Source organism: Candoia aspera, chromosome 3, assembly GCF_035149785.1.
Source record: "Candoia aspera isolate rCanAsp1 chromosome 3, rCanAsp1.hap2, whole genome shotgun sequence".
NCBI classification, from domain to species: domain Eukaryota; kingdom Metazoa; phylum Chordata; class Lepidosauria; order Squamata; family Boidae; genus Candoia; species Candoia aspera.
The window spans coordinates 87,181,030-87,393,552 of NC_086155.1; the positions used below are offsets into that span (position 1 = coordinate 87,181,030).

The 212,523-nt window shown below is 40.5% G+C and overlaps 2 protein-coding genes and 1 long non-coding RNA gene across 3 annotated transcripts; 1 reads left to right on the forward strand and 2 right to left on the reverse strand.

Annotated features, from left to right (window-relative positions):
• Positions 1–30,131: 30,131 nt before the first annotated feature.
• On the reverse strand, positions 30,132–110,076 carry LOC134493616 (uncharacterized). Its single transcript, XR_010067589.1, has 3 exons — positions 109,869–110,076; positions 35,609–35,684; positions 30,132–30,206 (listed from the first exon to the last, which is right to left on the reverse strand). It is a non-coding gene; the product is annotated as an uncharacterized LOC134493616 (long non-coding RNA).
• A 14-nt stretch (positions 110,077–110,090) lies between these two features.
• Positions 110,091–121,724, forward strand: F3 (coagulation factor III, tissue factor). Its single transcript, XM_063298299.1, has 6 exons — positions 110,091–110,223; positions 116,779–116,893; positions 117,933–118,120; positions 119,568–119,746; positions 120,116–120,275; positions 120,783–121,724. The coding sequence occupies exons 1-6, from the start codon at positions 110,133–110,135 to the stop codon at positions 120,926–120,928; spliced, it is 879 nt and encodes a 292-aa protein (XP_063154369.1). The 5' UTR covers positions 110,091–110,132; the 3' UTR covers positions 120,929–121,724.
• Positions 121,725–142,023: 20,299 nt separating this feature from the next.
• ABCD3 (ATP binding cassette subfamily D member 3) lies at positions 142,024–183,466 on the reverse strand. Its single transcript, XM_063298290.1, has 23 exons — positions 183,248–183,466; positions 175,879–175,912; positions 173,814–173,912; positions 172,320–172,408; positions 170,142–170,211; positions 164,735–164,832; positions 164,468–164,591; positions 163,767–163,823; positions 161,391–161,533; positions 160,552–160,621; positions 158,720–158,789; positions 157,634–157,731; positions 157,453–157,544; positions 157,039–157,127; positions 156,880–156,952; positions 154,852–154,915; positions 153,579–153,656; positions 153,430–153,495; positions 153,256–153,345; positions 151,465–151,584; positions 148,928–149,032; positions 147,170–147,226; positions 142,024–144,849 (listed from the first exon to the last, which is right to left on the reverse strand). Exons 1-23 carry the CDS (start codon positions 183,370–183,372, stop codon positions 144,772–144,774), a joined length of 1,989 nt encoding a protein of 662 aa, XP_063154360.1. The 5' UTR covers positions 183,373–183,466; the 3' UTR covers positions 142,024–144,771.
• Between the last annotated feature and the right edge of the window lie 29,057 nt (positions 183,467–212,523).

The window sequence follows — 212,523 nt, forward strand, 5'->3', positions numbered from 1 at the left end:
CCATCTTGCCCTTGGTTGGCCCTTGGTCGTGTGCAAGCAACAAAAAAAGAAAATGCCCACCCAGTTAGTAAAGAAAATCCAGTCATATCCTATTATGCATTTCTCATTGTGCCTTGGATAAAAACAGGCCTTCTGACATAGTGATGGTAGGCCATCCTTTCTTAACCTTTTGACCCTGGAGGAACCCTTGAAATGTTTTTCAGGCCTCAGGGAACCTCTGCACATTCAGGCTCAAATAGAGGCCAGAAGTTACACAATTATTATATTCGTTTCATGTGAGGGCCTTTATATATGCATTAACAGTGTTCTTAAACTAAAAATAAAGAATGAAACTTACCTCTTTAATGTGAAGTTGCCCGAATTTTAAATACATTTTTAAATAAATCGTGATCTCCCAGGGAACCCCAAGTGACCTCTTAGGGAACCCTATGGTAGGCAATAGATAAGGAAGGGGAGCTGCTACAGCTGCCTAGGCTTTCCTTCTGAATGTTTTTCCATTCCTGGCATTACCCTTGGAATAGGGTAAGAGGAGAAAAACAGCCCTGTGCAGTCATACAGCTGCCAAAATATATGCCTTCTAACCTTTTTTTTTTTAGTGCTTTTGAGTCAGTGTTGACTCCTGGCAACTGCCTGGCCCAGTCCCTGCAGTTTTCTTGGCAGGGATTTTGGAAGTGGTTTGCCCTTGCGTCCCTCTGAGGGCTGAGAGAGAGTGATGGGCCTAAGGTCACCCAGCTGGCTTCGTGCCTAAGGCAGGACTAAAACTCACAGGAGACTAGCCTGGTCCCTTAACCACTACACCAAACTGGCACTCTCTTTTAACCTTAGCTTGATGTTTTCAAGCTTGGCAGGAAAATGTTTTCCACCAGAAGTTTAAAAGCATGCAAATGCAAGTAGATAAATAGGTACTTTGATGGAAAAATAACAGGGCATGAAAGGAACCCCCTCAGGCGTCCCCAAGGCGACGTTGGGTGACGTCACTGACAAATCCTCTCAATACAGAAGCGCCTTGAATAGGCGCCTCTGACACAGAAAAAAAACCCAGAAGTATTTAGAGAAGATCCCTCTATACTTCTGCATTTGGAATAAAAAGCATCCTAGTTAAGTTGGCTCCTAATGACTTGATGGACACATCCATGTAGTTTCTTGCCAACAGTTTGGATGTGGGTTGCCATTGCCTTCTTAGAACAAGGCACTCTGAAGTCAAGCTCAACTTCTGGGGACCGCATTCTTGCAGTTTTCTTAGCAGTGTACGCAAGGGGGCTGCCACTGCCTTCTTCCAGGATGTTTCCCCAATCTAGCCTACAGCCCTGGATGTCCCATATAACCAGGGATGGACCTGCTTAGCTTTGAAATCAAACAGGATTGGCTAGGAGCTGCCACTTGAGATTGTCATCTTAGAATGGGATGGTCCTATTCACCTCCTGCTGCAAAATGCATCTGTCCCTGTTTTCCATTTGTCTTTCCCTTCTGCTTACCCCCCCCCCTTTTGTGCTTCAAATCCACACACATCTATATTTTGCACTTCCACTTTCTAAAACTTTTCTCACAGAACGCCATGCCATGTGGGCTATATAATGGATTTGAAATGCTGATATTTTAGCATTGTCATAAGCAGTAGTAAACAATTTTCCCACCAGCATTGCTGTTTTTCAACATAATTCCTATTCTTTTAATTGGATTTATTTTAAAAAGTGGTAGCTCAAATCCTGTGTTTTGGGATAGGGAGGTTGGAAACATAGTGCTCATTTTTGACTTAAGAACATACTCCCAGTTTCAGATCGTGGACCATGCTAAGACAAAGATTGTATTTCTATAAAACAATTTGCCTGTATTTATTATCTCCTCTGTATTGAAGCACATTTTTCACCTCTGTTTCCTGAAAATCATAGTGTAATAAAGGATTCATTACAGCTGTAATGAAGCTATTCACAAAACAAGGTTGCAGCAAGGCAGAAACAGTCCAGAGTAGCGAGACAGATAGCAACTGGGCTGAACAAATAAGTTGCTTTTTTCTCTGTGTCACACAATGCAAAGGTTAATTTAGTTCTATCATTCCTACAGAGAGAGTCATTGTTTTGTACTGTCACAGCAAGCACAGGATGTTCTGGCAAAGAAAAGGCTAATTAACAAAAAGAGGTGCTCTATTTCTACTAGTTACCTTCAATCAAATGAAGCATTGCTGATTAAATTCTTGAAGAGAAAAGTATCATGGTGGCACTATCCTCAAGGCAAAGATCAAAATGATAAATACTGGGAATGGATGCTCCTGTCACCTCTGATTTTTCTAATTGCTGTTACTGGAGGCTAAGAAGAATGCCCAAGAGTCATAGGTTGTATTGGTAGCTCAGTACTGCAAGGTTTTACTGTGACCCTGTAAATGATAAATGAACTTGTATGACCTCTGTCCCCTGAATAAAATTAATGATTTTATTGGGGTTAAGGTTGGGCAAGAAATAAGTATACTGCTTAATTTAATGATTCAAAGTTAATCTATTAAAAACAGAGTTTTTCAAACGTTGTGATACTGCAACTATCTGCTGCAGTTTTGTATGGGCAAAGTGGTGAGAGAAGCCTAGAGTGAATTTTGACAGTGTTCTTGCAAGCCTGATCAGTTGTTTTTTTTTAAAAGTGATCACCTTCCTCAGTTACTTAAAACCCACAGTTTGAGAATCCCTGCATTTACCTGGATTCTGCATAACATTTTCTTCAGTTTGATCTGTCTAACTACTACAACTGACTTTACATATAATTGCATATAATTCCCCTTTGTCACTGGATGTTTTTCTCGAAAAGTTAAATTCTAAAAGGCAAAGTAAGGAAAGTGTCGCTCTACAAAAGTGTTTCTCAATCTTGGCGGCTTTCAGATGTGTGGACTTCAACCTCCAGAATTCCCCAGCTAGCAATTTGAAATTATGTAACTTGATCATGAAAGCACTTACAACCTGTAGATATCTCCCAGTCAGAGCTAGGATCTGTCTTGTCCAAATACCCTCCCAGAGTCAAACATTAAGATGTTTACTTATGACTCAAAACTCCATGAAGTATATTGTCTTATGCTGAACTTTGACATCATGTAAAAGAAAGTGGAATAGAGGCAGACCTAGAACATTCAAACTGCATTCTGGTTATAACCTTTCAAGCTAGAGTAAAGGTACAGCCCTAACTTATGCACTGCTTTATAACATTAGTTTTTGCAGTTAGCAAGCAATATAGCAAAACAATTAGCTCTGTTGCTTGTTTAACGTCAAGGTACTTATCATACAATTTAAGCAAAAACCAAAACTTTGCAAATTATACAATTCAACATACTTCGTAAAAAATCTATTTTGATTAATATGCATTAATTTTAATATTAGATTTTATGATTGTCATTTTTTTACAGCATATCTAGCAAAGGATGTTCTGTAGTGCATTCCTACATTCGCAGGAAAATGGAGAATTTTCCTTTTTTTCAGAATAAGGCAAAAAAACTAAAGATTTAAAAGAAAGTAGAAAAGGCTTAATGCTGGGCAAGGTGGAAGGAAAGAGAAGAAGAGAATGACCAGCAACAAGGTGGATGGACTCAGTTACAGTGGCAATGAGTGCATCGTTGGGAGACTTGAAAGAACAGGTTAGGGACAGATCATCATGGAGAAAATCTATCTATGTGGCTGCTAAGAGTCAAAAATGACCTTATGGCACATAATAATAAAAAAAGATACATGTTTGTAGCCTAAGAACCATTGAAATCTATGGAAATATAGTTATACATGCAAGTCAAATTGATTTCTACTGTTTCTGGATTCTGCCCAGAACATCTTTACTGTGATTGCAAGCTTTGAATTAATAGTATAGCTAGTGAAATGAAGTAAAAAAAATATGAAATATTTTCATGTTAAGAACATACCTCATGTGGACTCAACTTTGTAGAAAACTGGACATTTCTAAATGGTGCACTTTTATGTACATGTAATTATTACCATGCTGTTTACTGGAATATGTTTCTGGTAATACCATTACTTCAAGATCTTCCTTTTCTAGCTCCCAGCTATATAAGAAAGTGTTAAAGAAGAACTCATAAGTATTGTAAACACATGTATGCTGGGCTTTCTACCACAAGGTGGTGCTATCTATCATAGAATATATAGCTGCTTAACCAGGTTGGCAAAATAAAACAGGATTTTTAATATATTTTACATAAATATTTTATATTATATTTAATATATAATTATTTATATATAAAATACATAATTATATACATAATATATAAATATATATATTTTATATATGTATATATATATTATACCAATACTAGGATCACAGGATCACTTCAGCAAAGGATTGTTACCTTGTCGTGGTGCTGGAGCTTGAGCACCTCAATGATGCCATGAGCTAAACCGTGAAGGGCCACCCAAGACGGGAAGGTCATGACAGAGAGGTCAGACTAAATGCGATCCCTGGGGAAGGTAATGGCAACCCACCCCAGTATTCTTGCCGTGAAAACTAAATGGATCAGTACAACCAGAGATATGTCGGTATACCATTGGAAGATGGGGTGGGAAGATGGTCAAAATGCTACTGGGGAGGAACAGAGGATGAGTTCAACTAGCCCCAGACGTGATGACGCAGCTAGCTCAAAGCCGAAAGGACGGCTAGCGGCCGACGGTGCTGGTGGTGAACGGCGAATCCGATGTTCTAAGGATCAACACACCATTGGAACCTGGAATGTAAGATCCATGAGCCAGGGCAAATTGGATGTGGTTATTGGTGAGATGTCAAGATTAAAGATAGACATTTTGGGCGTCAGTGAACTGAAGTGGACTAGAATGGGCCACTTCACATCAAATGACCACCAGATCTACTACTGTGGACAAGAGGACCACAGAAGAAATGGAGTAGCCTTCCTAATTAATAGTAAAGTGGCTAAAGCAGCGCTTGGATGCAATCCAAAAAAAACGACAGAATGATCTCAATTTGAATTCAGGGCAAGCCATCTAACATCACAGTGATCCAAATATACGCCCCAACCACAGATGCTGAAGAAGCTGAAGTAGAGCAGTTCTATGAGGATCTGCAGCACCTACTGGACAACAAGCCTATAAGAGATGTTATTTTCATCACGGGAGACTGGAATGCTAAGGTGGGCAGTCAAATGACACCTGGAATTACAGGTAAGCATGCCCTGGGAGAACAAAACGAAGCAGGACATAGGCTGATAGAATTTTGCCAAGACAACTCACTCTGCATAACAAACACTCTCTTCCAACAACCTAAGAGACGGCTTTATACATGGATCTCCCCAGATGGACAACACCAAAATCAGATTGACTACATCCTTTGCAGCCAAAGGTGGCGGACATCTATACAGTCGGTAAAAACAAGACCTGGAGCTGACTGTAGTTCAGATCACGAACTTCTTCTTGCACAATTTAGGATCAGACTAAAGAGATTAGGGAAGACCCACAGATCAGCTAGATATGAGCTCACTAATATCCCTAAGGAAAATGCAGTGGAGGTGAAGAATCGATTTAAGGGACTGGACTTAGTAGATAGGGTCCCAGAAGAACTATGGACAGAAGTTCGCAACATTGTTCAGGAGGCGGCAACAAAATACATCCCAAAGAAAGAGAAAACCAAGAAGGCAAAATGGCTGTCTGTTGAGACACTAGAAGTAGCCCAAGAAAGAAGGCAAGCAAAAGGCAACAGTGATAGGGGGAGATATGCCCAATGAAATGCAAAATTCCAGAGGTTAGCCAGAAGAGATAAGGAATTATTTTTAAACAAGCAATGTGCGGAAGTGGAAGAAGACAATAGAATAGGAAGGACAAGAGACCTCTTCCAGAAAATTAGAAACATCGGAGGTAAATTCCAGACAAAAATGGGTATGATCAAAAACAAAGATGGCAAGGACCTAACAGAAGAAGAAGAGATCAAGAAAAGGTGGCAAGAATATACAGAAGACCTGTATAGGAAGGATAACAATATCGGGGATAGCTTTGACGGTGTGGTCAGTGAGCTAGAGCCAGACACCCTGAAGATTGAGGTCGAATGGGCCTTAAGAAGCATTGCTAATAACAAGGCAGCAGGAGATGACGGCATCCCAGCTGAACTGTTCAAAATCTTGCAAAATGATGCTGTCAAGGTAATGCATGCTATATGCCAGCAAATTTGGAAAACACAAGAATGGCCATCAGACTGGAAAAAAATCAACTTATATCCCCATACCAAAAAAGGGAAACACTAAAGAATGTTCAAACTATCGAACAGTGGCACTCATTTCACATGCCAGTAAGGTAATGCTCAAGATCCTGCAAGGTAGACTTCAGCAATTCATGGACGAGAATTGCCAGGTGTACAAGCTGTGTTTAGAAAAGGCAGAGGAACTAGGGACCAAATTGCCAATATCCACTGGATAAAGGAAAAAGCCAGGGAGTTTCAGAAAAACATCTATTTCTGTTTTATTGACTATTCTAAAGCCTTTGACTGTGTGGACCATAACAAATTGTGGCAAGTTCTTAGCGGTATGGGGATACCAAGTCATCTTGTATGCCTCCTGAAGAATCTGTATAACGACCAAGTAGCAACAGTAAGAACAGACCATGGAACAACGGACTGGTTTAAGATTGGGAAAGGAGTACGGCAGGGCTGTATACTCTCACCCTACCTATTCAGCTTGTACGCAGAACATATCATGCGGCATGCTGGGCTTGAGGAATCCAAGGCTGGAGTTAAAATCGCTGGAAGAAACATTAACAATCTCAGATATGCAGATGATGCCACTTTGATGGATTAAAGCGAAGAGGAACTGAGGAGCCTTATGATGAAGGTGAAAGAAGAAAGTGCAAAAGCTGGCTTGCAGCTAAACCTCAAAAAAAACAAGATTATGGCAACCAGCTTGATTGATAACTGGCAAATAGAGGGAGAAAATGTAGAGGCAGTGAAAGACTTCGTATTTCTAGGTGCGAAGATTACTGTGCATGCTGACTGCAGTCAGGAAATCAGAAGACGCTTAATCCTTGGGAGAAGAGCAATGACAAATCTCGATAAAATAGTTAAGAGCAGAGACATCACACAGACAACAAAGGTCCGCAGAGTTAAAGCAATGGTGTTCCCCGTAGTAACATATGGCTGCGAGAGCTGGACCATAAGGAAGGCTGAGAGAAGGAAGATAGATGCTTTTGAACTGTGGTGTTGGAGGAAAATTCTGAGAGTGCCTTGGACTGCAAGAAGATCAAACCAGTCCATCCTCCAGGAAATAAAGCCAGACTGCTCACTTGAGGGAATGATATTAAAGACAAAACTGAAATACTTTGGCCACATAATGAGAAGACAGGACAGCCTGGAGAAGATGCTGATGCTAGGGAGAGTGGAGGGCAAAAGGAAGAGGGGCCGACCAAGGGCAAGATAGATGGATGATATTCTAGAGGTGACGGACTCGTCCCTGGGGGAGCTGGGGGTGTTGACGACTGACAGGAAGCTCTGGCGTGGGCTGGTCCATGAGGTCACGAAGAGTCGGAAGCAACTAAACGAATAAACAACAAGGATCACAGGACTATGTTCAACATATTTAAGAAGGATACTGGTCTGCAAGGGGGAACAGATCCATTCTGCTAACAGATGCTGGTCCAGAATAGACAGATTTCCCAATGCAACCCATTGCCCACAATATGACATAGAATTAAATAGACATACTTAACTGCATTGATTTTGACTCCCTTGGGTTATGAATAGTTGCTTGAAACTAATTTTCTATTTGCCTCTGAATTCTGATTAATGGAAGCAATTTAAAATGTTGATATCTTTCGTGGAGTTTTGAAGACCTGTTCCGGACCTTATTTTCCAAGTTATATTTGAATCTGTCAGTATCATAGCTGATGGTAGCAAGAAAGTTCAAGCATGGTTCTTACTTGGAAAAAATTCACAGGTAGTTTTTATGACTGAAAGGTAAATGCTTCAGCAGGAACCACCCATGTATACACAGAATGTTAGGGCTGAAGTTTTTATTGCAACAAGCTCTTTTGAGGTATGATGTGTATTAACTTAAGTAATTTACTCAGAAGAATTCTGTCTAAGCAAGTGGGCAGTAATCCAGTATTGAAAGTGCTGTCAAGTAACTGCAACAGCCTGAGAGAGAGCAAGCTGCTTTACTTTGGAGGTCCTCATCTCTTTGGAACTTGAAGATAATGGGCTTTTTCATATTTTGTTTACACAAAAGCTGTTCTGTATACTAAAGAGGCAGTGGGATTGCTCCCCAGCTCTTGTCCCCAAGGTTACAGTTTAGCTAGCTGAGTCCTGATGTCTGTGCACTGAGTTGTGGATGTCTGCCAAGAACAATTAGGCTTTATACTCTGATGGAGGCTTACATGGGCAAAGGTCTGACAGCATACAGGAACATGACCATGCAGCTTTTCCTGGGATTACCTTTGAGGATAGCCCGTGATCTCAGAAAAAGGTGCCATTCAGAGCTGCAGATAGGAGCTACATTTGTGGCCTTTGTGTTTTGAAGCATGCTTTTGGAACTGAATTCAAAACCCTGCACAGCCCTCAAATGTGCTACAGGTAAGCTTCCCTCCTTGCAGACAACATGCATCTCTCACATTCCTGGCCTAACAGTCTCTACAGTGACTACAGAGTAAGTAGTATTTTGCTCCTGAAAAGGACTTCCAAGCAAGCTAACAGGATCAGCCGCACTGAGTGGTCGAGTCTCATGTTTCTTATTTGATACATTCCATTTTTACTGAGTTTGTAAGTTAGCTGCTACCACCATTGTTTCTAGAAATCCATCATGTTAATACCCATCTTAAAACTGAAAACTTTAAATGGGGGGGGGAATCAACACTTATTTATTTATTTATGTCAAATTTCTGTCACCGCCCATTTCCCCCCAAGGGGGACTCTGCATGCAGATTAAATGTAGTTGGTGGCCAAGTGAGATGCAAAGTCTGTACCCCTGGAGACAGCATCTTTCAGTATGTCCCTAAAGACTGCCCCCCACTCTCTGAATACAAGCTGGAAGCTAGGACAATCTTTAATATGCAAAGGTGCATGTGGGAAAGTGACCTAGAAAAGAAGCCAAAAGAGGCAACCAGCTGCCAAGTGAAAACCAGTTACCAGCACATTCTCGGACTATATCCATGATACAGGACAAGGAGTTCTTGTCTGATAATGAGTAGGGCTTCTGGAAGCCAGTACCTATATCAATAAGTATTCATCTCAAAGGAATGCAGCTGAACTGGACAAGCACCAGCTTCTAGTGGCTGTTTCTTAAGTAAGAAAACAAATGGGGGGAAAGAGATCCTGTACTTAAATGTAATGAGTTTCATCCTTAGAAACAAATCTTTTTTCCATAGGTGTTTTTATCCAATGTCTTTTCACACATGAAAAAAAAAAACAATTCAAAGCAGTAAAACTTACCTTATAAAACATTTGTGTCAATAGAAACTTATTATCCAGTAAACACTGTTGTGGTTACAGACTTTCCCCAGAAGGGGCCAGCACAGGGTAGCTTTAATCTGTAATACGATTACTGTGCAATTTTGTGAATAGCGATTATGACAGGACATCTTTTGAAGAAGAAATCTTAACAAATGTTCTTAAGTTTTCCCAATTTTTGAGAACAGAACTAATTTTAAATTCAGGAACTATGAGGTCAGAACCTCACGTTTGCTAAATGAAAGGAAATAGGGGCAGGGAAGGGTCACTTAAGAGTGGAGATTAGTGAACAGAGAATTTATCCACTCTGGCTCTTGCCTATTCTTTCCTAAAAACCACTATTTCCCCTGGTCAGGGTTTCTTAACCAGGGTTCTGTGGAACCCTTGAGTTCCACGAGAGGTCACTAGGGGTTCCCTGGGAGATCACAATTTATTTAAAAAATTTCAAATTCGGGCAACTTCACATCAAAGAGGTAGGTTTCATTCTTTATTTTTAGTTAAGAACACTGTTAACACACACACACACACACACACACACACACACACAAGCCTACAAATGAAACGAATATAATAATTTTGTAACTTCTGGCCTATATTTGAGCCTGAATGTGCAGGGGTTCCCCGAGGCCTGAAAAATATTCCAGGGGTTCCTCCAGGGTCAGAGGGTTGAGAAAAGATGCCCCAGACCATTGTATCAACAGGTAGACTAATTGCTGCTTCAGGTACAGTACCTGACCAGAGTAGGGAAAACCCTTTCTAAATAAGGTCCCTAGAAGAGTCCCGCCTTCAGCAGCACCCAGTCCACTGATTGAGACCAGCAACAAGGTCCTACTTGTGATTGAATTTGTGGGTCTGACCCTGAAGATAAAGTCTTGGTGGTAGTAGCTTCTCAATAATTTGCAAATCCCTTTCATTCTCTAGTACAACTGATATCAACTGTAACAGGCAAGGACTTACCTGTTCACCCAGTTCTTTGTTGCTATGCCTTTTGTTGTAATTGTTTTGTCCTGTTATCTGAAAATGCTTTTCATTTCATGTGAAAAATAAATAAAAATATAAATAAATACAATTCTATTTTTACTATGTATTGTAACTCCACTTTATGATTATTTCAAGAAAACATCGTAACAAATAAATGCAGTAATAGGGGATAAATTAAGTCTTACCTCCCACAGTACAGTTATTTCAGCAAAATTTTCCCCAGCTTCTTGTTAGTAATGTATGGAAATTCAGAGAGAAGAATCTTGTATTTCACTCATAATATTCTGTCCTGCCACCTAGGATTCATTCAAGTTGATTTAAGCTTCAGTGAAGTTGGTTCTTGTAGTCCCTAAGGATGTTAATCAGGGATTGGTGGAGCATGATCAAGGCTCTGCATGCTCTACAGTTGTTCCTTCTCACTCACATTTGATAAGGGAAGAAAGAACAAATATTGACAGATTAAATTTGTTGGACTGATTTAAAAAAAGCAAATTATAAATTTGTAGAACCAACTAGTTCTACTCTTCTGTATTTTTTCTCAAAAATCAAGTCCATATCATGACTAGTACTGTTACAGGAGTATTGAAATTTGGGGAACGGTGTGCCCCCAGCACACCTTTTAGAAGTTGCCACCAAACTAGTTTGATGGAATGAGAACATTATCAAATATATTTGAAGTACAGTAATAATATCAGTTGTATTTAATTAATTAAATCAAATTTATGTCCATGTGCAGCCCTTGCCTCCCCCCCCCCAACAAAAACCACCAAAAGTTACACACTTCTGTTCAATCTGTCTTTGCAGTGAGGTGCCAAAATGATGGTCATGGTACAATGCAGTAGGCATTCTGAAAAACTTGATCTGGCTTCAGTTATCCATGCCTTGATATAATATATATTAAGGTATATTATCTGTGGTAAAAGGTGAAAGGTCCCCTGTGCAAGCACCAAGTCAAGTCTGACCCTTTGGGGGGATGCCGCTTTTGCAACATTTTCTTGGCATACTATATCGAGGTGGCTTGCCATTGCCTTCCCCAGTCGTAATTACTTTTCTCCTAGCGAGCTGGTTCCTCTTTTTACTGACCTCGGAAGGATGGAAGGCTGAGTCGATCTGAGCTGGCTACCCAAGAATCCAGCTTCTGCTCTCAGGAACTCAGGTTATGGGGAGAGTTTCAGTTGCAATACTGCTGCCTACCACTCTGTGCCACACGAGGCTAAATATATTATCCATACCTAAATATAATATATCCATAATATATCCATGCCTTAATGTAAATTACTGCTTGATGCTATACATTAAACCTTACCCTACTTGGTATAGTCCAGATATTTTGGACTATAACCCTCATCATCATCAGGCAGCATCACCATCAGCCCAGACTGGGGAAGGCTACTATACTTGGTATTACATATGAATGCTACCTAGAAGCTTCAGCTAATTCCAAAAACAACAAAGGTGTGAATGAGGGCAAATAAAAACAGCATTGCAGAGAAGCAATGTCTTATCATTTTGCACTGCACAGGAGATGATACTGTCTGAATTTCCACTTACTGGTATTAGTTTTGCGTGTTTCTAACAAATCCTGATTTTGGAGCTGTTGTGTGTGTAATCATGAATGATGCTATTACACCATGTATTTTACAGGAAGTCTATCCGGAGAGTAAGATTTTCTAAAGAGGAAGCTCTTGCGTTCAACAATCATTGTGTGCTTTTTAACAGATGGATTATTTTGGTAACCGGATATTGCACTGATTTTTAACCAACATGTTAACCCATGGCAGAACTCTATAGCACTGGTTACTGCATTGCCACAGTCTTGTTCATGTCATCAGAAAATGACGTTGATAAACTGCTGAGAAAACTCAGAAAACCAGTAACATCAGAAACCTCAGAAAACCCTTGGACTCTATTCTTAATCATACTAAAGTTTGTTGTGAAGGAAATCACTCCATTGCTTTAGATGTTTATGGGAAAATGAGTGGCCTTCATGAACTCATTCAACTGTGCAAATGCTAATCATGGGATTCTTGCCATACATTCTACACACAGAGCCTACTTTTTCTACCCACTACCTTTAAAGTGGGAGGGTTTCTTACAGCTGCCAATGCAGGACAGCTGCTGCCCCATTATGAAGGAGAGGTCCAGCATTAAGTGTGAGATGGAGAGCCTCCATTATCCATGGATTTTAAACATTATTCTATCTAACGGAGAAACCCCAGGTTCTTTGTAGAGAGAGGACTTTAAAGAAATTAGTCAAGTTGAACACCCCTCTCTATCTCTTGATGCCAAGCATTTTCCTGGAATCCTCAGTGAAGCAAAAGGGATGGTGGGAACATTTCCCTCATTCCTGCATCACTGCAGACAAACATTCTCTACATTTGAAGTACTACTTTCCCTCCCTCCCTCCCTCCCTCTGCCCAGCTACCTCTTCACCTTGTTTCATCCCCTTTCTCTTTTGTTCCCTCCATCTTTATTTTTTGTTCCAATTTCGGTGTAGCACTTCTTCCCCTCATCCCATCTCCATCCTGATTTCTTTTTTGCTGTTTCTGATGGAAGGAGAGTGGGGGACGTATGAAGGTATATCTGTTTGTGAGAGAGAATAGTTTGTGTGTGTATGTACAAATAGTCAATTTTACAAATCACGTAGCTTATTTTATTGGCAAATATATTTATTCATTGTTCAGTTAATATTGCGCAGGATTTTTGTCTGTGTTTATGGTTCTTTTTTCTGCTACTGTTCCTTTGGTGGGTAACAATTTTAAATTACGTGCTATCTTTTGAATAGATAGAATATCCTAGTGTTCTTCATTAGGAACATTAAAGAACTGTTCACTCAAATGAACAGAAATTTAAGGAAGTCCAAAGTCCATGCTAGCAGTTGGCAATGAGACTTGTAGTCCAACATATTTGATGGACACCAGGTAAAGATGGTAAGCTATACTCAAATAATGTAATAAACTTTATGTATTATGTTATATAATATTGAAAGCCACTTTGCTGTACTGGTTAGAGGTACTGGACTAGAAATTGGGAGATTGTGAGTTCTAGTCCTGCCTTAAGCATGAAGCCAGCTGGGTGACTTTGGGCCAGTCACTCTCTCTCAGCCTGAGAAAGAAGGCAAGCCACTTCTGAAAACGTTGCCAAGAAAACTGCTTGCATTTGTCCACTCAGTCACCAGGAGTCAAGACTGGCTGGAATCATCATCACCACCATCAAACACAGATTCAATGAAAAGAGTTTTTATTAGAGATCAGATGCCTTCTGTTAATATTGCCCCATAGCCTTAGTGGAATATTATTTCTGAAAATACTTAGCTGTAGTATTCAATAGCAACTTAGCTCTTTCCCCAAAATTTGCCCAAACTCTTTTAAAACATTCTTTGGGACAAATCAGATCAGATACTAACAATTTTATTTTAAGGCCTATAGCAGAGGGAGATTTTCACTGGAACTACAGCACAGGGAGAGGTGGCAGTTGTAGTTACATTTTTTTATCCCACCTTTTTTTAATATGTAACTCAAAGCGGCAAACATACTTAATACCCCTGCCTATTTCCCCCACAAGGAGAAGAGACTGCCCTAAAGTCACCCAGAGACTGCCCTAAAGTCACCACAAGGAGAAGAGACTGCCCTAAAGTCACAAGAGAGAGACTGCCCTAAAGTCACCCAGGGGCTTTCATGCCGAAGGGAGGCCTAGAACCCACAGTCTCCTAGTTTCCAAGCCAACACCTTAACCACTACATCAAACTGGCTTTAATCCTTCCATCCCCTGCCATGGCCCTACTCATACCCTGCACTCTCACAGCAACAATATACAAATTTGGATAAGGAAGAAAAGACTTGCAGAATGTTGACTACAAAAATTACAAGCTTCCAAGAGAGTGTGGGGAAGATGGGATTTTAACCAGGATTGTTCGAAATAAATAATTATTCCTTTTTATGCACAAAGTTCCAGGTGAAAATTGCCCCATCTCCTGCAACATTTTACTAATGGTAAAAGGAACAATCATGGCACTTCAGATGATGCACTAAGAATTCCTGAATAATTTGGCTCAAATGTAGTAACAATTGTCACATCCTAATATGAGTGAATTCCATATGCTTTATGATGAAGTACTTTTATCTGTTGAAAATTTAAAATATCCCATTTCAGTAATTCATCAACCACCCAGAGTCGCTCCTAGCGAGATGGGTGGTGCTGAAATATGAAATATAAATAAGAATAAATAAATTAAGATATAAGAGTCACAGTATTTTGAGAAGTTGGGTAGCATTACAGTATAAGATTTACTTCCAACTTACAGTGTACGTGCATTTGTTTAGAACTGTCTTCCTCAACCTGGTGCTAGCTGGGAATTCTGGAATCATGGCGAAAGGCTGATCTAGAACATCAGAATGGACATTTTAATAAACTCATGTTGCTGCAATACCTTAAAGAATGCCTGAGCATAGCTGCTGTTAAGTAATGTTAACAATGCACTTAATGAACGCTTGATCAATAATGAAGAAATCCAGCCCTTCTTAAGGGAAAGCTGAGAATGAAATCGATACGGACCGCATTAAAGCATTCAACTGTATAGTGGCTGCTCTTGCATAACACATTCAAGTAGGCTAAAATAGAGGTGGGTGGTTTGTGTTTCCGTGTATTGTGGGAAATCCAACCACTGTCTTAGCATATTGCATAAATACCATGTTATTCTACTACAGTGTTACAATTTATTTCAGTACAATACATTATGTGAATGCAGCAGTTGTGTTTTCTTGCCTTAAGTTTAGGATTCAGCATCTTGTGTGTTGATTCAATCATAGTATTCCATCAAAAAAAATATTTTTTTAAAAAAACCAGCTCTAATAAAAAATCTAGATTTTCCCTAGAATCACAGGAAGAGAGGACTTCTGGTACAAGGTATAAGTGGATAATTAGTAACTTGCTAATTTACACTAGAAGTGAAAAAAATATGACTTTTTAACTATTGCTGAACTTCCAGCATCCTTAACCAGTAAGTCCATTCTATAGGATGCTGGGAATAAATAATTCATGACATCCAAACAGTCCAATTTTCCTACTTGCTATAAAGCCATGTCTCTGATTTACACAGAATATGCAGAGTTCTCCAGAGGGCTTTGTGTATCACGTTTTAGTTTATATGTATAATAACATTGTCACAGTCCTGTACTGCATAGATATATAACATAAGGGCCTGCTAGCCTCCCTGATCCATCTAACTGTTCTTTCAAAAACAAACAAATAAATAGGAAGCTATCATGCAACAAGGAAAGCACCAACTACTAACATGTGCAGCACTGACCTTATAAGTAGCAGCCACTGGAAAGCATTCAATCCAAACTACTGTAAAGTAAATGCTTACAGCAATGCAAACTAAAGTGGTATAGTGCTATTGTGCATCTACAACTGGCCAGCATTAAATTCAATAGCTGCCCATTGTATCTACTGCCACCCAGGTGTGTATCCAGGAAGGTATATGGCAATTCTTCAAGTGTCTTCCTATGCTCGGACACATTTGTTTCTCGCAATAACAAGTTGACTGGTGGTTCAGCCCAACCACATGAAAGAACCACAGTGCTAAAACACACACCATGCAAAATAGAATCTAGAGTCAGACATGACTTGGGCAGACAACAGAGAAGGTGACACAGATGCCAAGGTTGGAGTCTCTGAAACTATCTGAGAGTGTGGCTCTAGCACTCTTGTGCAAGTCCACATGTACATAAATCAGCTTATATAAACAGCTGTCCCATGTCAGTCTTTCACAAACAGCAGAAAACTTACATTTACAAAGGTGCAGGCTTTGTTGCTGCCTGTCCTGCACTTTCAGATAAAAGCACTGAAGGGAGACCACACTGCTTTAGAAAAGTGGAAAAGCAGTTTCCCATGCTTTGAGAACGCATTTGGCATGCCAACTCTATCCAGCTCTTTCAGGGAGGAGAAAATGGGGGTGGATGCCATCCAGGAGCTGGAGGTGAGAAGGTTTGCCTGCATCAACCTGAAAGCTGGCTGATCCTACCTGCTACAGGTCATCTAACCTTGCTACTTGAAGGTATGGTTGGTGAAAATACAATTTTATAGACCTTGCAGCTGCCACTGAATGCTGTAAGCTTGGTGAGGGGAGGGAACAGTCCTTTGACATTAATACAGCTGAGGATGATTTAAGGCTATCTTCTTCCTTGGCTGAAGGGAACATGAAGGCAGTGTCATGGGAACAAAGCAGAAAAAAGATGTACCAGGCAAGTTTGGACCACGGGTAGCAGGGTGACGGATTCAGGTTGCAAAATCCAGTGTCATGTTCATCGTTCCAATGGTTTGAATACATCGTAACGTTTCACATGTCACTCTCCTGTTCCGTGTCTGTCATTTGCGGGGAGGGGAATTTCAGCCGTGCCAGGCTGTAATCTCCTTGCTGTTCTGCAGGAATGTATGTTTGGGTTATGACATGTCTTCAAGGTTACTTTCCCAGGCCGATGTGTGACGGTTGCCAACACCTGGGAGGGGGTGGTTGCTATGGTGGGGCGAGGGGCAGGATTGGGTTTGAAGCGAGGGTATTTAGTTTGTATTTGGCGCGCTTTTGCTCATTCTCAGCTTTCTTCATACTTTGCATACTATTCATTCAATAAATTAGTTTTCTCTAGTAACTACTGATGAGACTCCTTTTATTGGAATAGGCAATCATTACATAAAGCTGAGAAACATAATGAAATTTTCCGCTAGCCCCCATCCAAGCCTTTGGTGAAGGGGAGAGCTAGCGATGACTTTAACAATGGATGGAGGAATCGGGGCCCAACAGCGCTCCAGCAGGGATGGCGTGGCGGAAGCTCGGTCGGGGCTAGCTCATGCCACCTGGAGACCCCAATACCCCACGTTTCCGGAGGTGGAATTCGCTGATCGGCGGGTCAGGCCGCAACAGGCAGAGTCGCGGGGGAGCGACCTCAGCGCGGTGGCCGGTAGCGATGTTCCGGAGTCGGGGATGGGTTTGGAGGTGGAGAGCGGCGCCCCGGTGTGGTCCCCGGAGTGGCTGGCATCCTTGATGGCCCGGGCTGGGATGCAGCGTGGCTGCATGGTTCCGGCGAAGGAGGGCGGCACATCGGCATTTTCGTTGGAGTGGTGGGTGTTCCTGCTGACCGAAGCCGAGCTGCGGTGCGAGCGCTCAGAGGTGCAGTGGGACTGGATGAGGAACTTCCTGTGGCTGGAGATGGCGCTGCTCCACGGGATGCAAGCGCGGCGGGAGAGAGCCATCATTCCTGCCTGCGTCAGCGCCAAGAAGGGTGCGGCCTCGAGGGGCCTGGGCTGTGTGGAGAGCGGCGGCGGCCGGGCGGGATGCAGCGGAGAGGCCAAGGTGAGACAGCCCGCCTTGGGGCCTGAGGAAGAAGGCGACGCATTCATCGCACTGAGGGCGGAGGAGGTGGACCCACCGAGCGAGGCTGGCGATCAGCGAGAAATCCTGGATTTCGGGCGAGATAGGGGTGGGTTTCAGGGCTTTGTTTGCTGGAAGCATGTCCCTCCGGACTGAGTGGAGGGGCGGGGCTCTGTGGTTTGCTTTAGCATTCTCATGCTGTTTAGCCTTTTGCATTTATATGCTGTTTAACCACTGTAACCTGTTCCTTGCGTTTTGTCATGATCGCAATGTTCAATGCTAATATCTGCATCGCTAATATTTTCATGCCAATGCTTAGATCTTGTGTAGAGATGAATGGGAGCGTTTCACATGTGGATTCTTTGATGCGTGTCTTCCTATGTATAGGTGCTGATGCGTGTCCCACACTGTAAAATCACTTCGCCCGTCTTTATTCTGCCTAGCCGCATGAACTTGCTGCTTAGTTTAGTTTCTTTAAGGGGGGCGATATGTCATGTTCATTGTTCCAATGGTTTGAATACATCGTAACGTTTCACATGTCACTCTCCTGTTCCGTGTCTGTCATTTGCGGGGAGGGGAATTTCAGCTGTGCCAGGCTGTAATCTCCTTGCTGTTCTGCAGGAATGTATGTTTGGGTTATGACATGTCTTCAAGGTTACTTTCCCAGGCCGATGTGTGACGGTTGCCAACACCTGGGAGGGGGTGGTTGCTATGGTGGGGCGAGGGGCGGGATTGGGTTTGAAGCGAGGGTATTTAGTTTGTATTTGGCGCGCTTTTGCTCATTCTCAGCTTTCTTCGTACTTTGCATACTATTCATTCAATAAATTAGTTTTCTCTAGTAACTACTGATGAGACTCCTTTTATTGGAATAGGCAATCATTACATCCAGAGTATACTAGACAACAGGAAAGCATTATATTTTCCTATATATCTTTGCAGCCATTCAGTGGTTACTGGATTTATGCAGCCTAGATATGGTAGCCTTAATGGTTAGCTGCAAGTGGAGAGAGTCCATAAGCACAATTAAAAGTAGTTTTGGAGGATTATTGTTTAGGAAGGTCCTTAATACGGAAAGCTGAGGGTTATAGATTCACCACCTCCAGATGGAAGTACAGTATTAAGGAAGGACTACCATAAACAATTAAATCAGATGACTATTCCATTTCCTTTCTCCTAAAACACAGCAGACAAACCCAGACTCTTCTGCTGAAAATTTTCTTCCCACAGTCGAAGAATCTAGTGCAACAAGACCTTGGGGGAAATACATCTGGTGTGGTTAAATATGATGCTTTAGTGTTGACACAGCTGCAATCCCTGAAAGAGCCTTAGAACCAAACACTTTTTCTCTACACCATTCATCACTTTCTTTATTCATTGTACATAAGCAACAATCAAGGCGGGGTCCAAAACAAATATTATGTTAGCATCTCTTCAATGATACATATTCAGCATGTAGGAAGCTAGCTGGAAGAAAGAGTTATGCTTTGCAGTTGCAATACTTCTGCTAGATCCTACTGTGCTTCAGATCTCTGTAGCAGTACTGTTCTGGTAACCTCTTTCTGAAATGGTCAAATATTCAATTTTCTAATATTTTTCCCAAAATAAATCCATCCTGCAATTTATACAACAAGCTATTACAATGAATGCACTCTGACAAAATATTTATTTATTTTCTATCCTGCCTTTATTATTTTTATAAATAACTCAAGGCAGCAAACATACCTAATACTCCTTCCTCCTCCTACTTTCCCCACAACAACAACCCTGTGAGGTGAGCTGGGCTGAGAGAGAGTAACTGGCCCAAGGTCACCCAGCCAGCTTTCATGCCTAAGGCGGGACTAGAACTCAGAGACTTGTATTTATCCTGCTTGGGAGAAACCATAAAAGGTGTGTTGTATGTGCCAAATTTACAATCAAACCTGTTATCTGTGGCACAATTGGCCGCAACAGGGTATATCATAACATTTAAGAAAAATGGTTGTGAGATACGTAAAAATGGAAAATTGTGTGCTACTGGTATGTTAAAAGACTCCTTGTACATTGTGCAAAATGCAAGGAAGCCAAGCTGCAAGGCTGCAGTTGGCAACACTCCATATCATGACCAATGTGTACACCTGATGCACAGGAGATTTGGTCATGTTAATTTCAAGTATATAGCACAAATGCCACAGCTGTGTGCTGACCTAAAGATAAAACCCTGTGATAAATACTTAGATTGTGTAGTTTGCAAAGAATGCAAAACACTAAAAGCTCCTGTGAGTAAGCACAGTGACAGAGTTACAACTAGACCTTTGGAAATTGTACACTCTGACATTGGTCCTTTTGCTCCAAGTCGTGGACAAGCAAGGTATGCAATGACCATCATTGATGATTTCTCAAGATACACATTTATCTACATCTTAAAACATAAAGATGAGGCATTTGAGAAATTTAAAGGTTTTGTGACATGGGCAAATGGAAAATTCCCTAGGCCTGTATCTGCACTCCAATGTGATAGAGGAGGAGAGTACCTTTCTCACAAATTCAAAAGGTTCCTAGTGGAAAAGGGGATAGAACAAATTCTAACCCTTACAGCCCTCAGCAAAATGGTGTTGCTGAAAGAAAGGGCAGAACCTTGCAAAATGCGATGGAATGTGTGCTAAAAGATTCACATTAAGTATTGGGGAGAGGCAATATCTACTGCCTGTTATGTACAAAACAGATTGTATAACTCTGATTCAGGACACTCCATTCCATTTGTTTTATGGTGTGAAACCAAAGGTAAACCATCTTAGAGTGTTTGGTAGCACTGCATGGGTTCATATTCCAAAACAACAGAGAAGGAAGTGTCAGCGGGAAAAATCTCCCTGAAGAATTCCAATCACCCAGGTTCGATGATACAAAGAAAGGAGTTTATTTGGTAACGCGTTTGCAAAGGCGGGTCCCTCCGTGCAAGAAGGAACCCTGAACGAAGTTAACACTATACCTTTATACCCTCCTCGCCTGTCATCCCCCTCCTTTGAGGGTTCAGCTCACATTCTTCCTGTTACCTTGAAGTAGCCACTTTGATTTACAAATTTACAATGCCAGCAGGATGTCAGGATGTTCTTACAATCCTTATCGTTGTTTTTGATTCTGATGGCTCACCAGATCCTAGTTTAATTTACATAAGGTCAAGATAACCGTGATTGCCTTTTTGTCAGGAAGAGGAAAAACAGATATGTGATGGAAGTAATCAACACATCCTTGAGACACTTATGGATATTGATCACATCCTCAAGAATGTATTTAACTTCTTCCTAATTCTAATGTTTGCATATATCAGGGCCTGCATTTCCCCCTTCACACGAAAGCTTACACAATCCTAATAATCCCTCCCCCGTTGCGTGACCTTGCTGGCGCCAGCTATCACCCACTATCATCAGCTACAAATTCTAAACCTAATGACTGTTTTAGCACCCATTTTCCTTCCTCCCCCTCCTTCCTTTCAGGCAGTTCTTTTTTCTTCTAGATGAGTTTAAGGCACATCCAGGGGTTCTGTGAACCCCTCCTTCCTTTCTCCCGCTCACAATCCCCCCTTCCACTACTTACTTATATTTCCTGCCTTAAACTCAAAATGTTTTAAAATATGTTTCTCTTCTATGTATTCTTTTGGGTCATTTTCCTCTAATCTTTGGTACATAATCTTGTGGGGGGCCATACTTTCAATTGTGCTTTGAACAATATTTTTGATAAGCGGGATGAGACATGGGATACACAATAATCCTACCAGGATCAAAATTCCCATCATGAAAGCTTGCTTCCAGCTCGTGAACAGCCCACCTAAGAGTTAAATATCCCCTTCCAAGTTTGAACCGGGATGTGTCATCAGTCCACTCGTGACTCAGGTGCCAGCCTATAAGGTTAACAAATCCAAACCGTGGATTAACCATAGTTCCATACTACAGGTAGGCTGGATTTCAGAACTGATTCTTAATACTTTTTCATATGGAAATATAAATTCCCTATTGTTCTAAATTGAGTACATCTTCAAAGCTTCCCTTGAACCCTGTGACTCTCTTTTCCAGGTTCAGGGACCCTTATGGTCATCAAAACTACAAGGTATTAGACAAAAAGTTCAGGCGCATGGTGCGCCCTATTTCTTGGTCTTTCTGGGGCTGCACAGTCCAGTGTCCAGCAGTGTTTGGCAACACCAGTGTCTTCTTTAGGGTTTTTCCCAACTCATTTGCTGACTCCCCTCTGGTTTGACTCGATTTTCAGACTTAAAAGGATGCGTCTGCTGTTCCAACAGTAGGGCTCTGTGTTCCTGTAGATAGGGAGACAAGGACAAGACTTGCGCAGATAACCGTTTCAAATGCTTGCAGACAAATTTCTTCCCCATGGCATGCAGGTCTCCTACTTCTCCACTAAGAACTCCAAGATAGAGTCACCCATCTCAAATGGACTGACTCCTAGTCTTTTCTTAGGAGCAATCCAGAGACTTAGTATTGTCACTAAAAAGGCTTGTGTCCATGTTAATCCTGCCTTTGGTCCTAGTCTCTCCAAGTGTCTTTTTAGCCTATAAAGAAAGCCTTACACCCATTCTGAGAAACAGTTCACCCCTGGGCCACCCCCCTTTGGAGGTTCCCCTGGAGTTGAACCTGATTCCAGGACAAATAAATATTCTAGACACACAAATCTCTGAAGTGTTTGTCCCATGTGACTAGGTTGGTAGGTGTAGTTTTGGATATATCTAAACACTACTTTGGATAAAACTAATTTTTCTGCCCTAGCAAAATACCACCCTAAATAAGTAGGCTGGCCATCTCTTCGCCACCTGACCTAATTGCTTAAACAACAAGTCTTTTTCCAAAACCCCCAAAATTGGGTCAAGACTTTCACAGCCAGACCACTAATTTTAACAACTTCATTTCTCTTTTCCAATAAAACCATATTATATACTTCACTTGCCAATATTTAATTTCCCAATAACTTCCTTAAAATCAAAACTTGTAAAACAATCACCACAAAAAGGAAGCATTGACATAAGAGCCCATCTAGTGTTTGGACTGTTTCCATAACCAAAATTGTCAAAACAAAAACAAAAAACAAAAATTCAGATAGATCATACCAGTCCATGGAGGCTCTACTAAACCCATATATTGTCCAAATTTTTTTCCCTCTCCTGTTTTTATCATCATGTGCTATGTTGAGGAGTGATTAAAATTTAATCCATATAAAATTTATAAAAACACACACTTCTCTAAAACTGGAATGCCAGGGGCAGAGCAGAGTGGAGCTGTGAGAGCAAAGGGGTGCCCCCCCCTTTCTCTGAGTCATTGCCTCTCTGAAACTGACCACCTCCCCCCCCTTCTCACAAGAGGAGTAATCATTTCCTTCCACAGCAGAAAGAGAAATCTCTGAAACTTAAAAGATTGTCTCTGATGTGTGTAAAGGCACTGCAAAAGGAAGGATCCTAAAAAGAGGGGGAGTAAAGGATCCTCTGTAAAAGCATTGCCCCTCCCCTCTGTCACCCTTCTGTCCTCTCATCTGGATCCTCAAGCTTGCAACAAGCAGGCAAGAGGCAGAAGAAGGGGGGGAAGTTTGGGTGAGACTGGGCAAATAATGAAACACACATACACCTCAAACAATTAAAAAAAGTGGGAAAGGATTGACAAAAACCTTTCAACTTTCCCATCATATGCATTCAAAGCACACAAATCACAACACACACACAAAACCAGAATAAATGGTGGATACAGGCATGGCCAGAACCTGCAGCCTCCTAAGGAATAGACTCACACAATCTCTCAACTCTCTTTTCACAACTCAAAACAGTTTCTCAACCTTACGTGTACACACACATTCAGACAAACAAATGCTCTCAAAAAGAAAACTGCACACCAATGCCTCAACAGGCTGTTGCCACATGCAATCCATCACAGCCCTGCAGGAACACAGAAGCTCTTTCTCCCTACCTCTCAGCCAGGAGAAAGGAATGCTTTATTAAAAAGGGCGATAGCTCCCATCAAGATGAATCTAGCCGCTCCCAGGCCTATTGGAGACAATCCACACTCAACTGCCCTATTGTGATTTAACTCAACTCCTCTCCCCAGAGAGCCTGCGTCTCTCCAGGTCCTTTCCGCGCCTGTCTGTCTCCCAAGCCCTCCATTCCATGAAATACCTCCTTGACCCAATCTTCCGAGAACTCCCCCTGCCTCCCCCTCTTTGGGGCCGCAAACCTTGAGCTAAAAACAAGGCATTTCATCTTTCTTTCTTTTTCTTTCTTTCTTTCTCTCTCTCCTCCTGGGGTTGTTCTGCAAACACCCTGTTCATTTATGGGCTCTGCCAGCACCCCCCTTTTTCTTTCTTGCTGCCTTTTTGTTGACTTTTAAGCAAATGAAGCATTTCTAACACACACTATGGGCTATGGTCCACATAGTTAAGCACCAAAACTTTCCTTTCACTGCATCTACCAAAACATCAGTTCCCCAATGCCCTCCTTCATGCACTTATTCCAGAATTCCCTTCATAACCTCGGGAGATACTACTTCTCCCCCTCCTTCCATTTGCCATCCTTTCTCCGTCTCTCTGCAACCCTCCTCTCTTAACTTTTTCTTTCCTTGCTCAGTGGGTTTCCAGATTGGGCTCTCTGGAGGGTCCAAAATTGGCACCGCCACCATCTGTAATTCCAATTGGCCAGCGGCCTCCTTTGCCCATTATCTGCCCACCGATTTCCCACCACCTCTGAGCTATGGCCTCTCTGATGAGCTGGTATATAAACTACGGCAATTTTATGGGGTCGCATCAGCATCTCCAAAGTTCTTCCACCTGCTGGACATGCTCCACCTGTTTCCCATCAGCTTTTATAAGACCCCTTTCTTGCCAGATTTCCCCAAAAGTATGAACTACTCCCCACGCATACTTCGAATCAGTCCAGATGGTGATTTCAATTCCCTCAGCCAATTCAAAAGCTCTGGCCAGGGCGTAGAGTTCACCATCGCTGTGCTGACCAACTCGGAGGCAAAGCTCCCTTCTCTATCACTTCCCCATTCCCTTCAACAATTTCAAAACCCGACTTCCTCTTTCCCTCTTCTACTTTACTAAATCCATCAACAAACCATCTTTCTCCAGTGCTTAATTGTGGTGTTATTACAGGGAAAAACTTCTTTCCCTTTAGTCCCCTTTCTAACCATATTTTACCCAATTCCCTTCCACACAAATTAAATTGGTCACCTACTCACAGTACTGAACACATGGCACAATCAAATCCCATGTCCCTCCATCCACAGCAAATAACAGAAGGGATTGCATAGCCAAAAATTTGGAAGACCCGCAGCCTGGCCAGGGCTATGGATTTCCAAAAACCTGAAGCATTTCCCCTTTTACTGTGGAGGAGTTCAGTTCCTTAAAGGGACAGGCTCACTTTAACTCCTTAAGGGACAAGCTCACATAGCTTTTCTCTCCCTCTTCAGACTTTCTCTCCTCAGCTCAGGACAGATGCCCATGCTACACACACACATGAGCACACACACACTCTGCACCATTTCCCTCAACAAATATACATACCAATACACAGACAAAGACCTACAAACAGAAAACATTTTTTTTTACATACTCATACAAATTCTGGCAGTCCTGAAGGACTCCCAGGATTGATTTCTACCGGTTCTCTTCTTCCCCGCCATTTTCACACCTATACTTTCCTCATCTCTGAGTGGCGGCGTCCTGCTGTGTTCCCTTTGTTCCATAACCTCCCTTATTGTTGCTACCCTGATCCTGCCCTCCTGCTTACGTTTTTCTCTGTTTCTTTTGAGAGATCCTCTATACTCTCCTCAGCCCATCTTGCTTACTGCCTTCTCTCACCCTGATCCTTGATCAGCACTAGCCCCTCTCAACCTTCTGATTGTTTTACACCCAAGGTAGAGTCCTCCAGCCCACGCTGGATTTGCTTTCCAGCAATTTTAAGCCTCTGACTGTCGGGGGCAAAACCGGGCCGGCCTCCCAGCAAGCGCTGGCTAGTTTTAAAGTCCGACCTCAACCTATGGCATCGAGACGAGTTTAAAAAGGCATTCCTCATCGCTGCTGTCCTCTTTACTTACAAAAGTGCCTGTGGGCGGGTCTGGCCCTTCCCAAGACACATGTTACCAGACTTCTACATAAGGCACCTGGTCCGTGAGACCATTTCCTCCAACTGAGTGATCCAATACCCATCGGACATCCCATTTGGATCCCAAAAGTAAGGGCGGTCGGGATCGACCAATGGGTATTTTGGCCACTGTTTTGTGCACAACCTAATCATCCCTACCTTCTCTAATCCTTTTGTATACTTCTTTAGCCATGGCATGCTCCACTGGTTTATAACCTGTCCTAAGGGCACATCCGGATCTGGCCCTCTGCTCGGGGCTCCAACCCCGGCCTCCAGTCTCCTAGGTGGTTTGCTCTGTGCCTTCCCCATGGCTGACCGTTTTCTCACTGATCTCGCCCCGAGGACTCCAGCCCGTGCTGGATGCGAATTTTAAGCCCTCTCTTTCACGGCAAAATCTTATCAGACTCCCAGCAGACGCTGGCTATTTTTAAAGTCTGGCTCCTTCTACACCCATCTTCGATGGAGCACTACAGCCGACCTGAGGCACCGGACTCTCACAGCTACCTGCAGGAACTGCGACTGTTTAACCACCCACACCAAAGAGTCCCTTGGTCAGTCACGTCCTCCCACAAGCCTTACAACTCACCTATTCCAGCTCTCATCAGAGCCCACGACTGGTCCCACCAACTGCTTACCTCGCAGCTGGACTTTCCACCAACTGCGCAGCTGGCCTTCCTTCCGCGGGCCAACTGATCACACAGCAGCCGGACTTCCTCTCCTTTCTTTGAACCGTCTCGTTTAATCGGGGCCCTGGGAGTCGCTCCAGGAGGATCGGGCGGAGTCACCTCAGCAATGGGAAGCGGTGGCCACTTACCCCTCCCTGATCCTTCCAGACCGACATCTCCTCAAGGGCTCCTGGCTGGCTCGCCAAATTGTCAGTGGGAAAAATCTCCCTGAAGAATTCCAATCACCCAGGTTCGATGATACAAAGAAAGGAGTTTATTTGGTAACGCGTTTGCAAAGGCGGGTCCCTCCGTGCAAGAAGGAACCCTGAACGAAGTTAACACTATACCTTTATACCCTCCTCACCTGTCATCCCCCTCCTTTGAGGGTTCAGCTCACATTCTTCCTGTTACCTTGAAGTAGCCACTTTGATTTACACATTTACAATGCCAGCAGGATGTCAGGATGTTCTTACAATCCTTATCGTTGTTTTTGATTCTGATGGCTCACCAGATCCTAGTTTAATTTACATAAGGTCAAGATAACCGTGATTGCCTTTTTGTCAGGAAGAGGAAAAACAGATATGTGATGGAAGTAATCAACATATCCTTGAGACACTTATGGATATTGATCACATCCTCAAGAATGTATTTAACTTCTTCCTAATTCTAATGTTTGGATATATCAGGGCCTGCATTTCCCCCTTCACACGAAAGTTTACACAATCCTAATAATCCCTCCCCCGTTGCGTGACCTTGCTGGCGCCAGCTATCACCCACTATCATCAGCTACAAATTCTAAACCTAATGACTGTTTTAGCACCCATTTTCCTTCCTCCCCCTCCTTCCTTTCAGGCAGTTCTTTTTTCTTCTAGATGAGTTTAAGGCACATCCAGGGGTTCTGTGAACCCCTCCTTCCTTTCCCCCGCTCACAGAAGGGAGGCCCCACAACAAAGAAAGCCATCTTTGTTGGCTATGAACAAAGCCAAAGGAGCTACAGGTTCATAATGGGAGAGAAATTGATAATTAGCAAAAGCGCTTCTTTTGCTGAACAAAACTGGGGGAGATTAAACTCTAGCTCTCCAGTTGATCTGACCACCACAAGAGAACAGCAAGGACTTGCTGATGGTGATCTTTTGCCTGATGAGGACATTAAACCGGGAAAGCAAACTGAAGATCTGTCTGATGAGACAGATGCTTCTCAGGAAAGTGATAGGAGTCAAAATTTAAGCCCTGTATTACCTCGCAGATCTCGGAGAAGTAATAAAGGCGTTCCTCCATCACGTTTTCAGGCTGAAACAGTAAAGGCTTTTCACATATTCACAGAACCTGAGTCTTTAGAACAAGTGAATGCTTTACCACCTGAGATTGCACAAAATTGGCATTCTGCCATGCAACAGGAGTTAGCATCCTTGAAAGAAAATAAAACATGGAAACTGGTAAATCTACCTCCCAATGAACGCTGTCTGGGTTGTAGGTGGGTTTTCAAACTGAAAAGGGATGCTGATGGCAAAATCCAAAAATATAAAGCAAGGTTAGTTGCAAAAGGGTTCATTCAAAGGAAAGATTTAGACTTTGACAAGACTTTTGCACTGGTTACTAAAGGTGAATCAATTAGATTACTGTTAAAAATTGCTGCACTCAACGGAATGTCAGTTCACCACTATGACATTCAAACTGCATTTCTCTATGGTGATTTAGACCACAAATTATACATGCAGCAACCCCCTGGCTATGAAAAAGGGGAGAATCTAGTCTGTGAACTGCAGAAGTCAATCTATGGATTAAAACAAGCTGCTAGATCCTGGAACCAAAAATTAGATGAAAAACTGAAGAATTTTGGTTTTGAAAAAGGAAAAGCAGATCCATGTGTATATATGAAGAAAGACAAGGCTGTATGTATCTGTGCATTTATGTTGATGATTTGCTGCTGTTCACACCAACAAAAAAACAAAGGCTTGATTTTGAAGCCTGCATGAAAAGCCATTTCACATTAAAAGCCTTGGAATTGTAACAACCTAGGTTTAGAAATACACAGGAAGAAGGATGGTAGCTTTCTGTTAAACCAAAGGGGAGATAATGTTAAAATAATGTGAATGGAAAGACAGAGTTAACAAAGCAAATTGGTTTGCATCTTATTCTGTAGTATAAAAAGGGGAGTGTTAATATTTTCTACTACAGATTAAAGTTACTATGGTAACTAATCATTTTGGCCGGGTGCAGAGGTTGAATTCAACTGTCCCCTTTTCGAATGTTAATTTGTGCACCTGGGGGGGAAAAAACTGGCCTAGGACTTGTTTTAGTTTCTCTTTCCTTTCTGTGTAGGCATGTAGCTGCTCTCACTGAGGGCCTGCAAGAATGCAGAACCCTTTTAAATATGTTTTGCTTTCTGTAAATAAATTATTTTTATAGAAATGCCTGGTGTGTGACTTTTCTGATCTCTCCTGGGCCAAAGGCTTTCTCAGCAATCTGCCAACACGCCTATCTGAAAAAGGGGTAATGCCTTCAGAGTAAAGGTTTCCTCAAAAGTAAATCATTCCTTGTAAGTAGAATTTTCGCAGATGAACTGTAATTAAGCCTTGGGTAGGGTTTGAAGAGTTCAAAAATGAAAGTCTTTAATTCCAGGCTGATGGAACAGTGTCTGATTTCTCTGCCTTAGCTAGCCATTTCCCTCATCAAGGGCTACAAAATCTGTACAATCATTAAGAGGCAGCAAAGAGTTAGGGTTTTCTCTAGCTTTTTGCTGCTATCTTGTGATTGTCCAGGTTTGTGTGGCTTGGACCTGGTAGCCTGGCTTCACCATTCCAGATCTTGGATTTCTTTTTTACTTACCAGATACAGTTCTGCCCCAATTAAGACACTTCCCTTAGATATCCTATTTTCTAGCATCTGCTACCTGTGGTGGCTTCCTCACTCTGAGGCACACTCACAGAACACACGAATTTGGAAATACACTGCACTTGTTTTTAATTGGCTTCTCTTGTTTGATATTACCCTAGACATTTTTTGTTACTTTGTATGTTATTGTTTTATTGTATTTTTATACTTTTTATATAATAGATGTTAACTACCTTGAGCACTACTAATGAAAAGAAAGGATATGATTTTAATAAGGAATTGTACAAATTGTGATAAATGTATACATTTCATAAAATAGTGGCAGCATTTTCACTACAGATTTAGGAGAGGAATGATAAAGAATATGTAATTGTCACAGAAAATATCATCTCCGTGTCGCTCTCCTGCCTTTTGTAATCCGTAGCAACTGAAATGCTTATCATCATGCAAAATTGCATTTTTAAATGTATTACTTTTACTCTGTCCTTCGGAGGCTAATGCCAGGAGCTCTCAAACTTTCCGATGCCATTATAAAGGGTTAAAAATTAAACAAACAATCAAACAAATGCTGTCATTTATGCTATGTGTGCTTCCCTGACAGCTTTACTTAGAGTGTGGTTCCCATTGAATGAAAAAAATGAATGACTGTCTCTGTGTGTTTACACACACATTTAGGAAGGCTTGACTGCTAGCTTTTGACTCACTAGGACAGTTTATTCTTCCAAACACAAGTAAATTAAAATAAAAAAAACAGAAGAGGGTGGATGAATGGTGGCCTTCTCAGATTCCTTTATTCTTTGAATTACATTTTTCCTCTGGTTAGGTCTTTAGGAGCTTTCTGTCAAAAGAAAAAAGAATGATTCAGTGGAAACAAAGAGAACAATGGAAGTGAGGTGGTGAAATGGATGGAAGGGACTGACTCATCTCGATTCAAAACTTTCTCCTGCCCTCTCCCTTAAACAAACCTCTAAGTACACATAGTATTTTAAGTAAAACTTGCAAGTGCTGGATGATCTACAGGATATTCTGTAGCTCATTTACTCACAGCAAGACAGAAAACCTGGAATCAACATTCAATCATATATGCAATGTTTAATGTGCTTGTCTTTAAATAGTTACCCCCTAATGATGTGCATGTACAGTGAAGATAAAGCCTGTAGTATGTAGGCAGTTTATCACCCCAGTAAAAAATCCCCCATCTGAAATTATTCTTTCTTTTCAATGAAGGGGAAAATTTCAGGGATGTCTAGCATGGGCTGAAAAATTAACCCTTTATACCCCTTCAGCCACCCAGGGTTTTAAGTAGGACTGTTTGGAAAGGGACATACAGTATGTCATTTGTGTTGCTGTTAAACAACACTAAAGCCTCTTTTTATATGGTAATGTGTGTTGCTTTAGTTATTTCCAAATGAGCAGGACAATCCAGTTGACCACACTTGAAACACAGCTCACGTAAAAAAGAGGTAGGGCTTTGATCATACAGTCAGAGACATCTTGACTTTTTTTGACATCTCCCCCACTAATGCCCTTGTTTCTGCTCATTCCACTCATTCTCATAACTGAGACTCTGAATTTCTGTCCTAAAGTTTTATCCTGACAGTAATGCTGAGTGTAATACAATTCTAGCACCAAATTCCTGTTGTTAGTTTATATATAAAAAGTATTCATTTAGTGTCACTTAAAACCTGGCATTTTTCAATCACTTTATCATGCAATTTCAACTTCATCCTTACATTTTACTCTTGAGGTTATCTTTGCACTGGTTCAAAACCAACTGTGGGAGTTGCCTTTCCGCCGCTCTATTTAAGATTCCTTTTAATCACAGAGTTAAGACAGCTTGCCCATAACACCTGTAGGAGTAGCTGACTGAAGATAACCTCAAGAGTGAAATGTAATAATCAAGTTGTAATTACATGACAAAGTGATTGAAAAAGACTGCTAATTCACTTCTTTCCTGGAAGAACTAATAAAAAAATTGTTCCCAGATAATCTGAAATGCCAGATGCACCTTTGGATTTCTATTTACCAAAAAATACTAAGTGTAACATTTGTCTGGTTGGGTAAGCATTTTTTTAAAGTAGTAGTAGCTGCTATAGTAGGGACGCGGTGGCGCTGCGGGTTAAACCGCTGAGCTGCTGATCGGAAGGTCGGCGGTTCGAAACCGCGCGGCGGGGTGAGCTCCCGTTGCTAGTCCCAGCTCCTGCTCACCTAGCAGTTCGAAAACATGCAAATGTGAGTAGATCAATAGGTACCGCTTCGGCGGGAAGGTAACGGCGTTCCGAGTCGTCATGCTGGCCACATGACCCGGAAGTGTCCCTAGGGACAACGCCGGCTCCAAGGCTTAGAAACGGAGATGAGCACCGCCCCCTAGAGTCGGACACGACTGGACTTTACGTCAAGGGAAACCTTTACCTTTACTTTAGTAGCTGCTATAACTTTGCATGTGAATCAGTATAAAACCTACATCTTACAATTGCACTCTTCACCCCTAATTCACATGGGCATAGTCTTCGAAGGGCTGGCTTATTATTATTATTATTATTATTATTATTATTATTATTATATAATCATCTACCTCTAAGAGTATTAAAATATGTTCTTGAGAAGGTCCAATTGTATTTGGGGGGCAGTCCATTATTTAGTAGGGTCAAATGGACATGTACGAAAAAGGGAAGAAGTGAAAGAAGCTAGAGTTAAAAGCAGAGTGGTTACAGGAAGAGAAGTATGAGTCCTGTAGCAAAAAATACTAGAAAACAGAATAATTTCCCAAAAGAATGAATAGAAAGTAGGGCTAAGGAAAACAGATGTGGGAGATGCCTGAAACAGAATTATATTATGAAGTGCCATGAAAATGGGTGGAACCACAGTCGTGGGGAACTTGAAAAAAGATGCCTGGTAAACATATCCATGGCAGAGGATAATTGCTGCAAAAATGAGAATGAGAGTAAGATATTGTATAAGGAACAAAGAGGGGGAAAGAGCTGCAAAGAATATAGCCAAGAAGGAAGAATAAAGCTTGGAACTCATAAAACCTGAGTACTGAGCAGCTGAATTCTTTGCCTTCTGTTCTTATTCCTGTCAGCCTTAGGACTGAGCTAGTAGGGTTTCTAGGATGGCCCAACAGTTTGTAGTTGTCATGTCCTTGTTGTTCCATTGTGGTTTTCTTGGCAATGTTTTTGGAAGTGGCTTGCTATTGCCTTCTTCCCAGGACTGAAAGGAAGTGACTAAAGCAGGACTAGAACTCATGGTCTCCTGGTTTCTAGCCTGGTCCCTTAACCAGTACACCAAACTGGCTCTCGGTTTTTAGGACGGCCCAACAATTTGTAGCTAGTCATGTTACATCTAATAAAGCAGTTGTCTTTGGGAAGAATAGCTGCCCGTTCTATCAGGGTACTCTAGATCTTCTAAAAATTTAATTTCAAACCTGGGCATTTAGAATAGATTGATTTCACAAGCCAAAGGGGTATGGAGGGCATTCAAGACTATCTGATGCAGTTAACAGAACTTGAATGTTTTTTTGGGAGCAACTGGTGGTTTACAGATCTGGTAAACAGAAGTGGAGAGTTTCTCCTTAGGTTAAAAACAGTTGGAGCAAAGTGAAAAGCAATGATAAATGTAAGCTGGGACAACCTTCATGTTGTGCCCACAGGACTTTGGACATGAGATTAGTTGCCTACCTCCTCTTGTCTTCACCTATTGTGTATTTCCGAAAGGGGGCAATAAAAATAATGGAGAGTTCTAGTTATTGGCTGGTTTCTAGGATACAGATTTAACCTCCTTTGATATCTCCTTAGTATGATTGTTCCTCTGCTAATAAAGTGCTGATGTTCAGAATGGATCAGCTATTTTTTTTAAAAAATAGAAGGTAGTTAGAGCAAGAACTGGACTATATATATTGCAGAGAAAATTCAGCACAGTCTTGATGGAAATAAAAACTGTTTTGAATGTGCCTGAAGAGGGCTAAACAATGAGCCTTTTAGCCCAGTAAACAGAAATAAAAATAAAACTTTTAGACCAAATGTTACTATACAAATCAGAACACCATGTTTTAGAAGGAAACAAAAGTCATAAAAAACAAACTTCATAATCCAGCAGGTGTTTCAAAATCCATTCTTGTCTACATTAAACAGACTCAACGCCTGCCAAGAATGATTGTGATAGTGCAAAATATTTATGTTTTTCCAGATATTTCGCTAGACTAATTCTTTAATTGAAAAAATTGCATTTTTTCATTGGGGCCAGCCCAAACCTTTGCTTATAAGGAGAAAACATGGCTCTGCATGACAGGTAAGGTTAAAAGACAATTCAACAGAATATGTGCAAGTAGGTGGTGACTTCTAGCACAGATAACATGAACCAAGTAAACATCCTCTTTACAACAGCTTAGCCAGATCACAATATAATTTGATGCTTACTATCTGCTTTTGCCAGACAACAGACTAATCTTGGTAATAAAAGAGTAGTCTGTGTTAGTGGTTTATGGGAAGCCCCAGTACTGTTAAGATATAAGTGAATATTTTCCAAATTGTAGGCTGAATTGCTCATATACTGACTTCTTCCCTTGTACTGTGGTTACCACAAAAAACCTGTGTGAACTTTTAATGTGGGTAATAAACATATGGTAGTCAATTAAGTTAGCCCATGCACTGAGATTCTGGCTGAGTAATACTGATAGCACAGGAGCCAAGCAAAGAATCCAAAAAATATGAAAACCACAGACATGTCAGCCTTAATAAAACTAGCTAGTGTTAAGTCAGAGAATTTGTGGCTAGAATTCAAGGACAGATGGTGGACATGAACAAGCACTTCATTAGTAGTTAAACCAGATCCAGAATTAAGACTCATCAAAAATTCAACAAGTTTTTTATGATTCTGCTTCCAACCATTAGTGTAGCTGAATAGAGTACTTTGAGCTAGCTTCAATCCCACATTAATCATCCATTTCTTTATTCACAATGGTACCGTTGTGCCTTAAAGTTCCAGGGCCTTAAAGAGGCCCAGAGGAAGTGATAAATACCTAAGTTGTATTTCATCTTTTCTCCAGGAACTAAAGGCAGTTTTCAAGGGATCTCCCTTCATTTTGTCCTCCCATCAACAATCCTGTGAGGTAGATTAGGCCAAGAGAGAGTGACTGGTCCAAAATTTTCATGCCACAGGGTAGACTTGAACCTGGGTCTCCCAAGTGCAACTGTTAACCACCATGGCTCTAACAAGATTTTATATATTTATTTATTTACATATCAAATTTATTCCCCGCTCATCTCACTCAGAGAGCGACTCTATCCAACTGTGGTCTTGTCAAAGGAAGCACCAGCTCAGGTTGCCTTTAGGAGCTTACTTTTTAAAGCACTCCATATCTTCCTTCGCACAAAGAAATCCTAGACTTATGGGATGGGCCACCACATGGAATAGTGTATATGCACCAGACATTTGGATCTCAGTAGCTGGCACATTGTGAAAGATTTCTATTTGAGCCCTGGGGGACCAGGTATCAGTGGATTGAGATAGATGGGGGAGGCAGAGCAGTGGGGGAGGGGGAGTTGTATATTCAACTTCTTGCTACCTTGTCAACTTTCCCTATGAAAAGTTATGCTACTATGAGATCCGTTAATAAGGTGGTACCCAAAGAATGTTTGGCCACTGAAACAGGTACAGTAGAATTATGTTATCATCTCATTTTCTCAAGGATTGCTTGGCTGAGGAGTAAGCTGGGTACTGATCTAGAATATCCTTAATCCAAAACGAATAACATGGTTTATATAATTTAAACCCCTGGATGTATTGGAGTATAACTGACTTTAAGTGCTTCAACACAACCACCATCCTTTCCTAAATTTAGATGAGTAACTGTCTTCACCCGCTGGCAATACTCTTGACCCTTCCGCAGAATGAGTTTTCTAATTATGAAAAGTTTCTCTGAGTTGCCTGTCTTCATTATGTGAATATTTAATCCCCTTGAGTACAGTTATACTGTTATCAGTGCTAAATATCTAGTCCATTCAGAAATACTTTAGTTCTATAATTACAATAACAACATCAGTGTTTAGATAAACATATGCATTGGTAGGATGAATACATACTTCGTTTTCTTCTTTTTTAAGAATCTGAAGGAATTTGAAAGGATAGTTCTGGGCATGGGTTTAAGCAAAAACCTCTGGCCACAGAGCAGAAGAATCTGTTCACAGAACAGTCACAAGAAAAATTACATATTCATTTGACGGAATGAGTAAGCAGACAAACTTCTAAATGATTCCTGATGTTTAAATACCAGAAGATCTCACTGCATTCAATTTTTCTCACCAATTTAAGGAAAAGCCTGCAAACATTCCCTGCATGGGCAAAGCCTGGAAAAAAAGCATGCATTCTCATTTAAATAGTGAAACCAGAAGTATTTTAAGACCCATCCCACTTCCTGAAACAGTAAAGAAGTTCAACTGTGTGGCATATATGGAGGGTTGGCTGTTCTTTTAGATCTCAGGCACCGAGATTTAAGGTATTTTGTAATATGTTAGCTTATTTACAAATAATTGATAGCAGGCAAAAGCAGAGCTTGAACATTCCAGTGAGGTAGCCAGATCCACGCTTTCACATCTAATAGGCAGGTAGTGACTCCCAGAAAATGCTGCCGATTTGTAGTTCTGTGAGTCCCACCTGAAAGTTGCAGGTTTCCCCCATTTCCTTCTTACATACCTAACCTATTCTTGTTTTTACTGTGTAGACCCAATTGTGCACCATTCAGAACTGAAGAAAGATTAGTTTCCATAAACATGCAATATAAATATCTCAACTATTCACATTCCTTTGAGTCTAAGGTTCTGCCAAGGCATTGTCTAAGAACAAACCAAAGGATAATTCTACTGATGTTCTGGACATGAAAATAATTCAGAAATAAGGTAGAAATACTCTATTTAAGAATAGAAGATCTGACTTCACCACACTCACAGCCTGTCCGCATATTTCTAGGTCACTTCAGGGTAATAATTTGGTCATCATAATTAGGGGCTGGATAGCTGCATTATCATTTTTCTTCCCATTTACTTATTTAGATCCAGCAATCTTCTCTGGAAGCTGGAGAATCTCTGCTAAGCAGTAGGATGTTATGATAGAAGGAAAGAGAGCCAGTTTGGTCTAGTGGTTAAGGTGCTGGGCTAGAAACCAGGAGGCTGTGAGTTCTAATCCTGCCTTAGGCATGAAAGCCGGCTGGGTGACCTTGGGCCAGTCACTCTCTCTCAGCCCAACTCACCTCACAGGGTTGTTGTTATGGGGAAAATAGGAGGAGGGAGGAGTATTAGGTATGTTCGCCACCTTGAGTTATTTATAAAAATAATAAAGGTGGGATAGAAAATAAAATTAAATAAAGAAGAAGAAGAAGAATAGTGCTGGAGCCCAGGCTGTGGAATACTTCCAGACATATGCTAATTTGGAGCCCACCTAGATATCTTTCTGGTATCAGGCAAAGGTCTCCCATCTTCCCAGGTCTTTTAATTTACCTTTGCTTTGAATGGTTTATCCTTTCTGTTACTATTTGTCTGCGCTAGTTCTAATGTTTCATTTCTTTTAAAATAACCTTATTTCTGCTGTGAGCTGCTTTAGACCTTTCTTTTGGAGAATCTATCTATATATAGATTATATATATATATATATATATATATATATATATATATATATATATATATATATATATATATTCTATATAATAAAATTAATAAATGAATAAGGACAATTTTAAACAAAAAGAATTTGTTTTCTACTTTGAGATCAGGAACTTGAGAATGTCTCCATAAGCCAACAAAGATAAGAGGTACAATCATCCATTCCCGTAGTTGCAACACATCAACACACAACATATAGTCAGAGATGTAAAGCAACTGGCAAAGCTCAAAGCATTTGCAGTTCTTTAGATGTTTCTAAAGAATCAAGGTAATAGCATGAGCTTGCCGACCCTATACTTGACTTACTTGCCATATGCAACATGGTAAATGTTGGTTTCTAATATCAGCAGAATCATACAGTAAAAACTAATCCTAGATCCTTTTTTAAACTGTCTAGCATATCTTCATACTCAAAACTGATGCACTTCATCTGCTGCTTCCCACAAAAGATCATTTCCCACAGAAGACAGAATACTAATGTGGGGAACTGTTCCTATAACTGTAGCTGCTGCTTGGTATAAAATGTTTGGTGGTTTGAAACTGAAGCCAAACTCATAATGATAGATTGTGCAATTGAGTGATTCAAAACCATCTGCAAAGTAAGTCTTATATACAATCCCACACAATTATTTAAAAATCAAAACAGATACAGCAGTCAAATATACAAGGAAACCATGATCTGGGAAGCAAGGCAGAAGATTCAAGTCTATCAGAACATGAACCATATTATGTCATCTGACTCATATGGAAAGACAAAAATGGAAGTGAGAAGTGACATCCTTACAAAAGGGATTATTCAGGTGTAGACATCTAGCACATCAGTGAATGATACAGCCAGATAAAGCATAAACAGAATCAATCCTGTCCTACTTGGTCCACATGTATTCTCCTGATAGCTTTCCCAAACCTATATACATCTTTTATTGGCCACTTTAGGAAAGGAAGCAAGCAGTCCAGGTCCATATAAAACATTATGTTGCTTCCTGCCACTTTGCCTTAATGTAGCTGTTCTCTCTCAAGTTTGTAATGATGATTGAAGTACATATGCAGCTCCTGAATGGAAAGATGCCCAGGCAATCAAGACAGAAGGGGAGCAGCACTAATATTTGACCAGCACAATCAGAAGAAAGCGGTGCTAGTGTGCAGCAGATCCAGTAGTCCCGTTATCCTGCTCAGCTTCTAGCAGCATTGATAGAAGTGTGAGTGGGGAAAATCATATTTCTGAGGGACTTGCTTAATCTTCAGCAACAAGCAATTAAGTTCTTTTGAACCTATTAGGGTTCTGAGAGCAAGTATGACTCAAACAATGTGCGTCAGGGTGGAGAACGTGAGGAAATACCCACCGATTCCATGTGGCATATTATCCTGTGCCAGCTGAGACAAAACAGCCAGACAAATACATGTTTGAAAGATTTTATTACCATGCCAAACTTCCTGATATTAGTCAGGAATTGGGTGAGTAATTACCAGAGAGCAATTAAGCCTTAGAAGTTTACAGAGATCACAACTTGTCTTGAACAGTTAGTGATCTCAAGAGTTGTCTGTAATAGTCCAGTGTTGAGCACCAGGAAATGCCATGAACTGGTCTGAATATAGGAAAGAAGCAAGAGTGATAAGAATGCAGACCCATAAGTCAAAGAGTTTTTTGTTTTTGTTTTTTCAACAGGGGTGCAGGGGCCTGGAAGCTGCTCTTCTATAACCCCATATGCTGGCTTGCCTTGATTAGAGACGTTGCTGTCTGCTTCAAGGAAATACACTGATTGCCCTTTTTCAGCCCAACTATGTGCCTGCCAGAATCTGACCCCAGTCAACTGACTCAGGTCTCACCTGCTCAGGCTTATTGTCGCTTGATGCTGCTGTAGGTGTCGGACGACTCGCTGGCTCTTCAGGTTGACAGTCTGTCTGATTTGTCTCTTCAGCTTCTAACTCAGAGAATTCAGATGAGACCACAGCACATGTTCTGAACTGACCATATACATTTATCAGCTAGTTATATCTATGAAACCTTATCTATCCAGTTTGCACTCTTGGTTGTATCTATTGCAGACACTCATCCAATGGAAGGTATTTGGCAGCACAACTCAGGAGATTGATTGGTGCCAACTCTTTACCTGCAGCATCTCTTTGTCTCCTAAATCTGATCCTTATCAGATCTACAGACCCTGCAAGTGGAAGGTAGAATTCCTGAAAAAAGGCTCTTTTCCCATTGCAATCAGGGAGAACTTATGATGCATGGAAAACACAACTGGAGACAGTTCCTCGCATTTCTCTGTGATCTCTAGACTAAATATAACCTGCATGTGGAGGTTGGCAGCTGGGCTCTGACCTCCTGATCCACCTTTCATGATTGCACATTATTTGAAATTAATGGTCACATACACATTTTAGAATTTAAATATGTTCTTCTTTGCTCTCCCATAAAGCCATTAATATCAAAACTGCTAATATTTCATGGAAAACAACTGACTTGTTTAAGGTGGGTTGTGGCAGGGAGGATAATGATTTCTTGCTCTGGCCTACTTCCAAACATTTTACACAGCTATACTAATACTTAAAGTATGAGAATTTGTGGGAGTTTATATATTTATGTGTTTCAATATAAAATGGCCAGGATGACCCACAAATAAGGAATGAGAGAGGGACATTAAACTTTTAAAACCAACATTGAATAAATTTACATAGTATGGAATAAAATAAGTAGATAAAAAGCATTGGACCCCGTAGAATTTTTTGCAACTCAAAACATTATTATTAGCCATTGTTCTGTCTTTAGTAATTATTGGTATTGTTCCTTTTTAATTTTATTGTTTTTATGTTTAATAAAATTTAATATTCAACTGCATTTAAAGTAATGTTGGACTTCGTATTTAGAGGTGTGTATTAATTTAATAATGCTAATTGAACTTTTTAAAAATTATAAAAAGCAAACCGATTTGTGAACTGGCATTCAGTTGGATTATGCAAGAGAAGGCTACTAAGTAGTTCAGTAGGCAGGCTGACATTCACATTTTAAGAGAATGATTCACACCCTTGAGGGAGACTTCAGTGAATGAATCGTCCATCAGACTTCTATGCAGCAACAGAGGGGAGTATCCTCTGAAGAGAACATTCTCAGGAAAATATGTTCCCCTTAGGATGTGTGTATATACACACATGGAGGGGATGGTTTCGCTGGGATAAAATATGATGTCCTCCAGATGTGTACATTTCCATCAGTCAGCCTTTTCTGTGAATTGAAAGTAGACTCATACTCCAAGACATTATTAGCCAAGGCTGTGGTCAGAGTTATAAATAAACTAGTTGCTACTAAAAATATTTCTGATTGTGCTATGGTAAAAGATTACTGCTACTAGCTTGTTACTTTTCAAGATCATGCTTGATTCATGTAACAGTTTCTAAAGGGATGGTCAAGATACTTGAAAACACAAAGCCAAAACATCTTACTGAAAATGCAAAGCTCAGTAGCTGAGTAGATTGTAAAGCAATACTGTGTGCTTTACAGTCTTAAATATATATTGGGGACTAAGGGTATCTGTAGGGACGTTTTAAAAAGTCAAGATAGTACCTATGACCGTGCAATCAAAGCTTCACCCCCTTTGTATGTGTGCCTGTTTTGACAAGTACAGGACAATGCTATTTGGATTCCTTATGAAATTCCTTCATCTTTACTATGAAGCATCTTAGATGTAAATCATGAATGATGCAACACAAGTTGCCAGCTGGGGTTGGAGGCTATACAGTTACATACTTCCATTTGCACATGTATTATAGTATATTCACATACATTAATCTCTTTTCCTTCTTCGTCCCTATCTTCCTCAACTGTGGATCACTGGTTTTCTTCTGTCATTATACCAGAAACTAGCAAAAAGGTAATCAGCTCCCTTCTGAAGACTGAATTACTTAGGAGGAAATAGCCCAGCAAAGTGGGGAAAGCTTTCCACTAAGATAATCTTTCTGGGTCCAGAATTCATCAACTTTCTTGGAAGATAAGTAAACCAATGAATTTCAGAAATTGAGGAAATTAATCCAAACACCAGAAGAGAAAGAATAGACACAGCCTCCATTTGTCAGATTCCCTGATCAAAGGTTTCACAGAAACCCTTATCGGAGCATCTCCCATCATTTCCTTCTCCCATGTTGCCAGATGGGAGGGGGTGTGAAGTTGGAGTGTGAAGTGGTTTATTATGTCTATGGAGCACATCAAGGACACGGGGTTGAGATATGCCAGAAATACCATCTGGATGGGAGAGGGAGTGACATGGTTTCATGGGAAAGGGGACTAACTAAGGGAATGTAGTTTTTAAGTTAGGTTTGAGCCGGAAATCTTTATTGGCAGCTTGCCTTCTGTACTGTTCATTACGCTTCATTAAAACAGTTAAAGGAATCCCAGCCTCCTGACTGTGATTGTGTGAATGCTCGAATGATCAGGTGCTGACACCATTATTCCTAACTCTGATGTGGAAACTTTGGATCTCAAGCTGAAACCAAGGCCCATCTCATCAGTGGTGGTGTAATGGTTGCCTAACCTAACAAAACCAGGCTCACAAGTAGACTTTATGAAATCTGGTTTATTGAAGGATTAGTATGCAAGTACAGAGAAAGCTGAGAATGAGCAAAAGCGCGCCAAATACAAATTAAGAACCCTCGGCTCAAAACGTAAGACCTCCCCCCACCCAGCCGTTCTAACCCCCCCGCCCCCCAGGTGCCAGTAACTGTCTTCACCATCCCTGGGAAAGCAACCTTGAGCATTTGAGAAAACCCAAACACATTCCATTCCCTCAGCCCAGAGATAACAGTCTGGGGTATGGAAGCCTCCCTTCCCTGCAAATCAAACACGCAATTAACAGCTGACACGTGAAGTGTCACAAATCAAATACGGGAGTAGCAAATGACATGTGAAGTGTTACGATGTACCATGCACATTGAAACAGTGAACATGACATACCGCCCCCCCAAAGAATACTAAGGCGCAGGTTTCGTAGGATAAGCAGAATGAAAACGTGCAACTAAAAGGGGAGAGCGTGGGCAGCCACCCACTCTGGGTGGGAGAAATGCTTCCATCGAATGAGGTACTGTAGTGTGCCACGCAGTTGGCGAGAATCCAGGACCTCTTTCACTTCGAAGTGCTGCTGCCCGACAATCATGATTGGCGCAGGAGGAGCGGGCTGTTGGTGCCAGCGATCGGAGTGGGTGACGGATTTGAGCAGGCTGCAATGAAAAACGGTGTAAACGTCTAAGATGGTGTGGCAGGTCCAATTTAAATGTGACAGGATTCACAACAGTGACAATAGGAAAGGGACCAACAAATTTAGGCGCCAACTTCTTGGAAGGTTGAGAAGATTTGATGTACTTGGTAGATAGGTAAACTTTATCCCCCACCTTAAAAGGAAGCTGAGGCGCACGTTTCTTATCAGCATGGAGCTTATAAGCCGATTGGGCGTCAGCCAATGCTTGCTGGATGACTGGCCAGGAATCTGCCAAGTGCGCAGCCCAATCCGAAGGAGATGAAGGTGGAACGGTGGGTTGAGGGAGATCAGGAATGGGTACAAAGTCTCTACCGAATACAGTACTGAAAGATGTGCGTCCTGTGGACTGATGAACGGAGTTGTTGTACGCCACTTCAGCAGAGGGGAGGAGATCAACCCAATTGTCTTGTTGATAGTTCACAAATGAGCAGAGAAACTGCTCAAGGGTGGCATTAAGAGCCTCCGTGGCCCCGTCAGTCTCAGGATGCCACGCAGTGGATAAGGCTTGTTTAGTGCCCACCAGTTTTAAAAATGCCCTCCAGAAATGGGAAGTAAATTGTGTCCCGCGATCCGTGACCAAACGGGAGGGGCTCCTGTGGATCCTGTAGATGTGGATTAGGAAATGGCGGGCTAATTGCTGCGCAGACGGAATGGAGGCACATGGAATAAAATGGGCTTGCTTAGAAAAGTAATCTTTCACTACCCAAATCACAGTTTTCCTCTGGCTGGGAGGCAAATCAACGATAAAATCCATGGAGACCTCCTCCCAAGGGCGGCAGGGACTGGCGACAGATTGCAGCAAACCCTGTGGTTTGCCCCCCTTCCATTTTGACATGGCACACACTGGACAAGAAGCGACATAGTCTTTGACATCGTGTCTTAGGGAGGGCCACCAAAATTGCCTGCGGACCAGGTGTAGGATTTTTACAAATCCAAAATGACCTGCCCGCTTATCATCATGAGACCCCCTTAAAATTTCCTTTCGCAAACTGTCAGGCACATAGAGGCGATTCTGCCTCCAAGCGAAGCCTTTGTCAAAAGTAACCTTGTCTCTATTCACTTGCAGCCAGGTGTCAGATTTCAGCTCAGAGAGAAACTTTTGTTGCAATTGGGAGGGAACAGCCGGCGCTCTAGCAGCCGGTGAAACTGACGCCGAGGGCAACTGGCCCCGGGCTTGGCTGCACGTGACAGCCTGCATCCCCAACTGGGGCTCTGTCCAAAGTGTCCCGACGACGTCAGGTGCCTGGGCTGAATCCTGAGGCAAGCAGGAAAGTGCATCGGCCAGGAAGTTTTTCCTCCCTGGGATGAACTTTAACTGGAAATCAAAACAGCTGAAGAACTGAGCCCAACGAACATGCTTAGGGCTGAGCTTACGAGGCGTGCTAAGGGCTTCCAAATTCTTATGGTCAGTCCACACTTCAAATGGACATTTAGCCCCCTCTAAAAGGTGGCGCCAAGTGTCTAAAGCCGCTTTCACCGCAAAAGCCTCTTTCTCCCAGACATGCCACCGTCTTTCTGTTTCAGAAAACTTTCGGGATAAATACGCACAAGGCTTGAGGCAGCCGGCAGCATCTGCTTGCATCAAGAGAGCCCCAATGGAAAAATCAGAAGCATCCACCTGAACCACAAAGGGTTTATCGGGATCAGGATGTTGCAGGATAGGCTCAGCAATGAACAGCCCCTTAAGTTTGTCAAACGCCGACTGGCACTGAGGCGTCCAATTGAGCACAGCCCCCGGGTTTTTCACCCTGCATGTATCGCCCCGCCCCTTGTTTTAGTAAATCGGTTAGAGGCAATGCAATCTCAGCAAACCCCTGGATGAATGGGCGATAATAGTTACAAAATCCAAGGAAACTTTGGAGCTGCCTGTGCGTGCGCGGGCGCTCCCAGTCCACAATAGCTTGTACCTTGGCAGGGTCCATTTCAACCCCAGCATCTGAAATTCTGTACCCCAGATAGTCCAGCTGTTTTTTGTGAAATTCACATTTGGAGAGCTTGGCATACAACTCTGCTTTTCTTAGTTTGCTAAGCACCTGTTTCACCAAACGCTCATGCTCTTCCATCGTTTCAGTGTAAATCAACACATCATCCAAATACACCAAAACTCCCTTAAACAAATGATCATGTAACACCTCATTGATCAGCTGCATAAACACCTCAGGTGCCCCTGCCAACCCAAACGGCAGAACCTTGTACTGGAAGGAGCCCAGCGGGCAATTGAAAGCCGTCTTCCATTCATCCCCCTCCCGTATACGGATATGGAAGTATGCCTCCCGCAAGTCCAGTTTAGAGAAGATTTTCCCTTTAGACAGATGTGCTAGCATGTCTTTTAGGAGGGGCAGAGGGTATTTGTTTAGGACCGATACCGCATTGAGCCCGCGGTAATCTGTACACAGTCTCAAAGTCCCATCCTTCTTTGCTCGAAACAAGACAGGGGCGCCCACCGGCAAATTAGCTGGCTCAATAAAACCCCTAGCTAGATTCTTGTCCACAAACTCATGTAGCGCTGCCAGCTCCTTTTGCGTCATGGCATAGATGTTAGGTTTGGGCAGCTGCGCATTAGGGGCCAACTCTATGGCACAGTCAGTTCTCCAGTGAGGAGGGAGTTGGTCCACCTCTTTTTCTCCAAACACATCTGCAAAACTCTGGTACTGCTCCGGCAGGCCCTCCAGGGGGGCGGCCGCAAGATGCGGGGTCGCTGCCACCGCCCTCCCCACTGCATCCTGTGGGGCGTCTTCTTCTATAGGGATTTGGTAGAACCCATCCCCAAATGTCAAAGTCCGGTGCACCCAGTTTATGTGTGGGTTTTGTTGGACCAACCAGGGCATCCCCAGAATGACCAACGGCCCTCCCACAGGCACCACGACAAACGGCAGCCCTTCCCGGTGGCTACCCATCTGCAGTGCCACCATACCCGTAAAATGGGTGACTGGCTTCCCCCCCGCCGTAGAACCATCCAACTGGGTAAAAATCATAGGGTGTTTTAGGGAGAACGTGGGTAATTCCAACGCATCCACCACGTCCGGGTGCATCAAGCAGCGGGAACACCCCGAATCAACCAACACCCATGCTTCGACAGTTCGTGTGCGGGAGCCCAGCTTAACTTTCACTGACAACGTAGGAAAGTTTCTACTCACCGAGGGGTAGTCGTGCCCTCTTCCACCTGCCCAGCGGCGCCCTTTAGAACAGGTGGCTGGTGTTTCCCGCCGGCGGGAGCAAATCAGGCTCCCCCTCCTCTCCGAAATATGGGACTCCTTCTTCCTCGCCCTCAGCCACAGCCGCTTTCATTTTCCTGGGCAAGGTGGGCGACTTCCCCAACAATCTCCCCTGGTGCTCCTCAGGTTTCCTTTTCGGGCATGCCGCCGCTTGGTGGCCCTCCTTCCCACACCGGAGGCACTGCCCTTTCACGTAGCGGCTTTCCCTCTCCTCCTGCCACACCATTCTTCCTGTTCTGGCTGCAGTGCCCATGGGTTTGGCAGCTCTCATCATGGCCATTTGCTTGGGACCCCTCTTGCTTTGAGCAAACTTTGCGTGGGCCTGCTCCACGTTCCCTGCTAGCTGTATCCAATCATATAGACTGATTGGGTCTGCTCTCCCCAAGGACCACCTCAACAATTCGGGTCGCAGACCATCCTTGAACATTTCTATCAGGGTCGTCTGCGACCAATCATCCACCTTGGCAGCTAAAGCTTGGAACTCTAGGGCGTAGTCTGCCACCGACCTTGATCCCTGGATCAACTCCCTCAGGGCCACTTTGGCTTTTTCTTTTGCTAACGGGTCAGCAAAATGTAACTTGAGCGCCCACAAGAAGTCCTCGAAGTCGGTCAATTCTAGGGCCTCCATTTCAGTCAATTGTACAAACCAATCAGCTGCCCTGCCCTCTAGTTTGGTGGCCACCGCATTTATCTTAGCCCTCTCCGAAGGAAACAGGGTCCCAAATTCCTCCATATAGCTCTTCGCATTTGTCAGGAAAAATGACAACTTCATGGGGTCCCCATCAAATTTGACCATAAAGTCCCTGTATCTAGCGGCTAGCAGGCTCTTCTTCCTCTCCTTCTGCCCAGCCTTTCGTTTAGCACCCATCGATCTTTCATCTGGGGGGGGGGGGGGAAATCCGAAATCCTGACTTTGGGATGTCTCTTCTCCCCCCTTTCCATTCTCCTTCCTCGGTCGTCCGAATGCCGTGGGGGCGATCGTCTGGGGCTGCTAGTTGGTGAACCCGCCCGATATCTCCTCCGACCTTTCATCCTCGCACCCGGGGAGGGGGGAGGAGAGGGGGACGACTGTAGGGAGTGGTGCTCCCTTCTCTCCCCAATTGGGTCCCACAAAGCCAATGATATTTTCAGCACCATTGCCTCTAGGGATTGCAACCTGGCGTCCCACCCTTGTGCTTTCACGGGGGTTGCAGAGTCCTCCGACCCTCTCTCATCGGCCACGGTCACATTCGGGGACAGCGGGTACCCCGGCTTCCAAGACGTCTTCGACGTCCCTGGTAGGGGTCCCTGCTCCTCATCCCACATCACCTGTTCGGTCGGCGCCTCTTCTGCCTTCTTCACCACTTTGGACTTCACAGCCTTTTGGATCACAGGACTGGGACTCGACACCCCCGACAGATCCTCCGACTCCGGAGTGGGTTCTCTCCCACCTCTTTTAGCCGTGGAATCTGGCTCCCCAGCATCTGAATACTCGTTCTCCCCCGAGAAAGGAGCAGGCTCAGTCATCGCTAACTCTAGTTCCTCACAGATTGCTCTGGATAGAGGTTAGCGATAAGGGTTTAAGATTCTCAGCTTTATGTAATGGTTGCCTAACCTAACAAAACCAGGCTCACAAGTAGACTTTATGAAATCTGGTTTATTGAAGGATTAGTATGCAAGTACAGAGAAAGCTGAGAATGAGCAAAAGCGCGCCAAATACAAATTAAGAACCCTCGGCTCAAAACATAAGACCTCCCCCCACCCGGCCGTTCTAACCACCACCACCCCCAGGTGCCAGTAACCATCCCTGGGAAAGCAACCATCCCTTTTCCCACCATCCCTGGGAAAGCAACCTTGAGCATTTGAGAAAACTCAAACACATTCCATTCCCTCAGCCAGAGATAACAGTCCGGGGTATGGAAGCCTCCCTTCCCTGCAAATCAAACACGCAATTAACAGCTGACACATGAAGTGTTACAAATCAAATACGGGAGTAGCAAATGACATATGAAGTGTTACGATGTACCAGGCACATTGAAACAGTGAACATGACAGGTGGTGTGTACAGAGCCATCCTTTTTTGTCAGCACCTGATCATTCGAGCATGTCCTTACACTGTATGTTGTAGATGACTCCTGTTTTTTCTACTGGGTTTTTTGGGTTACTTAAGATGTTTTGGAGTGGTTTGGTTGGTTTGTATGCTATGGTGATGCTATGTGGTTGTAACAGTCTGTTGGTTGTTTCTGAGGTGTTTCAGATGTATGGCAGCGTTATCCTTTCCATAGCTTGTGTTGGCTGTGCTGTAGTGGGTTGAGTGGCCAGGCACTTTTGATAAAGTTGCGTGGGTATCCATTTTATTGGAAGATGTTGTACAGGCAGTCCATTTCCTTTTCCTGGTGTTCTGGGTTGCTGCAGTGCATTTGTACTTATTTATTTATTATTTAAATTTATATCACCGCCATCTCCCCCCAACGGGGGACTCTTGTCTGAATAATATTCTTACACAGCTCCTCTTGTGAGAGGTTGGGTTGTTACATTGGTAATAGAGCACTTGGTTAGAGTGGGTTGTTTTTTGATAGACTCTCTCTCTCTCTCCCTCTAGTCTATAGTCTATAGTCTACACTGTACACTCTACAGTCTACAGCAGCCTTTCTCAACCTTCTGACCCTGGGTGAACCCTTGAAATATTTTTCAGGCCTCAGGGAACACCTGCACATTCAGGCTCAAATATAGGCCAGAAGTTACCCTTATCGGAGCATCTTCCATCATTTCCTTCTCCCATGTTGCCAGATGGGAGGGGGTGTGAAGTTGGAGTGTGAAGTTGGAGTATTATATTTGTTTCATGTGTAGGGCTGTATTCACAGTGTTCTTAAACTAGAAATAAAGCTACATATATTCTCTTCTATTGGAACTTGTTTAAAATTATGATCTCAGGCTGACTTTGTTATTTGAATTAACAATTTCTTTCCAAATTAAATTTATTGTATACTAGGAAGGGAGGGAGGATGGGAGGGAGGAAGGGGACATTTTTGGACTCTCCGTATGTTGGTAAAACATTTTTTTTTCAACATTTCATAAAATAATCCAAGGACATTAGTTTCCATAAATATCATGTCTTTGATAGATTATGTCTCCATTAACAGCAACTCAGTTTTGATTTTGGACCAGCATCAGAGCTAGTATTACATTCCTTCAATTGGGTTTGAATACATTAATGACACAAAACTACTGTTCCTTCTTTTTTTATTGAATGCTGATCATTGCGAAGGAAAAAAACCGTGGAGATTTGCAACGAAGTCAGCACTGCTAAGAGTCAGTGCTGACTTCATGGCACGTAATCATCCTCAGTTCAGATTAATAAAGGCAGGAGTTACAAAGAAAATCTAAAAACCTACATTCCAGATATCTTTATTGAGCCATAGGAAAAATTGTACAAGCTTTAAAGTTTTTCAGACTCCTTATCCGGCCAGAGAGAGGTGAAACAGAAGTAAGAAATAAAGGAAACACCCCTCCGCAACAATTCCCATATCAGTTTAGATATTCTATCTGTGAGTCTGCAGTTTAGTTTCAAGATGGACATTGCAATTGGTGTATATTAGTCACTAATAAGTTAGTAGTAGTTATCAAATTACGCCTAGCACTTCATTATTTTATTTATATCCCACCTTACATTCAGGAGCTGAAGGTGGCATACTAAGCACTCCCTATTCCTGCTATTTACACAACAGTCATCTGAAAACACACAATCCGGCTGCATCTCAGTTCTGCCCTTTGTCATGGGATTTTTAACATGTGATAGCTAACACAAGTTCCTGTCTACGTTTTTAGGGAGTATTTTCAGAAATGGCAATGAAGAAAAGAAACTGAAACAATTGAAATATTGACAAAACTTCCAAAAATTGACTTTCTTACAGTATCAATAATAAGTATAGAATTATTTCTGGTCTGATTATCGGGTGTGTCCAAAACTGAGGGGGGGGGGGGTGAGGAGGAAAACTATCTTGAAAAATGTTTCCAGAGGACACTGTTCCAGTGGAAGAAAACTCAGAGCATTTCAAGGCACCATTTTTAGCTCTAGATCTACATCTTTATCAGAATCAATGCAAGGGTCACAGGAATAAAGTTGAGTGGTAATCCATTGTTAATGGATGCTATCTACCATCCAACTTATTGACCATGAGAATAATTTTAAAAATTAAAATTTAAGGATCACCATAGGTTGCAAATATCTATTGTTTCCATTATTTGCTATAGGAATTTAAAAAGTGAATGAGCTTACATACAGTAGTTACCTTCTTCCCATGAAATAAAAACATTTACTTCTTAAGTCTTTTGACCTAATCAATAACAAGCTGGCAAAGCTATAGATACAGTGATTGCCCTGGAATAAAATTTCTGTTATCTCAAAGATTTGCTCTGGCATATCTTTAGTCATAAGGTTTAAATAAAATAAAATCAGTGTAATGTCAGCATATCTGATGCATTCTGACCATCTGTTCTTGTAATAGTAAATACTGCTTCATTACAAATGCAATTCTATTATAGAATATTATTGCCATTTATATTTCACAAATAAGAAAAATTGCATTTCTAAATATATATATGTATGTATGTATGTATGTGTATATATATATATACATATATATATATATATATATCAATTATTTTCTGTATGTAAAGACAATCAGTCATTATCATTAGACATAATGAGAGAAAAATGGTTTTTGTATATGTGGAAATGTTAATGATTTGTGCTCATTTTCTAAAAATAGAAGAATGCCATTTATGACTGAACTTTAAAATATCCTTATTACTAGTTGTTTACAATAGCTATTAATACATGAAATGGAACATGAATAGGACTGTTTTAAATGGATCCTAATCATAATGTCTCACAAAAGGTGCGATTTACCAAGTCAAGATTTCCTCGGAATATACTCTCTTTTTCCATGTTTTCAGATGGAAAACATAGAAAACATGGAAAAAGAGAGTATGTTCTGAGGAAAATTTGACTTGGTAAATGGTACGCTGCCATTTATTTGAAATGTATTAATGAATTTCAGTCCTTGTGATGATTGCCTTAATCCAAATAAAACTCACAGACTCAAAATCACAATTCAGGTTCTGGGTTTATTTAGAAAAGAGTGCAAACAGGTAAAAAGCTGAGAATGAGAAAAGCGCGCCTAAACTCAAACTAAATAGCGTCTTTGCAAACATCAGCCCACCCCCTCCCTCACGTACAGTCCACCCCACATTCCCAGGTGCTCCTAACAAGCTCTGCTGATCAACGGGCAAAAAGACCTTGACATTTCAGAGATAGCCGAAACACATTCCTCCCTGGCACAGTCCAGCACGTCTCCTGTACAAGGCTCCAAGCAGCACCCTCCCAGCCAGGACACGTATCAGCACCATGGCAAGCGAACCATTATGATGTAGCAACACCAGAACGGTGAACATGACATACCGCCCCCCTTAAAAAAAAAACCAAATCACTAAGCAGAAGGCTTGGAAGGGTAGGCAACATGAAAAGCGCATATCAAGTCAGGGGCAAGAACATCGCGTGCAGCAACCCATTCAGGATGGGGAAAGTGCTTCCAGTGGACCAGGTACTGAAGAGAGCCCTGCAGCCTGCGAGAGTTGAGCACTTCCTTAACCTCAAAGTGTTGATGCCCATCGATCATGAGCGGTGGAGGGGGAGGCGAGCGGGGATGCCAGCGAGATGAATCCTGAGCAGGCTTGAGCAAACTGCAGTGAAAAACAGGATGCAAACGCCTCATTATGAGGCAAATCCAAATGAACAGTGACAGGATTGAGCACCGCAGTAATAGGGAAGGGCCCAATAAACTTAGGAGCCAGCTTTTTGGAGGGTTGAGGGGACTTTATAAACTTCGTAGAAAGGCAGACCAAATCCCCCACCTTAAAAGCTGGCTGCCGGCGGCGGTGCCTATCAGCATGCCGTTTGTAGGCAGCTTGAGCCTCCTGAAGAGCGGTTCGAATAACAGACCATGAATCAGCCAGCCTAGAGCCCCAATCACAGGCTGCGACAGCCGGAGCAGGCAGCTGGGGAAATTCCGAAATGGGAACAAAATCCCTACCAGAAACAATGCGAAAAGGGGTTTGCCCAGTGCTTTGATGAACGGCATTATTGTAAGCCACTTCAGAGAAAGGGAGCAAATCAACTCAATCATCTTGATGATAGTTTATGTAAGAGTGAAGAAATTGCTCCAAAGTGGCATTAAGGACCTCAGTGGATCCGTCCATCTGGGGATGCCAAGAGGTCGACAACGCCTGCTCAGTGCCAATGAGTTTCAAAAAAGCCTGCCAAAACTTCGAGGTAAATTGTGTGCCCCTATCAGTCACCAAACGAGAGGGGCATCCGTGCGGACGGTACACGTGTACCAAAAAAAGTTTAGCCAGCTGCTGCGCCGAGGGAATGGAAGCGCAGGGCACAAAATGAGCTTGCTTAGAAAAGTAGTCCTTGACCACCCAAATGACAGTTTTCTTTTGACTAGGGGGCAGGTCCACTACAAAATCCATGGAAATTACATCCCAAGGGTGTGCAGGGTCAGCCACCGGCTGCAGCAGTCCCTGTGGTTTACCAACGGCACGCTTGGACATAGCACAGACAGGACAAGAAGCCACATAGGCTTTGACATCCTTACGGAGGGTGGGCCACCAGAATTGCCTCTGGAGCAAATGGAGGGACTTCAGAAATCCAAAGTGACCAGCCTGCTTACTGTCATGTGAACGCGCCAGTATAGCAGTACGTTGAGAGTCAGGTACATACAAACGACCCTTAACCCAGGCGAGGACGTGCTCCATGGACACCTTGTCAGAATTAGCCAGAAGCCAGGGATCAGACTGCAGCGCAGTAACAAAGCCAGAGTGCAATGCAGTGGACAATGGAGGCGGTTTGCGAACCAGTGAAGAAGTAGGCGACGGCTGGCCCCGAGTCCTGCTACGCGTGAGAGCCACCAGACCCAATTGCGGCCCTGAGAGGACAGTGCCAATCACATCAGAGAGCGGGCTCTCATCCTGTGGCAATCTGGAAAGGGCATCAGCCAAAAAATTCTTCTTGCCAGGGATAAATTTGAGTTGAAAATTAAACCGGCTGAAAAATTGAGCCCAGCGAATTTGCTTCGGGCTGAGCCGCCTGGGCGTACGGAGCGCCTCAAGGTTGCGGTGATCCATCCAAACCTCAAAAGGGGAAGGTGCCCCTTCCAACAGATGCCTCCAAGCCTCCAGGGCAGCCTTAACAGCAAAAGCCTCCTTTTCCCAGACATGCCAGCGTCTTTCCGTCTCTGAAAATTTTCGAGACAGATACGCACAGGGCTTCAAAACCCCAGCAGAATCTTTCTGCAACAAAATAGCTCCAATTGAAAAATCAGAGGCATCAACCTGAACGACGAACGGGAGGTCCGGGCTAGGGTGGGAGAGGATGGGCTCCTCAGTAAAAAGAGCCTTTAGCCGATCAAAAACACCCTGACATTCCGGAGTCCAATGGAGCACGACCCCTGGGTTCTTAACCTTGCGGGTTTCCCCCACCCCTTTAGTCCGTAACAAATCAGTAAGAGGCAGGGCAATCTCAGCAAACCCCCTGACAAAAGATATGTAAAAATTGGCAAACCCCAGGAAACTTTGCAGTTGCCACTGGGTTCTGGGTCATTCCCAAGTAAGCACTGCCTGAACCTTAACAGGATCCATTTTAATGCCCTTATCAGAGATCCTGTAACCGAGGTAGTCCAAGGAGGACTTATGGAACTCACATTTAGAAAGCTTTGCATAAAGCTTGGCATTCCTAAGCTTGGTGAGAACCTGTTTAAGAAGCCGTACGTGCTCTTCTACGGACTTAGAATAAATGAGAACATCATCCAAGTACACCAAAACCCCCTTAAACAAGTGGTCATGTAAAACTTCATTAATCAGCTGCATGAAAACACCCGGAGCCCCCGCAAGACCAAAAGGGAGAACCTTATACTGGAAAGACCCCAGTGGGCAATTAAAAGCTGTTTTCCATTCATCCCCCTCCCGAATGCGAATGTGGTAGTAGGCTTCGCGGAGATCCAACTTTGAGAAGACTTTGCCAGTGGACAGATGTATGAGCATGTCTTTTACAAGGGGCAAAGGGTACTTGTTGGAAAGGGAGGCGGAATTCAATCTGCGGTAGTCTGTGCAAAGTCTCAGGCTGCCATCCTTCTTTTCCCGAAACAAAATGGGAGCCCCCACCAGCGAGTTCGCTGGCTCAATGAATCCACGAGCCAAGTTCTTGTCAATGAACTCCCGCAATGTGGCAAGTTCTTTCTTAGTCATGGGGTAAATCTTTGGCTTCGGCAAGGGAACGTCCGGAAGAAGTTCAATGGAACAATCCGTCTTGCGATGGGGGGGGTGACTGGTCGGCCTCCTCTTCCCCAAAAACATCAGCAAAGTCTGAGTATGTGGCAGGAAGACCCTCCAAGGGGGATGGGGAAGGCAGAGAACAAACAATCTCTGCTCGCCCGGCCGTTGGAGGCATGGCACGCCCCAGAAGAGGAGCTTGATAGAAGCCATCCTCAAAGGTAATGGAGCGGGACTGCCAGTTGACATAGGGATTATGAGACGTGAACCATGGGATCCCTAACACAACCAACAGATTCCCCACTGGTGTCACGATGAACTGAATGAGTTCGAAGTGGGACCCCATACGCAAAGCGACTTCTCCAGTAAATAGGGTTGCAGCCCCCCCCCCCCGCTGTGGAGCCATCAAGCTGCTGAAAAACCAGCGGCTTTGGGAGAGGGAAGCAGGGCAAATCCAATGCCTTGACTAAGTCAGGATGGATTAAACATCTAGAACAGCCGGAGTCCAGTAAAGCCCAGACTTCGACGGATTTGGATTGGAATCCCAATTCAATTTTGACAGCTAGGATAGGGCAATCAGCACTCACCATGTTAGAGTTGCGCCCAGATTCTACCACCTGTCCCGCGGTGCTGGTTAAGACAGGTGGAAATCATTTCCCGCCGGCTGTTCTAAAGCCCCAAAAGTGTCTCCCGGAGTGTAGATATCATCTTCTACAGTTGCTAGTGCCCCCGTCACCCTACGAGGAGGGTTGGTCAGTTTTTGGGGAGTCTTTTGAGGAACCTTGGAGGGGCGATCCGGCGCCTTGGCTTTGGGGCAGTCGACAGCGCGGTGACCAGGTTTGCCACAGCTGATGCATTGGCCACGGACAAAGCGGCGTTGTCTTTCTGCATCCCATCTAGAGGTTGATGGGAGGACCGGAGCACGGCCAGCGGTGACAGGCTTGTCTTATTTGGTGTCCATCATAAAAGTGCGCTGGGCATGTTCCGCTTTACCAGCGAGGCAAATCCAGTCATGTAACAAGCTCGGATCATCCCGCCCAAGCGCCCAGCGCAAGACTTCACAATTAAAGCCATCCTTAAAGCGATCAATCAAGGTGCCCTCAGACAGGGCTTGGGTCCCGGCTTGGGAACGTTGATTCTGGAAGTTGTTCCGTCTCCTCCTTGAACTCTGCAGAATCCTTCCCGCCTTCAGCCATCGCTAATTCCCCTTTCGCAAGAAAATTTTCTGGTAAAGAGTAGTGAGGTTGGTTGATACAATGATTCTCAGCTTTATGTGATGATTGCCTTAATCCAAATAAAACTCACAGACTCAAAATCACAATTCAGGTTCTGGGTTTATTTAGAAAAGAGTGCAAACAGGTAAAAAGCTGAGAATGAGAAAAGCGCGCCTAAACTCAAACTAAATAGCGTCTTTGCAAACATCAGCCCACCCCCTCCCTCACGTACAGTCCACCCCACATCCCCAGGTGCTCCTAACAAGCTCTGCTGACCAACGGGCAAAAAGACCTTGACATTTCAGAGATAGCCGAAACACATTCCTCCCTGGCACAGTCCAGCACGTCTCCCATACAAGGCTCCAAGCAGCACCCCCCCAGCCAGGACACGTATCAGCACCATGGCAAGTGAACCATTACGATGTAGCAACACCGGAACGGTGAACATGACAGTCGTCTAAAATTAATGCATGTATATTGGGAATTTATGGCAAGATATTATTTACTTTGTATCACATTATAAGCTACTTTTTTTGCCAATACAGTACAATCATTTAAAAAAATCAATAAGGTAACTTGTTTATAACTAACCATTATTTATTTAAACTTTCATTAATACTTTTTACATATTTCTGTGTTTTTATCTACAAGTCTATGTGGGTGGCTGATAAAAAGCTCATGCTTGACCAGCATCCAAATATTTTTAATATAAAACATATGAACAGTGTTACCCATTGAATGATACGAATATGTATTAACCGCAGTATTGGTCAGAAGACTACTCTCAAACAAAATATATATCAAGAAGAGCTGCAACTTGCCATGTCACACATATGCTATTTATAGGCCACAAATAAATGTGATCAAACCAGTGTCTGGAAAGGAATAAAGAGGCTCTGAAAGGAAATGTCTCCCTAACTGAAATCAGGAAGTTGATGACTGAGAAAAATTATCCTTCCATTTACCCACACATGGTTCCTCTTTTTTCCAGTGCTGTGGAGAAGCAGGACCAGAGTGCTCAAACACGCAAGGGCTGTGAATTGTAGCCATTCCTAAGCGATATTCAAATATATGAGAGAAGGATCACAAGTTCAGTGAGTGCTGTAGATTTTTTTCCCCCTTCCTGGCAATAATCTCATGAGGCAGATTCCCAGTGCTGAAGCCAATTTAGTGGCCTGCTAGAACCTGCTAGGACGCGGTGGCTCTACGGGTTAAACCGCTGAGCTGCTGAGCTTGCCGATCGGATGGTCGGCAGTTCGAATCCGCATGACGGGGTGAGCTCCCGTTGCTAGTCCCAGCTCCTGCCAACCTAGCAGTTCGAAAACATGCCAGTGTGAGTAGGTTAATAGGTACTGCTTCGGTGGGCAGGTAACAGTGTTCCATTTAGTCATGCCGGCCACATGACCATGGAAGTGTCTACGAACAAACGCCGGCTCTTTGGCTTTGAAACAGAGATGAGCACCGCCCCCTAGAGTCAGACACGACTGGACTTAATGTCAAGGGAAACCTTTACCTTTACCTTAGAACCACTGAAATGGAGCAGAGCTTATAACACAGCTGAGAAGCTGGCACAGAAAAAGAATTATCTTAAAATAGCTTCAATGAGCATGCCAGAGAAACACAGGTTATTGCTCTTACACATTCAGCCCTCCCAAGCTTAAAGAATCACACGCTTAGACACATTAGGTTGAGATAAGTAAAATAATTTCTTACTGACTTTATTGTTGCTTCTGCTATATCCATCTTGGTGGAAAAGATGAAGTTCCTTTGTTCTTCTTTCCTTTCTAAATACTTAGTTTTGTCCTAAACTCTCAGCCCTACAGCTGCCAAGAGCTGCGTGGAAGAAAGGGGAATTCCAGGCCCACCACATGGTGCCCAGAATGGAGGAGAGCAGCACACATCCGTGTGCTTACTTCTGGTGGAAAAGAAGGAAGAGGAGAAAGAGGAAGTGGGAGTGGCAACAAACAGCCTCCCCAGAGATGCACCGTGGGACAACCCAATCTACATGCTAATTCACATGGAAATGAGGCATGCTGGATTTGCCAGGACTTCCAACAAATCCAAGATGGTTAATGAAATTCCATCTTAAGGGCCTTTCCCCACTGCTAAGCTGAAATGGTGTTCACCAATCCTGAGTAAGCAGACATTTGCCATGCCCACTGCCAGTTCCTCTCAAATACTGTAAATAACACACTGTTTAGAGCATGCCTAATGAGTATTTACCAGAGAACAGGCTGCACTGCAATCTGAACATAGAATTATGAAATAAAATTATGACATGTGCTCCCATACACTCAAAAGAAGAGGAGGCAGAGGCAGAAAAGCCCCACAAGGGAACACTGACAGGTGTGTTTGTTGGGGGGGGGCGTTAAATAAATAGGCAGGTCACACTCAGGAACACTTAGTGCTGGACCCATAACACACTGATCTCAGCTGGTGTTTGCTCCAAGCCCTAACACAATCTTCACTAACCATGTCAGCTGGGAATTCTGAGAACTGCCATCCCAGCACTTCTGGAAGGTGTTAGGATGTGGAAGTTTCGTCAGACAGACCAAATGAATTCAATATATCGTCCGTTCATATATCTGGTACCTAAAATGTATTTGTCCCTCCTTGCTGCCTGTCACCTGATTTCCTTTCAAGATCAAACATGACAAGGTGTAATAGATTTTACCTACCTTGCAGCTAGGCCTTGGTGGTGTTGGAATAAGAGAAAAATGCTACTTTGGCAGTGGTACAGCTAAGATGATTTAAGCCTGTCTAACTCATGGGCTGGGGATGAGATACAGACATCAAGTGGACATGTTAGAAAATATATATATATATATATATTATTTTGGCATGTTTCTGCCATGGTGTGGAACAAGTGGGGGAAAGCTTCTGGAAGAATATTGAGTCTTTCCACTATATCCTGATGGATAATGGACGAAAGCAAGAGGCCTTTTCCAAATAAATCTCACTGGCAAAACAAATGTTGCTTGGCAAATTTTTAAAAAACAGTCATGGGTCAAAGGGTATTATCATCATTTCCTAGAAAAGTAAAGCTTTCCAGTTAATGATGGTATGTCCTTCTGCTTGACTAGACACTGTGCATTGTTCTCTGTTGGAAGTATAGAGACACTTGTGGTTTTGCAAATGCAACAGCTTGTTTACCATTACAGTCATGCAGATCATTCCACCAGACAGCAATTCTGATTGTATTTCCTGAGTGATAAGCTCATCTGCTTAGAAAACAGGAAAATTTCCTGTTTTTCTCCTTCATACATTCATTCTTATTCAAGTCCTTGGATTAAAATTGAATCACACTGACTCCAAGACGGAACTAAATAGGGGTGTCACACAACAGAAAATGTGTTTGTCTTGAGTTTAAACAAAACATTGCATTGTGAAAGTTTCACTGAACCAGTTGGCCATGGTTTAGCAGAACAAAACTTTTATCACTTGGGGGTGGGGGTGGACTATGTTCATCAAGACTAAATTTTGAAATTTGAATGGATGGATGGGGCAACAAGTACTCAACCTTATGGTTCACAGCTATGGTCACTTCATCTTCCATATGAGCCATATCCAGCAGAGTGCCTGGATCCTGGGAAATGCTGAGGCGTACTACAGTAGAAACTCGTTTTCATCTAACCCCACTGTATAGTGAGGAAGAAGTAAGAAGCACTCATGACTACAACAGATGTTTAAGGTAAAGTGGACATAACTGTTGAGACCCTGACACCTTCTCCCTCCATTGCTGATGCAGGGAAAGTACCACCCTGCTTGTTGAAGGTGGTAAATGAGGGGATCTGTAGACAGAGAACACCAGATGGAGAAAAGCTGGAATTCATTATCTTCCAACATGCTGAATGGCTGTTAATCCAAAGCCATCATCTAAGCAGTAGCATGTGTCACATCTGATTTCTCTGGACCATCTAGCCACTTGTTGCCTGATGGCTACTTCAGCCTTTGCTCAGAAATCTTACTCTGCTTGCCTCTTCCTCTGTTCCTTAAGACACCAATTCAACTGGGTCATTCTGAACCAGTTACGCACCCATTGGGATGAATCCCAGGCTTCCATCAGCAGAGAGATTGTCCTAACAGTCAGGAATCATGCTGAGATGAGGAGTAGGTCTCTAGTGTTTATTACTGCTACATAAGACAGAAAATCCTAACAAACTGAAGAAGCGTGGGAAAAACCCAGACATATAAACCCCAAAGGCTAAGGCGGGCCTGATCTGTGTCTCTCTGAATGGCTGCTTAACTCCTCAGTATTACGCATGCGTTTTCCCCCCTGGATAGAGGCCCCCTCCTGCTCGCCATCAGTACTCATGACAGAGATGCATATCGATGAGATCCACAAGTCTCACCTGGCTATTTCCTTTCAGACTCTGAACTGAGTGAGGCTCCCTGTTGCTCACCTGTAGCCTCTTTCAGTCTCTGAGAAGTGAGTTAATCTTATCTGAACACACTTTCTACCCCAAAACATTTTAGCTTGCATCCAGAAGAAAACATGATTGTTTTGGTTCATTTTCAGACCAAAGCATCTTAAAGACTTGTTCCATTTTGTACATAAATCACTCAAACCAGCTGTTCCATTCTCAAAAAGTCCATATTTGGACTTTGCATATCATTAATAAGTAATGTGTTGCTGCATATTTTAAATCAGTAACTGTGTAGCTCTTTTATGTTATGCCTTTAATGAGGGACTTTTTTTTTTGGAGGAATTAATGTTGGTCAAAAGAAGAGGTAACAGTTGTGTGTAAGCATGGTTCTGCTCACTATCTTAATTGATGTGATAGTTGAGTTTATCAGGTAAAATGTCATAGTTGAAAGTGATGGGAATGGGCTCCTTAAGAAGTGTGTGTGGTAGAAGAAGAAAAAATAGGGTCAAGAGTGAATAAATGATAAGTGAACGCCCATTGAATACAACCATTAATGACCAATACAAAAGAAGTATTTTGAGTTGGATTGGTCAGATAGAGAAGGAATGAGGACTGAATTACAAAACATATATATAAAAGAAGAGTGAATGGATTGAGAGAAACGGAAAGATGAAGGAAGTCATGACTGAATCAAACTGATGAGATCCTCAAAAGGAGAAAGATGGTTAAGTGGTAAGAAAGGTGGTAACAAAAGTCAGTGTATAAAAGTGTGTATGGATGTGGTGAAAGCAAAGATGATTGCAAGAATGTAGTTATGGAACAGTAAGAAAATGAAGTTGGTGTAAACTAGATTTAGCTATATTTCCATTTTTTCTTATCTGACATTTTATTTTTTTAATTCTTTTTTTAAATTTTGCTTAGTATTTCTTAATCATTTTCTGCACTTTGCAAACCTTTGCTTACTCTGAAAAGGAATAGTGTGATGGGTGTAAGGTACAGTAATGATTGGCATACTTTTCTAATAGAGGGCAATGGACTCCTTCTATTGGCAACTATTAGTAGCAATGCTCCTAATTAGAAACCCTGTCTAATTATTTGCTCATATCCTGCAATAAGACAGTGTATTAGGTGGATATTTCAAAATGTGGCATTTCTTGGGAGAGGTGGCAGAGAAAAGAAGCAGAGGATGTGTGACAATTGCCAAGGTGACAAGGGGTCCTGCTACCTCAAGTGGTGGGTCCCATTGGACCACTACTGGCAAACATTTCCTTGTCTACTTGCACAGAATCAATTCTTGATCATTACAGGTAAGCAAATACATAGGCATTTACAAACCTGGTCTTAAATACTGTTTTTATATATAAATACTTAAATAAATACTGTTTTTAATGCTTAATTGATTAACTTACTGTAAACCGCTCAGAGTCCCTCTTTGGGGGGAGATGGGCAGTAGTAAAAATTTGAGAAATAAATAAATAAAGCTTTCCCAAACTATATTTGACTACACACTTCATGTAAATGTGCAGTTTCAAAGCTTGTTTTGAAAAATATAGCTTGAACCACTTGCGAAAAATCAGTGACACCATTTCCTTTTGGAAATTTACACATTATAAAACATAAAGAGGAAATATTATTAATAGGCATGATGTCATCATCACTGTTGGGGTTTTTCTAATAGAAAATATTTCCTAGATGTGTTAATATTTCAGAAAGCTACAAAGTAATTCTATGTAAACACACACACACAATTGCACACATTTGGCAATTTGGAAAATAAATATAAGTCATAGGCTTCTGGAATTGACTGAATGGAAAGCAAAATTCGGAGACTCAGAACCTTTGCACCTCACTTTACTTATCATGCAAAACATTTAAATAGTTGGACCTTTATTGTTGATTTATTTAATGTCTACTTTTAAGAGGTTTGTGAGAGATTTCCAGGAACATTTAAGCTTTCTGGGAAAATATAACATTTCACAGATAGACATAGACTGTGTAGATGTTAAATTTCCTTAAATGTTAAATTTTTAAAATAATAAATATTTTTAGATATATTTTGAGAAAATGACGCTTGGGCATTTTTGTAAAATGTCATAAAATTTATTGTTAGAGTGAAAATGGAGGCTGGTGTGGTCCTGGAAAACCTTCCCAAATTGCCCCTGCTTTTTGGTGCTGCAGCTGCAGGTCCAAATGTTGGTGCCATTGCCAATGCTGTGCAGAAAGTTTGTGGCCATGTTATTACTTAAGTTTCCACAGCCTGCTGTAAATCCTATTCAAATTAAATCAAATCTTTATTAAGGCCTTTAGGCTAGAGAATACTACAATAAATACATAAACCTGTAATTATTAATAAAGTTAAAAAGGAGACATAAAATACAGTAACACTGCATAAAATAAATTAATATAGTAACAATAATACAGATAACAGTGGCAATCACCAAAATTTGTACTAATCTTCAGGTGTAGGTTGGACAGATACGGCACAAGATCTGGCAACCTGGCAAGTTATGTCAGGGTTCTGGTCAGACAGAAGAAGTGACAGATAAGCATTGTGCTCTCTATAAGGATAGTTCTTTAAAATGGGATTGATATATGTCTTCCAAGATTCCCTGTGAAGAGAGCCACAAAGGAGCATGTGGTTTAGGGATCCCACTGAGCCATCCCCACAGGGGCATAAACGCTGCCCCCTGGACTGTGGAGGGCAGTGCAGCCAAAGTGAAGGCCCAATGAAATTTCAGAATTAAAATTGAGGAAAGATAAGATGATGGCACGTGCCCACTTGAGAAAAATTCCATTCTAGAGGTTGGTAAACACTTGACTACCAGCTTACCAGTCAATTTGGTATGGTGGTTAAGGCACCAGGCTAGAAACCTGAAGACTGTGAGCATTAGTCCTGCCTTAAGCACAAATCCAACTGGGTGACCTGGGGTCAATCCCTCCCTCTCAGCCCTGGGAAGGAGGCAAGGGCAAACCACTTCCAAAATCTTGCCAAGAAAACGGCAGGGACTGGGCCAGGCAGTCACCAGAAGTCAACACTGACTTGAAGGCAGAAAAGTATATAAATACACGTGCAAACTCTGTAATATTGTGGTGAAGCCTCTGTGCAATGAGGAAGTTGAACTTCTGTGACTTCTAGACTATTAGAGGAACTGACATGCTTTATTTTACAAAGGTTTATCCTCTATTTAAAAGATGGCCAGAATGGAGAACTGTTGTTTAAAGTGTCCAAGTGAAGTCTTGGGTAGAACTAAAATATTTTAAGGACCCAACACAGGACTCCTGTCAGCAGCTGATAATGCAGACCCATAGTTTAAAGTTCATAAATCATGAAATCTCAGAAAATTGGGTTAACTAAGCCAATTATGGTTACATTAAACTCAGACAGTAGGTTCTCCCTGCCACGTTTCTTGTGTCAGGGACTGGTTGTGACAATGTAGTACACACTGAGATTTCAAAGACTTTCAGGCAGAAGTATTAGTAGGAAACAAGTGTGTTGGATCAACCTTAAAGCTGCAACCCACTAGATCATACACTGATTCCTGTATGTGAGTTTCTCTCACATCAAAGCTTGGGCAAGTATGACATAATGGTTTTAAATGGGAGTCCCCCTACTATAAAGGGCACTTTTCATGTGAATTCTTTGTACTCCTTCCTTGACTACCTCAAATACTGTACATCAGTCTTTTCAATTCCTCCTCACAGAGCAGAGAGGTCATTAACAGTTCCCCCTACAAGGTAGACCAGACTAAGAAACCAATGCCATGTAGGTCAGTACTATTTTCATTGCAACAGCTAGAGTAACAGAATCTTGCAAGTCTGATCGTGCTTGCCTCTCCGTTTCTTTATCTCTATGTAAATTAGGGAGGGCTTGTCTAAGATGTTTTCTGAAGTTACGTTCCTGGCCAAGGCGCAGCCCCACTTATATGACCATTGCCTTGGAAGTCACTCTTCCTCCTGTCTGAAGCCAATTCAGCGGCCTGCTAGAACCACTGAAATGGAGCAGAGCTTATAACACAGCTTAGAAGCTGGGACAGAAAAAGAAAATTATCTTAGATAGCTTTAGTGAGCATGCCAGAGAAACACAGGTTATTGCTCTTACACATTCAGCCCTCCCAAGCATAAAGAATCACACGCTTAGACACATTAGGTTAAGAAGTAAAAAGAAGCTTACTGACTTTATTCATTGTTGCTTCTGTTACATCCATCTTGGTGGAAAAAGATGAAGTTCCTTTGTTCTTCTTTTTCTTCCTAATTACGTAGTTTGCCCTAAACTCTCAGCCCTACAGCTGCCAAGAGGTGTGTGAAAGAAAGGGGCAGAATCCCTCATCAAGGCCCAAGCACAGGGCCCTGATGAAGAGAGCAGCATCCATGCTGCCTCCCCCTGGGTGGAGAAGGGGGAAAAAGAGCGAAAGAGGAAGTTGGAGTGGCAACAAACAGCTTCCCCTGAGTTGCACTGTGGGGCAACTTACATGTTAACGAGGCATGCTGGATTTGCCAGAACTTCCAACACTGTCCTTCACGCCTCTATCCTTTACATTAATGGCCCAGCACTAATCTCTTTATTCCTCGGGAGTGGATAGGATACAAATGCGTTACAGTTGATGCTTCTTCTTAATACAGGTTGGGTTTGCGTATTACAGCAAGTCAAAATGTTTATCCATGGCTCGTTCAAGAAGCCACCATTGGTTGGGTGTGCATAACTTGCAAAATATAAACTGTACTTTAAAACCACAATGGGCACATGTTTTGGAATAAAACCATGATATGAACTATAGCCTATTTCTGAACTGATACAAAAGAAGACGATGAACTAGTACATACTTCAAGTCTCTCCCGTTTTCTCTGCCAGAAGAAGCAGTAGGTACAACAGATCCTTTGTGGTTCCAAATCAACATATTGGGGCTGGATTCCAAATGGTTAATTTTTTTGGAGCACCCTACAAACCAGTGATTAATGAACTACAAAATTTGCTTAACAGCAGTTTATGTAAATCACAGCAACTTAAAAGAGAAATTTTCTGTTTGACTCCCTCTTCTTCCAAATAAAGATCTGTTGCAATATGACCTGTATAAATTGGTTTTCCTAATGGCAGAGCCAATTTTCTAGCAAACACTTTCCCCGTGAAAACTTGAACAGTGTGTCATTAAGTAATAAAGTAGCAGCTGTCACAGTTTGTTCTCAGAGCTTTCAAAGTCTTTCTAATGATCCATATACAGTCATGAGAATCTCACAGGTCTTACAGATTACCAAATGGAACACACAACGTTTTTTTATCTAGCACCTATTGAGGCATGAGCTCAATCTGAATATTAGCTTAGAGATGCTGAAATATGGTAATATTATTTTGTCACATTGGTTTCAGTGTGTCATCATATTGTTTGATCACTCTGAACCAAACAAAACTGCCATCTGCAGAACTGCACAATTCAAGGATGGCTTTTTAAAAGCAAGAGTTGCAGGTAAGGAGGACCGAATCCAGATCAGATCCTGGCAGATCAGATTAGTACTTGGTTGGGAGACCACCGGGACTTCCTTGGCTCACTGAGAAACTGAAAAATCATCCCACCTTCTAGGATGATTTGCTGCCAAAAAGCAAAACAACTTGAATGTATCTGTGTAGTAAGTAGACACTGAACTTAATTCAAAGGAGTCTTTACCTTTTTATGGAGGGAAATATGTTTTTAATTCTTTGCCAGTGAGAGATTTTTTATTCAGTGAAAATAACAGCTATAGAGGCCTGATCACAGCCACAGCAAATCAAACCCCATCTCTACAAATCAGGAATGTCTGTATTTGCAATTGGCTTCCATGCAGTTGTTAACTGCATTAGTGACATCTCATCTAATTTGGCCCATAATGACCTTTGCTTTGAAAACTCAAACTCAAAAGGCCTCTTTGGGGAACTAACCTGAAGGGTATTTTATTCTGACTCTATGATGAGATGGTAAATTTCTATGGACCCACAGGGAAAAAAAAAATCAACGTTCCTCAATAGACTAGAAACCCTGCACCATTTCATCCTATTGCTGCAGAATCTAAAATCTGCTTCTGGTGACAGAAATATATTTTTAAAAGATACCAGCAAATACAAGACAGATAAGGATTCATAGGCAAGTTATACAAGGAATACAATGATGTTGAAATGGATTTGGAGATTAGCATGTACCAGTCAACAATTGGATTATAGCAAATAGCAGAGAAGCTTGGGCAGGTTTTAGAACATAAAGGTATTACATCAAAATATAATGGAAGTATTTATTTCATTATATTTTTAAAGACCCAAAATGCATATTTTTGTATTACTATTTTACTCCATTTAGGTTATTCATGGAATAAAATATGAAAACAGGAACCTGTATCAGGTGGTCCACATGCTGCCCGAGAGACTCTAGTCTACTCATGATGTCAGAGTTTCAAATATTAATTTGAAACTCTGAATATTCCTTTGTTCTTCTTTTTCTTCCTAATTACATAGTTTGTCCTAAACTCTCAGCCCTACAGCTGCCAAGAGGTGTGTGAAAGAAAGGGGCAGAATCCCTCATCAAGGCCCAAGCACTTGGCCCTGATGAAGAGAGCAGCATCCATGCTGCCTCCCCCTGGGTGGAGAAGGGGGAAAAAGAGCGAAAGAGGAAGTTGGAGTGGCAACAAACAGCTTCCTCTGAGTTGCACTGTGGGGCAACTTACTTGTTAACGAGGCATGCTGGATTTGCCAGAACTTCCAACACTGTCCTTCACGCCTCTATCCTTTACATTAATGGCCCAGCACTAATCCCTTTATTCCTTGGGAGTGGATAGGATACAAATGCGTTACAGTTGATGCTTCCTCTTAATACAGGTTGGGTTTGCGTATTACAGCAAGTCAAAATGTTTATCCATGGCTCGTTCAAGAAGCCACCATTGGTTGGGTGTGCATAACTTGTAAAATATAAACTGTACTTTAAAACCACAATGGGCACATGTTTTGGAATAAAACCATGATATGAACTATAGCCTATTTCTGAACTATAATTTCAAATATTAATTTTTGTTACATGAATTCAGAAAATGATTCTTTACCCTTTGCAACCTTATCTATTACAATATTGAGTTTTGTATATATTGAAGATTATGTGTTTAAAAATATCTTAGCCATAATAATGCGATCAGCAGAGTTCTGTGTATATCCCTGAAATATATGGACTCAACTAATGAAAGAAAAAATATTTAAATTGCAATCATGAATCATCCTAAAGAGCATGGGAAAATTCTGTAATTAACTTACTCTTGCCAAATAAAATGTCTCAAGTGGGAGAAAAATAGTGGGAAGAGAGATAGAAAGAAATGTGACCAGGGTCAATTTCAACTGCCCCAAAAGAAATGAACTGATATTCTATCCCATTCCCATCCCATTTCAAATATGGATTATATGATAATATGAAGGAATGCAGGCATTTGTAAAATTTAAAGATGAGCATGTAAAAAAGGAATAAAAGAAAAAATATATAATTTACTGTTGCACATAAACACCAAATAATCCTCCACCCACCCAATATACTTATTTTTCTCAGCTTTTCTCAAATTGATCTACAGTATGTGGCATGTTACTTAAAATGTTAAAATGCCAGTGAAGATTTGGAGTAATTATGATTGTTATATAAGAGAAATATTTTGGAACTTTATTTATGAACATACCAAAAGTTCAGAAACAATAGCTTGGCATTAAACACAGACATAACAGATATGCATGCACTACACAAAAATCACTGCTGGAGGAGGTCATTTAGAGTCTAACTCTTTGACTAGTTTAGAAATCCATATTAAAGCATCACTGACAGATCGGTTTCTAACCTCACTTGCAAAAGGAGCCCACACTTATCTAGGTATCTGTTTTCAGTTTTGAACTTACTGTTCTTAGTGTTGGAAAGTTTTTTGAACATTTAGTGAAAAGCTCTAACCTGGATTCATTATTCTCTGTCCTGCACTCTGGAATTATGGATAATAGTTCTTAAGTATTCCTGCCAAAACCTTTCAGGTATTGATAAATGTTACCATGTAGCCACTCAGTCTTCTCAAGACTAGATATTTTCCAGTTCCTTCGATGTTTGTTCATACAACTTAGTTTCTAGTCTCCTGACCATCTTTTTTGTTCTTGCCTTAACTTGTTCCAATTTGCCTGGATCCTTTTTTTCAAATGTGGTATCCAGATCTGGTCACAATGTCTGAGATACAGTCTGACCAATTCAAAATAAAATAAATGATTACTTCCTGTTATTTAGAAACAATATAGGCTTGCTTTTTCTTTTTTCTTTTTGCAACTTCATACTGCTGACTCACTCTGCAATCAACTACTATTCTAAGATTTTTTTTTTCACAATTATTTCTACAAACCAGGTATTTCCTTCCTATAACTACAGTATATATATTATTTTCTATGTGAATAACTTTGCATGGGTCCCTGTTAAATTTAATTATTTTCAACTCACATCTCTAATTTATCAAGATTCTTTTGAATTATATTTATTTCCTAGGATATTGACTAACCTACCCTACTTACCTAATTATATGTCATCTGCAAATCTGATTAAGTATCCCTGCCATCCCTATACACATCATGGAAGAATAAAAAACGCTGAAGAATCCAAGAGTGAAACCTGCGGCACCCATTCAGTTGAGAAACAGTTGATGAGCACTCCTCAGTATGATTCTTGAGTCAGCTACGTAGCCTCTTAAACATCATTCCATCCAGCCCATACTAGCTTGCTATTCAAAGTATGTGATAGCATACTTTGTTAATGCTTTGTTATTTGTTGTTGTTTATTCGTTTAGTCACTTCCGACTCTTCGTGACTTCATGGACCAGCCCACACCAGAGCTTCCTGTCGGTCGTCAACACCCCCAGCTCCCCCAGGGACGAATCCGTCACCTCTAGAATATCATCCATCCACCTTGCCCTTGGTCGGCCCCTCTTCCTTTTGCCCTCCACTCTCGCTAGCATCAGCATCTTCTCCAGGCTGTCCTGTCTTCTCATTATGTGGCCAAAGTATTTCAGTTTTGCCTTTAATATCGTTCCCTCAAGTGAGCAGTCTGGCTTTATTTCCTGAAGGATGGACTGGTTTGATCTTCTGGCAGTCCAAGGAACTCTCAGAATTTTCCTCCAACACCACCGTTCCAAAGCATCGATCTTCCTTCGCTCAGCCTTCCTTATGGTCCAGCTCTCGCAGCCATATGTTACTACGGGGAACATCATTGCTTTAACTATGCAGACCTTTGTTGCCAGTGTGATGTCTCTGCTCTTAACTATTTTATCGAGATTGGTCATTGCTCTTCTTCCAAGGATTAAGCGCCTTCTGATTTCCTGACTGCAGTCAGCATCTGCAGTAATCTTCACACCTAGAAATACAAAGCCTTTCACTGCTTCTACATTTTCTCCCTCTATTTGCCAGTTATCAATCAAGCTGGTTGCCATAATCTTGGTTGGTTTGAGGTTTAGCTGCAAGCCAGCTTTTCCACTTTCTTCTTTCACCTTCATCATAAGGCTCCTCAGTTCCTCTTCGCTTTCAGCCATCAAATGCAACGCTTTGCTATAATCAAGGTATATTTTATCTACAGTATTCCCACAATCTACTAAAGAAGTTACCCGATCAAAAATACGATAAGGTTAGTCTGGCAATATTTGTTCTTCAGTATACCTATGTTTTGACAAACCCATGCCGACTTTCCACATTCTTTTCAAGGTTGTTACAAATTAATCTCTTTTATGACCTGCTTTAGAATTTTCCCATGTGTTGATGTCAAGCAAGCTTACTTGCCTGAATTTTTTCCCCTTTCTGAAGACATGGATAATATTTGGTCTCTTCCAATCATCTGGCATGTCTTCTGTTCTCCAAGATTTCGCAAAGTAAAATTTAAAATCATAGTATATATTAATATTATAATATTAAATAGCATTTAAAATTGCAGTCAGGCCATCATCTTTCGGTATCCTAGGATCTAGGCTTGGATATTTAAATTCATCCCTAATTTTTGCTGATCATGGCTCTATCATTCTTAAGCTTCATCATTCTGCTGTCCACAATTGTATGATGCCAAGCATATCCTCCTGTGGGAGAAGACTGAAAAAAAAACAAGAGTTGAACAGGTCTGCCTTTTCTTTGTTACCTGTTAGCGTATTTTGTAATAAATTACTATGGTAACATAATCATTTTTTCCATTATCAGAAATATTTATACAGAGACAACACATACTTCAGAGCTACCAGTTTAACATATGTTTATGCCACATTTCTTTTTCGGTCACATTGTTTTTCCTTGAAGAATCCTAAATCAAAAGAGCCTATGATCTGATATATGAAAGTATAAAAATCTACCTAGCTGATACAAAATGAAGAATTGCTATCTGATTAGTAAACATACCTACAGAGAATTTCTACTTACAATTTTTTTCATTCAGTTACCGGGGAGGGGGGAAGCTTTTTCTGTGATAGTCAAGAAATGGTGGAAGGGAAGAATCCGCTAAGCCTCAGTTCTAACAAGAAATCTTCTATTTTATAGTTCTGTATATCACAAGTAAGTTTACGTGTGTGTGTGTGTGTGTGTGTGTGCCCATAATATAAAATGGAATTTTTAAAGCTAGCTGTTCTTATTTATGAGATGTTATCATTCACTGTTGAATCCCATAAAAGAGGAGTGGGGGAATCTCTTTTCACTCAATGGTTGCATTATTTCCTGAAGCCACAGTAAAGGAGATCAAAGCCAGAATGAGGCAGAGTGAAAAGTCACATAAATATTGCATAGACACTCAGTCTCTCTTTCACACACACAGATCTTCCCTCAACTCCAGAATTATCAGCAATTAGACCTGAAATGGCTTAGCACCGAAACTTGTTTGCCATCTCTGTGGTTTCTTGGTGAGTTTCAACAAACATAAGAACAGAAGAATAGTTCTCCCAGGGCCTATCTCAATCCAACATTTTGTTTCCCCCGGTGTTCATCCAGTTTGCTAAGCAGGAGATGAAGCTATACATGGTTTTAAAATATTCCTAATAAATGCAAGCATAAATTTAGACTTAGGCCTTTAAAAGGATTTTGCAAGCAAAAATGTTTGTTTTACTTTCAGTCAATAGTTACACACACTGGTTTATATAACCAGAACTTCCCCACCTTCCAAATCTCGAAAATATTTCAGCCTTCTAAAGAAACACTTGATCCTAGTGAAACTAGCTGAATAATGCTGATTTTGTTTGTTTTTCCTCTGTGACAAATGGATTAGAAGTGGATTTACTAGGCCCAGCAAGAACAATCTTTAAAAGTTTACTCGGTTTTTTTTAAATAAATACAATAAAGCAATTTTAAGTTGAATTCCAGCATATCTGAATCATTCTGTTATCATGAACTAAGAAGATTATGCTGTAATCTTAAACACAATAACCAAGAAGTACATTCATTAATTACATCTATACATCTATACTCTTCAGCAAAGAATCGTTACCTTGTCGTGGTGCTGGAGCTTGAGCACCTCAATGATGCCATGAGCTAAACCGTGAAGGGCCACCCAAGATGGGAAGGTCATGACAGAGAGGTCAGACTAAATGCGATCCCTGGGGAAGGTAATGGCAACCCACCCCAGTATTCTTGCCGTGAAAACTAAATGGATCAGTACAACCAGAGATATGTCGATATACCATCGGAAGATGAGACCCCCAGGTCGGAAGATGGTCAAAATGCTACTGGGGAGGAACAGAGGATGAGTTCAACTAGCCCCAGACGTGATGACGCAGCTAGCTTAAAGCCGAAAGGAAGGCTAGCAGCCGACGGTGCTGGTGGTGAACGGCGAATCCGATGTTCTAAGGATCAACACACTATTGGAACCTGGAATGTAAGATCCATGACCCAGGGCAAATTGGATGTGGTTATTGGTGAGATGTCAAGATTAAAGATAGACATTTTGGGCGTCAGTGAACTGAAATGGACTGGAATGGGCCACTTCACATCAAATGACCACCAGATCTACTACTGTGGACAAGACGACCACAGACGAAATGGAGTAGCCTTCATAATTAATAGTAAAGTGGCTAAAGCAGTGCTTGGATACAATCCAAAAAACGACAGAATGATCTCAATTCGAATTCAGGGCAAGCCATCTAACATCACAGTGATCCAAATATACGCCCCAACCACAAATGCTGAAGAAGCTGAAGTAGAGCAATTCTATGAGGATCTGCAGCACCTACTGGACAACAAGCCTATAAGAGATGTTATTTTCATCACGGGAGACTGGAATGCTAAGGTGGGCAGTCAAATGACACCTGGAATTACAGGTAAGCATGGCCTGGGAGAACAAAACGAAGCAGGACATAGGCTGATAGAATTTTGCCAAGACAACTCACTCTGCATAACAAACACTCTCTTCCAACCACCTAAGAGACGGCTTTATACATGGACTTCCCCAGATGGACAACACCGAAATCAGATTGACTACATCCTTTGCAGCCAAAGGTGGCGGACATCTATACAGTTGGTAAAAACAAGGCCTGGAGCTGACTGTAGTTCAGATCACAAACTTCTTCTTGCACAATTTAGGATCAGACTAAAGAGATTAGGGAAGACCCACAGATCAGCTAGATATGAGCTCACTAATATCCCTAAGGAAAATGCAGTGGAGGTGAAGAATAGATTGAAGGGACTGGACTTAGTAGATAGGGTCCCGGAAGAACTATGGACAGAAGTTCGCAACATTGTTCAGGAGGCGGCAACAAAATACATTCCAAAGAAAGAGAAAACCAAGAAGGCAAAATGGCTGTCTGCTGAGACACTAGAAGTAGCCCAAGAAAGAAGGAAAGCAAAAGGCAACAGTGATAAGGGGAGATATGCCCAATTAAATGCAAAATTCCAGAGGTTAGCCAGAAGAGATAAGGAATTATTTTTAAACAAGCAATGCGCAGAAGTGGAAGAAGACAATAGAATAGGAAGGACAAGAGACCTCTTCCAGAAAATTAGAAACATCGGAGGTAAATTCCAGGCAAAAATGGGTATGATCAAAAACAAAGATGGCAAGGACCTAACAGACGAAGAAGAGATCAAGAAAAGGTGGCAAGACTATACAGAAGACCTGTATAGGAAGGATAACAATATCGGGGATAGCTTTGATGGTGTAGTCAGTGAGCTAGAGCCAGACATCCTGAAGAGTGAGGTTGAGTGGGCCTTGAGAAGCATTGCTAATAACAAGGCAGCAGGAGATGACGGCATCCCAGCTGAACTGTTCAAAATCTTGCAAGATGATGCTGTCAAGGTAATGCATGCTATATGCCAGCAAATTTGGAAAACACAAGAATGGCCATCAGACTGGAAAAAAATCAACTTACATCCCCCTACCAAAAAAGGGAAACACTAAAGAATGTTCAAACTATCGAACAGTGGCACTCATTTCACATGCCAGTAAGGTAATGCTCAAGATCCTGCAAGGTAGACTTCAGCAATTCATGGAGCGAGAATTGCCAGATGTACAAGCTGGGTTTAGAAAAGGCAGAGGAACTAGGGACCAAATTGCCAATATCCGCTGGATAATGGAAAAAGCCAGGGAGTTTCAGAAAAACATCTATTTCTGTTTTATTGACTATTCTAAAGCCTTGGATTGTGTGGACGATAACAAATTGTGGCAAGTTCTTAGTGGTCTGGGGATACCAAGTCATCTTGTCTGCCTCCTGCAGAATCTGTATGACGACCAAGTAGTAACAGTAAGAACAGACCACGGAACAACGGACTGGTTTAAGATTGGGAAAGGAGTACGGCAGGGCTGTATACTCTCACCCTACCTATTCAACTTGTACGCAGAACACATCATGCGACATGCTGGGCTTGAGGAATCCAAGGCTGGAGTTAAAATCGCTGGAAGAAACATTAACGATCTCAGATATGCAGATGATACCACTTTGATGGTTGAAAGCGAAGAGGAACTGAGGAACCTTATGATGAAGGTGAAAGAAGAAAGTGGAAAAGCTGGCTTGCAGCTAAACCTCAAAAAAACCAAGATCATGGCAACCAGCTTGATTGATAACTGGCAAATAGAGGGAGAAAATGTAGAGGCAGTGAAAGACTTGGTATTTCTAGGTGCGAAGATTACTGCGCATGCTGACTGCAGTCAGGAAATCAGAAGACGCTTAATCCTTGGGAGAAGAGCAATGACAAATCTCGATAAAATAGTTAAGAACGGAGACATCACACTGACAACAAAGGCCCGCATTGTTAAAGCAATGGTGTTCCCTGTAGTAACATATGGCTGTGAGAGCTGGACCATAAGGAAGGCTGAGAGAAGGAAGATAGATGCTTTTGAACTGTGGTGTTGGAGGAAAATTCTGAGAGTGCCTTGGACTGCAAGAAGACCAAACCAGTCTATCCTCCAGGAAATAAAGCCAGACTGCTCACTTGAGGGAATGATATTAAAGGCAAAACTGAAATACTTTGGCCACCTAATGAGAAGACAGGACAGCCTGGAGAAGATGCTGATGCTAGCGAGAGTGGAGGGCAAAAGGAAGAGGGGCCGACCAAGGGCAAGGTGGATGGATGATATTCTAGAGGTGACGGACTTGTCCCTGGGGGAGCTGGGGGTGTTGACGACCGACAGGAAGCTCTGGCGTGGGCTGGTCCATGAAGTCACGAAGAGTCGGAAGCGACTAAACAAATAAACAACAACACATCTATACTGTAATGTAGGTTTAAGACTTCAATCCAAAAAGGTTGCTCCAGCCCAAGGCATACTTTCTAGAGAAACCAGATGAACTCAAATCAGTTCAAAATAGCATTTCAAAGTAATCATGCTTAAAATTATACTATAGGGTTATCGTACAACAGCATTTGGGGACAAAGACTTAATATACAATAGGTAGGAACCAGATTTCATTTTATCAAGAAAATGAAAGGTTATATGGGAATTGGTTTCATATACACACACACAACAAACTAAAATATAAGGAGTAGAATGAGTTGAACTACTATATTTGCATTCAGAAGCAACTAAGAAACATTAAATTTACAGAAGTGAAAATAGAGGGCTACCAAATCTGGGCTAGTCTAGATGACCATTGGATGGGAGCAGAGAAAAACCAAAAAATTCAACTCCTTGTTGCCATCTGGTGGTGGTTTGGATTTTCACAGCCCAGATCTGATGAGCTTAGTGAAAATAGCTCCCATCTACAAATTATTTAAAATTGTTATTATTATATAGCTTTACTGTTTTCATTTAATGCTGAATTTCAAATGTTTGTAGTTATTTTTATAGGTCAGCATTTAGACTAAATTACTCATGAGAAATACCACTTAATTTCCCATTACTTTCAATGGAAGTATCTGACTAGTCATGAAATCTAGAAACTAGTTCCTTAGAAAAGCAGCCTTTAAATATATTGATTAAATACATTTAATTCTGTATAATATAGATTAATAAAGTAACTTAATTCTATTCTAGTATGATAATCTATTAAAGTCTGAAAAGACATTCCCTATTTTGGGATTATCTCCAGGTAGCAAATCTAGATTGCATACCCTTATTCTAGAGACTTTACAAAATCATTTTCTAGAGCTTTGCCCTCTAGCTCAATAGCTGTAGCGATGCAAATTCTTCTACCAACTTGGCAGAAATGTCCTCCTCCTTGTAAAATACTTACTCCTGTTCCACAATAGCCAACATGTGATTGGTCTAGACAGAGAAAAGGTGGATATCCAAATAATAACAATTTTTATGGAGAGCTTCTATATGAATATTTGTAATTTTTCACATACTTAAGGCCAATGTCTCTAGTCACTATACTACCTTTTTGATTCAAAGTTTTGATGCAATAAAATTCCAAGTTACCTATTCTTCATTATAATATTTTCATTATAAGATCATTCATCCACTGTTAAAAATTTTGGTCCTGTTTGTTTGTTTGTTTGTTTGTGTGTGTTTTTCTGGGACCTGAAGTAGGTTTAAGGTAAAGTAGATAAGCTAAATCTAGTATAGTCTTAACACAAGTATTTTACCCTTTATTTAAATAAAGTACCCCTATCACCTGTTTGGGGGAACCTGAAAGACACAAAAATGGGTCAATTCATTGTGTAACACCAGCAGCTTAAAATTGCTCAATTTTGTTATAGGATAAAGATGAGAATATATGGGTTAATTATTGCACTTTTCATTGAATTATCTTTACGATCATTCTCATCACTATTATAGAAAGCATTGACACAGGGTTACAGGTGAATTTGGAGTAGAATCCAGCAGTAGATGCTTATTCATCAGAATGTCCTCTTGTTCCCTGCTCCCCTGGCAGATCCCCAAGTGCCCTCAAAATTCACAGTATAGCAGGAGATCCTACAAAGCATATTCTGGGGTTGTATATATCCCAGTTCCACCAGCAGAAACCGCTTTCATGGAAACAGTCATAGTATTGAATTGCTTCATTTATCTTTATTTTACAAATCCATGCAACTACTAAACATGTCTTTGCTCACATTCTGATTTTTTACAAAAATAAGTTAGATTAAACAGGAGTAGATTACATATTATTTTTATAAGCTTATATCCTTACAACACCCAGGTGCTTTAAACCTATTTTCAACCTTATATCAAAGCCTCCGTAAGTCAAATTCTTGGTTTCAAATCATCTTTAATGTTGTATTTAACATAATTCTGAGTTAGTATTTTGGTCCTAAAATGAGGGCACCAAAATATAGCTCCTTTTCAATAATGCACAGGTAAACATTACTTGATTTATAAGCATCAAATCTAGTCTCCAGTTCACCAAGTTACCTCACTAGCTGCTGAAATCTTTCAGTTCTTACCATGCTAAATTCCTAAAGTACGATATTGCTCTGATTTACGTCACCATAATTTCAACAAGATGCCTGAAGGCATATTGGTATTGATAACAGATACCAGTGTCAACTTCCTGAAATTCTTAAGCAACAAGTGTTTTTCAGCTTGTTTCAACTTAACATATTTGCTTAAGTAGATTGTGCTTATGAGATTTCAAAAGAACATACTCAACTTTTCTCATAAAAGCACACCACACAGCCAGTGCACATTGTAACTCATTGTTTTGAACTTTATTGCTCTCCAAATGTATTGGAACCATAACTCCAAGGATTCCTAGTCAGCATGGTCCCTAACATCTGGAGGTCACCAGGCTAGGAAAGGCTGTTCTATCTGCAGCCAAAAAAAATATGCTACAAAATTCTTTTTCCTGTTAAATGTTGACTTTCAGAGCAGAAACATGTGTTGTCCTCAAGAGACAAGTAGCTTAATAAGTTTATTCATTATGTATTTGTTCATTACATTTGTATCTTGATGCAGTCAAAATTGACTCTTATCCACACCTTTATGATGTAACATTAATAAATGCACTGTAATTAGATTTTGAATGTCTGTACCCAGCATTCAAAACGCAACACTCATTCACTAACATGGAAGAGGAATGGAGGGATATTTGCTGAACATGCAGCCAACCAAAGTTTGCCCTTGCTATCTTTAAGCTGGCCTCAGCGTCTATTACAGGTTCCTGCCTTCATAGATCTAAAAGTGAGCAGATTCTGAAGTGACAAAAATCCTTTCATTCCTATTCTCTACAATAAGATAATTTGCTAGCTGTTTGCTCCCTGCTTCTCTGATCCCTACATATACCATCTGTAAGCAAACCACAAGGCCTTCAAGCCAGGTAAGAGATAGAACATCTGGCAGCTGTACTATGTGCAGAAATGATATGATGTAGGCTTGATTAGATGGGGCACAGCAGAATGAAATACTATTTTTCCGTGAATGGACTGTCTCACCTGTCTTCTAACCTGGCCAACTGCCAGCAATCCCTTCACCTCCTTTTCTTACAAAGTTGGAAATACAAGCCCTTTGCAAGCTAGCTAGCAAAGTGAATAAAACACTGGATGGATGGCTGAACTACTTGCGGGAAAGAAATTATACAGGGTACAAAGAAATCTGGATGGACAGGGAGTGATTTTTTTAAAAAAATCCCCCTAGAAAAAAATTACAAAAACCTATACTGAAAGAAAAGCTTTATAAATGGAATCACTGTGGGAATAGTGAGTTCTTAAGGGCGAAGAAACAGACTCTTTCTAGTAGAAGAAGCCTTCCTACAAATTTATTTGTAGTCTACACAAAATGCTTACTGAGAAATGCAGCACAATCCTATATAATGCACATTTACTTAGAAATAAATCCCACTTAATTCCAATTAAGTTAATGCAGAATTCATAAAAATTAAATAGTAATAGTATTATAAAGCATAATAACTTTATTATGGTGTATGCTTTCATGGATGTAGCCCACCTCATTAGAAGTCATTCTCCTTTTGTAATGAAATGCAAAATGTGTAACTTACGACTATTTATTTATCTGTTAGACTCCTATTTGAAATTTCCTTTAAGAGAACACTGAGTAGAGTACTCTCTCCTCCCTTTTTATCCTGACACAACAATGCTGTGAGATAGTAATAGCTTGAGAATTATCTAGTGAGTTTCCCTGAGGGTGGAGCTGCACCTGTGTTTCTCCAGCATAATCCAGCACCTGAACTATTAGATCATGCTGGCTTTCAGTTCAGTTGAAAGCCAAAGCAGTGCAACAATAATTAATAACATTGCTAACACCAGTAGTAATTTGGTGACAACACAACCATCATGTAACAGAAACGGAATCCAGCATCTCTATTCGTGCCAACTATCAAGAATCAAATTCTTGATTAATCTAACTCTGATTCTGCAGGTTCACACCCATGTCTTTGTTTAAATCTCTCTTGTGGCAGAATTCCATTTTTCAAATTACAGTAGAAAACTTGGAGACTGAAATATTCTCTTGGTAGTTTCAGATTATTGCCATTTCTGCTTTCAAATCTGTAGTCAAAAAGCTAAATTGGGTCAGACCTGATTGTTACTTGGATTATGATAGGAGATCACTAGAGAATGCAGGTGATAGGCCAGAAATGTTCCCATACTCCTGCACATAGCCTACATTCTCCTTGGGAGGTAAAGCATTGATAACTGGTTATTCCAATCTACAATTTCAAATGAGAAATTTGATGGAGTTTTTAAAGGTTAATAAAAGAGCTCCAAGCAGCAAACAGCAATCTTGAAGAGTAGAAGCATGAACCAAAAAAGGAAACTTGCACATTAAGCTTAATTATGTTCAGAAAATAAATTCAGTCTTCACACTGTAGTTAGATGAAGAAAAAATAGAGATAGCTTACTTTTATTCAGTAGATCTGGATACAGATAGATTCATAGTTTGTTGTTTATTCGTTTAGTCGCTTCCGACTCTTCGTGACTTCATGGACCAGCCCACGCCAGAGCTTCCTGTCGGTCGTCAACACCCCCAGCTCCCCCAGAGACGAGTCCATCACCTCTAGAATATCATCCATCCACCTTGCCCTTGGTCGGCCCCTCTTCCTTTTGCCCTCCACTCTCCCTAGCATCAGCATCTTCTCCAGGGTGTCCTGTCTTCTCATTATGTGGCCAAAGTATTTCAGTTTTGCCTTTAATGTTTCTAATTTTCTGGAAGAGGTCTCTTGTCCTTCCTATTCTATTGTCTTCTTCCACTTCCGCACATTGCTTGTTTAAAAATAATTCCTTATCTCTTCTGGCTAACCTCTGGAATTTTGTATTTAATTGGGCATATCTCCCCCTATCACTGTTGCCTTTTCCTTTCCTTCTTTCTTGGGCTACTTCTAGTGTCTCAGCAGACAGCCATTTTGCCTTCTTGGTTTTCTCTTTCTTTGGGATGTATTTTGTTGCCACCTCCTGAACAATGTTGCAAACTTCTGTCCATAGTTCTTCCGGGACCCTATCTACTAAGTCCAGTCCCTTAAATCTATTCTTCACCTCCACTGCATATTCCTTAGGAATATTAGTGAGCTCATATCTAGCTGATCTGTGGGTCTTCCCTAATCTCTTTAGCCTGATCCTAAATTGTGCAAGAAGTAGTTCGTGATCTGAACTACAGTCAGCTCCAGGTCTTGTTTTTACCGACTGTATAGATGTCTGCCACCTTTGGCTGCAAAGGATATAGTCAATCTGATTTTGGTGTTGTCCATCTGGGGAAGTCCATGTATAAAGCCATCTCTTAGGTGGTTGGAAGAGAGTGTTTGTTATGCAGAGTGAGTTGTCTTGGCAAAATTCTATCAGCCTATGTCCTGCTTCGTTTTGTTCTCCCAGGCCATACTTACCTGTAATTCCAGGTGTCATTTGACTGCCCACCTTAGCATTCCAGTCTCCCGTGATGAAAATAACATCTCTTTTAGGCGTGTCGTCCAGTAGGTGCTGCAGATCCTCATAGAACTGCTCTACTTCAGCTTCTTCAGCATTTGTGGTTGGGGCGTATATTTGGATCACTGTGATGTTAGATGGCTTGCCCTGAATTCGAATTGAGATCATTCTATCGTTTTTTTGGATTGTATCCAAGCACTGCTTTAGCCACTTTACTATTAATTAGGAAGGCTACTCCATTTCTTCTGTGGTCCTCTTGTCCACAGTAGTAGATCTGGTGGTCATTTGATGTGAAGTGGCCCATTCCAGTCCATTTCAGTTCACTGACGCCCAAAATGTCTATCTTTAATCTTGACATCTCACCAATAACCACATCCAATTTGCCCTGGCTCATAGATCTTACATTCCAGGTTCCAATGGTGTGTTGATCCTTAGAACATCGGATTCGCCATTCACCACCAGCACCGTCGGCTGCTAGCCATCCTTTCGGCTTTGAGTTAGCTGCGTCATCACGTCTGGGGCTAGTTGAACTCATCCTCTGTTCCTCCCCAGTAGCATTTTGACCATCTTCCGACCTGGAAGTCTCATCTTCCGATGGTATACCGACATATCTCTGGTTGTACTGATCCATTTAGTTTTCATGGCAAGAATACTGGGGTGGGTTGCCCTTACCTTCCCCAGGGATCACATTTAGCCTGACCTCTCTGTCATGACCTTCCCGTCTTGGGTGGCCCTTCACGGTTTAGCTCATGGCATCATTGAGGTGTTCAAGCTCCAGCACCACAACAAGGTAACGATCCTTTGCTGAAGAGATTCATAGTAGAAAGCACTTAATCATCACTTGTTCTTTGTAGACACTTTCTATGTGGAATAGAAAGTCTCCATGCAGGCGAGATGGTAGGGTGAGGAGCTGCACACAGCAGCACCTCCTACTTGCAGGTCTGCCAGAGGGTAATGGAGACTGTTAATCCCCAAGCCCAAGGAGGAGGAGGAAGTGGAAATCAGGTGACCCATGTGACATCCCACAAGCTCAATAGAGATGCGTTTGCTAGAGAGGCCCCCTTATGCTTATGAGACAATGCTGAGTTGACTCCTGATAATTCCAACAAAATTTAGAGAGAAAATTCAATGACTCATAACAAAACTAGAATATTATAAATGATTAACATGAGCAAATTTGTTAAAATTATAGTATTTAAGGAAGGAAGACAATCCTGGATTTAACATGATCCACCTGCCCAAAGGAATAACAGACAGGAAAAAAAACATTATAAATACAAACAAAAATTCTCAGATTTCTCACCTTGTCAATCTGGAGTTGCCAACTCCAGCTGAAACCGATCCTGGGGACTTTTCCCTGTCTTGAAAATGAGTAGATGCAAAACACATGTGTGTGCATATATGTATGTGTATAGAAAAAGCTACCAGAAGCCATGTGGCAAAGGGGGATAGGGCTAGAACACACACACCCACACACACGCAGAAATAATAATAAAAATTGCCTATAAGTTAGATAGATTGACAGGCTATCTTACAGGCAATTTTAATCAACACACACACTTACCATGCTCCATCATATGTACCTCTCATATGTACCTCGCATACATATTCCCCTCCCTCTTTTCAAAAAAGGGGCACATACATTAGGAAGGAAATGAGGGGAACAAAACTGGGTAGATATGTGAGCAAAGGAAGAAATGAAAACAGGGAATGGATGAAAAAAGAAAAAGAAGTTGTTTAGATCAGCAAGTGGATGAAGGTTAATCTTCAAAGGCATCCATGCTTAGGATGCTTGCATCCATTTACACCTCTTACATATTCCTACATTTTCAACCATTCAAGAGACCCCCCCACTCCCCCACAATCACCGAATTTTGGGAGGGGGAGTAACCTTCCTCTAGGGTAAACACACTAATGCAGTTGGGGGATTTTACAGTGTTCTATTTAGACATCTTTTTGAGAGTTTTATACTATCACTATAAATTACCATCTATTATTGCCTCAATAAGTGAGATAATGTATCTGATTTTAAAGACCAGCAATTCATGAGAATGTTCATCTTGACCTTAAAAAAAACAACCCTATATCACTCCTATGCAGATACAGCAGTACCAATCACCAAACTATGTCTAAATGTCTTGTGTTCCTTTTCTCATTCTTCAAATCATGGTTTCAAGCTAAGCTTAATGAGAAAAATGTCCTTCTTAGCTTTAGCGCTAAATCATGTAGCAAGGAGGGAATCTTTAAAGGGGCCCAAAAGAGGGGACAAAGAGAAATGCATAAGCCTGAAGCCTGCTCTGAGTATTTTAACTATGGATAGGAGATCATGAATGGGCTCAACCAGATATAATCTCTTCTAGGGCTCTGACTTTCAATTGAAACACTTAATTTCTGCCGAATTAATCCAGAATCCCCCCTCCTGATTTGCTCATTTAGGTCATCTAGTAAAGAGATTAAAAATTATGCCCAAGTCCTGCCAGCTTTGCTAAAAATACTACTTTCATCGATAAAACACAGAACAGTTAATAAATTAGTCCAGGTGGGCTAAGAGATATTTAATCATTTTAGTCTGACTCCAGAATTACTAGTTTACTGACTAAAGAATTATTAGTTTACTTTCATGAAATATAGTCATAAAAAAGGAAATAAAACTTGTGGTTATTATGGTTAACTGTCTCACTTTATCATGCGAGAAATCTTACTTCCTGCCAGACAGGATAAAGTGTCCTATATGTGCAAGCACATAATTTCTAATATTTGGAATGTTGGAACAGTTTTCTGAAATATATTTCTGCGCAACCGTCTTTTTGAATAATTCTTTTATTTCCTCTCTAGTTCTAGCTTTTATCAGTGTCTTATTCTAGTAGACGCATTTTACAGTTTTAAAGGGAAACACATCAAAAGTGAGCAAAGCATCTTCAACTAATATGATTTCATTGTACTTTTGGTTATTTTTTAATGAAAAAATTGTAATAAATCACTCAGTTCAGCAAATAACTTTTTGCATCACAGTTTCTTCATTTTGTTTCTGTTTTTATAAAATTCCCTTCACACCCCTATGGGTGGTATGTGTCTTCTTCAACCTCGGGTCCTTTACCAGAGGCCTGGGAGTTTGAGGGTTCTGCACAGTATCTTAGCTGTTCCTAGCACTGCACTCTTCTGGACAGAGAGCTCTGATGTTGTTCCCGGGATCTGCTGGAGCCACTCTCCCAGCTTAGGAGTGGCATCCCCAAGTGCCCCTACCACCACTGTTACCACTTTGGCCTTCACTTTCCACATCCTCTCCAGTTCCTCCTTCAGGCTCTCCAGCTTCTCATACTCATTCTTCCTGAGGTTGCTGTCACTTGGCACAGCGACATCCATCACCATCATATATATAAGAGGCAGGAGCCATGGAATTCATTTTGTTAAACAGTGAGTAGCTTGAGAACACTCAAGGAATGTTTGTGTCAGCAAAAACGTTGTCAGAGGAAATGTATCCAAGACCAAGAAAGAATGACTGTGAAGCTGTAAGCTTTTAAGAAAAATTAATCAGAATGACAGCATCATGAGCATGAGCAGAAAGCACAGGAATTACCAAATACAGAGACAGAAATAATGGCTTCCAAAAATAAAACCAATGAATAAATATTTGGTCTTGACAGAGTTAATAAAGGGAAAGGGAAAGATTCCTTCAGGTTGAGCTCAACTCCTGATGATTAATGGATATGTCCATTTAGCTTTCTTGGCAATAGTCTGGAAGTAGTTTGCCTCCCCTTTCTTCCTGGATGCTTTTTTGACTTTCTGGCCTAGTTTAAAGACCTAGAATACACTGACAGTCTCCCCTGTAAGTACTAACCAGAGTGAACCCTGGTTGGTTTTTTTAAAAATCAGGTGTGGATGGCAGCACCTGATCTCATTAAAAGCTAGGTCCTGCCATCCAAACAAAACTTTTCAGAATGTGGCAGGGGGAGGCATTCCACATTTCAAATTGTTTTGCTAAATTAAGCATTATGTTCGAAGTTCCATATTCTTCAAGATGGAGGGTCAGAGTAATAATATTGATTATAACTTGTACTGTTACCTTTACTGTTTAATTTTTTTTTCTGTTCTTTCATATCAATCTAATTTTTACTTTCCATGCCTCCAATTTAGAAATATTTTCCTGTAGCTTTTCTACACTGTTCAAATAGTCATTTCTCTAATCACTTTTTGGTGGTGAAAATAAAATACAGTGTTTTCCGTTACCTTCTTTAGAATATAGACTAACATAAACAAAGAAACATGAAACAGAAGTGATTTTCCCTTTAACAACAAAGCAGAAAAAATAGAGATTTCAGGAAACAGATTGAAATTCAAACACATTTCATCCCATCCAACCTTAACAGCATCCAAATACTGAGTCAAGACAATAGCATTTCCTCATGGGCCAGGTGATGATATAAAACTGGATCTTTTCAGCATACTGATAATAACATGCCCCAACCAATAGATTACCTGTCCTGGAGTCTTCATGTATCTGTTCAGAGAAAAAACTATTCAGAGCTTTTTCTATTATAAATTATTTAGAAAATTCTAAATAGAATTTTCTATTCAGAGAAAAAGCTGAACTCTGTGGCACCCCACAAAGAAGTAGTTGTCAGGCCAGCCTCTTCTCCCTAACAAAGCAGTAGAACTACTGTACAAAAGGTTCATCCAATCCCAACTCTTGCAGGTGGCTCAGAAGGACACCATGATTAATGGAATCCAAGAATACTGATAGATTTAAAAGGAGCAGGAATGGGTCATACATGGCAGAGGAACAGATATAAAACTAAAAGCATAACTGATCTGATTGTCTATTATTAAAGACTGAGAGAATTAGAGAAGGATACAAAGATGTTCTAAATATCTTCTGAATAGGGGACAGACAATTCTTGGATCCTAGGAAAAACAGACAAAAGTTAAAGAAATTAGAGTAAAAGTTGTAGAGGGTAAAGAAGATGACCTTGATGTAGACATGCAGGAACCGTTACCTAGGTAAAAGGGGCTGAAACATTTTTTAAGTCCAGAGCAACAAGGTAACATGCAGAAGAGGCTCAGGCAGAAACCTCCCTAATTCACTGAAGTATAAGGAGGAGGAGGAGGTATAGCACAATAAGACTTGCAAGATTCTGTTTTCTAGCCAATCTCAATGAAAGTAGTTTTAGCCTTCCTGTAAAGTTGATTTCGTCATCTGGTCTATCTGGTGGGGCTGACTAAGTAGAATGATTACAGGAAAAGGAAGTGCAAGTTCTTTATAGAGGAAATATTAAAATGTAGATTTATTTCCCAATACGATGAATAGAAAGTGGATGTAAAGAAAGATGTGAAAACTTCTTGGAAATAGTGAAATGAATTATATTACAGTGTGTCACAGAAGTGTATGGAACTACAGTAGACTAATGTATATAAGAGAATGAAAGAAATTATGAGGGAAATAGATTGCATAATATGTATATAAAAGAAAAATACACTTGCAAAGAATGGAGCAAGAAAGTGTTAAGAGTCAAAGAGGTAGGGAAAAAATGCAGATTTTATTTTGATAGAAATAAAAAACTGTTTTGAAAATGGCTGAAGAGAAGTGCTTTCAGCAGAGTAATTGGAGTTAAAAATAATAGTCATTAAATTATTTGGGATTAAACTTCAGTGAATGCTGGAACACTTTAGAGATTTGTGTGGGAATGGATATAAGTACAATTGAAACTAAGACTATTAATATTAGTGTCCAAGAAAAAAATTATGAAAAGTAATAAATGCCCTGAGAATGTTGAAAAAATTGTAATTCTGCAGGTGTGGATGACATAACCTTAAAATATAAGTACAGTTTACTTATGGAATAACTGTGCAACTTGTTTAATGTATTATGAAGATTGCAACTATGCCTATTATTGAGAACATGACTGAATTATGGAATGTTCTGTGTGAATATGGAGTTGAAAGGTAGATGCTGAATGTAATAAGGATGGTATATGATGGAAGCACACAGGAGAATAAGTAAAATGTGGTGGTATTAGAAATGTGTGAGTTGAATGTACTTTGTATGCAGATGATGCCTTACTGTTGGCTAAGAAGCCAAATTATTTCCCACAGGTAGATTTTATGATGCAACAAGAACAAGTAACACATGAAAAGCACAGGTAGTTTTGTTTAACAAGGCAAAACTGAATGAATGATTGCAAGTAATACATAAACTACAGCAAGCAGATAAATTTGGAAAATGTTTACTAAAGAGAGGAAAATGGTTGGAGACAGTTGACAAATGTTGGTAGAAAGGTACAGGAAAGTGAGAATTGGGTATGTCAGAAAAACATAAAAGTATGTTGAATGCAGTTGGAATGGAGTACTTAAGTGTGTTCTGTAAAACAAGAAGAGATGGGGTCCAGAATGTATGAATGCTGAGTATATGTGGACTGAATATGAAAGTGAGTGATAGTCATGAAAGAGGTACAATGAGGTGGTTCTCTATAAACATATAGAGAGAATCAATAAAGACTGAATCACAAAACCAATAGATGAAGAAAGAATGAATGGGTCAAGAGAAAGGCAAACACTGGGAAAGTCATGGGTTGGATGGAGTTGATGAGATCCTTAAAAATATTTATTCTTTTATTAAAGAAGAAAAAGCAGTGTATGGATGTAGGGGAAACACAGCTGGGTTTGTTAAGGTCAGAAAGATATGGAGAGGTATAGGGAATAATGGTGGCACAGACTAGATTTAACTATATTTTCTTTTTTATTTTCTTTCTTCATATCTTTACTTTTTGGGGTTTGCTATTTCTTACTCCATTTTATGCATTCTGCATAATGTTGCTTACCTGAAAAAGAGAATAGCATATGGATATGTTTGCATGTATGTAAGTATAATGGCTTGTTACAGCTAGGAAGTAACAAATTAAATGGAACGTGAGAGGAGGTAAGGAAGCAGAAAAGAAAGTTTGTGAGACTCATTGTACCCATGGTTTAATACCTTGTTGAACCGACCAGGTATCTTTTATTTATACTTAGTACAAACTCTTCCATATTTTCCCAGGGTGGCCTGCTTCATCTAACTGGTTTCGATGATAGTTCAATTTAAAAAATTTTGCAATCCTGCCTAAGGCTACAATCCAGGTCAGGCTGGCTTGTGAATAAGAAGGCATGTGACCATGCTGGGATGGGTGATTTCATCGTTTAGAGGATCTTTCCCCTAGGGTAAACAATTTTGTAGGATAATATGCAACAGCAACAACAAGAAACAAGAAATTGCCAATAACATAATCTGCTCAGAGAAAGGGTGTATCATTAAAAATTGAGCAGCGTGACAGGAAAACAAAACAAAACAGCCAGCTTGTAATTTATTCTTGGCAGGAGGCCTCCTTGGACACAATTTCATACCCCCACCTTTGCTAGGCTGCAGCATTTATATTCTTAAAAGAATGTGCCCTCACAATTCTGTCTCAAAAACAAATTAACTGGAATGCCACAGGTATTAATGTGCGTCAGAATGAATACATCATTCACCAATATACTGTTTCTGTATCCTCTAATAACCAAACTCCATTTTGTTTCCTGTGGGGACTACTTCATAAGCAAGTCAAATAATTCCGAAAGACCTAATTCTGAAGCCTTTGAATCCAAAGAACTTTGACTTTTGTTCTTGTACAGAAGAACTTTCAGTAAAGCGCAGTTCACAGAAAATCTGTTCAGAAGGGTATCGAAGCAAAGAATAAATATTCCTTGAACCTTTAAACTGAATGCCTCCTGCAAAGAGACCAACAATCCTCCTCCTCCAAACCACAATAGCCTGACAGACACCCTAAACTAAAGGACGGGGATTTAAATCACGAGATGTCACTTTCAAGCACTGAACATACTTTCACACAGTCAAAATCTTGTCCAGTCTAGACATGAAGGGGTGGTAGATTCCAATTTCTCCCTCAAATCACACCCTGAGTGTCGTGATTAAAGGAAATACACCATTTCCAAAAGTTTTATTTTTCTTTAATCTGTATCTTATTTCTGACAACTGGAAAGTGTCTTATTCCTGAGAACTTTACACATGCCTAGCTACTGATATTAATCAATGTTATTTACTGTCAAGTCACATGCACAGGATAATGCTGCTAAAGGCGTAGAATAAAAGAAAGAAAGCTGAAAGCAGTATTCTTGTATACATTTTCTAAAGCTAAATTTTCATTTTTTTGAAGAGTGGCAGGGAGCATGTGATCCTCAGATTTGGTCAACTACAATTTCTAGTATCCCACACAATTGACAATGTCAAGTGGGGCTTCTACAGTTCAGACATATATAATGTAATATCCAGGAGAACAACAGAGATATAGATGACCAAATGTATCACTACAGCGTGGAAGGAGCAATGGTGGGAACTGTCCATATGTATACAATCTGCATCAGTACCAAAAAACCATTGTGTTCTTTGCTTTCAAGGTACAATGTCATCTTAATACTTTTTAAAAGAAACATCTGGCACATCAGAACACTGGGGGTGAAAGAGAAAACTCAGCTCCTGTGATTTGGAAATCTCTGAGTTTGTAATTTAGTATTTGGAAATTTCTGTATTTGAACAATAAGCTCAACCCAAAATTTTAAGAGTTGCATTCTAGATCCCCCAATGTATTTCAAGTACCTCCATATGCTGGAAATCATGCATAATGTACATTTGCATATGATACCATTTGTATGATTTACACTGGATACAGGGTTCCCATCTTAACTTTTGGCTTACCGGCCAGTAAATATTTTTGACAAATCTCCTTAGTAGTCTTGGGTAGGAAAAGAAATCTTTAATATTGTGGTTTCTCAAAGTAACCTTTGCTTGAATCTTGAAAAAGTAAGACAAAAATCAGGCAATAGATATTGAACACAGACCATCCAAATAATGACTTGTGCATAATCCATACACTTTTATGGGGAGGAATTAAGAGAATAAAGACCTTTCTTCTTAGTCCAGCTAAAGGCCTTATCCTCAAGATTTGGAAGAGAAATATAGCAACATACCAAACTGAACAAATCTGTCTATGTGAAATCCAGAAAATAGAGACAATCGTGCATATATTACTGCCCTTCCCCTTTTTTATCAATTACCTCTCTAATGTGCTCTTCTAACGAAATGTCACGGTAAGACAGAGAAGGATTATATAATTCATCTATTATAAAAACAATCCCCATTTACTCCAAGTTTACTAAATCCTCCTCCATTGCCATCTCAACATGTGTTAACATGTTGAATATGTTTTCATATATTTTACATAGTGTTATTTTTTGCGTTGTCCTTATATAATTGAGAAAAGGTCGCCATTCATTCTTAAAATCATCCATATTTTTATCATTTAACAGGTCCATTAGTTTTGCCATCTGGGCCAAGTCCATTATCTTAATTGTCCATTCTTCCATTGATGGGGTAAACTCTTCTTTCCACCTTGCAGCATAAATAATTCGTGTGGCAGTAATCAAGTACAATAGGAACTTTCCATGTTTTTTTTTCCTAATTCTTCTTCCATTAGACCCAGTAAGTATAATTCTGTTTTTTTGATTATATCCATTGCCAACATTTTTGGAATAACATTGTGAATTAATACCCAGAATTTTTTCACTTTTTTACAAGACCACCACATGTGATAAAACATACCTATTTCACTTCTACATTTCCAGAAAGTATTTGATGTATTTTTAAACACTCTTGATATTTTATCCAGAGTTATATACCATCTATACATCATTTTGTAAAAGTTCTCCTTCAGATTATAATTCAATGTAAATTTTAATTCTCTAGTCCACATCCTTTTCTGTTGGTCATACATATTGTTATACCCAAAATTGTTTGCCCATTTAGTCATTTGTTGTTGTTGTTGTGTATTGGTTTAGTCGCTTCCGACTCTTCGTGACTTCATGGACCAGCCCACGCCAGAGCTTCCTGTCGGTCGTCAACACACCCAGCTCCCCCAGGGACGAGTCTGTCACCTCTAGAATATCATCCATCCATCTTGCCCTTGGCCGGCCCCCCTTCCTTTTGCCTTCCACTCTCCCTAGCATCAGCATCTTCTCCAGGGTGTCCTGTCTTCTCATTATGTGGCCAAAGTATTTCAGTTTTGCCTTTAATATCATTCCCTCAAGTGAGCAGTCTGGCTTTATTTCCTGGAGGATGGACTGGTTTGATCTTCTTGCAGTCCAAGGCGCTCTCAGAATTTTCCTCCAACACCACAGTTCAAAAGCATCTATCTTCCTTCTCTCAGCCTTCCTTATGGTCCAGCTCTCGCAGCCATATGTTAGTACAGGGAACACCATTGCTTTAACTATGCGGACCTTTGTTCCAGTGTGATGTCTCTGCTTTTAACTATTTTATCGAGATTTGTCATTGCTCTTCTCCCAAGGATTAAGCATCTTCTGATTTCCTGACTGCAGTCAGCATCTGCAGTAATCTTCACGCATAGAAATACCAAGTCTTTCACTGCCTCTACATTTTCTCCCTCTCTTTGCCAGTTATCAATCAAGCTGGTTCCCATAATCTTGGTTTTTTTGAGGTTTAGCTGCAAGCCAGCTTTTCCACTTTCTTCTTTCACCTTCATCATAAGGCTCCTCAGTTCTTCTTCACTTTCAGCCATCAAAGTGGTATCATCTGCATATCTGAGATTGTTAATGTTTCTTCCAGCAATTTTAACTCCAGCCTTGGATTCCTCAAGCCCAGCATGTCGCATGATGTGTTCTGCATAGAAGCTGAATAGGTAGGGTGAGAGTATACACCCCTGCCGTACTCCTTTCCCAATCTTAAACCAGTCCGTTGTTCCGTGGTCTGTTCTTACTGTTGCTACTTGGTCGTCATACAGATTCTTCAGGAGGCATACAAGATGACTTGGTATCCCCATACCGCTAAGAACTTGCCACAATTTGTTATGGTCCACACAGTCAAAGGCTTTAGAATAGTCAATAAAACAGAAATAGATGTTTTTCTGAAACTCCCTGGCTTTTTCCATTATCCAGCGGATATTGGCAATTTGGTCTCTAGTTCCTCTGCCTTTTCTAAACCCAGCTTGTACATCTGGCAATTCTCGCTCCATGAATTGCTGAAGTCTACCTTGCATCTTGAGCATTACCTTACTGGCATGTGAAATGAGTGCCACCGTTCGATAGTTTGAACATTCTTTAGTGTTTCCCTTTTTTGGTAGGGGGATGTAAGTTGATTTTTTCCAGTCTGATGGCCATTCTTGTGTTTTCCAAATTTGCTGGCATATAGCATGCATTACCTTGACAGCATCATCTTGCAAGATTTTGAACAGTTCAGCTGGGATGCCGTCGTCTCCTGCTGCCTTGTTATTAGCAATGCTTCTTAAGGCCCATTCAACCTCACTCTTCAGGATGTCTGGCTCTAGCTCACTGACCGCACCGTCAAAGCTATCCCCGATATTGTTATCCTTCCTATACAGGTCTTCTGTATAGTCTTGCCACCTTTTCTTGATCTCTTCTTCTTCTGTTAGGTCCTTGCCATCTTTGTTTTTGATCATACCCATTTTGGCCTGGAATTTACCTCCAATGTTTCTAATTTTCTGGAAGAGGTCTCTTGTCCTTCCTATTCTATTGTCTTCTTCCACTTCCGCACATTGCTTGTTTAAAAATAATTCCTTATCTCTTCTGGCTAACCTCTGGAATTTTGTATTTAATTGGGCATATCTCCCCCTATCACTGTTGCCTTTTGCTTTCCTTCTTTCTTGGGCTACTTCTAGTGTATTGGCAGACAGCCATTTTGCCTTCTTGGTTTTCTCTTTCTTTGGGATGTATTTTGTTGCCACCTCCTGAACAATGTTGTGAACTTCTGTCCATAGTTCTTCCGGGACCCTATCTACTAAGTCCAGTCCCTTAAATCGATTCTTCACCTCCACTGCATATTCCTTAGGAATATTAGTGAGCTCATATCTAGCTGATCTGTGGGTCTTCCCTAAACTCTTTAGTCTGATCCTAAATTGTGCAAGAAGTAGTTCGTGATCTGAACTACAGTCAGCTCCAGGTCTTGTTTTTACCGACTGTATAGATGTCTGCCACCTTCGGCTGCAAAGGATGTAGTCAATCTGATTTCGGTGTTGTCCATCTGGGGAAGTCCATGTATAAAGCCGTCTCTTAGGTGGTTGGAAGAGAGTGTTTGTTATGCAGAGTGAATTGTCTTGGCAAAATTCTATCAGCCTATGTCCTGCTTCGTTTTGTTCTCCCAGGCCATGCTTACCTGTAATTCCAGGTGTCATTTGACTGCCTACCTTAGCATTCCAGTCTCCTGTGATGGAAATAACATCTCTTTTAGGCGTGTCGTCCAGTAGGTGCTGCAGATCCTCATAGAACTGCTCTACTTCAGCTTCTTCAGCATCTGTGGTTGGGGCGTATATTTGGATCACTGTGATGTTAGATGGCTTGCCCTGAATTTGAATTGAGATCATTCTATCGTTTTTTTGGATTGTATCCAAGCACTGCTTTAGCCACTTTACTATTAATTAGGAAGGCTACTCCATTTTTTCTGTGGCCCTCTTGTCCACAGTAGTAGATCTGGTGGTCATTTGATATGAAGTGGCCCATTCCAGTCCATTTCAGTTCACTGACGCCCAAAATGTCTATCTTTAATCTTGACATCTCACCAATAACCACATCCAATTTGCCCTGGCTCATGGATCTTACATTCCAGGTTCCAATGGTGTGGAAGCCGTCCTTTCGGCTTTGAGCTAGCTGTGTCATCATGTCTGGGGCTAGTTGAACTCATCCTCTGTTCCTCCCCAGTAGCATTTTGACCATCTTCTGACCTGGAAGTCTCATCTTCCGATGGTATACCAACATATCTCTGGTTGTACTGATCCATTTAGTTTTCATGGCAAGAATACTGGGGTGGGTTGCCACTACCTTCCCCAGGGATCGCATTTAGTCTGACCTCTCTGTCATGACCTTCCCGTCTTGGGTGGCCCTTCACGGTTTAGCTCATGGCATCATTGAGGTGCTCAGGCTCCAGCACCACGACAAGGTAACGATCCTTTGCTGAAGCATTTAGTCATACATTCTTTAATTTGCTCGTTTTCCCATTTTAATTGTAATAACATTTTATATATCTTAGCTATAATATGATCAGCATCAGAACAAAGTTGACTATCCCACCATGCAGAATCTTTTATGAATTTGTACTTCTCATCTGGTTTAAACTGTTCCTTTAGTTGTATGTAGGTAAACCAATGGCAAAGGTGTCCTTCCTTTTCTAGTTCTTCTGTTGTTTTCATTACATATTTATCCCCTTCAAGTTTTAATAAATCTCTATATCTCAGCCATTTATGACTTTCTATACTTTCTCTTCTGGCAAATGCTTCCTGGGGAGATATCCATAGGGGCATGTTTGGTGTTAATTTAGATTTATATTTTTCCCATATTTTTGTAATAGCTCTTCTAATACAGTGATTATTAAATGGTTTGTTTACTTTGATTTTATCATACCATAGAAAACCATGCCAACCAAATTTTAAATCATGTTCTTCTAATTTTAACAACCTATGGTTTTCTCATGTAATCCACTCTTTTAACCACATCAAACAGCACGCCTCATAATATAATCTTAAATTTGGTAATCTTGATTATATAAGGACAACGCGAAAAATAACACTATGTATATAGGATTTAGTAACTAAACACTCAATCAAATAGAAATAGGGGTGACATAGATTGAAAATAGAGAAGATGTTAAGATAACATAACTATAGATCTAAAATCACAGTTTAGATAGTTGGAAACCACTTTTTAATAAGATTTGTTTTGTTTTCTTTCTGTCCTTTTTTTTCTTTTCTCTTTGTTCATTGTTATATGTATTTGTATGTATTATGTCAATTGTCCTGTTTATGGGTTATGTTGTTTATGTTATTCTGTTTTCTAATAAAGTTTTAAAATTATAAAAAAAAATACGTTTTCGTATATTTTTTTTACTGTTGCAATTTTGATTCCTTGTGGATGCTAAGATAGGAATAGTATTGGTAGTCATTTAATCTGTGTTGAACTTCAATGTTAGATAAATTGGTCTTATATAAGGGCCATAAGTAAAGAATATGAATATATATTATACCAGATGTTATATATTTATTAGAACATAAGCATTTTAGTATATTAGTATGCATATTAATGTTCATGTGTAAATGTGTGCAAAAAATACTATACAGAGTATAAATGCATACACAGACATACACTAATCAATAGAGGTACAATCCAGATAAAATCCAATCCAAAGAATGGTGGAATGCTGTCAGTATTTTTGATGGCTAAAACAGAAGTAAGTTATAAGGCTAGAGTTCTTAACAATTAACAGTAAATGAGCACATATAAATAATCAATTAACTATTTCATTAAAAAACAATTTAATATTCTCAGGACCTCCAGAGAAGAAATGGCTAACTGAAGACAGCTCTGCTAAAAGCGGAGCCAATCACTGCGGCGGAATTAAGAACTGGCGAGTAGACCAGCTCCTCATGATTCCTCTCCAGACAAGGAGAGGACTTGAGATTGCCCACAAGTGCTTGAGACAGTTGCTCCTCATGAGGAGACCACAAGACAGCAGTCTCTAGCTGGTTTTGAGCTCTGGGAGACGAGGGAAAGCCATCTTCACTCAAACCGCAGTAAGCACGTTTATGGACACTGGGTTCACATATTTCCTTTTCTACTCGCTTTCAGAAATTGCTTGTTAACTGCTTTTCAGCTATTAGAAACTTTTGGATCGACAAATTTTATAGCACCAGATGAGTTTCCTTCAATCCTTAGCAAAAGAGGTTTTAAATACAAGTTTAAGGACTCTGAAAAAATGGGGGGGGGGGGCAGGAATAAGCAGCATAAGGTTGATTCGAATGCTGTTTTTGGAAAGTTACAAAGGGACTAAGGCTCCAGATGGATTTGAAATAAGATTTTGAAATTAATTATAAGAATCCTTGTTTTTGTTTTGAATTCTTTAAAAAAAACCATGATGGGATGGGACTTCATAATTTTGGTTATTTGTACGATGACAAGATACATGTTTCTAAAAATATTAAGAATGTTGATATACCAGAGAAAAGTGTATAGCGATAAATATTAGCAGTCTACTTTAAAGTAATAGTTCTACTATAATTCTCTGCCATTAAGATTTAATAAGGTAATTCTTTTTTTTTTAATCTATTCAATTGTGTCCAGTTCTTGGAGACTGTCTGGACAAGTCCCTGCAGTTTTCTTGGCAAAGTTTTTCAGAAGTGGTTTGTCATTTCCTCCTTCGTAGGCCTGAGAGAGAGTGACTGGCCCAAGGTCACCCAGCTGGCTTTGTGTCTAAGGGGGGACTAGAACTCTCGGTCTCCTTGTTTCTAGCCTGGTGCCTTAATCATGACACCAAGCTGTCTCTAAGGCAATTCTAGTGAGAATTAAATCCCATTTATTTTCAATAGGCCAATTCTCAGATAGGACTGTAGCATTAATATCCCAACGTTATCTACATTATCAGTATTTTGGAAATGTAGATTCCAGAGTCTAGAATCACAATTGTGGCTCTTCTTGACTGAGTTAACGTCCTAAAACATTACATAGACTAGAATAATTCTGACTGAAATAGGAAAAGAATCCTTCAACATCTTCCAATCCAAAATCTTTAACCATGTAATTCTTATTTTCCCCCTAAATAATGTACTCCAGATGTGCTGGTCTACAACTCCCAGAATTCCTACCTAGCATGGAACTCTGGGAACTGTAACTCCAAGATACCTAAATTCTCAGGGAAAGCTGCCATACAATCCCTGCTCTTCAACTTCTACTCTAGAACAGTGACATTTCTGCTCATTAGACCTATTTAGATCTTCGGCATAATGGGACAGATAGTGTGGCTTGCTTTGCACTGCCATATTACAGCCAGCCTCCAGGTGCTTAGCGTCTTCATAAGATCTGTACCAGCATCAGGAAATTGTACTATTTCCACTTTTCAAGACACAAAGGAACCCATTTTTAACATACTAATGGCATGAAAAAACTTCATGAGTAAAAAAAACAGGACTCGGTTTCTAATGCCTGTAAATGAGTAGCCATTCCCAACCTGAACACCTCCTGGTTTACAGGGCAACAATAACAATTACATCCTGTCAGCACAACTGATTTGGGATTATGCCAATGTAGCCCAATACATCTGGAGAGCATCAGATTAAGGAAAGATGGGCACGTATCAACAGTTATTAGGATATAATTGAACAAAGGTGCAAATTGTCTGTATTAAAAACAATGCAACTAGAAGAAATCATCACAGTTTTTAAAAGAAAGAACACACTGTAGAATTATCAGTTCTGTAGATCTTTGTGAAATAAATGATGTCAGGAACCATGATTTGCAGGGTGTGGTTCCATTCCTAAAAGTACTGCAGTAGCACTTCATTCCTAATCAGATTTTGTTCCTAGCAGTTACAAAAGTAACCACACTATGATTACAAAAGGAACAAACGAACAAAGCAGTGTTTAGAATTTCTCTCTACAGTTCCTAAAACAGAGTTAATCAGTGTCAGAATGCTCGCTGTTAATTAAAGCTCGTTAGTTAATATTTGTTTAATTCACCTCCACACATTTATATACATTTTTAATATGAATATTGATTTCAGAACATGTACGAGTTATATAACATGATGTAATACCATACATTAACGTTTCTCCTTGATTATATAAAGTATTAAAGGCAAAAGATTAATCTTTGTTGACACTTGTTGTTAACTAACTGGATTTTTCTCTTGTGGTTTCTTTAGAAAGAAAAAACGTACCGGAGGTGAACTTTAAACACAGAAGGTAGCCTTGCCCTGTTTTAAAGATAAACTACAAAACATGTCACTGCACAGTTGTGGATCATAATATCACATGTTACCCAATCTGATTCCTGTCAGAGATGTTGGACTATAATTCCCTTTACTGTCTCCTAATATTGTCATTTAGTGGAGATAGTGAGAGCTGTAAGTAAGGGTTAGGTGGGAACACAGGCATAATATCAATAGTTATTCTCTGAATTCATAGCAATATTTAGCAAACACCTGTATCTAGGTGTTTGCAAATTAGAAATGGAAGGAATTACTATACTTACAACTTATACTTATTGGAGGAAAAGATACAAAGAAAAAGAAATGATAGCACTGTTTTATTATAAAGAGCTACAACTGTTCTTGAGAAAGTAGAGCTTAGTATTTGCCAGCATGAAAGATACAATCTCACTTCTGCAACTAAATCTATTGTACTTTTAAGAAAATCACCTTGAATGTCTTGGGACCAGACAACCTGAAAAGCCACCTTTATATATAATCCTAACCACATTTTGTGATACTATTTGGAATCCCTCTTTAGCATTCCCACTCCACATTGTGAAATCAGTCAGATGGTCTGAGAATGTACACGTGGGCAACATGCATTTTCCCAGCATAGATCAACTTCAGCTCTCAAGCCCTACTCAATAAGGTCAAGGGTAAGATATGGTGGTATGCATGAAGAGACAAGTTATCATCTCAGGTGACTGGTGTTCCAAGAGAAGAGCAAGTCCAAACCTTGTGGACTTGTCCAACTAGCAAGTTCAAATACTTGCGCAAGCGTCTAGATTCAGATGGCTAATACAATACACCGCTGAGTAAGACTAAACGATTTTCCAGGCCAGCATTTTATTCCCACGATTAGATGCCTATGGGAAAATGAGATAGGTTCCTACTGCTCGTGATCCCAAGAGATACATGATCTCTGATACCAATGTATGTTCTTACTCTCTAGAGATCAACACATTTTAGTAGCAGGAATTTGGGGAAGGAAAGGAAGAGAAATTGCAAAATAAATGTGGTGTCCTCCAAGTAATTATGCAGGATATTTACCACCTATTTCAACATTCTCTGCATTCAACAGGATATACTTTTACAAAAGTCGATTAGCTATGTATTAGAAGCAGGATGTAGGAATAAATGTTCCATACTCTGTCACAAACTCCCATTTAAAACTACCCTGAACCTTCATGACTTGACATAGATAGAATTCACACATTATATTGAGCCAAGATTTTTTAATCACAGTTTCATTAATTAACCAAGCCACAATTATTTTGTTTGTGTGTGATACTAAACTATAATGGCTTCATGCATTGGTTTAAACCAAAAACAAGTGAATTAAGCCTGTCAGACTGCAATGATTTTAACACTTAATACTAACCAGGTGAGCCTCTGTGGTTAACACTATCTAGGATTGCACCAACTTTTAATATGCTTAGAGTTATATACTTAAACCAAATAATATAGACTAGATCTATTTAGCTTCTATATACTTTATTATTATTCTGGAACCTTTCATATGATTCCCATACAACTCTGCTTTATGACATTCAACAAACAAGAAAATACAGAAGCCACTATCCCAAAGAAAAACTAAATTATTCAAGTCAAATTGTTCTTTATCAATGGAATTCTAAAATCAGAGTATTCTCATTTAAATATCAACCCAGACAAATAAAGCAAGTGAAAGCATAATACTGATTATTCTGTTGTCCTCAGCAAAATAAGTAAAGATCCTGTAATTCTTCAGTGAGAAATCTTGCATACAAACTCTGTCCTTTGACCTGCAGTTCTCCTTTAGCAAAAAAGGATTCCCTCTACTTCTTATTTGTCTGATAGCATAACTGACAAGTTCCTGCTTGCTGCAATATGAGGAAGCTCGTCAACTTTTGCAAGCATTCGAAAAATCCTATTCTAGTTCCAAATAAATCTTGTCTCATACGGCTTCTAAATAGTCCTTGAAAATTTCCTCAGAAACTATATTTTTCTGCACTAGAATCTGTTTTTCTTATGCAACATTAACTATCTATCTATTCAGCCAGCCAGCATTTGGAGTCTGATGAAATACTACATAGCTATAATCTCTGTCTCTCTCTCCAACTCATAGCAAAGATAAAGTAAAAAAAAAAGTATGGAATTTTTACAACAGCAGAATAGCAACTATGCCTTTATTGGATTGGATATAGAGTTTGCTCCCAAGGGCAGATATACTCTGTCTGCTCAGAACAGAGCTCTAAAGGGTCCCCCGTTCTCCAGAGGACCCCAACACTCTGGGGCACGTGAGGCAGGGCACAAAGGTTATAAGAAGGGGAGGGATCAGCAAAAGCACTGGATCCCCTTGTACCCTGGATATGCTCTGCTAGCTGTCGCAAAAGCAAAAATAGGAAGTTTGAATCTAAATTATACTGCCTTGAAACAATTCATTAGCCAGACTGATGAAGCAATGTAGCAGATACAGAGGTTTAGCTAATAGGGCCGTTCAGAGATCCAGATTCAGAATTCATGGGACGTACACATAGCACCTATCAGGAACACCTTAAAGCAAACATACCTTTTCCTGGGCTCATACATCAACTAGTTATAGGTATTCATGACAGGTGCTAATCTGCACTGCAAATCACATTCTGATATTTGAATCTGGATCTCTGCACAGACCCATTAGTAACAAAATGATATTTAACCTGAATTAAATTACACTAATTGGGATTATGCTGGATATTTAGAATACCTGATCAGAACATGACTGATATTATGTGCCAATAAAAATCAATTTACATATTATTCTCTTAGTGGATTACCAAGAACTGACTAAAGGAATTTACATCAGTTGTGCTGAACCAGCAGATCAAGAACAAACATGAAGCACTTCAAAGGGGTTTCAGGCAGACACCAGGGTTTACTTTCCTTCCTTCTCCTCCCCCACATTTCAGGAATTGAAATATAATTAGCTTATTTTTTTCCAAATTGGAGCTCATACAATCTTCATATACCAAATAAATATATACCTATCTATCATATAATTATCCTATGGTTTTGGTCCCTCACCTTTCCCGTATGTTCAGTGCCAACCTTCTTTAACCTGATGCTCTCCAGATATAGTGGAACAGGGATGATGGGAGCTGAACTCAAGGATATCTGGAGGACATAAAATTGGACAAGGCGATTAAATGTTAAGTGATGCTTTTTAGATGTTTAGGCTGAGATTTTATATTTTAATGCACATATTAAGTTGCATGTAATCTTTTTGCAACACATGGACATTATTTGCATATGACAACAGTTAAAAACACACAAAGTGCCTCCAAGAAATCTGACTGAGTTGAATACAGTCATTCTTATGTTAGACACAATATATATTATTACATTTAAAAGGTTAAATTTACAAAGTTGTGAGATTGACTATACATAAATTCCATCTAGTTTCCCATTGTTCTACTATTATAAAGCATATGTTATCAATTCCAGATTATTTAATCTATGCATTTTCATACAGAGAATCAATGAAAGGTGCTGTGAGTCATCAGATTTCACATATATCTGATGAAGAATAGCTGAACATTATTCTAGATATGGCATTAACTATATTGATGTGTATAATGCACATAAATAACAGTTGTAAGCTTGAGCAATACAGTGAGCATAGAGCACATGGTCATGTTCTTAGCAAAAATCTGCTCCAAAGTTATGCACCCACCCAACCCACCCAAATTATTTCATTGTTTAGGGTTGAGCAAGGAATAAATATACCACTTACTTCTCATAATTAAATTTAAATTTATATATCAAAATAATGACATATTATGGTTTTATAAAATGGTATAAAAGTTACCTTCAAAGGTAACTACATATGGAGAGCACTGTAGTAATCCAATTGTGTGGTCATCAGGGCATGAATTACTGTTGTGATGCTTGATAGTCCAGGTAGGGCCATAACTGATAAAACAGCTATGGTTGAGCAAAGGTGCCCATAGCTCCTACTTACCATTCCAGCGGGGGCTGAAAGTCCAGGACTTTTTCCAAAAGGGACACCTTTCGAGAAGAGTGGAACCTCATCTACAGCAACTACTGGGGCCAACATTCCCAGAGAACTCAGATATTTATGCAACAGGATTTAGTCTGAGCTTGTTGCTGTTGATGGCATCCAACCAATGACTCATTCAGAGGTTTCATATAATTGTTAAATAGTATGTCATGTTCACTGATTCAATGTAGTTTATACATCGTGACGTTTCACATGCCATGGCGCTGATGCGCGTTTCTGTTTGGGAGAAAGCTGCTGTGAGACCTTGTACCAAGCTCTGTATGTGAAATCAGTACAATGGAATGTGTTTGGGTTATGTTATCTGTTCAAGGCCTTTTCCCGCAGACCATCAGAAGCCGTTAGGAGCACCTGGGATTGTGAACTTGAGAAGATTCTATGGGGGGAGGGGTTTCATTTGCACCGAGGGTTTTTAGTTTGAATTTGGCGCGCTTTAATCATTCTCAGCTTTCTCTGTGATCCTGCATACTAGTCTTTAATAAATCAGATATCTTTGAATTCCTGTTCATGAGTCTGATAGTGTTTTAGAATAGGCAACCATTACATAAAGCTGAGAATCCTCAAAGTTGTACCGTTAGCTCCTACCAAGATCAGTTTCTTGTGAGGGAAAATGGTTAACGATGGCCGAGTCCAAGCTCACGACCGGGGGACTTGAGGAGACAGCTAGCTTGATGCCCAAGTCGACGGTCAAGAGCGGAGAACTGAACCTCACCCCAGAACCTACAGACTCCCTGGATGGATCAAGTTCCAATTCTGATGTGGAGGAATCTAACGATGGGGAAGACCCAGAGCAACCGGCACCCACGAATTGCTCACAGAGTTGATCACCTTGGATGAAGTAGAGGAACCCCAGCCAGGGACGTCGGGAGCATCCTGGAAGTATCAGTTCCCGCTAACCCCAGACAAAGAATCTACTACGGTGTCAACAGAGAGAAAGCCGAACATGCGAGGGAGGGAGGACTCTCAAACCCCTGAAAGGCAAGAGCTAAGAAGGCGCTGAAGGATCTTGATTATGCCCTAGAGTTTAGGGCTCTAGCTGGGAAAATCCCTGACTGGTCTCAGTCAACCTAATAGAACGGTTTAAAGAGGGACTCAACTGGGACGTCCTACGGTGGGCATTGTGTAGAGATGACCCAGAGTCATTGTACGACTGGATCTGTCTGGCAGGCAAGGCTGAGCATGCTCAGCATACCTTCATGCAAACTAGAAAATCCGAAACACCAGCCACCATGAGGGGACCCCGAAGTGCTACGACTGCTGCCCGGCCAAGCTATAGAGCTTGGGATGAGGAGAGAAATCGGCGCTACGTGAGGGGTCAGTGTCTCCAATGCAGAAAGGAGGGCCACTGAGCAGCTGATTGCTCAAAAGCCAAAGCTGGAGAGCGAGCGGGGAAGCCGCCGGCCAAATCGCCCCCCCCCCTCGCAGCAGATGACAGCAGCCAAAGGTACAGCCGACGCTGAGGAAGTAATCTACTTCTCAGAAGAGGCTGAAGACAACTCCAAGGAGCTGGCGGGAAATGCCAGCCACCTGCCATGAAGAGCGCCTGCAGGCAGGTGGAGGAGGATGGGCGCGAAGATGCTATGGTGAGTGCTGACTGTCCCAGTTTAGCAGTGAAAGTGAAATTGGGTTCCCGCACAAAAACTACAGAGGTATGGGCTTTAGTGGACTCTGGGTGTTCCAGGTGTTTAATTCACCCTGATCTGGTTGCTGCTTTGGACCTGCCTAGCTTCCCCCTCCCGCAGCCTTTGATCTTCACACAGTTGGATGGTTCAACGGCGGGGGGGGGGGGGGCTGCAACCCATTTCACTGGAACTGTGGCAATGCAAATGGGCAGCCACTGTGAGACTTTGAAATTCGTGGTGGCACCTGTTGGCAACCCCTTGGTAATCCTGGGGATCCCCTGGTTGACCTAACGAAGCCCCTATATAAACTAGGAGCACAGAACTGTGACTTTTAAAGATGGATTTTACCAAGCTCCTACAGTGGAGATAGTTGCACGTGCGGGGGTTGGAAGGGCTGCGACCGCCACGCCACGCCCTAACTTGACACATTTAGAAGGCTTGCCTGATCAATACCAAGACTTTGCAGACGTATTTGGGGAGATGGAAGCAGATCAGCTACCCCCCCACACCAGAAAACTGACTGTGCAATAGAGTTGGTCCCCAATGCTCAATTGCCCAAGCCAAACATTTATCTGATGACTCAGAAGGAGCTTGAGGCATTACAGAACTTCACTGACAAAAATCTGTCCAGGGGATTTATTGAACCTGCTAATTCCCCAGTTGGGGCCCCTGTGTTATTCTGGGAAAAGAAAGATGGCACGCTTCGACTCTGTACAGACTATCGAGGGTTAAATTCCATCTCTATTGTCGACAAATACCCTCTCCCTCTCATGAAGGACATGTTAGCTCATTTGTCAAAGGGCAAGATTTTCTCCAAGCTCGATCTTTGTGAAGCCTATTTCCGCATTCGCATAAGAGGTGGGGATGAGTGGAAAACTGCTTTTAATTGCCCACTAGGATTGTTTCAGTACAAAGTCCTCCCTTTTGGGTTAGCAGGGGTACCCGGAGTCTTCATGCAATTGATTAATGAAGTTTTACATGCTCATTTGTTTCAAGGGGTCCTGGTTTACTTAGATGACGTTCTCATTTACACTGAAACCGAGGAGAAACACGAACGCCTCCTCAAACAGGTGTTATGCAAACTTAGAGATGCCAAACGCTATGCCAAACTCTCCAAATGTGAGTTTCACAAAACCCAACTTGACTATCTGGGCTATCAAGTGTCTGACAAGGGCATTGAGATGGACCCTGAAAAAATTCAGGCGATTCTAAGTTGGGAATGTCCCCGCACCCGGAGGCAATTGCAAAGTTTCCTAGGGCTCAGTAATTATTATCACCAATTTATCCAGGGGTTCGCTGAGATTGCCTTGCCCCTCACTGATTTACTCCATACCAAGGGCTTGGGGGAGACACGCAAAGTAAAACACCCTGGAGCCGTGCTGAATTGGACGCCTGAATGCCAGGCAGCATTTGAAAAGTTGAAAACCCTTTTCACTGCTGAGCCTATTCCACAGCACCCCGATCCTCAACGCCCCTTTGTGGTCCAAGTTGATGCTTCTGACTCCTCAGTTGGGGCTATTAATGTTACAGAGGGATTCTGAAAATCACTTAAAACCCTGCGCTTATCTGTCCAGAAAATTTTCTGAAACCGAACGCCGGTGGCATGTTTGGGAAAAGGAGGCGTTTGCTGTAAAAGCCACTTTAGAAACCTGGCATCTCCTCCTTGAAGGCGCTAAATGCCCTTTCGAGGTTTAGACCAATCACAGGAATTTGGAAGCCCTTTGCACCCCCCGGCGTCTCAGTCCTAAACAAATTCGCTGGGCTCAGTTTTTCAGTCGTTTTAACTTCCAGTTAAAATTTATTCCAGGAAAGAAAAACTTTCTGGCCGATGCTTTGTCACGTTTACCTCAGGACCTTGACCACGTGGCAGATGTGGTTGGGACTCTTCTCACTGAACCACAACTGGGCTTGGTTGCTGTCACTCGGAGCCAGACCCGTGCACAGGCAATCCCGCCCCCAGCCCAGTCTGGGAAATGGAAACTGCAAGTTCCTTGTCAGTTACAGAAGGACTTTCTCCAGGCACTGAAATCTGACACTTGGTTGCTAGCTAATAGAGACAGTTACTTTTGAAAACGGTCTGGCGTGGGTGCAACATCGCCTTTATGTGCCTGAAACGTTAAGGGCTGCTATTTTGCAGCGTTCCCATGATGATAAACTTGCTGGACACTTTGGTTTTGTCAAAACCTTGCATTTGGTTCACCGCCAATTTTGGTGGCCAACCTTGAGACGTGACATAAAAGACTATGTTGCTTCCTGTCCTGTTTGTGCCATGTCAAAACGGAAAGGAGGGAAACCACAGGGGCTTTTACAGCCAGTGGCCAGTTCTACCCGTCCTTGGGACGAGATTTCTATGGATTTTATTGTGGATCTTCCTCCCAGTCAGAAAAAAACTGTAATTTGGGTTGTAAAAGATTTTTTCTCCAAGCAAGCGCATTTTATTCCATGTGCATCCATCCCGTCAGCCGCAGAATTGGCACGCCTATTTCTCCTCCATATCTACTGCCTCCACGGTAGCCCCTCCCGTTTGGTCAGTGACCGCGGGACACAGTTTACTTCCCAGTTTTGGAAATCATTTTTAAAATTGATTGGCACCAAACAGGCGCTGTCCATGTCGTCCCATCCTCAGACTGACGGTTCTACTGAGATTTTGAACTCCACTCTTGAACAGTTTCTTAGAGCATACATTAACTACCATCAGGACGATTGGGTGGAGTTACTACCTTTTGCTGAAGTTGCTTACAACAATGCTGTCCATCAAAGTACCGGACAAACCCCTTTTCATGTGGTTTCTGGTCACGACTTTGTTCCCATCCCTGAACTGCCACAGCCCCCTTCCCAAACATGTTCTGCATCTGACCGGGCTGTTAAACTGTCTGATTCCTGGCCGGTAATTCAACAAGCTTTGGCTGATGCCCAGGCTGCTTACAAGTTGCAAGCTGATAAGCATCGTTCCTTACAACACGACTTCAAAGTTGGGGATCAGGTGTATCTATCTACTAAATTTATCAAATCACCTCAACCCTCTAAAAAACTGGCTCCCAAATTCATTGGTCACTTTCCTATTGTTCAGCTTATCAATCCAGTTACTGTTAAATTGGACCTGCCTCATAATTTGAAACGCTTGCACCCTGTTTTCCATTGCAGCTTGCTTAAGCCTATGCACCACTCCTCACTATCAGACTCATGAATTCCTGTTCATGAGTCTGATAGTGTTTTAGAATAGGCAACCATTACATAATATTGGGGAGAGGACCAAGTTCTGTGGCTCCTCCCATTGGAAGATCCAAAGAATCAAGCACTCATCCTCCACAATTAGCACCTGAAATTGCCAGCTCAGATTGGATAGAAACCAATGTAAAACAGTTCTCTGTACTTCCAGCCCCTGCAGATGGTACCCTGACTGAAAGGGATCAAGATAATCCATTTCCTTTAGGATCGTCTATAACTGAGTTCCTACTGTTTCACTGGAAATAAGAAAATAAAACTGTGTACAATTTAAAGCCATATTTTTAATGGAAATATGAGTTTGCTTGCTTTTGCATAATTTCTGAAATCTGGATTTCATTTTGAAGCCAACTGCTCTCCCTCCACTAAAGACAGGAGGGAGAAAATAAAACAGTATTTCTTTGCCTTAAATCAATTTCTTTAAATGCCGCAGCTTGCAAAGAACTGGCTGCAGTTAAGTTGCTTTGTGGGGTCTCTCTCCAGCATGGCTACATGGTGATAATAGTCAGAGCCCTTGCTTTTTTTCCCCATCCATAGTAATTCCCTCTGCAGAATAAGCACCAAGGTAAATGGTCAGAGCTTTGAATAGAAACCAAGTGTCCTCCAGCAATCTTCACCTGAAAGGCAATTATGTGTTTAAAAAAAATCTCACTCAGGCTTCTAATAGGACTCTAGAACTCTCATACTGCTTTGCATTCAGCATACTTTTGCATCAAATGTGCCACCCAAATTTTGAGAAACAGTGCATTAACCTTTAGCTTTTTCACTATTGGTGTACATCAGTGTTTTTCAGGCTTGGCAGCATTAAGATATGTGGACTTCAGCTCCCAGAATTACCCAAGTTTGAAAAACATTGATGTACACCAATCTCTCTAAACCAGATTCCAGAAGCTGGTATCTTCCAAATGTGTTTCACAACTCTTTCCAAGTTTCTAGCCAACATGAGAGATGTTGACTGGGAATTACAAGAGTTGCAGTCCTATCTGCCAAGGCACGAGGTTGGGGAAGCTGCTCTAAGACAAAAGAAAAAGGTGCTGTTGAGAGTCAACTTAACGTGTGATAACCTCTATATCAAGAATGACCTCCTTGTGCTGAAAAGCCAAGGAAAAGAAGTGATTTCATGTAGAGTGTTTTCTTGCTCACACACAGCATTTAACTTACACTTTGTTTCTGATGCATCAATTAATTTCTGAGAACATTACCTTTTCTCTTAACCCCTTTTAAACAAAGTAATCACAGAGCCAGTTTGGTGCAGTGGTTAAGGCACCAGACCAAAAACTGGGAGACTGTGAGTTCGAGTCCCACATTAGGCACAAAGCCAGCTGGTTAACCTTGGGCTAGTCACTCTCTCTCAGCCCTGGGAAGGAGGCAAGGGGAAACCACTTTCAAAAAATCTTGCCAAGAAAACTGCAGGAACTTATCCAGGCAGTTACCACTGACTCAAAGGCACAAAAAAAGTGTCTGATGGAGAGGACATAGACACAGACAATCAGAGTAATAGTAAGGTAAAGGTAAAGGTAAAGGTTTCCCTTGACGTAAAGTCCAGTCGTGTCCGACTCTAGGGGGCGGTGCTCATCTCCGTTTCTAAGCCGTTAGAGCCAGCGTTGTCCATAGGACACTTCCGGATCATGTGGCCAGCATGATGACACAGAACGCCGTTACCTTCCTGCCGAAGCGGTACCTATTGATCTACTCACATTTGCATGTTTTCGAACTGCTAGGTGAGCAGGAGCTGGGACTAGCAACGGGAGCTCACCCAGCCGTGCGGTTTCGAACCGCCGACCTTCCGATCAACAGCTCAGCGGTTTAACCCGCAGCGCCACCGCGTCCTACTGAGTAATAGTAAATGGCCAATAATTTTGCCATCTGCAAAACAGATGTCATACAGAGTTACCTAGACAAGTTTTTAAGGGAGGCACAAAGAACTACATGATCCCTTGAATATCTTCCCAGATCAGATTTGTCTGAAACTCTCTTATTTACATAATCAAATTTTATTAAAAATATTAATACAGAAAGTTTTTTCTCTCTCTTACTGCCCCACCCATATCTCAGTAGTATATTTGAACTAGGGCATCATCAGAAATTATCTGGACACTACTGAATAGTATTTAAACACCCAGTGATGTAGTAGTCTGTTATCTGACAATTATCATTAGTAGGCTTAGCATTAGATGCATTCTCAGAAAGGAAAACCAGGGGTGGACCTACATACTATTTGTATGAGAGACCACCAAGAAGTAGGCTAGAGTGGGATGTCCAAAAAAAAAAATCCGAACCAAAACTCACACACACACACACACACACACACAAACCATAGAGTAAGGCAACAGCAAATCACTGTCATATTGTTGCCAAGAAAAGTGCATGGAAGTGTCGCTGAAGTCACCAGAATTCAAGCTTAACTTAAAAGAGAAATTACCTTGTTATAGTTACTATGGCTATACATCACTTCAGATTTGATTTTAGAAATGTCCTTTGGAGCATGTGGGGGCAAGGATCACCTGTCTGCAACTCTTTAAAGCAGCCACATCTTTGCCCTATATTCTACAGTAGCTGCTGAGGGAAAAGACAAAATAAGGAGCTATGTTTATATCTCTAAGAGTTTTTGGAATCATGTCTGCTGTACTGCACAGCCCTAATAGTTATGGCTGCATTTGATATGTTTTTGTACCACACACATACAAATGTAGCAACAATGCAAAAAACAAAACAAAAAAACTGACACCAAACAAACCTTGTCTTCCTTAGTTTTTGTATTCAGGAAATCAGTGAACAGTAATAGTTCACTGTTCCAGTCTGCACAAATATACTTAGGTTTCATCCAAAGATGAAAAAAAAAGAGATTAAATCTTACACAGATATGAACGCAGGCTTCCTAAAATGAAATCTAACGTTATCTTGTTATACCATGGTTCATTCCAAATTGAAGTTGGATCATATTTTCTAAGTTGTTGTTATATGTAGGGCTAAATATAGCAAAAAATATTTGCTATGAATGAAATATGAAATCTTGAAGACCTGAATCCAGGGCTACATCTAAACAACATGCTAATGCATGTTAAACGAAATGTGGCTTACTAAATTACCCCAACTGCTTGGGTTCACACAGCATCCCGAACCATAAACTAACCATGCTGGCAGGCTTTGAACAAGGGACTACTGTAGACTGACCAATCATACAGTGTGTCTCATGTATCTACAGTTAGAAGAAAGTGGTTGGATAAATACTACAATATAAAATAAACATATAGTGTTACTGGTTGCTTTAACCATTATAATTAGCACCCTCAAGAAATTCTTGTAGACTCCCTCCAGTTTTCCCAGAATTACTGTAATTAATGCAGGGGAGGGAAGAAAAAAATGTCAGGAATTCTCTTAGATTACAATGCCTCTTTTTTCTCTTGACAAGATGCCTCCTTTTTAGTACCTACATGACAAGGATAAATTCAATCTGTGCAACTTTCTCCAGCATGGAAATGCAACACAATGCTGCAAATCCCTAAATAAAAAATTCTCTTACAGAATAATACAGTAGTTCCTGAGAAGCTATGTGAAAAATCTCACACTGGTCTCACTTTACATCTCAAACACATATAGATTGTGCAGGATTTGCTACATTTGAGAGAAGGTAGTATATTTTGTGGGTCTGGGTAAAAGTTGTGATTTTTACATGAAATCCACTTGAAAGCCCCATCAGATTACAGATCACACCTACCAACATAAAAACAGCCAAACAACTATGGAGCTAATGATTAATGCCAATATGGTGCAGACATCTGGGTCTCATGAAACTGTGAAATTATCTTGAGGTTTATTTGAAATGTCATCCCTACATGGATGTCAGACAACCCTGCCTGTGTTTTTCATCTTGACTATAGCACATTAAACTTTGTCAGATTTATAACTGTTACATCTCCATGATCTGTGATTTGATAGTAGTTTTAGATGGAACTCCTATAAAAGTAATAAAGATTCATGTTTTTTGCATTGTGGTGGAGCCAAAGCGTTAACTTACTGCAGGAAAACCAAGTGCAAACGACAATGTCTTAAGGTGAATCTTTTATCTAAAATAGCATGAAAAGAAGAACATTCACATGTTTTCATACGTTTGATTTTTAAACACTTCTTCCTGTGCGTTGCATTGACAGTGGAAGAAGAAACCTACAGTACCTTGAGACTCCCTTCCAATTCTGTGATTTGGATCCACATTTCATCAGAATTGATCTTCCGAGATCAATGGAGCTTAGGGGTAATGCACACGCCTTGATTTCAGTGGGGCTTGTTTGTTCCTCGAAACATTATTAGAAAAGCAGTTCCCGCGCACTGGAGTTATAAATGCGCCTTTCCTCTGGCCCAACTGCCCCTACCTCCTCCCGCTGCAGATAGCGGCGGCGACTGCGGTTGGCCGATTGGTGTCCGCCTCGCGTCCTTTCGTTCTCGAGGATCACGGGGCGGAGCAAGGGGGAGCAGCTTTTACCCCCTCGACCCTGTGGCTCACTTCGCCGAATTCTTTTCCCTCCGAAGTCGGCTGGTATCCACCCTAAGATACCTGGGCAAAAGGCAAGACGGCTGCTCCCTTTTCTCCGCAGCTCACCTGGCCCAGAGCCTTCGGAGGTAAAGACAAAGGAGCGGTCCCCCCAGTCACGAACTCGCGGGCGTGAGAGCTGAATCACAGCCAGCGCCTGGTGATTCAATCAGCCTCCAGCCATCCGCCGTCTGTCCGGAGTTTCCGGGAGGAGAGGGGGGGAATACTATAAAAGAAGGAAGCGCAGGCCATCTTCTCAGTTAACTCCGCTCTCGCTCACACGATAGACGCGCGCGCACGCCTTCCCGCTCCCCTCCGAGCCTTAGACGGGTCATGGTCCGACGGCATTACTCTGCGGCGGGAGCGCCCCTTGCTCCAGCGGTGCTGCTCTGCGCGTTGCTCTCTCTGCTTCCCTGCAACTCAGGTGAGTGAACGGCGCGCGCTCCAAGATGCAGTAATGGACTGAGCCCCTTTTCGCGCCATTGGACTTGAAGCCTGGGCTGTCTCTGCGCCATCTGCCTTCCGCCTGGAGGGGTTCGCCGGGAGAGCGCTGGATTTTTCTTGTGGGTTCCCGTCCTGGGACCAATACTTCAGAAGCAGTAGTTTCTCTTTTGCCTGTCTGGTTTCTTTAGCCATTTCCCACGGCTTTGTTAAAAATTAGTCGTTGAAGTGGACTAGAAGTCATCCTTGCGTTCTGACTGCAGCACGACGGTCCTAAGTAAAAACAGCTCGCCATAGAAATTAACAGATGGACTTAAACGTCTTAAGCTAAGTAAAAGCAATGAAACTGAGAGAATAGAAGTGCCTGAGTGGTGGAGAGGGCTCATTATAATGTGCATTTTGGAAAAAATTGGCAAGAAGTATGAGGAATAACAGCAACGCTCAAGGAGCATACTCTATTAAAACTTGCTGAAACGTTGTTTGTATATATTTTTCTCTGATCAAATTTGAGTTTATTTTTCAAGTGCAAACAGAAGAATAGCATGATTTAAGTGCGTCTGTATATTCTGAATCCTTTTATAAATTAAGTATGAAGTTTAGTGGAGAAATTTATTATCTATTCCTAACAATAGGAAAAATTAGCATGTTTTTAAAGCAATTAAGTGTATTTATAAATATTGTGCAATATTGGTACAATTGGTACAGTAATTAGTATTGTGGTGTTGCCTTGAAACAATGCATTTTCTTAATATCAATAGGGCAGTGATAAATCTATTCCAGAAAAAATGTTACAAGCAGATTAGCTAAGCAGAAAGGCTATGTGCAGTATGAAAATGATTCAAAGTGCTTTGGACATCACATAAACATAACATTTACCTGCCTTTCATTAAAGCAGACTGATTTTTTTTAGGTTGATAAAAAGTTGTAGCTGCTTTAACGGTTGCACTGATATTAATAAACCATTTAAAGCAGCTTCTTAGGAAAACCTGCAAAAAAACTGGGCTACTTTAATGAATAGCAGGAGTTGCACTCATTCAAGGTTGGAAGCACTTCTTTACAATCAGTGTTTAAGTGTGTGTGTGTGTGTGTGTGTGTGTGTGTGTTCTGGCATTCAATCATGTCCAATTCTCAACAACTGCCTGGACTAATTCTGCAGTTTTCTTGGCAAGATTTCAGAAGTGGTTTGCCATTGCCTCCTTCCCAGCTGGGAAGAAAGTGACTGGCCCAAGGTCACTCAGCTGGCTTTGTGCCCAAGGCAGGACTAGAACTCACAGTCTCCTAGTTTCTAGCTTGATCCCTGAACCACCATACCAAAATGGCTCTCATTTAAGTGTGTATAGCCTTTTTTTGTTGTTTATTCGTTTAGTCGCTTCCGACTCTTCGTGACTTCATGGACCAGCCCACGCCAGAGATTCCTGTCGGTCGTCAACACACCCAGCTCCCCCAGGGACGAGTCCGTCACCTCTAGAATATCATCCATCCATCTTGCCCTTGGTCGGCCCCTCTTCCTTTTGCCCTCCACTCTCCCTAGCATCAGCATCTTCAGGGTGTCCTGTCTTCTCATTATGTGGCCAAAGTATTTCAGTTTTGCCTTTAATATTCCCTCAAGTGAGCAGTCTGGCTTTATTTCCTGGAGAATGGACTGGTTTGATCTTCTTGCAGTCCAAGGCACTCTCAGAATTTTCCTCCAACACCACAGTTCAAAAGCATCGATCTTCCTTCGCTCAGCCTTCCTTATGGTCCAGCTCTCGCAGCCATATGTTACTACGGGGAACACCATTGCTTTAACTATGCGGACCTTTGTTGTCAGTGTGATGTCTCTGCTCTTAACTCTTTTATCGAGATTTGTCATTGCTCTTCTCCCAAGGATTAAGCATCTTCTGATTTCCTGACTGCAGTCAGCATCTGCAGTAATCTTCACGCATAGAAATACCAAGTCTTTCACTGCCTCTACATTTTCTCCCTCTCTTTGCCAGTTATCAATCAAGCTGGTTGCCATAATCTTGGTTTTTTTGAGGTTTAGCTGCAAGCCAGCTTTTCCACTTTCTTCTTTCACCTTCATCATAAGGCTCCTCACTTCCTCTTCGCTTTCAGCCATCAAAGTGGTATCATCTGCATATCTGAGATTGTTAATGTTTCTTCCAGCAATTTTAACTCCAGCCTTGGATTCCTCAAGCCCAGCATGCCGCATGATATGTTCTGCGTACAAGCTGAATAGGTAGGGTGAGAGTATACACCCCTGCCGTACTCCTTTCCCAATCTTAAACCAGTCCGTTGTTCCGTGGTCTGTTCTTACTGTTGCTACTTGGTCGTCATACAGATTCTTCAGGAGGCATACAAGATGACTTGGTATCCCCATACCGCTAAGAACTTGCCACAATTTGTTATGGTCCACACAGTCAAAGGCTTTAGAATAGTCAATAAAACAGAAATAGATGTTTTTCTGAAACTCCCTGGCTTTTTCCATTATCCAGCGGATATTGGCAATTTGGTCTCTAGTTCCTCTGCCTTTTCTAAACCCAGCTTGTACATCTGGCAATTCTGGCTCCATGAATTGCTGAAGTCTACCTTGCAGGATCTTGAGCATTACCTTACTGGCATGTTCGATAGTTTGAACATTCTTTAGTGTTTCCCTTTTTTGGTATGGGGATATAAGTTGATTTTTTCCAATCTGATGGCCATTCTTGTGTTTTCCAAATTTGCTGGCATATAGCATGCATTACCTTGACAGCATCATCTTGCAAGATTTTGAACAGTTCAGCTGGGATGCCGTTGTCTCCTGCTGCCTTGTTATTAGCAATGCTTCTTAAGGCCCACTCAACCTCTCTCTTCAGGATGTCTGGCTCTAGCTCACTGACCACACCATCAAAGCTATCCCTGATGTTGTTATCCTTCCTATACAGGTCTTCTGTATATTCTTGCCACCTTTTCTTGATCTCTTCTTCTTCTGTTAGGTCCTTGCCATCTTTGTTTTTGATCATACCCATTTTGGCCTGGAATTTACCTCCGATGTTTCTAATTTTCTGGAAGAGGTCTCTTGTCCTTCCTATTCTATTGTCTTCCTCCACTTCCGCGCATTGCTTGTTTAAAAATAATTCCTTATCTCTTCTGGCTAACCTCTGGAATTTTGCATTTAATTGGGCATATCTCCCCCTATCACTGTTGCCTTTTGCTTTCCTTCTTTCTTGGGCTACTTCTAGTGTCTCAGCAGACAGCCATTTTGCCTTCTTGGTTTTCTCCTTCTTTGGGATGTATTTTGTTGCCGCCTCCTGAACAATGCTGCGAACTTCTGTCCATAGTTCTTCCGGGACCCTATCTACTAAGTCCAGTCCCTTAAATCTATTCTTCACCGCCCCTGCATATTCCTTAGGAATATTAGTGAGCTCATATCTAGCTGATCTGTGGGTCTTCCCTAATCTCTTTAGTCTGATCCTAAATTGTGCAAGAAGAAGTTTGTGATCTGAACTACAGTCAGCTCCAGGCCTTGTTTTTACTGACTGTACAGATGTCCACCACCTTTGGCTGCAAAGGATGTAGTCAATCTGATTTCGGTGTTGTCCATCTGGTGAAGTCCATGTATAAAGCCGTCTCTTAGGTTGTTGGAAGAGAGTGTTTGTTATGCAGAGTGAATTGTCTTGGCAAAATTCTATCAGCCTATGTCCTGCTTCGTTTTGTTCTCCCAGGCCATGCTTACCTGTAATTCCAGGTGTCATTTGACTGCCCACCTTAGCATTTCAGTCTCCTGTGATGAAAATAACGTCTCTTATAGGCTTGTTGTCCAGTAGGTGCTGCAGATCCTCATAGAACTGCTCTACTTCAGCTTCTTCAGCATTTGTGGTTGGGGCGTATATTTGGATCACTGTGATGTTAGATGGCTTGCCCTGAATTCGAATTGAGATCATTCTGTCGTTTTTTGGATTGTATCCAAGCACTGCTTTAGCCACTTGACTATTAATTATGAAGGCTACTCCATTTCTTCTGTGGTCCTCTTGTCCACAGTAGTAGATCTGGTGGTCATTTGATGTGAAGTGGCCCATTCCAGTCCATTTCAGTTCACTGACGCCCAAAATGTCTATCTTTAATCTTGACATCTCACCAATAACCACATCCAATTTGCCCTGGCTCATAGATCTTACATTCCAGGTTCCAATGGTGTGTTGATCCTTAGAACATCGGATTCGCCGTTCACCACCAGCACCGTCGGCCGCTAGCTGTCCTTTCAGCTTTGAGCTAGCTGCGTCATCACGTCTGGGGCTAGCCTTACTAAGCCATAAATCTCCAATATAAGAAGAGAGATTCATATTCACACATAGCTGTTCACCTGAATTTGTTCATATGAGTGAATGGGCTGCTTCCTTATCTCCATCTAATATGATTAAATGTAATATGCAAATGCGGAATGGGACTTTGGTACTAACTGGAATTTAAAAGTGATGTGGATGTAACTGGATATGTTGGCCACATTTGCACTTCATGCTTAACAACAGAAGAGCCACTAATTATGGCTGAAGAACTGTGCAGGACAGGAGTAAGAAGGCAACACCCACATTCACATTAACCAGCTGGAATGCTTTTAATATTTAAAACAAAATTGTCTTCTGAGTGTAGAATAACTTTTCAGTGATACTGATGAAATTAGGTATACAAAAGTAAGATTTAATCTATTACTACTGAGAAGCAAATAAAATCTAAATAATTGCTTTGAACAGCTATAAAGTCTGCCAAAGAATGTTTTGTCATATGTGACCACGTTTTCTAAGAAAGGAATGGAACTTTAGGGAACATTTCAAAATGTTCAATAATGCCATAATGTAGTTGGGTAGCTTGCAGCTGTGAGGAGCATATAACTGCAGTGAGTATAAAAATGGTAATAATTGGAGCATAAGGAAAGAAATCTTCTGTGCATTCTTAGAATGAAAAAGGTTTCCTCTTTGCTCAAGATACAAATTTAAGAGTCAACTATTCCTTGAGCTTAATATCCTTCTTTCCTACAGTGATTAATCTTGGAAAGGCCCACAAATAGGGCATATATGAAATAAGCCAGACAACTACAAAATGGCACCAAATAATTAGTATTGCTGTACTTTTTTGTTAGCACTGTATGGTTATCCAGATTTTTGCAATGCAAATTTAGTTGTTCTAAAAGTTCCCCTTCCAGTTTTTCTACAGAAATTCCATATGCCCACCATAACTGGTAACCATTTTTTTGTATATCGACTAGCATAAACAAAATTACAGTGTCTTGGTTCATACAACGTTCTAGGCTAACATGAGGTTAGATAGTTTTTGGAGAGCATAGTAGGAACTTAGACATTGAATTAGTATGTTGGGTGAACCACTCCAGCACATTAAGACATAATATGGCTTAGATGTTTGGGTCCAGCATATTAAATTCTATTCTCTTTGATTTATTAAATGTGTTATGACTGCCTGCTCTGTTAGACTCTGGGTGGCTTACAAAATCAAAAAAACAATTAAAACAGTTAAAAACACACATAAACAGGTAACCCTGACTAAAACAAGCAGAACAATGAGTACAAATATGACAGGGGTCCCACAAACTCATTAACTCCAGACCAGGAATCCAAGCTAGGTCTTAAGGGCCTTCTGCAACCCCAGAACAGTGAGTGCTGTCCATATCTCTGTGAGGGATCCTGTTTCAGAAGGTGGGAGTAGTGACAGGGAAAGCACACTTCCTTGGGCCCACAAGATGGCAGTCTTTAAGTGAAGGGACTGGATTGAACCCACTCTGTCCTGGTGGGCAGAAGCAATTGGAGATAGTGGTCCCTCAGATAACCAGATAGATAATCAACTATGCCATGAAGGGCATGGGTGACAACCAGCATCTTGAATTGCATCCAGAAGCCTACTGGCAACAAATGTAGCTCATGTAGCAGCAGTCATACATGGGCATAATGTGAAGTGCCCATTATTGCACTTGCACTTTTAAGCTGGGTTAAACATGTTGTAAGAACATAGCCAGTGTGTTGGCATACTTTCCTTATGCAGAATCTCTCAGATATTCTAACTCTTCTCCACAATTGTGGTTTTCACATATTTTGGGTTGTAGCTCCATGGACAAGTTAGATGAGATTAAAAGAGTTAAAAGTCTACTAATTTCAGAAGACTGCTTTATGCATAGAATACAGATTCAGCCTGGCTGAACTGCTGATTCAGGTTCTCTCTCCCTCTCCCTCTCTCTCTCTCATACATGAGAGAATAATATATCTCATTATTAAATTTTGGATTAGCATGAATTACAGAAAACTACATGAGCTATAACTCCTGCAATACCTAGCCACTATGGACTTGCTTGCTGAGAGGTCATGCAAGTTGTAAACAAACATATTGGAAAAATAGCAGGTTGGGGAAGGTTTTACTTATACTCCAATTTCAATCAGACTGTTTTTAAAAAGTACATGAAAAATTTTTGTTTATAATATTGTTAGAGCCTTAAACAATTTATAGTCCATGTAGAATACTATAATATGTGGAGCAACATCTAGGTCATACTCTTCTCTATACCATTGTCAAACAGGTAGGTCTACAGTACAGACAGCTGTTAACATTACTTGGTCATCGATCAATTTTAAGACTCTGCTCTACTGGGATCCAAAGCCAGTTGGTTATGTTTATACAGTTGAAATTGATGGGTAAGTTAATGTTTGGAAACACCAATTTCTTTTTTAAGGTATCTTTGTATCTTATTTGTTGGTAATGGAACAGTTTGAGAAATAACAGGAATACATACATGAAAAACGTCTCCATGCTTAGGGTGATATTACTCACATTGTAAATGAATACTGTTGGTTTCATATAAGGTTACAGCTTGAAGCATACCTGCTTACATAAAACATACAACAAGTTTACATTGTTGGAAGAAGAAATCCAATATTTTCTCATTTAAAATTTCTTAAAGTCTCTCTAGATAGTTTTTAATTTCATTCCTCTTGTGGTGTCTTCCCAATTTGGCCTGTTGGGATTGTTGCAATTTCAGGGGGGAAACTGAGTCATACTACCTCAATTTGAAGGGTTGAATCAGGTGGCTGCTTCAAACTTATAGAAGGTGGCTTCTCTTTATATCCTTCACATGCACAGATACAGGGACTAGATTGAAATAAACAACCACTGTGATCTGGTGTTTCAGAGGGAAGTGCTTTGGTTAAATATGGTGCTTCAGGTGGAGCTTCATTGAATCAATCTATAGTATAGATTGTTACTCTATTCCTTTAATGTACTTACATTAGTTTTCATATCAATTTATTTGTAAGCAAGTTAAGTTTCATATTTGTATGTTTTATAATTTTTATTTCTCATTAACTTTGTGATACTATCCATAACTTTACATGACCTGTATTGTTGCTTTTCTTAGTACTTCTAAGTCTGCTGTGAAAGCAGCTATTACTTATTCATTGCAGAAGTACAAAATATTCAAGAGCATAAAATCCATTTCATGTTTTCCTAGTTACACTGTTCATCTTGTTAACATGGACAAGATTACTGCTGACCTTGAAAAACATCTAATGTTTTGCTTTTTTACTATATGGATCAAAGTGAAAGTTATATATGTGGCCAGGATGATACTCATTTTCTTCTGACCACTGTAATGCATGTATGTACCGTATACCAATCATACTCCTCACATACATATATAAAATGCCTGATTTACCTTCTTGATCTTAATCTTTACAGGGACCTGTTAAGACGGGGAAAAGTATGCATTCATACTAATAAAACTGAATGTGATGTTACTAATGTGATGCTACAGAATTTAAAAGATGCCTACATAGCACGCATATATTCTGAAATACCTTATGATGAAGATAATTTTGAAACACCTCCATATGAAGTTTCTTCAGTCTTTGAACCTTACACACAAAGTAAGTATAATAAATTAGATTTATATTTCATATCTTTGACATCCCTCTGTACAGAGAAAAGATTACGTATAAAGACTTACAAAGAGTGTGTTTTTAAGATCTATAGGAAGGCATTACTTCTTCCTGTTAATTGTTCAGTTTTGTAATTTAGTTCTGAAAAACTAAATATTTGATATATAACATGTATCCATGGATCTTCCAACATTTAATGAAATGCTGCAAGGGAAGGAAGCTGATTTATTCATTTGGATCCGTAGGGCATTACATTTAATAATTTGTTTCTTTTTGACCTATTAATGGGGAACTTGTATCTGTAAAACTGTCCAGTATATGTAGACATAACAGTTGTATTGGTTTGGAAAATGGTACAAGAGAGTACGTATCTGTTTTCCTCCCACTCCAAAAAAATAGACAGTTCCCCCCTCCCAGAAACATACACACAATTGCTTTTTACTTTCAAAAGTATTAAAGGATCCAATCACATTTCTCTTGCATAATGTGTGGATTGTCTTTGTTCTGTCTGAAATCTATTTCAGATCAACATTTTCTTAGTTATGTGATACAGGATGCACACTTACATTAATCTGTATTTCTGTGTCAGAGTGAGAAACCTTTTGGGAGTCAGAAAGCCTGTATAACAATTTTGAGAGGCCCAAGGACTACACTGTGAGGGGCAATGATAAAAAGTTGATGGGACCAAAATGTTTTGGGGAGAGTTCTTTTTAAACTATATGAACCTCATTTTTAGACTTGTACCATACTTGTTGTATGTTTTCTGTGTCAGAAAGGTAGGAAACTATACCACCAATTTTAGCAGTTAGTATTTTACAGTTTTACAATTGCTATTGAAAAAGTATTGGATTTTTTTGTTTGTTTGGGGGATTTTTTTGCTTTCAAGTCTATGTTGACTCATGGTGACTGCCTGGACTAGTCCCTGCAGTTTTCTTTGCAAGGTTTTTGAGAAGTGGTTTGCTCTTGCCTCCTCCCTAGGCCTGAGAGAGGGTGACTGGCCCAAGGTCACCCCACGAAGGGGGGACTAGAACTCTTCGTCTCCTGGTTTCTAGCCTGGTGTCTTAACCATAAACCACTTCCTCCACACACAAAAGTATTGTATATGACTAAAAATGGGCAAGGTATGACTCCCCACCTTTAGTCATATAAAATATTTTTATAATGGCAATTATAAATTGATGGAAGAAAATCAGAAATAAATAAATGTATGTGGTTAGAACTGTAATGCATTTTTTTCCCAGCTTAGCACAGGTGGTTTAAAAAAAAGGGAGATACTCCTTTTTTTGTTCGTCCCTGTTCTATACAACCCCCTTTGCCCGGTCTTTGCCCAGGACTTATGATATTTCTTTGAAAATAGTATCTTGATGCATAACATTTTGTTGTGTACTTCTTTTATATTATAACGAAGTCTTACTAGGTAACATTTCTTTCTTAGCTGACCTTGGAATGCCAACAATAGCACGTTTTGAACAAAAAGATGTAACTCTGAAAGTAGAAGTAACTAATCCATTAACACCTTACAGAGTTAATGGTACCTTGCAAACTATCAAGGACATATTCAGAAATGATCTGGAATACATATTATACTACTGGAAGGACCAAAGTACGGGCAGGGTGAGAACCCAATTTCTAAGAATGCTTAACTCTTGCTGATCTCCATTAATACTTGCCTTTTAAAACTCACTTGAATGTAATAGTTGATCTGTGCTGCTTAAAATATTTTATTGTAAGCCTCCATGGTAATGTATTTGAAGGCGGGGTATAGTTTTCAAAAATAAGGATGAGCGGAATAAATAAAAAAGCGTAATTAATGAATTTGTAAACATTTAGATTAACTCTTTTCTATTGTTTCATATTAATAGCAATATTCATAAAAGTACTGCTATTTCTACAGTAGTAGACTATAATTTCACACTAAGCTGCAGTGTGAAGAACTAGAATATCTGCAGATAACTCTTTAAATAACCTTTGTGTTGCTTTCAGAAATCATCAAAGACAAAAACCAATCAGTTTGAAGTCAGTGTTGATAAAGGAAAGAGCTACTGTTTCTATGTTCAAGCTAATATTCCAAGCCGTGTAAATAACCAAAAAAGTCAAAAAAGCACTGTAACATGTACCAGCGTTCAAAGGGAGGATTTGGATGGTATGTATTATATGAATTCATAACCTTTGCCTTTAAGTGTACAAACAGTTGTGACCTCACTTAGATTGCACAAGAGAGGTCATAAAATGATACTATTTTTCTTTGATTTCATTGTTTCATATAGTTTGTATCAACATTTTTTTCCTCTAAGAATTGAACTTGATATTCAGAATTATCACAGATCTATGGGGACCGAACTGTTCAGAACAAATAAAATATCACAGAGTATAATAGTCCTCCTTGTCTAAATACCTAGTTTGTTAAGCTAAAGTTATTCTTTGGATCTACTAACTGTGTAACCCAATTCTGTGCAAGTTTTTGCAGAATATCAATGCCTCTGGAGCAAATCTATATTTTGTGTTTCCTTCTGGTTGGAAGGAAATGCTTTGTGTTTATTACACCATTTAATTCCCCATTAATGTAGTATAGCTTCAGTCAGGACAAAGTTCAGATAAATATAAGGCATACGTATACTTCAACTGACATTGCATTTCTTTTCTTCTCCAGCTCTTGATTTGGACAAAATCCTCATAATAGTAGCTGTTGCTGTTGGAGTCATCATTGTAATTATTATTTTATCTGTGGTGGTGTATAAGTGTAAAAAGGCAAAGGGCAAATTATCAGAAAAAGAGAATATGCCTCCAAATTTGTAAGGAGAAAAATCTCAGCCCTGAATGATCATAGGCTTGATATGCATAAACACTGCAGTAATGCCATGAAAAAGAAGTCCCTTCTGGAAGCAATGATTACTGACTCTTCAACGTACAAACATTTATGGCTTCTATGAAACATTTGTTTTTAAAACACAATTTAAAACCCCTTTTTTAATACCACTGTTAAAACTATGAGAACTGTTTGAAATATATTAACTACATATGTGATGAAATGCTACCGTTTCTACTGCACTTTTGGTAGTATTTTTTTATATTGGGTGTTCGGGGTACATCAAGTGGTGATAAAATTACAATAATGGTTTTTTAGCAGCCTGATTTTGCATAAAACGTATGGTACAAATTGCTATTAAACATTAGAATATGCTGCAAGTAGATACCTGATAAAAAGGGAAAGATTCCCTTGATCTGAACTGGACAATTGGCCACAGCATGGAAGTGGTTCAGAAATGCCTTTTTTGGGCAGATATCTGACACTTTTAAACAGGTTATTCCATTTTAAATAAAACTGGGTCCACGACTTCAGTTGGTAACCTGTGTTGTTGGTTGCCATTGCCAGAACATAGCACTTTAAATATGTATTGATAATTAACTGCTGGACAGAAAGAAACCTAACTTTTTAAGAATTCCATATATCTGTAAACACAGGTGGTGTGAACTGAGGTTCTTTGTGGTACTATAATAACTTAATGTATTTATGGTTTTTATGAATGAAGGTATATTTGTATATATTGCATTAATTTATTTAATATAATAAAGGTAAATGGGAAATACAGAAGTGTGTTTCTTGATTTGGGGCAGATGGTTTCTTTCATTATCAAATGTTTTGTCAGTGCCTGCCAAAAATGTGCTTGTCATTGTACATTTTAAAACTCAACGAGTTTACAGCTAAACCACAAGATTGAGAAATTAGAGGGGGAAAATATTTCCCCTTCAAGTACCAGAATTAGGATTTGGTTTAACACTTGGATCATTTGTTCTTCCCTTCATTTCTGTGCTATGACTACTCTGCTTTCTATACCGAACTAATGCCAGTGGGGCAGGGGGCAGCCTTGCAGAAATATATTTAGATTGTACCAACATTAACCCGCTAGCAACGCTAATCTTAGCTCTACCATCTCACAGAAACATATGTCAACCATGGTTTACTGATGATTTATAAGATTCATAGAATGTTCTCTATTTGAAATGTAGAACGCACTCCTATAATTTCTGATTTTAAAAAAAGTCCTGGTTGTAAACTGTTCTCTCTAAACAATGCATTATAACAATCAATGTATTTTTTCTGCAGGTGGGTGATATATGTGTATATAAAGCTAAGGTGATACAAATAACTAATTGTAACTATCCGCATTCATAGACATTAAAATCTTACTTAAAAACAAGGGAGGTTAACTAGTATATTGCCATTATAATAAGCTCAGCTGATAAGGCTAGGCTGCGGAAAGGTATGTAAGGAATGTAATTAGGAGTTTAACTTAGCTCTTGTGGCTCTTGTGACTATTTGAATAAAAAGCTTATGACCTTGCACAAGTGTCATGCAGTGGAACATTTATTCTGATCTTTTCACCTCGATGACATTCCTAATGTTATATGTTTAATGTAATGATTAGATCGAGATAGTGGAGTTTTAATACAAAATATCAAGCCCAAATACCCTCAAATAATTTAAATAGTCATAAATCGTATAGGTAGCCTACATTGGGGCAACTGAGTTCTCTTACAGCAATTGCCTTGCACTGCCTCTAGTTTAGCATCAGTCAAGAACACCTATTCCAGAGGTTCTCAAACCTTGTGACTCCCTAAAATAATTAATTTGTGTAACGTTTCCCAACTCCTAATAAAACTAATTTGTTTCAATTCATATTAGGGTTGTATAAGAAATAAATTTACTCTTTTTAATAATTATTATCTGTGGATCATAGGGCTCTTCCAAATTTGTAGTACTGGAACTGCCTGTTGTGGACTGGAACAGGCAGAGGGGTAAGAGAGCTGCCAGTGTAAGATTGATCAGGTTAAGTTGCTTATGACCCTCCTGGAGAATTTGTGAACCTCTGACCTCCTTTATTGCTAAGGCCTTTCTTTCATCTATTATTATGTTTGATCTTATCTTTCCACTGTACACTCACTTCCCAGCTGCTTCCTTTCAAATCCATGTTGGTTACTTCTACAGTCCATGATTTAGCCTGTCCTTAGAAAAGAAAAGGCAAAAATTGCAGTACATTCCCAGCATTCAGGTCATTCAACTCTACGCCATTCTATGGACAGTTCCTTAGTCCAAAGGTGGTAAATTTCCATGGTTCTCCAGTCCACAGATTGAGATGGAAATTCCAGGTGGTTGGGTTTTTTTTAATCTACAGATTTTCCTACCTGGTTTAGGGGACTGAAACTCAGTAATGCATGAATACCTTTTCTAAGAAAGCAATGATCCAGGCTAGGGATTGCATTGCATTTTTGACAAATTGAAAATGTGACCATGGATGTTAGGAGATAGCTATAGATACCTATTCTAAACATAAATACTTGGGGGATTATTTAGGCAATCATTCATTTGAGTACTGCAAAAGATGTGATATTTAGGACTTAATCAAAAGTGATTGGGCGGCTGTTCCAATTTTTCCTTCTCAACCCCATTTTTTAAAAAATTAACTAAAGAAAATATAGGAAAAGATGGGGGTGTTACAGATCAAGACCACCTTGTAGAATTCCATTAATAAGACAGGGTAAATGCATCAATAAACTGTTGATGTGGAAGTACTATTCAGTTTCAGAACATCTGCTTTTTTCACATTTAAGTGTACTGTTACAGTGTTTAAAGCCACAGATGACTTATCATCTCTTGAAGAGTTTTAGAGCTGTATTCTCTCCTGCATTAAACCATCCTGCTGATTTCTATTCATTTTACCCCAAAATACCAAACATGTGATATGAGATGCTGAAATAAGTGAGTCATTTTCCTAAAAATATATTAAAAGAGAGATTCCCAGGAAACTAAAATTTGCATCCGGTATCATATTTAGTGCTTTCTTTTGGTGTCTGCAAAAACAGCCCTGGTTACTATGTAGCACATCTGTTGCACACATTTCTATCATAAGCACACTTTTTTTTTCTTCCTAAACCAAATGTGACTGATTATTTTACCCATTTGAGTTTTCCACACGGCATGTTCTGTTCTCTTGCTTTTAACTGTTAGCCTTCATCTACAGTCCAGTTCAATTCAGTCCAGTCCAGCACAATAAATAAAACCTCCTTAATGACTATTTCCAGCAATGACATAGACATAAATCATGCTTGAGGGAAGTAATTATTGATTGCATAATTTCAGAATGGCCTACCCAAATTTGGCCCTTCCTGTGAATTCCTGCAGCCCAGGCTGTCCTAGGTTTGGTGATAGCATATGTTTTTGGAAACTTACCAGGAGTTCTTTGGAACTGGAATGAAAGAAAAGTGCTGCATCACTACTTCACACTGATGTTGCAGACAGACTAGCACAGACAAACTAGTGCAGTTAGTAGACTTAACTGTACCCCACTGAAGCAGACAACTGTTCAACAATAATTCTTGTAAAAATACGCAAGCCTCCCACCATTAAAAATGAGGCTTAATGTCCGCTGAAGCTTTTGAACAGATTTTTTTCCCATTCAATCCTTCCTTTGCACTATAAAGTTTTGGGGATTGTCATTCAATTTCATTATACTTTATATGTTCAATTTAATATACTTTTAAAAGTATAACAATTGGAAAGTAACAATTAAAATGCTAGTAAACTACAATTCGCTTAGTCACTGCCCATAGCACTTTCAAGGATATAGATATATGAAGACACGCACTGTGTTTTCCTTGGATATTGGATTTGGAAATGTAAAGGATGTAAACTTCAGAGTAGCCTTTTCTTTACTGGGTCTCCTCCCAACAAGTTTATTTTATTTATTTATTAAAGAGATTTATATGGCTGTCCAACTCGCTCATCAAAGCGAATGTTTGTACTCACTCATTGTGACTCCAGATAAACATTCCCAAAATAATTGCAATAACTCTGAGGCCATTGCTGAGGATTGTGGGTGTTGAAGCCTATACATCTTCAAGGTATCCAGTTTTGGGAAAGCTGTTCCAGAGTATATCATTTTTCCTCTTTCTGACAAAAGTAACACAGACCACAATCCCTTCTGGTAAGAAAATTCCTGGGAAAGGAACCAGAGGGAGAAATTTCTGATCTTAAAAATGATGTTGAACCACTATTTCTACCATGGTCCTAGGTAATTTGGTGATTGGTGAAGGATGCTAAGAGCTGTAGTTCAGCAATATTTGGATCATCATCATCATCAACGTAATAATATGCTTCTAAGAATCATTACTGTGCATTCATTGGATGGATGGATGGATGGATGGCAGTGGAAGTGTTGCCCCTGTTGCCCATTGCATTGACATACGTATCTACAACAAACTTCTGGGAGGCAATAGAACTCTGGGGAACATACAGATTTCATGCTATCAAGCCACTTAAGGAATTGTTATTCATCATCCACCCTTTTAGAGGGACATTATATCTGAATAGCTAGTATACCTTTTGGAGTATCAGTCAGAAACTGATGGTCAAAACCTGGGGAAATGGGTGGAGATATGTTAAGATGGAATTGATGGGATTCTCAAGAGAGAGAGAGAGAGAGAGAGAGAGAAAAGTTTAAAGAACGAAAGGGAATGTATGAATCAGTGTACGGACATGATGGCAGCAAGGATATTGCATTATAGTTAGTAGTGCAAACTTGATTTAGATTTCCTTTTCTTTTCTCTTACCTTCTGTATTTAATTTCTTTTCCTATGATTTGCATAAACCTGCTAATGCAAAAGGGAATCGGATGATGATGATGATGATGATGATGATGATGATGATGGTTTATTAAACTTGTATGCCACCCGACTCTCAGTGATCCTGGGTGGCTCACAGTAATAAAAAAAATTAAGTAAAATCAATAAAAAAATAAAAAAATAAGAGATGGCAAGTGCAATGAAGTGAGGGGTCTCCCACTCCTTCACTGAAGGCCTGAGTGAAGAGCCAGGTCCTCATGGCTCTTCTAAACAGCAGCAGAGTGGGGACCATCTGGATCTCAGGGGAAACATCATTCCAGGGGGCAGGCACAGTGTCATGACCTCGTTGCAAGGCACAAAGAGCCTCACAACGTAGATCATGATCATCAAGGAATAGAGGAAGAAGATAATTAAAACAGGGATTAAAACAAGCACCCAAAGCACCCACACCCATGGACCCATATGCAGCTGAAAAGAAGGACATCAGATGAGCAGAGATAAGCCGCACCTGGTGCCCTGGAGGACACACCAGAATCGAGAGGACAAGAGAAGACACCGGGAAAATGCCCATGCAGCAATCAAGGGTCCCATCAAGAGGGATTGGGACAATAGAGGGTGGAGGAGCCCGGGGCCATACAAGAGGGTATAAGATGGGCACCTCCACACCACACCCCCCGTTCCCGTTTTTCGTTCTGTCAGCCACCATTCCAATAAACCAGAAATCCTTAATACCCATTAAGTGAGTCTGTGTCTTATTGCGAAGCGAGACTGACCCTGACATAAAAACGGGAACCGCAAAAAATTTTTTTACCTAGCACCTATCCAACAAGCGTGTGAGGGACCCAGCTAGGTATGGAAACTCACGGAGCAAGGCAGCGCAACCCCTCGGCACCTGGCGATGAAGCCCCGCTCCCCTCGGGTGGGATGTGGCTGAGGTCCGGGCGGTGTAACACCCCGGTAAGTATGGGATCCAGCTCGGGGGAAGCAGAGGGGGAGGGAACCACCCCGGCACCCTGGAGCCCGCAGGCCACCGGGGGCGAGATGAGGGGACCCTCTCCAGGCTCGCAGGTGACCCCGGAGGAAGCACGAGATGAACCGCCACCCAGGGCGCACGGAGCCGAGGAAGCGCCTGGCACCCCGGAGGGACCAAGGGAAGGTCCATCCTCCACGACGGCCAACGGCGAGGGCAAGCAGAATGGCGAGCGCACCAGCGGGAGTCCGCAGACGGCGGCGAGGCTCAATGCGCTGGAGGAGGGGGTGCAGGCGATACGGCTGATGCCACAACAGCTGACGGCAGCACAGGGACCCCACGGCGGCAGCAGCGCAGAGGCAGACCCGAAGGAGAGACGGCGGGGCGAGCACGGCAGCGGCGACGGCGGAGCCCGGCCCAAGGAGCCCACCTGACAACTGGAGGCGCACCTGGATGAGAGACGGAGCGGATACCCAGCGGACGGTGGCGACTACGGCGGAGCCCGATCCCAGGAGCCCACCCGCCGATCGGAGGCGCACCCGGACGAGAGATGGTGGGACGACCTCGGCAGCGGCGGCGGCGGTGGAGCCCGATCCCAGGAGCCCACCCGACGACTGGAGGCGCACCCGGATGAGAGGCGGAGGGATGACCCGGCGTATGTCAGCGGCGACAGCAGAGCCCGGCCCCAGGAGCCCACCTGATGGAGAACGTCCCTCCCCCCCACCCAGGCGACGGGTCGACTGACTTGCGAGGAGACCCAGAGAGAGACACAGATACCGCAAGAGGACGGGAGACGATCCGACCCGCATCAGCCCCCGTGGAGCACGCTGCACGGCCCAGAGGGGACCGGGAGCCAAACCAGAATGGCTGCCAAGGACTTTGGCATAAAGTTTGATGGGGACCCCTCCAAACTCTCATTTTTCCTGACGAACGCGAGGTATTACCTCAAGGAATGGGGTCCCTGCTTCAGAACTGAAAGGGGCAAAGTGAATGCCCTGGCCATAAAGCTAAAAGGTCGGGCCGCCGATTGGTACGTCCAGCTGTGCCAATCAGGCGCCCGGGCGCTGCAGGACAGCACAGAATTCCTGCAGGCACTGGAGCTGCACTTCAGGGACCCCCTGGAGCAAGAAAGAGCTAAAAGGGCACTGAAAACACTCAGACAAAGCCAGCGCTCCGTGGCAGAGCATGCCATGGAGTTTCAAGCCCTAGCCGGAAAAGTAGACACCTGGTCTCAATCAACTCTGATTGAGAAATTCAAACAAGGTCTTAACTTAAACGTTCTCCGGTGGGCACTCTGCCGCAACAATCCCAACTCCCTGACTGAATGGATCCGGCTGGCGGGGGAAGCAGAGGACGCCCACGACACGTTCCTCCATGCCAAGAAGGAAGCGCAGCAGACGGAGGCAGCGAGACCCCCATGCACAGCTGCAAGGCAGGGGAAGGCGAGACCCCAACCATGGAAGGAGGAACGGGACCGGCGCTTTGCCAAAGGGCAGTGCTTCACGTGCAGCAAGGAAGACCATAAGGCAGCAGCATGCCCCAAAGCGACACCCAGAGAGAGCACGAGGAGGGCACCAACCGCACCAACCCCAGCGCCAAGAAAGCGACCAGCAGCGAAGGGGGAGTACCGAGCCAGACACTTCCCCTACAGCTCAGAGGAGGAGGGAAGCAATCCCGACGAGCTGACGGGAAACGACAACCACCTGGCCTAAGGGGCGCCGAAGGACAGGTGGAGAACAGCGACAGGCGCAACGACAAAGGGGTGAGTGAGGAATGCCCCACCCTCTATGTCCGTGTCACCCTCACCCATGGGGATAAGACTGAAAAGGTCTGGGCACTAATTGACTCTGGCTGCTCCAAAAGCCTAATGCACCCAGACCTGGCAGCCGCGCTTAACCTCCGCTGCTATCCACTTCAGCACCATTTGGTGTTCACGCAGCTCAATGGATCTGCAGCGGGAGGGGGCCCGGTCACCCAATACACCAGAGAAACCGCGCTAAGGCTTGGCAGCCACGAGGAAAAATTGGCTTTCATCGTGGCACCGGTGGGGCAACCCCTACTCATACTAGGGATCCCATGGCTCGTGCAGCAAAACCCAGTCATCAACTGGAAAACCAGAGAGATTAAGTTTGCTGACGGGCGTTATCAAGCACCTTCAGGGAACAGGGTCCCCCAAGCGGCCATGGAGGGGGGGTGACGACGACTGCAGAGCACAGAGAGACGGCACTACCAGAGGGACTGCCAACCAAATACGCGGACTTCACCGACGTCTTCGGCGAGAAAGAGGTGGACAAACTCCCCCCCCCATAGGAAAACGGACTGTACCATTGAACTGGTCCCGGGGGTACCCCTACCCAAACCCAAAATATATGCCATGACCCAGCGGGAGCTGGCAGCATTAAGGGACTTTGTGGACAAAAACTTGGCAAGAGGTTTTATCGAGCCTGCAAACTCTCCAGTGGGAGCGCCAGTCCTCTTTCGTGAGAAAAAGGACGGGTCACTGCGGCTCTGCACAGATTACCGCGGATTAAACACAGCAAGCATTTCAAATAAATACCCCCTACCCTTAATAAAGGACATCTTGTCCCACCTGGCAAAGGGTAAGGTATTCTCTAAACTGGACATAAGGGAAGCCTATTACCGTATACGGATACGGGAGGGGGATGAGTGGAAAACTGCTTTCAACTGCCCATTGGGGGCGTTTCAATATAAGGTGCTCCCATTCGGACTGGCAGGAGCACCGGGGGTATTCATGCAGTTAATTAACGAGGTCCTGCGTGATCACCTTTTTAAGGGGGTTTTGGTTTACCTCGACGATGTATTAATCTACACGGAAACGGAACGTGAGCCCGAACGCTTGGTAAAAGAAGTGCTCAGGAAACTCCGCAAGGCAGAGCTGTTTGCCAAGCTCTCCAAGTGCGAGTTTCACAAGAAACAAATTGACTATCTAGGGTATAGGATTTCAGCTAAAGGAATAGAAATGGACCACGGGGTCCACACACGAGGAGACAACTCCAAAGCCTCCTCGGATTCACCAATTTTTACAGGGGGTTCACCCCAAGGCTGGCAGAGATTATTTTACCACTAACTAACCTACTTAAGACTAAGGGCTTGGGGGACATGCGCAAATCAAGAAACCCGGGGGCGCTACTAAACTGGACAGCTGATTGTCAAACGGCATTCGAGAGACTAAAAAACCTCTTTACAGCTGAGCCAGTGCTACAACACCCCGACCCCACCAAGCCTTTTGTGGTGCAGGCAGATGCCTCCGACTTTTCCATCGGAGCCATCTTGCTTCAAAAGGACTCCGACAACCACCTAAAACCCTGCGCCTACCTTTCCCGCAAATTCTCCGAAACAGAGCAGAGATGGCACGTATGGGAAAAGGAGGCGTTTGCAGTAAAGACAGCTCTGGAAATGTGGAGGCACCTGCTGGAAGGGACCACCTGCCCCTTCGAGGTCTGGACGGACCACAAGAACCTGGAGGCACTCAGCACGCCAAAACGGCTCAGCCCGAAGCAGGTGCATTGGGCTCAGTTCTTCAGCCGGTTCAATTTCACCCTGAAATTCATACCGGGCAAGAAGAACTTCCTGGCGGATGCCCTCTCCCGACGGCCACAGGACGACACGCAAGCCTCCAACATCGTGGGGACAGTATGGACCAAGAAACAGCTGGGCTGCCCAGCGGTCACGCGTAGCCAGACAAGGAACCAGCACACGGCAGCACGAACGACAGGGAACGATCAGAGCTGGCGTTCAATTTCACCGAACTGGCAACAAAGACTCACACAAGCATTACAAACAGATACATGGTTGCAAAACAACCGACACCATGTATCTGTCAAGGACAGCATTGCCTGGAAAGAGAAAGCCTTGTACGTGCCAGAATCACTGCAGGGGGAAATCTTACACAGATCGCACGATGACAAGACTGCGGGACATTTTGGGTTCGTAAAAACCCTTCACCTAACGAGGAGGCAATTTTGGTGGCCAAACCTGAGAAAAGACGTGAAAGACTACGTGGGCAACTGCCCCACATGTGCCACCACCAAACGGAAAGGGGGGAAACCCCAAGGGCTGTTACAGCCAGTAGCCAGCCCCTCCCGCCCATGGGAAGAAATTTCCATGAATTTTATTGTGGACCTCCCACCCAGCCAAAGGAAAACAGTGATATGGGTGGTAAAAGACTATTTCTCAAAGCAGGCACACTTCATCCCGTGTGCAACCATCCCCTCCGCACAACAACTGGCACACTTGTTCCTAACACATATATACAGGATCCACGGCGCCCCCTGCAGGTTGGTGACCGACAGAGGCACACAGTTCACGTCAAAGTTTTGGCGGGAATTTTTAAAACTAATCGGGACTAAGCAAGCACTGTCCACTGCGTGGCATCCACACACGGACGGATCTACAGAGATCCTAAACTCAACACTTGAACAGTTCCTGAGGGCATTCATAAACTACCAACAGGACAACTGGGTAGACCTACTACCTTTTGCAGAGGTAGCCTATAATAATGCGGTACATCAGAGCACTGGCCACACCCCATTTAAGGTGGTCTACGGAAGGGACTTTGTACCGATACCAGAACTGCTGCAACCAGAGACCCCGCCCTGATCACCAGACGACTGGGTGGCACAGCTGGCAACAACCTGGCCAATCATCCAAACGGCCCTAGCAGACACACAAGCCATGTACAAAAAATATGCGGACAACCACAGGGCAGAGGCACCGAACTACAAAGTGGGAGATAGGGTCTACCTCTCCACTAAGTTCATAAAAACCTCACAACCCTCGAAGAAACTGGCACCGAAATTCATCGGACCCTTCAAAATCACACAGGTAATCAACCCAGTTACTTTCAAACTGGAACTGCCCCACAACTTGAGACGGGTCCACCCAGTATTCCACTGTGCACTACTGAAACCAACAAGCACATCCAAATGGCATACGGAAGAACCCCCGCCCCCACCCGTAATGATAAACAACCAACAACATTTTGAAGTACAAGAGATACTGGACTCAAGAAAGCAAAGAGGTAAGCTGCAATACCTCGTTAAATGGAAACATTTCTCACACCCAGAGTGGGTCCAGGCACAACATGTCATGGCAAGACAACTAGCTAGACAGTTCCACGAGGCATACCCAGAGAAACCAGCACCATAAAGACATCTTTGGGGGGCAGCATGTCATGACCTCGTTGCAAGGCACAAAGAGCCTCACAACGTAGATCATGATCATCAAGGAATAGAGGAAGAAGATAATTAAAACAGGGATTAAAACAAGCACCCAAAACACCCACACCCATGGACCCATATGCAGCTGAAAAGAAGGACATCAGATGAGCAGAGATAAGCCGCACCTGGTGCCCTGGAGGACACACCAGAATCGAGAGGACAAGAGAAGACACCGGGAAAACGCCCATGCAGCAATCAAGGGTCCCATCAAGAGGGATTGGGACAATAGAGGGTGGAGGAGCCCGGGGCCATACAAGAGGGTATAAGATGGGCACCTCCACACCACGCCCTCCGTTCCCGTTTTTCGTTCTGTCAGCCACCATTCCAATAAACCAGAAATCCTTAATACCCATTAAGTGAGTCTGTGTCTTATTGCGAAGCGAGACTGACCCTGACACACAGCTACTGAGAAGGCAGGCTTCTGGAGTCCCAATAGATGACATTGTTTAATCAAAGGAGCCTGGAGTGCACCAACCTTGCAGGACTGAATCAGCCGGCAGATGTTATGGGACACAGGCAGTCCCTTAAGTAACCAGGCCCCATGCCGTGTAGGGCTTTAGAGGTAAGAACCAGCACCTTGAATTGCACTGGAAGCATACATATGTATGAATGTATTAACTGTGTTATGTATATATTAACATACAGCTCAGCAATTTTCGTAGAATCAAGTGCTGCATTGTCTTCATACAGTAGGGCCCTTGGTAGATACAGTGTAAGGACGATAGACAGTAGATTCCATCATCGAAATGATAAATTATATCTGGTGTTATCTCATATATGACAGTTGAGTGGGTTCTCTTCTTTCTGCATATAAAGTAAGTCTAAACTTTTAAATGTATATAAAAATGTACAGTGTATACTTCTCCAAATGAAACCCTTAGCATAGTGTTCTTCTCCATATATAGAGGGATTAGATCTTCGGTCCACTGAATAATAGGTGGAGAATGAACATTCTTCCAGCCTTACAGTATTGAACTGTAAAGTAGATTTTTGCTGTCCATCTACTCATTTCCAAATAACTTGTAGATCTTTCTTTTGAATTATACAAAACCAGTGAGTCAAAGGAATTACTATTACATGACTGTATTACATGGACTGGAGTTTTGCAAGTCCTTCAAAACAGATGCTTCAAAATGCAAAGGAGTGCCTACAAAGCACCTCTTTCACATTGGAAAAGCGGAGTCTTTTTCCAAGGTCACATGCTCCACTTTACCTCTGCACACATATGGAGCAGCTTCTGAAGGAGCCACATCAGCCTAGAAAAAAAGAGGCAACTCCCTTAATGTTTGAACATTCCTGCCTGTTACAAAGCACCTCTTTCAAAAGACTAGCCCAGCCCTATTATGAACTAATGTTGCATTTTAGTACTGCCACACCAATAATTAGCTGAGCTCAACAACCTCTTTTCAGATGCTAGACCAGCCTTTCTCAACTTTTTGACCCTGGAGGAACTCTTGAAATATTTTTCAGGCCTCAGGGAACCCAAGCACGTTCAGGCTCAAATATAGGCCAGAAGTTAAGAAATTATTATATTTGTTTCATGTGCTGTATACATGCATACCAAAACATTTCAGTTGGATTAACTGCAATTTAAACTAGAAATATGACAGATATCAAAATGGCCTTCTCTTGATGTTCATGTACTGGGTTTTCTAACTATTTATTCCATACTGCACACTCTTAAACATCTTATTTGGTTTCTGATTTTTTTTATGTAGCTATTATAGACTTATTTGCAATATTTAACATTTTTAGTGCTATGTCTACTAGTCCATACACTGAGATCAAAGAGTGTTTTATTGAAGATACTGCTGCACTTCTGGGCAATTAATTCTTACACTGCAATTCCTCAAATAATAACAAGAAAAATAATTATCAGCTGGTTGAAACTGATATTTGATCACCATAATTCTTGGGTGGGCTGGCACACATACAGAGAGAGAGAGAGAGAGAGAGAGAGAGACATAAACAACACTTAGGGGTTAATTGTCATGTTCACTGTTTCAATGTGCACTGTACATCGTAACGTTTCACATGCCATGGTGCTGACGCGCGTTTCTGTTTGGGAGGGAGCTGCTGTGGAACCTTGTGCCAAGCTCTGTATCTATGTTCATTTCAATGGAATGTGTTTGGGTTATGTGCTCTGTTCAAGGACTTTTCCTGCAGACCATCAGAAGCCATTAGGAGCTCCTGGGATTGTGAGCTTGGGAAGATTCTACGGGGGGAGGGATCTCATTTGTACCAAGGGTTTTTAGTTTGCATTTGGCACGCTTTTATCATTCTCAGCTTTCTTTGTGATCCTGCGTACTGTTCTTTAATAAATCAGATATCTTTGCATTCCTGCTCATGAGTCTGAGAGTGTTTTAGAATAGGCATTCATTACATTAATAATAAGTGATCTAGGATTAAAGCTTTATCCATGTGTTTTAGAGAGTTTATTCTTTGAGGCAATCATTGGCTTGTTATACATGGGATTAACTGTAGCTCTTATGGAGACTAGGACCACAAATTGCCTCCATCTGTTTAAGACTGCATGTTGTTAAATCTCATACGACTCTTATGAACTTCATACTAGCTCCTATCTTAATCCATATTACATACAAATGTCAAGATGGGATGTGTAATTGTTTAAGCAAGAGACATGTACAATTTTTTGATACAGGGACTAGCAACCTTTTCAGATGCTAGACCAGCCTTTCTTAACTTTTTGACCTGGGAGGAACCTTTGAAATATTTTTCAGGCCTCGGGGAACCCCTGCACATTCAGGCTCATATATAGGCCAGAAGTTACAAAATTATTGTTCCACGGGTAGGCCTGTATATATCGATTAACAGTGTTCTTAAACTCAAAATAACGAATGAAACTTACCTTGTTAATGTGAAGTTATCTGAATTCTAAATAATTTTTAAATAAATTGTGATCTCCCAGGGAACCTAATGATCTCTTGTGGAACCCTAGGGTTCCATGGAACCCTAGTTGAGAAACCCTGTGCAAGACATTGTCTAGCTGAATATAAAATAAATATTTAAAAATAGCCCACATATCATTAGTTCATCAAACAGGACACGATTTCCATTAACTCACTCCTGAGATTTTATGTTAGAATTTTGAAATCTATGAAGATTCATCTATCATATGTGATTTCAACCATTGAAAAATTATTTGATTAAGGGTTTATATGGACAGTTATCTGTGAGTATCTGTCATGGGTACTGATGGTGAGCAGGAGGGGCCCCCTATCCAGGGGGGAAAACACATGCGTAGTACTGAGGAGTTGAGCAGCCATTCAAAGAGACACAGATCAGACCCGCCTTAACTTTTGGGGTTTATCTGTCTGGGTTTTTCCCACACTCCTTCAGTTTGTTAGGATTTTCTGTCTAATGTAGCAGTAATAAACACTAGAGACCTATTCCTTGTCTCAGCATGGTTCCTGGCTGTTAGGACATCAATCCTAACAAACTCAACTACTCCCACTGAAAGAGGGAGGAACAAAAAAAAAAAAGGAAGAGACATTTGGAAAAATGTCTTCGGAAAACCAGGAAATTCGGCAAGCCATCCAACAACTGGCAGCAGCATTGCAACAATCCTTATGGATTCTGGAGCTTCCACCAATTTTATTGATGTACAGACTGTACAAGACCTCGACATCCCGACCATAGAATTGCCACATCTCATAGAAGTTGAGACCATTGACGGCCAGCCCCTCAAGGCAGGGCCAATTAGAAGGTTCACAGAACCGGTGCAACTAACAATGGGAGACCACACTGAGTGGATCCAACTTTATGTTACTGCATCACTTAATGTGCCTATAGTCCTGGGCACACCTTGACTGAAGATCCACAACCCATTGTTGAACTGGACTACGGGAGCAATCTCCTTCCCAGCTAAGGAATGCCAGCACCACAAGATTCCCATGTCCCCCAAGGAACTAGCCACCTTAAAGGATTACTTGGATTCTAATCTCCCAAAGGGTTTAATCTGACCATCTACTTCCCCAGCGTCTGCTCCTACCTTCTTTGTACCAAAGAAGCCTGACCCATTGGCACCAGCAAACCAGGAGACACCCATGAGAGTGGTGCATGATTTCAGTTCCCTCAATAAAGTCACGGTCAAGGAAAATTACCCACTCCCGCTAATATCTGATCTGCTGGATCACTTACAGAAAGCATGCATTTTTACTAGGTTGGACCTCAGGAATGCATACAATCTGATCTGGATGAAAGAGGGGCATGAATATCTGACTGCCTTCGATACCAGGTTTGGTAAATTTGAGTACCTTGTTTTGCCCTTTGGCTTGTCTAATGCAGGAGCCATATTTTCCCGATTTATGAATCAAATTTTCTCTGATTTACTAGATAAGTATCTGGTCATTTATCTAGATGACATATTAATATTCTCTGAGGATGCTACAACTCATGTAACCTATGTACGTAATGTCTTACAAAGACTGAGAGAGAACAAGCTGTTCGCCAAGCTAGAGAAGTGTTCCTTCGATTTAACTGAATTACATTTCCTGGGCTATAAAATATCAACAGAAGGCATATCCATGGATCCTTCTAAGGTCCAGGCAATTCTCTCTTGGCAACCCCCCCAAAATGTGAAAGACGTACAAAAATTTCTAGGATTCTGCAATTTTTACAGGAAATTCATAAATAAATTTAGTGACAGGACTAAACCCCTCACACAGCTCTTGAAGAAAGGATCAAAATTCATTTGGGGGGAGAGGGAGCAAGCAGCCTTCCAAGAATTTAAGCAGCTCTTTGCATCCCAGCCGCTTTTGAAGCATCCTGATCCCACAAAGCAATTCATAATGCATTCAGATACTTCAGATTTTGCTATCGCTGCTGTTTTATTGCAATATACTAACAAAACAGAGAATACATTGCTACCTTGTGCATTTTTCTCCCACACGCTCTCACCAGCAGAGAGAAACTATGATGTTTTTAACAAGGAGTTGCTAGCAATTAAAGCAGCATTCCAAGAGTGGAGGCACTGGCTAGAAGGTGCAACCTTTCCTGTGAAAGTTTGCACCAATCACAAGAATTTACAGCTTCTACAAAACACCAGATCTCTCACCCCACGCCAAATCAGATGGAGCCAGTTTTTCTCCCATTTCAATTTTGTTATTTCTTATGTTCCCGGGGTGCAGAACCGTTTGGCAGATGCCCTGTCTCGATCCATTCAGGCAACCCCTGCCACTCACCAGGTGGTACAGGCTACTATATTACCACCTCCACCCCCGCCAGAGGCTCTGAGGCCAGAGAGAGAGGAGGAGGGGGAGCCGCAGCCCTCCACCTCCGGCTTGCATTTCCCAAGGGGGAGAGGTGAAGAATCTTCTAATTATCTAGCTATTTTCCAGCAGCAGCCACCTGGGCCAGAAGCGTTATCAGACCTGGAGGGCAGCACTGATTCGTCTTTGGAGGAGTTTTCCTTTGAAGAATTTCCATCATTGCCCAGTTCCCATGGGAGCTTGGAGGGGGAGATGGACTCTCATGAGACCCTGGAGGGAGGAAAGAACTCTGGAAGGAAGGGGGCTGAAATGGAATGTGAATCTGGAGGGGAGGGTGACGTCATGAGTACTGATGGTGAGCAGGAGGGGGCCCCTATCCAGGGGGGAAAACACATGCGTAGTACTGAGGAGTTAAGCAGCCATTCAAAGAGACACAGATCAGACCCGCCTTAACTTTTGGGGTTTATCTGTCTGGGTTTTTCCCACACTTCTTCAGGTTGTTAGGATTTTCTGTCTAATGTAGCAGTAATAAACACTAGAGACCTATTCCTTGTCTCAGCGTGGTTCCTGGCTGTTAGGACAGTATCACTCATATAGCATTGATGACCTTGATTTATATTATGAAGTTGGCATGATAAAACTATCTATGGTTTACATATACCCATTCCTCTAACATCTCATGTCAGAAATTTTTTCCATTTTTTTCAATGCTTAAAAAATACTGATTTGATCCTCAGTTATATCACAACATAGAAGTATTTGCATATGACTGGAATTGTGCATCATCAAACTATATTAGGTAAAGGTAAAGGTTTCCCTTGACGTAAAGTCCAGTCGTGTCCGACTCTAGGGGCCGGTGCTCATCTCCGTTTCAAAGCCTTGGAGCCGGCGTTGTCATAGACACTTCCGGGTCATGTGGCCAGCATGACTCACGGAACGCCGTTACCTTCCCGCCGAAGCGGTACCAATTAATCTACTCACATTTGCATGTTTTCGAACTGCTTGGTGTGCAGAAGCTGGGACGAGCAACGGGAGCTCACCCCGCCGCGCGGTTTCGAACCGCCGACCTTCCGATCGACAGCTCAGCAGTTTAACCCGCAGCGCCACCGCGTCCCTTATCAAACTATATTAACTATCCATAAAAAGGTGACATGCATATATACATTAGCACTACACACATGTACATGTGTACAAGTACATGTGTACTTCATGGGAAACTTATGCACTATATTAATTCCCAGATCCTTTTCAAACCTTTGTATGTTTATGTATATTGAAAGCATCTTTCGTATAAGTAAAATCAGAATATGAATTGTTGGAGTCCATAAATAAACCTTCTATGTTGGTATAGAATTGATGCAGGCTTATCTGAATTTCCACAAATTCTGTGGCCAATATTTGAGGTTCTACTATATTGTCCATCACTTGCTGAAATTGGTGGATATCAAGGACAAAACTTTCTTAATGATAATACCATAATAGTAAGGAAATCTTGATTGAAACCAGGTCAAATTATAGTCTAATTAAACCAAAGAACCAGTACCACAATTTTGTAATATTAGAACAGAATGAACTCAGTGAGTCTTGCCTTTGGTTCACTTTATTTCTATTAGATGTCTAGTCACGTATTACATCCTGACTAAATAGATAGCATCAACTTTTGACTGCAACTGCTACGCATTTGCATCATTGCATTGGCATTATTTATATATACAAAGCAGTGTTTTTTCCCTTTTTCTAGAATTTAGCATCTAGGAATTAGGCTTTATTTTACATCTGGTAAACTTTTTATGGGAAAGAACGAGGATGTATTAACATTCCTAGGTTTATTAGTAAAGATTATCCTGCCTTCATTTGCTGGAGAAGCTGGAGCCTGCAGAGAAAAAAGCCCTCCTAAATTTCCTTTATAAACAAGTTCTCTAGGTTTATTGAATGCTTTAAACAAGAAGTCCTTGTTGAAATGGCAAATTGTGCAACTTCTCAATTAATTTCTTTCTACATCTCCACAGTGCGTTTTAAAAGTATACTTTCATCTCCCAGCATTTCCTGTTTTTAAGCTCTGATGAGGAAAAAGCAGCTTTAATCAACAAAAAACAAAAATTGTATACCTCTAAAAATGGACAAAGTTTTTTTTGTGTGAAAACAATCCATTATTTTCTAGAATTCTTTTTCCCTCAAGGATAGCCACCAGTGATGGAATATCCTAAGAGTTGAAGGGTTTCCTGCTTGTTTTTGGATAATGCTACTTCAGATGTTGGGTTATATACATTTATTCTTTTGCACTCACACCAGAATGTTGTCTTACATAGAATGAATTAACACATACTGGAAAATGATAGCATGTATCATATTGGAAGATGAGTGGATATTATGTTAATAGAAACTGAATTATTGTTGCCAGAGAAAAGATGGAGACAGAGTTGGCATCTGGGTTTATGGTACAGAATGGCCCACTTTGGCACAGTTGTTCATCAACTGATAGACACTCATACTGACCTGCCACTTAAGTGAGGTGGAAGGAAAGCATCAGTGTCCAATACAGGTTGTAGATCACTCTTTCTTACAGTAAATTACTTCTGCCACCAATCTAGGACTCTTTGGGGGTTGTTTTTCCTCCCTCCTTCACATCACTTGCTTGCTAATCTTGGGTGAGAAGTGCCTGATTTAAATTTTACTTGTAAACCTCTCTCTAATGTCCAAACAGATAAAAGTTGTGACACCTTACCTAAAATCCAAGCTTTTTTTGTGGTGAATGTTCAGTAGAAACTAAAATCACATAAATATCTGGAGCAATTTGTTCCTCTTAGGCATAGTACTTGTACGTACCATGTACTTCTATAATATCCAGGATGTGAATATATTGCATGGAATAGCATCAGTTTAGATTGATGGTATATCTGTATTTTTAAAGTTGCCTATAAAATGGATTTTTTTTTGCCTAATCTAATTATTAGCAGTTTCAGAGTTAGATCTCAATTCCTATCATCCCCATTCATCTCAGCCAAGAGCAGTTTGGTTGCCTAGCTATGATTTGATGTGAAAATTGGCAGATCTACCTCTTTGATGGATAAAAGATTGTCAGAAGAGGCTATACCACTTGATTAGAAAGGACAAAAGTCTACAGGGAGTGGAAAATTGTCTGAGATCACCCATAATTATCAATAAAAATCCAAAAGTGACTATGTTTAATATAGTAAACAGAGAAATAAAACCAATCTTTTCCCTTTTCTTCCTGAGACTGAGGATCAATAGATTTTACACTTGGCTTTTCCAGCTCCATTGGATAATCTGCCAATGCAAGTCCTTTTAAAATGAATGGGAAACTACTCCATTATAACAAGCAGGGCCTTTGAACAGACAAGAATGACAGGCAGTGCTTTAACATACTTTGAATGTGTTCTTAGATCTTTCAACAGCAGGTACAAAAGGCTTCAATCAAAGCCTGTTTGGGTGATGATCCCAAAATTCTAAAATGGGTCCTAAAACATGCCCCATCAGAATTTTGATACTCCTTTCCTATTCTAAATAGAAAACCTATGCTTCATATTCTGAAAACTGCTTGCATAAACTGTCATTGAATTGATTCCAAATAGATCATTTCTCCCGCCTACGTTTTACTAGCTGTGCAGTTCAGTGCCAAGTATTTACAATATAAACCTGTCCTCTGCAAGTCTGCTTTATCTCCCATTATGGTAATAACAGACCAACGGGGACTTAGATATTCATCAACAGCTTTTCTGTACTGAGATCATGAACATGTAACTCAGCAAGGCTATTGAAAAGTTTATCACATAAAACAATCCCATTAATTATCCCCAAAACTTTCCTATCACTTTGCTTACTGGTTAAAAAACAAAAAAAGGACTATCAAACGTGTGTGTGTATATGTGTACTTTTATATATGCACACACACACACACAGGTGTGAGTGGTATAATAGCTTAGAAGAACCGATTTTTATGTCTAAGAAAGGTAGTAGTGTATGTGGTGTGCGTGAAGAAAAGAAAAATGGTTATGTCAGCCTTTATATGTTGAAACCAGAGACCACAATGTTCTAGTTGGTCATAAGATATAAAATGTCAGCTACTTAAAAAAAATCCTTTTAACAATCACTTTTTGGCCAGGTACTAAGTTAGCAGTTTAGTCATGCCCCATACTGGCAACCACAAGTTGGTACAACAGGTGCAATCAGAGAAACCTTTGTAAATTACTTACTAAAACACACTTAACATACTGGCTGGTTCAAAGATTACACTGAACTATGGTTTAATGTTTTATGAAATAAACCCCAATGGCTGAATTCAAGCAACATGGAAATAAAACCAAACAAACCACATTACAGATTAGCACAATGTGTGAAATTGGTTACTGTGTCTTTAAGGATTAGAGCAAAATATGTTCTTAGCAGGCAGAAGACAGCTGGATTGATGTACACCCATATAATATACATTCCAAGTTCTAAGTTCCTCTCACTTTTTTTTTTACCATGAAGCAAAAAACAAACAAACAAAAAACAGGAATTGAGATCAGACTGAAGAAAAAAGCAGTCTTGAAACAGAACCAAAGCTATTTATTTTACAGTAGGTTCTTGGTTCCCTGTTGACTGGATCCCATGTTAGAAAGCTTTAAAAACAGAGGGTATGCGCACACAGAAATTTGGACTCTACAATGTTTGTAATTAGGCTTGATGCAGTAACATGTGAAATAATTTTTCGTTTTAACTGGAATCAGCCCCTAAAAATATGAAAGATGAAGCACTATATATGGCAATCAATTGCAGAGTTGTGGAAACTTTTCATATGACACCAATTAAAAAGAAAAACCTAGGTGGTATATGTTTCAATTTTATTATTCCAGAGGCACTTATATAGAAAAACCTTACATATGCCTTTCCTTCTAATTGACTTTACAAGCTACAAAATATTAAAGTACAGCAGTTATTTTCCACTGAAACAAGAGTCCCTTGTGATCAACTACAGTACAAAATATACCAGGCTAAACTTGGTATAAGATATGGTGATGCTTCATTCTTGCTGACTTTTACATCATACCAAAATTTTCAGTTTAATAAACCATTAACAGTATCAGTTGAAGCACAAGACCATAACAAGATGATCATGGCTGATCTGTGGATCATTTTGCATAACATTCGAACGTTACAGACTAAAAACATAATCTTAAAAACTCTTCTCCCCTTGAGCACTGCTCCGGTTACTTTTACCTTCATACTAGTTTTCTCATGGGGCAGATTGATTTTTGATGCACTCTCAATAAAAGTATGAAGATTGGAGCTTAATGAAGTCATCTAAAACCCCATTTCCCCTTAGCTTCTCATGTAGCACTGAAGTAAATCAACTGGTATCATCGATTAATAGTTACTGAAGTTAATCAGCTCCATCTGATAGACCACATTTAAAAAATTGTGCCCAGTTGCTAAATTCAGTGGAGAGTTTCTGCAAGCAGAAATGCTTTCTGTTCACAGAATATGGGGTTCTCTCCAGCAGCACAGATCCCTCAGAATCTGCTCCTAGATTCAGACATTTTAGGGATGTGGGGTGGGGGGTGGGGGGGCTGAAGGGAGTTTGAAGAGCAAACAATTAGCCCTACCCCACAAGCAACATTCTGCTTGTATAATGTCAGATTCTATTAAAATCCAATCCTGGATTTATTTATTTATTTTTACAAAAGAAGTACAGCAACCAAATTCATCTCAGAGCTTCATTTACTCCTGAAGTCAGATTTCTGTACAGTCTGAAACAACCATTCCAAGCAACATATCTATGCCAAATTGATATTATAGTCACGTTGCTTGGAATGGTTGTTTCAGATTATGATATGTCCTGATGCATTGTCTGTAAACTTGTATCAGCTAGCACAACCAGTCTCATCTTTTAGGGAAAAAACCAAAACAATTATAAAAGGGCAATTCTTTGTTAAATATGAAATAGCAACAAACTGAAAATAGTTCTTTAACATTATTTTTGTATTTCTCAGATAATGTATCCTAATCTAGCTCTCCCTTGATTTACCAGGAACACAGGAAGACAATAGCATTTAGAAACATTGACTTTTGGGAATAATACCGAACTTGATTAGCTATTTGGAAGTTTGACAAATTACAGATTTCCTATGAAAGAGGTATAATTAATTATTAACCATTCAGAACACATTCTGATTTTAAGCGAAGGGCAAAAAAACAACAACATTTATTTTGTATGTAGTGCATGCCATCATGTTAAGTGCATGTAGGTATTATATTATAGGGACAAAATCATGTCATATAGCACAGCTTTTAAGGTTTTCTTATAGAATGAATGGTAGTCAGTTGCACAGCCAGACTAACCAACTCACATCTTCCAATCCCATCTAGGTCACTAAATCTGGACAATAATTTATATCATCATACGCAACTATTACCACATACCAATTTCAAAAATGCTCATCTATGGTTAAGCAGTTATGGTATTTTTATAAAAGTAATTCATCGGAAGCCAAACAATTCTTCAAGTAATAACTGTAACTTAGTTCTGACAGACTCTCAGCTGTTCCTTGGTGACTCTGAACTGCTGTGCCTCTGGCATTATACGGTTTTCATTTTTAAAAATCATAGATCTACGTGCCAAGTAGAAAAATGTCTGGTAAGCAAATATCTTCTCTGAAAAATCCAGATCTTTGTGGCAGATATGTATGGCATTTCATTTAGAACTTGCATACTACTTCCTACAGATTACAAAGAGATCAGACCTCTCATAAGCGAGAATGTCCATGATCTTTATTCCAGAACAAGGATTTGGGTTCCTGTTTTTTAATTTTGTTTTCTTTCCTCTTTACTTTTTCCATTCTCGTTCCTCTCATTTGTCCTTCTAAAATTGGAATATAAAGGCCAAATGGAATATTGTTACTTTATTTGTACTGAGCTGGAAAAACAAATGGAAGGATAGGATCGAAGAGTAGGGAGCAGCAGTGGCCACAGGATATTGGATTGAGTTCATCTCTTTAGAGAGGAATTCTAGGGGTCATTTCTCCCATCAGTCCAGCATTGCTGCAAGCAGAATGTCTCCACAGCCATGGCTAACAGAAAGGGCAACTGCCTTGTACCACACTGTAGTCATACAACAAGTCCTGCCCTGAAAAGAGTACGTATAATGAACTGATGTATTAGGATTTGATGTAGAAATTCATGTCTAATGTAATGGGCACAGAAGAGGTAGTGAATCTAATTCTAATAAGGGCCTTCCCCAGAGGAAGTGTGGTCAAGCAGAAGTCAAATTAATTGACTTCAGACTGTTTACATCCCAGGATGAATCAACATTACAGTGATTTAAGCCCAATTTAATTTAGGCAGATTTAAAAAAAAACACAAGAATAAGAACATTCTTAGAGCATATTAATAATTAAATCAACATGAACACAAATTAGTAATATTCTACATAATAGTAAATGTGCTGACAGCTTGTTATCATATTCCTAGTAATCAGTGTAAAGAATAAGTCAAGCAGCTTTGTTACGTCACAATGTATGTTGCCTTTCCATGTCCAGTATTGTTAACAGTCATGGTTGTGGATGGGGGGTGGGTGGGTTATGAACCAAATTCAACTGTCTCTTCAGTAATTTTCTTGAACTCATAGTTTCCTCTTCCGTCCATGTGAAGATAAAACTGAGGAGAAAATAAAACAGAATTAGCAAATCTGGATGTGAAGGAGTGAAAATATGTGTCTGTTTAGATAAGGATCATCTACAGGAATTCATATTCATACATCTCTTCTGGGAAAAAGAGCTCTGTAAAATGTGCACATTTGATCACCATCTGGTGGCCATAATAGTTCAACTACTGGCCTAAGCCTTATCCTCCTAACTCTAAAGACACATTCAACGTTTTTATTATTGAAACTCACAAATTGTTAAACAATAATCCTGAATTCTTCAAATAGTGATTATAGACAATGGGTATTAAACTAAGTGATCTATAAAAAACTCAGCTACAACATTCTGACAAAAGCGACATCTCTTAACTGTTAAACAAGGTTTTCATTTTATTTATGTGCAATCACTGTGGGCAATATTATCACAGAAGAATCGACAATCTTCTTTAGTTATCCATGAGCTAAATGGACAAGATTCAGAGAACTATAAAACTGGTTTTATAAGGGGGAACACTCTTCCATTTCTCTAGGCTAATACATAGACATAGCTCTGAAAGGAAGTTTCAACTGCAGTTGCAATATGGTATATGACTCTGAACTTAGAAATTTAGAAGAAAAATCTAATTGAGATAGCAGAGTCTAAGCAACCCCCTGCCTCTATTCACCCAAAAATAAAGGAAAAATATTCAGTGTATTTATCCATTTATCTTCTTATAATGTCACTTTCTAAGGCTGCCCACTTGCCAGTGACACTGGGCAGCTCACAGAGTTAAAAATAATATAGTACATTTTTAAAAAATCATTAAAAATGGCTGTGCCAGGAGGAAAAAATCTACAGCAACTAAACAAAACCATCTCAAATTTCAGAAGGGCGATTCATGTAGAGTCCCAGCACAGTGCTGAGGGAAGAGCCAGATCTTTAAGGTTCTCATAAAGGACAGCAAGATCAGGACCATACAGATCTCAAGGGGATTCTGTTCCAAAGGGTAACGACAGAGAAAGCCCGCCTACTGGATCCCATGAGATCCGAAGCATGCCAACTGTATTGAATCTTATGAGACAGGCAGAAACAACCGAAGCGCAACATTCCAGTGGAGATTCAGGCCCAATGCCATGTAAGTATTTATCTGTTTAAAAGGTGGGGGATAAGTACAGTGACCGTATTTTCTTGGAAAAATAAAGGACAAACCTGAAAAAGGGGCAAATCTGAAAGAGGTTCATGATAAAAAAAAATGTTTAAGTTTATAACTTTGCTTTACAAAGGAAAATTCAAGAGCCAAACCAAGAAAAACTCCACAAAAATGCATACAGTACTTTAATAAAACTATCTGAAATCAAATAGTATACAGTAGGTAAATTTAATTAAAAAATACCATTCAATTTCCGTATTTTTCACATGAATGTAAAAGGCTGTGCATAAGTTAAATAAAGGACAAAAGTAAATTTTGAAGAATAAATAGATCTAAAGGACAGCTTTCTGAAATAAAGGGCTGTCCTTTATAATAAAGGACGTATGATCACTGTAGTGATAACGAATGGCAAGGTAGTTGTACGGGATGCTTGTAAGTAATATCCTTCAAATTACTTATCTTTAAACGCAATCCTGATTCCCAATTTACTGATAAACTTGAGGTTGACTCTACATTTCATGTTTTTATATACTGGAAACTGTCTTATGGAATCCTATTCCTAGAAGGCAGCCTGAAAGCTCTTAAATATTCTCAGGCCAGGCCTATTTCCAATCTGACAAGCTATCTATATCAGATATGGAATTACCAGCTTTCACAAGGAATGCCATGCAAGCAAGCATGCAGGTTGGTGAATATACATGACAGCTTGTTGCATATCCCCAGTGCCAGCTAACTGGGTTTCCCTGTTGGCTGTGGAAAAGTAGGCTCCCTGTGTGGTGTGCGGACAGACAGTTCTATCAAGCAATTATATAAGTTCTAGAAGATTCTAAATGGGGATATAAGCTGGTGTGGGACCTACAGTATAAGACTGAATCAGAGACCATGATGAAGAACTGTTGTTCTGAAATGCTGCAGCCAGACACTTGATACGGGCCATATGTAGTAAGATATACACAGTACTTACTCAAACAGTTATAGTGCCTTCAAGCTAATTTCTAGGCTCAAAACATTAAGATCTGAGACCAGAAAATTTCAAGAATTAAGTCTTCTGCTTGATTCTGCCCCTTATTTAGATGATAAGACCTATATTAAGGTTCTTAATCATTCAGTAACATACCAAGCTGGTCTTACTCCCTTAGTAAGCATTTACATTGTGAAGTATGGGTTTTATACATTAGAAAAGAACCGTTAAAATAAGCCTTACGTCATGGTGCTTCCAAAGTGATTTTCTGTGAGAAACAGTGAAGAGAGTGATGCCCACCTGAAACGCCAAAACATAGTTTAAGATTGTAGTAAGCTTTCTGATGCTAGACATCAGTCAGGACTGGTGCATGCAAAACAATCAAAAAGCCAACCCATATACGATCTAGAGAAAATAATCCAATTTTCCAAAGTTTTCTAAAAGCAGCTACTGGGAGAGGGGACCATTTGGAACAGGATTAGAGTGCTGGGATGGAACCTTTTGCTCTGTTTAATTTTAATGATGCATAATTCTCTTCTGTAACTAACAGTTGCACTGTGATACCTGTAAGTTTGCCCTACAGTAAATAATAGCAGTTTGGGGTGGGGTGATTTGGAACAGGGAAGCACAAGGTTTCACCCCCTTCTCCTAACCCTGGTCCCTCAGTTTGCCTTTGGATTAAGAATCAGGTGGTATCTAACAGGTCATCTTAGTTGTGGATTCCCAATTTTAAATCCTCACGAGATAAAAGATGTACAAATCTTTTTCAATGAAATCAGCAGAATGGAAGACTGATTTTAAGAAATTGCTTCATAATTACATATCGGTAAAGGGTAACGGTTTCCCTTGACGTAAAGTCCAGTCGAGTCCGACTCTAGGGGGCGGTGCTCATCTCCGTTTCTAAGCCTTGGAGCCGGCGTTGTCATAGACACTTCCGGGTCATGTGGCCAGCATGACGACTCGGAACGCCGTTACCTTCCCGCCGAAGTGGTACCTATTAATCTACTCACATTTGCATGTTTTCGAACTGCTAGGTGGGCAGGAGCTGGGATTAACAACAGGAGCTCACCCCGCTGCGCGGTTTCGAACCGCCGACCTTCCGATCAACAGCTCAGCGGTTTAACCCGCAGCAATTTTTAAAACTTTCATTCAAAGCAAAGAAGAAACTTGAAACCAATATATGGGAAAATATGAGCATGAATAGTCAACTCCAGCTTCAGCAGCTGCACAATTCTTATTTGCTTTGTCACAACTCTGGCCACAAGCAAGACTAAACAACTATTCAGGGGGAGGACCAGATATAACTCAGTTTCCATAGTCGCACAGATTTCCCACTCAGCCCTTTTACTGCTATTGCATTATATGCCTCCACCCCACTTTCCAGTAGAGGCTTCTCTGGCTGAAAGGGAAGAGTTGATTCAATCAAATCCCCGTTTTTGGCTTCAGCCACCATCTCCACCTGTCTTCCACAGCAATGACCTGTATCAGAGGGCTACTGCAAGCAGTTGTAAAGGGAAACTCAAAATCAGTGAAATAAATCACTCTCGTCCTTTAACTCAGAGAAATGGCCTCCAGGTTGGAGGGACTTCCATGAGTAGAGGGACTGAATTAGTTACATTCTATAAAAAATATAAGATAAAAAATTTGCCATAGGAGACTGTCCTACCCTTTGTGTGATTTATCTCTTTACTGCTTTATTTGTCTTCTTTAAAAACATATTCAGGTTAATACGTTACAATTAGGGCAGTGTTTCTCAACTTCAGCAACTTTAAGATTCATGGACTTCAACTTCCAGAATTCCCCAGCCAGCATCGCTGGCTAGGGAATTCTGGGAGTTGAAGTCCACACATCTTAAAGTTGCTGAGGTTAGAAATACTGGGTTAGGCTCTCTAGGCCTAGAGTTACTACAGTAATATAGTCATATTTTCTCCTCCTTCTTTTACATGGCTTTAAAACTAGATCTTAAACTGTCAATGCAAGGACATCCATGGCAAGACGTACTTTCCGACAATGGCTGTAGATGTAGCCCTCTACATCAACACTAACAGCACTAGTACATTCATCCAGAATTGCAAACTGGGGTTTATGGTAAAACAATCTAGCCATCTGCAATGCAAAAAGAAATGATAAAGGATTACCATACATATGAAGAACATTAAATTAAGGATTTCTAAAAATCTAAAATACCTTTGCAATTAACCATAAAATATAAGCCACATTATATGATGGGAGAGATGTTCAAATCACGGCAGTACTATACAAATGTACATTAATTCCACTACACTCATATTCTCCAGACAGCCTCTGTACCCAAACAATTCTTTGTATGCAGTCCTCTAGTAAACATTAAACAAAGCAAATTTTATACATGGTGCATTTTCTCTTTTCTCTTGAAATAAGATGCAAAAATTTCATTCTGTTGCCATCTTAAGAATTAACTGAAAGTATTTTACTAAATTTCTGGCTTTTTAAAGGTAGCAAGTAATGAAAGACTCCTATCAATGACCAAGAACTGCTGCCAGTCTGAGTAAATCCTAGATTAGAAGAACAAGTATTCTGAACTGGAATTAGTCAAATTCCCAGGTTATTATTCTGAAAAGTAAGTAGTTATCTTATATAAATAAAAGGCTTACTATCAAAAGCAGGCATTGTAACACATTTTGTTTCTATTTAATACTAAATAATTAACCAGCAGGTAGAAGGGTCCAGGATGATGATGGGGCATCATTTTGCTTAGTTCAATTCCTTTCAGCCTGAGACCTCCAATAAAGTGGATAGGGTACTCTCTTAAGTTCTCCTCAACCATCTGTAGTTTGGATCTCTGCCCTTCCTGGCTCCTTTGGGCAGCTAAGAGAGAGGCAATTTCTGGATCTGGATCTGGGAGAATGTTAATGCTAATTGAAGGACAGGATGCTACTGGCAGCCTTGAGGGAAGCTGTGGTACACCTCCTCAAGTAGTTCTCTCTGGATCTAGAGGTGTTGGATAAGTATTGCCCAGTCTTCAACCTTCCCTGTTTGGGAAAGGTTATTGAGACTATGTTAAGGAGTCAACTACGGAGCACCCTAGAAGGAATGGATTGCCTAAGGACTCTACACTCAGGATTCAGGCCCAGATATGGAATGGAGATGACAGTGGTTGAGCTAGTAGATGACCTTTGTTGGGACCTAGATGGAGGAAGTGCCTCTATATTGGTCCTTTTAGACCTCTCAGCAGCAGTCTTCAATACCATCAACCACGGTATCCTTCTGGACCACCTTTGGAGGTGGGAATTGGGGGCACTGTGTTGCAGTAGAACTCCTCTTTTCTTGGTGGACTGTTTCAGTTGGTGGTGGAGGGGCAGAAGAAATCAACCATTCCCTCATGGGGTGCCATAAGGGAATAAGCCTCCCTCCTATTTAACATTTACAAAACAGGGAGAGATCATCTGAAGGTTTGGGGTTTGCTATCATCAATATGCTGATGATAGTCAGCTTTATACTGTTACCCAGGCCAGACTGGTAATGCCACTGAAGTTCTGCCCCAGTGCCTGGAAGCAATGAGGGTGTAGATGGGAAAAAACAGACTTAAATTGAATCCTAGTAAGGCAGAGTTATTATTTGCCATTAGGGTTCTCTCTCTGTTCCAGTGGTGTCTCCTAATCAGGTGACATTACCTTGAAGGAGCAGGTCTGTGACTTGGGTTTCTTTTAGACTACAGCTCCTACTAGAAGAGCAGATGGAGGCTGATCAGGGAGGTCTTTTCCAGCTTCAGCTGATGCACCAGTTGTGGCCCTATCTGAAGTGGAAGGATTTTGCTGCAGTGACTTATGCCCTCATCACCACTTAGATTACTGCATCACGCTATACATGGGGCTGCTAAAGATCCCTTGGAAGGTGCAGTGCATGGCCCATATACTGACTGTTTGCTGGTGGAAACATTGCATCAATACTGTTAAGTCCTGCATTGGTTGCTAATAGGCTTCTGGGTACAATTTTAAATGCTGGTCCTAACTTATAAAGCCCTCCACGGCTTGGCACCAAATGGTCTGAAGAACTGCATTCTCCCACTAGGATCGGACTGGTCACTTTGAGCTAATCAGGAGAAACCAAAAACAGTGTCCCCCTCTAGGGAGGTAAGCGGGGCCAAGGCTCAGCAGTGCTGCTTTTTAGTGGCTGTGCCAATCCTTTAGAGCAGCCTCCCAGTGAACATCTGGTTGGCTCCCATCCTGCCTGCCTTCTGGAAGCATATCAAAACAGAGCTCTTCTGGAGGACATTTCAGTCTAGATTCCATCTTAGTTTGGTTGATTAATTTAATTTAATGTTGTTTTCTGTAGTTTGTAGGCCTTTTATATATACTTTTGTTTATTATATATTTTTTGTGTACCTTTCTTGTAAATCACCAAAAATCCCTAGGGATTTGGTGGTCTATAAATGTAATTAATAATAGTAGTAGTAGTATTAGACCACAGTTTTATTTAAATGATGTCAACATCCTCAATCAAAAGAGGTGCTGGGAAATATACACACTCTGTCAAGTGACATTGTGAAGATAACATACCGCCATTCTCTGTTTCTCTCCTCCACTGAGAACATCCATCCAGTCTTGAATGCTATCCCAGCCTCCTTCACGTTCCAAGATCTGACCCAACTGGACATTATCTAAATACTCCTTTAGCACCTGCATGCAAAACAGTAAACAAATATTTCTTACCAGCTTGCAGATACATTTACCTTCCTGTCAATTAATCTAAGAGATCCCTTTCCCTGAAATTTTAGATTGGTTTAGTTCCAAATACTTTGTCCTGTAATTATACCAAGCAGCAGTATTAAATACTGCAATTGAGCTGGAGTATGTACTTTATGTTGGCACTGAAGTACATGGTAAATGTTACTACTGATTATGCAGAACTCACATACAGTTGGCCCCAAAGCAGTTCTGATTTACTATCCTTCCCTTCCCATTAAGATAGACAACCTAAGTAACAGTGTGCTGTCTTTCTACAGAACTATAGTTTTTCTCCAGTTTCTCAGTGATTTAAGATAGAAATAGCAATGGCATTATTACAGAAAATGGCATTCAATTCAGGGAAGCATCAGTGCAGAATTGAACAATTTGTACCTATCTTTTTTTTCTATATAGGAAGCAGAGTTCTGGGACTTGAAATCCATGTGCAGTGTTATAAAATTCTACCTATCTTGAAAGCTTAGAAGTTAAAGTGGAAGGGTAATTTCTGTGCAAGTACTGATGAACTGATGCATCTCTTCTTTATTATATTTATACTTTTTCACTGTATCAGCAGACAGAGAGCCACCTATGCACCTGACTTTTCTGTCTGGTAGCATCAGGATGCTCACATACTAGCACATTTGCCTATCTGCCAAGTGGCAATGTCTACAGTAAATTCAGAAAATTAGCTTGTACGATGACACTTCTATACTAGTTCAGAATTCTAACTGAGCAAATTAAGGCTTGTGTGATCAATGCTGTAATTAACTACTTGATTGAAACCAAGACAAGAATGAACCTAGGAATATCTGAAACACAGATTCCACTATAACAGCAAATGTGAAAACCAATGAAATAATATTCTCTCCAGAAGCCTTATTCTTTTGGAATGGTTATCTATAATATGCACATATTTACTTTTTAAAATATTATCTTGCTTTTTTTATTAGTTAGTAATTGTTCAAGATATAATTAAGACACATAATGTAGAATATAAGATCAACAGAATACAAATCTAAGAAAGAAACAGGAAAAGCTAAACTGGTGCAGGAGTAAGCAAAAAAGCATATCAGACCAGTGGTTTCTGGAAAATATTATATCTTTCTTAGAGAATGAGAAATCAAAATGTGTAGAAACATTTGTAATTTTCTCTCCTTGTTCTCTGCTCCAATTAAAGGTTATAATAAATGCAAAAGTATCAACTCATAGAGTTTGTGGGCACATGTGCATCTCTTGGGATGTACCAATTTAGCTGTTGCAATATGGCTTATTTGTTCCCAAAAGTTAATCTTCCAAGACAGGAAGTGGGTTCTTTGGGATACTGTCTAGCCCAAAACCACACAATTTTGCATAACTAGGAGATTTACCATTCTGAAATTTTATCATCACTGCTTGAACAAGTTGGCTTTGGTTTCAACTAAATAAGATTCACTTGAAAAAGAGGGAATAGATATAGATATAGATATAAATTCTGAGACAAAACTTGTTTAAATACTGTGACGTCACTGGCATTTCAAATTATTACAGGTTATTAAAATTTATAGTGATTCTGTCTTTTCATTTTTACTATATATCTACAGTAAATATAATCTATAAAAATGTAGGAAGAAAAATGCAGTTCACCTGGTCAGAGATCCCTTTCCTTTTTTGATCTTCTATAGTGTCTGGATAGATTACTTGGTCTCTCAATGTTCCAAGTGTCATATAAGGTCTCTGAAATTAAAATGATAAGGGATTTTAAAAAATAGACATTCTTCAGAGAGAAGAAATGCCAATTGTCCTAGTGGTTTAGTTTACCTGGGGAACGTAAAACAATTTTCCTCTCTCGGGTTTAGTTAGACAGCCACCAAACAGAGGCCACAACTGCAATAAGAACACACAATTTATTAGAAAAGAAATCTAACATCATTTTTTTGCCCATAAAATCAACCTTGACTGTTGCTTACTTCACCAAGAACACGGAAGAGAGAACTCTTGCCACATCCATTTGGCCCACAAATCAGAACATTGGCACCAGATCGCACCTGAAATGTAAATCAAGACAAAATATATTTAAAGTTTTTGAAAATGTTAAAAGCTGTATGAATTTCATTAATAATGCATGAGGTAAGCTTCCTTAACTTGGACAATCTGGCAAATACTTTCTAGATATTCTTTTAAACATGAGCACTCAAAAATATTCAAACATAGAAGTGTTTTTAAAATAAACAGATTTTGTTAATGGAAGTTAAAATGCTATGTACAAATTTTGGTTCAGAATGGGGCATTCCTGCTTTTTGAGTACTAAAATGTTGAGTTAAATTTACAAGTTAAAAAAAATCTGAACTAGACATCAGAAAATGAAATGCAAGATTCTGTTATTATAGTCTGTCTCAATAAAGTATAGTTCTGGTCTTCCTGCAGAGTGTGTTTTCTGAACTGGTCGACCCTAAAGGCTATCCTTGTGGCCACTCACTTGTGGAATGTCACAGAGATTGGTCCTCTCCCACTTACTCTTTATTATTTACATGAAGCCACTGGGAGAAGTCATTCAATGATTTGGGGTGCTGATGATACCCAGTTTTATGCCACCACCCAAGACTGAACTGGAGATGCTGTGGAGGTCCTTTTCCTTTGTCTGGAAGCTACTATTTAGTAAATGTTCTGGTATGGATATTCTGGTGTGTATTATAACTACCTACTGGAAACAACAGCCTGATTCATGTATTGTTTAAAATATCTACACCAATGTATGAGCAGTGACTAGGTCCAAGGAGAATAGCCTTCTGTTCATCAAATAGCCCTTCCTCCTGACTTCCGTGAGTACAGCATGATCATCACCAGGAAGAGGAGGCTTCTGCAGACACTTAACATTGTACATACAGAAGTTGGGAAAATTGCTTAAAATCTACCCCAAAGTTTCTCATATAGAAATCTTTTCTTTTCCTTTCTTTTGGCACTTCTCCCAAGATTCAGAAGAACCTCTTGACTGTCTGTGGAAGGGCCCTATACTGAGGAGGAGATATTACTCAGAATTGTGTGGACTTCACTGGCCAAAATACCTCCAGTAATTTTGAGTAATTTTTCACTTTCAAGGCTATCTCCATCATCATCATAGATAACTCTGTTCTGGAATAATCTTCCAAAGACACTGCTTTGGGATTGGAAGAGGAACAAAACAGATTTTTATTCTCATCCAGCCAATTATTTCAAGATAAAATTGTTAATGTTGCAATGTACCTCAAAGTTGAGATCTTTAATCAACATGTCGCCATTTGGTGTTGCCAATGGAACATGATCAAACCTTCAAGGAAAATAGACATACCACCATTAATATACAGAGATATTAGTGTTACAAAAGAGGACAATTAGTAAAACATCTACGAAATTTAGTAGTAAACTACTACTAAACAAGACAGTAATATTTTCAACATGCTTGTAACTTAGCCATACCACAAAATAAGCACAATTAACAAGTGCAAAAAACAAAATGTGTTTTTGAAGTAGAGAATGGGAAAATATATGAAAATCTACAAAACTGAAAATATTGATACTATCATGTCTCAAAAGCACTAGTCTCTACCCCTCTTTATTATATCTGTAGGTGCTATTTCTTTCCAAACATGATATAGTCCTTGAGATACAACCATTCGTTCAGTGATGGTTCAAAGTTACACTGGCACTGAACAAATGGTACTTACACCTGGTTCCTGAAGTTATGGCTGTTGCAGTGCCCCTGTGATCACATGATCAAAATTTGGGCATTTGGCAGCCTGCCCGCATTTATGACTGCAGGAACAGTTCAACTCCCCTCACCCGCCTATCTCCCCACAACTGTGCCCTTTTGGCACCCTGTACTCCACCACTCCCACCTGTCTTTTGCCATTTTCTTGCTCTCGTTGCTGCCCAAGCATGCCCAGCCTGGCCCTTTGCAAGGCAGCAGCTGGCCACACAAGGCTTTCTTCCCAAGGTTGTGCGCAGCGGTTTCCTTGTGAGACCTGGGGAAGAAGGCCTCACGTGGCCAGCAGCTGCCTCGCGAAGGGCCAGGCCAGGCACACATTGTCAGCAGTGGGAGCAAGAAGATGGTGAAGGTCAGCCGGGGCAGTGGAATGCAGGGCAGCAGGGGCCTTGGAGTGCTGGGCTGGGGCAGTTGTGGCTTCCTGGGATGGCTGCAGCTTTGAGCTGCACTGCTGGGCCAGGCTGTGTTAGCTGTGGCTTTGTGCTGTGGCTCAGGGGCTTCTTGCAGACCCAGAGCTATGGTGCACCAAGAAGCTCCTGAGCTGCAGCATGGCAAGCAGCCCCAGAGCCATGCGGCCCACAAGGCAGGGTGCAGGGCAGCCAAAAGGGCAGAGATGGTGGGGGAGATAGGCAGGTGAGGGGAGTTGAAGGGGAGGCAGTCCCTTACATTAGAAGAACCAAGGCTCAGGACTAGGAGAGACCAAGCCAGGAATGGTTTGGATCGGGGTGGGTACTCAGCTAAAGAACGGTAGAATTTGGTTAACGATGGCAACGGGGAGTGCCGGGATTGCATTTGCTAAGCGATGCAGTCACATGACATCGAGCTTTACAACCGCATCGCTTAGCGAAGGAAACTCAGGTCCCAGTTGCCATTGTAACTCAAGGACTACCTGTAAATAAAAGAGAACTAAAGGTGGAAATGTGATGTTGAACATTTCCTTTTGAAAGTTTGGATAGGTATGTACGGTAACCGTTCAATAACTTTTTGACCCTTGTTTTATAAAGCTTGTTGTATATTTTTACTAACTATAATTCTCCCATCAAAGGTTCCTGCAGTTCCAAGAGATGGCAGTATCTGTTCACAGTTGGAAGTAAAACGTTGATCAATATAAAACTGCTTTCCTAAAACAAGTTAGATTGTTAGTCAACTCTGTCAACTGAACAAATTGTACCTTGTGATACTCATTCTTTAAAACTTTCAAATGTAATACTGTTTGCTACTTAACTCAACCAACTCAACTCACTGAATCCCATGAGTTAAGTCTGATTGCACAAGCCTACATGATTAGGTTTCCTGCATTCAGAAGTCCACAATGGGGCTGGGGGAGAGAAAAAGAAGGGCAGGAAGCAATTGTAGACATGGCCTCACAGTCACTTATACTACAGCTTACTCTTGTGGGCAAGAGGCATGTACAGACATCTACAACAAATGCTAAAACTTCAAAACAAAATTTAGATAGCGTGGATGGGGGTGTAGAACTGAAGGAAGCTAATGGGATGTCCTCGTAAGAAACGAGAGATTTTACTTACTTGATAATGTTATCTGTTATGACAATCCGTCCCGCACCAGGAATCAATGGGGTATCTTGCCTTAGATCTAATTCTTAAATTAAAAAGGACAAGAAAACAATAGCAAGGTTATTGTGAGTTTTTGTATTAATCCTTAATCAACAACAGGGCATCAGTTACCTTTTTCTTGTGCTAGCATGGTTCGTTGATATTTCCCACTGTTTAGTTCCTTCAGAACTTGCATTAATTCTGTAATTCGAGCTGTGAAGCTAAAAGTTATAAATTCATTAAACTAACAATCTTCAAGAATTTTTCTTCAAAACTGTATTTTCATCAAAATAAATTAACATTTTAAAATGGAAGGCAAAATAATGCATGTCACAAGTGCACATTATAATTATTTAGAAAGTATTTCTTTTCTATAAATGATGCTCCAGGCTTTGTTAAAATGCTTCATGTTTTATATTTCAAAACTGAAATTTATCTCAGTTATCTCAAAACTGAAAATTAATACAGAGTTTGGGCTAATAAGAAGGCCAAAATAAATTTATTTTATGAAGGCAGATAGGATTATACATTGTTGGTCAATCTTACCCAGCCAATCGAGTCATTTCACGACCAGCTAGAACTATTCTGCCAAGGGCTTGAGACATTCTCAGTAACATTCTTCCGCTTTGGTAGTAATCCTTAAACAATGAAATATGGGTTTGCTCAAAAATGAACAAGCAATATGTGTGCCATTTATTATAACTACTACAGCGAATATATTACTCACCTCCAAAAGTTCTGCATGGCTACTATTCTGATGACGAGGATGAGACAAGTTTAGAAATGGACGGCTAACAACCAAATAGCCAACTACAGTAGCAAGGTCTGTAAGATTTGAAAAAAAAAAGTATTTCTAATTCTGAATTATTATTTTAAATGTGGATTGATCCAACATTCACACAGCAATTTCATAAAGCACTGTTCTATTCTTTTCAATTTAATACAGGTAGTCCTCATTTAGTGACCACAGTTGGGACTGGCAACTCCGCTGCAAAGTGAAACAGTTGCTAAGGGGGAAATCATATGACTGTGACTGTACTTTCCAGCTTGAAACAATCAGTTTCACCCCTTGGCTTTTGTTTGCCTCCTAATGACTCCCCCGCCCTTTGGAATGCCCACCCCAACACTGGGATAATTAACAAGAAGGGAATTAATGTTTGAATTTATATTCATTGGGGAAGAAGGGATTGCAAGAGAGTAAGCAGGCATGCAATGGGAAATACACTGGGCTGTTTGCATAGTGCACTTGTGGCTGCTGGCACTAGTGCACTGCTTTCGATGTGTATTCTCCACTGTGTGTCTCCTTACTCTCTTGTAATCCCTTCCTCTCCAATCTCTCTGCTCTGCAAGGGGGGAAAAAAAGAAAAACAATAGCTCAGGCTCAGGACAATGCATACTGACTGTAATGGCAATCATGTGACTGAGGGACAGCATCGTCATAACTTTGAACGGTCACTGAACAAGGCAGTTGGTAAGCGAGGATCGCCTGCATGCTAAGCTCCTTCAATTAAATTCACAGGTTGAACAATAGTCTAAGGTCAACAAAATGTGAATAAAACTTTGTGCTATAAGCCTTTCCCCCTCTCTGCTGCCCAAGATTGGGGAAACCTCTTAAATGGTATAGGAATTAGAAGGGAGAAACTATGGAAAACAAGGGTGGGAGAGTAGAGGTGAAAAACGTTACTGTGAAGTCAGGAAGTAGATACTGGGACTATGGAATTTCATATGGCAAAATGCCTGCTTTGTGGAATCTACCACACAGTTCTGTAACAGTTTAAAAACAAAGACAAAAAACAAAGGACTGAACACTTACATTTAGCAATGATGGTATCTATAAAACCCATTGTAAACCGGAACAAAATAAAATTGTGTAGGTGCTCTACCTAGTGCAATGAAAAATTGGAAAGTTTTATACATATGGTATTTAAATGATGGATTAAAAATAATTTTGTGTCTCAGTCAGTCTTTATTAAGGTGCGTTTATTTTATTGGGAAACAAATAACAAAAACATTGAAGCATTCTACAACATACAGGAGGGAAGTACTTATCCAAGAGTTGAAAATGCGTAACAGTAGGCCGCTTTTGGCAATCCTCAACTTTTTGTATTAAAAAAAAAGGGTACAATCTTTTACAGGCCACAATCTTCAGGAAACACATGGCTGTTACATTTTTAAAAATTTCGTAATTTCAAGGAAGATATTCATTTTATTCACTATTTTCATAAATTTATATACTTTTTATATTAGATGTCAGTAGAAGAGGGAATTATGAACCTTTTCAGGCAATGGAGATCACTGTGTATTATTGAGTGTGCCCAGAAATAAAAATTAAAATAAAATGGTCAAAAATCTCATGACATCTTCCGAAAGAACAGTAATCTTACAAAATTTGGCTCATTTTGTGTAATTTCACTGTATATGCCTCTCAGTTGGTATCATGCAGGCAACAGCACGTTAGCTTGCAAGGTAGTCTCTAGATCAGGATTTCTCAACCAGGTTCCATGGAACCCTAGGGTTCCATGAGGTCAGTAGGGGTTCCCTGGGAGATCAGGATTTATTTAAAAAATTATTTCAAGCTCCGGCGACTTCACATTAACGAGATACGCTTCTTCTTTATTTATAGCTTAAGAACACTGTTAATGCATATATACAGGCCTACACATGAAACAAATATAGTAATTTTGTAACTTCTGTCCTATATTTGAGCCTGAATGTGCAGGGGTTCCCCAAGGCCTGAAAAATATTTCAAGGGTTCCTATAGGGTCAGAAGTTTGAGAAAGGCTGTTCTAAATTAAAGATCATAGTTTGCACAGAAGAGCATAAGCATGCTTGGATAAAATGGGGCTCTGGTTGATTTTGTGCCATACTAAGTGTGCCAAAATTGACCATTACTATCCTCACTGTTAAAAAAACATGTGGCATGGGTCAAAAGTAGCTGACCCAGTCCATACCTTCTCTATCTTATGATAAAGCATTAAGTGAAAGCTTAGATTGACCAAGGCCATAATGGACTGTAGGTCATTCTTTACTGGCCTATCTGGTGGCCACCATGGCATATGGAACGAATACAAGAGGCATAGAGCATAATATAAGAGGCATAGAGCATAAAGCAGCCAAGAAATAAACAAATGGATCATTAAACCAATAATCTCAGAGTTCTCACTCAAGGCTCAAATGACCAGGCTCAAATGATCTTACTTCAGACACATGCAAAGACCTAGTTCTCTGGAGAAGGCTCTAATGCTGGGAACAGTGGAAGGAAAGAAAAGAAGAGGGTGACCAGGGAAGGAGACATTAAGCAGAAGAAAATCCCCTGACAAGAATTTTGGAGGGTGGATACAGGCAAATCTAGGGAGATAAAATCCTTACTGTCACTAACACATTCAGAGGGCCAGATTATACGGAAGTTCAATGGGCTACATGTCCCCTCCTTTTTAATGACATCATTTGGCAGTATACACCAAATAGTCCTTAGGCACTGTTTGCAGGAAAAATAGTTTCTCTTACTCATTGCTTTTATTTTCATTAAGTAGTCGTCTAATTCAGATATCCCTCGAGTACAGAAAGCCTTTGATAAACCTCTAGGATCACTGTTCCAAATGTTATGGATTACTTACATTACAGAATGGTTTGACGCTAACTTACCAGTTTGCCGAAAGCTTTGTGAATTGTTTTTTTTTCCCTTTGATTCCCATTATAAAAAGCAATTTCTTCACTATAGGAAAAAAAAAAGTCTAATCAACATATAGTCACAAGCATGATCAAGTTACACAGTAGGAGAATGAAGCGGTGTTGCCTAGAGGTGACAAGTGTATGGCACTTACTATTTCAGACAGTGGGTTGAAAGTCACATTTTTAAATGCTCCGCCAATCTCTTTCCCTGCTTACTATGCATGTATTAATCCTGCCCTGCAGCACAGAGCCACACAGGCTATTTCAGCATTTCATGACTCTTGTTTTCCCACGTGTCTGGACCAGACCTTGAAATGACTAAAACAAGATTTTGCAACTACCGAAGAATAGTTTGCTGCAACAATAAAATTAGCAAAATGTTCTTGTTTAAACGACCAAACAAGATAATTCAGAATGCGTGCATCCTTCAATTCTTAGTTAAAGCCATACTCTTGATTCCCTAATAGAAGTACCAACAACTAGTCTTGATTTTCAGTGTTTCCTGACAGCAGGTCACATTAAGCTATTAACAAACTCATTTTTTAAATTAAAATGGGTATTTTAAGAAGTTTTTCAGTACACAGCAGCCATCCTGGGATGTGCTTCCTAAAACAAATTAAATTAAATTAGAACAAATTAAGACCAATCAAACATGCATACATATCATTCAGTTTTCAGACTAAGATAGTTTGTTTTTATTCTTTGCCAACTGATACAGAGAGATTTCACATGAAACCTTTTAAACGTTTTTAAAAATAAATAACGACATTGGCCTAATGAACAATAGTTTGGCCTAATGAACCATCTCATACCTGTTTGTAATGAGCCGTGAATTGACGTATCTATACTCTCCTTCATATTTTTGTTCTGTGATAGTCATTTTACCAATAGGTCTTCTTAAGCGTGTAAGGAAAAAGCCTGAAAAAATCAAGTAGGCCATCATGGACGCAGGGCCCTGAAAATACCAAACAAGAAAGTAAGATACAACTTCCAGAATAAATCTATTAACAATATTTTCTTTTTCAAAAAGCATGCAGCTAGCAAACCACCCATGCAGGGGCTGGTTACAGAGAAAAGTATCATCTGAATACAGGATAAAGGTTACTTCTAACTGCAGAAAAATGTAATCAACCTTACAATAAGATCTGACAATTCTGAAATTAAATAACATTTAATGATTTTTTTTTAATGAATGCAGCTTCCAAATAATACTTAATAAAATCTGCTTCTGAGTAAACATGTGTATGGCATTTATAAATCAAGGGCTCATCTATGATGCAGATCTTTTCTGAAAGATTATGATACAATGACTCTTAACTTGATTTTTGGGATTCATTTTTGAGTGGTGACAAGAAACAGTTCATAGTGGCTTGTTAATACATCAGCTTCTATTACAAGCATCCCTTTGAGTGGTCGGCTTCCAGTGGGAATATGGAGGACTGAGCAGCTTTGCCCATGAGCTCCATGGGCAGGACTGGCATCGTGGCAGTTTTTCCAGGCACAGGCTGGTTTCTCCTGTAGCCCAGAGTGTTTTTCCAGATGAAGGAAAATGCTTGGAATCGACCCATTAGTCCTCCAGATGGCGAGTTGGAGCCAAGAGATTGTGGACAGCGTGTGCAATAGACCAGTCGGACTTTGTTGGGAGGCTGGGATTTCACCATTTCCAAGCTGTGCTGCAGCCCTTAAAGGGACAGCAAGTCCAGCCACCCCATTTCTTACACACCCAATTTATTGCTTTTTTAAAGTTTGTGTATCCCAAGAGAGGCTTTTTACAGAAAGAAGCAGCGGATTCTCTTGGTGCTTATTGTTAGTTCTGGATTTAATTTTTAAACTTGTAAAGTTTTGGCTTGATTTCCCACTTTAAGACTAAGGAGAACTGAAAATAAGTAATTGCCTTCCTGTTATTATTTTGTACTGAATTTGAAGGATAGAATATCTCCCTGCACATTGGATTTGTTGTTTTGAGTCTTCAGCTTTCTGCTCAATTTATTTGGGACCTGTTTGTTAGCACACTTTCTCTTGCCAATGTCATTCGGAAGTGTTTTATTAACTCCTATCTGCAGAGTCAAGTATCTAGGGGGCGCCATAATCTACTGCCCGACACATGGAAGATTTCAAAGAGGACTTTTCAGAGTCCTGTTATGAGCCTGAGCAGTCCTTCAGAGAGATCTTTTTGGAGAGCTGTCAACCTATTCTGCAGACTATTCAGGACGTTGGGGAAGAAATTATTTCTAAGCTGTGTCATCTGGCTGAAGATGTTAGGGAGGAAGATGAAGATTTTGATAAGGATGGAGACAGCAAGACTGAAGTGAAGGGGTTAAAGCGACAGTCTGAGCTGCAGATTACACGGAGAGATTTTCTGAGGGATTGTTATGGAGATTGTTGTATATTCTTCCTGTTGAAAGTCGGAAGTCACCTTTCTATGTAATCTTCAAAATTCATTTTCATATGTTTTGCACTTTTTTAATTTTCCTTTTTTTTCTTTTTGTAGCTTTTTGTAGTGTTTTGCTTTTTTGTACTTTTTATCTTTCCTTTAAACTCAATAAAATTCTTTAAAAAAAATCCCTGAGTCAGTGTTGACTCGTGGCGACTGCCTGGCCTAGTCCCTGCAGTTTTCTTGGCAAGATTTCAGAAGTGGTTTGTCACTGCCTTCCTAGGGCTGAGAGAGAGGGACTGTGGAGTCCTTGGGTGCTCTCTGAGCCTTGTTGTTTTCTTGCAGATGTTTCATTGCCAGACTAGGCAACATCTTCAGTGAAGAAAAAAAAAAGAGAGAGAGTGACTGGCCCAAAGTCATCCAGTTGGCTTTGTGCCTAAGGCAGGACTAGAATTCACGATCCCCCGGGTTTGAGCCTGGTGCCTTAACCACTACACTGGATCTCTACAAGAATCTTAATCTATGTGAAATTCTAAAAAGTCCAAAATGCTCTTATCTTTCTATATACCATGTCATCAAGACATTGTTAAAAGAATATCCCACATTATATTTATCATTTGTTTATAGAGTTTGTAGCACACATTAATTTTGACAGATTATAATGTAATGGTTGAAAATTTCTAAATTTCTTGTAGTTCTTAGTTCCAAATATTTCTCAATATTACATACATAGAAAATTATCAAATAATTCATTTCTCCTATTGGAGAGTATGTAATTCATATTTAAAGCGTATAAATAAAAATACAATTTTACCTGTGCTCCTATTGCACTTGTTAGTTTGAAGATATATAGAACGATATCCAAAAATGGCTGCAAAATAAGATTTACTTGTAAATATTGGCCATGGGAGAAAGCAAGCAGGCAGAATTTTTATTTAAAAGGATACTTTTTTAAAAAAAGATGCCAGGTTCTTTAAATAAACACAGATAAAATATCTCATTGCAACTTAAGTCTCTCAAAGGTTATATAAACATTCTGATTCAATTTAAAAAGAAAGACCTGCATTTAAAAAATCTCTATGGTAAATCAGAGTCTCATTAATTTTTGTTTTCTCTACTGTTCAACAGTTATTAAAAGCACGAACAAATCTTTTTCTAATTCAGCAGTTTTCCAGTTTCACGTTGAGAATGAAACAAATATATTTTAAAAAAATCAAGCTCTGAATGTAACCTGACAGAGAAAAGATACAAATTAGAAACCTGATAATGCATGTCAAATGAAGCAACACTTTAATTCAAATAAATTCAGATGCATGCAATTGGGGAACACTAAGCACCTTTATAATAGCTGCCTAGAAATAGGTAGATGAGCCTAACTCAATTCATCTCCTGAATTTAATTGCAGAGTTGCTATTGCTTCTATTTAATTGCATTAATTATATCAAAATTACTAATATTTAAACAATATTTAACCACGCAGATGACAACATAATCGCTTTTTGTCTTCATGCTTACCTTGCTGAGGTTTGAATATAGGTCAACTACACTGTTACAAAACTTTTCCACATCTTGTGTAAGTAGCTGATCAGGATTACCTATTCTGTTGTCTAGATTTCCCATTTTGTAGTATGTGTAACTCCTAAAATGTCAGGAAATCAGTAATTTAATAAAGCACTTTTACTGAATTATTAATGACATTAAAATGCATAAGAACTTTAAAGGATTACAATTTATTAAATTTAAATTGAAGCTAATGTTAAAAACAAAAAAAACCTCACTTACTGTAGATACTGCTCATAAAGATACTTGGTAAGTCGGACACGGAAACACAATTTAAGTTCATTTAGCCCATATTTCAAGAAGTTATTCACTAAGGAAATCTATAAATAAGAACATATTAATAAGAGTGCATAATCTGCTTAAAACCCACCAGCGCTTATATCACAACAGATGGCAAACTAAAATCCAATTTAAGATTATAACCCACAAAACATTCATCTGCAATCCTATAAATGTTTATTTGGGAATAAGCCCCAATAAACTGGATGCAATCCTATGTAAACTTGCATAGGATTGTGCTATTAATCAGTTTTTTAACTTCATGAAGAAACACATGCTTAGATACAAAGAACCAAGAGGAAGCTTGAAGTGTAATAGTGCTTGCTGCCCTGTGAACTGTTTTACCAGATGGTGACAGAGCTTCTCACAGTGCAGTATCACAATATACTGGGGACTGTATAAATTACAGCATGGTGGTGACTTGGGTTATGGTATAGCAGAGATTAGCAATCTTTTATTTATAGGGACCATACGTCTCTACCACAAAGGACACAGAAAGCAGCAGCAGTGGATGGGGCTACCTCATACTTATGTGTGGATCTGGACCTTCTAATTCTTTCTTTGGTTTGGAAAGATTTTCATTTTTTTCCACTTCTATGTTAGGCTGCTGGTTTTCCTACACAAAAAAGGGTATAAAGTCCTATATAGCTTATTACTTCAACTATATAGCTGAATTGGCCCATTTGGTATGTTCTTCCTGGAAGAAGCTTCTGCATATATTCCACTTTTATGAGGTTAAGGGAATGGAGGTAAAGAGGTCCTATTTCTCTGGCCTTGTGGAATAGTCATCCCTTGGAATTAAGACTGACACCGTCCCTCTTAACATTCTGGATGCTGCTTAAGATAGAATTCTTCCCCAGAATATTCAGGGACTAGTTAAACTATTTCAATTCCATTTAACTGTTATGTTCCATTTTCATCTTATATTTCGGTTGTGTCTCCTTGTATTATATATTTTCTCTATTATTATTAATAATAAAAATAAGAATAAGAATAACTTAATAATGTTTACAACTTTTATTGTAATCATGTCTACTGTACATGTTTTTATTGGCTGTATATTTTACTAGATTGCTATAGACCAGTGTTGCTCAACCTCAGCAATTTTAAGATGTGTGGACTTCAACTCCTAGAATTCCCCTGCCAGCATTCTCGCAGGGGAATTCTGGGAGTTGAAGTCCACACATCTTAAAAGTGCTGGGCTTGAGAAGCACTGCTATAGACCACTGTGAGTCGTTTTGATTTGGCAATATACCATAGAATAAATAACTAATTTTTTTTAAATGATGGGAAAACATCCCTCTGATTTTCAACAACTGTAATGGGAACTGCTGTGAAAAACTAGGAGGAGGGGTTGGGTCCATCTAAGGCCCTGTGACCTCAGAATGCTTGCCCCAGTGCTAATCCATAGAATTCTTGTGGGCCATTAAATTATTTTGGGAAACATCATATATAAAGATTTGGATAAAAATTTGCATATATAAGAGCAGCTTGGGGACTTCTGGGGAAGAAATGGCGAACTGAAGATAGCTCCACATAAGCAGAGCTGACAACTGCAGGGGAATGAAGAGCTGGCGAGTAGATCAGCTCTTCGTAATTCCTCTCTGGACAAGGCAAGGACTTGAGATCACCCACAAGTGCTCCAAAAGTTGCCCCTTGTGAGGAGACTGCAAGACAGCAGTCTCTGGCAGGTTTAGAGCTCTGGGAGATGAAGAACTAGCCATCTTGCTCAACCACAGTTGACGCCTTCAAAAGGACAATGGGTTTGCATACTCCCTTTTCTAATTACTTTTGGAAATTGCTTGCTAACTGCTTTTCAGCTATTAGGAATCTTTGGATCGACAAGTCTGAAAACACCAGGTGAGTTTCCGTCAATTCTTAGTGAAAGAAGTTTTAAATATAAGTTTAAGTTTTAAACACAAGTTTAATGGGGGGGGGGAATAAACAGCAAAAGGGTGATTAGAATTTCGATTTTGGAAAGTTACAAACGGATTAAGGGTCCAGATGGATTTGAAATAAGATTTTGGAATTAATTATGAGAATCCTTCCCATGGGAAAATGCTTTTGCTTTGAATTGTTTTAGAAAAAAACATGATAGGATGGACTTTGAAGGTTGGACACTAGAGGGAACCAGAAGGAACTAAAGATTACAATTAAAGGAGAAGAACATTTAAATTTGACTTACTAATACAGAAGTGAGCAAAATATTTTAATATTTGACATACTGAAGGATAATTTTGAACAATGGACCCAGAAGTTAATTTTAAGAGTGTCTACCTCTATAGATAGACTATGGGTAAAAGATGTTATAGAACAAGTTTTCCTGGACAAGACTGAGACTGATCTGAAAGTGGATTTAAAAATGACAGGCTACAAGAATGATATGGAAAAAGATGCTACACAGGACATACAAAAGAAACCGGCTGATGTCTTAATAATTAAAAGGGATATACAAATAACAAACCAAGAGAGTGACCTGAATACTTTTCCTAAACTGGATTTACAAAAGAGGCTTGCTAAAGCTTTGAAGACTTTGTGAAAAGGGACAAAGAAAAAATAAAAAGAAATCAAGTTCTAGGATGTTATTTGAAAGGACTAAAAATCAAGATTGTTAAAATTAAAAGGAAGGAATATAACATTGGTATATTTGATCAAGGCTAAAAGAGATAGATTGTTATCTCCGGTAACCCTTAATGGACTTTTAAGGACTATAGTGATGAGGTTTTACGGATTTGCTTATAGATAAGATATGGGAAGAAGAGATCATTTGTTGTATTTTAAGAGAAGGAGATAAGTTACTAAACTTGTTTATAGTTATTGTGATGAAGGGGGAAGTCATTTCTTTATATATTCCTTTTTTTCCCTTTACTATATTCTTATTTTTTCTTTTTTTCTTTTCCTAGTTTCTTTTGCTTTTCTGCACCTTCTATTTTTTTTTCTTTTTTTAGTTTGTATCAGTTTTTTATCATTGTAATAAAATTACTATAAAAAAAGAAGGAGCTTGGATTGGGAAATCACTTTTGTCATGTCATATTCCTTCACCAGGGAGGAAAAGAATTGGCAAAGTATCCGTTTTGAACCCAGATACTTTTGAATTTTAAAAAGGGCATCAGGCAGTTATTTACACCACCAAGCTTAATTTTCTACCTAACACATTCTGCTCAATTACAAATAAAATCCATTTGGCTCATGTCTGTCCTTGCTCTTACCTTCATTCTAGAGCAAAAGTTTTTTTAAAAAAAATTCCACTCTTGCATAAAACACTTCCCTCATCAGAGTTTGGGGGGGAAGGCTGTTCCATTAATAAGATGGGAAATTACATAATTCTGTTAATGATAAGAGGAAAAACTACACAGAGATTTTATACTGTGTTTCATGCACTTTTTCAAAACCAAAATGAAATGGACCCCTTTCAGTCAGGTTTCAGGCCCGGATATGGGATGGAAACAGCATTGGTCGCACTTATGGATGATCTCTGGCAGGAGTGGGATGGGGGCAGTGCATCCATCCTTGCTCTTCTTGAACTCTCAGTAGCTTTTGATACAATTGACCATCGTATCCTTTTGGGGCGGCTCAGGGAGTTGGGGGTGGGCGGCGTGGTCTTGCACTGGTTCACCTCCTTCCTCCAGGGCCAATTCCAATCAGTGTTGATAAGGAGCGAGAGATCCGGCCCACGGCCCCTCCTTTGTGGGGTGCCGCAGGGTTCAGTGCTCTCTCCGCACCTTTTTAACATCTAGATGAAAATGCTGGGTGAGATCATCCGTCGCCATGGGGTGAGGCATCATCAATATGCTGACGATACTCAATTATACATCTCCAGGCTGTGTAACGTAAGTGATGCTGTTGCCACCCTTTCGCGGTGCCTGGAGGCTGTTAAGGTTTGGATGGGGAACAGGCTTCAGCTGAACCCTGGCAAGACAGGGTGGCTGCAGGTTGGGGGCTCCCAGGTCTCCAGGAATTTTCCATCCTTCACTCTGGATGGGGTTGCACTGCCCCAGACAGAGCTGGTGCGGAACCTGGGGGTTCTCCTGGACTCACGACTCTTGCTCAAAGAGCAGGTGGCAGTCATGGCCAGGGGAGCCTTTGCACAACTTACTGTTGTGCACCAGTTATGCCCTTTCCTGGATCAGGAGTCCCTCCGAACAGTCACTCATGCCCTGGTCATCTCCCGCATAGACTACTGCAATGCGTTGGGGCTACGCTTGAAGAGTATCCGGAAGCTACAGTTGGTGCAAAATGCAGCCACGTGAGCAGTTTTGGGAGCTCCTAGAAGGGCACATATAACACCATTGCTGTGCAAGCTGCACTGGGTGCCAGTTTGCTTCCAGGTCCAATTCAAGGTGTTGGTTATCAACTTTAAAGCCCTACATGGCATGGGTCCAGGTTACCTGAGGGACCGCCTCACCCATTACATCGACCCGTCTCACCCAGTCAGGCAGGGAGGGCATGCTATGGACCCTGTTCATGAGGGATTGCTGATTGGCAGGATCGAGGAGGAGGGCCTTCTCTGCCATAGCACCCGCCCTTTGGAACAAGCTACCCTCGGAGGTAAGACAGACCCCTACTCTCCCGGCCTTTCGGAAGGGAGTAAAAACATGGCTATGTCACCTGGTTTGGGATAGGACGGGGGACAGCCATTCATGGGAGTGGTTGGCCCCACGAGGTTGCCAAGATTAAGAGCTTCCCATTTGAATTGTATATTTTATATTTTATATGCTATATTTTATATTTTAGACTCTGTATTTGTATTTTTTATATATTTATATTGAATTGTTTTAGTGACACACTATTCTTAGTATTTGTAAGCCGCCCAGAGTTGTGTGCGAGATGGGCAGCAGAGAAGTTTAATAATAAATAAAGAAAATGACCTATTAGCAGTTCCTTAACTACTGTTTTCATCAACTTTTAAATATTTTGTGCACTATTAAATAAGAACTTTCACTATGCTGGTATACTCTGGATATAGAATATTTCATCCCTCCTGTTTCATTGTACTGGACCCCACTGATATTACTGTAAATGTATCTTTCAAATTAACACTGAGATCAAGGGTAGGCAACTTGGAACTCTGCAAATAGTTTGAATGACACATTCCACAATATTGTGCCATTGGTCATACTGGCTTAGCCTGATAATGTTGCAGGCCATAACTTCTGGAGTTCACTACAATTTTTATCCTTAACCGAGGCATATAATTAGAGTAGGAAAAAATGAAATACAACAAAACAGTAAACTTCTTCAGTGTAAGAAATTTCACAGGAGTACAAAGTGGCCAAATGTTATTTGAAAAGTTGTGATTGAATACCTGTTCATTTTACCAAGGGATGTCAACAACAAAAAGCACACTTACAGCAGGCATGGCAGCGATGAAGTTGAACAAGTACCTCTTGAAATCTTTTCTACTGCGGCCAATGATAGCACTGCAAACCACCACATGCAAAATGTTAGAGGCAGAAGCAAGACCCATTCCACGATGTTTCCACAAGGCCATGTGGAAAGCCGTGAAAACGAACACAAGAGAAGACCAACAAAAGCAGCAGCAATTTACACCATATAAATATTTCAGATGTGCTCCCACATCTGTTGACAAAGCGACAGCTGATTCAGTGAAACCCATCACCTCCCATGCCACTCTGGCATTAATGGAACTAATTATACAGGCTGTTAACATGTGATGGGTTTAAAACTTCCAGATATCATTGCCCATCTCCTTGGAAGGCACCACATGTTACAAAGAAAGCTATCACCAAACAAGTCTACTGTTAAATTCCACACCTCCATAATGCCTAGTTAACTCACACTTGCATCCTGATGTCACTAATATATGTATTTTCCCCATTTCTGCTGGCATCAGGACATGGGGTAAGCAGGGCCTGACATTATAAAAGGCAGTTCCATGCTTTTTGTAAAAAAACAAAAATACACCAGTATCGTTACAACCAGCAAATGCAAATATTTTAATAAATAGGATTCAAACTGAATAAAAGCCAGCATAAAAATATATAGAGAAAAAACAAGAATAGGGCAAGGAAGAAAAAAATGATATCCAGGAAGGTGAAGAATTCAGTAGAAAGAATAATGGGAATGGTTTAGAAACAAAGCAGGAAGAAATGAGATTATGATCATCCAGTGATCTGTGATCTTCCTAAATGTGCTGGTCCTGCAAGTTCAAGAATTCTCAGCCAGCATGGCCAAAGCTGAGAACCGCAGTCCCAGTACATCTACTGGGAATTAGACTGAGAGCAATCTAGAACAAGGTTCAAGGTGGTGGTGGTGGCGGCAGTAAGGACTGCTTACTTTGACCTACTAAATGGTTTTCTCTGGAGTAGCAGAAAACAACAGTGAAAATCACCAATACCATACGGTACAATTTGTAAGAATACAAATTCTGAAGCAATTAATAAAGCTTTAGAAAGATTATAGAGTATACAATTTAGCTGATACTGTTCAAACTAAATCTCCAAAGTCATTAAACCACTGGAAATAGAAAGCAATGGCTTCATTTATGCATCAGTTATGAGCATAAACATTGTAGATGCATGCTAATATTTATGTCTGTTTACCAGTGGAATGGAAACTACAAATTTAATAAAGGATTTCTTGAATAGCGACAGATCCCTGCTTACGATTGCACTGCAAGAAAAAAAAATGTACATAATTTAACATTTTTTTCTTCTGACTATGCAGAGTAACCATTATATACTTTTATTGTACAAAAATAATGGACAATTACTACAGAAGTCTAATAAACAACTCTCCTCAATAGACACCAAAATATGTAAGATAAAAATTATGTATTTCATAGAACACAGTATTACTGAATGAATGTCAAAATGGAAAGCTTAAAAAAAATCACCTCCCCACAAAATTGGATCTTGAAGCTTAGAACAAAACTTTTGATATTTCAAAAATATTCATATTTTTAAAAACACAGGTTAAATCATTTGTGCCCACAAGATTGCACTGTATTTATACTGTACATGGCAAAGGAATAAAGAATCATGTATTACCTGTAAAATAAAACTAGTAGGCATATGCAGTGTTCTGACATACTCAAGATATGTTGAAATCCCAACTTTTAAAATTCCCAGCCAATATAACTTATGGTCATGCTACTAGGGAATTCTGAGTGAAGTTCCAACACATCTGGGGGTACCAGTTGAAAATAGTAGTTTCAACTATGATTTTTGCACATCTGGAGGGCACCAGCTGAGGAAGGCTAATTTGAACTATGGTTTTTGCTTGTCTATAAGCCAAACTGGTTAGCTTAGAAGTGGATGGTTCTTCTCCAGACAGTTTCAAGAGAGATTAATAGGGCAGAGGAGAACCTGTAGCTTAACATGGCGTGTTCTCATAGAAATAATGATTTTGTATTATACTTGGACTATGCCATCATATTTACTCACTTAAGCCAAATATCATCCATTTGTGCACAAACTATGTTCCTAAAATTAGCAGTATTAGCTTCTGATACAACATAGAAGAATGATGGTAGGAAATTGGCACTGAACGTAAAAATGATGCTTACCTCTCAATAACTGTTCCATTCTGAATCATCCAAATGTCACAGTATGTGCGAAGTATCAACATAAGGGCAATGAGTATCAAATAACCTGTCTATTATGAGAAAAGTGGAAACAATATTTAGAGATTATATTTCTTTTAGGAGCTTTGTACAGAAAGTGTACAGATCCTTCCCAACCACAAAGAACCAGCACAAATTTAATTTTAAAAAAAGCTGATCTGTTCCAAATATGAAGTATGCTACAGATGCAGGCATTATCTCTGCTGCATTACATATCTAAGCAATTCCAGGGAGCTGTAGTCCAGTTGCACTAGAGAAAGAAAATTTCATTTGTAGTATTTGGCATTCTAATTAGGCATTTCAAGTCTGTGAAGATGGAAAGGGGATAAGATGTACAGCCACAGGAATCAGGACACTATAATCAAGCTCAGCGTTTTTTTATATATACTCTAGTAAAATTCAAGTAAATAACAGTGTCTACGTTTTTTCTGAGCATAAATGCAAAGCAGAACAAGAGAACAAACATAAGCAGAGTCCAAAATGCAACATGGCTGGCTGGGGAATCCTGGGAGTTGAAGCCCAGACATCTTAAAGTTGCCAAGGTTGAGAAAGAATATTATACAGCATGTTTAACACTGTATTATCTTCACTAGTATTTCATTCCTATCTAAATGGTCCAGGTAGAAAAAACATTTGAAACTGGACCTTTGCAGAGATTGCACACCGGGTTGTTTTTTAATAAAGTTTATTTGCATACATTAATTTCTTCAAGATAAGCTGACTACTAGTCCTAATGTGATTGTTACCCTTTAGTCATGTCTCTCAGATAGCTGATTTGCAGAAATTTAATGCAGCATATTAATATAGCATATAGTGCTGAAGCAAACAAAACCTGCTAGATTACTCCCACTTCTGACAATACTTGTGTTTGTAAAAACAGAAACAAAAGTCTACCTTTGGGACCCAATTTGTATTTTTAACAAACAGATTTGCAAATCTCCACTGTCTATAAAATAAAATCTGAAAAAGTTACAAACTTCGTTAAAAAGAATACCAGTCTAAAGGAACATTCCAGAGCCACAATACGTAGCACTTATTCATACCCAATGCATTTTTCCATAGTGATGAGACTTAATGCTGACAGCAGACATGTTATTCTTGATTACTGCATTGGATTCATTTAAGAACATCTACAGCAATCAAATTATGTGGTTTCAATATTTAACTAATTCAAGTTAATAAGAATAACCACCCACCCAAGTATTGTATTATTAAGTCTAAGTTTAAAACTGGCAATCATAAAAATGTTCAGGAACCAATTTGGCATAAATGGCAGTGGCAAATTACTAAATTTTCAGTCTTCTAATGACTGAAATGAACACCCTTCATGCTGACTGGGCATTCTGGAAGTTACAGCCAAAATACATCTGAAAGACAAAGGCTGGTATGGTTTCATAAGAGAAATATTAGACTGATTATTCTCTGTTTGAAGCTTACCTCTTTACAAAATGTCCTAGGGACCATAATTTTCAGGATCTGACAAATTCTTGCAAGAAATACTCTATCTACCACAGCCCGCTCTTTCTTGACTTCTTTCTGCATTTTAAAAGATTATATGAGGAAATGGTCTCATCAAAACAAGTCTATCAAACAAGACTTCAACAAAGCTGAACAATTTCATGTGAATTACTCTCAGAATCCTAGATCTGTCAAATAAATAATACATACGCTTTTGCTTTGCAAAAGAAACAGGGTTTACCATTTTCTTCATTATATTAATGTTATATCTTTAGATATCAATGTTTATTCCTGCATGAATCAAGTAGGTAGGTTGTAAATCCTGCCAGCCAAGATAGATCAAAAAGACTGAACTGGGAGTTGAAGCTAGTAGCATGTGGCTATCCTTCCATCTCCCACAGCAAACTGGGTTCTTATTTGCCAGCAATTTTCCTGTTATTTCCAAGTGAAAATAGAGAAGGCAAAACATTTTTCTCCTAGATTATACTCAATAATAAAAATGAGACTGTATATATCTTAGCAGTACATGTGAAATTGCTTACGATCTGGTAGGATATTTTACAGTGCTGTAGAATAGATAGGTAAATACGGGGAAGCATTGAAAACAATGAAATACTAGCTTCATTTAAGTCATGTAGAATCACTTCTGGTTTTACAGGAAGACTTATTTTTAAGCACTAGCACAATGCAAAGAATCCTAAAGAGGTGTTTTACAAAGTGTGAATGAAGCCCCTTTCTTTGGAGCATTAAAGCAGTCACTTCCTTGGCCAGGTACATGGGCTGCTTCAAAGGCTGTCCCTTGTCTGCCTGCATGCAAGCACAGCCATCAGATACAGGTCCAGACAAACAAACACAGCCCTCAAAGTAGCTGTACAAGCTTTGCCAAAAATGCGGCTGCTTTAATCCTTCAAAGAGAGGAGCTTCCTTTGCACTTAACCCCTTTGAAAAGCACTTTTCAAATGTTTTCCACATCCCTATTAAGTATCTACTGCTCATTCATCCACATGTGTGTCCAGTTCTTAAGATCTGAAATCTATGTAGCATAGATTTAAAGAAAATATTTTAATTGTTGATATTTTTGGGCCACAGAGAAAAACTATCATAACATACTTTAACAAATGTACTTATTTAAAAACAACCCACACATAAGCAATACCAATTGAGTCCACTATGATATAAATACTGCAAAACAGAAAGATGCCATCTTAAAAGACAGCTGCATTGTTTAAAACATTTGATGTTGGCCAATATAAATAGCCCAGTTATCACCTTGCTTTTACTAACATTAGTGGATATAAGCGCTTTTTTTTTTCAAATTTATTCTAGTGGATGGAAGCTGTAGAATTATTAAATCACATAATGTTCTACAGCTTCTACCACACAGCACACTTAATATTTATTTCTCCATTTTTTAATCAATTCCCTAAAAGATCTATGGCTTGGTATTTTATTTCTGTATTAGCCAATGTCAAAAGAAGTGTGATTCTTTCTTTGGCCAGATTCTTTTGCTCCCATACAAATTTGTAAAAGATGTCCCAGAGTTAATTTGTTCTGCTTTTATTTTTATTGTATGTTTTGTGTTTAGTCTTCTCTATTATAATAATTATTTGATTTTTACGTCATGACTATTTGCTCTGTGGAGCCATAGTACAATTTGATTTTTTGTGGGTGTTCGTCCATATTATAAAAATAAAAGTAAAAAGTAAATGTATTATAATTATTTGTTTCTAAATGAATCTACATAGAAAAAAAATAGCAGAACAGTATTTCAAATGACTTAGTGCTGTTATATCACAATCATTTATTTATTTGCTTGGAAATAAGCCCCACTGCATTCAGTGAAATTCCATATGTAGGATTATATACTCTACATCACTTAAATAGGTACTCCATTTTCCCACTATATGAGAGAAAATATAGATAATCCACACTCTTCTAACCTATTCTTTATTGTATTTAGCATATTACTACATACAACATAATTTCATGGAATTTCAGCCACCATCTGATCTATAATTGATAGAGTAACTGTAGTAAAACTCACCTCATTGCTGGGTAAATTTTTTCCATTTTTCTTTCTGCAAACAATAAGTTATTTTAGTTTTATTCTTTCTTACAGAGTTCTTTACAAAATTAAAAGAACAAATTCTTGACATTGTTTCTTTACCAAACAAAGAAAAAACAAGATGTCATTTTGAAGTTGTGCACACACACTAGAAAGAGGATCTTTTTAGGGTTAAATAAATATTAGCTAATTTTGTTTTATTCTATCCTGATATCTTCAATAGGATTACTGTTTCTGTATAATTTAAATGACAATCCACCTCTGCCTGAAACCGCAACTCTAAAAGTATTTCCCAATGATATTTGAGAGAAATAAAAACAGAATTACATAGTTTCAAATTACATAGCAAAGACAGTTTGTAATCCAGATAAAATTAGGTACACCCAGCTGGTAAAACCAATGCATAAAATTAGCTCCATTTGCACACTCTCTTTAATTTTCATTGGATGAAGGTATCAGTCTATAATTTATTTTAATAAGATTAGGTCAACATATTTTAATATCCATGGAACTATGATGTATATTTTCACTTGTATATTTATCTACTGTATTTTTATTTACTCTTCATTTAACTTGTCTTTTTATATTAATTTTATATAGAGTTTTATTAACATTCAGTGCTCAATCTTGTATTCTGATATGGCCTAAGGGCTAATCAATAAACTTTGATTGATTGATTGATTGATATTTTAATATCATTTATGTGAAATAGATTGAGATTACTTTCCTCCTAAACCAGGAATGGAGAACATGTGTCCCTTCAAATATTTCCAAACTATACTTTTCAGTAGTGTCAACAGCATGACAACTGAGAGTTCCTAGGAGTTTTAATTCAGTAATAACTTAGGGCCCTATACTAAAAAGTAAAGTACTGAGCTAGAAACCGGGAGACAGTGAGTTCTAGCCCTGCCTTAGGCACAAAGCCAGCTGGGTGACCTTGGGCCAATCGCTCTCTCTCAGCCCTAGGAAGAAGGCAATGGCAAACCACTTCTGAAAAACCTTGCCAAGAGAATTGCAGAAAGTTGTCCAGGCAGTCTTGAAGAATCGGACACGACTGAACAGATTAAAAAAAAAAAAAAAGTACTTTTGAGAAATCAAGATGCAATCAGTGTATTAAGCAGAACTATTTTAGAAAATATAACTTATCTGTTGCATGCCAATATGAAAAATGTAGATGTTACAATGATTAAATGCACACCAATTTATAGTAATTATTACATATCTGAAAATGACAAACTTTTAGCCACCATACATATTTACTCTATTGATTCAAATACTGATAATACGGTTTTTTGTTTTATCATTTATTTATTAAATTTCTAGGCTGCCCAACTCCAAATGACTCTGCGAGGCTTCACAAAGTTAGAACAATTCCATAACAAACAAACATAAAACAACTGTCCAAAGAAATAAACCCATTTTCCACAACTCCATTCAACTTGAAGTGGCCCATGCAACCCGCTTAACCCAAAGCTGGGGGAAGAGCCAGGTTTTTAAGGAATGGTTGTAGAGAGGCAAGATGGAGGCCATATGAATATGCACTTCTAGAACACAAATATTTAGTAGAAGCAAAAGCAACGTTCTACTAGACAAATATATTACCCAAAACTCCATACTAACGTATACAAATATCTCCTGTCTTAATAAATTACAGGGAGCCTATTCTGATTTTACTCCTTTACTGCACTATAAAAAAGTTACCAGAAGTGTCCACATAACTTATATGGCTTTGATGTTTAATTTTATTTTTTTTAAACTGGGTAACAGTCTTACACGCAATAAACTCACACATGCTCATAAAATAATACTTACCCTTTCAACCCTTATTTTCTTTCCTTTAAATACAAACATGAACTTTTAGCACAGGTATGTGTGAGATAGATATTGGTTCAGATCTTGAGCCTATGTATTTCCTAACCTGCTTAGGCTACATTTGGCACAATTGTCACATTCATCCCTTTAAATCCACTTATTGCCTAAATGATGCATTTTAGAATTAGACAAGTAAATGATTGCCAAATGAGTATCAAACAATTCTACTGTTATTCAAACCAATCATTAAAAAAGATGTATCATAGCAAAAAATAATAATAAAAAATAAAAAACGAATACTAATATAATTGGTCTTATACTGGCTATTTTTTTTTTTTACTGAAAACTATATTGTATGGTGCATACCAGAGCCTTGGGCAGGCCCTAAGAAGCTCAAAGATGCCAAACAGATGTATAATGCCTGTGTACTGATGAAAGACAAAATCTCATCCAAGAGTTTAATAGGAGAAGCTTTTGCCTGTTCAAAGTAAATAATTAAGCTTCCTATAAGAAGGTATTCCAAAATGATACCATAAATAGAGAAGGTACTAGAAGACAGGAGAACCAGAGCTAAGAAGACTTCTAAGTTCTCACAACAGATCTCATTATTCTCTATGACAAGGAAATGACTTCTAAGTTAACTCTTCAGACAGCAATCTTAAAGGCTAAGTTCTTCTCACAGCCCCTTCAGAGGTTTGATTTCACAAGAAGCTAAGCTTCCAAGTATCTTGTCTGGCTACTTTTTCTCTTGTCACTGCTCTTTCCCCACTCAGCAAGTTCTTGGAATATCAAGGATGAACTGACAAACAGGTGAAACTTCTTTATCTACTGTACTTTCCCAGATTCTGCTCAAATCATCACACAAGATCAGAGCAGATCTCTTCTTTCTCAGTGGGGAACTGCATTTGCTTTCATTGTGTTGAAAGGATAGAGCTGTAAGTAATTTCTCACACTGATAAGAAGCCTAGCAACAATTACAAAAAGAATCAAAAGATGCAGACAGCCATGCCTTGAAAAAAGAGACAAGCCTCCTCTCCTTTACAGCAAGAGGATGAGAAAGTGGACCAGAATTTTGCCACCTTATACTGCCTATATGCAGGCTCTTATCTGAAAGTAGAGAACTCACTGGAATTCTTGTGCTAAACCTTAACTTTCTAATAACTATTACTAAACAAAGCTCTTATAACACTTGGTTCTTTGGATTAACTGTTGTCAATCCACACAAGGGAAGTCTCACAATCACTCATAATCCTAGACTTGAACAAAATGAAATTTTGCAAATATATCCAAACTGACCAAATTCATTACTGTTTTTTGCCTGTTTTGTAACTCTCATTTGTAAGTTAATTAAAATACAATGTGTTTGGTTTTCCACATTTATTTTCTGTTAATTGCCAATAAGTACAAAAGTGATGTGATTAAGTAATACATTGACTTGCTCTGAAGGATATGTTCTATGTCAGAATAGTAAGATTGAATGCTGCTTCCTTTCAATTATTGTAAAAAAAATTCTCTTTATTATGTTTACTATTTCACTGCGAAATTCAGCCTCTTGCGTTTATGCAACAGTAGCAAAGCTATAGTAGCAAACAAAGTTCTAAGTCTTCTGTATTAGTCAAGTCTCATGATACTCATTTCGGAGAAACTACCTAAAGAATAAAAGATGAATGATTCCACATTCCAGAGGGTCATCGCTATAGTCACCTGGAAATAATCTTGACTTAAGGGAGCATTTATGTTTGGCTTCAATCCATTTCTTTGTAACAGAATATTACCTCCCCTTGACTCAGGTAGTTTTATCATAGGTTTAATTAATAATATCTTTCCTTGGTGGTAAGTTACTTGTAGAAGAATCCTTCAAAAAGTAGCATTTGACAAATTCAACCAGACATTATCTAAATCTGTAATAAGGGAATGATGATCTTCCAAAACTTATATGATGGGAGCTTAATTCAGTAACATCTGGAAGAATGAAGTTTCTCTACCTCTGTTCTAAATACTATTATAGTGTATATAGTCTTTCCTTAATTTTCATCTAGCTTCCTAGTACCTTTGGAAAGGATATGCTATGACGCAAACATTTCTTTAGTTGAATAATCAAATATAATTTATCTCAGTAGAACAAAGGCTAAGAAGTCTGTCCTTGCAACATAACCCTACCGCCTACAAAATCCAGTAATTATGGTTGCCAAACACTGTGCTATATGCTGTGAGCATAAAACCTTTTACAGTACATGGGATATGTTAATATCAGACCTAACATCTGAATCTTTCTGACCTATACAATTCATATTTGGATAAAAATAATCATATATCATTAACCAAGTAAAAAGATTTATATCAAAACATTTCCAAATATCTGTGTTCACACATCCATTCATGGATAGCAAATTTCATTTATTTAAGCTTTCTATTTTTCTATGCAGAAAACTGATTATTTCAGAGTTGTTGTAAGTTTGATTAGAACTGCCTGGGTATATTTCAAGGGTTGTTCCATTTAAGATGAGATCATATCAGTCCATAGTGATGCATTTGCTTATCACTCTGCTGGCACAATACAAATAAAACCGTAATGATACATCACTAGAATTCTAATAATCCTGTTCTTCAGCACATACCCATCTGATTTACTATAACTTCATGTATGCACATACACACATACACATCCTGTTGCTTACTTTACTAGGCTTGTTTTGAACATTAAGGTAGGGATAATTGATTAATTTTAACCAAGTAAAGTTAACCAACTAAATCATTTAACATGAACCAATCTAAATCATTTAACACGAACATGAACTTGGGGAACCCAAAGGTCATTTAATGTAATAAAAAGTTCCATCAAAACACATTAATCTAATGCATCTATATTTGTGATAAAGATATAATGCTAACTAAATTTATTTTAATATTCACTCTAATGAAATTCTCCAGAGCAGATTTGAGAGGCTAAAGAGGCAGTACTAGAAAAAGAGAAGAGGAAAAGAGTTTATTGTGTGACTGGAGGATCACTGGGTTTCACAGTAAGTCTATAAAAGCAATATGTGGCAGCCGTGGCTATGGGGCTTTTGCACAGATTCGTCCTGTGCACCAATTGCGCCCTTTCCTGGACTTGCTCATGGTCACTCATGCCTTGGTTACTTCCCTTTGGATTACTGCAATGAACTCTACATGGGACTGCCCTGGTTCAGAATTTAGCAGTGTGTGCAGTATTGGACGCCCCTAGGTTCACCCATATTACACCTCTGTTGCATGAGCTGCACTGTCTCCCAGGGTCAAATTCAAGTTGCTGATTATCACCTTTAAAACCCTATATGGCATGGGACTAGGTTATCTGTGGTATCACCTCTTCCTGAGGGTATCTGTCAGTCCCTCCAGAGCAGATAGAGTGGGCATGCTCCAGGTCCCTTCCCTTAAACATTGCCATCTTACTGGTCCTCCTCCATTGCAGCCTCTGCCTTATGGAAGAGAGATCTGACAGGTCCCCACCTTTTTAACCTTCAGGAAAGCAGTTAAGACCTGGCTCTTCTGCCAAGTGTTGGGATAGGGTGAGGTTTGAGTGGGAAGAGAATATTGGAAGTTACATCAGGTAAGTGTGGTTGTGGTACATGGTTTTTGGTTCTACTGTTTCTTTTGTTTTTATTGTTGCATATATTGTTTTAAGACAGTTTGGTGTAGCAGTTAAGGCATCGGACTAGAAACTGGGAATCTGGGAGTTCTATGCCTGCCTTAGGCACAAAACCAGCTGGGTGTCCTTGGGCCAGTCACTTTCTCTCAGCCCTAGGAAGCAGGCAATGGCAAACCACTTCTGAAAAACCTTGCCAAGAAAACTGCAGGGACTTGTCCAGGCAGTCTCTGAGAATTGGTACATGATTGAATGGATTAAAAAAATGTTTTATTTTTTTTCAGTTGTAAGGCACCCAGAGTTTGTCTTTAAGATGGGCTGCTATACAAATGTTCTAAATAAATAAATAAATAAAATATGTTGCATCTCAATAAATGCAACATGCATTAGAATGTATATAGGAATGATCTGCTTGTCAAGTAACTTATAAAATATACAAAATCTGTTGCCAAATCAAAGGAGTATGATACATCACTTCATTTAACTATTAATTGGCATTTCAGGAAAACAAAATCATGCTCAAGGTCTAAGGGTACACTGAAAATAAGTAGCTATTGGATTTTTCAATTGGATAAACTGCTTTCCTTGGTTCTGGCAGCGTGTGTGTGTGTGTGTGTGTGTGTGTAACTCATGTGAAAACTCAGCTTGCTTGTATGAAGACAAGAAATTAGACTGACTATTGTCTGATTATCACTTTAATGCTGGGAGATATCAGCCTATAAATCTTTGAAATTGTTGTTCAACTGCTAAGGTTTTTTTAAAAATAAAAACCTACTACCCAAACTATTACTTCAGCTTCAGTCATCACAGCTGCAAACTTGCAAGACATATAGCAGCAATAATAGGTTCACCCAAATTGCAGTATTTCAACAGCATATCTTATAAGCTGAACGATATGAAACATATTTGTTAACTATCCTTCAGAAGATTCAGCTTTGGGAAGATTTTTTTTTCCTTCATGGGTCCATACATACCTCATGTTTCATATGGGATTATCTGTCACTTTGCCCCCTGCAATTTGTGTAAATCAGATCCTTTGTATAAAAGCCATTGACTTTATTATGAAGGGTAATTAGTATGACTGTAAAATATAAATATATTTTCAAAATAATAAAAGAAAACACTCTTCTGCCAAATAAAAATGGGTGGAGACAATCAGCTATGTTTTCTGAACCAAAAGACAAGGGGGAGCAAACACCAGTATCACTTAGCAAACAAGCCATTCTAAGTCCAAGATGGATATAATAGCTTTGATTTATCTTACAGTCTGGTCACAGGTGCTGAAATCAAACGCATATAAATCTTGGAACACTGTAAAGCCATACATAAACACTACACCTACTATTAATGCTCTCCAATTAATTGGATTTCACAGATCAGAAAGAGATAACAGGAGACCCTCCAACGGTTTGGACTGCTCCTCTCATTATCCCTCACCATTGGGCAAGCTAGCTAGAACTGATAACAAAGTGCAGCCCAAGATGGCCTGGGATCACTTGGTGACCTAGCACAGTTCAAATCGTAAAGGATAAGATCCAGATCTTGGAAGGGAGTCTCGCTGGGATGAAGGAAGAGCAAGATTTCCAAAATCAAACAAATAACATGCCCCCACCAAGGCGCACCTGTTGAATAGACCACCTGTTCCCCAGGGTTCAGAGGCTCAACCACACCACTTCTATTGACCTAAGCAAAATGTTACGAAATTCCTTTCAGACTTCCCTTCCCTTTCACCTTTCGACCTGGAACTGGCTCATAGGTAACTGGAGGACAGGGGAAGATTATTCATCCCAAACCAGACAGGGCGATCTTCCATCTGGAGAATCCAACAACTTGCCCTATTGCCCAGCGCCCACACAGCATCTCAGTCGCACCCGCAGTCCCAATCCCAGCCGGCCCCCGACCCCTGTAACTGACCCGTGCTGGGCGGCGGCGGCTGCTTTCCGCCGTTTGCTGAGCAGGCAGAGCAGAGCACAAGCGGCGGCGGCGGTGCCCGCCATGGTGGAGTAGCGCGCGGTGAGGAACTTGCTGTAGGCGGCCATGGCGGCGCAGCAAGAGGGATAACGGCAGGCGCAACCCGAGCAGCAAAGCGGCGGCTACCGACCGGAGAAGAGGCTCGCCGCAGAGGGACGTCGGGAAAAAAAGGTGGCGTCTGTGGGCGACGGCGGCTCGGGCCCTGCCCTCTTTCTGGCAACCCCGCCTTGGCTCCTCCTCACCCGGCAGCCGGGCCCAAGCAGAGCGAGCCGGTGCGAAACACCAAGGCTGGGGGGAGATTTTACCACTATAGAAGCGGTTGCGTCGGAGTAAGCTTAGACATCTGCGAGCTTGCTTGGACTGGGAACTAAGCAAGGTAGTACTGGAAGCAGGGAATCTCCTGGTTCAGAGCTAGACTCGGAAGCCCCAAAAACATCCCGGAATAAGGCAATAGCAAGACACTTCTGCCTTCTTGGCAAGGAAGCTTAGCCAGAAGTCTAGCTCAGCGCGAAGGAGACTTTATTTTGTAGTTTCTCTTTCAAGGGCATGTGTCATAGCAAGTGTCCTGAAGTAGCTGCTGTTCAATCTCCGCGCCTCATCATGCATGGAGGCTTTTGGGGTGAGATTACCTTCTCCTCTAACGGTGTAACCCTGCGGACTTTTGCACATTTATTCTTTTTTTTCCCCCAATGCCAGAGAAAATCTGTTAAGGAGGAAAGGCTAAAAATCTATTTGATGGCTCTCTACAGATAATCGTAGCAGCTTGCACTTTTAATTCCACCGTCCTTTCAGTGCGTTCCTATGTGCATACTGTGTGTTTTTGCAAAATGTGAATGGAGGCCTCTAGATTTATTAATCTAATCTTGTGCCCAGAAGTTTGCAGCAGGTGTTAACACTTATATTTAACTTACTACAGTGTTTGTCACTGCAGGAGGAGAGTTGTGTGATGGTGGCAAAAAATAAGGAATGATAGCACCTTTTCTTTATAGTACCTTTTCCAACTACAAAATTTTATTAAAAGATGTGAGTTTATGTTTACCCCTATTTCTTTCAGCATTTTTTCTTTCTTTAAAATGGTTATGAAGGAAGAAAGGATGAAATAGCAGGCCCTTATGATTAAGGACACTAAGAATTTTTCATCAAAAGGATTAGTAGTAGTTAATCTAAATTAGCAAAATATTCATTGATACAACAGATAAATGTGCACACACATTCTGCAAGGATGGAGGATTCTATAAACATCTTTGCTCGGTGACTATATAGAGACAATTGGATCTATCTGGGAACTCCTGTCAGCAGGTCACAAATGACCAGGCCGAACTGCAAGAAGCCAGATACAAGTTTTGCTAATAGCAAAATAATTAATTAATAGCAAATTGCTAGTAATGCAATATGTTTTTACTATAGCTTTTCAGATGACTTGCAACCTAAGATAATGTATAAAATTGATGATTAATTGGAGTTGGACAAGCAAGCTGCAAAATAAACCGGATAAAATTGGTTAAATTTTGATAACTGAGAGAATCAGTTGTTCAAACAGTACTTGCATAGGTTGTTGTGATTCTATAAAAAGTCACTTTCAGAGTTTGATGATGCTGTTCAGAAAAGATAACCAGGAGCACCTTTTAATAGTTTAGGATAGTATGTTAATTTCAGAAGGAGTCTGGTAACACCTTTTCCTACCAACAGGCATTAGGTTAGGTTAGGTTAGGTTAGGTTAGGTTAGGTTAGGTTAGATTATTAAAAGGCATAAACTTTGGTGAGCTTATGTCTTTTTGTTTGTCAGAAAAGGTGCTACCAGACTCCTGATTTTTTTGCCACCATAGACTAACATGGCTCTCCTCTTACTACGCTAATTTCAGTCTCTTTGGAAACTAAAGATCTGGTTGCTATTGTTATATTTATTTATTTATCAATCAATCAAATTTGTCACTGCCCATCTCTTCTGACCGGAGGGACTCTGGGCGGTTTATAATACAAAATAAATATACAATAAAATTCGAATAAATATACAATAAAATTCGAATAAAATCCCATTAAAACTAAAACTAAAACAATTTCTTAACTATCCCAGTTCATAAAATCCAGGTGGCTGTGGTCTCCTTCAGTCATTATGTTGGAGGGGCACTTCAAGGCACTAGCCAACCCCAAGTATGTCGATTCTCCTCCCTGCCCCAAGCCTGGTGGCAGAGCCAGGTCTTCAACTTCCTCCGGAAGGCTAGGAGCAATGGGGCTAATCTCACCTCCGGGGGCAAGATGTTCCAAAGGGCAGGCGCTACTGCCGAGAAGGCCCGCCTCCTGGACCCTGCCAGATGGAATTCTCTTATCAATGGGGTCCGCAGCATGCCCTCTCTGCATGATCAGGTGGGACGGATTGATGATGTGGGGAAGAGGCAGTCCCTCGGGTAACCCGGTCCCATGCCATGTAGGGCTTTAAAGGTGATAACCAACACCTTGAATTGGACCTGGAAGCAAACTGGTATCCAATGCAGCTTGCGTAGCAAAGGTGTTGTGTGTGCCCTTCTAGGGGCACCAAAAATAGCCCGCGCGGCCGCATTCTGGACCAGCTGAAGCTTCCGGAGACTCTTCACAGGTAGCCCCATGTAAAGCGCATTGCAGTAGTCTATATGGGAGATAACAAGGGCATGAGTGACTGTCCAAAGGGCTTCCTGATCCACTGTATGTGTGTGTGTGTGTGTGTGTATACACACACACATACATACACACTATATATATACAAGTACACTACACTAAAATGTGCTCTATATGGAGTTGTTTGGGAGAGAAAATAAAAATTACAAATGCAGAATTCAGTTGTAATTCACCAGTTCAAAGTGCTATTTTTGACATTGAAAATTATAAACTTTTTGAAGTTTAGGGTACTGTATGACTGTCCTCACCAAAAAGTCCTCACTGGAACTTAATGATGTCCTATTTCATGTTCACCTTTGCTGCCTGGTGTGTGCAGACAATGGTTTTTCAGTAGGGTCTGAAATAAACTACTAAGAAAGCCAGTTTGGTGTAGTGGTTAAGATGTTGGCTTGGAAACCAGGAGACTCTGAGTTCTAGGCCTCCCTTAGGCATGAAAGCCCCTGGGTGACTTTGGACCGGTCACTCTCTTAGCCCAATCCACCTCACAGACTTCTTGTAGAGAAAGTAGGAGGCAGGAGTATTAGGTACTTGATGCCTTGAGTTGACAGATCTATATCTATCTATCTATCTATCTATCTATCTATCTATCTATCTATCTATCTATCTATCTATATAAAGGCGGTATAAAAATCTAATAAAAATAAGACTTGCTTGATCCATTCTTTGCTGAATTTTAAGCAGCAAGTTTGGGATTTAACGTTTGAGAGATTTTTTGGCATATTCTGTGATTACTTTGTCCCATGTGATTATTGTTGCTGGTGTCATTTTATTGCTTAAATTGCTAACTCTTACTTATTTATTTATCATATTTCTCCACTGCCCATCTCGTATTGTGACGACTCTGGGCTGTTTACAAGCGGATAAACGAATAAAAGGTTCATTACACAATATAAAAATAATAAATATATAAATATAAAATATAACTCTTAACATCTTATTGTTGATTCTGCTTGTTTATATTGTTAAGCTGCCTTCCTAATCATGTTGGAAGGGTAAATAAAGCATGCTTAAGAACACTGTTGGAGTAAGAAGCTGAATGTATCCTTGATGACCCAATGTAATAAACCGGTTTACAGATATTTTTATTTTTTTATTTTATTTAATTTTTATTTGCTGGGATGGAGAAAGGAGATCATTTGGAATGTGGAATCCAGAATAAATAAGTTGTAGAGAGAATATAATGAAAGTTGAAGTCATGATGAGAACTGTGATTACTTGCGATTTTGGAGAAGAGATTGGATGGAGAATGGAAGGTATTAGAAATGGTTAGTAAGAGTGCAAGTTCTATTCATATCTATCCCACACTTCAGTTTATTGTTAATTTGCTTTTCAGATAAAAACACTATTATTAATTCTGGATAAATGTTAATATAACCATTGTTTAAAATATCTGAATATGTCTCTTACATAGTACTGTTAGCAGAGTAAGACTAGGAGATACGGCAATGTTTCCAGCTTTGATAATCAAAGCAAGTCAAATCAGCCAAGCCTACCTCTTTACAATTATTCTAGCCTGCATTGCTTAGTTATGCTGGGGTGCAGTGGGAAATTATATGTGATTATAGGTCAACTATTTGTGGGACAATATTTATCTTAAATATGTGTCAACAAGATAGTAACATATTTTAATGATGAAAATATGTTTTTCCTTTTCCTGCCCCCCAGATCTGAAGTACATTAGGCTGGAACTTTTAATAGGACCAAAGTTCCACAAAGTTATAAGCAAGCTTTCAGGATTCTAGAAATCTTTTTGATGTTAAACAAAATAGGTCAGGGGTAGAGGTAGAAAAAATAGGCCATTATGTTAAAGGCCTACATCTGTAGTTTGTAACTATATTGAGATGGAATTTTAAAGGAACATTTTGGATTTTAACAGCTTTCACTTTTATCAAAGACTAGTTTTGTTGGCAACAATATGGAAGTGGCTTGCCTTGCTTTCTTCTATGTTGTTTTTTGGCTTCCAGTCTAGTCTACATTCCTTGGAATTTCTGGTGGACTCTGGTCTAAATACTAAATAGGTCTGACTTCACTTAGGTTTTTGAAATTGGCTTTGGTTGGCCCTGCCATCTAGCTGGACAAATACTTTATTACAATACCTTAAAATTATATAACATCAAGTTTTGGAGCAGAGGAAGAATTTCATTTGTCATACAGGTTTTCTTCAGTTTTTTAATCTAGAAAAATTAGTAATTGAATTAAGTAGTTGATCTTGCTTAGCAAGAAATTCAGATTGTTGCTCCAAGGTTTCAAGACTTGATGAGTGATCATTATTGCTCAAACCCCCACTAATCTTGATGTGTGTCAGATTCCGCTCCCAACAACCTTCAAAGAAGCTTGCTCCCCAGTTTGTTGGACTGTTTCCCATTACTAAGATTATTAACTCTGTGATTGTTCAATTTCAATTACCCCCCACCCTAAAAAGACTTCACCCTGTTTTTCATTGCAGCTTACTTAAACCTGCACCAGAACGCTCTAAGTGGCATAAGCCTGCATTGACCCCTCCGCCCATCATGGTTGATGACCACCAACATTTCGAAGTTAAGGACATTCTGGACTCTCGCTTCTTTCGTAAAACTTTGCAGTATTTCGTTCAATGGAAACATTTTCCAGATCCTGAGTGGGTTAATGCATGTCATGTTAATGCTTCTCTATTAACCAGAAAGTTTCATGCTAAATATCCTTCTAAGCTTTCTCCTGGCTAATCTATTGTTGCATTTCATTTTATTCATTATTGCTTTCTCATATTTTATTATCATTTACAATTGCTTAGTTCAATTTTAGTGTGTTTTGGGGAGGCGGTATGTCAGATTCCCTGATCGAAGGTTTCACAGAAACCCTTATCAGGACAACCCCCATTGTGTTGTTCTCACAGGTTGCTGGATGAGAAGGAGGTGGAAGGTGGGGATGTGAAGTTGGAATGTGAGGGGTCGTTTGGGCTGTAAGCGCATCAAGGATAGGAGGTTGAGATACGACAGAAATGCCATCTGGTTGGGAGGGGGAGTGACACGTTTCGTGGGAAAGGGAACTAACTAAGGGAATGTAGTTTAAAGTAGGTTTTGGCGGGAAGTCTTTATTCGCAGCTTGCCTTCTGTACCGTTCATTACGCTTCAATAAACCAGTTCAAAGAACTCCAGTTTCTTGACTGTGTGTGTGAATGCATGAATGAGCAGGTGCTGACAATGTGCTTTGCATCATATGAACCTGCTACAATCAATATCATGGTCTTAATTAGTATCTACCATTGCATTAGAAGGCCAGTACTGCTGCATATATAAACCATAGCCTTAAATTAAGATTTCCGAATACATTTTCTTTTCTTTATTCTTTTCATTTAGGAATCTCCATGGCTTTTCTGAAAACTCCCAATAACTTATGTTCTCTCCACATTTTCTGTTCACTAATTCATGAGGTGTCTAAAGGTCTGGAATGCCTTATTCATCTTAGGTTTTGTATCTAAAAAATCTTTAGGCAATTTCAACTGCCATGGGAACTGAAGCCAGGCATTTGAATTGAGAATAAGCTATTAAGTGTGTGCGTAGTGGGGGGGGGACTCTTAACAGGCCAAAGCTGGGAAAGAAGGTGGAATGAACATCAGAAGTTGAAGTAAAGACAGTTAGAAAATGTAAGCAGAACTGTGTAGAGTAGACCCTTGGAGGCTGAGTTGTAAATCTTTAGCAGAGAAGGGGAGAAGGCGATGGAATAATCACAAGAGAATGGTATAATATAAAGAACAAACGAGGCAGGAGGTATAGAACTTACATTCTGGAATATACTGTATAGAGGAGTTTGTGAAAAGTCAGGATCAGTAAGGTAATGTATTAGCTGGTTTTAGCTGCAAAGAACAGGTAGGGGGAAAAAATGTTTTTACGATGTTCCTAAGGAAAGGAAAGCTCATGACATGCAGCAACAACTTAAATTGACAAGACTGAGCAAAAACGATCAGGAGATACAGGCTTTGAATCAGATTAATATATGTGTTCACTTGGCCATCAAAGTGAAATGTGAATGAAATATGAAGAAAGATGTATTGAGGGCATCTTGTAATGGGCTAAGGAGCACAGAATATTCAGTATTCAGTATCCAAGGGAGAAGAAAGTTACAACCAACAGTTCAGATTTTGGGACAGTTGTACGTTAAGTTACTGTTTTATGCTACTGTTTCTGTTGGCAATCAGACAGTTGCAAGCTATACAGAGGCAGAGACCTGATGGTGAAACATTTTTCTTTGTATTAAGTGTTTTATGTAATTTTTTTTTAAAAAGCAAGTATGACAATATGAAATGTTAGGGTTTTTGCAATAATATTCTGCTGATAGATAAACAACTGATTTACTGGAGGGAAGTAGAATTGGAAAAGGATATAGCGTATGTTAAGTGAGACCTATGTATGCCTACTTAGAAGTATGCTCTGCTGAGTTGGGGGGTGCTTTTCCAAGCTGAATATGCATACAGTGTGCATACTATACCTAGTCATCAGAGGCTTAGCAGAAGTAAGAAAACCTACTCAGTTTCTACTATAAATATTTTGACAGTAATTTTGACAGTAACAATAATTTATAGGAAACTGTAGAATAAGGAACACATATTTGCACATAGGATAAGTCTCCTATATAGCTTCACCAACCAAGTTACCATTGTTCTCTTACTTGCTAATGGATTAGCCCCAGAACAAGAACAAACTTTTTGGGGTTCTCACAAGAATATAGGTGCCCTATAAGACCCAAATGAAAGATTTCCATCTACTTCACTATTTGTCAGCGTGGTTTAATTTCTCCTCAAGCACAAAAGAACTAACGTACTCCAGTGCAGACAGAATATGATTTTTCTTCCCATTTACTTTCTTGCCAAGAAGCTGCTTTTTACTTTTGGTACTTATTCTTTATATACAGAGGAGATATTCTTCATACAATCACAATAGTCATTACTCCTTTGTATCTTCCTATTGTGGACCACCATTTAAGAAAGGTTGGTTGTAGTGCATACTCATCACAGCCTGATGTTAAAGAGTGCCTATGACCTGAAAACCTGTTCCATGATCTAATATGTTCAGATATTCTTATAAATAATTTATTTAAATATGCTGGAATTCTGGTTCCTGAAATACAGTCTTTTATATTGTGTTGTAGCAGTGTAATTGACAGATCCCTTCCTCAGAAATTCACTCTCCTACCCCATCTACCTTAGTTCCGGGGTGCCTGGGTGTGGCTGTTCCCCCAAATGAAAGAGTTCCACCGGGGCAGATAATTAAGCTGCTATCACCTGTTCTTGAATGGTCAGGTTTCCCCTGCCCCCCTTTGCCTAGAATCTGGATGGGGCCAAACAGGAAATACCTCTTTTCCAGGGCTATGCCTGTAAATAAAGGACTCTAGTTTCCCATAAAGAATTTTCATTTTAATAGATGCAACTAAGTAAATGCTTGGGAAATAAGACAGCAGCCAGAATACAGGAGGCCTCCAGTTATACAGGTAGTCCTTGCTTAACAACCATTTGTTTAGTGATGGTTCAGACTTACAGTGGTGCTGAAAAAACCATCTTAAGATCAGTCCTCACACTTAAGAGCACCGCAGTGTCTCCACAGTCACATGATCACAATTTGGGCGCTTGGCAACCAGTTTGCATTTATGACCGTCACTGTCCTGACTAAGCAAGACCCACGCCGAGATGAAGAAGTCTCTAGTGCTTTATTATTGCTATAGTAGACAGAAAATCCTACCCAACTGAAGAAGCATGGGAAAACCCAGACAGATAAACCCCCAAAAGTCAAGGCGGGTCTGTTCTGTGTCTCTTTGAATGACAGCTCAAAGTCTCTATACGCATGCGTTTTTGCCCCTGGATAGTGGCCCCTTCCTGCTCACCATCAGAACTCATGACAGTCACAGTGTCCTGGTGTAATGTGATCATTTTCAACCTTCCTGGCTGGCTTCTGGCAAGCAAAATCAGTGGGGAACTGCACAATTGACTTAACAATCCTGTGGTTTGCTTAATGCCTGCGGGGATTCACTTAACGTCCGCCACAAAAGTTGTAAAATCGGGTTGGATTTGCTTAATGCCACTTTGCCTAGCAACTGAAATTCTGGTCCCAATTGTGGTCATTAAACGAGGACTACCTGTATATAAAAGCTAACCATATTAACCTACTAAAAGACAGGGACAGAAGATGAGAGCAAAGTTAAATTAAGCAGTTCAGCAAAGCAGCCCTGAAAAAAAATACAGTAAGTTGATATTTCTGCCTGTACTTTTAAGTTTACTTTAGTGACTTCAGTACTCCCAAGGCTTTGGGGCAGATGCTTTGAATCTCTAGTCCATTCCTACAGCCCTTGTTCCTTTCAGATCTGCCATCCAGTCAGACTGGAGAAATAGAAAAAGAAAAGAAAACTTCTCACTGCTTTTCCAGCCTGAATCCCACTCCTGTGCTCTCATTGGAAGTGGATAGTATAACTCTGAGGAATTATAAACACCAGCTGTAGGTCCTTAAATTCACTACAACATCCCATACAAATGGGGGAGAAAGTGGACACGTGGAAGATTGGCATCATACAAATGATGATTTTAGAGGACTATATATATTAGTATACTTATTTCAGGATGTATTATGAAGCTTCAATTTTGTGGGATGGACATATGTATGTATGTATGTATGTATGTAATTTTCTGTACTCTTTAATACTGTATCCACTTTTTGAAAATACACTCCCATGCACAAAAGGCTAGTGTAACATGAGCAACATCACACAGATTTCCCATAACTGTAAGGAAACAGGGAATCCATCCTTAATGGAAAGACAAGCATTCAGTTACTCAATTTTCACTGAGGGAAATTATTATGCATTAGATTTAGGGCATTCCATGTTGCATCATCTCTAATTAGCGTAGGATGGCTTTCATATTTTTCCCACAGCACAACCAGTCCCAAAAGCTCATGCTCTATCCCTCCCAAATTGGGTTTGGTTTCATGAGCAAGCAGATTTCAGTTTATTTAGTCTTCACTGGAAGCCAGATGAAAAGAAAAATCCTAGGATTAAAAAAAAGAAGGTTCAGAACATGCTTTGCATATTAAGGAGTTTGGTTTTAGTATCAAGTTCTTTTAGAGACATATCTGTCCTAAATCCATGTCGGAAAAATAATTTTGTGGTTTTATTAATCAAATTAGAGTTGGAAATTCCTGCTTTCTACTGCAAATCATTCAGAGATCTTCAGTAGAGCTCAGTCTAGCTTTTGCCCATTTCTGCCTCATGTAGTCCTCCACTTTGGCCCCAAAAACCAGTAAGGAATATGTGGACCAGATTTTTTTTTCAAGTAAGCAAAAGAGGTTAAGGCATCAGTTTATAACCTGAGGGTAGAAATATCAACATGGAAAATTTGTTCTTTTAACATTAAATAGGAAATACAGTGTTCAGTGAAGCCAGCTGGAATTTTGGCTGTTCAGATTGATCTCTATGAAAAATAAACTATTTTTAAAGTTCTTCAGAATCATCTCTCAGGTTTCTACTTACAAGTCACCTGCGCTGCTGAGCCTAATTCTTGAGGGGATTTTGATACATGTGATTAGGACTCACTCTATGATAATCTGATTTTGGCAGATATTCAAACCATTGTCAAGATGGTTTTGCAAAGAGAATTAACTTTAAAGATATAATGTCCTGAAAATGTGGAATTTATCAGTATATGAACTTTGGATTTATGAAGCTTGGAGGATATCCAAGAATATATCTTTGCTTTATTGGAAAATAAAAAGTTACTCTGGATTTAGAATCCTGGATTGAAGATAGTGCTCAATCTCAGCCTTTGAATCGTCTCTTTACCAACACAAACAAAAACCGATCAGTATGGATCATTATAGGCAAGGTTTAATTTGTTGTTTAGAAACAGTGTCACCATTAAATATTTATTGTGATATGTGTAGTATTCCTTTTCTGTGTGTGTTATTTTGTGGTTTTTCTAGGTTCTGTTGTAATATACTGTACATACATTGTTTTCTATTTTATGATGTTATTTCTCCCTTTTTTTTCTTAGTCATTTGTATAATATAGTACTATATATACTCTTGGATAAGCTGAGAATTTTTGGTGCCAAAATACACCCCAAACTTTGGGTTTGGCTTATTCGTGGATGGGCTTGTCTGCAAGTATATGTGGTAATACTTTTTTAAAGTACCCATATGTCCCATATATACTCATATATGAGCCCGTCTGCAGATAAGGTGATTTTTGAATTTTTAACCAAAATACCATGAAAAATGTAGATTACCCACGGATAAGCCAATTGTGAAAATTAAAACATACAAAAATTTCAAGGGTTGGCTTATCCATGGGTGGCACCTTTTTCATGGTATTTTGGTTAAAACTTTGAGGGTCAGCTTATCCTTGGATGGGCTTATACACAAGTATATATGGTAATAAAATCTAAAAGACCCTAATTCTTAAAATATAAGTAATTTTGGAATATGATTTGAATATCAAGCTCAAGGAAGGGCAATTTGTATGTAGCAAATTGCTGAGGCCTGCAGCATAGAAGGCTGTAGAAGTTCCAAACTTACTCTCCCAGAAGCCCTCTGCTGCAGAGTCCTCTGATTCTCATTCAGAGTTTGAAGAAGTGGACCACTTGGATTGTCAACCTGTAGAACTAGCAGTATTCACATAACTTGCAGCTCCCAAAGAGGATAAGATGTAGCAGATGGGGCTAACTCAGATAATGAGGGGCCAGATCCAGAAAGAGTGCAAAGTCCAAGAACACACTGGCAACTAAGGAGAGCAAAGCAGACATGATCAGCAGGGCTCTTCAAGAGGAAAGGGTGACAACTATGCTTATTAAGCCTGTCAGCAGCTTGGGCTATTGGAATGGCATGTAGGAATGACCTTGGGAGACAGGAGGAAGAGCCACAGACTAGACAACCATCATGCAAAAGGTATCTCAGCCCACAGAAGCAAAAGGGGTGTGGGAAGTGTCTCAGAAGGGACCCTCCCTATTTTCTGGAAAGTAAAAGTAAAGGAGGGGAGGAGTGCTTTCAGACTTGCAAGGTTCTGTTACTGTAACCTTACAATAAAGGTAGTTTTAGTACTCATGGTTGGTGCTTCTTGGCTGGGCTACCTCAAAGGGTTGTTAGCTATGTAAGGACAACCTTCATGTTCTCTCGCCTCCTTCAAAACATTTTTCCTGCTTCAGACCTGTGTTCCTGTGATATCCTGCTCCAAGTTCCTCCGACTTCTTTCCCAGTGATCACCCCTTCTGTCTGACTCTTGGTCCAGTTTGCAAAGCTCTTTGGCTTTCAACCTTTGAACTGTTTGAGACAACTCTTATGCCTCTGCCTCTGAATACTTCTTGCTAGGAGCTGGAGAACTGCTTAAGTTACAAAATACCAAAAACTCTCTGAACTCAGAAACATTGCTTATTTTGAAGTTGAATGAAGTATATGGACCATCTGATCTGCCTCAGAATTAATTTGCGCAGTCAGCAGATATTTGTTATGGACTTCTTTAACTTCAAGAACCTAGTGAACTAATTCAAGAGGCAACAAGCTGGCAGCCACCTATAAATGATGGGTATGACACAAGGTAGCTTGTAATAGCTTGTTCTAATAGAAGGAGTGTGCTAAGCCCTAAACCATACTGCCAGCTGAAGAGATCTGAGCAACATATCTTGTCTTCAACCTGTAGATTGTCTTAGACACCTCTTGGTATCCCTGCCTCTGAATTCTTCAAATCATCGACTTGCGACACTGGCATAATTTACAAGGCAGATTTTCTTTGAACTCTCAAAGTCTTTGTCTACATTATCAGCTCTTCTTGTTTAAATTAGCTGTGTCTTGGCTACAGGTAGAAGATTCACAGACAATTAAATCAGTTAAGTACTCAAACTTGTAACTGCCTTGCTTTTTGTTCACATCAGTCTAAGGCTTGCATAGAACAATATTACATATTGTGGTGATGTACAGCCATTATTGGATGTTGCTCCCTTCTTATTTTATTTACTTATCAACTTGTATGCTGCTTTAGTTGCCAAAGTAACTCTAGAGTTACTAGGCTGCTTACAAATTAGGGTTCCAAGAAGTTTATGAATGCTAGTTTTATCCTAAAAAGCTCTATAGAAACTTATGGCCTAAGAAACTTACCATCTCCTCCAAGTTGACTCTGGTTCACCCATCTATCCTGCTTGAGGAGGATACTGCATATACCATGAATTTGGGAGGTGAAGCGATGGGGATGGCTCAGTTGCTGCTCTGACCCTCTAAATTTTGCTCCTCCCTAGGGATCTAGCTAGTCCCCATTTTAGTCATCTTTCAGGAAGCTGTTAATACATGGCTTTTCCAACAGTCCTTTGGAGACTAACATCTATGTTCTGCTTCCTATGTGATCTGTGCTGGGCTATTAATTAATATGATATTTACAGTGTTTATTGTTTTTATTATTTGATTTGTGATCCACTGGAGAAATATGATTGAAGCAAACAAACAAAGTAGACTCTGAGTTGGTGTCATTTAATTTATAACAGATTCAGCAGAGAAAGACTTTTTTTTCTTATCTATTAACTGGATGAAATTAACAACAGTTTTGCCAGGTTTCCCCTTCTCGCTCAAGTAACAGGGAAAAAAAGAGTCAAACTATTGTGCCTTTTTTTTTGTTAACCAGTCCTCAAAAGCCATGACCACAGTAGGTACTCACTTTCCTGCCATGGGTGAGAGGAGGAAAGAAGCAGGTGAATCCACCAAATGAGAGCTAGTTTGGTGTACTGTAGTGGTTAAAGGCGCTGGTCTATAAACCAGGAGACCAGGAATTCTAATCCTGCTTTAGGTGCAAAGCCAGCTTGGTGACTCTGGGACAGTCAGTCTCTCTAAGCCCTAAGAAGAAGGCAAGAGTAACCCACTTCTGAAAACATTGCCAAGAAAACTGCAGGGAGTTCTCCAGGCAGATGCCAAGAATCAAGACTGACTTGAAGGCACCAAAACAAAACAAAACAAAACAAAACAAAACAAACCTACCAATTGGGAGCCCTGTTAATTGCCATCTGGACAGAATACCTGGTCATCAGTGTGGCCGAAGTGAAGGGGCATCTTCAAGGATTAAGGTGGTAGCCATGAACACGCGATCAAAGCCCTGCCTCCTTTTTATGTGTGGCATGACACACAGATAAAAAAGTGGGGCTTTGATTGTGGGTTGCAGCTGCCATTTTGACTTTTTTTGACCATGCCTTCCCTGCAGATACTGCTGGTAGGGGCTGGAATCTGGAAAAGCATTTCTTTAGCCAGGTTCATTTCTAGCCAATGCACGCTCAGGGCTTAAGCAGCTGAAGGTGGCATTACAGAAAAACTCAGTTTCCACGTTTAGACAGCAGATGGCACCAAAACACTGATATGTAAACATTCCAAGTTCTGGTTCTAAACTTTTTTCTAAATGGCAAGATGGAAGTATCTTTCCAAAGAGTGTAATTGTCAAATCAGGAAGAGAAAAATCCTTGCAGCCATTTTGATGCATGCTGGATGATGCCAGCAGACTTACTTGCTTTCCAATTTACTATTTTATTATACCTGCAGAATTCACTGCATATACACATACATAAAGGAGTATATTGTGCAAGACACTGCTGAAGGCAAAGGTTTTCTGCATGAAAGTCATGAATGATTTTCCTTCAGTGGCATTAGGAAAAAGGCAGTGCAAGATTTACTGTAATGTTATCTATTCACAGACATACCACAGAGAAATAATTCTTCTCCAGCTGGGTGTATATATGTAAAAGGAAATGTAAGGTGCTATGTGGCTTGGTGCATCCCTTCTCAATGCCCAGCCTACAAGGTAGCATAGCTAACATGCATCAGCCCAAAAGCCCACTTCTGACATTCCCCAGTGTCAAGGAAGCTGTAGATCCACCTGGTTGCTAGCTAGTGTCTTATCAATAAATAGGTACACTGGCAAAACATAATGGGTGCAACATGAATACTTGGTGTGATCAGACATCAGAGGGCTTGCCTTGTGCAAAGAAAGTTATAAAAGATTGCTGTTTAAAGACTGTGCCTAATAATCTACGCAGGGACCAATAAAAACCTGTCTTCTAAGGAGTGCCCAGGTCTTAAACAGAGGCACACAACTTTCTTTTAGGCTAAAGGCCGCATTCTGTCTTTGGGTGGTATGCTGTGTCCAAAAAGACTGTAAAGCAAACAAAGCAAAACAAAAAATAGATGGGCCTAGGTCAAAGAAATTGGTGGGGCCAAGGGAAAACCTACATTGTATTTAATATGATTTATATGACTTCTCCTCAAGCATTTAACCACTTACTATTTCTGCTGCTGAATTAAAAATTAAAAATTACAATACAGTAACAAATCCTTCAGCAAAGGATCATTACCTTGTCATGGTGCTGGAGCTTGAGCACCTCAATGATGCCATGAGCTAAACCGTGAAGGGCCACCAAAGACGGGAAGGTCATGACAGAGAGGTCAGACTAAATGCGATCCCTGGGGAAGGTAATGGCAACCCACCCCAGTATTCCTGCTGTGAAAACTAAATGGATCAGTACAACCAGAGATATGTCGGTATACCAGCAGAAGATGAGACCCCCAGGTCGGAAGATGGTCAAAATGCTACTGGGGAGGAACAGAGGATGAGTTCAACTAGCCCCAAACGTGATGATGCAGCTAGCTCAAAGCCGAAAGGATGGCTAGCGGCCGACGGTGCTGGTGGTGAATGGCGAATCCGATGTTCTAAGGATCAACACCCCATTGGAACCTGGAATGTAAGATCTATGAGCCAGGGCAAATTGGATGTGGTTATTGGTGAGATGTCAAGATTAAAGATAGACATTTTGGGCGTCAGTGAACTGAAGTGGACTGGAATGGGCCACTTCACATCAAATGACCACCAGATCTACTACTGTGGACAAGAGGACCACAGAAGAAATGGAGTAGCCTTCCTAATTAATAGTAAAGTGGCTAAAGCAGTGCTTGGATACAATCCAAAAAATGATAGAATGATCTCAGTTTGAATTCAGGGCAAGCCATCTAACATCACAGTGATCCAAATATATGCCCCAACCACAGATGCTGAAGAAGCTGAAGTAGAGCGGTTCTGTGAGGATCTGCAGCACCTACTGGACAACACGCCTAAAAGAGATGTTATTTTCATCACAGGAGACTGGAATGCTAAGGTGGGCAGTCAAATGACACCTGGAATTACAGGTAAGCATGGCCTGGGAGAACAAAACGAAGCAGGACATAGGCTGATAGAATTTTGCCAAGACAACTCACTCTGCATAACAAACACTCTCTTCCAACAACCTAAGAGACGGCTTTATACATGGACTTCCCCAGATGGACAACACCAAAATCAGATTGACTACATCCTTTGCAGCCAAAGGTGGCGGACATCTATACAGTTGGTAAAAACAAGACCTGGAGCTGACTGTAGTTCAGATCACGAACCTCTTCTTGCACAATTTAGGATCAGACTAAAGAGATTAGGAAAGACCCACAGATCAGCTAGATATGAGCTCACTAATATTCCTAAGGAATATGCAGTGGAGGTGAAGAATAGATTTAAGGGACTGGACTTAGTAGATAGGGTCCCGAAAGAACTATGGACAGAAGTTTGCAACATTGTTCAGGAGGCGGCAACAAAATACATCCCAAAGAAAGAGAAAACCAAGAAGGCAAAATGGCTGTCTGCCAATACACTAGAAGTAGCCCAAGAAAGAAGGAAAGCAAAAGGCAACAGTGATAGGGGGAGATATGCCCAATTAAATACAAAATTCCAGAGGTTAGCCAGAAGAGATAAGGAATTATTTTTAAACAAGCAATGCGCGGAAGTGGAAGAAGACAATAGAATAGAAAGGACAAGAGACCTCTTCCAGAAAATTAGAAACATTGGAGGTAAATTCCAGACAAAAATGGGTATGATCAAAAACAAAGATGGCAAGGACCTAACAGAAGAAGAAGAGATCAAGAGAAGGTGGCAAGAATATACAGAAGACCTGTATAGGAAGGATAACAATATCGGGGATAGCTTTGACGGTACGGTCAGTGAGCTAGAGCCAGACATTCTAAAGAGTGAGGTTGAATGGGCCTTATGAAGCATTGCTAATAACAAGGCAGCAGGAGACGATGGCATCCCAGCTGAACTGTTCAAAATCTTGCAAGATGATGCTGTCAAGATAATGCATGCTATATGCCAGCAAATTTGGAAAACACAAGAATGGCCATCAGACTGGAAAAAATCAACTTATATCCCCATACCAAAAAAGGGAAACACTAAAGAATGTTCAAACTATCGAACAGTGGCACTCATTTCACATGCCAGTAAGGTAATGCTCAAGATCCTGCAAGGTAGACTTCAGCAATTCATGGAGCGAGAATTGCCAGATGTACAAGCTGGGTTTAGAAAAGGCAGAGGAACTAGGGACCAAATTGCCAATATCCGCTGGATAATGGAAAAAGCCAGGGAGTTTCAGAAAAACATCTATTTTTGTTTTATTGACTATTCTAAAGCCTTTGACTGTGTGGACCATAACAAATTGTGACAAGTTCTTAGTGGTATGGGGATACCAAGTCATCTTGTATGCCTCCTGAAGAATCTGTATAACAACCAAGTAAGAACAGACCACGGAACAATGGACTGGTTTAAGATGGGGAAAGGAGTACGGCAGGGCTGTATACTCTCACCCTACCTATTCAACTTGTACGCAGAACACATCATGCGACAAGCTGGGCTTGAGGAATCCAAGGCTGGAGTTAAAATTGCTTTAAGAAACATTAACAATCTCAGATATGCAGATGATACCACTTTGATGGCTGAAAGCGAAGAGGAAGTGAGGAGCCTTATGATGAAGGTGAAAGAAGAAAGTGGAAAAGCTGGCTTGCAGCTAAACCTCAAAAAAACCAGGATTATGGCAACCAGCTTGATTGATAACTGGCAAATAGAAGGAGAAAATGTAGAAGCAGTGAAAGACTTTGTATTTCTAGGTGTGAAGATTACTGCAGATGCTGACTGCAGTCAGGAAATCAGAAGATGCTTAATCCTTGGGGAGAAGAGCAATGACCAATCTTGATAAAATAGTTAAGAGCAGAGACATCACACTGACAACAAAGGTCCGCATAGTTAAAGCAATGGTGTTCCCCGTGGTAACATATGGCTGCGAGAGCTGGACCATAAGGAAGGCTGAGAGAAGGAAGATCGATGCTTTTGAACTGTGGTGTTGGAGGAAAATTCTGAGAGTGCCTTGGACTGCAAGAAGATCAAACCAGTCCATCCTCCAGGAAATAAAGCCAGACTGCTCACTTGAGGGACTGATATTAAAGGCAAAACTGAAATACTTTGGCCACATAATGAGAAGACAAGACACCCTGGAGAAGATGCTGATGCTAGGGAGAGTGGAAGGCAAAAGGAAGAGGTGGATGGATGATATTCTAGAGGTGATGGACTTGTCCCTGGGGGAGCTGGGGGTGTTGACGACCGACAGGAAGCTCTGGCGTGGGCTGGTCCATGAAGTCACGAAGAGTCGGAAGTGACTAAATAAATAAACAACAACAAACAAATGTTAGTGGGCATCTGGGGAGGGAGCCCCACATATGGCCCTGTGGCCTCAGGTTTCTTTTCTACCCTTGTGATACAGCATCACTTCATGCAATATAGGAATCCAGTCTTGGGCCTTATAGCCCAGCTATCAGCCCTTCAAGGTAGAACCGATTAGGAAACAAACGTTATGAATACTAGTACTACTTTTATTATAAGGTTACTTATAGTAACAAAATCTTGCAAGTCTGAATGCGTTTCCCCCCCTCCATTATCTTCATGAGAACTAGGGAGGGTCATGTCTGCGTCGCTTTCTCTGATTACATTTCTGCCTCTGCCTCAGATTTCTTTTATCTGACCATTGCCTTAGTTGTGGCTCTTCCTCCTGTTCCTCAAGGTTATTCCTTCTGCCTGTTACACCAGCTGTCCCATTTAGCCACTCTGTTAGGATAAACACCTCTCTGCCTGGCAGCACGTCATTACAGATACGTATGGCCTAAGAGTGGACTTAGATAGCCTTCCAGCTGCTCCAAAGGTGGCTGAAATGTGTCATTTCCTGATATTTTTTTAATGTTAAAAAAATGGAGAGAGAGAAAAGAACTGCAGTAGCTCAAACAGGATTGGCGTCTTTGTAGGTAGAACTGAGAAAGGTTGCTTCCCCACCACTGTAGTTGTGGCAGGGGTTGAAAAGTAAAACAGAGAGCTATGGGGTTTCTAGAGAAGGTCTGTTTCTGCAGGGCAACTGCAGCACTTCCTTCCCTCTGCCAGCACCAGGAAGAGAAGGTTAACCTCATGGCTTTTTGCACGACAGGGCTTTGTAGAGGAGATGAGTTAAGCCCAAGGCAGCTCTGAAGCTATTTGGGTTTAATACTAATTACTTTAAACTTCCCAACTACAGATTGGGTTATTATAGTGTGTGCATGACAATGCTCATCTCATTATGATCTAGTTAACCATGTTATGAGAACTCGGGCCCACACGTGCATGTGTGTGCTGAACTTTTTCCAAAATTGTCATGTTGGTATATGAGACAAGCAGCAAGCAGTGGGAGGACACACACATCAGCACCTGCATAGAGTCCGTTACATAGACATAACACAAATACAGTGCAAACTTCTTAGTGAACACTTACTACCAATGTGACACAGCAATTAAAAGTGTTGGACTAGCCCTGAAGAGTTCCAGGTTTAGCCTTAGCCAAGGTAGATCACTGGCTCAGCTACTTCCCAAGTTGTTGTTGAGGGAGATCCCCCTGAATAAACTGCTTTTTTAAAAAATATTTTTAAAATCCTGCCTTTATTATTTTTATCAATAACTCAAGGTGGGGAATATACCTAATACTCTTTCCTCCTCCTATTTTCCCACAACAACAACCCTGTGAGGTGGGCTGGGCTGAGAGAGAGCCCAAGGTCACCCAGCCAGCTTTCATGCCTAAGGCGGAACTAGAACTCACAGCCTCCTGGTTTCTAGCCTGGAGCCATAACCACTAGGCCAAACCAACTGGAGGAAAATAGGGTATAAGTCTGAAGAAGAACATACAGTATGATTCATTTAGTTATTCAATTCATGGCTAACTTTGTACCTATTATGTCTGCAATTTCAGTTTCCCTGTTTCTGTTGTCTTTACTTGGGTGAAAGGACATAGGTTTACAGCACACTAACACTTCTCTTTCCTGTCTGTCTAGAAGTGTTTACGAACAATCTGTTGTTAGGTACCCACAAAACCATTTCCTTTTTGTAGCTTGTTACCCAAACCCAGGAATGTTTTCTGTTGGTTTGGCTCTGCTTTTTTGTTGTTAGGTTTCAAAAGTATTTGCAACCTCGTATGTTCTATGCTTGCTACAAGCCGGAAAAAGCCAGAGGTCTTAATAAAATTAAATTCCATATTTTAGGAGTATACTTTAGCATCACATTTACATCTTGAACTACTATGTTGCCTAACGTTATGTTTATGTTACCATTTAAAATCAGAAGGCTCCAGCTGGAGATGACCAAGTCATGTAAGTCAAAAAGCCCTTAGATTTCTTACAATTTTCTACCACTTCATTGTTTCCATCCTGCTGCACCTTTTTGAAAGGAATGTTAGCTTTTCATCCCAGTTCCCACACTATCAGAGGTCATAAAAAATGTCCACTCGGACAGTCCTAATCACTCTAACCTTCTCTTTCAGGATTAGAGAGTACAGTATGACCAAGCTATCAAGCTGTGTTCACACAGAATTACAAATATCCTTAATTATTCAGTGCTATTCTTTACACCAGGATTCCCCAACCTGGTGCTTTCCTAAGGGGTGGGGGGGAACCACCACAGTCTAATAATGACCAAGTTTGATTAATGTACCATGCTTTACATGGGTCTTTTCTTGTCTGAAATTAAAATTGGTGCACAACAAAGCAGTAAATCCCTTACAGGATGTAGGCATTCAGAACTTGTTTCCACCTTTTCTGCACCAGTCAGAAAAAGTGTGAGGTGGGATAGGAAGGGCTCAGTTGACATAACACTGATATTACCTACTAAAACTCTATGGGGTATGGAGTGAGGTTATCTGAAGGACAATCTGCATCTCATTTAAACCTGGCTGATTCAAAGTCTTCCTTTTGAATTTAGCAATAGGAACTTTGAGATTGGTGACTGCCAGGGTCCAGTTTTCCCAGTGGTGGTCTTAAAGCTTTGGAATATCCTTCCATGTTGCCAAAAAATTGTGCATGGTCTCTCTTTTTTTTTTTTTTGCTGAATCTCATGGATTTCCCTTATTAACAACATAGTTATTCTATTCTGCATTTGGTCAATTTTAATGAATTGTAATTTTAATTAAGGGTTTATCTATTGCAATATTATTTCTTACTTTAATTATTTGAATATTAAGCATTTTTCTTTGTTAAGGTTTTGTATATTAAATTATGTTGTGAATCTGCTTTGTAGTCAGAGTGACCTCAGAGTGACTTCCTATCAATAAAATAAAATAAAAATGTGGAAATCACTATCTGTTTGAAAGGCAAAGTCTTTGATTCTATAGAATTCCCTCCCTTTCATTTGAAGGTTAATAAAGAATTATCAGCCTTGAAATTCCCTTTTATAGTTTCAAGCATTGAGTTTCCAGTTCTTTGCATGACACAAATGTTTGCAGCTCCTTGGTGTCCCTGAAGGTATAATAACTTCACTTGACAAAGATTTTGACCTAATTTGTTTTCAAGATACAAAAGTAATTGGCATTTTGTTTATCCATATTGCCACACTGCCTATTATGAAATAATGTACTATTGAAAATATGTGGGCTTATAAAACCACATAATTAAATGTTTAATTACCCTTTGCAAGAAGGTTAAAACAGTCATACATATGTAAAGAAAAAGATTATTTTAAGAAACAATTTGAGAGGCCCCAGTTATGAAGGTAAATGATGTATATTATTGATCAAATTATTTCCAGTCTGACAGATGTTTCTAGGAATTCTGAGCTAGAAGAATAGCAAACAAGTCACCAAATGCAAGACCTGTGTAAGCTTCCCCTGAGAAGCCTGCCAGGACCCATCACTGATTGCTAAATTTGAGCAGATGGTGAAAACATAGATGTTACAATGCCTTTCAAAATAGTGACTGTTTATGCCTCACCTAAAAGGAGGTGAGAAGTTAAAGATTTGCATAGAACACACAGCTGCCAATTTCTACGTTCAAAGGAAGATTCAGAAATAATTTCTACAATTTAAATAGACTTGTAGCCTTTCACCTTAGCGTGGGAAGACCCATCCAATCATATGTGATTCTGATAAATCTGCAGTCAAAATACTAACTGTTGAGGGGCAATTTTAATACCATTTTTCCTCTCTTTCCTTGGACCAAGAATCCCTTCAAATAGAAGACTCTCTTCTGTAACATAGGGTACTTGTCTGCTGTTGAATCCTAACATTACAATACTATTATATCTGCCTGTAAAATTAGACAGACTTTGACTGTCCACCGATGAACTCAGCACCGCTTGTAACATTTAATCTTGGTTTGTTTTCACTTTATTTTTATTTTTAATGTGTTTCTGTTTGCAATTCTGGTCAGTGACCGTAATAAAAATTCTATTCTAAAATTTCAATATTCCTTTCCTAGGTGGTTTTCTTTCTATGTTTTGGGTTTTTTCATAACTGTTGACAGTCTGTGCTACTTCAAGAAGTTGTTAGAGAATGGGTAAATAACTCAGATAATTTCATTTGGATGGATAGAAACTTTGCAGTGATACTGCTTGATGGATAGTCTGCCTAACCATGCAGTCAGGCACACATGGCTATCAAAACATCTTCCTTTGTAGTTATTTTATCACAGCTTACATTTATCCTGTTTGGAATTATAAAGAATCATGGAGTGGTTCCATCTAGTTTTTAATTATGTTTGATGCAGAATATGCAGAGTTAGAACATTCCATGGTTGTCTTGCAAGAGAGAGGTCTCTTCAGCACAGGGATTGCTGAAGAAACACTACCAGCTGAGTCCAAAGGAGGATCTGCTCCTCCTTTTGCATACTCACTCCACTCCACCCATTTCCCAACTGCAGGAGCACTGCCTGTCACACTCTGGCTAGCCACCCATCCTATTAGTGTGACTCTCAGTAACACTTTGTGTCCTGATCACAGCAAGTGCTTGAGCAGGCAGATACCACAACCTACCTCACATAGTATAATTCCAAAAATGCCATCGGAACAATGCATGTAAGCAGCAGCCAGGAGCATCAAGCCAGTTAGGAAAGCTAGGTATCTTGAATGCAAGGAACACTGTGTGATGAAATTGAGAGACAGCGGAAGGAGAGCTTGACCTAATCTGCTGCCCATTCTGGTCTATAAACGATGGTTTCATTCTGTCCACTGGTAGACCAGTCCTGCAGCTCTCCCACACAACACTGATTTGTTAAACTGCTTACTAGAAGAGGTTTCTTCTAACTTTCATATGAACTCTGCTTTGAAGCCTTAGAAGCAGCATTTAAAACCACAGGACCTGCCACAGAGACCCAAGAAAACATAAGGCAGGCAATCATACCACAACCAGAAAAACATAGAACCAGAGCCAACACAAAGTAGAGGACAGAGCAGTCGTCAAAAACCTAAACAAGGACCAAACCATCATCATCCTCCCAGCAGACAATGGCCGGACCATGGTTATCATGGACAGATCACAATGCATACAAATAGCCAAAGAATTACTGGAGGACAAAGGAACCTACATCTCAGTAAACACCAACGCAATGCAGAAACTAGACAACCCGATCAAGAGAACCCTTAATGACTAATCAAGAAGGGTCAAATCACAAAAGAAGAACAGAGGCGGTTCAAAAGGAGGGGACCTGTCCTCCACACTTCTGTGGATGCCCCAAAATACAGAAGCCTGACATACCTCTCCAGCCATTTGTACCATTACCAGGGACCCCAACATACAACATAGCAAAAGAACTTACAAAAAACCTAGACATCTCACAGAGGGGATCATATATTCTATCAATTCCCCACTGCAGGCCTCCAGGAAATTAAAGACCTAAAAATAAATGAAGAGGAAACTATGGTTTCATTTGATGTCACAGCAATTTTTACATCCATAGACCCTGAACTAGGGAAAGAATCGATGGCAGCAGTATTACACAACACAACTGACCTAACCAAATATACTAAGATCAAAATACCCAGAATCATGAACCTCATCAGCCTCTGCCTCACTACCTACAGTACTTTCAGTCTGATGGACAAAGATACCAACAAATCAGAAGAACACCCATGGGATCACCACTCTCAGGACACATAGCAGAGACCGTAATGCAATGTCTAGAAACTATAGCACTCCCATGCATAGAACCAAAAGTATGGATCTGGTACGTAGATGACACCATCAAATAAAAAAGGAACAACTAGAGAAGACACATGAAACGATCAACAACATCTTCAAAGAAATAAAACTCACAAGGGAAGAAGAAGACAACAAAACACTATGCTTCCTGGATATCCACATCAGCAGAGGAAATGATGGCAAATCAGAAACCCAAGTCTATAGAAAAACAACCCGCAGTAACCAAGTGCTCCATTACCAAAGTAACAACCCAGCCTCTACAAGAGGAGCTGCATAAGAACATTATTCAGACGAGCACAAATGCACTGCAGCAACCCAGAACACCAGAAAAAGGAAACAGACCGCCTGTACAACATCTTCCAATAAAATGGATACCCACGCAACTTTATCAAAAGTGCCTGACCACTCAAAACCACTACAGCACAGCCAACACAAGCTATGGAAAGGATAACGCTGCCATACATCAAAAACATCTCAGAAACAACCAACAGACTGTTACAACCACATAGCATCACCATAGCATACAAACCAACTAAAGCTCTCCAAAACAACTTAAATAAACCAAAAGACCCAGTAGCCCAAGAAGAAAAAACAGGAGTCATCTACAACATACAGTGTAAGGACTGTAACAGCCACTATGTAGGACAGACAGGCAGGAGACCAGCAGAGAGCATCCACAAACACCAACTGGCAGTCAGAAGACACAATAAAAACTCCTTAATCTCACAACACATGGACAGACTCAACCATAGTTTCAGCTGGGAAACTGTGAGCATCCTAGACCAAGCTAAATCCGAAAAAGTGAGGGAATTCCTGGAAGTTTGGTATTCAGATAACTCAGTCATCAACAGGCACATAGAGATAAACAACATTTATGCACCATTTAAAAGGGTCAATAAAAAAAGCTAAAAGGGGAACAAAAAGACCAGAACACCTCCTCACCAGCAATCAACACCCAGATAAACAGGGATTAACATCAGGATTAACACCAGGCAAAGAATCAAACAGTAAACAATCAAGGAGGGAGGGGGTGGTCCCTCTGGCTCTTAAGGAGGTGGTGCTCCCCCTCCTGAAGGGGTCATCACTCAACCCAACTAATCTGAATAGTTTCCATCCAGTCTCCAACCTCCCCTTTCTAGGGAAGGTTGTTGAGAAAGCGGTCGCATGGCTGCTTCAAAGGGCTCTGGATGAAGCAGATTATCTGGACCCCTTTCAGTCAGGATTCAGGCCAGGATATGGGACTGAGATGGCATTGATCACGTTTTTGGATGACCTCTGGCAGGAGTGGGATGGGTCAGTGCTTCCATCCTTGCTCTTTTTGACCTCTCAGCGGCCTCCAATACCATCAATCATGGTATCCATCTGGACCGGCTTCAGGAGTTGGGGGTGGGCGGCACAGTGTTGTGCTGGTTCTCCTCCTTCCTCCAGGATTGGTTCCAGTCGGTGTTGGTAGGAAGGGAGAAGTCCAGTCCACGGCCCCTACTGTGTGGGGTGCCCCAGGGCTCAGTTCTCTTACCCCTCTTATTTAACATCTACATGAGGCCACTGGGGGAGGTGAACTGATGGTTTGGGGTGAGGTCCCATCAGTATGCTGATGATACTCAGCTTTATATCTCTACCCCAGGCTTCTGAGTGATGCCGTGGATGTCCTGTCTCAGTGCCTGGAGGCTGTAGGGGCCTGGATGGCGCAATGGGCTTCAGCTCAATCCAAGCAAGACTGAGTGGCTTTGGTGTTTGGGCCTCCCATTACCAAGGTTTTTCCATCTTTGGTCCTGGATGGGGTGGCACTGCCCCAGACAGACCCGGTCCGCAATTTGGGGGTTGTCTTGGACTCACGGCTCCTGCTGGAAGAGCAGGTGGCAACCGTGGCTAAGAGGGCCTTTGCACACCTTTGGGTTGTGTGCCAGTTGAGCCCATTCCTGGACCAGGAGGCACTACTCACTGTCCCTCATGCCCTCGTGACCTCCTGTTTGGACTATTGCAACATGCTCTACATGGGGCTGCCCTTGAAGAGCATTTGGAGGCTTCAGCTGGTACAGAATGCAGCTGCCTGGGTTGTAAATAGCGTTGGCTACCTGGCACATATAATGCCACTGCTTTGGGAGCTGCACTGGTTGCTGGTGTGTTTCTGGGTGCAATTCAAGGTGCTGGTTGTCACCTTTAAAGCCCTTCATGGCTTGGGACCAGTTACCTTAGGGACTGTCTTTTCCCAGTTGTTTCTACCTGTCCAGCAGGATGGGCATACTCTGGGTCCCATCAGCCAAGGAATGTTGGCTGGTGGGGACCAGGAGACGTGCCTTTTCTGCCGTGGTGCCTGCCCTCTGCAACATCCTCCCTCCTGAGATTAGGATGGCACCGACCCTTTTGGAAGGCCTTGAAGACCTGGCTTTGTGCCCAGGCCTGGGGCCCTGAGTGTGCGAAGGGCCCCGTTACATGGTTGTGCTAACACCAATGGCTTTTAAGATCTCTCCGCTGTATTTATATTTATATTTAATTTTTTGGTATTGTTTTTATTGTTTGATAGTTTTTATTATTGTTAGCTGCCCAGAGTCACTGGTTTGAGATGGGCGGCTATATAAATTGAATAAATAAATAAATAAAAACTACCAACTCAGACAATCAATCAGTAAACAGCCTAATCAAGGAACTGTTGTTGTTTATTCGTTTAGTAGCTTCCGACTCTTCGTGACTTCATGGACCAGCCCACGCCAGAGCTTCCTGTCGGTCGTCAACACCCCCAGCTCCCCCAGGGACGAGTCCGTCACCTCTAGAATATAATCAAGGAACTACCAAGGAGAAAACAACACCCCGACCAACACTGGCAGGGCAAGCTACTGTATATAAACAGAGAGCAAACCCCACTCTCTTCTAGCACTGAAGATGTTACCTAGTCGGGTAATGAAATGTCTGCAAGCAAACAACCAAGCTCAGAAAACACCAAGGGCTTCAAATGAACTCTGCCCTCCTGTAATTTAAAGCCTTTAAACTGAGTACTGCCATACCAGTTTAATCCAGTTCAAAATTCTGTAAAGTGTTGGAAAGCTAAGCTAACTATTTCTGGCTCACTGTGATGTAATTAAAACCACTGTAAAGAAACTCCCCCTGCCACACACACTGGAGGGAATTCTTGCTTCATGTCCTCTCCCGAGTCCTGAGCTTTAGGTCCCATAAGGCAGATGCTAATTTGATGGATTTACAGTTCCCTTATACCAGACTGATGCATTTACAGTTCTCTTACACCAGACTGAGCAGGATTGAAGCTGACAAGAGTTTTGTCAGTTTCCCCATTTTCTTTAGCAGCCAGAGGACAAGATAGCATCCCAAGTTTCAGGATGCTTGAGTTCCACCTCCACATATTCCTTTCCTCACTTTTGTGTGGAAATGGGAGTGAAATTTCATGCTTTATTGCTATGGGAAGGGGCAAATAGTCAGTGGCTGTTTTGCCCCTTCTCATAGCAGGCCTAGTGTACAGGCCTAGGAAGTTCTCATAGTTCAAGAAACCTGGTTAGGTGGGGTCCCAACAGGAGCCATCATAAGAAGACTGATGCCAAAGGAAGGAAGTGGTAAGGGAAGACCCAGTGCAGCTGTTAAATCACCTCCTTTTCAGTATCACCTCCAAGTCAACCAGCATCTCAGTCATCGTCATCCTCCTCCTCCTCCTCCTCCTCCTCCTCCTCCTCTTCCTCTTCCTCTTCCTCTTTCTTTAGTCAGGTAAGCTACTTTAGTCAGCTACTTTATCGCGATTGATGAGGTGTAGGACTGACTCATGGGATATTGCTGGGGCAGCAGGAAAGCAGCATCCACATGACCTCCTTTTCTCCCACCAACCTCAGGTGGGTTGGTGCACAAGGTCTCTCAGTGTGGGGGGTGGGGGTGGGGAGGAGACCATCTGAGACATATCCCAGGAACCACAGGTATGGGATATCGCAGCTTAAAATGAGGAGTGATTTTCACCGTGTGTTTCCCACAGTTCAAGCAAAGATGATCATAGATTGCTTTTAAACTGCTTCAGAAGATTTGGAGACTTAAAATGAGGGTGATGTCTAATGCCCTTTAACAATGGAGATCAAGTCTTTGTCCCCCTTTCTGCATAACAGTGTTTCAGATATTTACATCTGTAGAGTTCTTCCTCTGTCTTCTCTTCTCCAGAGTAAACTTCCCAATTATATCAACCTTTCTCCATAAAACTTAAATGGATCCACTTTCCTAGGTCTATTAATGTCTCCCCCTCCCCCTTATTTTAAGAGTAGTTAAATCAGTTATGAACTGGCAAAATAAATTATTACAGTTGTTACAACCTTTTAAAAGTCCTGTTTTCTGTATTCCCAACATTCTGATTTTTTTTTCGAATTGCTTTAAAGCAACACACTACACAGGTGGATGCTGCCATGTTATTTTTTTTTCTTCTTCTAAATATTTTTAAGAGCTCCTCTCCAGCCATTGCTGCTGTTGTGTCTGTCATCTTCATTCTCCATAGTCTGTGTTCTGGAGGGAGTATGAAGATTCGGCAAGCTTGCTCTTTTTGGGTTCACATATTATGTTTGGATTTGACTCAGTGTGTTATTTCTTTATTTCTTTATTTTATTTATCAAATTTTATCACCGCCCATCTCCATCCCAAGGAGGGACTCTTTATAGTTATATAAAACTGGCCATTATGGATTACTTAACAAATTAGGTATACTTCATTTATGCTCTCAGAAACGAACTGTCAATAAATTGTTGATAAAACAAACTGTGGCTTAGTATGTATGCTGGGGCAAGTGGTGCCATTGCCACCTAGAACAAGAAGGGAGGGGCAGCAGGAAAGAGATTGTTCAGGGAGGGAAGAAATTAGGTTTTTATTTTTTTTCAAACCAGATTTTTTGGAAGGAAGGAAAGGTCTGTATGGGGGATAGAGAGGGAACAAAGCCAGCCATTTTCCACCCCACCCCAATTAAATAAAAACACACCGTTCAAGGAGAAGCAAGTGACCAGGGGCTGTGGCAGTGAACATGCATGGAAGAAATGTTGTGTAAGACCTTTTAACCTTGGCAGCCCTACTGAGGGACTTTTGTTTTCCATTATTAGCTTGTGAAACATGAACTAAAGACATGGGGTGGGGGAGAAACTTGTTTTGGGACAGACTCTCCTTTCTCAGCACAGATGCTTGTGGCGAAGTCCGGCTTCCAAGAATGCTTTTCCTCATGTGTTGTCTTTGGTTTCGTGTTATCATCATTACACAATCAAGCTCGGTGGTGGGAAAATTGTACCAGTCATCC

Excerpts from the sequence above, each read along its gene's own strand:
- F3 (XM_063298299.1), top strand. The coding sequence starts at position 110,133 with ATGGTCCGACGGCATTACTCTGCGGCGGGAGCGCCCCTTGCTCCAGCG. Across the intron at positions 110,224-116,778 it reads TCTGCTTCCCTGCAACTCAG|GTAGGTCTACAGTACAGACA; the intron begins GTGAGTGAACGG and ends ATTGTCAAACAG. Across the intron at positions 118,121-119,567 it reads CTTTGAACCTTACACACAAA|CTGACCTTGGAATGCCAACA; the intron begins GTAAGTATAATA and ends TTTCTTTCTTAG.
- ABCD3 (XM_063298290.1), bottom strand. The coding sequence starts at position 183,372 with ATGGCCGCCTACAGCAAGTTCCTCACCGCGCGCTACTCCACCATGGCG. Across the intron at positions 153,346-153,429 it reads AATTGTTTTACGTTCCCCAG|AGACCTTATATGACACTTGG; the intron begins GTAAACTAAACC and ends TTTTAATTTCAG. Across the intron at positions 151,585-153,255 it reads GGAAAGGGATCTCTGACCAG|GTGCTAAAGGAGTATTTAGA; the intron begins GTGAACTGCATT and ends TTTTGCATGCAG.